This window comes from Brachionichthys hirsutus, chromosome 2 (genome assembly GCF_040956055.1).
Source record: "Brachionichthys hirsutus isolate HB-005 chromosome 2, CSIRO-AGI_Bhir_v1, whole genome shotgun sequence".
Taxonomy (NCBI): Eukaryota; Metazoa; Chordata; class Actinopteri; order Lophiiformes; family Brachionichthyidae; genus Brachionichthys; species Brachionichthys hirsutus.
Genome location: NC_090898.1, coordinates 2,639,762 through 2,928,119, shown reverse-complemented (window position 1 = coordinate 2,928,119; position 288,358 = coordinate 2,639,762). Strand labels below are relative to the sequence as shown.

The following is a 288,358-nucleotide window of genomic DNA, read 5'->3' as shown; positions in this document are numbered from 1 at the left end:
TTGTTTGCTCTGCGGGTTCTATTTTTACCTCTGCCAAGGAGGTTATGTTTTCACCTGCGTTGGTTTGTCTGCCTGTCTGTTAGCCAGATAGCTCAAAAGGTTTTGATGGGTGTTGATGAAATTTATAGAGAATGTTGGGAATCTCACCAGGAACAGTTGATTCAATTTTATTGATGGTTCACAGGAGATCCTGAATTCTGGATCACTTTGAAATCTTCGCTAACCTTGCAGTCAAAATGTGTTCCTCAATATCGCAGTTGATTATTGACCAGTGTTTATGAAACTCAACGCAATCATATAGGGTGGGGATCTCTAGTTTACCACCAAATTTCATCAGGATCAGATCAGGATTGCAGATACTGTCACAATCCGGATGTTCCCATTTACTTATAATGACAGCTTTCAAAGAATCACATTTGAATTTATTCAATTCACTCACCAAAAATCACAGTCATGATATCTGCAAAATGTCTTCTGGATCTGATCCAGAATGAGGTCAGGAAAAAAATATTTAATTTTAACATTGAAAACCCCATTTGTGAGTGTTGCTATGGCGACTTTTGCTGAAGGTTGAGTTCTGGGCCTGCACAGCTGTGGAAGCATCGTTGAACTGAACGAGACGCACCTGTTACACATCTCACCCAATCAGCTCCTGCCTCTTTGGACCTGACTCAGGATATTCTCTGAACATACTCTCTGTTTCCTCAGTATTTTCCTGTCCTGTATTCCCTAGTTCTATCTTTAATACCTGAGGAAACTGATCCAGTTGAAATTGGGCTACATTTTCAAAACAAAACAATTTTTGGAAACTTTCAATAATATTGGTTCTATTTCTGCTGCCTTCACAAGACACTTAGCAGTGGGCAAGAAGAATCCGCCATTACTGAAAGTGTGTTTTTTGTGAATAACTTCTAAACTAACAGTGATATCAAAGTGAATAAAATTTCAAAAGATTTGTGATCATGGTTAAGTATAAAATTATAGATAAACCAAAGAAATATTGACCTTACATTTATTTTAAGTCACAATTAAAGGGAGACTGTGTTGCTCGGCGTAGGTCTGTGCTCTGACTGCTTCTCTAGTTTTAATCTAGCGATTCAGCAGCCGGTGGAGCTCTGGACACTGATTTATTTAGGTGACAAATTCTCCTGTACCCCCCCACATATTCGTCACCATGTTGTTGTCCACTTGGAACCTTCTCTCACTCTCTCTTTGAGAGATGCTCTCTGTCGCAGCCTGTATTTCGCTCCCTCCTGTAATTCCCCTCCTGTGCAGAGCTCGATGGAAAAGAACGTCAAGCCAAATCAAGAGCCGCTGTTTCTTCCTTCATCGGCCTTCCGGCACCCAGCGGCCGTCAGAATATTCACAAATTATTTAAGGGTCAGGGATGCAGGACGAGTTCAATGTGCCCACAATTGTCTCCTGAATGAGGCATTTTCACCACATTTGCTACCCATCTCTGAAAACACTTTCTGAGAGCCACCATGCCTGTTGGCTCGTGCCACCACACCCCCTATTTCCTCTCAGTTTTTCTGTATTCCCTGATGGGGGTTTCTGATAACAACTCAGCATAGCGTGGCATTGTGTTTTCCTGAAAGCCTTAGCTGTTAAAGCAATTGAGACACTCAGTGATTTTCTTCCTGTCATGTTTCCACACCGATATTCTGATCGACATTGTGCTGCCCCCCTCGCCCCTCGCTCATGCACTTAGGAAGCGGTTTTGTTGAACCAAGACCCCCAGCTGGGATAAGGGAGGACAACAGCAGGGTGTTTAGCTGGGTTTTCCACGGGCTTTTGTTGCCTTGAAGCAGCCGTGACATTATTGAAACGGCTTCTCTTTTGTGTCCATCACTCTGCTTTCACTTTCTCTTTTGGAGTCGATGCTTGCCTCTGCTTTGTGATTGCTCTGCAATTCAGAACCTCCAGTTCCAAAGATATTGATTTTTTTCTTTTCTTTTGGAGATAAATAAATAGCATTGCATCATTGTTTACTTTTATACGAAACTTTAACATTGCGTTTTAAAGTTGTACTACAGTTTTTATCCCCCGGCGTGTAATGCGGAGGGATACTGTGCAGCTGTCACGTTCGGAAACAGACTTTTCTTTCTTAACAGAAATAGAAAAGCATTTTTTAGCAATAATTTACCATTAGTGGTGAGAAAAAGTGTTTGCCCCCTTACTGATTTCTTATTGTTTTTGCATGTTTCAGATCATCAAAAAAATGTAAATACAGTGGCACATCAGAAGCATTTTCGCCACTTTTCAAAGCAATAAATATCAGAGTCAAAGCCATCGGTCAGCGAGGAATGTGTATCTGCACAAAACACTTTTTCTCAGCTTTTTGTTGAAAACCGCTGATTTTGGTCATTTCTGCCTTTTCAATGGCCAATATCGTCAGAACGTAAAGGAACACGCATTCTTTTCCTGATGAAAGTGATACTTTCATTTGCTAGGTTTGGTGTTTGCACAGTCATAGTATATAATATTCTGTAGGTCTTTAAATATAGGGCATAATGAGCAAAGACTTACTGTTTGATTGTGAGGCTATCCAGTTCACGCAAACACAAGGGACAAAACTTTGTCGTATTATTGCTCAGACTCCATCAGAGTCCCACAAAGAAGCAGTTTGCCGAAAGATCCTACGCGTGCTGCGAGTCACCAACGCAATGTGCAAATGTCATGTTTGGCAGGTCTGAGCCTCCAAGTTAAAAAAGCAATATATTTCTTTAGCTCTGACTCAATCAAGTTTTGCAGAAGAAAATTGCATTCCTTGATGTGTTGAAGCTAAAAAAAAGTTTTTTCTTCAATTTTGTTGCATTATGGGATGGTCTTAGTTGTAAGAAGTTGCTGCAGACAAGTAGAAGAGTACGAATGTGCATTGCCAGCTTGAAAAGTGTAGAGGCAATTATTATTTTTTTGCTCTTGCAGCTACTGTGGCTGATGTTTCTCCATGTTTAAACCCTGCTCCTGTCATCTAAAATTAACATCACAGTGTTTCACAATAAAGGCATGGAAAAATGTGAACATTGAAAAATATGCCGCGCATCTAAACTAAAACAATCAATGGAGACAACATTAACAGCTTTTACCAGCGTGTTTGTAAAGCACTGGCAGACTATGAGGCTTTATTTAAATGCTGTGTTTTTCACATTTTGATAAGTAAAACTAACTCGGATGCTCATTAGGACATTTTTAAAGTTGGTCCAGTGTCACCAGCTGAGATATTTTCCTATTTTTTCCCAATTGTGCTTTAGACCTCTGAAACATACTGGGATGTTGTCATAGCAACCCCTAGTTTGGCTAGAAAAACACTACAAGGTAAGACAGCCCCAATTAAGCCAGCCTACAAAAATGTACACGGCCAGAGTAGAAATTGCAGAAACATTCTTCCCGGAGGGTTTTTTATTCCAGAAATCTAGTTTAGCATATTTTGTATGAAATGGGAAGTAAAGCATTAAATGATTAGCAGTTTAAATAGATTAAGGTAAAGTCTGCAATATGTATCCATATCCTCAGCATTGTGTGTGTGTGTGTCTCAGTGCAAGTACTGTACCTACAGTAGCAGAGTGTATATGTAACGTTCATGCGCGCAGTCTTGTTTGAAATTGTTCAGAATCAAAACATAAAGGTCCTATTGGCCCTCATCAGTTAACAATCTCTCTGGATCTGTGAATGATATTCTGAGTTGAACTGAATTCTATGCAGCCACAAGACGTTTTGTTTCTGGAAATGCCAGAGCAGCAACAAACACTTCAACATTCACTGTATGCAAATCAGCACTATACATCCACCTAAGATGACCTGACAATACGTACTGTCAAATAAAACAAAGGCAAGGACATGAAAGGGACATAAAAGCAGGTCTGCAGGAACCCTACGAGAAACCACTTCAGGGCCTGAACACATGGAGAGAACACATGAGAACAATAGATGGCAGCCTTGCCCTCGGTTCATACACAAACATCATGCGGTGACCTGCAGTGTAATCCTCTCTGCTCGTCTGTGATTACTTTTAAATTGACAAATGTAACCGGGTGATTGGTGGCAATTAGCAGGCAGGTGTGGAAGCACCTGTAATCTATTGCCACTGATGGGGCGGGGCGTATATAAGCGCTTCCCCTGCCTCCTTCCCGGTCTCACTCTCCGCTGTCCGGCTGAAGGGAGTGCCAGCGGGAGTGAGCCAGCTGGGTGTGGTCGTCTTGAATGCGGGTGGAACTGACTCGGTTGACACGGTTCCATGGCATCTCTGGGCAATGCTCTTAACGACAGGGGCTTCTTTTAATTCAGGTTGGCGTGGAGGGTCACTGCCTTGCCTCTTTGTTTGTGTTTATTTCGTTATAGATCTTTCTTTTACTAGGTTGTTAGCTTCCTGCATTGCATGTGTGTGTCCGTATTGATTAGGGTTATTCTGGTGGGTGGTGGGGAACTGTTTGGTTATTCTGCGTGTTTTCCGGTTTGGGTGTGTTTATATTTCTTTGTTGGGTTTTCTTTATTGCTTTAACAGTAGCTCCCACCACATTTGTCTAAACCTTGGTTAATTCGTTTTAAAGTGTTTTTAGTGGAAGCTTGTTTTAGGGGATTAAATAAAGATTTTTGTAAGTATTAAATGACGTGCTGGTCGTCATTGTGAGCGGACCTGTGGGTGGGAAACCCGCTAAAACGAGCTGGGGACCAAAGGGAAAAAATTAGATATTTAGGTGCAAGTCCTAAAGTGGCGTTGTTGGCAGCAATCGTCTAGCCCCATATGCACAACGCCACACAAAGGTGTAGAAGTAAAGTAAATATTTAAAGGTGGAGTTGTAGAAAGAGAGGACAATTAAACTTCAAAGAAAAATAAAGTGGCAAGGAGGTGGCGAGAAGGTCGCAGGTTCGAATCCGACTGGTGGCCTTTCTGTGAGGAGTTTGCATCTTCTCCCTGCGTCTGCGTGGGTTCTCTCCGGGTTCTTCGGCTTCCTAACACCACCAAAAACATGCAGCTTAGGTGAGTTGGTTACACTAAATTGCCCGTAGGTGTGAGTATATGTGTGGCTGATTGTCTGTCTCTGTGTTGCCCTGCGATGACCTGGCGGCTTGTCCAGGGTGTACCCCGCCTCTCGCCCATTGACTGCTGAGATTGGCTCCAGCTTGGCCCGTGACCCGGTAACGGAAAAAGCGGGCCGATTCTTGGCTGTCCAGGCCTCACCTGAGCAGGAATGAATATTACTGCTCAGGTGAGGCCGGACGGAAGCCGTCATCGTAAGGGAAAGGGTATTCCTCCAGCTCTTCATGGGTTTCCACCACAGCAGCTAAACGCATAACGGTAGGCCTGTCTGAGAGCCGTGATCATAAAAATAGCTTTACAAATCGAAATACTCACGAATGCTGAACTCAGGCTGGAGCGAAATGCAGAGTCAGGATGCTGAGTGCACCCTTGGTTGTGCTCTGTCCTGATTTCACCCCCCGAACATTTTATGCTGGCGACTGTGTTCTTGCCAGATTTTGAAACTTCCATTTCTCCTGGGAAAAAAAGGGGCAATTCATTGGAAAAATAGGGCATTTTCTGACAATTTCATTGAGAAAAAAGGACAAAAATGATTAGGTGGAAATTATGACTGTAGGAGTGATGGGGTTTTAATATGCGACACTCACACAGAGGATTTGTGCACTGGTTTACTCTAACGGGGTGTATTCCTGTGAAGAACCCGGAGCAAAATAAGTTCTCTCGTTTTATCTAACTTGCGCCCACCCGCACGGGGAGGGGGGGCATCTTATTATGGATGATTCGAAAGCAAGTTTTTCCGGAATGAAGGTGAAGCAGTAAGAGGAAATTAATCTGCTCGGTAAGCATTCTGTTTTCTTCAGAAACCTTTATTTTCCTTGGATTTATCCATTGTTTAAAAGCTCAATAAATCATGCCGGATCAGACCAGGCTACCAGATGTGTGGCGGCTGCTGCACGTCGGTGGCTGTGATACATATTTTCAGCGAGAAAGATATAAAAGGCATTCATTTTAATTTTAATAGATTACCATAATCTTCAAATTTAGAAAAAACCAACAAACAAAAATAGAAATACATTTTAAGTGCCGGCCATTTTTCCTTATTTTGACCAGTTTTTCAAGACTCACAGAATATTGATAATATTATGGATTGGATGAATATGAAAATATTCATCATGGCATTGACTGAGTTGCTTAAATACTCATTATCTATTGAAAGCAGGTGTTCATTTCCAAAACAAGGGGGATTACATTATGGGGACATGTGATATAATGTGACTCCTGCACTTCATATTGGCTAACTGCAAAGCTAAATTGCTTCTAGAATTTTCCACTTATCTCCCCAGCCTGTCAGAGTTTTGACTCAGGCTGACACTGATGGTTTGCACCATCCACATCCCATGCACTCAAGCTGAAAACCCAACCTGGCGTCTTCCTGGAGTTTGGTCAGACGCACGCTTGCACTGACAGACAGGTCCAGACCCTTGTTTACAATCGAGCCCTATCAAAGAAAACCAGTGGCCGTTAAAATCCTGAGGCATAAAATGCTGCTCGGAAACAACTGCAGGAAATGTCCATGCGGGTTCACGTGCCTTGTTTGAAGTTGGTTGAATACGTTTTGCTTCTCATCCAAGAGGCTTCTTCAGTTCTAATTGGGTGGTAGAGAGTTTAGAATTTATGAAGAGGCATTCCAGAGCAGGAGAGCGGTGTTGAGTGATCACAGCCGGGTCGGTGCACCAGCCGATGTCGATGTAGAAACAGACAAACAAAATATTGGAAACATTGAAACAGCTCATGGTACAAAATGTGCCATTTGAGTGGCCTTTTATGGCCATTCCATCATGTTGAAGCTGCAGCTTGCTTTACCGCACCTGTCATCTAGGTGGTACGTCAAGGAGAAATACTCACTAACCTGCCTTTTCTTCCCCTGCTCACCCTATTATTCCCACCCCTCGTCATCCTCTCCTGTGCTCTCTCTCTTCAAGCTCACTCTCTGGTATTAATCACAGCATCTCCATCAGACCACAGGGGAAATTTCCATCGCTACTCTTCACTTCATCTGGAGTTAATGAAAGATGGCAGAGAAGACGAGAAAAGTCTGAGTTGCCAAGAATGAATAGGCAGCTCACTTAGAGATGATAGAAGTACATTCATTATTTATATCCAGGTTGTATAGTAAAAAAAAAAAGAATCTCCCATTCAGGCTTCTGATGAAAGCATTACTTCATCTGATTACTTGCAGTATGTACATACACTATGCGTTTTTTTTTGTATTTGATCTTTCTTCTATTTGCAGTTGGTGGGTGTGAACAAATGGCCGGCGTTAATGTTGGATCAAAGTGAATGAAAGTGACAGCGCACACAAATTCAGTATCTTGCACAAGGGCAAGAAAGCAGAAAAAAGACACAGGACGAAAAGGAAGCGAACAAAGACACATCCAACCAGGTCACATCCTCAGCCGACACTGGGCCTTCATTGCTTCAGCTGAAGCCCTCTGTGCAACGTCTACAAGAACACGGGAAATTACATCAAAATAAACATCTAAACACAGTAAGTTGATTATGATGAAATATTTATTAGACAGTATGTTAGAGCAGTACAAGTACAGTCAAACACCCTGTCTAAGAGGAGCATTTTAAAAAAGCCCTTGTTTCTGTTGAAAGTACTTCATAAGTAAGAGAGCTATTAGCAATACAATATAACCGACGCTGACACAGGGAGAGCATGCAAAAAAGGCTTTCACAGAAAGGCTGCAAGTCAGGTTTGAACCTGTGGACTTCTTGCTGTGAGGCAACAGCGGTTACTTTTTATTTTATTTTTATCTTATCAAAAATTTCATATTATTTACAATTGTACAATATATACAGTGATAAAAGCATGTGTCAGCAGTCCATACATGCGTACTCATGCGTACTTCAAACCAGCACCAAAATCATAAAACCATAAACATAGCAAAACATAAGGGTGAGTAGGCACGAGGCCTCTCACCAAATCATAAACACATAAACTCAGGAAACATAATGGTGGACAGACGCTTGGCCTCCCACCAAATCAAAACAAATCAATAAAACCAAACGTCAGTAATATAGTCAAAATTAGATTTCAGTGCATCACCGTGCATTTGAACCAAAGTGCTCCCCTCAATAAACCCCTGAAGAAAGTCTTCGTGATCAATGTTCTTGTAGTGTCGTTATTGTCCTCGTCGTATTGTTCATCATCATCGTCCTCCTCACCATGTTCCTGAATAACTTCCAGACGTCTGTTACATTATTTTCATGGTGGGCCAGATTCCTCCTGAATTTTACCGCATACCTCGCATGGCTCAAGACTAGGTTTAGCAAATTGAGGTTCTCCCCCTTTTTCTTCCCAGTCACTCCGAACAGCCACAACGCCTTCCACTCCATCTCCACCACATACCGTCCTCTCCAGCATCTGTCAATCGTCTCCCTCATCCTCTCAAAATAACCCTGAAGCTCTCTACATTCAACAAACTCTTGCATACACGTTTCTACACTCACGCTACACACATCACATTCTTTCTTCACATTCGCATCAAACCTACTAATTATTAAATTATTGAACACCCTATTGTGACGTAAAAGAAAATCAAAATCCTCACATTCATGGCTGTTCCATTTCACCCTCAGGTTCTTCCATATTGTTTCCACTCTCACTTCGTTCACTACTCTCACCCACACTCTCTCCGCAGCCGGTCTCCTCACCTCATTCGCCCGCAAGCATTTATGCACCATTCTCGTCTTGCTTACCACTGCACCACCGTGCTGACCAGCCTCAGCACAGTGAGAAGGAAATAATGAATAAAGCAACATGAATCCTTTCAGCTGAGCTGCTCATTATGAACGTGTTAATACCGGTACTCCCTTGACTTGACGAATCACAGGTGCTGTTACGATCCTGGACGAGCCCCCACTTATGTTCTGACCCGTCTTGGGGGAAAGGGAAGCAAAACTAAAACACCCAGGTGTAAAAACACCTGGCCAAACACAGAGGTTCCGAGGCTTATGAAGCAGCCCGTCCTCGAGAAATGGCTAAGATTGGCCAGGAGTCCGGATGACAGCACCAATCGGACGAGCAGCCTGTAGTGGTAGGGCGTGGCCAGGAGTCCAAGTGACCGCGCCAATCGGAGCTGAGCATACACCAGGCCAGAGGAAGCACAGCAGAGAGATAGAGAGCGATGGCAGATGAGGCAAGAAACAATTTACCGTATTTTTTGGATTATACGTCGCTCCGGATTGTAGGTCGCACCAGCCAAAAAATGCATAATTAAGAAGAAAAAACCATATATAGGTCGCACTGGAGGATAAGTCGCATTTTTGGGAAAAAATTATTTGATAAAATCCAACACCAAACAACATATAGCACAAAGAACATGCTAACACGTTTACCAAAATATCAGGTTTTACTCCGAATCACGAAATCCAAGGAAATCTTCATCCTCGGTGTCACTTTTGAACAACTCCCCCAACTCGGCAGGTAGACAAGACACCGCTTCCTCTTCTACGTCGCTTACATCAGACTCGTCGTCAGTTGCAGTTCCAATTATTCCAGCCTTTAAGAAATCCCGACAGAATGGTTGTGGTTGTCACTGAAGCCCATGCTTTGTCGATCCATTCAATGACTTCCAGGAAAGTTGCATGGCGCATTCTCCCGGTTGCCGTGAAGCCGTGCTCTCCATCCGTCATCCACTGCTCCCACAGGTTATGCAAAACTGACTTAAAACTCCTATTCACGGAGATATGAAGTGGCTGGAGTATTTTGGTTAAGCCTCCAGGGATGATGGCAGGTATGGAGTTGAAAAATTTTAATTTATTTTTTAACTGTGGTGTGATGTGCGCTCTCGTGCTATCCATCACAAGCAGAGCTTTGCGTGCTCTAAAGAAGCCATCCGGTCGCTTATTGTAGCACTTTGTAAGCCACAAGTTCATCATTTCTTGATCAATCCACCCTTTCTCATTCACGGCGATTTCAACTGAGGAGGATTGGATTTTTGGCATGGTTTTTCGTTTGAAAATGACCATCGGTGGCAGTTTTGATCCGTCTCCACAACATGCCAGCACCACTGTGAAGTGTGATCTCTCATGACCAGTTGTAACGATATTCACACTTTTTTGCCCTTTCTCTGCAACATTTCGGCCCATGGGGATGTCAAAAGTGAGGGGGACCTCGTCCATGTTAATAATATGATCCGGTGTCACGTTGTGATCACTTACATGCTTTTCAATGAACGCGCGGAAACTGTCAACCTTGGCTTGGAAGTCCGCTGGCAGTTTTTGGGACAGTGTCGTCCTAGCTCTGATAGAGAGGCGTTTGCGTTGCATGAAGCGGTAACACCAAGAAGGTCCTCCCGCAAAGCCGTTTATATTCACTTCCCTGGCAACCACTTGGGCGCGGAGACGCAACTGCACCGTTGACAAACCTCTCCCAGCAGCACGTTGTTCAAGCACCCATGCGTGAACTCGTTCCTCCAACTGCGGCCACCTAGCTTGTCGCCCGCGATTAGCTTTCTTTGTTTTCTTCATTTCAGTAAGCGTAACCTCCGCTTTTCGCCAGTCCCTTACAAGTTTTTCGCTCACTCCAAACTTTCTTTCTGCTGCTCGATTGCCGTTTTCGGCTCCATATTTCACTATCTGAAGCTTGTAAGCCGCGGAATATGACTTTCTTTTCGGCGCCATTTTCAATCAGCCCTTCTAATTTGTGTTTTTAGATAACAGGTGTGACAGATAACTCTGAACCTCCAGAAACCGCGACAGATTCTGACGGGTCACAGAGTTCCCTGTAACACCTGTTATAGAAATGTGTAGGCTACTGTCTCTGCGCTCACAGATTTTGTAAAGAAAAGCATATATAAGTCGCTCCGATTTATTAGTCGCACCCCCGACCAAACTATGAAAAAAACCGCGACTTATAATCCGGAAAATACGGTACTTTAAGTAACTTTGAGCACAGGATTGACTCCTTTCAACATAAGCAGACTATGCAGTTGTCTAAGTACAGACTTTCTTCTACTCCATCACTGAACTGAGGGAGGGTCATGTCGATTGCTTGTTGTGAAACTGCTTTCAGTTGTTAGATATAACAATGGTTATATTGCAATTGTTTCTGGGAAACATTTAGCTATCTTTGTCTCCCCCCCCCATATTCCTTCATTAGAGCATTTCACTGTGGAGACCCATACACATCAAGAACATTTGTCATAGCTGTAGCTCAGCCTGCAGGGACTTCACTTAATCGGTTCAAGTCCAGCATAGACCTTAGTATGCAGTGTGGCCTGGTAGCTGGAGAGGAACTCTTGAGCCAGGCACTGCTCCCCAAACTGCACCCAGTGCACCACAGTGTGGTTGCCCATCACTCAACCATGTCTCTCAACATTTGCATGACAATAGGCACAATATGTGTGCCTATTTATCCAGGGTTGAATAAAGTTTATACTTTTTCAAATAACTTCTCAACCCAAAATATTATAGTGAGGAGGAGTGAGTCCATAGTCCATGGCTAGGGTTAGGGTTACAGACTTAAAAAGTCCTTTCCTAACCTTGACCAATTGCCTAAACGTTATAACTTTACCATTCTATTTACGTTGAAGACTTTGCACTTCAGTCCGATGCAGAGTTACCTCGTGTGTCTGGATGCATCTCTGACGTGTTTCTCTTAAACAAGTTGTTTTATATTATGGCAAATATTCCCGCTCAGGATTAAGTTTCTCCCCCCCCACCCGCCAAGCTGTGTGGTTCAGATAAAATATTATTTTTTGTTATTTCTAAGTCATCGTGATGTTTATATTAGTGTTTTAATGATCGAATTGTGAACAGCAGCAAGGAGTCATATTTTATCTATTTTATCAAAGGAGTTAAATAACCGACTGATCATTTGTGCTCTGATGTCGGATTTCCTTACTCTTGTCTCTAGAGCAGAGATTCTGCCTGCAGCCTGTCCTCACGCAACGCTCTCATCATTTGTAATACAGAACTGAGGGTGAGGCGAGGTGATGCTAAATCTAACGGTAAAGTGACTATGAATACGAAAGGAGAAGAGTTCTAACATTAGCTTCTTTATGTTATCAGCCTGGCAGCAACTACAGCCGGCTGGAGGCAGCGTGACAAAGCGTGACAAATACAGCAGCTTTTCAAGACAAATGAAAATCACCTGGTTCTCAACTGTAGGGAAAGTGAAAGTAGTTCCCCCCAGAACCCTGCATGGCTACGACCTCGTCTGCATTCGGGGGTGCTTTATGTGATGGAAATGCTATACAGACCTAATTTAGGTCAAGTTTTAGGTGTTCTGTGCAGTCTAGAAGAGCTTTGTTTTCAAAGCACTAGGAAATGTGGATGTCAATATAAGATATTATTAACACAACCGCAAGTAGTCCATTGTAGCCCAACTTTAGACAGCAGACACTTTCCAAAGGTGATCAACTCTTTCTACTTGCCCTTCTAAATTGACCCGCTTATATGATTATATGTACACAAAAAATGAAAATAGAAACCTGTAACCGTACTGGTATGAGTAACTTCCATTACCTGTACAGACCAGAAATGTATTAGCAGAAGCAAAAAAAAAAAAACACCCAAAAATATAGGCTCAGGTGAGGGCTCCAGATTCTCGCGAAACCAGACTAACAAGGTGGCATGAAGCATTTTGATTATAAAACTTAATGCTATCAAAATAATAAGGATACCATTATAGACATCTCTTAATGTACTATTTGCTCATTTAAATTTACCATAATAAATATACATTTTGTTGTTTTTCTTTACATTTAAGGGTAAGTCACTCAGAGCGGAATGTAATTTTCTGTTGGTGAATGCAGTATTAGCCACACAGGTGTGCTCCTCTGAAGATTTCTTCACCATTCTTTGTTAAAATGGTATATTTTTTTTATGTTCCAGATAACATTTCCTGAAAATTTCATGGACATCCATCCAGAACCTTTTGAGTTCTCTTGCTAAAGGACGGACAAATGACCACGTTCACATAAACACCGCCTCGGCGGAGGTGATTACATTAAAATTTACATTCAGCAGTGAGATGAAAGGCTGGCAATGCGAGTGTATAGCCACGCCATTGGATAGATGTGACCATCCCACGAGAACAGCTGACACCTGAAACAATGCACTATCACACCTACCTTGTTTATTTATTTTTGTTTGTTTTGCACCAGTAATTTTGGTTCAGATCAAACAAAAGTGCACTGCGACTTTGATGATTACAAATCAGTTTGGCACAGTTGCACTTTTTACATCAAAGTAGATGATCTGATGCATGGTGACAGGGCAGCCCTTTGGCTCTTCATCAGCGTCTATATAGGATGTGGCCTGGCACAGGGCCATGCACTTTCTAATTCTTCACACCGTTTTCCACTTTGACCACTCAAAGCTCAGTAAAACAATCTGAACTGTAGTTCTTCAAATAAACCAGAAGAAAAACACTTAAAGCCAAGAAAGATGCTCAGAGTTGTAAACACTGTCTGGGCCGTGCCGGGATGCTAACCCCGGCTCAAATCAAGCGCGTCCTGGTTAAATTGCAGAAGAGGCTGAACAGGCTTGTGGCCGAATTAAAATCCTCTGTCGCCCTACTGCTGACTGCCCCAATCCTTCTCTGCCTTCATCACACAGTAGCCCCCCCCTCTCTCTCTCTCTTTCTCTCACACACGTACTTGCTCTGTGTCTCTCACCTCTATGCTCCACTCCCATTCCCTAATACTGTCCCCTCCCGCCTTGTACAGTATGTGCCCATGCAGCAGAGCCGAGATAAGCTGAGCTTGCCTTGACCAGGACTGCTTGGTTGCCGTGATAGTAACACTGTTTTGCGGATAAGAATTGAATTTCATACTTGGATGCCCCAACACTACATGTTTCTTTTAATAAAGAAATACAAGTGAGCATACACAGAGAGAGAGAGAGAGCGAGAGCAGAGTGGTGTAGCCAAAGGAAGATAGGCGGAGGCTTTTCTCATTCCTCCTCCCATTCTTGCTTTCATAAGCTCAGCTGTGTGCTTGGTGTTCCACCGGGGACCTGAAGAGGGTGTCTGGATTGCCAATCAGAGCATTTCCAAACCTTTTTCAAGATAAGACTGTGTTCAGCTCACCCAATTCAAAAGTGGATTTCAGATTTGTCCTCTCCTGCTCCTGTGTCAGAATTACCAGTCTGACGTGACTGACTGATGTCTGTCTTTTGCAGTAAATAAATTAATATGAATAAAATAACTAATAAAAAAACTGTTGAAATGATTTTTGCCCAAAACTTTGTGTCGGAGATGAACACGGTTCAAGTAACTATACCCTTCATGAATGGGAATGTTTTCCTTTGGCTAAGGTTTATCTTGAGCTAAACTAAAAGCTAAAAGCATCTTCAAACATCAGGAGTGACTCGATCCCGCATCAGGATGCAAAGGATCGAGGTGTCGTCCAAGTTGGCTGGTTGTTGCTCCTTCATTGTAGGTAGCCTCTTCCTGAAAGACGCATGTTTGCTTTCCATCGCTTTCATGGCCCTGTGAGTGCAGAAATGAACCCGTGTGTTTATTGATACTGATAATTGATTTATTCTGTCAAGCTTAATGATCCCTTTCACATGTGTGTTTATCAACTGACTGTCATTTTGCAACATGCTTATTTGGACATTCACCAACAAAGATGCAGACAACAAAAAAACTGAAGTTATCAAGTGCATTAATGAATGTATTACATTGTCATAAGACTTTGTTGAATAAAGTTTTATGACAGAACTTGGTCACCTCCTTCATGAACTCAGAGTCACGACTGAAAAAGGGGAAAATTGTTCCAATAAACAGAAAACACAAATTGATTTGTCTCCTTGTTATTTCCTGTCTTGGATCGGGGCAAAATCGATTTCCCAACTGTGTCTGGTGGGATAACTACATGTCGAAAATGTTCCCTAGCTCAGATGCCGCTGCTGACTCCAGTTGTAGAACTACAGCAGAAAAGCTGAGAGCAGCAACTTCGTATTTGTGCAGAGAATTTTGATTGCTTTGAAAAATAACATGAAAGCTTTTCTCAATGGCAGAAAAGAATATGCCAGTAGTACAATGAGCTTCATAATCTCGGGTTTGTGTTCATTTTAATAGAATACAATAAACTTCTATTTACGTTACAACAGAAACATACATTTGCTTTGCTACACAAAGCAAATGGAACTACAGCTGCTTCAGTGATGGAAGTGTGGATCAATAAATAAAAAAACAAGCAAAAAAAAAAAAAGGGAATTGGCCTCGGCCCCCTGTAGCTAACCAAGCATTGATTTTCTTAATACAATGCACCAAAAAGCCTGGTAACCTTTGACACCTTGATCAAAAGGCCTAACTGCTGAAATTCCTGCAGGAACTTCACTTTGAAGCATCAGATGAGACACAGACAAAACCGAGCACCACGGGGGAGGATGCAGTATTTAATAAAATGGCTTTGAAGGACACTTCCAAACCACTTTCTGTCACACAATAACAAGTCACACAATTCCAAGTATTGGCAGAAAAATAATACACCTTTTGGAAGAACACATTCATCAAGAATGATTGTTGAAAGCTCTCAGAGATTGCATCCTCTTACAGAATACATCACAGATGTTAGAGCAAACAGAGTATTCTGTTTGACATGAACTGTACTTTGTAGGAAGAAAGAAAGGAAGGAAAGAACAAATAAAATACATTCTCCATGTGATATTTGACGAAAGGTCCCATATTAGACCCTTTTCCCATAAGTTAAGGCAGTGAAATATCTGTGCCAGTATTTGAAACGCTCTCATCCCGAAAGCAAAAGTATGTTCATAGCAAGTAAGTGTGCATACACGCTACCATGGTAACCCGTGAGGTGACGTTTCAGCACACTCAAAAACATTTTTGGCAATTTTCGCTGGAACATTAAAACAAAAAATAAACTTTATGCACTCTGCTCTTATTCTTTGACTCATGCAGGAGACAGAGCTGGAGAGTGTCTCTACACACAGCGCAATGACGCCAATAATCTCAGGACATAATAAAAAATGTTTTGAATCATAGAGGCTTTATTTTAAACTTTCTCCCTCATCTTCTTGTTGCACCAAGACAAACATCTTTACAGATCTGAACTAATACGGTGTGTGTGGTTTCACCTCAATCTGCCAATGAACCCACGCACACACTCACGCCGTGTGTTACCTTACCCAAGCTCTTGACCAATTTCTCGGCCATTGATGGAAATGCCGTGCCACCCACCAAGAAGAGCAACTTGTTTACCACTTCTCCGTTCGTCAACACCATGGCCCTGGATTTAGTTGGTTTGAAGCTCATTCTTGCCCAGGAGATGAGCTTTTCCAGGCCCTGGAGTATCCATCTCCCACTGGGCACCAATGTTGTGGTGACAGTGAGATCATCCATAGAAGCTCTGATGGGAGGCTGCCGAATGCCAGGCTTGAACAGAGGACCTCTGCACCCTGTTTCAGATACCTTGACTACAATGTTCATGGCAAGGGCAGATGGTGCACCCAGTTATGATGCCCTTTTCACGTCCGATCAACATATTTTGTTAAAATGCACGACGAATTTGATAAATAATTGGATAATAGTTGGTCGTGGGTGCAGTGATAAGCGTTGTTGCCTCACAGCAAGGAGGTCGCGGGTTCGAATCTGACTTGTGGCCTTTTTGTAAGGAGTTTGCATGTTCTTCCCGTGTCTGCGTGGGTTCTCTCCGGGTTCTCCGGCTTCCTCCCGCCACCAAAAACATGCAGCTTAGGTGAATTGGTGACACTAAATTGCCCATATGTGTGAGTGCAGTCGCCAGCCGTTAACGTCGAACCCTGAAAGTTTCTGCCAGGCAATGACGAAGGAGAGAAATAGAAAACAAGATAAAAACATTGCATGACAGAAACTAAATTGAGCGACTGTGAAGGGAGAGGAAGCTAATGACAAATTGCAAATGCTTCCCAGCTGCTCTGACTGGCAGGCCAATCATCTCGCTAGCATATCTGGAGGTGAGGCCTGACTGACTGTTATTAATTGAAAAGTGATTGTCGGATGGGGTTGGGGGGTGGCCATGATGCTCAAATGTAATTCACATCAGAGCAATTAATAACACATTTGCCAGTACTTCTCTTCTCTTCTCTTGGTGACTAGAAATTAGAAAAATAGGGAGGAATAATTAAATAGGGATAATTCAGAAAGAGGACCTGGGGGCAAATGACGTAGCCAAATTGGGAGAAGGGATTCATTTGTGCAACAATTCCAGGAGCCTGCCCAGGAGGGTTTATGGTTTTGACAAATGGGGGCTAGGTTTATTAAATGTGTTTCAAGAACTGGCTATATTTTTTGTGTTTTAGCAGAACTAACATCGGTGTCTACATGCAGCTGGCTGTGAAACAAGCGCCAAAGGTCTGTCTGCAAATGGCAAAACTGCTGCAACAGTGAAGAGAGACACCACACAGATATTCAAGAACTTCACTTTTAGACACTGTAGTGTCACCAAATTTACTGCAAATAACCAAATAACTTCACTGTTATGCTCTGTAGAATAATCAAAGTTTGTCCAACCATCAACTGGTTCCTGCTGATCTTACTTGAACACTTGGTTTGATATTTGAATATTTATCATGATTTTAAGGAATTATTATTTGATAAAATTCAATAGCTTCGCTTTGATGAATGTAGAAGAATCAAAGTTTATAAGACTGAGGAGCCATTAATGAGGCATAGTGAGGCAATGAAGGACAGTGAGACAGAGAACACGTCACTTAGCACAATTCAAGATGTCCAACAGAAATCCGATTAGGACACAGATGAGAAAGTACAGGAAGAAGAATCCCATGGAAACATGAGAGACTGGTGAAGAAGAAAAAGAACAGGTGCCATTGCAGAGAGAAGGCCAACCTGAGCATGGAAAGACATTAGACAAACGTCACTGAAGAAAATTACCAGTTGTATACAAAACTGGACCAATGTATTGTACAATAAAAACCTTGTTGTACCCTTGCCATCAAGAGCCAGCACATCAAATGTCTTCAGTCGGAAAATTAATAGCCCATATTGAAGTCTCAATGCAGTCTGTTCATTCCCTCCTTGCAATGCAAAATTCATCTTTAAAATGAAAAGCAAGCCAGTGGGAGATGCCCTGGTTAAGATATCTGTGCTCCAAAAAGGAAAAATGACCCACATAACAAGATGAAAGAAAATTCAGACCAGCTGCAAACCCAATAAGAGGGAGAATTGCAAGAGCATTACGTGCAGGAGTGAGCAAACTATTCTACAGTAAACTTTAGGTATTTCTTAGGTTAGGTATTTATTTATTTCAAGCAATGACAAAAGCAAACAAAACAAAACAAACCGTGACACATCGCACAAGCCACATTTAAACAATAAGTAATAAGTAATATGTCAATTCAGCCTGAAACGGAGTGGGAAGAAGAAAACGTATTTAATCCCACCCCTATTTATCATAATATATAAACATAAGTTCCTCTATTTCAAACTACAAATCATATCAACAACAACTATATGCACTGTATGATTTTGAAAATACAACAAAACATTGGATGAAATTAGACAAATTACAAAATAATATATTTATTTATTTATTTTTCATTATGGTGTTACCACAGGTAACAGATGATGCCAACAGTCATGTCAACATTAATAATAAACAAATACCAGCAATGGTAATAAACATATACCAACAATGGTAATGGAAACAATAAGCACTGATACAAGTGACAGATTTACCTTCAAGACCCTCTATTTGAATATTGTGAGTAAACCAGATGTCTATATACTAGCTTAAATTGATGAATACTTTGACATTGCTTATGGTGTGTATCCAGACTGTTCCAAAGTTTTACCCCACGTACAGACAAATAAAACTTTTGAGCGTGGTTCGAACTTGAGGTAGTTTAAAAACTCCAAATCCTCTTAAATCATGAGCTGCAACTTAAAAACACACCTGTTATTGAACTGATTTCTAGAAACATAACCCGAAGTCTGAACAAAAATGTACTAAAAGTGACCAGTTCAGAGGTTAGAAAAGGGAAAATAATTAATGGAGATATACCTCACTCAGAATATTATGAAGGAATGCAATAGTACATTTAAAAAGATGCCAGGGTGCATACAGCACTTTCAAGTTGACCCTTTTGATGTACACATGTATACTGAACCAGGAATAGGCAAAGAAGACCCCACGGACCTTACACCAAGATGCTACAGGTAGTGTTGCTGGTCAGACCAAAAGCACATCAAGTTGAAACAGATTACAGCTGGGCACTACCCCAAAGCGTTCTTCTGTCATTCAACAAGGAGAGCAATTGTCAGCTTTTTGGACAGGGCTTTTGCCATTTTTTCAAAACCAAAGGCATGGCGGGCTCTCAGAATGTTTACAGTGCTACCCGTGCTTTAAAGAGTTGCTCAGTCAATTGGGAGAAAAACCCACCGACAGAGGTTTGAAAGATTTTGCAACATTTGCATTTGACAGACTCCAAAACAGTACCTCAATGACTACAGTGCTCAATACTGTGCAGTACTAGATAAAGACACCCCAAATTGTGAGGAGAACCCATACTTCTGTCTGGCTATTGTGGATCTCCTTTTTTGAAAAATACCTTGGCATTTTCCCCTCTTTGGAGTGGTCTGCTGTTGGGCAATCTAAAAAGGCACACATCTGACATGGAAGACAAAAACTTTGGGCCAAGCAAAACCAGGGACACAAACTGGATTCCATGTTGAAAGATGGTTTGGAATTGTGAAACATTCAATTGTAAAACAAAAAAAAAAGAGAGAGAAGGGACTCAGACAAATGTATGGCTCTCTACAAGTGGAGCAACGGAGAGCACACCATGACCCACAAATTCCCTGAGCAGTTACTCATTAAAACAATAGCGAAAGACATCACTCAGTCTCAGGAGAGTTGGGCATAGAGAGATGGAGCAAAGCCCCACGCTGACAGGTCCACATTTTACAACGCTCCCCTACCAGGTCCAAAAACATCAAAGGCAACACTGAACACTGGTAAAGGTCTCCTGCAAAAACCTTGACACACCCAATGTGTGCAAAACCCAGGACAGAGGTATTGAGTCCATCTTAAATTGCAAAAAAATTAATAATGCAATAAATATTAATGAATACAAAATGACAATATAATGTATAGCCAGAGGATTACAATGCTGTTTTAGACTATATGAGTTTATTGTTTATATTCTTGCAGGTTGGTGCCCTTTGCATGCATTACTAAAATCTCCAACATAACACTGTAAGAACGCTAGTTCCTCCCTTTCCTCTTCCACCGCTCCTTTCTCTGTACCTCTCTTACTGATACCCCTCCTTCGACACATCTCACACCCCTCCATTTCTAGGTCTCTGGTCATTTACGCCTCCTCTGTGAGTGCTATTACAGAATCACTTTGCATTTAGATAACTATCGCCTCGCCATTCCAAATTGGTCCAGATCAGAAGGAAGGGGGGGGGGGGGTGGGGGATCGTTTAGTTAAAGATGAATCCATCCTGAAAGATACTGTAATTGCAGATGTTGGAGTCCCTGCGGTCAATGAGACGCTGAGAAACTTTATACAAAATACAAACTGACAGGTTCTCTGCAGGCAATTATGATCATTTCTGTGCGCCTCTGCTGTGTCATCCACATACCTTTTTTTTTCTGAAAAGCATCCTATCCGCAGTCGCCAAATGGTGCAACAATTATTTGTATTATAATTACCTGACAAATGTTCTACTTTTCATAGCCAGTGTGCAATAGCTGTGCTGCATGAGCAGTGAAGCCTTATCTTCATCCTGAAACAGTTAAGGTATGCAAATGCCGTAATAATTATCTTCCAGTTGTGATCATCATAATATGCATTATTGTTCAGAAAGTTATATTTCATATCAAATCCCACTAGAATCTACCTTTAGTTTTTCCCTGAATGGGAAACTGTCCAAAGGAACCACTTTTCCTTTTTCAAAGGTTATATTAAGCTCTTTTTTACATTTGGCGAGGCAATTTTCCCTATTACGACACAACATTGGTCTTGATGATGGACGTTGCAGTTTGTGGTCCACACGGTAAAGCTGTCAAATTAGGGCAAAATGGAGCAAAGCCTGTAAACTCGTTCAATAGAGAACTTAAGTCCACACAATAATCACATGACAGGCCTCAGTCTCACTGTCAGCACACCTCCCAAAGTGGTGGACTATTTAAGCTGGGGCAATTTCCCATCTCCCACTCAGCCTATAAAGTGCTTCTGCTGCTCTACATTGTTTGCCGCCTATACTTGCGTTACACCACCTGTTGGCTCCTTTCAGGGGGTTCAAGAAGTATGCTGTTTCATTGAAATCACACCTCCGTAGCATTCGGCCCACCTGCAGGCTCCAGCACTGACAAGGTCTCCTTTTAATCATATTATAGAGTTTGATTGTGCATAAACTGTTTTCTTTACACCTGGAGCCATGTCTCTGCCCAATTAACTACACTTGCGTGACCTTTTGTAACCATTGAGTCTCTGGGTGAAATTTTCAGGGTGGCGTTGTCTCTCATTCGACACCGCAACACTTACACAAGCACAGTTACAATGCCTGAAAGCTCTGCTAGTTGTTGCTTTAGCTGCCTGTCCAGCGGGCTGTGCTGCAATTACAGATGCATCCAGAGGAGACAAAAGGATGAAGCTCCAAAGTCCCAACTCGCAGCCCTGTGTGAGGTTGTATGTGAGCAGGGTACATATAGGTGTGCGTCATGTGTCCAACAGATCAAGCAGGGACAAAACAAATGCATCAAGCCAGAGCGTCCTTTAAGCTGCTGCACTAATAGCTTTCCCTACCACCCACTCTCTGTTACTCGTTCCCTTCATTCCTTTGATTACCAGCATCTTGCCATCTCTCCTTCCCTCCTGGTCATGCATTTTCCATTATCTATTCTCTTCATCTTTCTAATTTGGCTGCAGTCAAGTCCAACAAAACGATGACAGAATTGATTTTTTTTTCCACTGATGAAAACCAGAAATGAAGAGAATATAACAAAAAGAAAAATAACACACGGAACAATTTAAATGACATAAAATGAACTTCAGCCAAATGAAAAGAGCATTGTCTAAACAAAATCATGCAGAGAGCTCAAATCTTAAGAAATAATGTTAATAACATTGATTTGATTTGTGTCTGAAAGCAAAAAGAAATGGACAAAAACACGCATATATTTAGTTTCTTTTCTAGATGCCGCTCTTTGGAGATTTTAATTATGATTTGGCATCAGTCGGTGTTTATGGGATGAAATTGACAACATTAATCGAGGCTCTTTGGGAAGGTGCCAGAGACAAATGAATTTGAAAATAAGAGCAAGAAAGAGAGCAATGGAGAAGCTGACCAATAAGACGTTTAACCATGCTCAGCCACACACACACATCTGTGTCAGGAGCAGAGCTCCTTTGCCTGCTTAAAAATGTACACTTAAAAAATGAAAAAGCAACAACATTTCTAAAGAAATGTTTGCTCTGCTACTTTTAATAATTCAGCTATTGGCAGCTTTTGCATATGCAGTTCTAAGCACTAAACGCCTGCTCTTCTTTCTTTGATGCTCAGGAAGTGATGTGTCCTCTGTGATCAGTTTTTTTGGAAACAAATATGAGATGAATAAATAGCACTGTTTAGTCAGGATTATGGTGGGTTTTAAAGTTTTGCAAATACGAGTTTTGATGTTAACCTGCCAACTCTACCTGATTAGCATTGCGCATGGTACTTCACAAAAGCAAATTCATATTTCACTTCCTGTGAAAATATCTGTGGTTTGTAGTAAAATAAAATAAAAAAGTTCCTTGCTCCAAACATGAAATGGTAGCAGAAATTGTACTTAAAAAGTAGCACCTTGTACCAGGTTGTTTTTTTCCAGTGGAAATGCATGAAAGGCAAGTAGACTCCAACAAAGTTAATCTGGTCTTAGGCAGAAATATGGCTTTTAGAGAAAATATAAGAAATGGCGCCAGCTTCTGTACAGTTATTCAGATTTTGGAAGAAAATGCAGTGAAATACAATGAATTTAAGATCTAAAGAAATGAAATATAGGAAGATAGAAGTAATTTAGGAAATCTTCATAGATAAGATAAGGAAAACAATTCAATTTTATTTTCCATATCCAGTGCCAGAGGCACTTTACAGGGATTACAGGGAAAGACAGAACCCAACTTGACCCACAAGAGAAAGCACTTTCGCAACGGAGGCAAGGAAAAACTTCCTTTTTATTATGCAGAAACCTTGGACAGAACCTGAGACTCAGAGTGGAACGGCCATCTGTCTTGACCGGTTGTTTTGAGAGAGGCGGAGAGAGTCAAAAACATAATGTAGCTAATGCTAGCAATAAGGATATCCGAGTTAACAGCCACAGGTCCAGGTTTTGCAGCACCAAGGACAGAAGGACCTGCAGACTGAGAGACAGAAAGAGGGACAAACAGAGGGAGAGAGAGCACAAGACTACAGGGAAGAGAGAGAGATTACTCACATATATTTATAACATGAATAATCAGAGTGAGAGGGAGGAGCTCAGTGTGTCATGATGTTAAGCCACCAGTCCTGGACTTTGACAGCATATTGATTACTGTATCGATTAACTATAAACTTTGTTAAAAAGGAAAGTCTTTAATCTACTCTTGAACATAGAGATGTGTCTGCCTCACAAACCGAATCAGGGAGCTGATTCCACAATAAAGGAGCTTGATAACTGAAAGCTCCGCCCCCCTGTCTGCTTTTTTACATTTTTGGAAGCAAGAGCAGGCCAGCATTTTGGGACCGCAGGGCTCTAGGGGGGCAATATAGCATAATGAGCTCTGTAAGGCAAGGTGGGGACTGGCTGTTAAGATCTTTAAAAGTGAGTAGAATAATTTTACATTTAATTTGTAGTCTAACAGGAAGCCAATGATTATTCTGAATCACGAGCCGTGATTTATTTATTTTAAAAGTAGGTTACTGTTGTTTTTTTAAAAGTTAAATAATGATGAAATCCTGTCGTAAATTTACAGCAATTCTTTACAATTTACACAGTAGAGGTCTATGGTTGTATTTAAATTTGGAAAAACAGTTGGCGTTCCTAAATACTAAATAATAGTATTTAGGAATGCCAACTATTGGCGTTCCCTTTAATACAGTGCTGCTTCTAAAGGATAAAGGTTCCAGCTGTTCAAGCAGAACAGGACACATGTGGTTGACTCGGAGCTTCTTCGAATGGGGAATGAACTCTTAGCCTCCCAGTGCCGTACTCTGCCGTGTAAGACCATGGGAATCAGCAGGATATGCACTAACTTAAACAGATACATGCACACGTGGAGTAATTTGAGCAACAGAGTATCATCCGTGTAACCACATCCTCTGTCTCCGTGTGGAGAGGAGGAACCCGATGCGCCATTGTCCTGTATGAAAACTCCCCAGTCATCACTAATATGGGAAGGAACATCATCATTCAATATGCACATAGGGACTGCAAAGGTCAGAGCAGGGGCCCAGGGTAAAGACAAGCGCTGTCAATCCGGCAGTCGAGCAAAGCACCTGAACACTCAAGAGTGCATCTCCCTTTAAATTACATTAATTCCTCAATGCTCCCTTAATTTATTATTTTTATTATCTTATTTTCTCTTCTGTGGATGTATGAGTGAATGTTTGCTACCAGGGATTGTCTGCCATTTTAATCTCTTGCACAACGCACAATAAAAATATTTATATATATATATTTTTTTTGGTGAAGTACTAGACAAAGCCAGCACTGGCCAGTAGAAATGATTTGTTAAGTTTCAAGGGAGCTGACCTTCGGCAGTAAACGTTATTGAACACGCACGCACACACACACATTGATGAGTGAAGAGAACATTCCGATAATAGAGGCAATCAAACAACCTAACCTACAATCCCCCTTTTTATCAGGAATATATCAAAGGATCAGCTTCCAACCTTTAACATAGTAGTAGTAGCGGGACCACAATTAAGCTGCACTCCAACCCACCACAGCCAGAGCCGGTCCGGTGGTGCCATCCGCGCTTGCACTGTGGCTGAGGCGTGCGTCGAGCGAAGCGCTAAGCGCGCTTTGGCCGCTGTGCGGCGCACTCGTGTCACTAAACTCCCTCTCTCCCCTCTCTCCCCTCTCTCCCTCTGTGCTTCCATGCCACGGGATGCCGGAATCTCACCGCAGCTCTCCCCTCATTCACGCTGCGTGCAGCTCTCCGGCGCGCACAGAGCTGCAGAGATTAATGCCTGAACGGGAATGTCTCCTGCTGCAACTTGGAACATCCTGAAAATCAAGCAGGACGAACGCGAAGGGACGATCTGATCCGTACGTACATGCAAACTTTTTTTTCTTTCATCATTGTTCGTCATCTCTCTGCTCGTCTTTTCCTCTCCATTCACTGTGTGTTCGGTGACATTCCTCTTCGCAATCCTTGCCCTTTGCTTTCCTCGTCCTCCTTCGCTGCTTACCCCGATGTGTCTCTCTCTCTCTTGTTTGCGTCAAGACGCACGGGGGGGTGAGCAGCCAGATACACGCCTGATTTGCAGATTATCTGTCCTTTTTGATGATGGTGCTGCCCAAGTTTGTGAAGGTGAATAGTTCTGGCACTTCTCTGGGGAGGAGATGCAGGTTTTGAATGCAGAACGGCGGAGCAGGCTCAATGTTTGCGTCTCTTTCATCCTTTTGATGCATTTCAGATGTGCCACCAGTCTCCGCCGCTTTGCGCCCTGATCAGAGGTCGCCTCGCGGAACCGAGGAGGTGAGGCTGTTGTGTTTTCATGATGTCTTTGCTGGACGTTGGGACTGAAGACGCGCCGCTGCCTCCGCGCGGGAGACCGCATGAAGTTGAACATTGCCCCCGCTGTGCGCGTGCGTGTGCTATGCATGATACCCTGGCGCAAGATAATTTACGTGCGCGTGAGTATTTGTCTGTGTGTGAACACGTTTAGTTTAAAGGTGTGCGTGCATTATATTGCACCTGTGTTGGTGTTTCTTCCTTTAGGGATGTGCGTGCGCGTGCGTGTGTGTGTGTGAGAGAGAGAGGAACTCATCTCTTTCATTGTCCGAGTTTCCTCTCATCTCCCTCCCCTCACCCTTCTTTCTTATCTGCCTTCAGGACGCACCCGTGTGTGTGCGTGCGTGCGTGTGCGTGTGAGTGTGTGCGTGTTCGTCACGCAGCGACGATGCTGGGTTGTGTTGATAAGGCAGAAACCCTGAGCGTGTTCAGTCTCGGGCTGACACGTCACATCTAAAGCGACTTTACGCATGACTCCGGTGGCACATTGAGCGCGCGCCGTCTGAGTTCCTTTCTGTTAAAGTCCCTGACAATCAGTTTACAGATGTTTTTACCAGTTTACAGATGTTTTCACCAGAGGTGAGTCAAAGGCTTGCACCAGTGGTGCAGCTTCTGCTTAGAACCTAGAATTGTCCAGATTAGTCTGCGAATGTTGAATTATTCGTTTGTTCTAAGAGGAAATTGTCATTCCTTCCATTCTTATTTCTGAGGATGCTACTTTAACATTTTTATGTTTATTTTTAATATCCAATCCAGTTACTTTCTACAGTCTGAAAGCGTGTTTGTGATCATTTGTGGAATGGATTTACCATCATCGGCTGTGCAGGATGCAGTACTAGATTTTATTTTATATATCCATCCTACTCATAACTGAAATCTGTATAACTTTATTATTATTATTATTATAATTATTAGAGTATTTTAGTGAAGAGCTCCATTTGTTCATGGATCTTTTTTTTTTTTTTTTTTACTTTAAATCAACATTCATTCCGGAGCTTCCAAGTGTTTTATGAAAATATCATCATGCCGTGTGTGTGTGTGTGTGTGAGAGAGAGAGAGAGAGAGAGAGAGAGAGAGAGAGAGAGAGAGAGAGAGAGAGAGAGAGAGAGAGAGATTGAGCGTGCAGTTTGTTGCGCCTTTCAGCCCTCGAGTAGCTCCGATCCTCGTGGAGCTCAGCGCTGCAGACGATCGATGATACGCCCTGTGGTCGGTCTGCGTGCGCCTGCCTCCAACACAGAAGAGGAGAGACGACAGCCGAATCACAAAAAAAAAGAAAAACATTCAGCAGTTATAACTCTAAGCCTTTGAGAATCGCACGGAGATAATCTCTGTTATCAAAATATGTCATTGAAATAGCATCTAAAACGTGTGTTTTATCCGCACTGCCATCAGTGACTACACTCAAATGCTGTATGGGCCCGGCTCTCCAATATCCAGCTGTCAATATTTACAAGGCAACATTTCATCTGCAACACAAGTTGTTGTTGTTTACTGAATATGGAAGCCAGTCAGGGGGCCAGCTTGACGTGCTGACTGGCAGTTTGCTCATGATGCTCACAGTAAGATTACAAGCGCCAAACAGTCACTGGGGGGGCACAACGATGAGGCATGATGACGTCAGAATGAGAGGCGATGACAAGGTGGACAAGTGATGGAGAGGAGTTCACCAGGAATAAAGGCAAAAGATGAATAAGATTGGTATTAGAATGAAATCTTTATAAAGCAGAATCAGAGAAACGTCAATGTGTTATAAAGACGTGAGACATGTCGGGACATAATAAAGCAAAATGGTTGTACAACATGGTCTGTACATTATGATCGCTCATTTATGAGAGATATTTTTTTTTATTCGTATTGGGGCACCAACAAAATCGTCTCATCTGCGCTCGTCTCACTTTACTATCCGTGAGTCTTGTTGGAACCACAGGGGATGTGCCAATTTCTCCTTGGTTTCTTTCTTCCCTTCTTTTTGTGGTAAGCGGTGACAAAATGTTTGCAACTCCGCCATTCCTGTCAGAGTGAAATAGAGGAAGAGACGGAAGAAAAAAAAAGGTGGATGCGAGCAAAAGGGAGAGATGCAGAGGGAGATATGAAACTATGATGCTGTTAAGTGCCCGTCCTCTTTGATGCAGCCGCCGCTGCTGTGAAAGGCCGAGCAGATCAAAACGGGACCGGAGGCTTGAAATAGTTTCTCTTGTAAGGAAGGGGGGGCATTTCGTTGCTGCACAGACGTGACAAGTAAACGTCGAGACAGAGGTGGAAGCCACTTTCTACGTGCCGAGTGATCGCAAGCGCTCACTTTCCAGGTTGGAAACAGAACTTTCAAAGAGCTATCTGATTGTCGTTAGCAGCCGCATTTGGTATCTTTGAGTGAGACGAATGGCGAGTGGGGGTGGGCGGTGGGGTGGTGGTGGTGGTGGTGGTGGGGGGGGGGGGGGTATTTCCTAACACAGTGTGAGCAAGGATAACTATGCCATTGTTTTTTCAGCAATTAAAATAATTTCAGCAACCCATTTTCTTCTGCTGCTGCAGACCATACAGCTTGTGAGTGTCGTCCCGAATGGCCAATTTCCGCCTTATGTTTTCTGCTGTCTAACCAGTTGAGGCAGCAAAATAATCAGTGAGTGTGCGTTTGTGTGTGTGTATCTTTCCTGAGGTTCTATGACTGCAGTTCAATCAGCATATCCTCCCATTTCTCAAATTCTTTTACATCTATCCTCCCTTTCGCATTGTATTTAGTGTTGATCCAAGGTCAAATTAATTCTGCTTTCTTCCTGTTTTTAGTTTTTTTTATCTGTTGCGATGCTTTCAGATTTAAGTCTGACTTCTGCTATGTGCAGTGGCGGCTGTAGATATTCCGCAGGCCACAGGGGAAGTGTATAGAGAAGGTCGGCCAATGAACGATAAGATGAATCCAAAGCGAGACTTTGGATTTGAGACATCTTAGCTTCCGTTCTTAATTTGATGAACTGGCAGAGGTTTCACTCTGACACAAGATGAAGAGTCTATTAGGAAAAAGCAGTGCAATGTATTGACAGTAATATTTGCACCCACCCAATCACATTCAAAGATAACAAAATCTGGAAACACTGGGAAACCCAGCATGTGAAAAAATCTGCTCATCTTAACCGAGCTGTATAAATGGCAAAGGAAGAAAGTAGCCGATCAACAGAGTACTGTCATGAATGAAATGGCTGATGAGTTTATATATATATTAACTATTTGAGTGCCATTCATGTCTAAAGACATTTTTTATAACCCAAACATTCACTGCCAACCCTGAATATTGAAATCTGCCTCTCTTCAACGGCCAATAACTCCAGAACGAAAGGAAAGGAATTGATTTGTAATGTCTGGAAATGACTTGAAATGATTTTAGAAAGAGACTCCGATGACTCACAAAGGCTTTGCTGCCTTTGCTGATTTTGATGACTTGAATTAGATTGTGGTTCACTTTGTGACGGTGTATATCTTCTCAGGTCAACGGCAGAGTAACCTTTCAATGGATGCTGGTCTCGGCCAGTGATTACTTTGTAAAACATGCTGGAAATGTCGGGCTTCTTTAACTCTTTCATTGTTTAAAGAAACTGCCAGTACCTATTGCTGTCAAGAGATTAAACCAATTTGAGAGTTTAATTAATTATCTGTAATTTATTTATCTAATTAATCTCCTTTTTAATCTCACTGAAAAATTGCTGAGAAAAGCCCTCAACTTGAGGGATTTTCATTTAGCTTCATTACATTATTGTGGCAGATAAAACGATTGATATCTAACAAAAATAACCTTCACAAAGTCATTTATTGTTTTTGAAAGACTTTTTATGCAGTGCTAGCCATTTAGACTCTGCTGTATTTGCGACTAGTCCTCAGCGCTGCCTGCAACATTTAGTTTCGACCAACAGGGGGAATATTGCTGTCTTCTGTTGTCAATCTCCAAATAATTAGAAAATAAAATAAAACATCAGGTCCTTATAAAGAGCTGTAATTTAACACGTCAAAAAACAGTAAGAACACTTTCCCGAGCAATAAAAGTATTGAACACTGAACTTGTTGCTTTTCCTCTGCTTCAAATGTAAAATAATACAGACCCATCAATCACAGAGCTCTAAGTTATATCAATATCAATAATAAGATTGTTCATCACAAAAAAAAGTGCTGGAAGAGCATCAATCAATCACTTCTAGTAGGTTACAGAGAATGTAGCAGCTACTCTGACCAAACGTGGGGTGTCTCCTCCAGTTTAGTTTGCTGAAGAGCTTTACTCGCTAAGTTGCTAATGTACTCGCTGCTGACATTAGCTGTGGCCGCACTCACGACTGGATGCTTTGTGTTCCTCTCTGCTCCTCACCTTGTCCCTCCCAACTACAATGGGAGCCTATCAGCTTGTGCTAAACAATCTCAAGCACAATGACAGCCAATCAATGGCCACTTCAGGGGATCACTGACTATTCCACCCCCAACAACTCAAGCACAAAAAGCCCAATGCATAGAAAAAGATTTTATAAAAAAGCAATACAGAAACAACAAAATTAGAGATTAAAAATGAGATTAACGAGATTTAAAAACACAACGCGCTAAATATGACTGTAATTAATTAATTGCAATTAACGCCATAATTTGACACCCCTATACGAATACCTTCAAAGTAATGACTCACATAGAATAAACTAGGATTCATGCGGGTGGAATATGTCCAGCGCTTAAATTTGACACTCTTATATTTGACACTCTTATACTTGACATCATCAATAAAGCACCAGGCCCCGAGTAGCAGGGCGAAAGGGGTGACCAAGGCAAGCCTGCTGCTGGAGGCTGTGGGTAATTGTTATGTTTATGAAACTGCCACATAAAAAGGATTGAGTGTCAACATTATTTTGTGTTTGGAACAATATGAAGAAATTCTAATATTAGAGCTAAGGGAAGGGTTTGACGGATGGATGGATGGAGAGAGATAAAATTCAAAAGTCATGCATTCATGTAAGAGTTTCCAATAATTCTCAGTCAAAAACAGTTATTTGAGATAAGTTTTCAAAGAAATGGTATTTAGTTCTTAGAATGTTAAAAGTCACAACTTTCATTATGACACAACGAGCTCACTATTCCTATTTATCTTGAATTGGTGATACAAATGTTGCACAAATGTTTGGTCAGTCCTGTTGTGAAAAGAAAAGTTTAGTTGTTCACAAGTCTGTGAACATAACACCAAAGTTCAAGAGGAGTCCGATCAAAATTCCCCTTTCGTATTTGTAAAAAAAGCAAATCAAAGGAATTCATAAACAAAACAACATATCAGTGATTAGTGTTTCATGGTGAAAACACAAGCTCAACAGACAATGCCATCAGGCTCATGCTTTAAATGCCATCCTGGCAGCGCTAGCATGTCCTTCATCAGCACACTTGCTGTGAAATTACACAAATGGCAGTCGGTGTACAAATGCTTAGTCAGCAAGTACAATGATGTCACAATGACACACGCGCACAGACGCACACGCATCACATTTGGTGGAGTGCCAAACACAAATCTGCATGACAAGAGGGTTGGGCCTGTCATTGAGAAATTGGAGCAGAGAGCCATATGTGATGCATCCTTGTGTGTCTCCTGGCTCTCTTTGTGAGAAGTGTAGCTTTCAGGTTTTGCTCAAGGACACAACAGCAGGTGTTTTAGCATCCTTTCATAATTAAGCACATAAAACGTGTGGCACGTGAGTGCTTTGGAAGTAAAATGATTTTGCACCAAATTAGGCGATGGTACAGTCAATATCTCTCTGGGGAGTAAAGCTTCTGGAGGGAGGTGGGTGATTTTAGTCCAACATCTCCAGTGGATGATTCTCCTGAAATTCAGTATCCACTGTGTCTCCCTGACGCCCTTCTTAAGGTAACAAATGCGTTTCTTGTTTGAGTTGAGGAATTAACTATCTTAACAAGATGCCAAACTAGGGAATACGGGATGACAAAGAACAAGAGAGCTTGAAAATACGGAGAAAACAGAGAGGATGTTCTGGCAGAGAACCGGCCAGAGAGTCGGGTTCAAAGAGGCAGGAGCTGATTAGGTGAGATGTGTAACAGGTGCGTCTCGTTCAGTTCAACGATGTTTCCGCAGCTGTGCAGGGCCAGAAATCAACCTGCAGCAAGAGTCACCATAGCAACCCTCAATAGTTTACATTTTTTCCTGACCTCATTCTGGATCAGATCCAGAAGACATTTTACTTGATAGTGCATATCGGGCCCCTTTATGACTGATTTTTGGTGAGTGAATTGAATGTATATTTTACATTTTTTTGAAAATACGTCTACTGTAAGTAAATAGCGAACAACCCTTCACCTTAGGGATGCTAATGGCTCCTTGGGCATCTTATTGCCTTGGTGGTTTCGGTCCCTTCTTTGTGTTCTGCTCCAACAGGAGTATAAGTATCTGAACTCTCTACCAGTCTCTCAGAACTGAAGAAGCCTCTTGGATGAAGGTGAAACGTCTTCAATCAAACTTGAACAAGTCCAGTTGACTCTTCTTTTTTTGCTCTTCGGTATTTACCTCGACCTGGATGACTGAGAACCTGCACAGACATTACCCGTTAGATGGGATCCGCATTCATATTACATGTTGTCACCTAGTCTCATGTATGCATTTCATATCCATGTCACTGTGCATGAAGATCCTATTAGACCCGCTTCTGATGCTGTGCCACAGCTGTAGTGGGGATTATTCCGGAAGCTACAGGCAGAGAGAAGAAAAGGCATGAAAGTGTGTGAATTGACCATGAAGCTCCGGCACTTTGAGGGGATTAGAAGGGGTTAAACTGCAGGGTGCAATAAAGACTGGTATTTCTCTTCTCTGTAATTATCAGGCTGCTGTGTGTGTTTGTGGGAGACAGATGAGAGTATTAGCTACACTAACCACATTGTGATGCTTCTGATGTGTGTGTGTGTGTGTGTCTCCGCACACCATGGGACAGCCAGGTACCTCCATAGCTGAGCAGCATAGAATTCCTGATGCTGATGCACTGAGCAGTGGAGGGAGTGTGTGTCTGTGTGTGTCAGAGAGAGCTGGAGAGACCGTGTGAAGATGAGCTGCTTGCGGTGCTGTTTAAGAGTGACTTCATGGCCATCTCAGTTGTAACACACTGCAGGCATTCAATGCAAAGCCTCGGTTGGTCCTGAGTGCTTCTTTGATGTATAGCATGGATACATAGAGTGCATGAGACAGTCACAATTAAAGTCATAAATAAATTAAAGTTTATTTTTAAATATGATGTGCTGTCTTCTGATCCTCATAACACTGGACAAGTATTTGTCTTTTCTTCATAAAATGCCTTTGGGCCACTTTTTATAACATAACACAAAAATCGGATCACAGGATGTTAATTATTTTGTTGATTTACATCTTTCTCGTCCAACATTCTCCACTTCACCCTGTCCTTTGCATCGTCCTCCCCAACACCAGCCACTCTCATGTCCTCCCTCACTACGTCCATGTATCTTCTCCTGGGTCGTCCTCTAGCCCTGTTCCCTGGCAGTTCCATCCTCAGCATCCTTCTACCGATATAGTCCCTGTCTCTCCTCTGGACATGTCCAAACCATCAAATTCTGACCTTTTGTTTGTTTATTGCTCTTTGATGGTGTTTCCTTTTTTGTTAATTGAGGGAGGAAAGGGAACAAACATAAAACCAGTTTTTAATTGGTTTAGTAAAATTGTTTATTAACCCCAATTCAATCTTTAAGTGACAACAAAAGGAACCAAATGAACTAAGACTTGGGCAGTGGTTGCTGCTCAAAATAAGATAAACTAAACTAAGGAGTCCTCTCTCGATGGTGGAATAATTAGCTCAACTCAACTCACTGTAAACGGAATAGAATCAATGTTGAATCTGACCTCCAAGCCCAGTTTCACAATAAGTTGTAAAACTTTCCAAACTATGAGAACAGTTGGACCAAGCAACGGCATAGTACACACGGTGGCAAGGTGTAGATTTGAAATCAGCCGCCCATGACTGACACTCAAGGAGTGTTCCCTTTGATTGGTGTTGCTTCTCCCAGCCCTCATCCACCAATCAGCAGGCTGATACAACTGGAACATGTTGGCGTAGTCCACACCCTTCCTGCCTGGAGCCACTCCCGAGCTGGAGATCACCATCTGTAACTTACAAAGTCAGTTTGCACAATAGTGATGACATTGTGGGGGCGGTGATACCCCTCCCTTTGAGATAAAACCCATCCCCTGAGAAGATTCACAGAGCAGGTTCCCATAATCTAGAGCGTGTGTCTGCTATTACATTATCTGAACCTTTATTGTGATGAATTTCAAGATTGTAGTCCTATGCAATCAAAGCCCATCTCATTACTTTCTGGTTGTGGTTGTCCATACGGGACAAGAACACACGAGGATTGTGGTCGATAAGGACCACAACCGGTAACGAGCTGCAACCTATGTATACCTAACAAACTAAGATTTATGCAGTGGTCGTGCTCAAAAAAACCTTTTAGTATGATTCATTCTCCCGAACAGAATTCCTTTATTGTTCATTTCACAATACGCATGAGAAAAATGGCCGTATTGCAACATTTCTCTGATATCATGCAGCCTTTAAATCCTGATTACACACCCATTGGAAAGCCTCAGCCTCATGTGGTTAATACTTTTAACTGAACTTTTGGTGTGGGAATGCCACACTGGTATGAAACACCTCATGTATATTTGTTTAAATCCTAAAATCATTCAATGTCATGGTCTGTGTTGCAACAGGCACAGATTTGTCTGCACTCACACACCCTCCCCATCCATCCAGATTTTGGTGGCTCAGTTTGGGTTCTGGAAACGATTAGCATGCCAGACGGACCAATCAGATAAGGCAGCGAGCGTGGCTGCAGTGAGTCATGGGTAGGGGTGAGAGGTCACATTGCATGCACTCTGATTTGATCCGCTCTTCACACTGTTGCACTGTAAAGGTGTAAGAGCGCACATGGTCCAAAATAAAAGCTTTGGCACGGCTCATTTGCACAACTGTTTCAAGAAGAGGCCTGGGTGAAGTCATAGTGAGTCAGAGCATGAACACAACACAACAACACTGACGCAGGAGACTGCACTGCTTGATGGAATGAAGGATTCTGTCCACCCCGCCGGAAACTGAAACTCTGCCATTGTCGGAGTTGATTTGGAATTAGGTTTTGTGCGCAGACTTCCTCAATGCATTTCCTGGTGTCAAAGTGAGCCTGTGCCAGGCTAAGCTTTAAGATGGCGAATGGAGCCGTGGATTTTCATGTTTGTTCCTGGTTCAACGTTTCTGGCACTTTTCTTTACACTTGGACTCACGGTGCATTATTTTTTTCCACATTTTGCAAGCTGAAAGAAAGAGACGATGGGGGCAGAACAAGGGCTCTATCCCTCTTCACACATAACAGGCACTTTTCCTTTAAACTTGTGCTCTGCAGTGAACCTGTTCACAGGGATGCTCACCAGTTTAACTCAGTGATGCCCTATGAAAATGTCGGGTTGTTTTACATGCACAAAATGAGTGCAATCAATACAAACGATAAAAATTGATGGTTAATAATTGTGCACTGGTTGTCTGCACTTGTGCGTCTGCTGATGTCTTCTTTACATGAAATGTGGGCCTGCTGGCCAAAGCCTGTGTCAGCAGCAATAACGCAGTGAGGGGGATTAGTACTTGACTATGACAAGTACATCAACTCAAGCAAGCATCTGGCGAGTGTGAGTGAGTAGTGCAGCCGAGTGCGTTACCTCACTCCAGAGGGCCTTCAGGGAGCTCATATACTGAGTGCGGCCCGGGACAGACAAATTAACAGATTTTATCGCTGCAGATGGAAATTATTTTCGCTATCTTTGGAGCTTTTTCTCATTTTCACACAATCACACAGTAGCAGCACATGTGCAATTAGTATGCATCACTTGTTTCTCTCGTCGCAGCCTCTCACTGACTGAGGGGGGGGGGGGGGGGGGGGGGGTTTAAACAGCTGGATTTGGTTGGTTTGACCTTTTGAGACGTTAAATATTCATCTTTCTAATATTCAGAGTTCTGTCCCCTTTAGTGCTTATATATTACTATATGCTGAAATTGTTGACAAGCCTTTGAAAAGCAAACTCACCCAATGCCATTGATGACTAAAGATGTTTTTTCTAACCCAAACGACCACTGCCAACCCGGACATTGAAATATGCCTCTCTTCAATGGCCAATAACTCCGGGACGGAACATGGTAGGACCACTTTATTTTCCAGATGAAAGAAGAGACTTTGATCTTTCATTTGATATGTTCATAGTCGTGTTTGCATAGTCATAGTAAAAAATATTCTGTGGGGCTTGGAAAGTCAGGCAAAATGAGCGACAATGGCTGGCTGGAGCTCCTGCCTTTATGATAAAAGTCCTGCTGAAGCATTCAGCCTCCACTGTGGTTCTGGATGCGACAGCATTTTCTATTATTTCTGCATTTTCCATTACTAATACATTTATTTTCAAGCTAAAACACTGAACTGGCCACCTCAGCAGGAAGCAGAGTTTTTTAAAATGTAGTTGAACAGGTGAATATTTTTTTCCAGAACTCTGACAAAAAGGTTCAAAAAATCTTAGGAAGCCAGACAAAGACAGACAAACAAAGGGAGCCTTGTGAGGTGACAGTTCCAAGAACCGAAAAATGCAGCACGAGTCGCTTGAAACTATTCAGAATACGACTTTCGATTTAAGCTGTCACTTTTCTAACACTGGCTGCTGATATATGTTCACAGAAATGGAATCAGCCCCCTCATTCTGTGCCAAAAGAATGGCAAAATAAAGCTATCTTCAGATTGGTGACTCCAGTTACATTAACAAAAGACGCTCTGAAGACAGACAGTCTAATTGGTGGGAACTTAGCATTTAAGTCTAAATTTGTTTTAAACACAAAAACTCTGTTCATCTATTGCGATGATAGATCAAGTTCTTCAGACACATCCTCATCATCTTCAGCTTCCTGTGGTAACTCCAACAATTTATTTTATTAATTTTTAGACTCCTTTTTGTCGCCGAGTTTGATGTTTGAAAATAATTCTTAAATGATTGATAAATGCCAGTGTGACGGTTACAAATGATCGTAGTGTGTGGTTCACTGATTGAACTCATTATTAATGTTCCCAGGAAAGCTGTTTCATCAACATCTATTTGTTTGTTGCTTTGATTGTCAGCAGGATCATATGAAAACTACTGGACAGACTTGGAAAAATCTCAGAAGATTGGGCATTGTTAGATTTAAAAAAGGGACATATTCAGAGCCGTTTCCCTTACCTTTTCAAGATTGTTAGATTTTTCCCATTTTCTGTAAATCCACTAAATTACTTTACTTATTCCAAATATATCGGCTGGGTGGGGTTATGCTCTCTGCCTAATGCCGCAAGTCAATTGCATGTGATGCATAAGTGTAGTTAGGCAGAAGAGAACACAATGTGATGCCTGTTCCAACATGAGGACTACACATGAACTTACATGGTGACAGAATTGATTAATTGCAATGTAAATCTAAAAAATCACATTAATGCATGTGTGTTAATAATGTGTGAAAATAAGCAGAAAGAACAGTTAAGTATAACTGATTTAAAATGCATACATTTATTCCTTTTTTAGGTGAAAGCTACCCCTAAAATTAAATATAATATCTGAATAACCCTTTACACTGAATACATGTAATTTATACATGGTCAAAAACATTCAAGTCAATATTTTGGGCAGAATTTTATTTTGACGCAAGGAAAAGCTCTCGATTTACCGGTCAATCTACTTTCCTACACTCACCTCGGGTCATGACCGAAAGGACAAGATGCTGGATACAAGCGGTTGGAATGAGTTTCCTCCACCGGGTGGCTGGGCGAACCCTTAGAGACAGGTTGAGTAGCTCAGTTACCAGTTACCGGTACTCAGGAACTCAGAGTAGAGCCGCTGCTCCTCCACATCAAGAGGAGTCACCTGAGGTGGCTCGGTATCTACTTCGGATGCCGCCTGGACGCCTCCCTGGGGAGGTGTTCCGTGCATGTCCCACTGGGAGGATGCCTCGGGGAAGACCCAAAACACACTGGAGAGGCCAGCCAAGACTGTCTCTCGGCTGGCCTGTGAACGCCTCGGGATCGCCCTGGAAGAGCTGGAGGAGGTGGCTGGGGAGAGGGAAGTCTGTAAATCTCTGCTGAGACTGTTGCCTCCGTGACCCAGCCCCGGCGAAGCGGTGTAAGGTGGATAGGTGGATGGATGGATGGATGGATTGTCGCTTTAGGGAAGGGAATAAACCATACACCTTCATCCAGCTGTTTGGGGTACTGGTCGACGCTGTCACACAAGCCGTGACTACAACGTTTCACCATTTTCAATTATGTTTTGCCTTTGAATAATATGCTAATCAAAGTGCCGGTAGGTAGGGTTGACTGAGGAAGTGGTTTCCCACAAAAATGTGCACATGTTGAACAGACATGGCGTCTAGCGTCATGATTGGTCTACTAAGTCATGTGGGCGTGTTTTACAGATAGGGCAATTCGAAACCCTTGTAGAAGGTGACGCATCAAGACGGACTCTGCTGTCAATTACCTTGTGAACTCCCCTGAAGACTCCCCGCCCCCCATCCACAGGGGGTCATGTCTCCTAGTTTAAGGGAGATAACTTGTTTACAAGCATTGGGTTGCACCTCTTCAGCGCCTCCAGAGACACAATCCCTTCAGTCTTAATCTAGTATACCCCTCGCTCTCTCTCTCTCCCCCAGACAGTGCTCTCACGCCCTCTCTGACCCCCAGGCCCACGGGTGTCCCCCCACATTCTTATAGGAAAAACTGTTTAATAGCAGTACCAGAAGAACTGACTGTGTATTTATTCAGCAGCAGCTGTGCTCTTGCTGCGAACGGACAATATGAGCAAGGCTGATATTTCACTGTGCTACGGTGTTTTGTTTTTTATTGCCTTAGTGAGATCTATCGTATTTTCCTCACCCCAGCCTTACCTAAACAGTACCATCAAGTAGCTCAAATTACCTTTGAAAACATCTTCAGGAATCAGTTTCTACTTGAGCTTCCCCCCTCTGTTTTCATTTTAAAATTAACTGTAAGTATTCTAATCTGTAACCTTTCATAAAAATGTAAATTTTTTACACTGTATTTATTTTATTACATTTTTCATGGACGAATTCAGATGTGGATGAAATATGGAATTACAAGGTTGATTTCTTTGATTCTGAGCAATTTGGGGCCGATCCAAATTTGGATCCACTGCATTTAAATATGTTTTGATGTAGTCTGCCCTGCGAAAACGTGAATTTTGGATGTTATTATTAACTTAGCATTATGTTGAACAGACACGTCAACAGTCACCTGATACTGCGTGTATGTGCGATACAAATAAGTACCTTTGAAACGATGTTTGCTACCTTTTAACACTGACATTTTCACCTTAGCCTCTGAGCCCGCAGTGTCAGCACCCATCTGATTGAGGCCAGAAGAAGAAATAGCTGTACATGAAACCTAAAGGAGAAAGAGCAGTGCTCAAACACCATAAATAATGTCAGATTCTAGAGGCACTTGAGGTCCCACCAGAATGGTGCAGAGCAATTTCATTACCGGTAATTTGTGTGAAATATTCCTTTTTTGAGTAAGTACAAACAAGAACAACCACAACTACAATTTGTCTGGAAGCATTTCTGTATCCACTTGATCCATGATCGCCTTGAAAAAATGGAAGGCGAGTCCCAACACATCACACTCTCAACCAGGCCAGCAAACATATGCATCTGGTTATTTAGGAACCTCCATGGGCCAAACCACACCACTGTGCTGCATCCAACGAAGCAGGGCCGGCTCTAGGCATAGGCGAGCTAGGCGATTGCCTAGGGCGCCCCCTGCTGGAGGGGGCGCCACTCCAAGCCTCGAAAATATATATATATATATATATATAAATAAATTTTAAAAAAAGGAAAATAATAAACTAATAAATGTATTTTAGAAAGCCCATACTATTAGTTTGGCGTTGCACGGCTCATAGACGCGTTTTCAGCCGATAATTGTTCGTTCTGACGTGAGCTGTCACATGTCCCATGTTCGTGAACACACCATGGTTCTCCGATGCCTTTGAATGCGTCATCTCCATGTGCAGCGTCGAAGCTGGAATAGTTTCCCTCTCCATACGACGGTAGAACGCCATTATACCCTGGCTTATCTGTCTTTACAGATATTCTCGACTTCTTTCTGTTCAGTGATGTGCGTACATGCCAGAAGAACACGGCATAATAAATCGAGCTTTATTTGTGCCGTGCAGTGCACACACAGTAAATCTGGTGGTAGCTGATGGGCAAAAAGCTCTGCAGATGCCAGTGGTTACTTTGGCTACCTGCAGAAGCTTTTCACACTATTTTCTGCCTCCACTCAGAGATGGTCCATCTTAAAAACACATGTCCACACAACACTGAAATCCTGGTCAGATACTAGGTGGGAAAGTCGGATCAACAGTGTACAGGCTGTGAGATACCAGGCTGCAAAAGTCAGAGATGCACTTTTGGAAGTGACAGACCACACCACAGATCTGGTGATAAAAATTGAGGCACAGTCTTTAGCTGAAGAGGTTGCATCATACCGTTTCTCTGTCTGTACTGTGATATGGGATGACATCCAGACAGAAATTCAGCATGTCAACAAGTTATTGCAGTCTGAGACAATGCAGACGGATGTTGCAGTTGATCTCCTGAAGAAAACTGAAGCCTCTCTTACCAGCTACAGAGACACTGGATTTGCTTCTGCACAAGCATCTGCCAAAGAAATGTGTGAGGAGATGAATGTTGAAGCTGTTCTTAAGCAGAAGAGCGACAGCGCAAAACTAAGAGACAGTTCTCCTATGAGGCTCCTGATGAGGAACTGACTGATGCACTGAGGAAAATGGAGATTTCCTTTTTCAATATGGTGGTAGATGTCTGCATTGTGTCACTAAGGGAAAGATCACAGACAATGGGTGAAGTCGAGAAAAAGTTCAGTGTGCTTGTCAACTTCCCCCAGCTGCCCAAGAAAGAGCTGGAAAAGCAGTGTGAGAGACTGAGCAGTGCCCTGAGCTGGAATGGGCAGTCCGACCTGGATGAACAGGAACTGGCACTGGAGTTGCAATCATTCCCAGATTTGCCAAAACCCAAAATGACCACCTTGGAACTTCTCAGTTTCATACAGGAGAATAAACTGAAGGAGATTTATCCTAACATGGGTGGCCGTGAGAATTGCTCTCACTACTCCAGTGACAGTTGCTGCTGCAGAGAGGAGCTTCTCCAAACTAAAGCTTATAAAAACTTACCTGAGATCCACGATGTCACAAGAGCGTCTCAATGGACTTGCTTTAATAAGCATAAATCATGAGCTTTCAAGACGGGTATCATTTGATGATACCATCGATGCCTTTGCCGCAAGGAAGTCCAGACGTGTAAAATTTTAAATGTAAGCTATCATGGCAAAATTATTTGCTATGTATCTGTTTTGCATTGTTTGTGTGGAAGCTGTCAGGACTTTTAATTTCCTCTTAATCTGAACAGTAACCCTGTTTTATTTGTTTATTTATTTTATTTTATTTTATTATTATTATTTTATTATTATTTGTATTGTATTGCGTGTGTTAGTTGTTTTGAAGAATAATTAAACTTTTAAGGTCCGTCATATGGCTGTTGTTATTAATGTTTTATATATATTATGTTTGCCGTTATGGGGGGGGGGGGGGGGGGCGCAAAATCATAATCTCGCCTAGGGCACCGAAATGGCTAGGGCCAGCCCTGCAACGAAGATATGGCTTTAAGGTTAACAGGAGCAAATCGTGAATATCTGTTGCTGTGTGATAGGGTTAGGCCATCGTGAGCAAGACAAACACGTTGTCAGAGAGTGCGGCTGGAGGGTCTGGGTTAAGATCTTATTTTAACAAGAGCAGCTCCGGTGTAAATCTGTGTTCAGAAATTAAACATTGAAGTCTGTGATTTAGTTTGCACAATGGTCTGTGCGGGATTAGATCAGGATAAAGAAACAAGGCTTTCGTGAAGCCTCTTGTGTGTGCGTGTGTGTGAGTCTGTGTTTGTATCACATATATTTATTTCTGGGGAACAGACCTTAACTCTGGTTTCCTCCCCAGCAGCTGTCATTGAATTCCATCAACATTAATTACATGTGTCCTTAAAGTTGTTTAGTATGTCGATTATCTTAAGCAGCACATTTCTTCCTGATGTATTTATTCAACTAATCCAACCTAATGAAAGACGTCCATTTAGTTGTGGATCGCTGAACCAATCAGAAACAAGCGTTCATTAAAAGGTTCCTTGCTCAGATCTTGAATTGACTCCAAGCTCATTTTCAATTTCTGTCTTACACTTGGCTGTCCTAAATGTCATCTGACTGCAACATCTGATGTCACTCCGAGCAGGGAAGTCTTTCTGTGCCTTACCACATAAGAAGTCATATTCAGCACTTAGCATATTTAGAATTTCCTTCCTTGTGAATCTCCAGAAATGCCATAAGAGCTTGTTCTCAATTCTAGCCAGGTGCTGGAAAAAGTAGAAAAAAAACTGAGAAAAACACCATAATGTCTCGTTTTCATGTATCCATCCTAGCAGAAAGCACTTCAAAATAAAAGCGGCATAAAGGAAATTGTGACAATACAAAAAGATAAGACCGGAAGTGTTAAACATAAAACACAGATGTCAATAAGAATCATTTACAGTGTCCACCCTTTGATCCCGAAACAACATGCACCAGCCTGTAGCCCAGCTTTCCCACTTTTTCACACCTGTGAATCGGCTCATAATGTAAACTCGACATGTCGTTTATCATCATGATTGACCAAACACCGTTTATGAATCAGATTTTTGAACAAAAAGGAGCAGGTTTAAAATATTTCTCACATTGCCGCACAATGTCACACTTTCCATTTAAGTCTAATGATTTGCCACCGACTCATAACCCTGGAGAATCGCCCGGGGAGAGGATTGAACTAGCTCGAGGACGGAGGACCGTACCCATTTCCCGAGCAAATGCTTGGATATTTCTAACATGAAAAAAATATATATTTCCCACATCGTCAATGAACATAGAGCCGACCCCACCATCATCAGTTCAAAGTTTTACTTTATTCATCCTAGCACAGATACTAGTCTTTAGCCCAGTGCTTGTTGCATGAACTGTTCTCCTGCAGCCACTGGCATTTGAGTGTGTGTGTATGTCCCCGCCCTCCTAATGGCGACGCTTGTACTAACGGCTCCAGTTTATTGCCAGCGTTACATCACTGCTGTGACAATAAAATTGGTCTCCATTGTAGATGTTCAACCAAGATAAATGGTGATCTTCCTCTTGCTTCCAGATATGAAACCACAGCACACACTTAGTTTCCCATCTGTCTCCACACAGGCCTATCAGCAACGCAGGAGAGCTCTCCCCCATTCTTAGTTCTCATATCATTGTTTCTATGCTGCGTTCCCCTTTTTCTTTTTGCAGACACAAAAGCAGACTGATTTCAACGTGGTGATATTTCTTATGCCGACATGGAATAAAGGATCTTTATATGTGTCTCCTCTCTACCATCTTCACCCTTCATTTTGTGCTTTTTTGCTATTCTGCATTTGGTAGCAAACTTCGAGTATCTATGGCAAATGCACAAATATGGAACCGTGTTCCAAGGCCTATTCACGCACTTAAAGCCCTGCTAAATGACTGGAGCTGCAGGGTGCATACAAACACACATTTGCAAGTGCACGCACGCACGCACACACACACACACACACACATACACACACACACACACACACACCCACTACATGTAAAAATTCCCAGACTGCTTAAAAAAAATATTTTTCTCTAGACCTTTAAATATGAGTCTTCTGTCAAACTGTTTACATGACTCTTTGTTAATTTTTTCCCCCCCAAGAATTAAAGTAATAAAAAACACTTCTCTATTGCCGCAGCACATGAACTCATAGCTTCTGGAATAACTTGAAGACAACTAAGCATAACTTAAAACTGTGTGGTGAATGAGTGAGCATTCTTTGAGCATCCCTTCACAATCATTGGGGGTGGCCCTTCATGTGTTTATATGTATAAAAATGGTGGGATATTTCTTTGAGCAGCATGGACAGGATAAATGTTTGAATGTGTGTAGATGAAGATTTGGGTTGTGATGTATGGGGGCATGATCAGTCACCCCTTTGCGATTGGAACTGTTATATGGACCTAACCAAGGACTACAGGTGGAAATGGGCATCTTCGCTACAACCTGGTACAATGGATCTTTCCTACATGGCCAATGTTAAATTGTACGCTGCTCCTGTACAAATAAATAAAAAACAAACCATAAACTGGTGGAGCCAAGTAAAAAAAAAAAAACATCTCTCCTCCAATTTGAATTGATACTGTTGCGACTGTTATTTGATTCTACTTGCGGGTAAAAGTAGTTTGAATAGGTACCCTGACATTACTGGAAACTGTGTGGTGAAACACTCAGCAGGAACCAGTTGATGGATCCAATTTTCTGTAGCGATGTGGCGCGACACTCGTAACTCCAACGGGCCAACAGTTGCTGTTGACATTTCTGCTGATAAACAATTTAAACAGAAGAATCAAAAATGGATTCCAAGTAGAAATCACACGTTGAGGTGTGTGTCCACCTGCACTTGTGATGCAACTATAACTTTGCTATGACCTGTTCCAATGAACCTGGAGCTAAAATGTGAATTGATCAGATTAAGATGGGCACATATTCTTCAGTCAGGAGGAAAATATTGCGCTGCAGAATGTTAAAAAAATAGAATTCCAGGCATTGTCATATGTAGTAGCACCTAAATCGCAATTTCCTGCAAAAGTGTGTTATTATAATATATATAGTGTGTATATATATATATATAACATTTTAGGAATCTTTCATTACTGGCCTATGCACGACAGCCACTGACGTGCTGTCTTCATGTGATCTTGGCTGTATTTGAAATAATGTCTCCTTTAATTTAAAGCTGTTTTCTTGTCTGCAAGTATTACTGTATAGGAAAATTTAATTCCAAATTTTCTAATGCAAACTTCTTTGATCAATGTATGATTAGTGTAACAATAACAACAACAACATATTTGTTTACACACAAGGAAGGCCCATTCTAGTTCATGTTTTCTTTGAGCAGATAATGTGATTAATTTACCACAAATATGATCAAGTTTTTATGAGAGGAGGCCACCGATTATGTTTTAGAGACAAACTCACTTAATTTTAAGTCTTATCCATGTACATGGCCACTCCCCTGTCACACCAATTTCTTGGGCTATAAACCCAATAATTGTGCAATTCTGACAGATAATCCCTTGTAAATGGAAAAAGTTGGATTTCACGCTGCAGACATCCTCTTGGCTCCTGCTATCATCAGCGCTCACCTCCACTGCATACATAAAGGCACACAAGCCCCCCCTGTGGTGTGAACTGCAGTCCTGAATTATAGAACACACTAAACACATCAGGCATGGCGAGATGGAAATTGTGCACAAACAGTCATTTAAGTAGAAATTGCGACTTCTTCTCCTGTCGGCTCCACGGCGCGTGTACCGAGATTGTTCTGCAGATCTGTTGGACAGGAATGCACGTGTTGCTTTATGTGGAAGAGTGGCTTTAAGGTGCGATAAAGTCACAAGGATCGGTGGTGCAGTGTTTAAAAACTGCACCATACAGTTCATGTGTATTCAGATTCACAGACGCTAACAGTGACTGTATTGTCTGGATGGGTCGGCAGCAATGTTGTCATCTGGGCCACTGTAATCATTGCTGGGCATGAGATAAAAGGGACTATTGATGAAAACTAGACAGCGAGAGAGAGGGAGAAGAATGTAATGAAAGAGAGCAGCGAGAAATGGCAGCCGGAATGAGAGACGGGAATGCTGTCCAAACTCCATTAAGAAACAAACCTTTTCCTTGTGCTCTTGCATTTAGCCGAGCACAAACCAATGAACGGATGAAAAGAGGGTTGGACGGCATGTGGGTCTGTGGTTGTTTTTAAAACACTTCCAAAGAAACCACAATACTGTTTCTGCTCCAAGATTGTGGCATCAGTGGATGCAGCTTATTTTTCCGATGGTTGATAAAAATGGACGTGAGAAGCTGGATGATCTTGATCTTTTTTAAGAGACAATCACAGATTTTACAGTGGATCACCAGGTGTGAACAGAACGCGGGGGAAGTCCTTCCCCTGCTGGTGTTGTCTGGGACACGCAGAACGTTTGAACTTCACTTTCCTGCTTTCTGCTCGGCTTTGAACTGATTCGATGTATGAACATAATTTGTTTGTCGTGACAAAAACACAGTAAATGAAGAACACATTTGTTTTTTTCCCCTTTTTTTTCCCTGGACTGCTTTACAGAATTATCTTTGCTGGCTACCTTCAGAGATGTTGCAGCTGCTTAATCTCCCTTTTCTATTGTTCATGACTTTCCCTTACACCGATCTGTCTCTCTTTTGAACTTGCGACGGAGCCGAACCGCTTTCATGTATCTCCTCTCTTCACCAGCTCACCTCTTTTATCAGTCCTCTCCCTCTCTCCCCATTCCATTTCAGTAGTCTTGCAGCTCTGCAGTAAATATGTTATAGCATTTATGTGTTTTTTTGTGTTGCATGTGCAGAATTTTTCAGCTGAATCCTTTGGTACTTCTGGCCAAACGATAGACAAAGGGAGAGATGCCGGTTCTTGCCTTCTTTTAAAAGATGCACTCGACAGAGCGTTGTAGCCAGGAGTCAAGAAGTCAATGAAACAGAAGCGATAGTGTCATTATTATTCTTTATTGTTCTCAAATCCAGCTTGGAGGACTCCCAGCCTGGGTCTGTCGGCGAATATTCAGTGATCTTTCATTTTGATGTGAACACTTGACCTCTGGAAGTGTAAAACATCAGTCCATGAATGAACTGACATGCAATGTTTTGGGTTTTCCTCTCAGGGCTTTTGCTGGACAAGTCTGAGGATCAGGAGATGAGGATATGAAACAGCAGAGAAAGGAGAGGAAAGAACAGGAAGTCTGCTGCTGCTCAGAAACTCCTTTTGCAGCAGTCTTATAAAGCACCGACTGACCCTGCAGGGGATTACAGCCTCAAAGGCCCCGTCATACCTTCCCTCCCTCCATCGCCATGTCCCACCTTCACGCCCTTCTTCACACACTGCCCATCCTATTACTTCTGCCCTTCCTGCCCTCACCGTACTCTTCCACTGCTTCCTCCATCTCCTCCTCCCCCTTACCTTCCTTCTCTCCACCCAATGGCGGACTCACACACCTCGTCGTTCACAACAAAACTGGCGAGGTCTACCTGGGTGCCGTCAACTGGATCTACAAGCTGTCCAGCAACCTGACCAAGTTGAGAAGCCACGTGACTGGTCCAGTTACAGACAACCCTCGCTGTTACCCCCCACCCGGTGTTCAGTCTTGCCCCCATGAGCTAGTGCAGACCTCGAATGTCAATAAACTTCTGCTGCTTGATGCTTCCCACAACCGCTTAATTGCCTGTGGGAGTACCTCCCAGGGAATATGTCAGTTCCTTCGTCTGGAAGATTTGTTCAAGCTCGGGGAGCCCCACCATCGCAAAGAGCATTATCTATCCAGTGTTGCTGAGGCAGGCACCATGTCAGGCGTCGTCATCGCCCCAGACCTTTTCGATGGAGGTGGGAAACTTTTTGTTGGCACTCCCATTGATGGGAAATCGGAATACTTTCCAACGCTGTCAAGCCGTAAGCTAATGTCCAACGAGGAGAACGCTGACATGTTCAGCTTTGTCTACCAGGATGAATTTGTCTCCTCGCAGCTCAAGATTCCCTCGGACACCCTTTCCAAGTTCCCAGCATTTGATATCTACTACATCTACGGCTTTAACAGTGAGCAGTTCGTGTATTATCTTACCTTGCAGCTTGACACCCGACTCACCTCGCCGGATGCAAGCAGCGAGCAATTCTTCACCTCGAAAATTGTCCGTCTGTGTGTTGATGATCCAAAATTCTACTCATATGTCGAGTTCCCAATTGGCTGCACCAAGGATGGAGTGGAGTACCGCTTGGTGCAGGATGCTTATTTGGCCAGGCCAGGGATCCGTCTGGCACGTTCTCTTGGCATTCAGGAGTATGAGGAGGTTCTCTTTACCGTATTCGCCCAGGGTCAAAAGAACAGAGCCAAGCCTCCCAAGGAGTCGGCTCTGTGCCTGTTCACTATGAGACGGATAAAGGAGAAGATTAAAGAGAGGATCCAGTCTTGCTATAGAGGAGAGGGGAAACTCTCCCTGCCCTGGTTGCTCAACAAGGAGCTGGCCTGCATCAACTCTGTGAGTATTCCCAGACGTATTTTTGTCATCATTCAAAGTCTTGAAAACTTACTTTCTTCTTGACAGTTCAGGAAATGTTTCAGATTCATGGATCTGTGGTTTGTGGTTGTGTGTGCATGTGTTTGTTTGTAATGAAAACATAAGCTAATTCCGATCATGAGTTTTAGGCACAGTTCCTTATTCCCGGAACAAGGCTGGGTTGGTTATAGCTCATGCAGCGTCACCTTTAAATCCTTGCCAAAAGCAGTTTAGTGGTCATGGGTTTGAGGGCGTGTTCAAATTAAGCCTCTCTGTAAAAGGTTCTCTGCAGCTCTAAAGTAATTACTCCATTAATTTGATTTGGTTTTCTGTGACGATGAGAAATTAGCTGTGAGGTGGCTTTAAATAACTGCTCTGTCATGCTTGAGAATGGAGATAACTCTCTGGTTCATAAACTGCTGGGCAAAGCATTAGTATATTGAGACCAGAATGAAATGAAAATATGTTGGGAGTGGGGGGGGGCAAAGGAAAAAATTGGCATGACTTGCAACATTAGCCTCACGTTAAGAAGAAGAAGCTATGAGCATTAAATTCATATAACAATTCGCATTATCCATTCATTTCCAACCGCTTTGTCCGTTATCGGGTTGCGGGCCAAGCCGGAGCCTATCTCAGCAGTCGATGGCCGAGAGGCAGGGTACACCCTGGACAAGCCGCCAGTTCATTGCAGGGCAACACAGAGACAGACAATCAGCCACACACACACTCACACCTACGGGCAATTCAGTGTCACCAATCAGCCTAGGCAGCATGTCTTTGGTGGTGGGAGGAAGCCGGAGAACCCGGAGAGAACCCACGCAGACACGGGGAGAACATGCAAACTCCTCACAGAAAGTCTGATTCGAACCTGCTACCTCCTTGCTGTGAGGCAACAGCGCTTACCACTGCACCACCGGGCTGTGGCAATTATAATTAATCCAAACTAATTAAACTGTAAGTCATTTGGATAACTGCTGAATGTGTGATTTTTCAAAACAGTTTTGAATGAATGAATGCTTTATTTCGAACATGCAATTAAGAAAGTCAATACGAGGCAGAAATCCCAAAAAAGGTTACATTCATATCTCCAGGCTGAAGTGAATCCAGTCAGAATTTTTGGATTATTGTCACTTGAATATTATTTTTTTAATGGCTGTGTGATCATAAAAATCAGACTTTGCTGATTTGCTTTATGTTTTTTTTGTCTGAGATTGGGTATACTGTGCATCCACTTTGTGACAAAAGTTCTCGACTGACAAATGTCGGATTTGTTGCTGCTTTTTGCTTTTATGATCAAGCTGAGTGCCATCACAATCAGAAAGCTACTGAAGGACCGTAAAATGAAACAACCAGAGAGCAGCAACAATAGATCACGCTACATTTCCAAACAGAGGTCGCTTGTAACGATGAATCGTAACCAAATCTCATCTGAACAAAAAAAAAACACTGAATTGAACCATTCTTCTTGAATTAGTTCTGGTTGTCTTCTATATTGCAGGGAATATTTGGCCACAATGCAATATTAGCCTATATTATCTTAATTCATATATTATTTATGGCTACCCAGTTGAATGAGACGGCTCATTCTATCTGACACCCACACACTCACACACCTTTGTCCTCATGAATAATTCACCTGGTCTCACCTTCTGTTATTCAGTCAGTGCTTCACAACAACCTGCCACAAATCTCTGGACTGTTCACGGCTTTTCTTTCCTTCATTTGCATAAAGATGTATTTCCTATTACTTGCTTACTTCACTCTACAACCCTTCCCCAACTACTCTCCCTGGCTCCTATTGTCTTTCACACTCTTGCTCCACTTGCTCCATCCGTCTCACCCCCCACCCCCCCCCCCCACTCAAACCCTCTGCTCTTTCGCCATCACTATGAGTGATGAGGTATGGTGTAAAGCCGGTACCTGGATGTGATCTTAAAAATACAATGTGCAGGGTGATGCAGTAAAAGGAACTCATTGTTTCAGTTCCTGATTTTTTTTTCTTATTACATTGTTAGCATGCTAAACTATGATTTATTAGCATGGAGAACATGCATGTACACCTTCTAATAATTAGCACATTAGTTTTGTGACACTCTTCTGTACAGATTCTGCGGATGTGGCTGCAGTGCTAAAGTCCCTTAGTTGATAGACTGCTTGTTGATCTCGGGATTTGGCACAGGCTTGGAGGGACTCGGAGTCTCGCCTTGGCTGCCGGAACGAGGAATAACTAAGGACCAACTGCCTATTTGCTCTCTAATCCGCCGTCCACCTCAGAGAGTGCACCTGGCAGCTGGCCCTATTTGTTCGGGAACCATAACATCTTTCCCAAGGATCTAAAAGTGCTTTTCGGGGCTTTGGGTGACCGTGTGGAGGCCCGAATGGAGGACTTGAGCAGCGAGCGCAGGGATCAATCCGTAGAGGAAAGGCAGAGACAGGTCACAGTGTTCTGTGGCTCTTATCAGACCCTTACACGCAAGAACTGCACACACACACACACCCCTCCCTTCTGGCTTGTCTGTTCTCGTTCCTTCACCCTCCTGAGACTGCTGCACCCCCCCCCACCCCCCCACCCCGTGGTCCCAGCCTCCCAGGACTGGCCTGGATCCTGAAAAAAGTTCTTGCACGTTCCCAGTGCACCATTGTCGTTCCAATATATGTGTGTTTAATGACCACTAAATGTGTTTGTAACTGCTTTCTGTAAGTTCCTACAGTCGCATAGAAGCCTGTTAGTGCGCATGTTCCTTAATGTCCCCTTGGGATCAATAAAGGATTCTGAATCTAAATTCTGATTGAAAGGTAGTCAGACAAAGCACTACTGGCAGACACAGCTCCTACAGTTTAGCTCGCTTACCTTTGTGTTGGAGTGCGTTTAATGTGCCCGACACCGCTGGTCCACCTATGACACAGCTGCAGGTGTTACTACAAGTTAAAGGTTCCAGTCTTGCTGACAGCGGTAGAGATCAGGCTGTTCTAGTAATGGATGGCAGCTGTTTTACAGACAGCTACGGTGCTATAACCAATGATAAAGTATGTTTCAGAAACCACTGAGCCAAACTGTTACTTTCATTGTACGGCAAAACAAATATTTTGGTGCAAAAAGTACCCAAGTCTCCATCTATAAGCTACTACCCACATTTTAAATAATTAATTCACCGTGAGGATTTATCCACACACACACACACCATTTCAGTTTTTCTGAAGAAAAGCTCATACAGGATAATAACAATACCTCCGCTTTGTTAGAAGCGCACCATCGCTGTACAAGCACCATGAGGCCTTAAAGGTGTATTTTATATACATGTGATTATGCTAATGAGTGACGCAATTGCCCTTTACAGCCATCTCTGTCTTTCTGCCAGCGATCGATCAAGTTCGTGCCAGAAGAGCTTTCACTGGGACATCGCTGTGATGAATTTATCAACTCCTGGAACAGACCCGTTCAGCATTTCCTGACAGTTCCAGTGACAGCTTGTTGCCTTGATGCTGGCGTTATGTGAAACATTTCATTCTGGCTCATTTCAGGAGACAAGGTCAGGTCAGAAGGTTATCGCTCAAACTCTACCTGAAAGCTGTGAAGCTTGGGGATGGTTTACTGAAGGAGAACCCGTGCCCGTCTAGCTTTAACTGACTTTTCCTCTTTAGTACAATCCCTGCATAGGAGAGGAAGCAGTGATGTGTGGTGAAGTTCATGAGCGCTGCCCGCATGGTAGCTTGTGTGATACATTTGGAAATGTCTCTCCACATGGTGCAGCTTTGCTATTGCCACAGTTCCCGCCCGCAAATGAAACACAAGCAGGAATCTTTCACAGTGGTAAAAAATAACTTCTTCCCATTCACTGTGAAAATTATAAATATATTTTCTGCAGTGTTTTTGGGGTCCTCACCCTCACTATGCCCGTAAACTAATCTTTACGGCAACAAATATTGTCCGGGGTTGTCGTCAGTTAAAGGTCCCATATTATGAAAAACTGACTTTTCCCATGTTTCTACACTATTATGGTCAGGGGTCCCCAAACTTTTTCCTGTGAGGGCCACATCACTTTCCCCTTCTCTGATGGAGGGCCGGGGCCAGTTTGTACAGGAAAAGTGTGATGATGGCAGGGGTGCCTAAACATTTAGGGGCCGAATGCGGAGGCAGGCTGTAGTTTAGGGTTCATCTCACCATCACAACTACACACAGTGACATGAATCGAGTGTCACACACGCAATGCCTCTCACACCCAAACTCAGTCTCTCTCCAGCACTATCACGAAGTGCAGAGGTGAAGAACGACTGGATCAATCAGCTGATCCAATACAGCTGCAGAGGACCAAACAACAAACCTCAAACAAGGAAGCAGTGGAGCGTGTGGAGAACATTAAATTCCTGGGCATCCACATCTCCTCTGACCTCTCCTGGACACTCAACACCAGACACCTGGTGAAGAAGGCCCAGCAACGGCTCTTCTTCCTCAGGAAGCTGAAGCGGGCTGGACTCTCCTCTGTGCTGCTTGCAAACTTCTACCGGGCCACGATAGAGAGCATCCTGTGTCTCAGTGCGACCGTGTGGTACGGCAGCTGCACGGCGCAGGACAGGAAGGACCTATCCCGGGTCCAGCTCAGGGGATTGTGGGTCACCGTCTGCCTGATTTGGACTCTGTTTACATCTCCAGAGTCCAGAGGAGGGCCAGACGCATCTCCACAGACCCCACCCACCCGGGCCATAAACTGTTTGTCCCACTCCCATCAGGGAAGCGGTTCAGGACAATAAGAAGCAGCACTACGAGGCTCAGGAACAGCTTCTTCCCCCGAGCTGTGAAAGCAGTCGTTCCCTTGTAGCGATCTGGGACACTTTATGCCGGCCCTGTTGCTGCTGTTGCTATTTTGCACTTTATGCCGGCCCTGTTGCTGCTGTTGCCATTTTGCACTACTGCCTGTGATTCTCACTCTCTCTGTGTGTATATATATTGTTTCTTAAGAGAGAGAATTTAGTTTGTTATGATGTGTGCCTTGAGCCGTGGGCCTTCTCACGATTTTATTATGCTCGCATAATGACAATAAAGTATCTTGAATCTTGAATCTTGAAATTCTTGTAAAAAGCCCGAATGCTGCACGACTCGGCTTCGAACCCAGGATCTTTTAGCAGGGAGTCAAGTGCACTACCCACCACACCACCTAGATGCTATCCTATCAAGCATTGGGATAAATAGACAGTAGCATTGTTGACTTTAGACTAGAGGCACTGGTTTTGAATCCAGTACGACGTCACCTGGTCGGAGACACGCCCACTCCACGTAACACAAAAGGAAAAAGCACAACATAACAACACAACAACATAACAACACGCTGTGGTCTGAGAATACCTCAAGTTTCCTCACCTGTACGGTGGTGTAGTCGGTAGGGTTACCGGTCTACTGCCAGAGGAACTGGGTTCGCATCCAGCTGTGGGAGTGGGAGTGGAGCAGGGGCGACAGGGTAGGCCTAGGGCCTTGCCTGGGCGGAGTGAACTGGACCACTGGTCCACTCCACCCCGCTCAGGTGTGCCCTGGGCCTACCCTGTTGCCCCTGCTCCATCTCAGTGGGATTCGATACCAGGGCCATTTTGCCCCCCTCTACAGTGCTGCCAACTATGCCACCGTGGAGGTGAGGAAACTTGCCCTGTTATTACAAAGTAATTACTATGTAATAAGTTGATATTACAGAGCACCGGAACATTAACTTTCTGGCCGTATGTGACCATCATTAAAATTGTCCCAAGTAAAAGGGAGGCTACTCATGTTGTATGGAAAGGAAAATAAGTAAATTCTATTTTGGGTCTCTGGTATTGTTCAGGGGGCCAGGCCAAATGCGGAAATGGGCCGGATCCGGCCCGCGGGCCGTAGTTTGGGGACCCCTGATTATGGTGATTTTGGGTCCTTATCAACCCAAAAATAGCTAAATGAACCATCCAGTCAATCCTTCGTCGTTCGGGTAGGTCTGTAATCGTCTCCTGAAACAAGTCTGGAAGAAATCCCTCCCCGCTTGACATCAAGCCGGGAGAACGTGCACAAGATGTGCGTGCGTCCCTGTGTCTGCGCTCTCTTCACCGTCATGGTGACGAGGGATCTGAGCCGAAAGGCCGACCGATCTCCGTTCCTACCGTCACCTCACGAGCTTTGGGTAGTGACCGAAAGAACAAGGCCGCGGGTACAAGAGGCTGAAATGACCTTCCTCCGTAGGCTGGCTGGACTCTCCCTTAGAGATCGGGTGTGACGCTCCGTTATTTGGCGAGAAGCACAAAGTCGAGCCACTGCTGAGAGCAGCCAGCTGACGTCCGGGCGGCACCTCGGGGGGCGTCCGGGGGGGCGCCTCACTGGATGGATGGATGGTTCAAAGCATTTTTCCATCCTGAGTTTATTTGCATATCGTCGCGCCGTGTGTGCGTGGGTTCATTGGCAGATCGAGCTGAAACCACACACGCCGTATTAGTTCAGATATTTAAGATGTTTGTCTTGGTGTGACAAGAAGATGAGACGTGTAAAGTAAAGCGTTCATGATTCAAAATATTTTTTATTATGTCCTGAGATTATTGCCGTCATCGCGCCGTGTGTGCGTGTGTGTGTGTAAACACTCTCCCCCTGATTGCGCTCCGCACGTCCAGATCTGTCTCCTGCATGAGTCAAAGAAGAAGAGCAGAGTAGATAAAGTTTATTTTTTGTCGTAATGTTATCTATATTTATAATAAAAATCATATTAATTTCAGTTTGTGTCCATCTACAAGAAAATAAATGGATGGATAGCAACAAATACAAAAGTCTGGAGATCCCTGCTGCGACTGTTGCTTCTGTAACCCGGCCCCGGATATCTGGTTTAAGATGGATGGATGGTCGATCACTGCTGAACAGAAACATAGTTTAGTTCTGTGTTGTTGTTTATTCTTCAGTCTTCTAACTGAATTGTGTGTGTGTTTGTGTCTTTGTATTCCTCCACTGCTTCACAGCTCTCTATTCTAGTCTCATTACTGTCAGCCTGGGCCTTAGTGGATGGATCGGCCATGTTGCATCAGGCTGTCGGCCTACTGGGAGAGGACTCCTCGGGCTCTAGTGATTGTGCTTACATCATCACTAATGTTTTCTTAGTTTCCAGGCAGGCCAAGTCGTTTACACCTGTGCCTGTAAATAAACCACCTGAGAATAAAGTCACATGGACATTATGACAGGATGCTGCATCACAGACACTTCACACCTCCAGGCCAATGTCATTACTGACGAAGGAGCAGGTTCCCTGCTGTTGATCTTATTACATCTAGTAGACATGAAGGTGCATTTTAATAAATGTGGATTTGAGGTGACTCTAAATTGTTTGATCATGGGTTTATCTCGGAGTCGAGCATGGTTGTCCTGCAGTGGAGTACGGCAGGTCTATCAGAATGTTTTTGAAAAGGGTTAGCCTGGAAACCAAAAACATCAAACTGCGAGATGTTCAAACACACATGGCTGACCCAGTGATTGTCCTCACTCAGTGGGTCTCCGTGGGCAACCGTCTTCTCTGTGAATCGATGGTGGTAAAGTTTCAGGACAGTTTGAGAGAAAATGCTTTGAGCAAGTTCTGTCAAAAAAAAAAAAAAACTCTTAACCAACCAATAATGCTCTGGTTCACATTCACAATGTAAAGCATAACTGAAGCTGCTTCAAATCGCTGTCTAACCCCCACCCAGAATAGACTTTCAACAACAATGGACCAGATCAAGAGGTTCTGTGATCCCTAATTTATACACAAAATGTTGTTTGAACAACTCAAAAGAAATAAACACCAAGAACCCAACTATGTATTCCTAAATGGGAGATAATGTGACTTATGAAGATTTTTGTTGGGACTTGGGAACCGGACAGTCACCCATTCAGGTCCCGGCCCAGACGAAAATACGGAATGTCTGGTGACTGGAGAGGGGCCAGTCTACCTCCAGGTAACTGCTGAGGTTCCCTTGAGCAAGACACTGAACACCCTTGGCTGCTTTTATTTTGGCATTTTTTGCCAGCCTTCATTTGCCTTCATTGTATGGAAAAGACAGATGAAGAAGAAACATGGAGTGTTGCAGCAAAAGGCTACCGGTAATTTCGGGATTTAATCTATTACTGGAGGGTCAACCTCTGTTTTTGGGTGTAACTGAGCTAAACTCGGCCCCTAAAGATCAATTTTCATGTGAATAGATTGTTTCTCTCATGAGCATCCTAAACCTTGGTCGACTCTCCACAGAAGGAACCGAATGCCATTAAAGTCTTCTTTATAACCTGTATGGGTGCTAAACTGCTTCTGAAAGCTAATTGCTAAAAGCTTATTCCATCACAGCATGTTCATCCTCCAGGACTCACACCTCTGCTTACACACTCACAAACTAGTGACCTGCAGCCCCTAATGAAGAGTGTGATTATTTATTGATGCACATTTATGACACAAATATTTGCATGTATATTTTTGCAAGCGTGTATATTCATAAAATGTGCGTTTGCTTATTTCAATATTCATTTTCATGCACATGCAGGAATCCAGGAGGCGCACGTAGTTATAAGGATGGGAAGTGTATGTCTGTGTTTATGTGTTGTGTGTGTGTAAGCAGCCTTTACCAGCTGTGTTTGGACTGTGCTCTTAATTCCTTAACATTGGATGTGAGATGAGATTATACTTATAAAGTGTAGGCACACACATATACACACTATAAATATCTAAGTTTTAACCTCTTCAAACTCAGGTGGAATATTTATATATATATATATTTATATCTAATTTATCTATAATATACCCATTTGTGAGTCAGCCCGAAGCCCTTCACGTGTTTTTAATTCTGTTGAATTATTCGCGCAAGTGTATTTCCAGAACACTCTCCACTGTGTTCCTGTTCCTGCCCACCACTTTGCAGGCTCTTTTTTTTGGGGGGGGGGGGGAGAATCCCTGTCTGTAATAATTGGTTTATAGCTGTCCGAGAGGCTTTAGTTCAGATTACACAGATTATAGTCTGCAGTGCTCAGATCGACAGTGCGGTTTAAAGAGCATCATCTGGTTGGCCAAAGGTAGCAGATGCTTCACGGCAGGCTGAAGGCGAACACCTCCCCGCGGGTGTAGCGAAGAGCGGGCAAGATTGACAGGACCGGCATTTAGCTAAACCCGTGTGTAAACATCTTTGGATCAATCCTATTATCTGTAGAAATAAATACACCCGAATACAAACGCAGAATTAATCAAACGAAAAAGTGATCCCATGAGTTGTGTCGTCGATAGTTTCATCACATGCGACTCAATCATCATAGTCACTTTACATGCATTGACACGGAAGTGAATTTTTGGCGGGGTAGGCTCCAGCCACATGAGCCGCAAGGCGGATAACGTGGCTGCAGACGACACGACCTCAATCACCTCGTCTACAAGAAAGATGGATGGATGTACAAAGTTATGTCTGACTCAAATGTAGCCAAGACATCAAGTATTGAAACTTTGGTATGTCCTCTAGAAAATTGTTGTGTACTTGGTGTTTTTTTTTATGTTAAAGCACAATTTGGTTTATAAATGATCAGATATTTTATTGGAAATATGGGAAATATTCAATTTTATTCCACAGTATTTTTCGCAAGCATAACAAATGAAGAGAATAGGGAGTAAATAAAGTGTAAAACAGGACTAACACGTGCCAGAATGGATCTTTCCTTGTGGAGGCAGCTCTGTAAACGGCTCTTTACCCCAGGCAATCTCCATCCCGTTGTGCCATATTAGCCTATATGTCCATTTGAGACAGGAGTGCTGACCGGAGTCGAGCCCTGTCTTCCCACAGAGCTCTGTCTCCATCACCAAGGGAACTGTAAAGGAAATTCTACTGTTTTGGTTTTCTCTGAAATTATGACCAAGAACAGTTTCCCTCTGGGACCCTGAAGAGTCTTGAATTCATCAGTCTGACAAGGAATTAGTATTCGTTATTCAGCTTCCTCGATTAAACAAGATCCTCCACTGGTTTTGTGATCTTTGAATGTTTTCTCTCTCTCTCCCACACACACCAAGTCTGCAGGTCAAGTTGAGAATTATGTTTCAGCACATCACGTTGGCACATCTGTTTTCAGTCAGATAGGGGGAGAATGAGAGAAAAGAAAAAAATAGGGAAAATAATTCAAGAATGTACAGAAAAAAAGAGTTAAATATGGACAAACAAGCAAAGAAATCATGCTGAATATATCTAGTTGTGGGATTAATCTTGATTCCTTGGCACCACAGCTATTCCTAGAACTGTAACCTTCTGGAATGAAGTAACGCTCTCGAGATCTTCTCTTTGCCAGAGCCTCCCTCCATCTCAAATTTAATTGTTCCTCGTTTCATCCAAGGTAAACACAACAGATGCTGAAATGTCAGAGGACAATCCTTCCACACATGAGCTCGGGTTTTGTATGAAAGAAAATGCACCAAACGATCCCCCCCCCCCCCCCCCCCTCAAGTCAACAGTGAAAAACCAAACAGTGCTAAATAGTCTTTGAGTGAAAAAAAAGTTTTGGATTGAAACACTGACTGCTAGTTAATGTTAGACAATGCTACTAGTTCAACATGCTCACATGTTTCCACACGTTCATCCTTGGAGAACTTCATATGACAAAGAAATCAACTGTTAATGATCTTAGAACATGCAGCCCTATCAAGCATAATGCAGCTTAGTTTACGAGAAGGTGGGTTTGGAATTAAGACCGGTAAAGTAACTAGTACCTACATCTCTCAGACAGAAGTGGTGGACTTTTAACCAGAATTTTATTTATTTATGTGTGTGTGTGTGTGTGTGGACAAATCCCAACAAATGTTATCTCGCATTATTCTTCGAAACAACAAATCTAGACTGTTCTGTTAATTTACAGAGATCCACGATTTACCCCGAGAGCAGGCAGCTGGTGACAGTATCTGGTAGAACTGCCTTTGAACAGGCACAAACCACTGACCAGACCACAACCCTTGGTGGGCACCTCCCTGCCATACTGGGACAATCTCTGTTTCCAATTGCTAAACCGTGCAGAAGGTGTCCCACATCGTGTGCATGCTCATTTGCATAAAAAAAAGCCAATGATGACCTGTTCATGAAACAATTGCTACAAACACAAACACGTATCAGGCTCCTGCAAGAGAAACCATGGCCCCCAGCGCTCCAATACACTCCATCCTGATGTAATGAATATCTGAGCTTCTTACAAAAGGTCTTCAATCTCTTGTTTAATAAAATCATCAGTGGTATGAAAAGTTTGTCTTTGTGCATTTGTGTGTGAGAGTGCATGTGATGGGGAAGCATGCACATATGTAGACGTGAGGTGCAGACTGTATGAGCAGATGTCAGCAGAAAGTCCATATTTGCCCTGCCACCCACAACTTGGGGACCTCTGCTCTGTACAATTAGTTCATGACCACACACAAAAACACTTTCACAAAATACAGCATGCACAATGCTGTGCAACTTTCGTTTACTGTATACAGTATATAGAACAACAGACTCACATGCCGACACCAATTCATGCACTCACTCATTAATAAACAATTAAAGAACAGATATTGGCTCACTGGGGGAAAATAAAGGCCAACAATTGCTGCTCTCCGACTCCTTTGCCAAGTCACAGCAATGTGTCGGGAGCCGGCCAGCAGAGTGTGTGTGTGTTTATGATTTGTTTTTGCATTTTCCCATGTTTGGCAGTTCAGTCTCATCTCCTGCCTTTATGAATTCAAACACGCACACACACACACATTAACATAATTAAATACACTTTGTCTTCTCTGCAAGTCTTGTTGTTCATTGCATCAGCAAGTGGGTCTCAGTGGTGCAACTTTAACTTCAACAAAATGTTGCTCACATGGGATTGAGGTTCAGTCGATGTTCAATGCGCACACACACACACACATGCGCACACACACATGGGATAGCAGCAGTGTGTTTTCGTTATCAGTTATCTCTGGAGATATGCTCTGATTCTTTTGTCTCCAGTGTACTTAGGATCTTTCGAGGTGTGATATTGTTGAAAATAAATATTTTAACAGTTTTCAAAAAGGCTGAGAACAGTTTCAGTGGATTGGACAGATGTACCTATTTCCATTTCCCATAAACATCAGCGAAGCACACATACGAAGATGCTGCCACAGTAGAGGGACCAGACTGAATGTCCTAACAGAAACAAAGTTTTGGACCAGATCTAAAATAAAAAGGAGGTCTGGTCTCAAAGAGTGCAGAGAGAATATAAAAGTTGCAGCAGAATGAGATCTGCGTGATAATATTAAAAACTAGAAAAACACTCACAGCGCAGACCTCCACCGAGCAGCTCATTCCCCTCCTAATTGGATTTACACCGTCCACATGGTGATCTGGATCATCCCCAAAAGGTTCTAAATTGTTCTTGTTATCTTTAGACACCAAGCATGAAAAGTAAACATGAATCGGAGTTGCTGTGTATTTATTATATGTAACAGATATTTTAATATATAAATGGAGCTTTCAATATTAAAATAAACTGTTTTACTGACTCCATACTGGATCCGATCCGGATGAAATTCAGTGGTAAGACAGACGTCCCCATCCTACATGACAGTTTCAAATTCCATAAATATCGGTCAATAATCAACCGATATATTGAGGAACACATTTTGAATCTTCACTGACTGCAATGTTACAGACAATTTCAAAGAGATCCAGAATCCAGGATTGTCACCAAAATGTAATCATCAGTTTCTGCTAACATTCCTAACAGTTCTGGAAAATGTCATCCAGATCCGTCCAGTATTTTCTGAGTTATCTTGCTAAAAGACGGACAGACAGATGGACAGAGACAGACGCCAGTAATCACATATCTTCGCCGAGGTAAAGTGGAGGCTAATAATAATACTTTGGGTGGCACAGTTGTGTAGTGGACAGCGCTGTCTCCATACATCAAGAAGGTTCTGGGTTTGAATCTGTTCAGAGTTCAGATTCAGAATGCTTCATCGATCCCAGAGGGAAATTCAGACACATTCACACAAAAAGGCTGCTATGCGTCTTCAGGAAGTTTGAGAAAGCAAAGTTACAGGTACAAGCACATTTGGTACACATTAAACACACAGATAGGAATGACAACGCTGCACTGGGAACGTGTGCGGATGTTTTCCATGATGATTATTTGTAACTGATAATAGTTTGTATGTTCTCCCCGTGTATGCGTGGGTTTTCTCCATGTTCTCTGGTTACCGCTCACGTGCAATTTAGGTGAACAGATCACTTCAAATAGCCCGTTGTGTATGAATGTGTGCGTGAGTAGCTGTCTGGCCCCGCGATGCGCTGGCCAAGCATCCGGGGTGTACTCTGCCTCTCGCCCATAGCCAGCTGGGATAGGCTCCAGCGACTCATGTGACCCTGTTAGGTGCTTTGCACATTGCTCTGCCCACCTGGGGTTCGTTGTCGTTTCTTATCTTGTTCTTATAACGGTCTTGTTTACTTTTCATGCTTATATTACTGTCTGCTTCATGAGCAATAGCTAACCTTTATGGGGTTTTGTACATACCTTTGGTAATTCACCACGGTGAGAGGTATCGCGCTGGTATGGTATCTTATAGCTCCCCAACTCAGCCGTCATTTGTTGGAGCTTACCCCAGTGCATGACAGGGTTGCTTCCTGTATCATGATAAAAATGCACTCTTATCTTTGCATGGTGTATTTGACTCTAAATTACCTCAAAGAGATTCCAAACAAGCCAAATGAAACATAACATCTTGAAATCAAACAATTGGCTCAAACACATAGAGCATGCATTATAATAGACATTGTCTAGTGTGTGTATGTGGTAAAGTGTTTTCTCCATTGTTCAATTTAGAATGTTGAACACCCTCCCTCCCCGCGCTGAGGCGCATTAGTCACGGCATGGCTTCTGTTGACCCTTTGTCTCCACCGATGTCTTTCCTCCCGTCTCCCTTCATTTTCCCATCATGTCTCGTGTCTGCCCATCCCCTGTGATTTTGCTTCATATCTCTTGCCCCACCATTCCCCTCATCACACCATCATCAGTCACCCAATGTGTCAGATGTCTGTGTGTCTTTGTGTGTGTGTTTGCCAGTTTCTGTCCTTATCTAAGCCCCTTTAAATAACGTGTGTTCGCATGTCTGTGTGTGGGGGAATTGGTGGATGCATAAATAAAAAAGCAACGTACAGTTTTCTGACTATAAGCTATAGCTAGTAATAATAGCATTAGGTCAGAGGTTCACAGGGCCATAAGGGACAAGTTCCACAGAGCGTTTAACAGAACTAAAAGAAGATGCCAGCAGATGACCTTACATTCAAGAGAGTAAAGGAGTGTTCAACTACTTTACCCCCAGATGTGGAGTGTGCTACATTTACATTAATATTCGTACTCAAAGTAGAGTTATAAACTACATTAGCTTGTTAAAATCACCTAAAAACGAACGCATGCCAAGAATAACAACAACAACAATAATAATGGTTATCTATAGACTTTTATTTGCAGAAAATTAACATTGAGTTTACTGCAGACAGAATTGTCTTAAAGGGGACATATTGTGAAAAAAAAATACATTTCCCATGTTTCTACACTAATATTTGGTGGTTTTGGGTCATTACCAACCCAAAAACTGACTAAATTAAACCATAAAGTCAATCTTGCGTAGTTTTGTAATCAGGTATTGAAACATGTCTGGCAGCATTCTTTTCATCTGTGACATCACAATGGGGACGTTCACAAGATGCGTGCGCACTCTCCCCATGTGGCTCGTGCATGAGTCGAAGAGGAAGAACAGACTCACCGGTTACCATGGTAGCCTGCAGCTACGTGTGCAGCTATGAATTTAGTTTCGGTTTCAATTTCAGAGGCGTTTCTAACAGAAATGAGGGACGCTGTCCTGCAACATCTGTTTGCTATTTTGACCAAAGACTGGCACAGATATTTCATAGAAGTGTTTGGGAACTGTGTTCATGTGTGGAAAATGGGTATAATATGTGACCTTTAATGCACAGCAGGTTTCTGGGGTCTTGCATTCAGGTTTCTATCTCCCTATACAGACTATTCATCTTTCCCTCACACACCAGGCGTGCCAGGTCATCATTATAAATGAGAAGTTGTTCTCAATTGATCTTACCTGATAAAATCAAGGTTCAATAACCTCACTCAGTGGTTTAGCCAATCATGGGCTAGATTGTATGTGTTTAAATCACTGCGGCCACAATTTTGTTGGTGTCAAGTAACAGGAGCATCGGCTCATGTTGATTTAATTTACCATCAATGTGTATGTAGGTGCATGACGGGAAGAATAAATTCATTTATTGATTCTTGATGTGCATCTTGAAGACTATGTAAGCTACAGGATGCATCTCTGCATTTAAATGAACTGCTAATGGATCAGCTTAAAATGCACAAGGTTTTTTCACCGAAATAGATTGCAGTGAACTGTAATAAGAATAAACGAAGAACTTTTTTTTCATCCGTCTATCAGAATATTTGCATTTATTGCATAGATCATATAACAAACACTCTTCAAATATGAAAATGACAAAATTGTGGAAATTCACTTGGACAGAATCCAAAAGATTAAAGGTTTTTGTTTCTTAATTTGGGCTTTTAGTTTGGTGGCTGAATAAACATTTCCTCATTTAGGCAATGTGGAGGAAAGATCAAGCAGGCAAACTGTAAGAATTACACATGACCGCTAGCAGATGTCAGATCTGTGTGAGTCCACATTTGTCTGCAGCGAAAGCACATTGGCTGAATGCTCCACTGTGCCTCAATCTGAGCTGTTGACTCTGTGGTAATGATGCAAGTCAGGTTAAACACAACAAACCATTAGCATCCTCAGCATGCTGGGAAGATGGCAATTTCACCACAGTGTGTGCGAGTTTGACAGACACTGGGAAATGCAGATTAGTTTACAAGTGGAGGCGCCCTGCATAAATCCAGGCAAAATAGTGTTATCACAAGTAGATAAAAGAATTCGGTTTTACAGTTCGGACGCAAAGAAGATGGCAGGCCTGTTTTCCAATGGAGTCAGATACATGCTATATTATTGATTGATGTTTTATCCATTATTTAATCGTGTTTCAAGGGAAAGATAATGTAAACAATTATATTTGTCCATTAATTTCAGCATCCATTACCTCGACGTGTTCGAAACGTTGTTTGCCTCAATGTGGAGCAGCCGATGATAGTTTTTTTAGCAGACATATTTTTTACAGCAGTTGAAGCCTGGATTACAAACCTTCTGATGCAATGACACTGCAGCTGTGGTTAAGATTATTCTTCATTTTCCTTATTGGCGCTCACATGCATTGGGTCTAAGGACCTGTAACCTTAGTTACATTGTGTCACACAACATCACTGACCTCAAACATTACATAATGACCAGTATTTCCATTTTTGTTATCAGTCTCATTCAAATATGTGTGGTGAGACAGATGCAGAATTTCTCCCCCAGATAAGGTCACAGAAAGCAGCACGGTGGCGCAGTGGTCAGCACAGGTTCAAATCCAACTTGTGGTCTTTGTGTGAGGAGTTTGCATGTTCTCCCCGTGTCTACGCGGGTTCTCTCCTGTCTCTCCGGTTTCCTCCCACCACCAAAAACATGAAAATGGGTCAAATCGGTAACTCTGAGTTGCTCATAGTTGTGTGTGTGTGCGTGTATGTGTGTGACTCATTGTCTATGTGTGGCCCTGCGATGAACTTGCAGCTTCTCCAGGGTGTGCCCCTCCTCTCGCCCTTTGACTGCTGGGATAGGCTCCAGCGCGGCCCGATAACGGACAAAGCGGTTCAGAAGACAAACGACTGAGTGAATAATTTTCCAGCAGCAGGAGGCCTTCCATGAGTCCGATCAGCGTTCAGCTAGCTCGGCTCGTTTTAAGGAGATGGTCTTGCAGGTTTGGGTTCCTTCATTGATCTATGCTCACAAACGTTTTCTCCCAAACAAACCTGGTAGTCACAACCAGCCGAATAAAGCATCTCCTACATACCTGACCTACATACGTGTAATCGGATTGTCTTGAAGTCGCATTTTTTGACCGCACAGTGAAAACTCTCGCTGTGGGAGAGAGTGAAAAAGGAGGACAGACTGGAAAACTGAAACCACACTCGAAGGGTCATACTGTTCCCCGCTGACCAGTCCCTGTGAACCTGAACCTGAAGACGAGTTCAAATCTACAATGACCTTTACTGGCCACCTCTGATGAGCATAATGATTTTCACAACCTTTTTCCACACCGAAACACACATGTATGTTCCCACATATGTTCCCTAACAGCTCTGCTGTTTTGGAGGGAGGAGTAATAGATTAGTCTCTATGGAGATGACACATCTTGCAATGACCAAGAAAAAGCTGGCATGTTGTTTAATGCAGCTTTGGAGGCTTGATCACATTTGTGTGTGTGGCTAGTCCTCAATGATACATTACAGACATTCCTATTAACACCCAAACATCTTGTTTTTGATGCCTGATTTCAAAGAGAAAGCTCTTTATGCGCATTAGCTCACATGGAATGTGACACTGTGCACGTGAAATAGACTTAAGTCCTTAGGTTCTGATGGCTAAGAAACATGTGACCCACCCACACTAATGAAGAAACAGAAGAAAGCAACAGAAGAAAACCATTTGAGGATATGTCCTTAATTAACAACTGTGGTATTTGCAATTCTAAGATGAAGGATCTCAGGTTAGATGTCTGCCACTGGAAGATATTAAAACGATCTTCCACAAACATTTACATACCAGCAATCAGTTATTAAGCATTTTCAAGCTTTTAGATTCATATTTATTTCTCCCCATACCCAGCATCACTAGCGTTGCCACATGCTGCATAATCTGAAAGAGGGGATTGCATATAAACCAAATTGTTGCAAACTAGAGGCTGAGTGTGGACCCCAGGATGCAGAGATGGAGGTGCAGAGGTAAACCCTATCTCAATGTACAAAACAATGAAACACCCAACACTTTGACTGGCAGGCATCAAATAAACAAACAACTAAACTAGACTGCCTCAAGCTAAAATTCACTAGAACAAACAAAAGATGCACTGGCTGGCATCTGGCACGAGGACAAAGATAAAAAAAAAAACAGCCAAAGTGGGCCTCGTTCACCATGGAGTCAGCTCACCTGCAGCTGTGTCCATGCTGGAATCAGTAAAAAATCAAAACGCGAGGGAGGAGAAACTGAGGAAGGATAATAGAAACCACAGGACCATAACACAGATCAAGAAAAGTCTGTTTAGTCAAGGCCCAATCAATTATTATTAACCAGTTAGTGACAATTCTGATCGAAAAATAAAGACCCTTCAAAATAAGCCAAACTGCATGCAAAATATATTGACTACCCCTCAATATCGAGTTTGCATCTGGGTATGTTTTGTTTAGGGGAGTGTGTGTGTGTGTGTGTGGGGGGGGGGGGGGGTCATCTAGCCCTCCAAATCACGAAAATGAAAGCTTGAAGCCTCACACAAATGGTGCGATGATGAAAGACGGGATTTAGGATTAACTCTTATTTTCCTGATCACCCTGCAAGGTTTGTTGTCTGTTCATCACGAGATCCACACCGAAAAAAATGGGAAATGCATGTTAATGATTCTTTTCTTTTTCTGCTGGGGAAATTTGGCCCGTTTCTCTGCCTGTGTGTGTTGTGTGTCTGTTTCTCTATGCGTTGCCTGCTGTTTTGCCTGTGTATGTTGTGTGTCTGTTTCCCTATGTGCTGCCTGCTGTTTTGCCTGTGTATGTTGTGTGTCTGTTTCTCTATGTGTTGCCTGCTGTTTTGCCTGTGTATGTTGTGTGTCTGTTTAATCTCCTTGTTTAGTTTGGCACTGTGCATTCCTCCGTGGCCTACGTTCACAGGATGTGCATCTGCATTCCTCTTGCAGCATTCTGCACGTGTTCTTTCCCACCATGCCCGATTCAGCTCAGTTTAATTCACTCAACATATTGGCTTGCCTCTTGTTGTGAAACGCATTGCAAAAGCTGCATACACATTAATCAATATTTGAAACATTTGCAAACAGCCACTTGAACCATGATGAAATGTTTAATTACTTGGCTTGACACTTTACTCTATGATGTAATCAAAGGCTGTAATGGAGCGGCAATCAGCAATCACAGAGACCCATCCTGGCGGGTCTCCCCCAGTCTCTCATAATTTAAGCAGCACAACATGAATAAAGCATGTGGCGGAAAGTGGAACTAATTTTTCCTGCGTTGCCGATAATTCTTTAGTTTCTCACTGAATCTGCAGCAGTTGCTGGGAGATGGAAATCCTCCTTTCAGAATTAATGTAGCTTTAACCACAAAAAAAGAAACTGAAAAAGTGTAAATGATTGAGTTAATGGCTTCCTCTTTTTCTATCCCCCAACTCCGCCCCCCACCCCAGCCGCTGCAAATAGATGATAACTTCTGTGGCCAGGACTTCAACCAACCTCTAGGAGGCACCGCCGCCATTGAGGGCACTCCGCTCCACGTGGACAAGGACGACGGCATGACCTCCGTGGCAGCCTACGACTACCGTGGACACACGGTGGCTTTTGCTGGGACACGCAGTGGACGAGTGAAGAAGGTAGGCCTCGGTTTAAATTCCATGCCGCTTTGCTTTGTCATTCCTTTGTAATGACTCAAGGGTGGAGCTACTTTGAGTCAAGTACAAGAAACTCAGTGACTTGTGAAAGAAATGTCATAAAAAGAACAACAATAACAACAATGCTGCAGAATGTGTACCTAAACGGTGACTGTTATAGTATCTGGTTGTGTTTTCCGGCCTGTGTCATCGGCTGTTTCTTACAAAGCGCAAATTATATAAATACATAAATTACAGCCATCACCGCCATAAAGCTAATAATGTGTGACTGAAATGAGGACACAAATACTCGGGCTGGAATACAGCAGTATACAGTACGTGTGTTTATGTGAAGGTGTGTGTGTTTTCTTGCTCTGCAGAAAAAACCTTTTCACTTTGAAGCAATGTTGTGTTATTTTATGACGTATATTTGGTTTTGCTATTGCGAGTTCCTCATCAGAAATCTCACTACACTGATTATAAATGTGTGTGTTTCTAAACTCACATTCTGCGGTTTCGCCTTGGCTTGTGGGAATCTTTTTTGGGGGGTTACGTGCTGTTTGAACACAATTGTGTTCGTTTCCGCTTCGTATTGTTGGGTGGTCGAGCCACAGCGGTCTCAAGCTGGTGCCTTTGTTGTACACCGTTCTCAATTACAGGAAAGCTCCAGTCACGTCGTACAGCAGACACCCCGCATGAGGCCACTTTAGTCCGTGGGTTTATGCGTTGTGCAACTCAAGCACCCATTTGGGTAGACCCCATTGTGTGCCAATCAAACACCTTTTCCTGCAAGTGAGACGTGCTGCAAGATCTTTATACACCGACCATGAAAAGTAAAAGTGAATCGGACTTGATGTGTATTTTTAACTGATTTTTGAATCCCTAAATGGGATTTTAAAAGTTCGATTCAATTAAATTCAGTTTTATTTATATAGCGCCAGATCACAACATAAAGTCATCTCAAGGCACTTTACAGGATTAGCAGGGAAATACCTGCAGGGAAAGACAGAACCCAACTTGACCCACATCAAGTTGAAATGTAATATTTTATCCTGACCTCATTCTGGATCCGAACCAGATGGAATTTGGTGGTGAGATAGAGGCCCCCACCCTACATGACTGTGTAAAATTCCATAAACATTGGTCAATAATCAACCCAGAAAATGTTTTGAAGCTCCATTGATTGTAATGTTACAAAAGATGTCCAAGTGATCCAGGATCTCTTCTGGATTGTCAGCAAAATTGAATCATCTGCTCCTGGTAACAGTCCCTACATGTTCTGAAAATTGCATCAAGTCAAATCCAATATTTAAATAATGGAGTGGTCGAGGGGTGGAATGAGGAACCGGTCAGAAATGGGACTGTGGGCGAGGCTGTTCGGTGACAGTGCAAGTAATAGGATTGGATTGCCTTCCTCATCGGATACAAACGGAAGAATCACGCACGGGTTTAATGCAAGAACAATGACTGATTGCAGGTTGTAGCCCGGCAGCCGAATGTGGCACTAGATCGGTGGCGGCAGGTGTAGAGGAAGTGACAGGAAGTGGACGTGATGTTTCAGCAAAAGCAACCAATAAACAAATCCACAGAAGTGAAAGTTAATTGCAAGGATTCATGTTCAGGTGACAGAGACATCCAGTCTGTTCAACAGTGTCTGAGAAAATCAGGCAAGCAATCTGTTTCCAAACAGGAAAGCCAAACCGCTGTGGGAGTGACTCAACCCGACTGTTGGATTATTTTTGTCAGTCTGTGATGATAATCTTAAGCATAATGTAACAGGTGTTATACCAGGTAGATAGAAATTGTATTCATCCCAAGGTCTTCAGCAGTTTATAGAATGAACACAGAAGACAAAGACAAACAGAAAACAGACAGGTCTTAGAAACCCGTATATGATAAGAAATCACTGTGAAATTACTGTTAAGATGAGACACTTTTTCTTAACCCTTAAAAACACCTATTGGCCTCCTAGCTGAGTCCGATACTGTGCACCCCCCCTGGTCAATCAGTGACGAGTTGTAAAGTCTGTAGGCCAGGGGGGACTAAAGTGTTCCCGAACTTGCTGGTGGAACAGGACAGGGACAGCCACCTGGAGCTGAACACGCCCCTCTGCCTGGTCACAGGTCTGTGCTGAGGACGCTGTGGGGTTGTCCATGAGGGACATAATCCTCTCTGGGGCCCTTCTCTCTGCTGCCGGCACCAGAGAGTCCAGCTCTGAAGCCGCCACTGAGTCAGCTCTCCTCACCAGTCGGTCCAGTCCGGTCCGTGTCGACTCACCTCTTTTAAACGCTCCCTCCCCAACAGACAGCATGAAAGAGGACACTGGACACGACAGATTACCGTAGTAGTTTTTTGAAGATGTTGATGTTTCACCATTTCCTTCATAAGTGTGAAAAAAAACCAGTGCGGACCTTGAAACTGAGAGGTGGGGCTGAAAAGATGAATTGGGATTGGCATTATCAAGCATCATCTGTTGGAATGCTGCTGCTGTCTCCTTTTACATAGGCTATGCTAATGCACACACACACACACACACACACACACATACTTCCTCGCACAGCTTCCTGTGTCTGGTGTTTTGCTAAAGTGACTGAAATCCGGCCTGATAGTCCTTGTGGCTGACCCCTGTGTGTGCAGACAGATTATTTGTGTGCGTGTGGGGTCATCTGATCCTGAATGCTATCCCGCTGATTGGAATCCCATTTCCCCTTAGCTGGTGTGTCTCCCTTCATTCGGGCATGGAGGGAGGAAGGTGGCTGTGGAGGCAGACTCTACTACCCCCCCCCCCCCACACACACACACACACACACACACACACACACACACACACACACACAGCTCAATGCAGCGAGCGCAGTTGTCTGTGTGAGTCGGGAGACGGTGAGAGAGAACGCCAGTTAGGAGAGATTAGCACTGATTACGCGTACAGGCCATCTTTTTTTTTTGGGGGGGGGGGGGGGGGCTTGTGTGTCTTCCTCTGACACAGGAGATGATTGGCTTTAAAATCGCATCTTGATAAACTGGCGAACAGTTAAGTAACTAAATGAGATTTCTACAGGAGAAAGTGGAAATAGACTGATGCTGCAGAAGATGCTTGCTGTGTGGTTTCATCGATATCCATTGGGACTTAAACTGCGCACCTCATTGGTCAAATTACTTCTGAATCCGTGGCGTACTGGCATCTACGCGCATGCACGCTCATTCACATTCTTTCAGCGTGACTTGCTTAATGTGCGCGTGCCTGCAAGGCTCTCTGCATTGATTGATCTATGAATATATAATCGCTTGTGTAAATCTGAAACCAGTCCATTGGATGAGTAATGGTGTCTGTGTGTGTGTGATATAACCATCAGTATGGCTAATGAAACAGCCAACACTACTACATACTTAACTAGCCCAACATGTTCATTACTGTGGTTGAAGGATTTTTCTTTGGAGAAACCCGAAGGCAAATCAGAACGGGACAGACAAACAGTTGGAATCCCCAAAAAACAAGCAGGGTAAGCACACAGCATCAGAGATGGCGTGCTGGCGTGCTGGAGTGCTAGCACAAGTTGCTAACAACCTGGCAGAGGCATGAGGAACGAGCAGCGGTTATGTAGACTGAGGGCTGATGAGAGATGAGCTGCAGGTGAGCAGAGAAGCGCAGGTGACCGGAATGAGCTGATTGCAGGAGGATGAGGGACGGTAGGAGAGTTTAATGCATGCAAACCTACTGATCCTGCTCAGGCTGTGACAATTGAACAAAACCAGTATTCATATACCTGTAGCACCCAGTGACAAGGAAAAAATGGATGCCTTGCTTTTTTTCAGTGTCAGGTGGGAAGCTGTGACAAAATGGAAAGTAATAAATGTCTTTAAGCTGTTCCAAAACGTTCTGAGACTATATTTTACATGAATTTCACATCTTTGAAATCCAAGAAAAGAGGCAAAATGTGAATGAATGATGGTGTTGAAGGTTGACGACTCGAAGAATATATGATACAAGGCTCAGTTTTGTGCCGTGGAAGGTATGCGGCAGAGGATATTCAACATACTTTGGAATATGAGAAAGGAAAAAAGTTGTGAGAAATTTAGTTTGAGTTTTTAATGCAGGAAATTGTTTGTTGGTGCGAGAATGAAGCCTCGTAGTCTCAGGTCCGCCGTCCCTCGCCTGCCAACTCGCAGCAGTATGTGCAGCATCCGCTCTATGTTCTTTGCTCGGGACCTAAATTTGGAACATCATTACATTTTTTTATTTCAAACACCACGGAACATCACATTGCAGGGGGACAAGGTATAGGTGGGGTGTGATTGCTCTTAACAGCACGACATTGCACTCTGGGATCTTGGTTAAAACCTGGAAATCCTTTCATTCCCTTCATTTCACCTCCTCTTTCTTCTTCCTGGGAGAGCAAGAGGCTCCCGCCACATCAGGCAAGATAAAAAAAGAGACTATCCACAGCCTAAAGTGCTTGTAGTATCAAAAACAAAAGAAGGCAAGCAGTGAGAGAGGGATATTTCCTTAGAGTGTTGTATAGGTGCGCTAACGTGTGTGTGTGTGTGTGTGTGTGTGTGTGAAGGGTGGGTGGTTACATGCCATTTCATCGTTTCCCTGCCAGCAGCAAATCCAATTACTTTCCCCTTTCCTTTCCATCTTGGAAGATAGCCTGAGTGACGGGACCGATCGGAGGTGAACTGCTGAATTTAGCGTGCCACCTGCTTGAGTGACCTAACACTGACTCCTCGCCGCCTTGGGACACAGCGATGAAAGGAGAGGCTGGTCAAGGTTCAGGGCATCTGGAAGCCGGTGAGATGAGGTTCAAGGACCCTCCCCTTGGCCTCCACTATTCATGTCTCCCACACTGAGTTGAACTAATTACCCTCGCCGAAGGGGAGGCGAGGGTATTGCAATTGGGTCCGTTTGTTTGTATGTTTGTCTGTTTGCTTGTCTGTCCGAACGCATAACTCAAAAACTAGGAACCCAAACGACTTGAAAATTTTACACAAGCAAGGTTTTGTCCGTGGCTCGGTCCTCCCCGAGAATGGCGTTGATCCGGATCTGGATCCAGATTCTAGAATTATTTTTACATCTGGAATTGTGCCTCTGCTGTAAACTGCCACTTTAAGAGGGGGGACACGAATGGCATGATGGGAAAAAGAGTCCAGAAGGTGTCTTGTAGTACGCTCTGGAGCAGCAAGCTAGAGCAGGTTTGGCCCCTCTGATCCGGAAGCCCTGTTTACTGTCTCACAAGATCCAATAGTCTTTTGGAGGCGAGGGTCTGCAATCTCTGATTGTCTTTCTAATTTACTCTTTGGAAAGCTGCATCACGCCTTCTACTCATCTTTGTGACAGCACTGGCATATGTTACCCTAATAATGATCCATCTATCCATGCCGATAGAAAAGGATGTTATTGGAACTGAAACGCACAGATAAACTGTACAACCAAGTCACTGAAGTCTTCTTGAGGAAAGAAAGGAGAATGGACTTTGTGCTGAAATGTGTTTTGGGGGGGCAGCCATTTTGTGGAGTGCAAGCATTCTATTTATACAATTTTTCATGTGTTTTTGTAATTTTATTTCATTCATGTCAAACAAAACGAAACAAAATAAAATGAAAAATGTATTTGTATTGCTCCTCTGCAATGTACGTAACTATTGTGATGCAGCTGTGTGATTGTAGTGGAAGTACACAAAGAGACTTGTTTCATTGTGTCGCTGTCGCATGTGATCCTATTCTCAAGAACAAATGTAGCCGTCTTGTTGCTGTTGTTAAACCTTTGGTGTGGTCTCTGAACCGTGGTTGGGTGAGGCCGCTCCTCTCCAGGGCCGAAGGCTGCTTCTTCCTCCGGGGTTACCTACCCGACTTCATGCTGGGGAACGAAACTAAAGTGCAGCAATGCAAAAGGGACACGCCGGACCTGCTGAATAGATGAAGCGTTATTATTCCACTTAATAAAGACTCTCGATCTTCTCGTGACGACCAGCATTCATCATGTGACATGCACTAACTGTGACTGTCCACTGATCTCAGGAGTTTGCCAAGCGGGATAGCAGCGGCCGTCAATATCCGGTGTCAGAGTCACCGGATAGGTTTGAAAAGACTCTGCACGCTTAACAGTAAATCTAGCTGTCAGAATGATTTGGCCTAATCAGGAAACATGGGATGGAAGGTAATTTAGCACGTGAATGCTAATTAGCACTAGCATTTAGACTGGCAGGCGATGATTGAAGCAGCGCATCGGCTGCTCAGGCGAGTTAAATGGCACAAGCACCAGGCTGGAAGAGATGATTAATAAACTCGGGTCAGGCCGCTGCCTGTTTCCAGCTGTCTGCGTGTGCCAGCTATAGTTTTACATCACCCGAGCACGAGCGCGTTAATGAGAAGATGAGTGCAACACCTGAACACACTAATTCGATCTTTATCTCATTAAACAGAAGTTAGTGGAATAATGTCCCATTAATTTCTCAGAATACTCAGCGTGCTTATTGTGAAGTCTTGAACTTCTTTCCTGGCACACACACTTGCATTGCTATATGCACACTTTCTATATGTGTGTGTGGTTCATATTATGTGGACATGTGTGTTATATAATGTATAACCATGTGTCAGTAGAGTGCAGATATTGTACAAGTGTTTGATCCTGCGTAAACCGATGTGAGGCTAAAATGATGTGAGAGAGGCTTTTTAGGGCCAGTGCATAAATGTTGCAGTGATAATATGACTGCTTTAAGCGGTGCTGGAGTTTGAGTGAATTATAATCCCATTCTCTCCCCGAGTATCTCTCTGCACTGCCTCTCTTCAGCACTCTCTCCCTTCAGAGGTAGGCTACATGCCCACAAAATCTGCCTTAGACAAGAGTCCCCCATCTTATTTATGTGTGTGTGTGTGTGTCTGCCACTCCTTATTCCCTCTTTACGAAGCCTTTCCGTCCTTATCTCCTCGATACGTTATTCATTATTTATCAGAGTTCCCAGCATTTCATAGAAAAAGAGAGAGGCAGTTAGATTCAATACAGAATGGCATGCAACGTGGGTGGCACGGTGGCGGAGTGGGTAACGCTGCCGATGAGCTGGCGTCTCATCCGGGGTTCACCCCGCCTCTTGTCCGTAGCCTACAATTGAGATCGTCTTGTCTACGAGAAAATGGATGGATGGAGACTTCCAATTTCAAGGGCATATTAGATATGTGCGTTCATTTCCTGCATATTGGGATGCAGGCTACACGGATGAGTTGGTATACACTAACTCCAGACATTGTTGGGCCGGTGCAATCACAATTCAAACACGGCATGACAAATGTGTTGGGACTAATGTCGGACTCCAGTCCACACACTAAGAACGAAGACCAACAGACACAACAAAGAAGTTAGAAAAGAATGTGAAATGAGCCAGTAAGAAATAAAGACTTTAATGACTTCACCGACCACATCATCAACTTGATGATTTAATAGACAGGACACATTTACACAACTTCCTGTACCATCACAGTGTTTGTTGTTGTCAAAGCCTTTGTCTCTTCACTGCACCTTGTGTCAGTGCTGAAGTAAAAGACGCATGGAAGTGTGTTTGCTTCGGCGGATTCACCTTTTGAAGTGGAAGTCAACCAAATGGAAGTCCTTCAAGATGTTTTTTCTAATAATTATTATACCCACTGTGTGAAGGATTATCTCGTATATTTAGAAATGCATTTCTAGAAATAGACATTAGCCTATTCGCTGAGCAGGTAGGCAGAGGAGGAGTGATGAAGGCAGGGTGGAAGTATTTGAATGTAAGAGATGATGAGTTCACAGAGTTTGCAAATGCTAGCAGGATGTTAACAGCTAAAGCCCACTCTGAAGCAAAACACTGGCATAAAAAGTCCTGGGACAAAGCCTGTGAAAACAACAGACGCGTTTCAGCTCTCGATGATCAGCCGTTATCGGTTGAAGATAATAAAATGCAGATTTTGTCAGCAAACTGGAGCCCAAATAGAAGAATGCCAACTGGCGTAAACAAAGTGGCTTCAGCCAAAAATGTTCTGCAGATAACTCTCAGCACCATGCATGTAATGCAGATAAAAGATAAGATGATAATGCAGAAACGCACATAAGCAAAATAACTTCCTCATCACTTTTCAAAGAAAAGTTTAGTCTTCTTTAGACAACACTAACGTGATAAAATAACACATTTAATTAGTTCTGCTTCAGAGGTGTCGTATTGATGAGAGAGAGCGAGAGCTCTGATTTGAGCACACTCTTCACCTCAAGAACATACGAGAACATGAGATTTTTAAAAAATCTAGATTCGAAGGTCTATTGAATTAATTAAAAAATTGCTCTTTTACTGTTCCACTGTTTGATTTTGCTCCCGTTTTGCAGTAAATATGTATTTGCTATAATGTAAATCCTTGTGTGGAAATAATCTAATTTGATCATGAGGGGGAAATGTGAAGTAAGAAATAACCCGGTGTCACCTTTGCAACTGCAGGTCCTTAACCCATGACTTTTGTGAACGATTTCCTTATTTCGATTCAAGTGGGCACCTCACTCATCAGCCAGCAGAAAGGAGACAAACATTTGCTTTTATTTCACCAGAAAGGAGGGCTACTTGCAAAGTGGATACAACATCAAAGGTAGGAAATACTGGCAATATGCAAAAGTATTTTCTCAAACAGTGTGCAATAACTTTGAACGAATGTCGTGTTTTTGATCAGCTCTGGAGAGAATCTCCCATCAGCAGCTGTGCAAACTTTAGCACTACACTGCACCTAACCAACTAACTCTAGTATGTTGGCTTTATTTACCTGATTGGGAAACCTGCTTTTACTAACTGTTGACGTTGTGTGTGCGGGCGTTCTCCGCCCCACCTGAGAGGGTGTCCTCCACAGTTGGAGAGTCCAGAAAGATCCCATATCCTTCCTGAAAAAGCAATTTTTTCTCTCCACAAAATAATTAATCCTTCATCATTGATGGCTGCACATTGCACAGTTTCAATGGACTTGAGTTGATTGTATCAGTCAGATTGTAGTTTTATTTTTGAGTGCTCGGCTCATATATTCTTTTAAAAATGGGAGCATTTTAATTAAAAAAAAAATAGTGGATGTTAATCAATCTGTTTGTTCTCCTTTTTCCCCCAAATGAGGTTCGATAAGAGAATCAGAAAAGAACCAAGTCATTGTATGGAATCGAATTGGAATCATATAAATCTTATACATTTCCATGTAGGGCCACCACACAGACACACAGCAGAAACACAAGCAGATGTGGAGCAATATGCCCAGCCAGATGTTGTGCTGATGACCGGCGCCGGGTGCCACTGCCCTGATTTAAACCGGCAAAGCTCCACCCATCACATGTGTCTGCCAGAGCTAGGAGGTGATGGGCAGACATGTCTCTGTGTCTGGCATGCATCTGGAGAACAACTGGTTGGTTGGAGGTATCCATTATGTGTGTGTGTGTGTGTACTGTTAATGCAGGTGCATGCAGTGTGTAGTTTACATCATGGGTGTTTTATTAGAGGACAGAGGAAGGATGCAGTGTGTGCTTTTGTCTGCACGTGAATCTTTTTCACTTCAAAGATGCAGCCATCATGGGTGTGCACGTCTGTGTGTGTGTGTGTGTGTGTTCGCACAACCATCGGAAAAGCAGACTTCATGTACGTGCATGTCACTGTGCGCACATGTGACATCACATGCTCACACATGCCTCACTCTCTGAGCACGAGACTTCATCTTCTGTGCCTCCTTTACGCACGTAGAGGAGAGAGAAAAGGACCAGTTGCAGCATAAAGCATAAAGCCCATCTGTCTGACCATTAGCACACACACTACACACACCATTCACTATCGCACACACACGCGGCCCATCTGCCAGCTCAGCCAACACACGGCACACTGCACACTCAATGGGGTTCACCACAACAATTATCTACGCTGTCTGAGGGAAATTTTTGACAACTCTGTACGACACCACGAAGCCCCACACATGGCCTCTGTGTTTAACACAATGGAGCAGAGAGAGCAGCGGTGCTCTGCGTCGTATCCATCCATCCATCCAAGAGGTGAACGCTCAATGTCATCTACAGATGAAAGGAGCTACCAGCATCAAGCCATTGACAGAAGTACGGCTTTTAAGTTGGATCATCAGTTTTTGGACAAATTTATAGAAATAATCTACAATGAACAAATAAATAAACTAGATTGTAAACATTTTAGATCTTTTTTTTTTTATAAAACAATATTATTAAAATTGCTACTCGATAAAGTTATACTATTGTGGTTCGAATTAAATATTAAATGGATTTGCCATTGCCCTGTGATGAGCTGCTGTCTCATCCAGGGTGTACCCTGCCTCTCCCCCTGTAGCCAGCTGAGATAGACCTGTGATCCACAAGGCCTACTAGAAGATGGATGGATGGATGGATTTGCTATTGTGTGTTTAGGGCAGTGTTTCTCAGTGGGGCCCAATGCCAGGTTGGGGGGGGTAACCCCGGGGAACATTCATTCATTTTCCAACCGCTTTGTCCATTATCGGGTCGTGGGTCAAGCTGGGGCCTATCTCAGCAGTCAATGGGCGAGGGGCGGGGTACACCCTGGACAAGCCGCCAGTTCATCGCAGGGCAACACAGACACAGGCAATCAGCCACACACTCACACCTACGGACAATTTAGCGTCACCGATCAGCCTAAGATGCATGTTTTTCTTTTGCCGTACTACAATACAGTGTCATTGTACATCCAATACAGTAGGTGGCAGTGGCGCTCTCATTGTCGGCATGTACGCATGGAGTATTAACACTATGGTGTAGGCTGTTTTTTTCGCACCGCGCACACAGCAAAGAGCAGGAGATATGAAGTGCAGTTAACAAACCCCTCAAGAGACACCATGGAAAAATATAGAACATCTCCCCTGATCAGTAATCCATGAGATCTTTCTATTCAGTGGGTGAATCTGAACGTCAATGTTTTAGTCCAAGTCCAAACCAGCTCTTGATACAGCATGCCAGGTCCACCACTCTAGCACCTCTCAAGCTTCATCCTTTATATTTATGATATTGATTGGCTGCCCTCCAGAACAGTTCTGATTTCAGACCTTGGAAATGCTGTGATTGCAGCGACAGACTCTCGTGTCTTGAGTGTATTCTGCAATCAAGGAGAATGACACTTCACATCTTCTCTAAGACAAGTACACACACTTGCATACTTACAAAAGGTTCTGTAGCAATGCCCCCCCTCCCCATATAGCTCATTGTAGACTCTTTATTCTATCTACATCTACAGCAGGGGTAGGAAACATTTTTCATGGAGTGTGCCACTTAACAATATACTCAAGCCCAAAGTGCCTGTGGCATTTCACTTTAGAACTCAAATGGTGTGAACCCCAAAATGTGGAGACGGAGGTGAGATAATTAGTCTGCAGTTCATTTAATAAGGAAATAACAAAAACACAAATACAAAATCAGCCAAAAAACTGAGGAACTGGTTGTCAGTAATAAAACAAAAAACAGAACCACAGAAAAGGTACCAAGGTCGACAGGCTGGCGTCAGAGAAAGAAACGCGAAGCACAATAATACATGGACACGAGAGACAAAAGCCGAAGCTGGTGGAGAACCAAACCGCTGAACGGAGTTTAAATGGTAGTTGATGAGGAGATGAGTCTCAGATGTGTCGGTCACGGTCGGCCAATCCGTCCTCTGCTCCGCCCACTGCTAAAAGAGAACAGAATGAATGAGAGAAAACACAAGGACAAATGATCAAAATCAGCACTGGCAGAAAAAGAACCCTGACAGTGCCAACACTTAATTCTTTATTAAAATCATTTGTAAATTATCTCTTTTTTTGCAGTATTTAAACATGTTCACTGAACTACCAGGTGCCTCAGTTGAGCCTTTTATGCAATAGTGCACATCTATAAATCCATGTTGTGTAGAGGGCACGCACACAACTTACAGTCATGAAGAAGAAGCAGCGGTTTAGTGGGATCCCTGTCCTTGTCCATCACGGCTCAGCTGTGCGATGTCTGGCCTGTGGGTGGGCAGCTTCAGCTTCAAGCAAGCCTCTGTTCCGTTGTCAGGAGGAAGTCTTCATGTGGGAGACGATCACTGTAGCGCAGGACATCGATGACGTCCAACCTTTCACTCACAACCACGAGCAGAACGTTTGCTCCTGAAACACGTTTTCTGACATTTCACTTGCATGTCTTTCCATCTCTTTGATTCTTGACATAATTCTGTCCTTATTTTTGTTGAATCAGTATTTAAGAATATTTACTGTGCTCCATTTCTTGTGAGGCGTTAAATATAATAAAATACTTTTTTTTTGCCTCTCGTCCCAGCCATTTTCAACCCAGCTATATCGGAATGCATAGTCTTATTGACCACATGGAAGATTAAAGTATCTTATTTCATTAGAAAAAAAGTGTGTTCCTACCATTTTTTTTCCCGGAGTTATTGGCCGTTGACGAGAGGCAGATTTCAATGTCAGGGTTGGCAGTGAATGTTTGGGTTTCAAAAACATATTTAGACGCGAATGGCACTCAGAGTTAATATTCTCTGCACGCCAACATAAATGTCCTCGCATGCCACGTGTCTTCGGTTGCCAACCTCTGATGTACAGGAAGTGAAACATGTTTGTCAAAGTGAAGCATTTTATTGAAATGTGATATATTTTTAGAGTACAAAAACTAAACCAGAGCCCAAGTTGTTCAGTTTTCTGTGTGTCTGAAAGTGTGTGGATATTTTTGCTTCTATTGTATCAGGATACAGTGGAAAGAATGACTTGGTTTACCAGGACTGATTAAAGACACAATGGCATGCTCCAAAGGTCAGCTCTGCACACACACACACACACAAGCCTTTCGTTTTTCACTGGGATGCATACAAAGCATTCTGATGAAAGTCTGACTGTTGCAGTGTGTGTGCAAGTGCACTGCGGCCTCTCCTCTAAGGGTGTAACGGTCCATGTAATGTATTGAACCGTTTCGGTTCTGCATGTTTGGTTCGGCCCACTTTTGTACTGTTTAGTTTTTTCAGTTTAATTAATTTTGTCTCATTACATTGTTGCGATCTAAGCACTCCATTTGAAACTACGGTCCTGGGTGAGTTTCTGCACTCTATTGACTGACGGGCCCATTTCAATGCACCGCACATGCACCCCTACTTCTCGGGGTTTGGCTGGGTGCTAGGCGGGGAGATAAGGGATAGGGCGGCCACGGGGCAGGAGTCTACCTGCCCCCAATTTTAATGCACCACACTCACGTGCTGGGATAGTTCCCCAGCCCGGGACCAGGGGAACAACTTAACAGGGTACGGGGGGGGGGGTCACACTCTCTGGCTTTGGAGCGGCATGCGGAGCCTTGTCCGGCTGGGCTTGGGGTCCGGGATTGGTGGGCCTGCCTTTTGCTGTTCCCTCCTCTCCATCCCAGGGTGTTAATACAGCTTCCCCCCCAAAATGGCTGGATATGGGTCAGGTTGAGCTTAAGCCCCTGTGCGACCTACGCCAGTTCCCCAGACGCTGGTTCTCCGGGTTGGGGGGTGGCCTGAACTCGACAGTGGGTTTGGTGGTGGGGGTGGGTGAGAAGGATGGGTGGAGGGTGCCGGGTGGTTGTGGGGGGCGTGGTGTTGGGTGCTGGTGGGGCGCCGGGCCGGCCCGCTGTGCCCCGTGCAGCTGTGCTGGCCTTGGTTTTTTCGGCTGTGTTGGTGATGGTCGCTCCCGGGCCCTGGCCTGGTTGTTCTGCGTGTGGCTCTGGTGGCTCCCCGGGGGTTGTTTTCGGGTTGCTTGGGGTGATCTGGGGGGCTCATGTTGCCATTGTTGGACCCGGGATGACTGCCCCTTTCTTAGGTGGAGGTTTCATGCATGCCAGGTCCACCACTCCAGCACCTCTTGAAACTCGATTTGAGTTAACTTCGCCCACAGATCTCTGAGTCAGTGGAGGTTGCTGGGTCAGTGTCTGTGGCACTCACTATGCTCTCCCTCTTCTTCCTCCGATCTCCTGAGAAAATGTGGAATACTTTCAGATTGAATAGTTAGTAGTAGTAGTAGTGGCCAACCCACAGTTGCTCAGTGGGTTGGGCCTTGGTGGCTGGAGAGGGGCCTTTGTTACCCTCAGAGCACTGCCGAGGTGCCCTTGAGCAAGACACCGACCCCCAATTACTCTGCGTGCGCGGATCATGGCAGCACCTTCACCCTGTACCCTCTCTGCATGCTGCGGGGCCCCTATACATGTGTGTGGTTGTTTCAAAGGGCCCTTGTACTCGGGTGAAGATGGTAACTGAACCAAACCAAAGTTATATTTTAGCGTACCGTTACACCCCTACTCTGTTCTAATTGCATCGTACAGTGACATGGCACGCTTCCTTTTACCGGGCCACGATAGAGAGCATCCTGTGTCTCAGTGCGACCGTGTGGTACGGCAGCTGCACAGCGCAGGACAGGAAGGACCTATCCCGGGTGGTGAGGACAGCTCAGGGGATTGTGGGTCACCGTCTGCCTGATTTGGACTCTGTTTACACCTCCAGAGTCCAGAGGAGGGCCAGACGTATTGCCACAGACCCCACCCACCCGGGCCACAAACTGTTTGTCCCGCTCCCATCAGGGAAGCGGTTCAGGACAATAAGAAGCAGCACTACGAGGCTCAGGAACAGCTTCTTCCCCCGGGCTGTGAAAGCAGTCGTTCCCTCGTAGCGATCTGGGACACTTTGTGCCGGCCCTGTTGCTGCTGTTGCTATTTTGCACTTTATGCCGGCCCTGTTGCTGCTGTTGCTATTTTGCACTACTGCCTGTGATTCACACTTTCTGTGTGTGTATATATATTGTTTATTTAAGAGAGAGAATTTAGTTTTTGATTTGATTATGTTGTGATGTGTGCCTTAAGCCGTGGGCCTTCTCACGATTTTATTATGTTCGCATAATGACAATAAAGTACCGGTATCTTGAATCTTGAATCTTGAATCTTCCTGGTGTCATGGAGTCATGTGGAGAAACAATAGTCAAAGATAAATAGAGGGAAGGAATGGGGAAGGGGTGAGAGATGAGTTGTAGAAAACCAATGATGGGAGAGGTATGAGAGAGAAAAGAGAATAAACAGAAAGGGTGGAGGAGAATGGGAATGAGGTCATGATGAGGGGAATTAGACGGTAACAGCAGCGGTAATGTGGTGAGGGTTTCCCAAATGGATCATAATGCACTATATTGCATTTCACATATCAGTTCATATGTTTGGAGTCACATCTCTAAATGCCTCAGAAATATATTTTATGAAGAAATTCATTGTAGACCTTTTATCAAAGCAACGTTTAATAACCATGCATCCTCTATGCCTGGTGTTTGTCTTGAAATGTAATGCAGTGTTTTTAATGTCTTTGAACAGACAAAAACAAACCGAGTGGATCCCGTTTTAAAGCATTCCGAATTTACTAGAAGCTCCGTTGTGTTTTGGCTGATGATGTTGCCTCCAATTCAACATGTCGCCTGTGGTTGGCTCATCATCTGTTTCAAAAACCATCTTGTGATTGGCCCGCCATAGTTTCAGGAGGAAGGTCACGAGGACCTCATTGACACGTCTGAGCTTTTCCTCTGCTGTGCTGCATTCACTGTCACCCTCTGCCACATCTCTCATTCATCCAACCACACACTTACTGAGTGTGCACATTGGCTCTTTTCTCTAAAGCTAGAAATAAATTGACTCCCGATCACACTCATAGGGAGATACTTTTAAAATCTGTAATAGATCGGGTTTAACCCACACCTGAACAGAATCTCCACAGCCTCAAATCTCAAACACTCACACACACATACACCATAAAAAGCAACGGGACATCACACACTACATAATTTCATGAGGGGGCATGCATAGGAAGACCTCATCACATTAGTGTTGGTCTAACTCAGTGCTTTTCAATTAATTTCTCTATTACGTCCCCCCCCCCAGCGCAAATATAAATAATATTGACATGAATAGTCGATCACAAACAGTTATTTAAATTTAAATTCTTCACACTTTTGTATCAGGCCGTTAAATGTTATTTTTATTTTGTGCTTCACATGTCGTCTTAATGAAAACTAAAAATGCAGCAGAGACATCTGTACAAAATGCAGGATCTGACACGTGTTATGTTGCCTCATCTTTCATCTGCTACAAATTCAAAAGTGTCTCTTATCTTTTTCCTTTTCATCTAATCTCCGAATTTCCCCTTTGTCTTTTTGACATTTATCTTTGTGTTCACTCATGTCCTACTAACGCACTCCCCAGTTAAATTCTACTGTTATAAAATAAATGAACTCTCTGCGCATGTGTGCATATACAGACGAGGAGCATAAATGAGCAGATGAGGAAACAATGATTTTCATGAGTAAAGGATTGACTCCAATAACAATGTTTTTGCCACCTGTAAATGAAAGCAATTCTAAGGAAAGGCTTTTGTACACTTAAATAAACTTCAGTCCCTGTCTGGTCTTGTTTCCTGTGAAACTAACATTCTCCACTGTGACCCATTGCATTGTGTAATCCACGAGTCTGTCATGCTGCTGGTAACTGGATCCATGAAACCATGGAGTCACCATTGAGGACCAGTACTTGTGTACCCCACAGGCGCCATGACATGTATTACGTCCTCGCTCTGGAGGAAAAGACATGCACATTGTCTCAAGTTGCCTAAGTTTGACTTAGGCAATGCCTATTGATAATAGCCGATTATTATATGAGGCTAACAAATATCATATAGAGCGTTGGCGTGCAAAACTTTGGAAACATAAAATAATCATGTGATCATGTGAGGCTGAGTCAGAAGATTGACAGAAGAGGGATGGCAACAATAAAGGAGGGAGTGATGGGAAAGAGAAAGGGAGAGATGAGAGATGAGCTTTTCCACATTTGCCTCTATCAGTCCAAAGGGTCTGAATGTCAGCCAAGAGTTCTGCTTTTTCCCCGCCCCTTTCCCAATTTCCATCCTCATTGTTTTGTCCTTCTCTCACAGCTAGATAGATGATTTAAAAAGAAAAAAAGTGGAGAGAATGATTAAGATATGAGTTTGTGGGAAGAATGATTCTTGGCTCGTATGACATTTGGAGAGGGTTTCTATGCTGGCTCTTCAGGGGAAGACACGAGGACCTGTCTGCAAGGATTAGCTTCCAATCAGCTACCAGAGTACCAGCCAGAGCCGTCCCAGTTCATTCAAGAGGCACTGTATCGGGTTTATAGCTGCACACTGTGCAGGCCAGTCACTTTTCTCCAGAGAAAGAGAGCAGAAAATACTTCTTTACGGCTGTCACTTAATGCAGGGATGTCAGCTGCTCATACCAAGCCATGATTCTTCAGACTTGCAATTTAAGAGGTTGTCTCTCTGAGGCATTTCTCACCGACTGGAAATGCTCTTTTGGGTTATGAATAAGTCAGAGTTTTGTTAGAGCGTACTGCGTCCCTGTTTTTTTCCCACCAACATATAATCAGTGGAAAAAAGTATTTTGACACTAATACAGCTTCCACTGCTGCGTAGGTTTCCTGCAAGAAGTTTTCTTTTCATCCAAAAGAGCATTTATTAAGATTTTGTCCTGATGCTGGCTGAGAAGATGCTCCATTCCAGTTCATCTGAGAGGTGCTTGATGGGGCTGAGTTCAGGACTCCATGCGGGCCAGTCAAGTTCTTCCACGCAGAACTTCACCAAACCATGTCCTTCATGGACCTTGCTTTGTGCGCTTACATGGGCACAGCCATGCAGGAACAGAAGACACCCATAGTGTTCCCAGTTGAACATTTACAGTTGTATAAAATTTACTTTATATCTGCATCACTGAATGGAAAGCAATACAGGCAAGCAGGAGAGAAGTTACAATGCATGCACAATCAGCAAAAAGCCCACTCACTGATTTAGAACTATCTGGACAATGTCCCTCTATTCAAATGCGGGTGAAATTATACCGACTTCGGCAGTCTGGGTAATGTCCTGCTACTGCAGCTCCAGAGTGTTTCCACGAGCTACATGTCCAGCTTCTCTGAACTGTATGTGAATGGGAATGTCTGAATTAGTTGAACAAGACATTACCCCTCCGAATCTAATCGGCAACATTTCGTTTCATGCCAAGCGTAGTGGCTGTGATTAGTGCTGCCATGCGATTAAAAATGTATGTGATTAATTAATTATGATCTGTAATTAATTAATCCAATGAGTCTACTTTTTAATCTCACCTAAAAATTGGAGAGAAAAGCCCTCAAATTGATGTATTTTCCTTTAAATTCATTACATTATTGTGGCAGATCAAAATAATAATATGATATAACAAACAGTAGCTTTAGAAAGTCACTTATTTGTTTGACTTGAATCAGAAAACTTTATTAATCCCAGAGGGAAATTCCATTCCAACAGATACAGTCCCATCATTTACATTCTGCTGTATTTGAAGAATGTCTTAGTTTTTCTTTTCGCCGTGGCTCGCTAAGTCGCTAATGTCTTCGCTGCTAACTCGTGACTGGGTGCTTCCGACCCTCTCCGCTCCTCACCGTTCCTCACCTTGTCCCGCCCACCTACAATGGGAGCCTATCAGCTTGTGCTAAACAAGCTCAAACACAATGACATCCAATCAGTATACAATACAGTGTGTCACTGACTATTCCGTCCCCGACAACTCAGGCACAAAAAACCCAATGCATTAAATTATTTTATAAAACGGAAATACAGAAGGAGTAAAGTTAGAGATTCGAAATTAGATTAACGGGATTAAAAAACGTAATGCGCTAAAGAGGACTGTAATTAATTACTTGCAATTAAGGCGATAATTTGACACCCCTAGTTGTGATAATGCTTCTTTCCTTCTTTTAACACTTTCCTACAATCTATCATAGCTGAGATGGAAAATGCGAAGAGAAAGAGAAAGAACCGACTGAACCCGTTTGTAACCAGCTTCATGAGAACGAGTTGAACTCGACGCTGCTGCTCCTTTGACACACTGCAGTCCTAAGAATAGCATGCATGCCACTTCAAGCAGGAGTGATTGCAGGTCATCATCTGCACGTTGTTTACTTCCACAAAGCAAAAAAAGGTGACGCGTTCTTTAGATTCTCATCTGCATTTGAGGCAAAAGCATGTAGACTCGATTTAAATGGCCAAAACCTTCATTGTTGGATGTCTTGGAGAAATGGGAAAGGCGAGGTCAAAGGTCAACTAAGAGGAAGTTTAATAAAGATAAAAGGGAGGGTGAGATGCAGTTAGGAGAAGTGTACATGAGTGATTGTTTCCTGTCTGTTCTCTCACTCATCTTTGCTGCATGGATACTCTGTCCATTCCAATAGACTTCCATAGTTGTTTATTGCCATTGAACCTACGTTGCCATAGTAGTGAGTTTTACAAACACAGGATATGGTGTTATTACCCAAAGTGCACTGGACTCTGCACGGCAGGGGCATCCTCATCCCTGAGCCAAACTTGTCTGACTGCATACCGGAAAAATAAAGAAGAAACCGTTCAGGCCATAGTGAGCTGATAAATAATTTGGCATTCAAACTTTTACTACACTGGACTATGAAATGGCCAATATCTATTATAGCCGGAAAGAGCTGAACATCTTAATATGCAGCAATAAAATCATTCACAACACAGAAAGGGCAAATCGGACGATGATTTAATATCGTCTCTGTGTGCGTTTCTTGTTGACCAATGTCTCCCTCATCCTTTCCTCGAGCGTGAAGCAGCTATTAAACACATTCCATTGTTTAACCTAATTGGAAGACATCCAGAAAGACGGCAGCGCCTCTCATCGTTTCACAGTCCTGATCTAGCTTTCTCTCTCTCTCTCCTTCACACATGCCAGCTACAGCGCAATCTCACTTCCACGGCTGTGAGGAAGCTACAAACAGATGAAAGACAAAAAGATCAAATCATCTGCTAACATGTCATCACCTGGAAAAAGGCAGAGCTGAATCCAGGAAAGAAAGAGAGTGAGCATGCTTTCAGACTGATATCAGGGTTTTTCTATGGGGGGGCGGATTGCAGAGCAAAGTGATGACTTGTTGTCGGATAAATAATTGCTGGATAATTAATGCCCTTGTTTGATTTCTCTACCCGTACACCTTAAACATGATTACTCCTCGGTGCTACCTCCACCATCACATTGCAGCACACTGCGTCTATTGAGCTGGTAAAAAAGTGACGGCTGCAGAGCAGGAGGATGTTAAAGTGCTCAAGGAGCTTTCACACCCTTGAATCTTTCTCTCTCGTTGTTTTTACAGCTCTCTTCCGACCTTGTTAGCACTCTCTGTGAAACACAGAGCTGCTCTCTCTGCCTCAGTGCATATTTTGGCATGTCTTATCCAACCTGTACACCACAATATCTGCAGTAAAAGAATGAAGGAAAGTTAGTCGCAGTTTACAAGTAAAATTTAAATGGGCGCTTTGGGAAGAGCTTGATCCCTGCTGCCACAGCGACCCTTAACAAAAGGCCTCGCTGACCAGGCCAGAGTGTCGACTTTAACTGTTAACATTGTTTTGTTTGTTTGACTTTTAATGTGTGTGTTTTTGCCTCTGTACTGTTTTGTGGTGTGCTACGTGTGAAATGGAGACGGTGCTGTGGAAAATAATATCCCCAAGGGGACAATAAAATAATTGATTGATTGATTGATACGTTTGGGGAGGTGGTACAGAGCAATGACGCTGTCATTTCTTTTCACTTTCTCGGCTTTAGCATGTGTTTTTAATTATTCAGACTCTTCTCGGGTTGTTATTTTTCATGTTCAAGTCGATGTTTAATGACACTGGTGTCATCTCAGCATCGTCTTGTTTTAGTCAACAGAATGAATGGTGGATCTCATCCGGGTAAAAGTGCCGGCTGGTCCCAGTGGTCTTAAGCCAGTTTGTGACACAAAGTCCTTTAGCTGGATGGGATGTAACAGAGCTTCCAGTGTTTCTGCTTGACGATTGTGACACTGACCAGAAACCCTAAATATCTGGGTAAGTTTGTGCCACATGCATGTGTCTCATCTAATTCTTATCATCAGCTTCTGTTGCAGCCATTTTCTGAACTTTTGACCGTGCCATGAACCTCACTCCATTCTCATTCATTGGGCTTTGCAGCGAGACTGCAAGCAGCATTAGTTGATTACAGCTGGGGTGCTTGTTGGCAGCTCTCATGGGTGCGCATGTGATGCCCCCAACGTGCATCAAAGGCAAGTCTGTCACGACAGATCTCTGCTTGATAGTGCTTTCTCTTGAAAACAGAAACTCATCTCCTCATTGTGCTAATTGACAGACATTTTAAACACTCACTGGTGTTGTTTACTTTAGCTAACTAGCTTTCCTTTCCAAAAAACCTAATCGGATCAACATTTTTAGGGTCCATGAACACAGTGCATCATAATTTTAATCCGAACTGATCGGTTTAAATGCATTTTCTCCATGTAAATGCAGCCACTGTTTCACGTTCTTCTGTGTGACTTTGACAGTGTAAGCTTTGTCCCCTACCATGCCAACTCAACTTTATAAAGCACTTTACAACAACCGTAGCCGAAACAAAGTGCTGTACATGCGTGCATTAAAACATAAATAAGTGGAGCATAAGAATGTTTCAACGTTTCAAAGATTTATTGTCATTGTCGTGCAACGAAATGGTGTTTGAGCAGCAACACTGCATAGTTAGAAATGCACAAACCCAGACACCCCCATAATAATAACCCTATACACAACCCAATGTGAACATTTAGCCCATTGTGACACCAGTGCAAACACAATATAATAGCATTAGCAACGTCAAATGGCCTGTGAGAAATAAAACACAGGGCAGGGACAAACTGTTAGACACATTGAAAGTGATGGCATTTCAAAGCAAAACCGGTTCAGTGCCTCTGTAATGTGGATCATTACTGTCCATGAAGGGGGGGGGGGGGGGGGGGGGTGATAGTAGTATTCAGCAGTCTGGCTGTTGAACAGTCTTACAGGACGAGCCTGGATGGACCTGTAGCTTCTTCCTGAGGGCAGCAGGCGGAGCAGATGATGAGCAGGGTGGCGGCGGTCCCTCAGACAGCGCGTGCTGTAGATGGTTCTCATCTCTGGGGGAGTAGTCCCAATGATTTTTCTGGCTGTTTTCACTACACGTTGTAGCACTTCCTGATCTGCCACACTGAGAACCCACACGTCAGGACTCTGTTGCTGGCACAGCTGTAAAAGTTCACCATCAGCGGTCTAGGGATGTTACTGCACCTCAGCTTCCTCAAGTAATAGAAGCGCTGTTGAGCTTTACCCACCGCTGAGGCAGTGTGAGTGCTCCACGCAAGGGAATTTAAAACTGCTCACCACCTCTGAGCCAATGAAGAGTGGTCTGTGACTGTTTGGTCTGTTGATACGGAAATCCTTGGTATTTTTAATACTTAGGAGCAGGTTATTGTTCTCACACCATGACTCCAGATGTTGCACCGCCGTCCTATAATCCGTCTCGTCGTTGTTGGTAATGAGTCCGAGAACTATCGTGTCAGCGGCGAACTTGGCGATGACATTTTAGTATTCCGTTACACCCCTAATATACACGCATAATGTGTATACGCTGGTAATCAGCTTTATGCCACGCTCAAGTGAATCTTTCTACAAAAGGTGGATAAGTAAATTTGATAAGTCTGCCTCCATTATCGTGAGTTCTTTGAGGTCGACTAGGGTTGTTGGGTCGAGCTGGAGACACGCACAGGCTGAAAAAGCAGTTTCAACATCTCTGCCCAAAGACCAAAAAGGGAAATCATCAGCTTTTTACAATAGAAATAATTACTCCAACTGCAAGAAAACATGATAAATACAATATTGAATGGATTTCATAACAGAACAAAGAACCGCTAGTGGCAGATTCCTCCCTGGAGAAACATGATGTTGATTATTGTCATCCCTTTTGTTGCCTTCCAACTTTCTTCCTCACTGAGCCTGAAACAAATACATTGATGAATTGTAATTTAGTATGCTGAATCCACCCTGGCAGAATTCTGTGCTGTGAGACTTTTTTGACTTTGAAGAGAATCCATCAAAAATAGTGTATCCCTGTAATCCTGTAACCCTGTACGAGAGATGATATTGAAATAGTCCAACTGGATCTGTTTCTTCAGGTATTAAAGATAGAATTAGAGAATACGGGACGGCACATAGAGCTGGAGTGCCTGAAAATACTGAGGAAACAGAGAGGGTGTTCTGGCAGAGAACTGTCCAGGGAGCCACATACCTCTCAACGAATACGGTTTTCCCTTATTTTCGTACGGGAAAATCTGAATTTTGAGCAGTACGCCGTACTGTGGAAATTACTACGGGGACATCTGTAAATACGGGAAAATTTAAAATAAAGCAGGGATTCTGAAAATAATGGGCCAAGAAATGTTATTGAATCTATTTGCAGTTAGCAGACGAACTTCTCACTTTACACTTCCGTTGTCGTCATCAACACTTGCGCAGAAGCATTTCCACTTATGCGCAAGTGTATCGTATCTTCTCCTGGGTCGACCTCTAGCCCTGTTCCCTGGCAGTTCCATCCTCAGCATCCTTCTACTGATATAGTCCCTGTCTCTCCTCTGGACATGTCCAAACCATCAAAGTCTGGTCTCTCTGACCTTGTCTCCTCAATGTCTAACCTTCACTGTCCCTCTTATTGTCTCATTTATAATCCTGTCCAACCTGGTCACTCCCAAGGAGAACCTCAGCATCTTCATCTCCTCCACTTCTAGCTCCGCCTCCTGTCTTTTCCTCAGAGCTACTGTCTCTAAGCCGAACATCATGGCTGTCCTCACCGCTGTCTCTCAGCCGTCCATCATGGCTGTCCTCACCACTGTCTTGTAGACCTTTCCCTTCATTCTCGTTGACACTCTCCTATCACAGAGCACGCCTGATACTTTCCTCCACCTGTTCCAGCCTGCCTGCACATGATTCTTCATTTCCTTTCCACATTCTCCATTACTCTGCACTGTTGGCTCACCGGTTCCTTTAAGTCCCCTTTAATTAAATTAATCAAATAATTTGTCCATATCCACAATCTAAATGTATTTATTAACCTTTATTTAACCCAGTGGTTCTAAAATGGTGGGGCGCGGTGCGATGTCAGGGGGGGCGCCTGTGACCGCGGAGAAAATGTTTTTTTGCCTTACGAGAGTAAAGTGTAATTGCACATCCACTCCAGTAGTTGGCAGTGGCGCCCTGATTGTCAGAGTGCGCGCAGGGAGTATTAGCAGAAGAAGAGCGGTTGTATACAATATATGGTGGGAGAAGAAGAAAGACTTGACTTCCTTATTTTCGGTTGCAGACTAAAAAAAATGGTAATAAAGTTATTATTTGTTGTAAGTTGATCTATATTTCTTTCTTTTTTATATTTCTTTGTATGTTAATAAGGATACAATAGTGGGGGTTTTTTCGGGGGGAGGGGGGCGCAAAATGTTTTTTTCTTCCTGGGGGGGGGGCGCGACAGAAAATAATTGAGAAGCACTGATTTAACCAGACAAGTCAGTTGACAACCAGTTCTCATTTACTATGATGACCTGGCTAAAGTAATAATACAGCAAACTTTTTAATCTGATGGGTGTGTGCTTTATTTAATGTTTCATCACATTGCACACACCCATGGACAAGAACTCCTAAATTCCAAACGACTAATTAACTGGCTGTTACAAGCATCTTGCACTGCAAGACTCAAGAACCACCACATTTTTTAATGAATGAAATTGTTTCCTGAGCACAGAGGTCGGCAACCCTAAATACTCAAAGAGCCATTTGGACCGTCTCCCACAGGAAAGGAAACATCCAGAGCCACAAAGCCCTTTTGACATCTAAAATGAGGATAACACTGCATATAGAATTTATTTGGTACCTGCATGCTATGTATATAAAAAAAAAACTATATTTGATCGCATTTGCATATTGCAACTTTCACAACAGCACAGAACTTTCACAGAGAAAACCAGACAATGTTCTTTTTAGAAGTAGGGATTTCCCGATACGATTTGTTTAAGAGCTAAATGGACATCCTGGATCCGTTTCTTCACTCTTCTTTATTTTTTTTAATCAAAATCAAATGACTCGGACTCGGGGACACACACACACACACACACACCAAAAAAACCTGATTGGCACATCCCTAGTATTAATTATCCTGAGCAGCCATAAAAAGTTTCCTTCCAAGACCGATGTCGAGAACTTCCACACAACTGATTCATCACACCATGTCTGTAATTCTTCAGATAATTAGCAACTCCCATTGAACTGGTAAGAATCTTCATGACACTATACAGACTGATCACCCATAAAATTATCACCATTAACAGGTGAAGTCCAAGTAAATAATGATTATCTCGTTACACGGGGATCTCTTAGGGTCACACAGCTAGTGAACATTTTGACCAGGTTGATGACTACTCCAAAACCGCCGATCTTGTTAGCTGTTCTCAATCTGCGGTCGTCAGAATCTATCAAAGGTAAGGAAGGACAACGAGTGCCTTCGGTTCCTTGATGTGCGTGGGGAGAGCAGGCTGGCCCTTTGTCAAGTCTTGCTTGCCAGTACTGCTAAAATGGTTTCAGAACACAGAGTCCATCACATCTTCCTGCTTATGCGGTTGCATAGCTGCAGATCAGTCAGAGCTGCCCCCCGGCCACTGCAAAACCATCTACAATGGGCACGTAGATATGAGAACTGCAAGATGAAGCAATAAAATAGAATGGTCGTAAGAACATAACAAGAAGTTAATGATGCTTACTTGAACTCCAACGTCCCTGGATTTTAATCTGATTGAGAACAAACAAGTCAGATCCATTGAGGTCCCACCTCATTGATTCACCTTGAATGATCTGCTGCTAATTTCTCAGTGCCAGTTCCATCCAGAGGAGTCCATGCCTCAGCAGGGCAGACGTGTTTTAAGGTGACCAAGATGATACACTGTTAGTCATGTTATCATTGATCCACGTCTGTTCTGACCCTTTTTTAAACCAAATTACATTTTCAGTTATTTTATATGGGGAAACATTTATTTGACATGCAAGCGATTTGAGCTACAAGTCTAACTTGTAGACGTGTTTCAAGGGCTGCCGAGTTTAAGCGAGTGTATTTGTGACTTTTGGAGAACTGAAGCATGCTGTGTTGTCTAATCCCTCTTCACCCTTTGGTGTCATTTGCGGTGAGAAGAACCGCTCCGTGCAATCTGGCTGACATTAAGCATGTCCTGCCATTCAGCTCTCTTCTTTACCTCCTTGAAGAGTGGCTTATGCTTACTGTGACACAATCTGCCTCTTGCATATTTTTTTTTAAAGCTATTCATCCAGGAAATGTTTGCTGAGCACACATGCTGTCTGTTATGCATCCTCCTGATTTGCTTATATACGACTCCACACATTGAACCTGCTCAGCAAATCCAGTCTCTAATTCTTGTCACTCTACAGGTGCTAATCCAGAAGGCACGGCTAAAGGTCATGTGTTCAGTATGTATAAAATAAATATGTTTAATCATGGAGATAATTAAACACTTTTATCTGCAGTACTTTTAACTACATTTTTTACTGAATCTTTTGTTAAATAAAATAAATATCTGAGCAATTTGTCTTCACTTGAAAGTTAGTTTTTGACCCAAGAAAGTAAACTTTAATAAATTATCCACAGACATCCTCAAACAGGTTCAAAAGTACACAAGTAAAAATTATTATTTGCAAATTCCAATTAAATCAGAGATTATTTGGGTCACCTTTCCAACCCCACCCTAGAAACACATCAGATCACAGTTTACATAATTAATCTCTAAAGTTAGGAAGAAGGGAAACAATGAACTAACATTCAGTGAAAGGAATTTCCCAATTAAACAACTAAGCAAATTGAAATTTCTCAGTTGTTATCAGAAGATTGGAGCATTAATTCCAAGTTATGAAATGAAAGTCTGACAGGCCATTAGGCCCAGACTAAGAGCCAACCCAGCACAGTTGAGTCCTTTTTTACGAAGACATAACCAACTCAAGTTGAGCCCAAACAAATTGGATTTGACAATCTACATCCAATTTTTTTAAATTGAGTTTCCGATTGGTTTCTGTAGTCTAAGGACTGTGTGAGCCCATTTGCTTAACCGACCTGCCACAAAGTAGGGCCAGAAAGTTCTAGGCTAAAATATTGGCTGGCGCTTTTGGAATGTGCCAGGACTGTACTGGTGTAAACGCTTCCTTAGCCTGAGGCTAACAAGTCCCTCATTCCAGGGGTAAATTGTGTCCAAGGACCCAGTGTCGATTCTGCATTTTTTTGGAGTAGAAACGTACAGGCAGATAATCAAAGGATGTGTTGGGAAAGAAAGAAAAATCCTGCCGATCAGTTTTAATTGAAAATCGGCCTGGTAGCTAATTGGTATTACTGGAGGGTTGACCCCACAGAGCAACAAGCTTTCAATGATAACATCCCAACACTCACCAGTAACGTTCAGGCTGTCCCAGCCGAGAAATGGGATTTTCTGCCTCCGTCATGATTGATAGACTCAAGGCCAGAACAGGTTTCTCCTCTTTTCTTTATCACCAAGGTGACAGATGACGAGCCCAGCTGTATTTAAAATATTTGCGCTGACCCATCATCTTTCTGAAAAAAAAGAGGCCGATTGTCTATAAACATAACTCAAACAGTTACGGACTGATCTTGATGAAATTTTCAGGAAATGTTACCAGATCCAGAAGAGATCCTGGATTATGGATCACTTTGACATTTTCATTCATATTGCAGTCAATGGAGCTTTAAAATTTGTTTCTGAATATCTCGCTTGATTATTGACCAAGCTTTATGGAATTTGACACAGTCATGTAGGGTGGGGGCCTCTACTTCCATCCATCCATCGTCATCCGCTTATCCAGGGCCGGGTCGCGGGGGCGACGGAGGAAGCTCATTTCAGCCGCTTGTACCCGTGATCTCGTTCTTTCGGTCACTACCCAAAGCTCGTGACCATAGGTGAGGGAAGGAACGAAGATCGACCGGTAAATCGAGAGCTTCGCCTTTCGACTCAGCTCTCTCTTCACCATGACGGATCTGTGCAGAGTCCTCATTACTGCAGACGCTGCACCGATCCGTCTGTCGATCTCCCGCTCCATCCTTCCCTCACTCGTGAACAAGACCCCGAGGTATTTGAACTCCTCCACTTGGGGCAGGATCTCCTCCCCGACCTGGAGGGTGCGCTCCACCCGTTTCCGGCTGCTTCACATGCGGCTGCGAACCGATCCAGTGAGAGCTGGAGGGCACGGCCTGATGAAGCCAACAGGATCACATCATCTGCAAAAAGCAGCGACCCAATCCTGAGGTCACCAAACCGAACCCCCTCAACGCCCTGGCTGCACCTAGAAATTCTGTCCATAAAGGTTATGAACAGAATCGGTGACAAAGGGCAGCCCTGACGGAGTCCAACCCGCACTGGAAATAGGTCCGACTTATTGCCGGCAATGCGGACCAAGCTCTGGCACCGGTCATATAGGGAGCGGACACCCCTCTACTTTGTCACCAAATTTCATACAGATCGGAATACGACTCCCAACACCCTTCCTCCATCTTCCGGCTGTTCTTTTTGCCAATCTGTGAAGGATTTGGATGTAGCCAAGGGGTTCCAGAGAATGGGGCAACACAAGGGTGTGTGTGTGTCACTCCTTTTGTGTGTGAGCAGGTGCTAATTTCCTATGAGGGGGTCCACCAGGATTAGCATAATCAGGGGTTTGTGAGGGCCCCTATTCAGCCTCCTGCTGTGTTTCACCTCCTTATCCCATCATCCCTCTGCTGCTCTGTCCTTCATCCACCTCCTCAATCCCTCTTCCCCACTTGTCTTATCCCTCACTCAGTCTCTGTTCCATTGCTGATTCTCATCCCGCTCCTCCGTTCACCCTTCTGACCTCATCCTCTTAAACTTATCCTTATCGTTAGTTTCGACATTGTAGACATTTAGCTCAGGAGCTTGGAATTAAAAGCCTCCACCTGAGATGATAAGCATCAAAGTTTAAATATCCCACTTGTGTGGAAGAAGTCAGATATCCCACTGAACACTGACCAACCACATGAAAGCAGCGCCTCAAAAAGCATTTTAGAGGGAGGAAGGTATGGGGGGTGCAGAGCAGATCTAGTGGATGCTTTAAACGCCTGATAACCTAACAACAGTTACAACCTAAGTAGATGCAAAGACGAGCACAGCGCTGCATACAGATTTCTGCTCACTGAGGCTTCATTTTATTCATTTTCACTCCTCAACAAGGGAGATTAACCCTTGAAACCCTTTTTGCCCACTTCCTCTATTTACATACTTATACAGCATGTCACACGCTACAGTCAGGAAATTAATACTCTGCTGGCGTTGACTATTGAAAGTTATTTGAACATTTTTGTTTTTTCCAGCATGTGCTGACACGTTGACCCCGGCGACATATGGCGCTCAGGATCAGCACTGGACAGCTCCATATGTAGCCGGCTACATATGGAGCTGTCCAGTGCTGATCCTGAAAGTGCCGTCTTTTCCGCAGCATTGACTCAGGGAATGTTCTTTATCTTGCCCACTTCTGTTTTTGTTTTTTGGTTTGCGCATGTCCATGACAAGACAAGGTGGTGGCTCTTTGGTTTTGCTTTGATTTTGTATTGATTATCTTTGTTCCTGCGTGATGATTGCATTTGAATGGAACTTTTCCACATTATTAGATGTGTTAATTTATTCCCATCACAAACTTTGGTTCATACTTATGATTTTTCTCATTTACAGTATGGCTTTATCTCTTTATCTCTTTTTAATTTACAACCTTTTCAAAAAGTGAGCTCAAAACTGAATATTTTATTGTAATTACTGTGGTGGCTAAAGAGTTAAATAATAAATACATAGTTATTTAACAGCATGTTAAGGAGTAGTTACATTTATTTTACATTAAATTACATTACATTTAGTTTTTACTACATTACATATTTTTTTACTGTGTTACGGTTTACATTTGGCCTTTGGAGGGCAAACATAATGCTAATGTGGCCGTTGAGAAAATGAGTTTGACACCCCTGCTCTAACTCATGGAGCCACCCTGGCGATATCACCCTCATTTGTTACGGCCTACGAGCCGGTCATAGCAACGTGTCTTATAAAGTCATCCTCAGGACAAACGGGGCAGTGAAGATATTGCCATGGTGCATTACTGTCTATGAGAGGTTGGAAATATCAATCTGTTATTTCCCAGAAGCGACCTGAGCCAATATTACAGAGCAACCTTCTGACTGACTGCGATGAACTCTGGCACAGTGGCACAGTTATAGCAGGAGTGTCAAACTTATTGTCTCTGAGGGCTGCATCAGCATTATGGTTGCCCTCAAAGGGCCAGTTGTAACGATAACAAAGTGTAAATGTAATGTCATGTAAATGAAATGTAACTACTCCTTAACATGCTGCTACATAACTGTATTTATTATTTATTACTACTACATACTTAATTAAGTTACAAACATTACATATGCAATTGCATAGTTGCAAAAATATATAATATAATATGCTTTATTTATATAGCACCTTTCTACAGCTCTTGCGGGCCACAGAAAATGACTTGGCAGTCCACATTTGGCCCCCAGGCCTTGAGTTTGACACATATGAGTTATATGATCTTATATTTGATTTTGGTGCAACTATAAGATCAACATTTGTATGTGTCTACTTCTAAGGCTAAACTGTAAGTCTAGTGATGTGCATCTCCCTGTATGGTGATAATTAAATAACTAAGTATAATGAAAAAAACTAATATGGTTTTGGTTACTATGTTACTTACTCAACTGCTCAACCGGATGGTCTTAAATCTCGAAACCTGTGAACATGATTCATGGATGTCAAAGGAACTCCGAACAGTGGAAGAAGCTGCACCGCTCCCCGTGCTTTACAAGTTCTTGTTTTTGAAAGTAGATTTCTAAAATGAAGTCTTGACTTTGACTTGAAGCCCTTTAGCATGATCAAGCAGACCAGGAATTGCACCAACACCCATTGGCTATGACTTGGAGAAGTTTTCTTCTTGCAAGGATTGCATGAAGGTGTTGGGCTTAGCAACTGGATCCCTTCGGTATAAATTGCCCATCATCCCACACATTTCCAGCTTTGTGTCTGTCGGCACGTATATCTGCTTAAATTCTCCATCCTTTCATCCATTTATCTTCCTCCCTCTCTTATCCGCCCTCGCATTGCAACACTGGATCTTCTGTATAGTAGCGCAACACTCGTCACAGCATACCCTGTCTATTTATATTTACCCTCTCTGAAGGTCATTGAACACACAACCTGTTTTACCAGATTAAAATAGAGGCCTATGGAAAAAGAGGATGAGGTGTGACATATCTGCTCAGACTCCTAACGTGTGGAGACACACACACACAGATGGATGGAGGCTCAAATGTATGCTCTTGTCAAAAGATGTGCATGCTGCCAAAAAGTGAGACACACATTTACTCTTTAATACACACTTTATACGTGCAAACACATGCACACACACACACACTTGATTGAATTCTGTCATGCTTTTCCACTTGTGCTAACACACATTGTCTTCATTTTGCACATTATGAAACACATCAGCCTACAGATGCACTGAATTACATTTGTGCAGCAAACAGGCTGCAATAGAGTCGATAAATAAATACTGTGAGAAAAAAAAATATTTAGTTGAAAATATGGTGAAATGAAGAGATCACTTTTAGAGGGAATGAAAAGAGTTTATGAAAAGGAGGAAGATGAGGAAGAAGGAAGGGATAGGAGGCCTTGGAATGAAACTGGCTGAAAATTTAAGGAGCTAAGCCTTTAGAAGAGGAGTTGAAAAAAGTAGACCGGTGTTTTGTTTTTTAAAGCGGTGGGTAGCATTTTCTGAAATGCTAAAGGAAAATAATTTAACTCATTCGGTGCCGTTTACGTCGACAGACGCTTTTTTACATCCCAAATATTCAATACCAACCCTGAAATTGAAATCTGCTTCTCTTCAATGGCCAATAACTCCGGACCAAAAAATGATAGGAACACACTTGTTTTTCCTAACGAAAGAAGATGCTTTAATCTTTCATTTGCTAGGTTCGGTGTTTGCATAGTAATAGTAAAGAATATTCTGTGGGGCTCGGAAAATCTTCTATGCAGATTTCTCTCTCTGTCTCTCACCTGCATAGGGATGATTTTTTTATTTGATAAATGTGCCTGAGAGGAAGTAGCTTAAGTTGCTGCCTTAACTGAGTAGTAGTGGTATAAACAAAAGAAGAGTGCAATAACCTAGTACCACAGTAGGCTAATATATGTTGTTTCTAGCTCTATACACACTTTTAAAGCTTCTCGGCAGTGTCAGAAGTCATTTTATTGGCAGAGCTGTACCTGTAACCTAGCAACCTGATCTCATGGACCATTATCTAGTCTCTTGTGTGTTCATATGTGTGTATTTGTGTACATTCATGTTCATTGTAGTAAGTTTCTGTAATCGCCACTGTGTGAAGCCAGCCTCAAACTGAGCTCACTATGTTTTATTGCCTTCTATCCTTATAGGGCCACATGATACTAAACACACACAGGAAAACATAAATTATTAATCTGACTGGGATTATAAAACTATTCACTCTGCAGTTATTAGGATCCTTTTTAGCACAAATAACTATACAAAAATCCAATAAACCAATAAGAGAGTCTGTTTTCATGTTAGTTTGAGATTAACCTCAATAAATACACAAAAAATCAGTGATTCATTTGAAAATTTGAGACAAAAAATCAGCAAAAATAAATCTTCATATCAACTATACTATCTTATTGATTGAAAATCTGAATTTCCAGAATATCTTACTAACGTGTCTTGATGTAGGAAATGTCCAGTGTTTTTCTCTTCCTTTTCTTCTCTCTTCATTGTGCCGAGCTGTCCTTCCAGAAAAAAAATAATTGAAAGCTGGGAGAAAGGCAAATGTTGCTTTAATCTCATTTGCAGGGGAACAATTGCCCTGGGACGGCGCTAAATTCATAAAACGGGCTTTAATGCAATGGAATTTAATGAGGTGATTTGTGATCAAGAGCGATGGCTGAAGTGTCCTGCCGTGTGCAAGGCGATACACATTTATAGAGACACAAAGGCAGGGACACGCACGTGGAAGTGCAGTAAATCCGCCACATTGTTTGAATATTTGAAATGGCAAATGAGAAGATAGTCAGTCCGATAGGAGTTGTTTATCTCAGTTTACTTCAATCAAGCACTTGCTAGTAGGGCTTCCTTTTGTTCTGCGAGAGAGCTGAGCCATACTGTGTGATAAACTGCGTCCATTCATGTCGTGATGACATCCATTGTCTCATCTACAGTCACTTTATCGGCCTTGCAGGTCACAGGTGTTGCCAGAGGCACATCGACAGCAATTCATCGACATAATAGGATAAAAAAATACCTGAGGCTGAACTCTGTATTTAGCATAGCAAGCTTGCGGGTCCAACAAGAAAGTTACCGGTAAGCAAGTTTGATACACGTGCGATCTCATTCTACATCACGGAATGCATTGAATTCTTCATCATCGGTGTCACTTCTGAACAATTCCAGAACCCGGAGGAAGATGAAGCACAGTCTCCTCTTCTGTCGTCAGACTGACCGTCAATTCCAGTTCCAGTTTCCAAAAATCACCCCCTTAACACCCAGTTACCCTTCACAAATTGCCCCATTACCCCTTTATTGGTCTTATTTCATGATAACATCCTCTAATGTGTAAATACGTATTATACAAATTCAAAATAGTAGTATTTTAGTGCAGTAGCAAGGAAAAGTATTAAAAACATAATTACATACGTACACAGGTTATATGTAATCCATTTTATTAAATCGCTGGAAAAAAACATTTGGCAACTGAGATCGCTGTTTCTTCATGTCATTCAACATGCCTCTATAAACGGCGAAAGCTGATTCGATGGCATTTTGCACTTTCATGGATCGAAGCATGTCGTCAATGGCCGACTGAATAATCTGTGCGATTCGCATCAACTCTGCTATGCGCTCTATTGTAAGGCCAGATAACTCCTCGGGCTCTGCTTCATTATCGGAATCTTTTTCTTGTGTTTGCAATTCCTTACTCATCTCCAACATGTCGTCGTCATTGATGGGGGCAGGACATCCGTCTATCAGAGCCTTAAACTCGTCCTCGGTTGCATCCTCAAAGCTTAGCCAGTCGCACAGACCTGTTTACGGCTGCACTTCGAATGTCTTTAGTGAAAAAGCCCTTGTAATCTTTGGCCGCTTCAGGCCACAGATTCTTCCAGCATGCGTTGATCTCATCTCAAGAATGTATATAGCAATCTGTAAAAGTTCCACAAAACACTGGAATTGATTGACACCACCTTAAAAACGAGGTAAACAAACTGATCACGTGATTCAGATCTCGCAAGCTGTCTCTCGAAATTCAGATCAGAAGGATTGATGAAAAAGATTTTCAGGGATACTTCAGTTGGATCCGCGGATAGCTGGGGGCTTACTGAACATAATTTAATATGCATATGTCACAGCTGATTATAAGTTGCAGGACCAGCCAAACTATTTAAAAAAGTGCAACCTGCAGTCTGGAAAATATGGTACTTGAGGTTCTCTACCTTCTTTACATCTATTCCTTGTAACCCAACTGTTCCCCATGGTGTGTTGTTCATCAATTACATATCAAGACACATGGGACCTTCTCAATTTACACACATATACTCTCTTTTACTCCTGCTCACCTTCCATTACTCTCTTTTCAAGAGCATACCTCCGCTTCGCTAATTTCTCCTCTACCTGGTCCCTGCTCTTCCAAGGAGCTTCCTGTCTCACTTCATTTGTTAGATTATCCATCACCATGGCAAACAAAAAGAGGCTCAGAGGCGATCCCTGGTGATACAGGGGATTCCTGTCTCACCCCATCCGTTATGTCTTTCATATTTAAGGTTGTTTGCATATTAAATTTTGCCAAAGTTTTATGCCGGATGCCATTCCTGCAACAGCCCTCTGCATTTATCCGGGCTTGGGACCTGCTCAAGGGAAGAAAACAGGATGTGCTCCGATAACTCCTGCTGACCGTGCTACCTATCATGCTGCATTTCACTTTAAAATAATATACTTGTTTTCAAAACTGTTGCTTTCACACTTGCATGTGATCGTGTAGAGTAGACCCTTTACATTAAACCAAATGAGCTCTGGCAGGATTCATGCACCTCGTTTTTTTTCTCTAAACTGGTCATGAAAGTGATTCCACGGTCCTCCTTCTGTTCTGTTTCCTTTAATGATACAGAGTAATCAGTGTCTCAGGATTAAATATCCTTTCCATTGTACCTTGGCCAGCCCTCCAGGCTCCATTAGCCAAGAGATGAGACGAGGACAGGGTGCATTATCCTAACTGAAGTGAATCACCTTCCCACCAGCTCCACAGGGGTTAGTCGCCATCATCACTGGAATGGGGTAGGGAAAAAAAAAGAGAGAGATTTAGCCTCAGTGCCATACTAGAATGAGCTTTGGGTCAAAGCAAATGGGAGTTGTAGCAATGAAGCAGGCAGGCATGCAGGAGTCATGGTCACCCTCTCCATGTTCATGCATCATTTCAACGCACACACGTGCAATGTCAGTGTGTTCACACATATTGGACAATAGCTCGGCGCTAATGCGGAGGGGGAGCCAGGCGGTAAATTAACCCTTGTGTGGTGTTCATATTGTTGTTACTCAGCCAGTGTTCGTGGGTCTGATGGACCCGTTGCATTTTGTGGCTTTTAATGGCTCACAATCACAATTTTATATTAAAATACTGAACATATGTTTACCTTATCCCAATTACAAGCAGTATAAACAATATATATGGTTAGTATTTGCCCTTTACCTTTGTTAGGTCACATTTATAAAAAAATTTTTGTTTAAAACATAATAAAGAAAATCAATTAAAATCCAGATATGAGTGGAAACACATTTACAAGTGAAGCGAGGTTTTTCAAAACTACTGACTTTTATTTCTTTGAACTTGAAATTTAACCCATTCAGGTGCACAACACAAGCTGAACTCAGAGTAAACATATCAGTCAAGAGAACACATCAGCCCCATTGAACTCATGGCCTTTAGCCACTAGCCTATACAACACATGAGGGGCAGAGCTTTACTGTGTGTGTTCTGCAGATATACTTTTTGCACTTGATGCATGTATATTGTGTTTTCCTGTCCATCTTGGGTCGGACACTTCACACCGCTTCTTCTTGTTCGTGGTGTTCACAACCTAGAATAATGAAAACATCAGACATTTTACTAACACCTCTCTCTCTCTCTCACAAGACATGAGTGCCAGACATGCACTGCAACAGCATCACACACTTACTTCAGGCTCTGCAGACTGTGGTTCTGTAGGTTTGGTGGACAGGGCACCAGCATTCTCCTCCTGAGTCCTCCTCACCATGGCTGCAGAGGCTGGGGTTCTGGGATATGTTTTCTTCTCTTGATTTGTGGTCTCACCAATGCCTTTCCCAGATCCTCAAGAGCCGTCTTTTCTGGAGCTTCACTCGTTTCCACTCTGGGTTCGTGCAATCCAAATGACAAAGGCATTGTACGCTGAGAGAATATCACCAGTGGCCAGCGTAGAGTCCTCCGTTTGCAGCTGTAGGCCGTCACCAGCTTGCCCATGTTGTCTACCCCTCCTTTTGTGGCATTATGATCCATGATGATCTTGGTTTGTGATGTTCCTGGTCACAGATTCTTCCATTGCCGTGCAGTGTACTCATGAGTACCACATTCTTGCCTTTCTTTGGCACATAGGATACCAGGGATGTGTCAGCCGTGTATACAAACTTGGAAGACTTGACAGGCCTGTTCTTTGAAGTCAGCAGTTGAGGTGGGAGCTCTGAGCATCACAGGCAGCCCAGATCTCGCACATTTGACCCACTGATTTTCTGTGTACCTACATTCTGTCATCCTCCTGTCTAGGCCGGCTGTGTGTGTAGGTGTGTGTGTAGGTGTGTGTAGGTGTGTGTGTGGTGTGTAGGTGTGTTTGTGGTACACACAACATAAATTTCCACACTTCTATTAGCCCCGGGTCCAGTGGACCCGAACATCTTATATGTAATAGAAATGTGTAGGGGGGGTGTATGGTGTGTTGTTATTAAATATGTATTCTGATATATGTTCTTCACATAAAATGAGCCAAAGCCAGTGAGTCTCAGTTTGAAAAAATAATTAATTGTATCCTTTTTCTTTTAATGAAAAATGAAAACGGGTCCCACAGACCCGAACACCACACAAGGGTTAAGTCGAACCAAAGGATATCCATCCCCTCATCGGGGAAAAAAATCATGTCAAGTCACTTTATAATTACCTTAAATAAATAAATCACAATATTATGAATATTTTTTATTTTGCTACAGTAAATACAGATTGTTTATGGACTCCACAATAAAGACAAGTGAGTACAAAGTTGCTTCGTTAAGCATTCCCGAGGCACAGCAACAATGTTTAAAAGAAATCTCTTGACTTGGTTTCATACAGTTTGTCCAGATTTGCACGGGTGGGGGGGGGGGGGGTCCATCCTGATAACTCAGATTCATTCATGTTAAATACGGGATGGACTGTAATGCCTGCAGTGATCCCTTTGTGCGACTGAGAGCATCCTCACCAGCTCTGTCGCTGTCTGGTGGGAACTGCTCTGTCGCGGACAGTAAGATGCTCCAGCGGGTGATGAAAACGCATCACAAGGACTCCTCTCCCACCCATTGAGGACATCCAGAGGAAACGCTGTCTGCACCGAGCACACAGCCTCCTCAGGGACTCATCACACCAACCCCATGAACTGTCTCCCCCCTTGCCCTCCGGCAGGTGTTTAATGTCAAACTACAAAAGCAAGTATAGGCACTTCTGGTGTCACTAGTCAAAGAGTATCTCTCTAAACATTCAATAAAATGTTAACTTATCCCTTGAGGATTGCAATTTTAATTATGGTATGAACTATACATTTAAATATATTGACCTTGGCCATCTCCATTCATACCGCTCTATTCCCAATCTGCTCAATGGTAGATGACCTTCAAGTCTCATAATGCTCCCACTGCAATCCGTGACAAGAGGTATGTTGTTTCAGACACCTTCTTCGGTGGGTCTGCAGCAGATACACACACCTCATCCACCTGTAATAAGTGGCACCAATGGAGCATCACATAATCTGCCCCATCCATCTTTCCATAATATGCTGATCTATCAAACTACCTCGGGTATAGGGGCGGGCTGGCTGAGCGCTCTACCTTCAGACATTGTAGCAATCCTTCATATGGTTGTAATAACCATTTGCTGGGGTAATCTCCATTCTGATGGCGTAGGTTTCCAGCCAGCCATGACCTCAGTGACATCGCGGGCTGATGATGTCATTTCCTCAAATCGGCTCCTTGTCTTGGAGCGCGTGCTGTGAGACGACTGCTCATGAGTAGAGGTCAAAGCTCTGATCTCATTTTTTCTCTCAGCACAGTGGAAGGATTGAACGGTCAGCGAGACACACAAGGTCCAAAGTTGAACAAGTCTGCGTTAGTGTGTGTCTCATTTATTGGAGAAGAGTGTGAAGCAGGTGTTCAGCGGATTCTTCCTAGCAGGAAGTAGCAGGGGTGTTCAACTATTCCAAGCCTTCAGTATTAATGAAGCGTGATGGGTGCCAGGAGTGCCGGACGGCTCGCTGTGTGCTGCAGCTTTTTCATCTTCAAGATAATGGAAAATGAGTCTGTCTCTCCCTCAGCCCTCTCAGCCAACATTAATTCACTTGGTGCTTTATTGGCATGATGCTGGGACTCCATTGAGAGCTGACAGACACTATGAAAAAAATTAAATGAAATTGCATTTGGTACAAAGTGACGGCTTCACTTATCCATCTTTTTTTTTCTCGTCAGCTTCTTCAGTTGTGCCCAGTTTTCTGGGTTGAAGGTCAGTCCAGTATTCGGCTCTGCTGTCGGTTATTTCCTTAATGAGCATGCTCTGGCAAGGACCACCGCTAATCGGTGACCTGTTCACACACCTTTCAAGTCATACAGCTGATATCCATCTTTACAATGCGACTTTGCTCTTTGCATCACGCTAAATAGCAGCTAATGATACAGGGCTTTGTGCTATTAGCATACTGTAGGTTATCTCAAAGGGATAAAATAGAGACATTATCAGTTTTAATGAAAGCCAAATGTGATGCAAACTCAAGGTTTTCTTTTCTTCACATTGATAGCCAAAATGAAATGGAAATACTTGAGTGAACTTTTCTCAAACAGACAACATCATTGAAAAATACACCTTTATACAAATATTTGAGAAGCCACACATTCATTACATTAGTTCCGTTTAACAATACGAAATGTTACGTAAATGTACTGCAGCTCACTTTATTGCTTTAATTAATGATTTGCAAAGATGCTTTTAACAAAATGTAAGAAGGTCCAATTATGTTTTAGATTATGTGCGCTAGATCATAAAATACTTTTACACTGATGTCAGACGGATCCAAATGCCTTTTTGTGCTACCGCGCATGCAGATTCCATAAATCTGAAAGTGGAAACTGTCCTTTTAAAAAAAATGCTTTAAATAACTCCCTAAGCTGCCACCTTATCATGGTGGAGGGGTTTGGGTGTCCCAATGATCCTAGGAGCTCAGTTGTCGGGGGCTTTATGCCCCTGGTAGGGTCACCCATGACAAACAGGTCCTAGAGTAGGGACCAGACAAAGGGTAGCTCAAAGACCCCTTATGATGAGTAAAAAATTGGCCGAAGATTTCCGTCGCCCATATGCGGGTCACCGCGGCACCCTCCTGGAGCCAGGCCTGGGCCCGGGTCACGATGGCGAGCGCCTGGTGGCCGGGCCTTCACCCGTGGGTCCAGGTCGGGCACAGCCCGAAGAGGCAACTTGGTGCCTCCTTCCTGTGGGCTCACCACCCATAGGAGGGACCAAAGGGGTCGGGTACATTGTAAGTTGGGCGGTCCGATCTTCGGCTCCAGAAGCTAGCTCTTGGGACGTGGAACGTCACCTCTCTGGTGGGGAAGGAGCCGGAGCTGGTGTGCGAGGTTGAGAAGTTCCGACTGGATATAGTTGGTCTCACCTCGACACACAGCAAGGAAACCAGAACCACTCTTCTTGAGAGGGGTTGGACTCTCTTCCACTCTGGATTTGCCACTGGTGAGAGGCGCCGGGCAGGGGTGGCAATACGTATTGCCCCCCAGCTCGGTGCCTGTACATTGGAGTTTACCCCAATAAATGAGAGGCTAGCCTCCCTCCGCCTTCGGGTGGTGGGGCGGATCCTGACTGTTGTTTATGCCTATGGTCAAAAGAGCAGTTTGTAGTTTTTGGAGTCCTTGGAGGGGATACTGGATAGTGCTCCTTCTAGGGATTCCCTCGTTCTGTTGGGGGACTTCAACGTACATGTTGGCAATGACAGTGAGACCTGGAGGGGTGTGATTGGGAGGAATGACCCCCCTGATTGGAACCCGAGTGGTGGTTTGTTATTGGACTTCTGTGCTCATCACAGAGTGTCCATAACGAACACCATGTTCAAGCATTAGGGTGTCCTTATGTGCACTTGGCACCAGGACAACAGAGGCCGCAGTTACAATGATCGATTTTATAGTCATATTGCCAGACTTGTGGTCGCATGTCTTAAACACTTGGGCGAAGAGATGTGCAGAGCTGTCAACCGATCACCACCTGGTGGTGAGTGAACTCCGATGGTGGGGGAAGATGCCAGACAGACCTGGCAGGCACAAACGTATTGTTAGGCTCTGTTGGGAACATGTGGCAGAATCTTCTGTCAGAAGTAGTTTTAACTCCCACCTACAGGAGAGTTCAACCATGTACCAGGGGAGGCGGGCGACATTGAGTCCAAGTGGGCCATGTTTCGTGCCTTCATTGTCAAAGCGGCCGATCGGTGCTGTGGCCGTAATGTGGTTGGTGCCTGTCGTGGCGGCAATACCTGAACCTCTTGGTGTGTGGACTATATATATATATATATATTCACATTTGGATACTTGAAATGAGAATTGAAAAATGTGCCCAAAGCCTCACGCAAGTGTTGGAACAAACGGCAGGCTGGCGTTTTGGGACTGCAGGGCTGTCATGGGGCAATATGCCATAATGGGCTTGGTAAGGTAAGGAGCGGCCTGGCTGTTGAGGGCTTTAAAAGTGAGCAGAAGGAGTTTATATTCAATTCATGCTCTAAAAGGAAGCCAATGCAGAGACACCAGAAAGGGTCCCATGGATCACCAAGTGGATGGTGTAAATCCAATTACAAGGCGAATGAGATGCTTGGTGAAGGTTTATACACTCCGAGTGCTTTTCTAGTTGTATTTGTGACAAGTTCTCCTAGAATAAAATACATTTTCCTTCATTTCCTCTGTCTCAGTTTCCTTCCCCCTGATCCCTTTCTTTTTCCAGGTTATTTCTCCCGAGATTCTTCTTTGGCCACTTCTCAGTGCATAAAACACAGGAAGCTGCAGTTGTGTATTCTGGTCTCTCTAACACACATTAATTCTCTGTCAGTGCTGCCATTGATCTCTAATAGTTAACGTGTCTTGCTTCAGTTACAATTATCAGCCTTTTAGCTTCAGTTTATTTACTCTGCCCAGCGATTGTTGTCTCCTCTCTCAGGAGTCCCATGAGGCTGAGCAGCAACCTCATTCAGAGCTGTCATTGTTGGATTTAATCAGAACACGTGTGTTTTCTATTAATAAAAAATCAAAGAAACAGATCCTTTGCTCAGGCTTTTGTATAATCTGCTACAGGAAGATTTTCTCACACTGAGAAATTACAATGATGCATTTTGCTCCTATTTACACAAAACTTCCGCTTTTCACACAATTAAATGAATGGCGAAAAAAAATTTCTGGTGCTTTTCGGTAAATGCGAGATGTGACTTTGGAAAAGCTTTGACATTATCGCAGCTTAAGTGAAGGATGTCCAGTGAAAATACAACCATGTGGATGAAGTAAGTAGCCTGTGCTTTTGCGGAGCTGCTCTCCTTACTTAAAGTCTTAAATAATTTAGTTGACAATATCAAGATTTCGCCGAAGCGAGGCAGAGGTTATGTAATCACTGGTGTTTGTCTCTCTGTCTGTCCGTGAGCAAGATAACTCAGAAGGATCTGGATGATATTTTCTGGAAATGTTAGGAATGCTACCAGGAAGAGATGATACAAGTTTGGTGACGATCCAGAAGAGATCCTGGATTCTTGGTCACTTTGAAATTTTCACTTGCAGTCAATGGAGCTTCAGAATTTGTTCCTCAATATCTCGGTTAATTATCGGACAATTTTTATTGAATTTCACACAGTCATGTAGGGTGAGGAGCTCTATCTTACCACCAAATTTCATCCGGACCAGTTCCAGAATGACGGGAAAAACTTTGAAAAACCAATTTCCGGATTAAAAAATCTGTTAAAAATCCGATTCATTCTTACTTTTCATGGTTGGTGTACAAAGATACCAAGAACAATTTATAACCTTTTGGTGATGATCCAGATCATCATGTGGACGGTGTAAATCCAGTTATGAGAAGAATGAGCTGCTCGGCGCAGCTCTGCACTCTGAGTGCTTTTCTTGTATCAGCATGTTTTCAATTTGATCTGTGTCTTTGTGTTCATGTACTGCATTTTTGCAAAGCATATGGTGTGAGTAATGGAACATTTAAGCATAGTGGTAGGCCTAGGTGTCACAGGCAACTGTGTGTGTGCGTGCGTGTGTGTATGTGTTTGAATGCATACGAGTGACAATGGCAGCATTGTTTCCTTGCAGCAGCTGTGCCCGGTCAGCAACAGACAGAGCGTGTGTGTGTGTGCGTGAGAGTGTGCGCATGCTTATGACTTCCATGATGTCCATGTGGTTCCAGTGTGACTGCAGGATGGTTACACCTCACTAATCATGGCATCATGCTTTCCACTGGACCATTTCCATCTCTACTGACACTGCCCTTCCTGTCTCTGCAGAGCAAAGCGCTCTGCGCACTCTAAATATTCAGTATTTCTTTCATGTTATTTTTCTTCCTTTGCGCCTCTTTTTCTGCCGTTTTCTTTCTTTCTCTCTCGCTCTCTTTCTGCCAGTGCAAGAGCAAAAATGAAAGCCTTGCTGAGAAAACTGAGAATGATGGAAGGATGTTGGGATTAGGGTTGGCTTGGTGACTTTTACTGCCTGGTACAGGATTCGCCAAGGTCCACACACACAGCAAGAAGAGAGTCAACACTTGCCCACATTCCTCTGAAGCTTTCCAAACACACATAGACCAGCTGGAACTGGCATACAACCGCACTCCACCACACAATCTGCACGCACACATACTCAATTTAACAAGTGTGTGTAATTTTTACTGCATGACCCAGCATACAGAAACCATCAATCAGTCCTTCAGAAGCAGTTGCTCACTGGCAAGCTGTTATTAAATAGAATTAAAAAAAATAAAAATATTATTGCCATCTCCAAAAGAAGCCCAAATGAAGTGATAAAATGAGCAGGAGAAAATTATATAAAGGGGGTCAAAAGCATTATGTATAGTTCTTTATATTGTAAAAAGCGACAAAATGTATGAACCAATGGAGCCAATAAACCAGCAACCAGCATGGAAGTGATTTTTATTGTGGATTTCTGGATGGAAAGCAGCTCCAGAGGAAGTTTCATGATTCAAAAACAATCAAAGGAATCACCGTCATCATTCAGACACGTTTTTGAAAGTCTGGTTATTTAAGTAGACATTTATTTTCGAGATAAAATGCCATCATAGAAATATTATGTTGACAAAAGAAATATCACACAATGAAATGGATTGACTCCAGGAAGCTGTATTTGTTGCCCACCTTCACATTCAGGTTCAGCACTGGACAGCTCCATATATAGGCAACTACATATGGAGCTGTCCAGTGCTGATCCTGAGCGCCATATGAGGCCGGCTAACAATAGACCTGTCCAGTGCTGAAGTTCACATTCAGGTTCAGCACTGGACAGCTCCATATATATAGCCAACTACCTATGAAGCTGTTCAGTGCTGATCCTGAGTGCCAATTGTAGCCGGCTAATAATAGAGCTGTCCAGTGCTGAAGTTCACATTCAGTTTCAGCACTGGACAGCTCCATGTATAGCCAACTACATATGGAACAGAAATTAAAATGTTCCAGGTAAAGAATGGATTTAAAAACCTCTTAACATTTTGCTCATGTCTGGAGCTGTTTCAAATCAGCACTCTAGGGGTGTGTTTGGTTTTCTGACTAGTGCGTTCAGACTGGGTGGGTGGCTTTACGTGGAATGCAAGGCTTTAGCTTTACCACCTGCTGTGAATGGAGCTGGGTACGATAGCACAACTCTATACAGTTGCAGGAGTAATGGGGTTGGTGAAGTCTTTCTTGGCCTCTCGTGAATCGTGATGTGTTCTCCACCTGCAGTGACTGTGGATTACAGCCGGATGGTATCTGCAATGATGCTGCAGTAAATAAAATGTGAATAAAATGTTATATGATCGCGAGGCACGAGGCAGCAGTATAAAGAAATATACATTTCATTCACAGAATGAAACAAATAATAATCCTCCAATAACGTGATGCAGTTTAATTCGAATCACTGTCAGGTTCACCATGAATTCACATCATAAATGTTTTTATTCTCAGAAATGTTGTTAAAGTTTGATAAACATCCTTCTACTCCCATAAAACTGGACGGTTTGAGTTTTGTGTGCATTATACTCGAGATTGCTTTGTTGCCTTACTCCATAAAAGCTTTAAATGTTGTTTCAGACAGACTTGGGAACTGTATCAGCTATTGGTGAGTTTAATAGTATAAGTAGAATACATGTGAGTGCATGTCTATGACTGAGTTCGCCGTCTCATCACCATCCTTGTTACTGCTGCTTTCTGTACCTTCTTGAAGAAGAGAGTCGCGTTAGCGGCGCCAGAGATCGTTGTACTTGTACTGTGATGACAATGACAATAAAAGCATTCCATTCAAAAATGCTATATGGTCAATGTAAGGTTTTAACCTTATCAGTCACAACTCAAACCTTTACGTGCACATCCTCCGAGTATTTGAGAGGTGATTTTTGGGTGATTTCAAGCATCTTGAATTACAAAAATGTAATTTTTTGGTTGGATTAGATGAAATAAATGGTTATAAATGATTTTCATTATTTCAATTTCTTTTTTTGCCTGTATGAACATGAAACATTTTTCTTGCAATGCTCCCACAGCTGTACACGAATTCTAAGCTTTAGCTACTAAAGTAGTAAATAGTGCTGCCAGTTGAGTGAATCTTTAAGCTGTTGCTGCTTCTATTTACTTATCTTCCACTGTGATACCGGCAGGCAGAGTCACTTTCTACGCAGTTGTGACACCAGCAGCGTGTTATTGTCTTCCACCGTATGGCTGTTTTAAATGTCAATTTGAAGCTCCGCTGACTCCATAATTAGCTTTGAGCTCTCGTAGGAGAGAGAGAGAGAGAGAGACATTTTATTTTCTTATCGTCTCTGCTTTGTAATTACACATTCCAGTCGGGCAACACAGACATATACCAGCAGACAAGTACTGATCCAGATGCACAGGAGTGCATGTAGCATTTTTTGTTATAATATTAATAATAATGCATCAGTTTTAAATTTCAAAGATGCTTTACATTGTGCATTATTCATTCACTACATACTTGGTGGTGAAGCTACTATTGTAGCCACAGCTGCCCCGGGGCAGACTGACAGGACCAAGGCTGCCAATTTGTGGTATCGACCGTCCCGACATTCACCTGCTCACTACATTCACAAAGACAATGTGGGTGAAGTGTCTTGCCGAAGGACACAACAACAGCGTACACATGTGCCGGAGCCGGGAATCTTTTTTTTTTTTTTTTTTTTACCTTGTCTGCATTCGTGCTCAACAGTTACAACGTACGTGACCTCAGTCACTGTTATAGTTCAATGCAATTTTATTCTTATAGTGATTGTGACCGTCACCTGCCCTCTTGGCAGACTAGCCTATTCATATTTTATTAGTTTTATTACCTGCTTACCACCGTAGAGGGCTGTGCACACCACAGTGAACATACAACATGGACAAACAAAAAGTGACAAATACACAGTGTTCTGAAGAGAAAGTGCAATGGATTTATTTGTGCTCCTTAATTCTATCCCTTTCATCCAACCATCACCAAGAGTTGTCCCAATACACCAGGTTCTCATCAGTCTCTAGAGGAAAGTCTGGATCACCAATGCCCCCCACAACCGCCTGCCCCCCTCCCAGCACCCTCCACCCATCCCCCTTCGCGGCCCAGCCTCCACCAACACCCCCACCCTCCCCCCAGGGGGAGCCACTAGCATAAAAATTAATACAGTATTGTGTCAGGGACAGGAAATACTTTTTACAAGTGTTTACTTTCATGTTGGAAATGAATCATGTGTTTTGAGAGAAAGCCAACTGTGTGACCCCCCATCCCCATTTTTGGACTTTCATCCCAACCCTTCCCGTAAATTACAACTTAATGTGGAGCTGCTTGAATCGTCTCGTGAACAGTGCACGTTTGTTTCCATCGGTTTGATCTCCACGCAGAGGCATCACTGAGCTGAAGGACATGCCAGACCGGCACGAGACTGGGCTCTGGTACTGGTGACATCCTCCTTATGTTAATGGCATTGGGCTGCTGTCACTTCGAAAGCAAGTCAATGACATCCTCCCAGAATGTGTCGATCAGTCCTTAAAGTGTCTGAAATGTTCCTTCCGGACTTGAAGAGAAACAAACAAACAAAAAGTGTCATCTGTGAATGTCACTGAACTATTGGTCGCTGATGTCCATTAAAGGGGACATATTAAGAAAAACTCACTTTTCCCATGTTTCTACACTGTTATGGTGATTTTGGGTCCTCATCAACCCAAAACAGTAAAATAAACTATCCAGTCAATCCTTTGTAGTATAGGTCTGTAATCACCTCCTGAAACACGACTGGAAGAAATCCCCTTCTGACGTCAGGAGGGGGAAACATGCACACAATCTACGTGCACATGCGTGCGTGGACGTCCCTGACCGAAAGGTCGCGCATAAAAGCAGCTGAGATGAGCTTCCTCCATCGGGTGACAGTGGGAGGGTCCGGAGGCAGTGCGAGACGATCCATCAGAGCGCGGAGAATCTCCGCTCCTCTTAGGCTGCTGGACCTGCCACCCACACTGGATAAGCGGTTTGAAGATGGATGGATGATTCAAAGCATTTTTATTCCATCCTGATAATATTACCGTCCTCACGCCGCATGTGTGTGTGTGCACAATGACGCAGTGCAATGTGTGTGTGAGTGTAGAGACACTCGCTCCTTGATTGTGCACTGCTCTCCCTCTCTCCTGCACGATTCGAAGAAGAACAGGAAAGTGGATGAAGTTTATTTTTTGTGGTAATGTTCCCGCAAAAAAATTCAATTTTTTTTTGTGTAAACTGCAGACTCCCATCCCTCACGGGTTACCATCTATCTATCTATCTATCTATTTATCTGTCTATCAATCGCGTAGACAATGCAGATGAGGCAGAGACACTGTTCAAGTGGGGTTGCTGTATTTTGCTGTCGAAAATAGCGGTCGATGTGCGCACGTGCAAAACGGTCCACCTGCTGTGAGATCAGGAAGTAAACTTCCCTCATTTTGATCGTGTTATCAGCTCGCTAATTTTAGAAACCCTTTTGAGAAGATGGCTTAAAGAAAAAAAGACGAGGAGAATCGCACTTTTCACTTTGTAGTCACAAAGTCATCAGCAAAACCACGCAGCACCAGAAGTTACATTAATGGTAAGAAATATCCATCATTGGTTAGCAACAGCATAACAATGTTATTAAAAAAAATTCAGAGACTTATTGTACTTTAAACGTTTTTTCTTTTTACATAAAACGCACACATTTACTTGTATTTAGTTTTAAACATATTTTATGACTGTCATTACATTTAAAAATATGTGGGATTCATGGCTCTCGCCAAAAAGGTTCCCGACCCCTGCTCTAGGGTGATGTGTGTATGTGTCAATGCAAATAATGGAATAATATAACAGAAAAAGACCTTTACCTTCCCTGTTACGTCGTAACAGACAGCTATCTCCGCTCTGGGGCTAATTAGCTGGTCCCTCTTGTTCCAATCCTGGAATGAATTCCCTCAACAACAGACCAGTGGACACAAGCAATGAGAACCAAAGAGCCATTTATCATGTGTTTCAATCGACAGTCACCCTGTGACCATGCAAGAGGAGTGTTTTATTTATTTACGTTCACACGTGAAGCGAATCATTTCTATGCACTGCAGCTTTAATAAATGAGCTATCACCTTGCAGGTGTTGGCCAAGCTCGTATTTACACACACACACACTCACACACATCAAGAACTCCTCTGTCAGTGAGGTCTTGACCGATCTTTATCAAAGTCAACACGCACAGAATAAGTGGCAGCGATGAAGCATACCTCGAATTTGCTCCACTCCGGCTGATCCGAAGGAACACAAATGTGTGTGTGTGTGTGTGCATACAACATTTGTGTGTATCATCTATTGGAATTTTTACATTGAACGTTTCTCTGTTCTATCAAATCCATACTTATTCTCTTAAAGACAAGGATACATTGGACCTGAAGACCCAAACCTCCCTGTTCTGAACAAATTGAGCTAGTTTAGGTGTAGTGTTGCTAATTACTCCAGGGAAAACACATACACACACACACACAAACATTCACTCACATCTACACGTACTGATGGGGCCGCACTGTACACGAACGTGTTCTGCTTGGCTGCTCATGTGTATCGTCGGAGCAGCTGCATCAAAGGAAAAAACAAATGCGAAAGAGAGAGAATTAAAACATTTGAGGAGAGCGCAGGTTGAGACAGGGACAGATGGATGGAGAGAGGGAGAGCAAAACAAAAGAAAAATGCATTGGTCTCCAAAGCTCAGAGGAGCCAGCAAGAGGCAGGGAGGGGGGGGGGGGGGTAAAGCTGTTGAGATGCAAATCGAGATGCACAAACATATCAGAGCTGGAGAGATGAAGATTTGTCCTCACTTGTCCACATCTCAGAGCTGTCAAGATAAAACAATTGAAGTGGGAGTGTGAAAACAATAGCTCAGTGCCGGCTATTTATGTGGCTGTCGACGTGCATCCGCCATCGTGATCGCCAGTTTGCTCCTTCCTTGAAATCCTCTTTCGTGCAACAGAGCACATCCCCAAAAATGCTGGGGGGGGGGGGGGGGGGGGTGACGGAGAAAATCTCCTCAGGATCACAGCATCCCACAATATGTCAAGAATGACCATGCAGATTATTTCAAGGGTCAGTTAAGATGAACAGTTCTAACATTTTACATCATGCTACATTTGTTTCCTCCTGAGACCACACGGCCGACATAGTAGTAATACTAGTTCTGTCGCGCTACTGCTCACCAATACAGAAGGAATCTATTTGAAACCACATGGGATTATTCTGGCTAAAGTGACAGATTGACGAAAAAGCTCCAGCTCTATACGCTCTTCAGTCGATCGAGAAGGGCTGAGTTTGTTCAGTCGTTACAGAGAGGGATCTTCTGGAGAGGAAGATCAGTAGCTGTTTTGAATTTCAGCCATTGCTCCTTCACTAATTCCATTATTTGCTTAAAAGTGAAAGTTAGTTATCGATGTTGGAAAAAAAAAACTATTTGAGAATAGTCAAATCCCCCTTCGTGAGTGGAATGTGGCCGTCAGTGGTTGACACATCGTAGGCGAACTGTAGGTGCAGCTCCTCATCACTCCCCCCCAATGAATGCAGGCAGCAAAACATAAATCTAAATTAAATATGTCAAGTGACCAAGAGATAAGCAAACCAACATGATCTGGTTCGCTGATGAGATAATGGGAGGAGTCAGACACTTCGTATCATCCAGCCTTCTGTTTCCGCATCAGCCAGTCATGCTTATCTCTTCCTGCCAGTTAGAAGAAGAAGAAACAAACCACTAATCAACGCATCTATTGAAGCTTCTGAGCTGGTCCCTGCAGACCTCCTGTCCTTGCAGGGATGCCCACTGACTCCACCCGCCCTCCATGTAATGTCTTTACTGCCTGACACCACTTGCCGGAACGAAATCCTCACACTTTCCTCATTGCCTTCCGCAGGAAGGTCAGACGCTCCTTGGTATTGTGTGATGCGAAGCCAGTCCAATGTAATGCTAATGCTGTCTGTCAGTGTTTTTAGTCCAATATGCCAGACCAATTTTTGTCAGGTATGCCATACTCCAGCAGGAATGAAGTATTTATAAGAAGCAGATTGATCTGCATGATTCTGCCTTGTTACTGATTTAAGTAAGTACCGGTTTATAAGTGCATCAATCTGGCAGAGTTCCTTTCCTGTTCCAAACGTAATAAGAATAAGATTATGAATGAAATTTTGTTTTTATTGTATTTTTGAGAACAAGGACTTGGCCAGAAGATAAGAGAGGAAAGAAGCACAGGCAAGAATGAGGAAGCGTGCAAGGGGATATGAAAAATAACTTAACCAGAGGAAGAGGGCGTTAAAAAATGGGAAATGATTTTTCCTGGGAATATTTACAACATGAGGTCGTTACAGCAGCAGACAGGGGAGGCAAGCTGTCTCTGTGTGTGTGTGTGTGTTGGAAGAAGGCGGCAGCAATGAGGAGAGGTCCATCCTACATGTGAAAGATTTAAGAGGCCTTGTGACAGCAGAACATGCACTGTTCCGTGTCACATCAAGCACAGAGCCGTGTCCCGAGCCAGCTCTGTCGGGTGCTTATCTTTGTGCTCCTGACTTGCATAGAAAGACGTCCACTGCGAGCGTCTTCTGGTGATGAAGTGTCCGTTTATAGCGCATATCCTCCAGCACGGATGTAAGTCAGAAGGATGAAGTGAATATTTGACTCTCGCAGTGCGCTGTAGATTGAAAATGACAAATCCTGATATTGGTAATAGTGCTAATAAAGCAGATCAGGGTTCTGGGTTGGGAGAATAACATCAATAAATTCACGAATATTTTATTTGCACAATATCCAGTCAACATCTCCTGTCTGCAGTCCCCCCCTGTGCCCCATTCATACTAAAAGTATGTTGAAAAAGGTATTGAAAGTCAATCTCTCCCTGGATCCTCTGGTTTTCCCATTGGATGCTTTCCCAGACAGCTTTTCCCAGGATCACTTTTTTTTTTTTACTCCATCTCTTGCTATAATAACTGCAAGAAAAATGTGAACATCATCAATCTGCTGGTTGAAACCTAACCCACCCACAAAGGCACAATGGACACTAACAATTAGACACGTTTACTCAACGACTGACGAAGCTCCTGTCTTTGAAAGAAGACGGGGCCCAATTAAGGATTTTCTCAGTGTGAGACAAAGCTGTCTGAATTTAAAACTATGGGTAATGGTAAATCATAGGTGTTGTATGAAGCCCAGTCTCAGGACAATGTTGAGAAGTGTTTATTTTTGTTTGTTGTTTTTGTTTTTTCAGGTTTTTTTTAATATAATTTATATAATAATGTTTTTTTAAAAAGAAGACTATTTCATGTGAAATAAATTGCTCTTGAATCTTTAGCTGCCTTTGTCACATTCCTTCGAATAGATGCAGCATAAACTGGAGACGTACTGCAGCGCAAAATGATTGCAACTGCAACGCTAATGTCAGCACTTCAAAACCAGCACATTATTCTTGTCAATTAAAATGGTTTATAGAGGTCCTCAAAAGTCGGTCAGTATAGATTGCATCTTGATGTGCATCTTGATCGATACTTCTACAAAACATTTCCCAAAGGTTCCTGCCCAAACAGTGAGAGTGTGTGCCGTACGCTCGCATTGCCACACCTTGGCCTCTGTCGTTCTCTTTTTAAGCAGGATTGTATTGGATTGTTAGCTGTTAGGAATACAGCGTCGTAGCAGCATCCTGTCAGCAGCCAGCTGTCTGCCTGTCGGCATCTGTGCATGTGTGTGTGTGTGCACTGCGTCTGGGACCCACTTCCTGTTTTGAGAGCAGCGGTGCAAGCAAAGAGCGATGATTAATTTCACTCCAAGTTACCAGCCTCAATGATGTGGGTGAGTGTGTCCAAGAGAGATGCAGACTGTGCAGTCAGCTCTGGATGCCCTCCAGTCAGGTTCTCTCTCTCTCTCTCTCGCTCTCACACACACACACACAACATCAGCAATCTCTACCATGTTATCTCTTTCTCAACATGTGACTAGTATCATCCCCTTGTTCTATGTAAATATCCAGATTTTCTTTCATTGACTATCTTCCATCTTCCGCCGCTCATCCGGGGCCAGATCGCGGAGGGATTGCCAGACTTCCCTCGCCCCAGACACGTCCTCCAGCTGTCAACCAAGACAGTCCCTGCACATCCACAGACTTTAGATATTCAGGGCGAATCTCATCCAACCCCCCCTCCCCCTCCCCCGTCATCAAGGAGCTTGACAACCACCTCAGAGACTTCAGCCCGATTGATGGACGAGTCCACCTCTGAGATCACTGCCTCTGCTTCCTCCATAGAGGACATGGTAACGGGATTGAGGAGATCCTCAGAGTATCCTTTCCACGGTCCGACAACCTCCCCAGTCGAGAGCAGCTCCCCACCTTCACTGTAAACAGTGTTGGTGCTAAATGGTAATATTTGATAAAAGAAGATAAAAACTAGGATAGCTATGAGAAGAAATGGGAAAATGGACATTATCTTGCTGTAAACAATAATACCATTATTGTTGTGTGGGCAAGGTTATTTTGGTAGCTGATTAAAGAACTTCTGGATCAGATTGTGGATTCTCTCCGGACAGAGATGACGAGCCTGTGCCCAGAATTTGACAAACTTTTTGACTGAAGAACATCGTTTTCTCCAGTTTGAAAACACCAAAATGGTAACAACTCAAGCTGCCACAAAGTAAAAGGAAAATAAACTTTTTTTTTTTTTTTTTTTAAATACAAGAATCATTGCTGCTCATTTCCTGCCTCCAGCCATTTCGCACTTTAGTTCCTATTGTAATCCTGCCAACCCGAGAAACTGGTCTCTACTTTTGAATTATTGTAGTTACTTAATGTGAGTCCGGGGTCACATACGAACACACACACACACCCACAGGATGAGTAAGAAAGTTGTGTATGCGAGGGAGGACAAGGCCAAGTGGGAGTCTTTCAATCAATCAATCAATCAATCAAATCTTTATTTGCAGACACAATGGTCCAATTAAAAAGCACACATTGTTGAATGGATAGAGGAGAAAATTGGGATGGAAGGGGAAATTCTCCAAAGGGAAGGGGAAAAAGGAATGGGGTGAATGACGATGCAGACGAGAAAGGGAGGAAATGAGCGATAAGTGGGTAAAAATACAGGTGTAATATAAAATAATGGATACATTACATGGCATTTCAGAAATGTGACAAGAAAAATGGAAAGACAAAGGGAAATGAGCAAAGATGTTGGCGGAGAAAGAATTTAATCAAGCACAGTTTTAATAACTGAAACATGATTTAAAGAAAAGGACAGAATGTTGTTTTTACTTGACCCAGTGCAACAGGTGGTTGAACCCAACATGGTATTAACCACTATCATCCTTTATTGATGTGAATGAATTAAAATTTCCAATTAAACATTTAAAGTTTTATTGTAGCTCAGTCTCTATCATGGCCCATCATCTTTCCTAATAAGTTCCGCCTCCTGTCTATTCCTCAGAGCCACTGTCTCTAAGCCGTCCATCACGGCTGTCCTCACCACTGTCTTGTAGACCTTTCCCTTCATCCTCGCTGACACGCTCCTATCACAGAGCACACCTGATACTTTCCTCCACCCTTTCCAGCATTCCTGCACACGATTATTCCCTGCCTTTCCACATTTTCCATCACTCTGCAATGTATCACACTACTTGTGATATATCAGTGTAATGTCTGAAAAACACGGTGGGGGGGCGGAGTCAATTATTATAAGTTTAACCGAAGTTTCTAAACCTTAAGTGGTGTTGCTTCCTTCGTGAGCAGACTCTGTGGACAAACTGACTTCCAGACAGCCGAGGTCACGGAAGAGCCAAAACCTGCAGGCCTGTAGACTAAATGACAATATCCAGTCAACATCTCCTGTCTGCAGCCCCCCCCCCCCCTGTGCCAGTTGACCTGATTCCCACTCCAGCTGTCCTCTGCCCCAAGCTGTGGGCCGGTGCCTGCTCCCTGCTCCAGTTCCTACCGCACTCTGCCACTGTCCTTCACTCATGGCCGGTGGTGCAGCAGTTCTGACGGTAGTAGTTACAATAAAGTGGGGTTTTTCGAATGGTTTACTTTTGCTATTGTTTGTTTTCCTGAGCTACTGTTTAGAGGAGATAATAGGTTACACTGAAAGGTCCACTGTGTGCAGTTGTGTTCATGTGGGAGCCTCGTAAGGAACAGCTAGAACAAATGACATTTGGATGCTAACAGAATACTCAAATCACACATAAACAAACTTCTAAAAAATAAAAAGAAGTTCTGGCAAACAGAAATATGTTGCGACCTCAAACAGGCATTTCACCATTTATCAGGTTCTACAGCAGCTATACCTGCAGTTTCCTTTTAAGTGTAAAATCCAGACATTTTAGACACTAAGCATCCCACTGTGAAACTCCTCAAAGCTGATTTGTCTAAGAACTCAACTTGTAACCAAAAGCTGCTTCCTCCTCCGAAGCAACAGAAGTGCACACAGTGATGACAGCCTGCCTGTTAATGAACCGTCTGTTCGGAAGAAAGATTAGAGGATCTTTGGTCGTGTTTACGGCAGATAATAATCACTGTGGAGACGACGGAGAATAAACGACAGATGACGGAGGGAGACTTGGTGTGTTGTTGCTGACTAAACTGCTATCGGGTGATGAATTACAAAAGGGAAGTTGGAAAATTAGAAAGAGAATCATCCAATTCAATTTTCCAGGTGTAGCAGGGAAATACCCACAGGGAAAGACAGAACCCAACTTAACCCACAAGAGCAAGCACTCTGGCAACGGAGGGAAGGAAAAACTTCCCTTTAACAGGCGGAAACCTTGGACAGAACCTAAGGCTTTTAGTGGATGGGCATCTGTCTGACCAGCTGGGTTGAGAGAGAGAGAGAGAGAGAGCAAGAGAGAGGTAGAAGGAGAGTCAAAAACACGGAGGTGGATAGAGAAGTGATAGAGAGACAGAGGGCAGGAGCAGACGAAACAAAATGATGCTAGTGCTAGCGATATGGACATCGGTGCTGAGGGCCACAGGTCATGGATGTACATCCAGGCAAAGAGTACAGCAGCGGGTCGTCCTATGATCGAGAGGTTGGCGGTTCGATACCCGGCTCCGGCACATGTGTACACTGTCGTTGTGTCCTTGGGCAAGACACTTCACCTACATTGCCTGTGTGAATGTAGTGAGCGAGTGAATGTCGGTGGTGGTCAGGGGGTGGCGATGGTGCAAATTGGCAGCCTCGCTCCTGTCAGTCTGCCCCGGGGCAGCTGTGGCTACAATAGTAGCTTCACCTCCACCAATGGAGTGAATGAATAATGCACAATGCAAAGCATCTTTGGGTGCCGAGAAAAGCGCTATATAAAAACCAATGCATTATTATTTATTACCGGTAATAATTAACGGGATGGAATGTGAGGAATGATCCTGATAAATGTCATATCAACATAGCAACAAAAGAGCCATCATTTGGTTGTTTGCTTTGCATTGCATATATCACATGCTGAATTGATTGAACTGGAGGACCCCAGAATGCAGAAACTGAGGCGAGCAAAAAAAGTTCAAAAGACAACTTTACTTGAGACTGTGCAAGTCTGCGCTTCCCTGCTTAGGCTGCTGCCCCCGCGACCCGACCCCGGATACGCGGTTGAGGATCGATGGATGGATGGATGGATGCTTGTGGGGCATCTCGTTTGAAAGCTCTAGTCTTCTAGCTTCAGGGGATATGTAAATGACTGTACGTGCTACACAACTTAGACAATATTGTTTTGAACATCTCTAAAAATATACAGTGTATATATATATATATATTATTCACTGACACTGACCCTTGGGGGACCCCACAAGCAGTATCCAAACACTCTTAACAAATTGTTGCCTGTTTCTGAGATAACTCCTGACCCACTGCGACACTACCCCCCCCCCCCGATCCCATAATGTTCCAATTTTTTTATTAGTGTATTATGATCAACTGTGTCAAACGCTGTCTGAAGGTCAATGAATATTCCGGCTGCATACTGTTTTTGGTCTATATAATTATTTCTTTAATCAGTTGAATTAATGCCATAGATGTTGATCAATCGAATGTGCGGTGTAGGGCACACACGGTTCAACTGACGGTTTGGGTTTGGATTGGGATGGATAGTGAGCTTGATCCGGATTTCTTAGACAAGCGGTTGCCGTCTGGGTCACCGAGGAGCAGTTGATATATTGTTTCTAAATAAATGTGTTATTATTACAACATCAAAAGCTCCTTCTCGGTGTTGTTGTTATTGTTTTCTCAAAGTTAACAACTCGTGAGATCTTTAATGTGTCACAAAAAGCTTGTTTTCTCAGGTTTTCCTTGAAAACTGGTGTTTTTGCTGAATTCTGCCTCTTTTCAACGGGCATATCTAAAGAACAAAAAATGGCAGGAAGATACTTAAACATTTAAATATTTCATTTTGGTAGGGTCTGTGTTTACAGAGTTATAGGACATAATATTTTGTGGTTCTGGAAAAAGCGCTTGGGTGAGCTGAAAACGGCTGCCACTGAATGAGTTCAAAAGTGACAAATATGTTTTTTGATCATAGCCTTTATTTTACAAACCATTTTTAAAGCATGCTTAAATAATATTCTAATAGTAAATACATTACATCTACTCTTGTATGTTCCTCTGTCCTCTTCCAGATGCTGGTGAACTCCATCACCCAGGCTGCTTTGCTGTATGAGAATGTTGTGGTGAGCAGTGGGGAACCAATCCTGAGAGACTTGCTCTTCAGCCCAGATCATCAGTTTTTATACACCCTCACAAATAAACAGGTATTTATTCTTAACGCTATGTGCATGTGTTTAGGGTTTAATGTCATGTATTTTTGCGGTTATACTGTACATACACAGATAATCAGATGTGTTCATAGTGTGTAGCCTACAAACAAACGATGCTTGATTGCAGCTAAGCTAAGAAATTGTATCTTATTTTCTGCACACTTATTTTGGTCAAAATCAGAATCGCATCACACGGAGTGAGTGAGATGACAAAGAAGAATGTTTTTTACACCTTCAGAGCTTCAGCACAAGCTAAATCCTCAGTTCAGTCAGAGATTGAAAAGCAGAGGGAGATGGAGGTGGAGAGGGTTGCGGTGGAAAAATATAATTGGCTTGGATGATATGGTCCTTTCTGCGACTCTTCCTGGCTCATTGTTTTCTATATTCTTAGGGGTCCTCACTTCTGTCTCTCTCAGTCGGAGTGAGTTTGTGGAGTAACTGCTCTCTTAGTATTGGCTTCAGACAGCACAGACTAGAATAAGGCTCTTCCTTCTGCAGCAGAATGTGAGTTTGTATATTGGAATGTGTGCAGAGCCTCCTTGGCCTACTGATGAGGAGTGTCTTCCTTGCCAAAGGCTGTGTGGAATGGAGAATTGTGGTTTAATTTTGCTGGTCGACCCCAGGAGTGCATAAACATTTACTGTTTTGAGGCTGGAAAAAGGACTTGTTTTTCTGATCCAGACTAATAAAGATACAACTACGAGTAGTTATCACAAATAGCCAAGAGTTAAACCACATTTGATTGGCTATCTAAGGACAGCAGTGCGAGGGTTCTGTCGTGTGCCGACTCGATCACAAGTCGCCCCGTGTTAAATTACCGCAAGTACCGTATTTTTTGGATTATACGTCGCTCCGGATTGTAGGTCGCACCAGCCAAAAAATGCATAATTAAGAAGAAAAAACCATATATAGGTCGCACTGGAGGATAAGTCGCATTTTTGGGGAAAATTTATTTGATAAAATCCAACACCAAACAACATATAGCACAAAGAACATGCTAACACGTTTACCAAAATATCAGGTTTTATTCCGAATCACGAAATCCAAGGAAATCTTCATCCTCGGTGTCACTTTTGAACAACTCCCCCAACTCGGCAGGTAGACAAGACGCCGCTTCCTCTTCTACGTCGCTTACATCAGACTCGTCGTCAGTTGCAGTTCCAATTATTCCAGCCTTTCTGAATCCCGACAGGATGGTTGCGGTTGTCACTGAAGCCCATGCTTTGTCGATCCATTCAATGACTTCCAGGAAAGTTGCATGGCGCATTCTCCCGGTTGCCGTGAAGCTGTGCTCTCCATCCGTCATCCACTGCTCCCACAGGTTACGCAAAACTGACTTAAAGCTCCTATTCACGGAGATATCAAGTGGCTGGAGTATTTTGGTTAAGCCTCCAGGGATGATGGCAGGTATGGAGTTGAGAACTTTTAATTTATTTTTTAACTGTGGTGTGATGTGCGCTCTCATGCTATCCATCACAAGCAGAGCTTTGCGTGCTCTAAAGAAGCCATCCGGTCGCTTATTATAGCACTTTGTAAGCCACAAGTTCATCATTTCTTGATCAATCCACCCTTTCTCGTTCACGGCGATTTCAACTGAGGAGGATTGGATTTTTGGCATGGTTTTTTGTTTGAAAATGACCATCGGTGGCAGTTTTGATCCGTCTCCACAACATGCCAGCACCACTGTGAAGTGTGATCTCTCATGACCAGTTGTAACGATATTCACACTTTTTTGCCCTTTCTCTGCAACACTTCGGCCCATGGGGATGTCAAAAGTGAGGGGGACCTCGTCCATGTTAATAATATGATCCGGTGTCACGTTGTGATCACTTACATGCTTTTCAATGAACGCGCGGAAACTGTCAACCTTGGCTTGGAAGTCCGCTGGCAGTTTTTGGGACAGTGTCGTCCTAGCTCTGATAGAGAGGCGTTTGCGCTGCATGAAGCGGTAACACCAAGAAGGTCCTCCCGCAAAGCCGTTTATATTCACCTCCCTGGCAACCACTTGGGCGCGGAGACGCAACTGCACCGTTGACAAACCTCTCCCAGAAGCACGTTGTTCAAGCACCCATGCGTGAACTCGTTCCTCCAACTGTGGCCACCTAGCTTGTCGCCCGCGATTAGCTTTCTTTGTTTTCTTCATTTCAGTAAGCATAACCTCCGCTTTTCGCCAGTCCCTTACAAGTTTTTCGCTCACTCCAAACTTTCTTTCTGCTGCTCGATTGCCGTTTTCGGCTCCATATTTCACTATCTGAAGCTTGTAAGCCGCGGAATATGACTTTCTTTTCGGCGACATTTTCAATCAGCCCTTCTAATTGGTGTTTTTAGATAACAGGTGTGACAGATAACTATGAACCTCCAGAAACCGCGACAGATTCTGACGGGTCACAGAGTTCCCTGTAACACCTGTTATAGAAATGTGTAGGCTACTGTCTCTGCGCTCACAGATTTTGTAAAAAAAGCATATATAAGTCGCTCCGATTTATAAGTCGCACCCCCGACCAAACTATGAAAAAAACCGCGACTTATAATCCGGAAAATACGGTATATTATGCTGCATCATGATACTGTAAATGAGGAGTAGAAAGATACAATACAATGGGACGGCAGAAACTGTCGCGTACCCGATTCGCTCGCTCGCTTTTCCGGTATGACGTGAAAACACCTCGTAAACAGACAAAAAAACAATAGACGAGTGCGATCGAAAAGTCATACAGTCGCGAAGCTCATAATATGACGATCCCCCGTATAAAAGATAGACCTCGTTAACCTCTATAGTTCCTAAATGGTGTTCCATGAGAGCAGTTTGGTCAGGATGACAAGGAAATGGCATGAAAGTGAAAAATAGATACACATTATACTAAACTGTTGAACTACTGTTCTTGATACTGATATAGTTCTTTTTTAATTTCATTTGTTAGCATTTGAATGTCATTTTTTAAAATCTGACATTATTTTTGACAAATTCAATTAAAAAAAAGTATTCAACTAAATTGTAATCAGTAAAAAAATAAAATCATCAGTAAGGTGGTGATAAATATAAATAAATATTCTGTGCACCAGTGCATGCACACTTGTGAAAACATAGAACTGTCCATTCTGCTCAACGAGGGGAGTTTTCAGTGAGCTAGCGATAGATTCACACACAGCTCTCTTGTCTCTCTTCTTCACTGAGACATGCTACCTGCTGTTGATCTCCCTCTGTCTCTCTCTGTCCCTTCCTATTCAGTGATTTCTGGACGTGCAGTTTCCTTGTTACATGGTAAATTTTCCTGATCCAAAAGAGAGGACAGGAGACATTTTTCATGTCGTTGACTGCTTATGGTGAGGTGATCACTGACCTGCATGTCCTTCTGGATGACATCACATAATTGCTGTATAGTAAATGACCGAGTGGATTACACCTCTTAAGCTATTGCTTTGCTTCGGAGCCATGGGTGAGGCTTCACTATTCTTCCAACCCACATCCAGCCCATTTACCATTTGTTATTATTTTTTTCTCATTTACTTTGATTGACAGAACTGCATTTTTTGAATGCAAAACATTTCTGATGCAGCACATCAGAAGAATGAGTCCAGTTGAGACGACTTTGTTTTTGCCTCTGAAACTTGACATCTCAAGTGCATCAGTGTCCGGCGTCATGTCCTGAGTAGCAGCCAGTTTCATAATGTCATATCAGAGTTACCGTGTGAGCCTCCAGCGCAGTTTTGTTTTATTAATATTCATTACTGAGAAAACCGGTTCACAAAGGTAGGTAGTCCCAAACATGCAAAACATTTTTGCAGCGAGGGCTGTTAATTTGTGGCACTCTGGCAGGAGATGCTAATGAAATGTATCCAAGTCCACTGAGGCAAATTTCTTCTTCAAATTTGTATCACATTGCAAGTCAATTATTTATAATTGGATGTCGACAGACACATCAGAAGCATTGACTGTGAAAGGTGAGCGAAAAACTGAAAATCTTGAGTTCACCAAAGACCTGGTGTCTAACGTCACTTCCACTGCTGAACTCACAGGCCAAGGCCATCTGCTTGCACTACAGCTTCTTGAGGTGACACGTTGACAGTGGATTGTGCTCCTGCCTCCGTGGAACCTGCTCAGACAGTCGCATAATGGTCAAATGATGTACCTCCGGGCATTGATTTGGCTACAATCCAGAGATGGTCTTCTCTGTATTACACTGCCAAGCGGAGAAACACTAGCCCCCGGCACCGCATTGTAGCAGGTTCATGATAAATTCACTCACATTTTACTGCACTTGGAGGTCATGGTGAGGGGACGGCTGCATGCTCGTTTTTAAGCAGTTCCTCTGATGCTTGTCCAAATGAAAGGAAGGGAAGGACGTCAGACACAGGGAGAATAACGAAGAGAGGATGCAGACATCAGGATATGCCCTTGGTCCTGTCAGATCATTTGTGACTTGGTTTTGGAACAGTATGTCTTTGGAGTTGTTTCGCGTGGGCAAGTTTAAATTATTTGCGGTATGCTCTTTGCTGAGAAACATTGTGAATTGATGCAGAACACAACTGAATGTCAAGTTTGTGAAGTATTTCGGGGCCGCTGCAATCCAAGGCCATTTACACATGCAGCCGGTATCTCAAATAACAAAGATATGTTTCTACGGTTTGGCCTATCATCCAAATGAAACTGCAGATTTCTCTCACGAAAAAAACGATGGTTTTTAAAAACTCTGGCCAAAGTGAGGATTTTTGAAAACTCTGTTTACTCATCTGCTTGTGGGACGCCAGTAACCGGAGTTTAAGGTTTTGAAAAAGTCACAAATTGATGATGATGAATACATTTATTAGGAATGTACAGGTACAGTCAAACGGTAGCATGTATTACAGTACAAGTACAGTCAAACATCCTGTCTAAGAGGAGCTTTTCAAAAAAGCCCTTGCAGTCTTGTTTCCGTTGAAAGTCCTTAGTACATAATTCACCGACATGTACCAATACCAATAAAACTAAAATAACTAAAATGTGCATTCAGAAACAAGCATGGATGCCTTCAAAACTGTGTGGCGTTAACAATTGCTTATTTATTGACTTTATATTCCAAAACTACGCTGAGCAGCAATTCTGCCTGAATCGGTCCACACGAACGAGCCTGGCGCCATGTTTCATGTTTCACGACGACGAGAGACGGAGGGTTCTGATTGGTGGTTTTTATTATTGTTTATTTTAGTGCTGATTGCTGATTAATTTGGAGGACTACTGCCACCGATTGGCTTGGCATGCTTATGAATGCTTAACAATGCACTAATGCGGTTATGTGTGGATGGATTTTTTATTTTTTTTTAAACGAGGTCGTGTGGATAAAAAAAAATTCTAACCGGAGGGGGAGGATATTCTTTTTTTTTCTTTTAAACGGCTAAGTCTTCAGCTATCTAAGGCTCCAGGTTAATATGTTGTAGTTAAATTTACAAGTGAAGGGCACTATATAATAACAGCTATGATCTAATTATAAAAAAAAAGAGGGGTCGCTCTATATTGAAATATGAAAAGAAGATGCAATTAATGCTGCTTTAGTAAACACTCATTAACCTCAGCTCATTCAGAGAGGCATGAGATGAAATTATTCACGTGTGCACACTTTGGACCATCATAAACATTTATTTCATGTGCCCCCATTTTTTATTTGGCTTAATAAAAGTCTTGGAGCCTCTACCTGTTAATACTGAAATGATCCTTTGGGGATTATTGTTAGCGTGTTATTGCTGTGCTTTTAGTGAAGGAGTGCGGCTGTGCAGAGAGTTCGGTGTGTCCACTGTATGATTGTTCTGTTCAGCTTGCCGCTGGAAAAAATATTTTGAACAAAATCCTCCTCTCCTGCTTAAATGTTGCAACGTTACAATATAAATTATATATCTGAGCTAATGTCTTAAATTGGCCTGTTGTATTATCGTTAGTCTAATTTTGGTGCTTCTTGTGTCAGTCCTGCAATAGTTGTATTCATTGTCATAAACGCTTACAAAGGGTCTGTTTTATACACGATTTATTTTTTTATGGAAAGGATAGAGTTGAGCAATTGGTGATGCAAATAATGGAGATGGCATTCATGAAATAGTGAGAATAACAATAATAATAGGCTTTATGTCTGGATACCTGTGCAGAATTTTGGAGCCCAATGTAATGATGAGTATGTATATGTTTTTTTTTTATTATTTCACCAGGATAATGCACATTGATAAAACAGAAATGTAAATGCACCAGAATTAGCCGGGAGGCTATTTTTCATCTGCCGCTCCTGAAGTCATCAAGTTAGAGTCTGCCAACCAGCACCTGCAAGACTCGCGCATTATCCTTTCATGCCTTGTTGTCAACATCAGCACAAATGGATTGATTGATTAATTACAAATAAGAAATGCAAAACGGCAACCTGTGGAACGATTCTGTGTAATATTTGTAACATATTAATTATTCATGTAATTTTTTAAGTGTTCATTTGACTTAATTATAACCTCATTTTGAAACGCTGCATCAAAACCTGTTGTATGTTAATCATGCACGTGCAAAGCCTTCGCCAAACATGCCATGGTGGTCGGGTTAAAGTTAGGAATGACTTTTCTTAATCAAGCTACCAGGCGACCAAAGAATCAACAAACCTAAAGGCTGAAATGCAAATGAAAACAAAACAAATAAAAAAGGGATTGTCTCTGAAGCAAATAACTAGAAAAGCACTCAGAGAGCGCAGACCTCCACCAAGCAGCTCATCCCCCTCCTAATTTGGTTTACATCGTCCACATGGTGATCTGGATCATCATCAAAAGGTTCTAAATTGGTCTTAGTATCTTTATACACTAACCATGAAAATAAAAGTGAATCGGGGTTGGTGTGTATTTGTAACAGATTTTTTAATCAATAAATGGGGTTTTAATGTTAAAATAAAATGTAGAAAATCCTGAACTCATACATGACCAGATCCAGAAGACATTTTGCATGATAGTGCATATCAGACCCCTTTATGACTGTGATTTTTGGTGAGTGAATTGAATACATATTGCACAAGATACGATTTTTTTTATTTTTTTTAAGTAAATGGGAAAATCCGGATCCCGACAGTATCCGCAATCCGGATCCGATCCGGATGAAATGCGGTGGTATGATAGACGTCCCCACCCTACATGGCTGTGTCAAATTCCATAAACATCGGTCAATAATCAACCAAGATAATGCAGAACATATTTTTAAAGTCCATTGACTGCAATGTTACCAAAACTTTGTGATCCGGAATCAAGGATCATCCCCAAAATGTCATCAACTGTTCCTGCTAAGATTCCCAACATCAACTGTTCCTGCTAAGATTCCCAACATTTCCTGAAAATTTCAGCAAGATACACCCAGAACTTTTTTGAGTTAGCTTGCTAACAGACAAACAAACCAACGACGGCGAAAACATAACCTCATCGGAGGAGGTCATTATCAGTAGCTCTTCATTTCATTCATGACACACCTGCATATTTATTGGAAGGTCAGGTCTTCTGTGCAGAGTGTGCTTAGCTGTAAACTGTGCACATGGTGATTTTCCTGAATCACAGGCGCACAAAGGCGTTCATATAGTTCATAAACTAACATTTGCAGGTGGTCCTTTTGGGCTAATACTTAACTTTATTATGTAAGCTCACAAACTGCCTAGCTGCATGTAGGTTGTGTAGCTGCTTGATTGTGTGTGTGTGTGTGTGTGTTTATATGGCAGTCTTATAATCTGAAGAATGAATTAACCATCCATAAATCAAAGCACTTGATATACTCTCCTATAATATACAGATAGGGCAATTACAGCTGGGCCTGTAGCTGCGGCTAGCTGGGACCTCATGTGGAATGAAACATTTGTGTTTTTCTCATTCATTCTTGCTTCCATCCCTCACCCTCAATTTCAACCTTCCATTCTTAAACCCTCCTCCCGTGTGTCCCTCAACAAATTAAGAGCCTCTCCATCGTGACCCAAATGACAGAGGCTTATTTGACACTGGTATTTGTTTGTAATATCCCTACGAAGTTCCCTTCCCCCACTCTCTTGCCTTAATTCCATTTTCATTTTGAAGAACGGAATGAATGCTTAAAATGGATATTTTGTAATCTTGTTCTTTCCTTTTCTACCTCTTTTCCTCTCCTCCTTCACCCAGGCCTCCCTCCACTGTCCGAAGATAAATGTGTCCCTCTGCAGAACTAAATTGGCCAGGGATGAAAGTGCCATATTTAATATAAATAGGTTGTTCTCACTTACTTACGATCTCGCGGTCTCACTCTTCACACACACACACACACACACACACACGCCACCTCAGTAAAACAAAGAGTCTTTGGCTGAGCATCTTCCATTTCCCATCCCATTATCTGTATTCTAAAATGCAATAATTGGACTCTTCCATTGGACTCTTCCATCCGCCCAACTCTCCCACAAAGCCACATTGAATAAACTTCTCTCACTGGCTGTTGTGCTTGAGCATCACATGGTTTACCCCCCCTCGCTCCATGACTTGGGCTGCATTACTAGCTTGGTATTTGTACAGATACAAGTAATGACTGCAATTTGCTGTTATGTGCTGTTCTGTAAGAGGCCTGGCAATGGTATCATTATAATAGTTATCAGACACATAAGATATTGTGCCCAAATGTTCATGAGAGTTATGTAGAGGCGAGGGAGGTGTACTCTCTGTGTACGTTTCGATACCGAAACGATACGTTGTTTGTATCGAGTGAGTTAACATATCTCCAATAAACATTAAATAAATAACTCATGTTGGTTTCTGCAGTGCAGGTTTGGGAGCTGTTTCCTGTTTGTTTGTTTGTTTGTCTTGTATCTGTCGTTGTACTGATTGCTTCCATCAAGGTTTTCTGACCCACTGGAGGCCTGTGATCGGTGCACTTTATATCACACAGAGATGCTTGTCAGGCGCTGTAATCTTTACCTGTTTGTGTGTTTACATGAGTTCAAGGCTTTCCTTTGCCCCTCTAAATAGCCTGGTACGCAGCTATGTGTATTTGTAAACAGCACTTCCAGAGCTGTTTATCGCTGATAGTCACACTGGGCTTGTTTCTTCAATCGGATGTTCCACTCAGAGGACACGCCGTCAATAGATCCTGCTCGCGTCCAGTTTGTATGGTGGAAGTTGTTCAAAGGACGTGACCACAGGATTTAAGATGGCGTGCATTTTATTTCCAGGTCACTCGTGTGCCTGTGGAGAGCTGTGAACAGTACCCTTCCTGTGGAGCCTGTCTGGAATCAGGAGACCCTCATTGTGGCTGGTGTGTGCTACATAATATGTAAGTGCACATCCTGCTCACGACGTTGTATCCATGACATAACATCAATGGATAGATTAAGTTGGGTTCTTGCAATTAAATATACACGAGAGTGCTATAATGACTTATATGATATAATATGATGATATATATCATAGTTTCGTATAGAGTTGGGCAGTAGCAACTGTTCGAGGTTTTCTATATTTGGTTTCACCCAAGTAGTTGAATATTTCCATTTTATTGATTATTATCAAACCTGTCATTTTAAAGTCCATAGATTGTTGTCGTGACATGATGCGTAAAGAAAATATCTTGTGATTAGGGCTGCCACGATAACAATATTATCACAATATAAACAAAAATGTTAATAATAATGGTACAATCATTCAAATTCATCTTTAGCTTTATTTATTTGGTTTTTTCTCTCTTTTGCCAATGAATTATACTCAAAATACCTTTCAACGGAGGTATTGAAACAGTAGGAGTACAGTTACTGTACAACTGCATGCATACGGTGCAGTTACAGTTCGTGGTATTACTCCCTTTCCGCAGATATTTTACCTCGCCATTTTTTGGCAAACTGGCGTGTCGTCAAACTTCCCCGCTTCCACTTTCCACTTTCCACTTTCAGGAACCCAAAAAACTCCCACAATGTTGAGTTGACTTCTTTCGGGTTAGGATAGAGTCTCTCGCTGTCGTTGTAGGCCACAGCCAACATGTTTACAATCACTCGTAATGCTGGGAGCCAAAGCAGCTCGGTGACGTACCGGCTCCTGCTGGGGGGGGGGTAGGTGCTGCAGGAGGGAGACGAAGCAGGGTGGAAGAACAGAGCGGATGTCAAAAACACAAAGTATTCAAGTCGCACTATATCATTTACATGATATTATCATATGCACATTTGATTTTTCCTCAAATTGTCAAGCCTCACTTTCATGTGAACATATATTACATTACATTATGCTCTCAACTATCGGTAAACCAAAGAGTAATTCATGAAACCCTTCGTTACCTACTATGACACATACACATTGTTTTCATGATACCAAATCTTCTGAGAGCCAATTGTAGTTCTGTCAATATAGATTTTTTTGTTGTTGAATGTAGACGTGGTTAAAATATAACCTTCCTCCTCCTACAGATGCTCGAGAAAGGATCGCTGTGAGCGAGCAGAAGAGCCTCAGCGCTTCACAACCAGGGTGGAGCAGTGTGTCCGTCTGTTGGTCCAGCCCAACACGGTGTCTGTCACCATGTCAGAAATACAGGTGTGTGTGTGTGTGTGTGTGGTTGGGTGTCTACTCTTAAATGTGACAGGAAGAAACTAAGAACAGCAAAAAGTGACAATATAGTTTAGTTGCCTTCTGTGTATCAATCCCTTGAAGTTTTTGAGCCTCATATCCAAACACAATAAATTATTTTCATTGTGAATGATGGAGTGTGTTCATTTTAAATGCATGTTGTCCCGAATCTTTTTTTTCCTTCCCTCGTAGTTGGTGCTTCAGACTCAGAATGTGCCGAGTCTGTCTGCTGGGGTCAACTGCTCCTTCGAGGACTATGTAGAAACAGAAGGACGCATCTACGGTGGGCGAATCTTCTGCCTCTCCCCCTCCAGAAAAGAAGTGGCCCCCATCACACGAGACAAGGGTAAGAAGTGTTTGCACATAATAAAAATCTGTGTTGTGGGAAAGTGTAGAATGGTCGAAGTTTTCTCATTTTCCTGAAGGGAAATATATTATTTTCATGTAAATCAAAAGCCAGCCATATGCATTTGGAGCTTGAAAGTGTAGTGTTGTTTTTATTTTTGTTACTTTTCAAACTGACACATTTTCTCTGAATCACATGAGATGGATACCTGTGAAGTTGGTAAGCTCAACAACTGATTCTTTAAATGTAGCTTCCTAGCTCCTGTTAGCTGGAGCAACAATAATTCTAAAGTTATTTTGAATCAGTCACCTAAAGGCAGCTCTGCTCCACTCATTATCCAAGTGTTTAAGAGACGTGGTCGGAGAGCCAATGATATGACAGTAAAGTCGATCATCGCCCTCCGGCCTCGGTGCCATGTGCACTTTTAGACATCCCTGTGCTTAAACAAGGCGTTCCTTATGGACAAACTGTTACTAGCAGGGAGGTTGTTCATCCCAACCAGCCCCTCCCAAGTCTTTCTGCCACGTGTGCATTGAAGTCCCCCAGAAGAACAATGGCTTGCCCAGTCCGAGCACTATCCAGTAGCCCTACCCCGACCAGGGTCTCCAAGTAGGTTGGGTACAGCCCTTAGGCCGAAACATCAGTGAGACACCTGTCCCCGACCCAAAGGCGCAGGGAAACAACCATCTCTTCCACGGGGGTAAACTCCAACACATGGTAGCTAAGCCGTGAGAGAATGAATGTAGGAAAGGACAAGGAATGCAAATGATCAAAATCAAATACCAACACCGAACCCTGACCTCTACGAAGGCTTTATTCAAGTTGTTCGCTGCATTGTGTGAAATACAAGTTACTCTGCTCTTTAAGTTGATCCGTTTTTTTCCCATGATCAGCAGAATAAGAAACTGTAGATTCAAAAACTGACTGTACAATCCCCATATAGGCATATGGACAGCTTCCGTCCTCCGAGTAATGACTCCGCCGTCTCTATTGATTGTGCTCCTGGCTCTGCTTACTTCCCGGCAGGAACAGCGTGGATCTGAAATGTCAGCTATGCAGATATCGACAAGAAATGTGTCAAATAAGGCTGTTAACATTTCAGAATATATTGGCTGAGCTCAACTATGATACCAAGTTCATGATACCATTGCCATACATGTACTGTAATGATACGTTGTGCACAACAGAAAGATTGCTGAAAAAACCCACAAGTAATAATACACTTTGTGAATCCTTGTAGGAGACCAACGTGCAATAAAGTTGTATCTGAAGTCAAAGGAGACGGGAAAGAAGTTTGCCAGTGTGGACTTAATTTTCTACAATTGCAGTGTCCATCAGTCGTAAGTTTTTCTCTCGCATTTAAATTTGCAAGTTATATGAATCAGTGGTTTGCAGCTGAGTGTGAAGCGAGTGGGATGAGGATCAGCGCCTCCAAATCTGAGGGCACGATTGGTGGAGAGTCTTTTTTTTATGATTTGTGTGTGTGTGTGTGTGTGTTATGTATCTGCTGGGAAGGAGAGAAGGCTTAAAAACACTACACGGGGCACTGATTTAATATTTACAGTGTTCAACTGGTTAAAAATATATGATTTTCCATCAAATATCTGATTTAAAAAAATGTCAACTTCCGAATACGAAGGGCCACAATTTTCCAAATAAAAAGATGAGAGATGTCTGTAATTTTCATCATAGATACACTTTAAGAGACTAAAGTAAAAAAATATATAGATGAAGATAAAGATAAACTTTAGTGTCCGGACTGCCTTTTGCTGCTGCAGTTACTGTAATGAAAAGGTGAAACCTAACAGAAACGACTTAATTCTGCCTTTTTATTATATAATTTAAATTAGAAAATATATTTTTGGAATATTGGCAGAAACTGAATTAATAAAAATAACTTTTTTTATTACCTTTGCACATGCAGATGCCTAAATTAAATATAAATGCAACAGAGAAAATGTGTGTTCAAATAGTGCAGCATTAGAAAATAAATAAATATATACGATACACTTGTGCAAAGGTAATAAAAAAAATACATGTTTTCCCTTTGAGAACTCCTGATCTTTCACTCTTTCCCCTCAATGAAATGTATTATTTCCCTGTTTCAATCAGCCGTTTTAGCAGCATCAATTGGTAGCCGGTGAAACTTTCATTCACAAGTATATTCCAATGCACCTTCTGGGTAAATGACTCATTTAAACTCGATTCAGTAAAAAGAATCGAGTTTACCATCACTACTGTGGATCAAGATTCCTCTCCGCTGCTTACCATTCCTCACCTTGTCCGCCCACCTACAATGGGAGCCTATCAGTTTGTGCTAAACAAGCCCAAACACAATGACATCCAATCAGTATCCACTTCAGGGTGTCACTGACTATTCCATCCCCAACAACTCAGGCACAAAAAACCCAATGCATAAAATGATTTTAGAAAAAGGAACTACAGAAGCAGTAAAATTAGAGATTAAAAATTAGATTAAAAAACATAACGCGCTAAATACGAGTGCCATTTGAGTCCACAAAGTTTGATGAAGTGTATAAGGCACAAAAAATTACCAAAATGTGTTTCTAAAGCTTCCATCCATCCATCGTCATCCGCTTATCCGGGCCGGGTCGCGGGGGCAGCAGCCTAAGCAGGGAAGCCCAGACTTCCCTCTCCCCGGCCACTTCCTCTAGCTCTTCCGGAGGGATCCCGAGGCGTTCCCAGGCCAGCCGAGAGACATAGTCTCTCCAGCGTGTCCTGGGTCTTCCCCGTGGTCTCCTCCCGGTGGGACGTGCCCTGAACACCTCACCAGGGAGGCGTTCAGGAGGCATCCTAAATAGGTGTCCGAGCCACCTCATCTGGCTCCTCTCAACGCGGAGGAGCAGCGGCTCTACTCCGAGCTCCTCCCGGATGACTGAGCTTCTCACCCTATCTCTAAGGGAGAGCCCAGCCCCCCTACGGAGGAAGCTCATTTCAGCCGCTTGTACCCGGGATCTCGTTCTTTCGGTCCCTACCCAAAGCTCGTGACCATAGGTGAGGGAAGGAACGAAGATCGACCGGTAAATCTAGAGCTTCGCCTTTCGGCTCAGCTCTCTCTTCACCATGACCGATCTGTGCAGGGTCGGCATTACTGCAGACGCTGCACCGATCCGTCTGTCGATCTCTCGCTCCATCCTTCCCTCACTCACTCACTAAAGCTTAAAACTTTTAATTTAATTGTTCTTGTTAACATGATATATGAGTAAATACTATATTTTTTGAGCATGACATACTATTTTTAATCATTTTCATGAGTACATGGTCATTTTCACATGTTCACAGGCTGCCCTTCGACAGCCTGGAGGAGAGTCGAGCATTCTGTGAGACGTTGGAGGAGTGCAACCATCGTCAATTTGCATCCACAATGTCACCAAATACATTTAAGATTTTTATCAAATCTTTATTATTTCCACGATTATAAGTGTGTCACTGATTCCATAAAATACATTTATTCAAAATAAAAACATTATTTTTGGTAAAAATAACATTATTTATGTGTGTCCAGTTTGTCTTACCACCCCGTCACACTGACCGGTTTTGTCTATAAATAACTGACTGTTGCTTTAAGTGACATCACAAAGATAAAGTGACATCATTTGAACATCTAGAGCAGCCAGGAGCAAAGAAGGCAAGTTCTGACATTCTTTTCCATTCCTTTTTTGTTGTTTTTTCATGTTAGATGAGGTCCGTCAATGACTCTCATCCACTCATACCTTGTTATGTCTTCGAGTTCAAGTCTTCTTTGTAGAGTCAATAATACTTGTTGAATTCCCGATAAGGGCGACCCACTTTAATTAAACTGAGGGATGAGAGTTACTGCTTTTGGACCTTGGCATCAAGATGCAATAATATCCCATAATGAATCTGAGTCCCCTGCTGAGACTCTCAACTTCTCATTTTGCTTTGTAACCTAATGATGTATGCATCATTTTATTACCACTCACTCTGGAGCTTTGTCCGATAAAAGACCGGTATATTTATAGAACACATTGCACAGCGAGTCTTCGTCTTTGGAACTCTTGTCTCTGGGATATAAAGTAAAACTAGTCGACTAGCTTTGGTCGACACATGTTGGCAAGTTTTAGTGGGGCTTTAGAAAAATGGTTATCCTAATTAGAAAATAAGAGGAACTCCATCTTTAGCTGTTTCTTCATTGATCAGAACTGAATGAATATGGATTTGCATGGGATATTTCTAACATACAATGCAGCTTTGTTCAATCCGCATTGCTACGCCAGAAAAAAAGGGTCCACCCAGAAGCATCGCATGCGGATCACGGGGCCACACAAATACGAATAACCAAAGTGTAGTTTTATTCATAAAATATTCACTGGACGTTCGAAAATCATATTGAACGCTATAGAAACAAAACATTGAAACCCTAAAAAACAAAAGTCACTCTATTCAGGTTTTTGTATGAAGACAATAGTGTGTTTAATTTGGGCCCTTTAGAATTTCTGGTTAACTTATTTTTTCACTCTTATTTTCTTGCATAGAATAAATGTTGAAAAAACTATATTGAAATTGAAACTGTGCTTGAAACAAACTTTCTAGGGGTAATAAGAGACAATACGTTAAACTGAAAATACTTATAAATCATGTAAAAGGTCAAATGGAAAAATATATTGCAATACTATACATGCAAAATTAATGGCAAATTTGAAAAAGTGTTAAACTGTGGAAAGATTGTTCATATGAAATTTAATGAATTAATGCTTTTTTATTTCGAACATGTGCCAGTAAAACAAGAGAGTAAGTAAAAAAAAACAATGAGATTAGTCAAAACAACAATAACAATAATAGTCAAGACTCAAGACAATAATAATAATTACCCAGCACGTCCGAAAAGGAGTATGATGAAGCATAAGCTTATTTAAACCCTTTTTTCACTTCTCATCTAATAATCAGTCCCTCATATTTTACATGTTTACAAAAAAGTAAATAAATTAAGTAAATACCCTTATACATATGTACAATAAATAGAGAATAAGCAAGCAAAGAAAAATAATTAACTAATAGATACACAGATAATTCATGAAAACACCCGATTGTTAAACCCCTTCCCCTTTCCTCTAGGTCCAAGAGGCACTGTTTCCTCTTGTACCTGATAAAAATCATGTGTTTATACCGCTTTTTAAACTGGGCCATGTTTGGACATCGCCTGAGCTCCACATTCAACCCATTTCAATTAAAACATCAGAGGTACTGTGTTGAAAAGTGTTTGTGTTTATGTTTGTGGCATGAGTTCACATGTTCTGCACGTGTCTGTGTGGGTTCTCTCCGGGTTCTCCGGATTCCTCCCACCATGAAAAACATGCAAATTAGGCAGCATGTCCAGGGTGTAACCCGCCCCCCGCCCGTTCATAGCAATAGATCCCGTGACTGATTTCGGTGAAGCGGTTAGGACAATGAATAATATATTATAGTATATAGTTATGTAGACTTGTGAATCTTGTTTATATCAATGTTCACCCTTCCCTCACATTTATTTCTTGTTTTTATCTCTGCCAGCCATGATAGCCTTGCATTAGGGTGCTCATCCATGTTCGAACGTGCGTGTATTCGTCATGCTTCCTCAACTTTTAAGCATGCAGAATTAGAAGGCGGAGGACGCTCCCTGTCTCTCCTCTGTCTGCAGCATCCACCTTGGACACTTTGACAGCCGAAAACAAAGTCTTTAACGCATCAGCCCACGGGTACGCTTGTTCCACCTTGGTTTCAGCAGATCGGGCCATAAACATTTTATGTTTGGCGGCTGCACGTATTGATGCCTGTCCACATTCAGCCTGTCAGCGTGTGAAATGTGTCTCTTATCAATGGTTTTCCTTTGAGCCGTGTTTCCACTCTTTCTGTATTTCGTCTGGTAGCGCCTCTACGCAGTCTACTTGATCTCGGAAGATTTCTGGCCAGAGTTTCAATCAGTGCATTTGCAGGGTATGAATGAAAATTGAGATGATCGGGCGAATTTCTTAAACTTAAACAATTAATAAATGTTTGTGTAACATAACATTTATTAATTTTCCTCCTAAATTTATACACAAGTTCTCTAACAGCTTCATGCTGCAATTAGCAAACACCTTACCGGTAATAATCCGATCCGAGGTTTCTTGAAATCTGGTTAAATCGTTCACAAATCAACCACCAAGAAAACAAACAAATAAACAACCGGAAGCAGCTGCGATGGCAGTGATGAAATAAATCTTGACATTGTTTCCTTTCAAAATTTCCTGTTAGTTGTTATCGCAATGGATCGTCTTCTTCCAATACCCCCTCTCTCTCTCCTTCCTCACTGCTCTTCCTCCTCACCTCTTGCCTGACAACTCCATCATCTTCACTACATAGCTATCATCTCTCCTTCACATGCCAGATTCATCACAATCTTGTTTCTCACTTTTCCAACATTGTAATGGTAAAAAGGACTGCACTTATATAGTGTCAGAACCCGGACTAGGACTTGAAGACTGAAGACTCGGAAAGGAAAGTTCAATTCAATGATCTTTAATACAAAGTATCAACAGAAATCACTTCACAGAGGAATAAAACTATGACCATGACAAATAACAAAGTATCAAATCAACAATGGCAAAGTATCAAATAATCCAAATCTCACTTGTCATAACACGGACTGGCGCTGGTTCTCTGGGTCAAACACTAGAGACGATTTATAGGGGAACACAGGTGGAACCAATCGGGGATGGGGTTGACAATCACACAAAGGCAGGAAGTCAGGGTCTCAAAGGAGCAAGGGATGAGTGCCAAAATAAAACAGGAAGTGGGAGAAACACAGTCAAAAAAAACGATACACAACCTAACAATATTCATCCATTTACATTCCAATGGGCGACTGCTGCCATGCAAGGCGCTGCCAGGCCCACTGGGAGCAATTTGGGTTCAGTGTCTTGTACTCTTGTACAGACATTCTGGTCACTCACAGTGGAAACCTCAAAATCCTTCGCTCTGCCACTGCTCGTTCAGCCACCCGTCTTTTGGTCAGTGCCACCATCTCTGAACTAGACAACCGAGCTGGGACCTTGCAATTGAATTTTTAAAGATAAATGTGTCACTCCTCTTTTGGAGTGACACATTACAGCACATTGTACGCTGATATTGGCCTATATATTTGTCCAGTCTACTTTCTTTGAACTAAAAAGTTAACTATTTGAGTGCTGTAAGAGCCAATGTGTGCGCTCTGGGTGTGTGCGCATCCACGCCACGGTGATTGGGGCGTGGCACAGCCGGAGTGGAGGCTTTATTTGTGTGCGCTCACCTGTGCGGTGTCAGTGTGTGTGTGTGGCCTTGTTATGCTGGTGGGGTGAGCGTTGGGAGAAACTTAATCATAAACGCAGGATACGCATGATAGATGTGATGGAAACAACGACAGATTGCACTGGCGCAATGAGGTATTTACTGTCAACCAATACAACAGCCAAAGTAAGTCCTCAACCTGTTCTCTCTGCGAGCTGGAGCAAAATAAATCTGTCAAGGCCTGTGCAACGTACTGCGTGCGCGTCTTCATTGTTTTAACCCCCTCGACTTAGCCCACCGTGGCGTTTGGATTACTTTTATTTATACGCCACAATAAGTGCCATTCACGTCAAAAGACATTCTTTGAAACCCAAACATTCACTGCCAACTCTGACATTGAAATTTGCCTCTCCTCAATAGCCAATAACTCCTGAACAAAAAATGGTAGGTGTGGATGAAAGAGACTTTCATCTTTTGTTTGTTATGTTCAGTGTTTGCATAGTCATTATAAAGAGTATTCTGTGGGGCTTGGAAAATTGGGGAAAATGCCCGAAAACTGGGGCACTGAGCCTGAGCTGAAAATGGCTGGCTGGCACTCAATGAGTTAAAAATCTGTACCCATGGCAGGACTGACCAAAGAAATCAAAAAGGAAGTAAAAATCTGTCACAATAACATTTCAGGGAAATATATCACTCTACACACCCTGAATGGAGATGCAATTTGTGATTATGGGTTAATTCAATCTAGTTACTCTCCTTTTTTTCTTCTCCCACCCTCTGCAGCTGCCTGTCCTGTGTTAATGGAAACTTCCCCTGTCACTGGTGCAAATATCGCCACATGTGCACTCAGGACGGCAACAACTGCTCCTTCCAGGAGGGCCAAGTGAACGTATCACAGGTGAGAGTTCCTCTCGGTGGACGCTCGGGAGACGTCAGTGATCATGCACAAGAGGAGTTAGATCTCGCACAGATGCATATAATGTCAGTGTTAGTTTGTTTAGTGGCCAACAGAGCTGGGACGTGTACAGCCTTTGAGTTTTGCATGGTCGAATATGACTGAATGGAGCTCGGCCTGAACAGGCAGTCTGTTGTACTCCATGTCGTGTGGATTTATGACTACTTCAAATGGTGGAGAACTCTGTTGTTCCAAACAATGGATTTGCATGAAAACCCACATTTATCCATGAGCTGACGCGCTTTTCACCGTCCCTCTGTTGAGGCGTCTAATTCTCCCTGACTTTTGCACAAACACAGAAATTCACACTGACAAAACAACAACAGTCACAAATAATTTGCCCTTTCCAGAAAGCTACCCTCAACACTTCAGTTCTGTGTCAGTCTGGGGCAGCGGTATAAGGTCACGTTGTCTTGTGTGTAAATACAAGAGGACGTCATCTGTCCTCAGAGTTCTTTTCTTCTCTCTGTCTTTCTCTCCTATCCACAGCACAGATGCAATAATCTTCAGTTTAACATGTTTTGTGTAGGACACAAATGCAAGCAGTCACTCTTGTTCTCATCTCACCCGTACGTTTGTTACTGGTAATGAATTGTTTTTACCACCTTCTCGGCCTCGAGTGCTGGTGTAGGTGCATCCCTTTGTTTGTGTGTGTGTGACTGACTGCATTTGGGGGCAGCACTTGACTCCACACACCTCATCACACGTTACATTTGTCACGCACACACATCAGGCTGCCATTCATTCTCAACTTGTTTTGAGAGCTTCAGCAGACTGGCCATTTATTTCTTTGTTTGTAATTTCAGTCTGTTTGTCCCCCCCCCCCCCCCCCCCCCCGATGCACTCGTTTTGATGGGTGTGTTGCTATGGTTACCAAGACTGAATGTCAGGAGGGCTTCACTGAATTTTGACAGACACGCACACAGCAGCACCTTATGAGCGCACTGATAATTATGGCAGAGGACACAAAGTGACATGTCTGGGCTTTTCAGAGAGATGGAGGTGATTTAATATGTATTATGTAAACTATTTACCTTGAAGCAAATCTTGTGGACACAGAAGCAATTTGGTCAAAACGCATTTGTCTCTTCGAGGCTTTATCTTGTTCCAATTTGCCATTCGGTAGACCCCTGCTGAAAGTGATATTGCCCATCTTCACTACCTTAAAAGGTTTCCGCCTGTGTCATTAGCAGTGTGTTTCCTACGTGACTAAATTTACACTACTTTCCAAAAAATTTATAACGCACTTGTATACAGACACCCACCATTGTGTCACTCTTGACCTCTGTAAAAAACACATTATTTTTTGTCTCGTTCCGGATATATAAATATACCGTATTTTCCGGATTATAAGTCGCGGTTTTTTTCATAGTTTGGTCGGGGGTGCGACTTATAAATCGGAGCGACTTATATATGCTTTTTTTTACAAACTCTGTGAGCGCAGAGACAGTAGCCTACACATTTCTATAACAGGTGTTACAGGGAACTCTGGACCTCCAGAAACCGCGACAGATTCTGACGGGTCACAGAGTTATCTGTCACACCTGTTATCTAAAAACACAAATTAGAAGGGCTGAATGAAAATGGCGCCGAAAAGAAAGTCATATTCCGCGGCTTACAAGCTTCAGATAGTGAAATATGGAGCCGAAAACGGCAATCGAGCAGCAGAAAGAAAGTTTGGAGTGAGCGAAAAACTTGTAAGGGACTGGCGAAAAGCGGAGGTTACGCTTACTGAAATGAAGAAAACAAAGAAAGCTAATCGCGGGCGACAAGCTAGGTGGCCGCAGTTGGAGGAACGAGTTCACGCATGGGTGCTTGAACAACGTCCTGCTGGGAGAGGTTTGTCAACGGTGCAGTTGCGTCTCCACGCCCAGGTGGTTGCCAAGGAGGTGAATATAAACGGCTTTGCGGGAGGACCTTCTTGGTGTTACCGCTTCATGCAACGCAAACGCCTCTCTATCAGAGCAAGGACGACACTGTCCCAAAAACTGCCAGCGGATTTCGTGATTCGGAGTAAAACCTGATATTTTGGTAAACTTGTTAGCATGTTCTTTGTGCTATATGTTGTTTGGTGTTGGATTTTATCAAATAAATTTTCCCCAAAAATGCGACTTATCCTCCAGTGCGACCTATATATGTTTTTTTCTTCTTAATTATGCATTTTTTGGCTGGTGCGACCTACAATCCGGAGCGACGTATAATCCAAAAAATAGGGTATATCAATTAGCTATGTTGTAAGAGTAGATAAACAGAGAGGCATACGAGGGGCGACCAGGCAGAAAATAGCCAGAGTGGGACAAATACTTGAGAATGTGTACAAATATAAACAGTGAGAGAAATAAACACAGAGACAAACACATTTGCTGTGCTTCAGTGAATCCCAGTGTTGAACTGGTGGAGCCAGCAGGGCACGGGGGGGGGGGGGGGGGGGGGGGGGGGGGGGGGGGAATAATTTAAAATGGGAAAAATAAGACAATGATAAAAAAAAACAGCAAAAGTAACAGCAAAGGAGCTTTGCATTTATTTCCCTGTCTATTTCCTGCCTCCCTTTTCATTTATTGACCACAATATGTTTTATAATTAAGAAGACAGTAATTTATTTTGCAGGGTGTTGCATTTTACTCAGGTTACTTCATGTCCCACGTATTAATGGCGTACATTTTTCTTTTTTTTTTAATTTCCCCCCCAAAGTATTTTTATTACACATCAAGTCATTCACAAAAGCATAATACAGTCATCACTTTTTTTTATACACCCAAACCCATGAACATGCCCACCCTGTTGCACCATAAAAATAAATTAATAATAATAATAAATAAATAAATAAAAATGTCACAAATATTAGTCACAGACTCCTATCAATAAGACTATTCCAGAATAAGAGAGATATCTAGCTTTTTTTTATGAGATTCAAAACAGGTTGCCACGTACTGAAATACGTATTGGCACATCCTCCAATAGAATTTCTAATTTGTTCCAATGTTAAGTGATGTTTTTATATTTTCTTTTTAAATGTTTTAATTGTTGCCCCAGGTTTGGTAAAAGGGTATAATATGGGACCTTTAAAAAATTAGCATTTGTTTTTGTTTAAAACGTGGTGAAAAAAAGATACTGGTCATTATGTTCTATTTCATTGTGATTTGTCTTTGATCTATAAGGTCTCGGTCTCAACCTCCAAAGGTCTCGGTTGGTGTGCTCTCGACTACAACACTAGTACCTTACACATACACTGACATAAACTTAGACATTCTAGTTATGCCTTTGGAAGGCTTTGTGTTCTTGATAGCATCCTTCTGTTTGAGGATTGTACATGCCGCTCGTACCGTTGTGCCAAATCACTTACACGGACACCACGGTCACGTTAATCAATAATCATATGATTCATTTCCGTCTTGATCATGCATTTTTTTCCTCTTACTGCCAACCTCACCACTCACTTTCTTTGGACCCATCACTTAAGGAATACTCACAGAGTAGACCTCCCGTGCACTGACCCTGCCTGATTCCCAGATTCTGTCTACTCGCCTGCTCCTTGAGATTTGTCTGCCTGATAGTCCTGACTTCCCGTGTATGACCTTTGCCTGATCCCTGGAACTGTCTCTGTGCCTGCCCCAATCCTGCTTTGTCTGCTGATCTGGACTGACTTCCTGGTAACTGGAAATAAAGCTCTGTTTTTGGATTCCCACTGTACTGTCGTGCATTTGGGTTCTTACCTGCCTTGGTTCGTGACAGTACTTATAATTCCATCGTGTCTCTATATTGTGTCTGGCATGCAATTAACTAACAACAATAAAGCTTTCTTCTTCTTCTTAAAACACATTGTGCTTCCTGATTTTTAGCCGTCTGAGTTCATTCTTCTTGTTTACCCGCTCACTAATTTCTTCAACAAGTCAGTTAGAATGGTCTCGGCAGCATTTCTTTGTATCTCTCAGATAAGGATGTCAAACTTATAGAGCTGTCTCTCCGTTGTTGCTGTTTTCTGGGGTTTGGGCTGCCACACAGCTCTCAATTACAGAGCTCGGAGGCTTTGAGGCTTGCATATAGCAGCTTGCTTTCTGCGATGCTCTGGCTGGGCAGCGGGGGACTTGCCTGACTCTGACAGTCAGCCGCGTGTGTGTGTGTGTGTGTGTGTGTGTGTGTGCACGTGTAGATATGTATTAATTATTCAAAGTCTATTAAAGCTTAAAGATGCCTCTCTGATCGTTGCCGTGTTTAATGGAGAGAGACAGATGAGAAGAGAAGCGTCTGCAAAAAAAAAAAAAGTAACATGAGCACTGTGGCCGTGGCCTAGTTGTTAGAGAAGAGGCAAGTCTGCTAAAACAAGCATGAGCATACTGAGCATAAAGAATTAGAAAAACACCATTTGCAAAGAATTGTATTCCATAAAACTGTGATTTTGTATTCTGTACATTTCCCTTTAATGAATTTGAATCAACTTTTTAGGATTTCTGGCCCTTTAGTTTCACAATTAACAATGAATTACAGTTAATAACAGTTAATTAGTTGCATATAAATCAAATACATACATGGATCCTATATAACACGTCAGTGTTGACAGAAAGGCATGGTGCAAGCCACAAAGTCGATGAAAGGAGAGGGATGGATGTGAGCGACGTTAAGCTATAAGAGATGAAACTCCACTCGAGGGTCGTAACACTCTCCGTGCCTCACGTCTCCTGAGCATCTACTCAAGAATTCCATGTCATGTAGTTCATGCTATCTGCTTTACTTCTTTCTCTCTTGGCATCTCAGTGCCTTAAAATTGTTTGATGGCATCATTTCTTGGTCATTTATGTCACAGACCTTTATTTTCCGCGTGGAAAATAAGTAGATTACATTCTAAGTCACGAGCCATTCAGTCACAGAAGAACCAAAGCATCTTTAATATTATTGCTCATTGTCTTATTCATGGCTTAAATTCACGTGTTCTCTCCCATGCATGCCTACACACACACACACTCACATAACGTCGAACTGGACATTTTTGTATTATTAACTGTTCTTACGTGCATCAGTCATATATGTCTCCCCGGATGATGCTCCGTGTCCTTTGCTGTTTCTTGTGTGAACCTGCTACTTCAAGCTAAAGCCTTAATAAACAGCACTACAGTGTTGCGTTGAAGGCAGATGAGTAATCAAATATGGAAAACTAGTTTTGAAAGAGTTTTGATTGTGCTCGTTGTCTCATTGGATGAATTTAATGGCCACCAAACTGTTGAATGGTGTGCTGAAGAGCAGGGACAGTGGAATGTGGTATACATCCGTTCAGTCCGTCAACATATTCAGGAGAGGATAAAAACATCTGGAGTAGATAAGATGATTTGATTCTTCATTTACCTTCCTTATTGAGAACGTTGTGAGGGTGAATCGTCACAGCTGGAGGCTGTGTTTCTGCTATCACCTGCAACTCATGCCTCATTAGTCCAGACACTACTTAAACTCTGCTCCTGCCACACCCATCTGCCAGATTGTTAGTGATGATTCCTTCTTTCCAGCTTGACCTCCTGTGTCCTGATTCTGGGATTCTGTCTATTTGCCTCCTACTTTGGCCCTGTCTGCCAGTCTGCTCTGATTGCTTGGTTCATGACCGCTGCCTGTTTTCTGGAACTGCCTCATTGCCTGCCCTTATCCGGTTTAGTCTGCTGTTTCGGACTGACTGACTACCTGGTTTTTGACAATAAAGATCAGTTTCTGGAAATCTCCTTGTCTGTCGTGCATTTGGGTTCTTACCTGCTTCGGCCCGTGGCCACTGATCACCATTGTCTTAAACTGGAGAAATGTAGACATTCATAAGTGTCAAACTTTATGCACTTCATCTTTACAACTTCACCCACTCCGCTACATATCTCCCATAGTAATTGGCTGCAGAGTGAGTGACCACCAAAGGCTTCTAGCAGAGCTCAAAGTGTATTTTATTGAGCAGAGCACATGATTGCTTTGTACTTCCTGGGTTGAATCTATTGTGTCCCAGATGACAAGTAGCACTATCATTTTTCTCATAGGAAGAAGGAACAAATTCTGACCCTGCAGGATAAAAAGAGATATCACATTTTCTGTGTTGCATCATACAGTACTTACTGGTCGTAAGTACCACATCACTTTATTTGCCCCAATATTTTGATCTTGCCGTGATAAAAAAAGACGTAATTATATAGCAGGTTTAAAAGTGTATTTTAAATTAAACATTTTAACACATTAATAATAATAACTAGAAAAGCACTCAGAGAGCACAAACCTCTGCCAAGCAGCTCATTCCCCTCCTAACTGGATTTACATTATTCACATGGTGATCCAGATCACCATCAAAAGGTTATAAATTGTTCTTTGTACCAATATACACCAACCTTGAGAAATAAAAATAGTTTTTCCTGACCTCATTCTGGATCAGATCCAGAATACATTTTTCAAGCTAGTGCATATTGGACCGCTTTATTACTGTGCTTTTTGGTGAGTGAATTGAATGCCTATTTTAAGATAGGATTATTTGAAAAAGCCTACATTACACATACATAGGAAATCCAGATTATTTTTGTATCAGTAATGCTACTAACAGACAAACATCGTGAAATACATGACACCTTTGGCCTTGGTAATAATAATAATGTTTCATAATAATGAAACTGTTAATTAATCTACAGTCTAATAAAACTATGGGTGTCAAATTATTCAGTTAATTGCAATTAATTAATTACAGTCATACTTAGCGGGTTGTGTTTTTTGATCACATTAATCTAATTTTTAATCTCTAACTTGACTGTTTCTGGATTGCCGTTTTTTTAAAACCCGTTTTCATTCGTTGGGCTTTTTTTACTTGAGTTGTTGGGGGTGGAATAGTCAGTGACACCTTCAAGTGGACACTGATTGGCTGTTATTGCTTTTGGCCTTGTTTAGCACAAGCTGATGGGCTCCTATTTTAGGTGGGCGGGAGAGTAGTGGAGAGGAACGCAAAGCACCCAGTCGTGAGTGCAGACACAGCTAACGTTAGCAACTTAGCGAGCCAGAGCAAAGCTCTTCACCGAACCAAACTGGAGGAGACACCCCACGTTTGGTCAGAGTAGCTGCTAAGTCCTCTGACTGTAACCTACTAGAAGTGATTGCTTGATGTTATTTCAGCACTTTATTTTATGATGATGAACAATGTTATTTTTGATGTGCTAACTTAGAGCTCTGTGATTGATGGGTCTGTATTATTTTTTATAATCTGAAGCAGAGGAAAAGCAACAAGTTCAGTGGTCAATACAAGCGAATTATCGGTTGATTAAGCTGTCATCATTTTGACTTGTCTCCTTCTGTTTCCTGTGGGGATGGAAAAGACAGCTATAACAAAAGGTTAATGAAAAAAAGAGAGAGAACAAAAGATGCGAGCAGAAAAATAGAGGACATTTTTAGAGATACAACCTCATGACCGGTCTGTGTCTTCATTAATTTGAGAGATCCACTGGGATTATTGTCATGACCCATTACACGATATCGTAGTATTCTCTGGTGTGTGTTTGCGTTGGTTTCTTTGAGATTCATTCTCAAAGGGCATAGCTATATTAACGTCTAAAACTGGCACATTGCTCAACAGATGAGTCGTACACTTTGTCTCTTGGGAAATGTTGTCATCATTTCAGATCTGTCTTTCTTTCTGGATATATATATATATATACTCGTGTGTGTGTGTGTGTGTGTGTGTGTGTGTGTGTGACTGTAACAGTGGTGGTTGATGTGGTCTTGTCCCCTCCTTTCTGATGTGGTTCATTGGACCGTAACGCTAATCAGCGGGGATGCTCTACACTGTGGTGACCTCCTGACACGCACACACATGGAGGCCCTCATCCATCAAACTCTGGGGCTGTCAGTACCTCATTGAGGTGGTGTCATGGGTGGCCTCATCACCATAAATATGATGTTGTCCATCCTGATACAAAGACATCAGAAATTAGGGAATTAAAACAATTAAATAAATGAAAAATTAAGTTGACTTAATGTGCCTTTGAATGTAACAGCTATTAGTGGAAATGGTTGGCACTGATACTGGCGAGAGGCGGAGTACTCAATGAACAAATCGCCAGTACATCAGTGATGATGATGAATATATTTATTCGATAGAATGTTAGAGTACAAGTACAGTCACACAGTAGCATGTATTACAGTACAAGTACAGTCAAACATCCTGTCTAAGAGGAGCATTTCAAAAAAGCCCTTGCGGTCTTGTTTCCGTTGAAAGTCCTTAGTACATAAATCTAAGGATTTATGTACTAAATGTACTAAATGTACTTATGTACTAAATCCTACTAACATGTACCTCTTTGGCCTCCTTCAAAACGGCCCTAAACATACACCTTTTAGGGGAACAGAAACGTAAGAAATCACGTCCCCACTTCGGGTCGTGACGTGCTCGGCTGAGCATCTGCTAATGTCTCGGAATCGGGGAGCATATGCACCAATTTATTTTGAAAGTATTATTGACTATTGACAGTCTATTGAGAAAGTTCAATTGATCTGTGAGAGAAACTGAGCCGATTGGTTGCCGAGCTAAAAGTATTGACCATAACAGCACATTTCAAGACCATCTTAGTGGTGAAAAGCTTGCAGGCAAAAGCTGAATAATTATCCACAGTGTCTTCCAACACAGGATGTCCTCTATGTGCTGGCTGCCAATGGCTGTGGGCCTTATGGTATGCTCTGTCTTTTAGGTTGCTCTGTGTCATTAAAGCATCCATAGGGAGCTCAAACAACAACCTGATTACCCCCTCCTATAGGACCAACATGGGTAAATCATATTTTTATAATACAGCCACCCAAGGGTGGAACTGTTTGACTCCTGCCCTCAAAACATGCACCTCTTTGGCCTCCTTCAAAACGGCCCTAAAAATACACCTTTTAGGGGGACAGAAACGGAGATAGTCATCGCGACTCTCTCCGGATCAACCCCACCCCTTTTTTTTTTGTCCACCTACGTTGCACATATTAAGTGTCTTGGTATTTATTGTAATTTATGTAATTTATTGACATTCATTGTCATTTTGCATCTGTGGTGTGATTTATTGTTAATTTATTGTTAGTTTGCATCTGTGGTGTAAAATAATTTTTATTTTTCTAATGTTATTTTGCATGAATTGAGTAATTTAATACTGGTTTTATTTGTATTGTTAAATGTTGATGATTTATGTACTAAGGACTTTCAACGGAAACAAGACCGCAAGGGCTTTTTTGAAATGCTCCTCTTAGACAGGATGTTTGACTTTATTTGTACTGTAATACATGCTACTGTTTGACTGTACTTGTACTGTAATACATGCTACTGTGTGACTGTACTTGTACGCTAACATTCTATCTAATAAATATATTCATCATCATCATATGGCTAGCAATGGAGAAGTCATGCTAATGAAACTGATGCATTATTGTTGGTCATTAACAGTCATGCTATGTGTCTAAAGGTATATCTTTAATTTCCAAGTGGCCGCCACGTAATTTAACACAGTGGTCCCCAACCTTTTTCCTGCCACGGACCGGTTTCATGCCGTGAAATCTTTATATTATGCACTTGTATTTAATAGTTACACAATATCTACTCACCATAAATTGTGGTCACAATAATTACTTCTGTCCTTCATGGTTTTTTGTTTCATAAATTCCACATTCTTGTTTTTTAATCCAGGGTTCTTGGTCTCTATGTGCCGAAGAAGTTTTGAACCTTGCATTGCTCGTTAATGAAGCCAGTCAGCTGTTGATAAACCGTGTTTTAAGTCTTAATCCTGGTTTCTCTTTTTGGAGGTCAACGCCTCCTCTTCTTCCTCCTTTTCTTCCTCCCCAGTTGGACTTTTTTCCTTAGCAAAGAAGCTCTCCAAAGACTTTTGTTTCTTTTAATTAATTTTCGCTAGTTCACGGCTGGGTTTTTTTAGCAACGTATCAAGAGACGATTGTTACGTTGGAGAAAATCTGGTCTGCAGCTGTCCACCGAATGGAAATTGTGTTTTTATTGGTCATTTTCATTGGCAGTACAGAGGGTTGACTTAGTTGAAGGTTCACCTTCCCACTTTTGATCATGTTGTCTGTGAATCGGTCCCAAGGCTACTGTAAAACACTGCACAGAGCCAGAGGACAAGTGTGTGTGTGGTTAGTGTTAGTGTTAATGCTCTCTGAGATACACAGTCTTTCTGGGTTTATATCAGTTATATAGCTTGGTGCATGGCTCTAGCAGATAGCAGGAACAATGTCCGACATCTCCGTGCAGAAGAGAGCTGTCCTAGGAACAGCTAAGATCCTGCGCAGAACCCTCAACCGGACCGGAGCTTGAAGGAGACACCGGGCGGGCGAGACGATTATGTATTTTATTTATTTATATAAATGGTGAGTACGACCCCCCATGTTGCCACCCTGACCTTTTCCCATTGGTGACTTCACCTCATCTACTCTCATCCCGCAGTTTAATAAGCAAGTTTATTGTACCAAAGATCTCGGGTCTCATGTCCTCCTCCTCTCTTTCTCGCCTCGCCTCTCCTCTGCTGTTCTTACTTGATGGCTCAGCTCTGCTCATCCTCCACAGCCTCACTCATCCCTTAACTTGCACTGCAGTAAATTGATGTCTCAACAAGGCATTTAACTGGAGATGATGTGTGCTGGTGGTTCCAATGGTAAGCTTTCAGTGGCCATGACTGGGAGCCAGACAGGCTCACAAGTAAGTTATGGTGGAAAAGAGGACACTGCTAAGATAACTTTCATGCCTTGATAGAATAAAGATGGGAAAGCAATATGAACAGAAGGAAGGCGCAAAGAAAAGATCAGGTGTGAGTGAGAGGAAGAAAGAGAGGGATAAGATGAATCCCTCAGGTAAAGAGATTGTTGTGTCTCATTGTGTAGAACTGCTCTGCTACGTGATCCAGACTCAGCTTTGACATCTGTCACCACTCCTCACGAAACGCCTCCTTTTATGTTCGCTCACTCCTGCTACCCTCTCTTTTCTTTCTGTGTTGATGTGATTGTGTGTCTGTGTGCCGTTAATGTGTGTTTTATGTGTTGTCATGCATAGGACTGTGACAGTGCGCTTCTGATGCTGACTCTGGTGCATCGGTAATAAGGAACAGGCCTTGGGAGGGAAAGACTTTTGATCCCAGTCCTTCCAACATTCACAACGACTACGACTTCACACGCTAAACTTCCTTCTCCTCAGAGGAGCCAATTCCACCGTTTCCTTTTTGTCATTCTCGGCGTTTTTTTTAGAGGCTAGAAGCAGTTCATTAGCGGTGTGTTGCCATCTGTGAATGCTTTGAGTGTCAGACTCACTAATTGACAGTCTGCTTCGCTGGGCTCGCTTGGCATTGATTTGATCTTTCTCTGTCTCTGCGCTCTAATCCCTTTCCACTTCCTCCTTTCTTCCTAGAATGACATCGACATATTTATATCACGTCAGGTTGTCTGTCAATATGACCCGCCAAAAACCTCCCAACCTCCTGTTAATGGCTACAAGTTGACGTTACTAAACGAGCAAACTGCAATTAGACTATGACAGCAAAGCTACCAGTTAAAGAGGCATTGATGTTTAAAGGTTTACAGATTTAATTTATTCTTTTATCCATATTTGGATGGGGAGCTTGTGCTGTTTTTATTTTTTATTTTTTTTACCTTTTGTTCATTACTGAAAAAGGCAGCACTTTGATTTATCACCCATTAATTGCCTTCTGTTATTTGGAAGGTGATTATAAGGTTGGCTGATAGCACTGGACATTCAACACCACCAAGCTTCACATTATCCAGAGCCATATGAGTCATGCTTAAATCGGAAATATTGACTCATTTAAAGGAACATATAACAACATATTAACTCATTTAGTGCCAGTCATTTTCAGTTCAGTGTGTAGAGTGCCCCAGTTTTTGCTCATTTTGCCCTATCTTCCAATCCCCACAGAATATTCTCTACTATGACTATGCAAACACTAAAACTACAAAATGAAAGATTAAACTATCGTCTTTCATCAGGATAAGTAAAATTCATAGTTTAAAACAGTCATAGTTTAAAATGGACTTTAATACTGAATATACAAACATGTAGTCATAAACGTCTGTAAATTACATACAGTAGCCAACATAAACTATATAATGGCCTGATAACAACCATTGTCCTATATTATATTACTGTATTATATTACTGAGTGCAAATGGTTACGTTTTATTTAAAGTGTATTTCTTTCGCTCCACCAGCAATGAGAAGCCCTTTGTCTTTCAAAGTTGTAAAAATCAGAACAGCACTGCTCAAAGTTAACAGTACTAAAGCGTTCACTCAGAATGAGTTCCACAGAGCACCTGTTTCTACTGGCCATTTTTGAGAAGCTCCGTTCTACATAGCCAGTAGATGCTCAAGGTGTGGCTGATGATAGACATCTTATTGAGCGCTCCTTGAGAGACAGCCGTCCACACCACGTTCTGAGAAGTGCAACTCTCGGAATGTTAATCCCTTTTAAATTTCTATGCGGTTAAGTATTTTATGCTTACCAGATCATTTCTTGTTTATTCATTTGTCTCTCTTATTAATCAAATCAGGGACATACATTGTATTTACTCTGTTGTAGTATCATAGCAATACACAGTAAAGAATTAGTGGTAGATTAATGACATATAATGAGTACAATTTTAGTATATATTTGATACATTTTCATCTTTCTTGTGAACACATTCACTGAGTGCCTGTTAACCTCTAAGCAACCAAATAGTTTTTTTTGTAATACTTACGTTGTAGTATCCGGGATTCTTTTTAATTATATATATTCATATTGTTTGTAACATAAACCTGCTGTTCCTTAACATTCCAATGATCATTACACTGTCAGCTTCTGGAGATGCTGGCGGTGCTGGGATGTTGTTCTCCAGCCTGCTGCTCCACGAGCCACGAGAAACACTCTGGGACCAAAAGCGCAGTTCGCGCTTATACTTTCTAACTGTGTATGTTGTTCCTCCCACTCTCGTCTGTACTTCTGAAGCTGCTTTTGTTCTTTCCTGACTCTTTCTGGGTTGAGCGGGGAAGTGGGCTCTCTCAGTCCGATACCGTCAGATCTGAAAAAAAGTGTATTTTATTTTCAGCAATGAGAAGCCATTTGTCTTTCAAACGTTGTAAAAATCAGTCATGATGTCGTTCCTGGGCGAGGCAAGCCGCGAGAGGTGGAGGGTCTTCGACAACCCCATTTGGCACTGATTGGCCGAAAACCAGAGGGGGGAAATCATTCATGAAAAAAATAATAATAATAATAATTCACAATAATTCATATGGAACGCACCTATTTAAAAAAAAAAAAAGGGACGATTCCCTATTTCAAGGGACGGTTGGCAACCCTATTTGTGGCTGAGGCAGTGTGCTGTATTGTCATGATAGGAGGAGTGGTGTCTCCTGGTGCCATTTTGTTAACCCCTCCCGCATTCCCAGACCAATCTACAACTCATTACTGCTGCTCCATTAGACAGCACCTCTGCACAGAGGCAGACGCTGAGATACTGAGATTACGCTGCAGAGACAAGGCTGCCGGCATATTTGAATGGAGCTATTCATTCCTTATTAAATAGAAAATACTTCATCCTGATTTATTATTGCAGATATAAAAATCTGCCATAGTGGAGCAGATAATTGCACATGTAGCCATAATCATCAATATGTCTGCCCAAAAATTAGTTGTCTCCTTTATAAATCAACATGCATTGATTTTAAGCCTCATATATGTATTAAAGTTGAATATAAATTTGGGTATTGCTGATCATTTGGTACCAAGTACATGTCTGTATCTATTACAGCTCTTGAGATACAGCATATAGATTATTGTACAGACTTGGGGTAGCTAGAAATGTGTAAAATTAATTGTTATTAAGTGAATATGGTTATATGAAAATGCCAAGATGTCTGCCATTAACTTGAAGTAATCATAAATGCAGTACAGTATTTAGACGTTGATAAAAGCAGATATTTTGGTACCATGCACATCTATTACGGTTCATAAGATACAGCATATATGAGTTACAACTGCACAGAGCTGTACTCATGAGACACAGTTTATGGCACTTGCACCTGCCACAACAGCCAGATTTACAGCCACATTTGGTGAGTTGTTCGCAAGTCTTGGCTATTGGAGAGTTGGCTGTCCAGACGAGCTGCTCTGGTTGGTGGAATTGACTCATAAGGCCTCTGCTTTATGGCGAATATGTCAAGCTGGACCTCATCCACAGTAGCAGCTGTTGTGCTGGATCTGTCATACATTAGGATGACAAACTTATCTAGAATCTCTAGGTCACAATCCTCCAGTGTGGGAGGGTAAATACCCAGTTTAGAGAATATAGGCGAGACCTCTGGACATATGTCCCATGTCTGCCAAGCAGTTTTATTTCCTTTGTTGCAGAAGGCTGACACGGTGTCACATCCTGTAAGGGTATGCAAGAATAGCATGCCTTTGACCTTCTCCTAGCCAACATACTGAAATATGTCATGTGCACTCATTCAGCGAAGGCCCTGACCTTGCACAAATGCAACCCACATCTACTGTAGTCCAGCCTATTGGAAAAAGGCGAAGACACTTATGTGCTAAGACAGGATCATCTGTGTAATTTGTCTTGATCATGATGGATTGGCTACCATGTTTGGCTACCGCTTTCTCGTGAGCATTTATCTAGTCCATCAAGACCAGTTCAATGAGTACGGATGACAGCAGGTCCCTTTCTGAGAATGACCATATTTTGGGCAAACATTTGTGCAACTTTGTCAGCAAGAAAGTGATACAACTGTCTTGTTATTGTGCCTCAGGAAGTTATGCCAGTTAGATGGCATGGTGTTCTTATTTGTCACCTTGCGTCTTCCCCCCTGGCCACGTTTGGACCTGTGTCAGAGTTATTATTTCATTTCCATTGGCACATAGGATAGTCTTTAAAATGGAAGAAGCCACGAGGGTTTCTCTGGAGGAATTCCTTTGTCTCTGAGTTGTTGAAGGGGGTAGGGGTCTATGCAAAGAGCTGAGAACCACCTACTTTTACAGTGTCAATAAAAGGTCCAAGAGGACCCTGTCGGTGGGGGTCTTTCTTTGTAGCTGCTGGACAAACAAAGGCCTCACCCGGCCGGTAAAGTGTCGAAGTTTGTCTGTCTGCTTTATTTTGTGTGCGTTTAGTCATTTCCTACACAGGGTGTGAGGGAATCACTCTGTCTACCTGGTTTCAGCTTTAAGGCTTGAAGGGCTGTACTGTATTCAATCAGGACATTTGCATACTATTTTATATTACTAACTCTTTATTATACTTCACCTCACTGAAACCTCAAATGTCCCCTCAATCCCTGCATACCTGAATAAACACATTCAAAGATTTAGTGACACCCACAGTACAATACTAGAGGGAGCTCAAACAACAACCTGATTACACCCTCCTATAAAACAAACATGGGTTTGAAGCACGACTTCACCGAGAAACATTCCTAGTCTGTGAACCCTCACTGACAATGGCAATAAACACGTTCTGATTCTGATTCTGATTCTGCATCATGATACGGAAAATATCGGAGTAGAAAGAGACAATTTCCTCTGAGTAGGCATCGTGGGTGAGACCAAAGAAACGGTCGTTCGCTCGAAAACAGACTAAACAGAATAGTGCGGTCAAAGTCGAACAGTGGCGAGGCGCATGGGTTGCAAGTCGAAAATGATCTGGACCAATTTACTATCACTGCATCATATTCAAACGCTTTTAAATTGATTGAAACTTGCCTTGAGTGGAAGCTTGACAAACAGATGTGATATTTTTTGCATCACTTGTATACGAAGTAAATTCAACATACTGATATGAAACACCCTGTAGAGTTTAATAATTTATTAATACAACAGGAGCATAATTCCTGACCCCAATAATATTCAGTTTAAATGCTAAATTACTTAAAGACATATAATGTAAAGATGGTGAAACAGATTCCAGCTGACAGACGGCTAATGTTTCTTTCATTGACTTAAGACTGAAAAATGCCACTTCAGTTATAATCCTTCAATTATTGTGGCTGTTTCACAGTACACACAGCACTGCAGTACAATTAACACTGTCTTTGTTTAAGTCCACAATGAAAGAGTCAGAGTATCCGTTGGTGCATTCATTCAGGTACAAACATGTCCAATGCCATTGTTATTGGGAGGGGGTTAATTCCAAAATGGAATGCTCTCATTTTGACAACTAACTGCCACATTTATTAATCACTGGTTCACAAATAGGACACAGCATGATTCTGAAGAGCACTGATCATTTTGTAAGTGGAAGTTTTAGTTCTGCATCTTCAGACATTTTCCATCAGCAGAACAAAGTATGTCAGACTTTGGAATTAGGCGGTTGGGAAGAATGAATTAATGGATAATTATGGGCATAAGGGAGTTCTGTAATACCATGGTGCCACTTCATCTACAATTATTCCTTACCAGTGTGATTAAATAGCTTGATCTTTTTCCTCTGTTTCTGCAGCACCGTCTGTCAATCCAGATTACTATATGCTTTCTTTCCCAGTCATGTTTCAATTTGTTTATTCATGTTTTGTTTTCTCTCTCATCTCAAGGAGTGTCCTCAGATCCTGCCCTCCACCCAGATCTATATCCCTGCTGGAGTGATGAGGCCAATCAGCCTGCTGGCCCAAAACCTCCCACAGCCACAGTCTGGGCAGAAGAACTATGAGTGCATATTCCACATCCAGGGAAACACACATAGTGTCCCGGCTCTGAGGTTCAACAGAACCAGCCTACAGTGTCAGAAGGCCACGGTAAGGCTCCAACCCAATCCTCTAAACCAAATGACCAGTTCACTAAAACACATTTAATAAAACTAGCCCCCATTTGCCAAAACCATAAACACATTTCACATGAAGACACAACATTCACAAAACACAATCCCCCTTTTCTCATGAATCTAAACACATTTGTCTTGCCACAGTCTGCAAAATTTGAACACGCTGGGTTTCATTCATTTAACGTGACACTTGTTAAAAGCCAGTTCAGCGTGCAGTTTGCTGAAGGTTCCAAACGTGCACCACAATGGGATGAGACTGTCAGAGGAGGGAGAGCAGACAAACTCGCACTGTCATTACTTTACGTTACGAGATTGTGTGTTATTTGGTTATGTGTGGCTTTCTGGAAAACAATACCTTTTTACACTTGTGGGCTTTGAGCAGCTGTTTTGGTGTGAAAGTTTGAGTTTTGTGTATGTAGCTTTAGAAAAGTGTGTTGTGTTTAGAGTTTCGGGAGAATGGAGGAAAGTTTTCTGCAATGTGTTTAAGAAATTAAAACAGCCCACATTTGTTGGTTGTACTGCAGTTCTACCCCTCTCAACTGTGACAAAAGAGTTTTGAACAAAGTTAATGCCATAACTTGTGTTGGATGATATTTTTGCTGAGCGCCATATGTAGCCGGTTACATATGCTGCTCAGGATCAGCACTGGACAGCTCCATATGTAGCCAGCTCCATATAGCGCCCAGTATCAGCACTGGACAGATCAATAAGAAGCCAGCTACATATAGTCCTCAGGATCAGCTTTCTTGTTTTCCTTTTCTACCTGGCGCTTTGAAACCTTATTCAGAAAACGACTACATAAATATAGTTTATTACATGTATTATCACTTTATCTTTGAAATATAACACATTTTATTATACAAATTTCTCAACAAGCTAGACCTTCTTTCATGTGAAAAAGCTACATTCTTAAAGTGGCTGCTTTCAAACACTATAATCTTAGTGTCTAATAATCATCATCAAGGCCAATATCAGCCAACCATGAAGCTTCAAAAATGTTACGGGGGCTAAGGAACTCCCGTTGGGCATGGAACCGAGTCAGGAAAAGACTGGACCGTTGTTCAAGGCTGTATTATTCCTGAACAGTTGTAGTTCAAGTCAGATAGACCAGCAGGAATAGACTGGTTAAGGACCTGGAGCTGAGGCGTATGACCAGAGGCGCTGACTGTCACAAAGCGACTCTCTCTTCATTCTCACTCCTCATTCCTGCCTCTTAGCCCTCAGTCAAACTGTCACCATTAATAGGAAGCAACCATTTCAGCAAAATTTATTTCCTCAGCTCCAATCAGGTCATGAGGCAGAGGGGAGACATTTTATGACACCAATTACGACTTACCGTACTTAACGAGATCTATGATTAACATGCAAGCTGGACACCTCGCTTGCTCACGGTGATCGGCCCGGTAGTGAGTCTGTGTAGTTAACCCTTTAAGCCCGGGTAGTTTGGGCGCACCCAACCGCCATTACGGCTGTGGCACCAGCACCACCTGGTGGTCAAAGTCAGTCTTTACAACCGGAGCACCTGCACCGTTTCCCGGTAATGGTGGTGCATATTACCGTAAAACCAGGCAACGACAACAGGAGTACCAGCGACCTGTTCGGGACAAAGGGGTTAAAGGCAGCAGGAGCCAATGTGTGTGGCTTTGGGAAAGGGACATTTAGCCCGCTGGCGCATTACCGCTGGTAGCAGAACACATTGCCATGTGTTGTTCAAGTTCTACCCATCAAGCCCTTCTTCTCTACAAAAGGAACAGAAAGAGTTTCTGAATTGTGAAGTGGGTCTGACCAATTATTAATGGTGCCATACATGCCATACATCAGGGGTGCTCAATACGTCGATCGCATGACATATTGTTTGATTGACATGCAGGGCAGCCAGTCAGGTGACAACGTAATTTTTCTGACCTTTAGGTCACCGCACATGTGCAAAAAGGTGCTAAGTGCAGCGAAACTAACAAGCTAGTCACGAGTTATCTCCGATTTTAAGCCCTCGCTTTTTTCTTCAAAACTAAAGCTTATCACCATTGCTGGACCGAGTAAGAAGACAAAAATGTGGAGCGACATTTTCGGATTGTTCGTGGAAAATACGACACCGACTTTCCACCGAAAAGCGAGCTGAGAAAAAGAAAGGTTAATGAATTAAAATCCCAGTTGTCCGGACAGCGGTCATTTTTCACACAACATACTTCAAAAGTGAAAGTTGCCACCGAGGCGTTGTTCTGCATGAGTCACGTCATCAAGAATAACAAGAAGTCCTTCCAAACCTGATGTAATTACAAAAAAATGTTCAGAGTTAATTCAATTGTGTTGTGCAATATTGGCTCATGCGGTTACGCAGGGTACATGAACATACATTGTAAATAAAGAATCCTCAATATATTTGAAAATAATGCTATGTTTAGCATTATGCTATGTTAATTTTATAAGTAGCTCGCATGCTGAAAAGGTGTGAGCACCCCTGCCATGCATGGTGGATTTTTTTATCGTAAAGATGGCTTCCACAGTTCTTCTATGTTTTAGAAATATAAGTTATGCCTTGTCTCCCACTTCAATCTAAATTCCTGTCATGACTTCATGAATGTAAATGTTGGGTTCAATATTTTGTGTTGTTATTGCTCTAGTCTTTTGTCATTTATCATCAGTCACCCGGGTCCTTCAAAGTCTGTTGAATAGTGCTAGAATTAGCTGCTAAACATTAACAGCTGTAAGTTAAGATTAATATGTATATAAAAAAGTCATAATCAACCATCGATTCTATTTAACTTAGCTGAGGAGATAGTGCTGAAGGTGAAACAATCATCTCATCATCTACATCAGGGGTGTCAAACTCATTTTCTCCAAGGGCCACATTCGCATTATGTTTGCCCTCCAAAGGCCAAATGTAAACTGTAACACTGTAAAATTTAACTAACTGTAATGTAATTAAATGTAAAATAAATGCAACTACTCCTTAACATGCTGTTAATATATTCAGTTTTGATATCAGTTTTTTTTAAAACGATAAAGCCATACTGTAAATGAGAAAAATAGTATGAACCAAAGTTTGTGATGAGAATAAATTAAAACATCTAATAATGTGGAAAAGTTCCATTCAAATGCAATCATCACGCAGGAACAAAGATAATCGATACACAATCAAAGCAAAACCAAAAAGCCACCACCTTGTCTTGTCATGGACATGCGCAAACCAAAAAAAAACAACCAAAGTGGGCAAGATAAAGAACATTCCCCGAGTCAATGCTGCGGAAAAGACGGCACTTTCGGGATCATCACTGGACAGCTCCATATGTAGCCGACTACCTGTGGAGCTGTCCAGTGCTGATCCTGAAAGCCGGCCACATATGGCGCTCAGCAAAAATATCATCCAACACAAGTTATGGCATTAACTTTGTTCAAAACTCTTTTGTCACAGTTGAGAGGGGCAGAACTGCAGAACAACCAACAAACGTGGGCTGTTAAGAACATGTGTGACAGATGCAGCATTTTACAAAAACAAATGTCTGCACACAGCTCTTGCGGGCCACAAAAAAATGACTTGGAGGGCCATATTTGGCCCCCGGGCCCTGAGTTTGACATATGTGATCTACATCATCTTCCTCAGTGCACTGAAATGATTTGAAAATAGTAAATATACTAGCTGCAAACACAACTTTGCTGCTGTTTATGAAGATACACATGTAGTGTGTGTGTGTGTGCTTGTGGGTCCATGCATGTGGTGCTGTGGACAAGTAAGTGCCTCCGACTCTCCAGCTACCGCGTCTCTCCTCTTCAGGTAGGACTGTGATGGGATCCAATTAAGGTAGCTGGAGATAAAATTATGATGAATTGCTTTGCGGTAGAATGACGGACATGAATACACAAACGGCAACACAGAATCGCACACACATGTCTGGCAATGCCACTAAATGGAAAAGAGGGAAGCGAAGAGACAAAGAAAGAAGACAAAGAGTCACCGAAAAGATATGTGTGTGTGTGTGGGAGGGGGGTCAGGTGCAGACAGTGACAATACAATGGAGAGAGTGATGGATTCAAGACGAGGCAATAGAGGTATAAGTATAAAGGAAGAGAGAGGGTAGAAGAGAAAAACTAAGCTGAACTCAGGTCAGGACATATTGAAGACAACTCGCATTCTAACATTAACTCTGCATTCTTCCAACTCGCATTCTCTCGCTCCTCACGCTTCCTCTGCAGTCTCTATATCTCAGCGTCAGAGTACCTGCGCCCCCTTGTGGCATAAGCATAAAAAACAACACAAGTATTGCAACTTATCCAGCTGTTTTTTTTTTTTTGTGAAATAAAGCCAAACTTTGGAACATTTGTGCCGCCTAGGCGCCATGTTTCCTGCTGGCTGCCTGGTGAGTGAAGTCGCAACACATGGTGCGAAGTGACGTCATTCGCACCCGCTCGAAACGATAGGGGAATTGGTCGCAAATGATTCCAAGGGATTGAAACACTGGCAACCATTTCTCAACAAGAACCGTTTTTTGATTCCCATCCCTATACACAAGTGAGGGAGAAACAGATGAAGAGAGAAATCCAATTCAATTTCAATTCATTTTTATTTATATCGCGCCAGATCATATACAGAAAGTTATCTCAAGACACTTTACAGGTGTAGTGGGGAAAGAGTGCCCAACTTGACCCACAAGAGCAAGCACTTTTGCGACAGAGGCAAAAAAAAACCTTCCTTTTATCAGGCAGAAACCTTGGACAGAACCTCAGGCTCACCTAAGGCTATCCGTCTGGACTGGTTGGGTTGAGAAGGAGAGAGAGACAGCATTAGAAAGACAGACAGTCAATGACAGAGTGGGAGGGACAGAGACAAGGACAGGTAGGAGGAGAGTCAAAAACAAAGAGAGTGAGAGAGTGATAGAGAGACAGAGAGCAGGAGCAGACAAAAACATAATGTATTTACACTCTCTTATGCTTTCTCCACGGATCACAAAATATTTCCTATGATGTATGGTGGAGCCACTGCAGATGCTCAGTTTTCTCTGCCCTCACTCACACTGGAGCATAGTGCAGGAAGGACCAAGCTACAACCATTCATATACAGGTGAAATACATGATCTGGGAGGTGTTCATTTCAAGAAACTTCAACAATGTATTTTGGATAGTTAAGTATAAAATTGTTTGTTAGAGCACATTTAAGATTTGTTTTCAGGTGTAACTTTTTTTCTTTACATCTGAATTGTTACAACTTTTGTTGTTTTTTGAAAACAGGATTCAGTTGTAAATATATCTGTTTTAGGCAAATGCACACATAATATTCAATAAAGATGATCAGCAAGCATTTTAGTCATCGGTATGATTGAGAACCAGTTTACTTTCTGCCATTGTATTCAGTATCCTCAATAGGTATGTAATACATAGAAATAGAAAGTAGAAATGCACTCATCCATTCATTCTGACTCTTTCTTTTTAGATAGATAGAATGCCAGCAAGCTCTGTGGAGACCTACCAGTTCCTGGCCAACACAAACGCACGCACTTACACACACACACACACACACACCCTCCTCGGGGTTTTTGAAGCCCAACATGAAAATGAAACATATTGACATTGTCCATGATCCTCTTCTTAATCATGTGGACCAGATGGAGAACGAAGCATGAGTAGCTACCTGCTTTACATGATTTATTACACTGGCATACACTATGTGTGTGTGTGTGTGTGTGTGCATGCACGCGTGCACTGTATGTTTGTTTCACAATGTTTTGCGAAGCACAGTCAGTTTCAGGAGGATACACACAGGTTGTACTTGTTTCTCGGCTTTTGTTATATTAAACACCGCATATATAGAACACATTCAGAATGGCTGCTCCACTTCATCCTTTAAAATTCCATATGGGGTGACGGTGGCGCAGGTGCTTGAGCGGGTCGTCCTATGATCAGGTTGGCGGTTCGATTCCCGGCTCTGGTCTGGCACATGTGTACAATGACGTTGTGTCCTTGGGCTTGTTGTCTTGGCGATGCAGCTGAGCATCAGTTGTCCTCATTGTTACCCTTTAAAACATTCAACATGAAATAACTGCCAGAAAATATTCTCAATGAAACCGCTGATAAATTTGTTTAAAAAAAATGAACATGAAACTGCATATATTTTACCCTTTAATTTGCAAACATTTGTTCCAAATCTGGAATTTTTGCACACGCAAAAGTCAGATGTATGTGTCTGACTGGATACATCATGTTTTTCAGGAAAATAATCCCGACGGCCATTTGTATCAAATTTGATAGAAATACAGGGGATTGTCGATTGTTTTTACGACATGCCGAAAAGCGAGCCAGTTTATGCGGTCTTACCCATGATTTCTAGCAAGAGGAAATTGTCTCTTTTCTCCTCTGATATTTTCCGCATCACAATATACTCGCGCTAATTTAACATGGGGCGACTTATATCCAAGTCAGGATACGACAAAACGCTTGGAACCAATTGTCGTCGTAAGTTGACGACCCCCTGTATGCAGTAAAAGATTAAGTTGTTTTATGCAGTAATTTTTAGGAATGTTTCATATTATATCTTCTCAGGTAGCAAAAAAATCAGTGTGCACTGCATAGTCCAGGTTAATGAAGATGTATTTTAGTTCATGTTCGTTTTATAACTGTCTTTGCATCATTTAAATACTTAAATATAAAGAGCATCAAAAAACACATGAAGATTTTGTTTAAATGTAAAATCCATTGGCAGAGGAATGTGACAATGCAAATGAATGGTATTTACATTACACCTATTAGTTTTTAATATAAATGTGTGAACATTATAATTTTTATTCATGCAAAAATACAAAAAATTGAATTAAAGTGCACTGAAGTGAATGGAACTGAACTGAAATGGGGGATTTATGTCTGTTTGTGCAAGCAGGGTATTTTTTTATACACGCTCAGGTATACTTCAAGATGACTAATTACACCAGGGTGACCTGCACCACATGAACGTCCAAACACACACCTTTGCACCCCCCCCCCCCCCCCCCCTCCACACACACACACACACACACTTATAAGCCAGCTGTTCTGTTTTGTTAACATAGGCACTTTTTAGTCCCTCACACACACACACACACACCATACAATCCATGGAGACATGCAATCCATGAGAAGATTCATGTAGCAGAAGAATAAACGAGTGCAGGAGCAGATAACGAATGAACCCGCACCAGGCTTATGTGTTACTGTAATGAGGCCAGGGACGGCTTTGTGCGCACCTCATACTTTTTATAGCTTCTCCCTTGCCTCTTTTTTACTCCTTTTAACACCTCACATCCCTCCTTCCCTTGTCCCATCTAAGGTTGTTTTCACACTGGACCAAGAGAACTCAGTTCAATTGGGGAGCTGAAAGTCCCAACATTGTTGCATTTATAATTTGTTGAAAGGTCTGCTTTCACACTGTGGTTTCTAACGCGAGGCGAACTTTCTGAGTAGCATCACGTGGTTGAAAGGGGCGCTCGTCGATTGGACAAAGTAGAAGGGTAAGTCCCTCCCTCTCCCATGTTTGTTTTGGTATGGAGTGCGCCAGAGGCGGCTGCTGGCCATTCAATGAGGGAAGCTCATTTTGTTCTGGCCAATGTAAACAACGCTAGTCATTTTTAACAAAGACAAAGTCGCTGGGTCAGTTCAGATCAACGGAATGAAAAACTTTATACTTCAAGATTACTGATTTGCTTATTTCACTGTCAATCAAAAAGGGATTCCACCGCACAGATCATCCAATATTCAAGCCCCACAGACGCTGATGGGTGGGACAAAGCCCAGCGTTTATCCAATGACCGTCCAGTTTCGCACAGTGGAACAACCCACTCTACGCTGAGCGGCCGACTGTGTTAAAGCACCGTGGCGCTGCGGGGAGAAGTCGTGAGAGTTATCACAGTTACCTATGATAAGTAGCTGATTATGAACAAAAGATGAAGGCATTCTAGCTCATAATTTAGTCAATGAGATCTACACACAGCGGTACATATTTAACCACTTTTAGTTTATTTGGAAGCTGAGCTTCCCTTGCAGAGCAATCGCACTTGGGGTGTGTGTTGTACAGTAGTACCTCAGCTTACGAATGTCCCTACATCCGAAAGTTTCAGGTTACGAAGTATCTGAATGGGAAAATATTGCCTCTCGTTACGAAGGCGTTTCAGGCTACGAAGTCAAAAATAGCTGCTTGTAGCTGCTCTGCCATTGGCTATCGCCTAAAATCTGCCTGGCAACCCGTTGCGTATGCGTGTATCCCAGCACGCTATTCGTGTCCCCCTCGTGTCACCCGGAAAAAGTGTTGACAAGTCGGGCTATTGCTCATTATGATGACGTCTGCCTCGCACATTTCCGACGGATTGTCAAAAGCCGGCAAAAGCAGACGTCATTGGATCAGTTTTTCAAGAAACGCGAGGCAGAAAACACCGCAAAGGACCAGTAAACAAAGAGGACAAAAAGTAACAGTTAACAGGTAGATTAATATTTTAAAAAAATATCATAATGTAGCGTCCGTCGGACGCTGGAATAAGCACACGACGGGTAACTCTCTGTGTGTGTGGGTGCCGCGAGGAGGAGGAGAACGGGAAAGCTGCGGGAGCTACGCAGCTCTCCCGTTCCCCTCCTCCTCCTCGCGGCACCCACACACACACACCGCCCCTCCTCCCTGGATGCCTTTGCGGACTCTCTGCAGCGTAGGAATAATGAACACTCCTAAAACATGAACCGTTACAATACTTTTGCGGGGCTTGGAACGGATTAGTGCATTTACATTCAAAATGCGTCTCTACTTACGAAGTTTTCACGTTACGAAGCTACTCCCAGAACGGATTAAATTCGTAAGTAGAGGTACCACTGTACTTCCTCTACCAGAGATGCACTGCTTGTAGCGTTACTACGTGCATTTGGCCCTGTGTTTGGTCCGGTGAGCTTTCACACCGCTTACGAAACTAATGAAACAAACCAGGGATATCTTGCAAGTGAACCGAGACCCACGTTTTCAGGCGGACCAGAGTTCGCTTGTTTGATCCCCACCAGAGTTCAGATGACCTACGGTTAGGGTTAGATGGTCCGCTGTCCAAATGGATCGGACCATCCGAAGAAGCGAACTCTGGTCCATTTAAAGGGGACCAAACAGCGACAGTGTGAAAACAACCTTAGACTCTCTGTTCTTCTATTCTCTCTTATCACAAAAACACTCCTTTCATCTCCTGTCCTCTACTCCTTTATGACCCATTTGCTCTCCACTCCCTCCCTCTTTGTCCCTTTTTCATGCTTCCCTCTTGTTGTGACTTGTGATCCCTTACTATTCTTGCCACCTCTCCCTTTTTTTTATTCCACCATTGCCTCTGATCTCCTCTCCACCTTTCCTAATTCTGTTCCTTCCTCTCTTCCCCTTATCTACTTTTCCTCCTACCCTTCCCCTCACCTAGCTTCTCCCATCTCCCCTCCCTAGGGCAGCCTACACTGTGAGTTGGCTCAGGTAGATTAATTACATGCAGTGGCATGGAGAAGCTGGCCAGAGGCTTCTGTAATGAGTCTGATTATTCATCTCCAGCCGATCCGGGCCGCTCAGGGGAGGGAAGTCAGGATAGCAGGCCAGCTAAGATGCCTGACACTCGTCTCTGGGAGAGCAGCTTTTACCCATAGGGCTAGTTTGTAATATAGTTTGTAACAGGGCTGCTGCTAGGTTATTTTGGGGGCCCATGCTAAAATCCAAAATAAGGACAAGGGGCCATTGCTCAAGGGTACATCAGCAATGCCCTGGATGTAGACTGGATCCTCTCCAGCCACCAGTGCACACTCCATATTTTTGTCTGGGCCGGGACTTAAACCGATGACCCTCTGGTTGAAGCGCAATGGGCAGACTGTTTTTTTTTGTCTAATTCTCTTAAGACGTGTGGCTGTCCCAAGTGGGCATTTTTCAAAACCAACAAATCCAACAACAAAAACAACAATCAACAGGATTGAGAAGGCAAACGGAAACCAGGTCCTAATCCCTTACATTACTGGCGTTTCAGAAAAGCTGAAGAGAATTTTCAATAAAGACAAAATTCCCATACACTTCAATCCTGGAAACACTCAGACAGAAGCTGGTTCACCCTAAAGAGAAAACACCAGTGCATGCTGTCCAGTGCATGTGAGTGACTTGTACACGAGGGGGAATCCATTCTTGTCAAACTGGAGATACTATCTGTTAACATAGGAGGAGGATCAAGACACCATATATCACCATGCAGTATTGGCCTCCAAACCCAGGATCCACAACAACCCTTCACACCTGGGTGCAGCGCAACATGACAGCCCACACAAGGGTGGGCGGGACAATAACTGCCTCATGAATGTTGACGTCTCCTACTACTACCACTACTACTTTTGGCTTGTCCCGTCAGGGTTTGTCACAGCAAATTAACTTTCTCCACTTCACCTTGTCCTTTGCATCGTCCTGCCCAAAACCAGCCACTCTCATGTCCTCCCTCACGAAGTCGATGTATCTTCTCCTAGGTTGACCCCTAGCCCTGTTCTATCCTCAACATCCTTCTACCAATAGAGTCCCTATCTATCTATTTATGGAGTATTTATACCATATTATGCATTTTCGTTAACTATGTAGTGTGTGCCGCTCCAACATATTTTCATTGTTAGTCATTTGACAATGACAATAAATGCTGATTGAGATTGAGATCTCTCCTCTGGACATGTCCAAACCATCTGACATCTCTGAGCTTATCTCCAACCTTCACTGTCCTTCTGACTGCCTTATTTCTAAATTTACAGGTGATTGCATGTCAATTTTGGCAAAGATTTACGCCGGATGCCATTCCTGCCACATCCCTCTGCATTTGTCCGGGCTTGGGACCGGCCCATGGGAGACACTGGCAATGCTATGCTAGCTCCTGCTAAGCGTGCTACCTATGAGGCTACATTAATGTTAACGACTTCTAACGGGTTTTCCTGTTCTGGTCGTTTGTTGTTGATTTTTGCAACAGGAGTATAAGTATCAGGACTCTCTAGAAATGAATAAGCCTCTTGGATGATAGGCAAAACATCTTCAACTAACTTTTAGCAGGCCAAGTTTTTTTTTTTTTTGCTCATCTTGATTTACCTCCACTTGGACGACTGACAACCGACACAGACTGCAGGGATTGTATGGTTGGTCCATAGCTCTTGGTAAATGCCAGCATCCAACACAAGCTGAGATGCACATGAATCGTCAGAATGAATGCATTGCCCTTGTTGTCTTGAAGCAATAAAGACTTGCAGGGATGTGACCTTGGCTATAAACTCTTTTTTCTGGTCATAATTAATGATATGAAATGAAGTTGTATTGGAACATTTACAAAGTCCATGAAACATTTTTGGTTTGAGAGGTTTCAGCTCTGCTTCTCTTCCCTCCTGAAGAAGATCCTCTTCTTTCTCCTTTTGAGGTTTACATTTTGCATAATACTTAGCATTTACTCTACCATTGTCCCCAGAGAGAGCATTAGACAGTGGGTGGTACTCAGTTGACTGGGTGGCATGGTGTCAACATGTGGTTTGTGTTGGTGTTTTAAACCATGTGACACTATGAATAAAGCATGATGCGGCGGGCCGCAGGGTGGGCAGGGGCTGACAAGAGAACAAGCTCACCCAGTGTTTTGCTGACAGCGAGCCAGTCTTAAGCCCTTAAAGTTTAATGGGGGCCAGGCCACGGAGAGAAGAGCATATATGTGTGACTGTGTGTGTGTGTGTTCATGTGTGATGGATCAGGGTCACACAGAATTAGTGGGAAGGGACCAATCAGCCTTTCCTTTGTGCCAAAAGATTGTTTTGGTTGAATGCCTCCACTCTGGAGCTGCTGACCTTCCAGAATCCTGTGGTTTCACTCGTCTCAGCTCTCAGCCTCTCCGTCTTTTTTCAATAGATGTCCAGACTTCCCGCATTCCGTCTTCTGTGGCTGCTTACAATGTCTCCCTTTTTTGTTTCTTTTTGAGGTTCCTGTCTTTTTTCCACTCTCTCTTAATTCCAATTCCCCATATTTGAGGTCTTTGGTTGAACTGAAACCATAACTCAAATGAAACATCTCCTTGTTTTTGACTTGTCTCCGACCTGCCATTCTCTCTCTCTCTCTCTCTCCCTCTCTCTCGCTCTCTCTCAACCCAGCCGGCCAGACAGATGGCCGTCCACCATGAGCCTAGATTCTGTCCAAGGTTTCTGCCCGTTAAAGGGAAGTTATTCCTTGCCTCCGTTGCTCTTGTGGGTCAAGTTGGGTTCTGTCTTTCCCTGCAGGTCTTTCCCTGCTAATCCTGTAAAGTGCCTTGAGATGACTTTATGTTGTGATCTGGCGCTATATAAATAAAACTGAATTGAATTGAATTAAAATCATGAAATGCTTTGCTCTGCTAATGTTTACGTGTGTGTGTGTGTGTATGGAAAATTACAGCTCATTATTTTTTAAACGTTGCATCTATTCTAATCAATGAATGCCTACTTTAACAATTCCATGTCTGCAAATCTGTGCTACATTCTCCTAAAGTGATGTTAGACATCACTGGTATTGCCCTGAAGGGACATTAGTCAGACCAGGCGGCTGCAGAATCCCTGGATTAATTTTAGCAGTGGTATTTTGATGCATCTAGTGCATCATCTAGTTCCCTGTCAGCCTCTGCACAGTCAGAATCAATAAAGTAAAAAAATGGCACCAAAAATAATATTGAGGAAATAAAAAGCTCAAATATGCTGCCACAAAGCTTTTGTTGACATAAAGTACTGTGGCACTTGGTTAAGGTTAAGGAAAGATACATTGTCCAGCACAGAAAAGTCTATGGTGATTTGAAGCAGTGGCGAGGGCAGCCAGACTATGTTGATATTTGACCAAAGCTATGTGTCGCAGCAAGCTCAACAAGATGCCCGACTGTATTGGGTTGTTAGTTTAGAATGCGTCCAGACTCTCTTGTGGACATGCTGTGGGAAAGGAATCAATCAGGACATCAAGTCAAGGACCCAAATGCAAACAACAGATGCATTGCAGGGTTGTAACAATTTAGTATTAACTGAAGTACTTATATTTATGCATAAACTGAGCGAGACAAGAGTTTAAAAAAGAAGACAGACTCAACTCCACTAGGAACCCGAGCACAACCCCCCCCCAAAAAAAAAAAAATCAAAAAAGGCAGTTAAATGGATTTTGAAATATGTGACAGGAGCAATAAGGAGGTAGTATAAAAAAGTAAACCTAAACAGCAATCATACAAATGGGAAATGTAAGGCAAAACATGATGTACAAAGAAGAGAAAATATAAAATAAAAAAATTATCAATGCGGGCGGCCTGGTGGCGCAGTGGTAAGCACTGTTGCCTCACAGCGAGATGGTCGCAGGTTCGTCTTCGGCCATTCTGTGAGGAGTTTGCATGTTCTCCCCGTGTCTGCGTGGGTTCTCTCCGGGTTCTCCAGCTTCCTCCCGCCACCAAGAACATGCAGCTTGGGCTGATTGATGACACTAACTTGCCCGTAGGTGTGAGTGTGTGTGTGGCTGATTGTCTGTCTCTGTGTTGCCCTGCAATGATCTGGCGGCTTGTCCAGGGTGTCCCCTGCCTCTCGCCCATTGACTGCTGAGATTGGCTCCAGCTTGACCCGCGACCCGATAACGGAAAAAGCGGTTGGAAAATGAATGAATGAATTATCAATGCATAAATGAAAACCTACAACACATACACAATTAATTTTAACAGCATGAGGACCCCAAGAAAGAATGTTACCCTGAATATCCAGATAGGGTCATGTTCCAGGCAAATACCCATTAGTTTTCCCATTACTTCCTAGTGACTCTGGTGCGGCGTGAGATAGCTGATGACAGAGCAAATAAATGCCAGCCTGTTAACGTATTCTACTTATGCATGGGAAAACCCATCAGGACATCCCGTACGGATATCTCAGAGAGCCTCGTAATAATTTGTTATTTGAGTTGGTGTCATGAATCAGAGAACGGCAGAGAAACGTTTTACCTAACCTTTAGTGTATGCATGCGAGTACGTGTGTGTGTGTGTGTGTGCGTGTGAGTGGATGAATGTGTGTGTGAGTGGATGAGTGTGCGTGCGAGTCTCAGGTCCCATTGTCCACATGGGATGGTTGAGTTTCATTTATCAAATCCAGCGTGTCAGATAGCAAATTGGAAATGCCAATTTCACTTTAGCCCGCTCCGTATCTTACCCTCGGCCCACCATTTAGCTCACGCTTAAATGAACGAGGTCCCTTCAAACATCCACCAGCGTCCGATTCTCCTTCGGTTTTACGTGTCTTGCCCCCCCCCGCCTCTCTGTCGTCTTCCTTTTCGCTTCATCTCCCTCTGTCGTACCTCATCTCCTGTCCTCACTTTCCATCCCTGTCTCCATTCCTCCACAAACCATTCAACTGTAAACCACCTTGTGTATTTATGAAATCTGCCTGTTTTTGGTAAATATGGATTTATGTATTTGTTCGTGTTGTATCTACAATGACCAAACCAGGGGGGATGGCTATGCAAATTAAACAGTATGTCGTGCAAATCCCAATTTGCATTTATTTCATTATAAATAAAGCATTTCCTCACATTCCCTTTCTGCTTCCGTCCGTCCCAGTACGAGTACGAGGGCAGTGACATCGGCGACCTACCAGTCGACCTCTCCGTAGTGTGGAATGGAATCTTTGTCATTGACAACCCGCACAACATCCAAGGTACTATTTTTTTTCTCTCCTTCAAACATTCCCCATGCTTTTATTTTATTTTTTGCAAAGTATAAAGACATATATTGTTTGACAAAAATTGAAATAAGTCCACTTTTTTTCAGTCTGTAAGCATTTTCTCTGCATCTTTTCTCCTCATAAGAAATATTCTGTTCTATATTTGACAGGCATCAGAAAGAATGTTGAACGTGTGACATCCATTTGGGAAAGTACAATTTTTGTCTCTGGGATAAAAGAGTGGCAATGCTAAAAAAAAAAAAAACATCCAACACAAAAATTAATAGGTATGGATATTAGAATGGATGATAAATAAATGGCTCAATACACCAAAGAAAGGATGAAGTGGCAAAATGATGGGGGGGGGGGGGGGGGGGGGTTGACAGGAGGATAGATGAGAGTAAGGAAATTAAAGCAAAACAGACAGTGACATGGAAGAATGGTATTTATTATTTGTAATTGCTATCTGTGCATGAATTGGAAAACAATTGCCATTTCTAAATTATTTTTCAAGTGTGATATTGGGCAGTGGAGGATAATGATTTTAGACGTCTCATTACACAAGATGCACGTCTTGATTCAAGTGTGTCATTCAGACTTTTTCAAAGGATTTGCATGTCTCGAGTCAGATTAAATACCCCCCCCCCCCCCCACACACACACACACACACACACACACGCACTCTGTTTTCTCCTGTGTTGTTGATTCTGTCTCTTTTGTCTTGAAGTTCCTTTGTGTTTCATCTGACCTCACTTTGATAGATGCCAGATGCACAGTTCATTTTGCAGATTGCTCGGAAATCAGCTGCTCGAATTGTTTTATTTTCCTTCAAACATTTTGCTCCTTTTGACTTTCAGTCTGTCGGTGCTGAGAGATCCTTTCTGGGGATTAAACATCCTACATTTAGCATGTACTCAGAAGTACATTGGACCTGCCACAATATAACAAATAATCATATATGTGTGCAATCAAGTACTTTAATTTAAACAATGAATTAGATGACTTTTTCTAATCAGATAAACAATAGGCTGAGTGATTCAGGCATGTATTTCCTAAGTAATCCACTCAGTATGATAATTAATTTATTGAGTTGAACAATTCTGCACATTCCATTTACATATATATATTGTCCACTAAGGTATTGATACATATTTATACAATGATGGTAAATAATTTCTTATTACTTATTATATACCAGAGGTTTCAAACTCAATTTAACTGAGGGCCACATCAGTATAACGGTTGCCCTCAAAGGGCCACATGTATCTGTAAAACAGAATAAATACAACTAAATATAAACAAATGCAATGTAAAGTAATTTAACTACTTAATGTTAAATAACGCTGAATTTTTTTTATATACAGTATGTGGGGAAAAAAGGTTTGGTAGTTGTTCTGTTCTTATAACATAAATCCTTTGGATTTTTCAGATTAAGAAACCGACATTACTCCATCAAACAACGATCAAACTAGCAAAATTAATAAAGAAAAACACCAGTTACGACGTTAAGTTTGTACACAACATTTTTTGTCACGGATGCGAATAACAATACAACCAACAATTGTGATGCGCTAAGAACAGGTGTGACAGAAAACCAATGGCTGCCCACACACATTGTTCAGCATAAACAATAAACAACACTGCTATACATATAAAGTACTATATGTACTATAGAAATACAAAATAACAAAATCAGGGTTGTCTCCATTCATAACAAAATTGGTCAAGTTCACTTGACTTGAATGAATTGCACCTTCCCACACAAAGCGTATGCGTTGTATCCGTGCTGTCTGCGCTTTCATCAAGAGCCAATCAAAGAGCTACGTAGCTCTCCACCCAACTGTGTTGCAAGGATTCCTGCTCGTTCCTTAACTCGGTCTGCGATAGTGTTTCTTGATAAACTGCCATTTTTTAAATTCTGTTTCTGGTCGGGAATCACCTGCAGCTGCTCACAGACCTTCAGCCTGCACTGCCTCAAAAACACTCCCTCTGATAAAGACTTTGAAGCTTGAGCAATTCAGCCATAAGAAAGCAATCCTTCACTGCAGCTCCGCTCGGTACCAAATTGCTGACATAGATTGTACTCTTTGACAACTAACAGTGCCTCATAACACAAGCAGCATGCTGTTTTTTTCTGCTTGCGGCACAAACATGTATTTGCCTTCCCATCTTTCACAAAGTATCTGCATCAATTTCTCTCTTCCTGGACATTTTGGGATGCCAGGTCATCGTTTTAAACGAGAAGTTGTTCTCAATTGATTTCACCTTATAAAATGAAGGTTAAATACATTTCAATAAATACAAACCCTTTGTATTTCTCAATTCCACTTGCTGAAAATCACATTGATGTCACGAGTAACATAATCGCCATGCATTGTGGGAAATGTATTTATGGTCAATGCACGCTTTTGACTTTATTTATTTTGAAACAATCAAACCTTTTGTTTTGGCTCCCGTGGGCAAATTTGGCCAGCTCCATCAATGTTATGTTATATATTTAAATTGGTGAAATTGTAGCCTTACTTGTTGAGGAAAATATTAAGGTTTTTAATCAGAATTATGTTGTGTAATTCAGATAATGGCAGGTTCAAGTTTGCACCTTGCCTTTTGAAATACCACTTAACTTGGTAATAAATAGCGAACACTTTTTCTATGTTCTTACATATTTGATGTCATTGGTCTCGGTCTTCTTTAGACAAAAATATGTTTGGATAAAATTGAGAAATGTTAAGCAGTTGTTTACAAAATTCCCTCCAAGCAAAAGAAATTGAAAACACTGTAGTTTTAGTTGTTATTAAAAATCGGCACTGCAGAACGTTGGGCGGCATCAGCGATTTGGAGAAGATGTATTTTGGCTGCGACATAGTAAGGGAGGCGTTTTCAAGAGTTTTTCATTGGAAGCCAGTTTTCAAATCTTTATGTTGTTTCACCCTACTGGAAAAGAAAAGAGGAAAGTAGTGAGAACAACTGCTGAATTGAAGAAGGAAATAAATCGGCAAAATAAATGCCGTCCGTGTCTGGGATCTTGCTGCAGTACGGGATGGAGAAATCAACAATTTTGATTTTTCTTAAGAAAACTGATCTAAAGAGAAAGAGAAGAAAAATACCCAGGAGGACAGTTACGCAGTCATTTTATGGAGGGGGGGGGGGGGGGGGGGGGGTCCCTTTCAAAGGAATAACCCCTGCCCTTTTCCATCTGTCCCTCCACGTCCCTGCCAACACCACAGCCAAAACGGGATGTAAATAATAAAGAATTGTTAAATTAATTTTCATTATGATTTCTTATTATTTACACATTTATGTGTTGTCTGTTTAGATACACGTATATACATATTAATATAACTGTAGGCCTGTAAATGGGCATTTATCTGGTTTCCATTATTTCTTATGGGAAATCTAGTTTCGGTTTTCAAACAGTATCGCGGAACAAATTATATTCGTGGTTCCACTGAATCATCAGTCGATGTACAGTGTTAAAGGTCAAAAACCCACTAAAAACATGGATTATACGCCATCCTCTCTTATTCAAATCTTGTAAAGACCTTTTATTTTTCTTCTCCTTTCTCTCTCCATCATCCTTTAATCCTGCTTGCTACATCCCTGCATTATTCTTCCTGAACGGATAGCCATAAACCATCTGCAGCACAGGCGCTCGGCCCCAGTATAAAGTGGAGATGTTAATACTAATTGAATCATTCAGATTAATTAGCGTCACACTACTTTTAAACTGAGCCGTGGCTAATCAGATTAGGCCGAGTGGAGGGCCTAGGCGGGCAGATGGGTACGAAAGAAGCTCTCTTTGAAGTCCGGCCTCCGTCTGTCTGGAGGAGGCGGAGGGAGGAAATTCCCCCAATCCCTGCTGCCTCTCTCTCCTTCCTCTGTTTCCACTCCATTTTATTTCATATTTGCTTAACTGGCATTACAGCAAGCAAAGCTGCCTGCAGGTTTTGGCTTTAGTATCAATGTTTATAATAGAGATTAACAAAAAACTAATGATAGCAAAACAAATAAATGTCTGCCTGTTGCTACTTATTTCTCTCTTTGCATATTGTTCTCTCTCTCTCTATCTTTTTATCTGTTCATCTTACTCTGTCATCTTTGCACCATCTTTAAATTCATAGCAGTTTGTGTTAACAAGCATGGCTCAGATGCCTCTTCCCCCTTCGCCCTGCTTATTTTCATCTCCCTGTCACCTCCCTTCTCAGGCGTGTGAGGTTTTCTATTTATTTATCTACCTGTTTTGTATTTTTCCTTCCGTTTTAATTACTTCTTAGACTCTTCTCCAGTGTTTATGGAATGCTTTTGCACAATTGATCAAGTCCCCTTTGGCATTGAAAGTCATTACCTGTCAAATTAGTGTCTGCAACATCCCTGTGGGTTACTTCTTTTTTTTTTTTTTAATCTGTTGAAACCGTTATTTTCTCATCATCACAGCCTCCAAATAAACCATCTGAAGGAATGCTTAATGGGTGATTAATTTATATTCATGCTGCCTGCTCTCTCCCAGGCTAAACGACACATATAGATGTATGTAGCATACACTTAAAAATGTCTTCTTTGCCACAGCTCTAAACTTTAATAAAGTTTTGGTCATTACAAATATCTTTCAAGCAGTATTGAAAAGTTAGATGAGTGAGATGATGAGCACATTGACATTAGGAGCACTGGTGAATGATGATGAATATATTTATTAGATAGAATGTTAGAGTACAAGTACAGTCACACAGTAGCATGTATTACAGTACAAATAAAGTCAAACATCCTGTCTAAGAGGAGCATTTCAAAAAAGCCCTTGCGGTCTTGTTTCCGTTGAAAGTCCTTCGTACATAAATCATCCACAATTAACAATACAAATTTAACAATACAAATAAAAATGAAACCAATATTAAATTAAATTACTCAGTTGATTCAACGTAATATTAGAAAAACAAAAATAAAATGATTTTACACCACCAGTGCAAACTAACAAATAATCTAAAATAAATTACCCCACTGGTTGGAACTATAGAAATCATATTTCACACATTAACTACACTATCTATCTAATTCTGCATTATCTACTACTACTATGAGGACGCCATGACAAATATGTAAAAGAAATACACCACAGCACAATAGAAAAGCAGCTGAAGCAGTCAGAAAATAACTAGCTAGGTTAGCTGGATTTCCTCCATCATCGTCAATGATGGGGTCACAAAGACCGCTGCTATTTAACACTAAAAATCAACATTTGAATATTAGCTAACCTGCTCTGAAAAGCTTTAGTCCATGGCATCTTCCTGCATTTTAGTACGTTTACATTAACAAAGCAATGTAACAGTCTAACAATATGACTCTAGTATTACATTTATTTAATCAAATAGCATGAATGACGGTGGAGAATTCAATAGTGAAAGTATGCTGTACATTCGAGGAATTCTGAAAAAGCATGATTATCATCCACTGGCAATCCAGGGATGAAATAAAATAAAATGAGACTCAACCCAAGTCATGGTTGAGTTTCATTTCATTTTATTTCCTTTCATTTTATTTGATCATTTATCGGTTATACATTGGACATCTGGCCCCATCATGCAGCCAAGAAACGGAGGGATTTTCCAATAACTGACTGCTATCATAACAAATATGTGTCTGCTCCATCTTTGTCTTCCGGACAGCTCACCTCTACAAGTGCAGGGCTTTGCGGGACAGCTGTGGTATGTGCTTGAAGGCAGACCCCAGGTTTGAATGTGGCTGGTGCATCCAGAACAAGAAGTGTTCCCTCAGGCAGGAGTGCACCAGGGGAGGAAATTCCCACCTTCCGCTGCAGCTGGCCGAAGGAGGAGGCTGGCTGCACACGAACTCAGGAAACAGCCGGTGCGCCCACCCCAGGATCACTAAGGTACAACATCGCATGTGATTCTGAGTGTGGCTGCAGACATGAACGATTACCATGTTTATCTGGTTTTAGATGGTGAACTCGGGCTGTCATCGTTAACACACAGATAAAAAAAAACACGTAAAGACCATATAAACTCAAGGTAAAATGTCATGTATAACTACAATATGCGATACTGCTAGACATCAAAGACTACTCTGGCTGTCTGGTGTTTCTCCAACATACTTTTAGTTTAGCTGTAACACAGAATGAATTTTTCTATTTTCCTGCTGGAACTAAATTAGTTGGTCTTTTAGATCAGGGTATACGTTTAAATAGATTTGAACCGTCTGAAGTCACCTGGTCAGATCTGCAGCTGGTAAACCTTGATAGGCCGTTGCATCAGCTCTCTGCTGGAGCCCCCTGTGGTCATAAAATTCCTACGTGTCCTGAACCGAAAATGAAAGCTGCTCTATTTTAATGTTCCCATGTTGGGACCTTGTGCCTGCCCTTGGCAAAGAAATAGTGTTTTCACACACTGTTACATCAAACTGGTGCCACAGAGACATGGAGATAGAGGTTGGTTTGGTTTAAAGTTTCGAAACAATTTGAATCTTTAAAACTGTGTACCGGTATGCACATTCATGTCATTGTCATGTTGATATGTCATTGCTCTATATCAGGGGTGGGCAAACGTTTTGACTCGTGGGCCACAATGGGTTCTAAAATTTGACAGAGGAGCCGGGCCAGGAACAGATGGATGGAGTGTTTGTGTGAACTAATATAAATGACATGTAAAAGACATGACAGGCAAGGATTTGGTCTTTTACATGTAGCAAATTATGAATATGGAAGGCTGATTGTACAACTTCCAGGGAAAACGTAAAATGAATGAGGTTTAATTACCGGTATAATAAAATGTAATTTAATTATACATTTTGGAAAATATTTTTGATGCATATGTTTATGGTGTGTGACAGCATTATTTTTGTCACCATTCCAGTGCCCCCCCTCAGATGGCAATATTTAGCAGCACTCTCCTGTCTCTCTTCCTGTTGCCGGTCAGTCAGTGGCCCTGCTAGTGTTTATATCCTGGGGCTAGGTGGCTAGCTGATATTGTTTTCCATGGTAGCACAGCTCCATTCTTCCAAAACAATCTAAAGTACCATTTCTACACCCTGACATCTTTTCTCCATAATGTATCCTAGAGCCTAGCGGTTATTGGTTCTGGTCAGTGTTTATCAGCTATTGTGTTTCTGGAACCAAAGTACTTTGACTCTGCTGGTGCCTGAGGTTCCTGCGTGAGTCTGTTTCCAAATTGAAAGCAGAATCATTGCTCGTTAGACCTTCTCCCTCTTCAGCTCACTGAAGTTATTATAGTGTTTTACAGATTGGTTAATATAGCTGCAAGCCAATGCATTTGTACAGCTGAGTGTGTGTGGATGAAAACCTGGATTCGACACTCACTATATCTGTGTGTACATGAACCATGTTGTCAAAAGGGGATAACATACCGATTCCTTGTCATCTTTTCTGCTTTTCCCCTTTATCTTTATTCACCATTCTTTTCTTTCTTCTTTTTTCCCCCCCCAACACATTCTCATCTTCTTCTGCTCTACAAACTCCATCATCTTGTTGGTCCAGTTATTCCCTGAGACGGGGCCTCGCCAGGGAGGAACCAGAGTCACCATCCTTGGGGAGAACCTCGGTCTGCAGTTCAGCGACATCCAGATGGGCGTCCGGCTGGGAAAGGTGCCCTGTGTGCCTGTTGAGGAGGAGTATGTAAGTGCAGAGAGGTGAGTTAGGAAGGAGAAGATGTGTCCACCTGCGTGCAATCACTCACACACACATCCATAGGAATCCAAGGAATCCAAAGGTGTGCATGCACATAAAGCGCACAAAACAGATGAATCCATTTGCAGAACCACAGATGCACATGATATAAACCAGCCTGTCTTATCAATATGTGTGTGTGTGTGTGTGTGTGTCAATGCAGCTGCATGCAGCAGCTGAGGAGCTAACATCAGCTGTTTTTTATATGCTTGTCTGCAAATTCCATCTGTTGTTTCCCTCCATTACTCCCGACGTATGGTCCTTCATTTATCTTTCTCATCCCTCCAACCTGACAGTTACTCCTCTGCAGGGTCCTACAGAGTTGAGGAATTGAGGATGTGCAGATCAAACAATCTCTCTGGAGTACAGTTAGTTGGGAAATGATGCATGTGGAGACAGAGGGCATCTCCATTCAAATATTACAGATACATGAGTTATATCACACATTATTCCTAATATAGCAGCACAACTGCAGACATGTTGGACATGCATTTTCCCAGCTGAAACATTTGGACTGGCCTGTTCTATTGGGTTCTATGTATAACAATATCTGTTTTTTACTTTTCTGTAATTTTTGTTGAAAATTTTGTAGAAATGTTGTTGAAAAAAATCACAAATTATTTTTTCACATTTTTATATTTTGTGATGTATATTGATCCCATTGTTATTATTATTTATATGCAAGGTTTCAAGCAGTTGCTGTTCCAGTTTTTTCTAAAATTTTTCACTGAACTAATCCGACAAGCATTTTTACTTAATTTGTATCCCCCGACAAAATGATGATGGGATATATTTCCGTTGATCCCTCCGTCATCATTTCTTTTGTATGGAACATATCTGCCAAACTATATTATTGGTTTGACAACTTTTAAACATACATATTTTAGTAAAATATTTGTATCTCTTTTCCTTGAAAATATTATTTTAAGGTAACTTTGAGGATTGAACATCATCTCCATTATATATTTCAAATGCAATATAAAGGAATAAGATCAAATAGATGATGTGTTTTATAGTGATGCTTTAGTTATTTGTGGAAAATAGAGGGACATGTAATCTTTAGGGGATGGCTTTTATTGTCACATGTTGGATGTTACAAAGACCCCAGCCCTACATATATCATTCTACAGTATTATGGTTTGATGACAGTGTTGTTTTCTTAACTCAGTGTCAATTTTTCTATACAGTAATCTTTCTAATACCCATTTCTAATAAAAATGTTAAAGTCGAAATCAATCTCTTCTCCACTGATTTTCTCGTTTCATCCACAGAATAGTGTGTCTGCTGAACGATGCCACCAGCTACAGGGTCCGGGAAGCTCAGGTGGAGGTGTGTGTGCAGGACTGTGTCAACGACTACAGAGCCCTGTCGCCCAGGCCATTCACCTTTGTGGTAAGGATCAGAGGGCAGCTTTGAAGGAATATCTCCCCTATATATATATATTTTTTTTAGTGCAGCATCATGGGTAGTACGGGTAGTCCCGTTAGCAGGAGATAACGTAGCATTGCCAGCCAGCTGTGCCTCACCCTGGATTGCGCAATCACTCGGCTAACTGTGCTGGCATGCTATGCAGTGAGATCGTATTGCTGTCTCTTTGCATGTCGCTATTTCCTATAGCTATACGATCTAAACTGTCATAGTTCAGCTGATATAATGTACTGTTTTGTCAACAACTGCTCTTTTCTCCAGACACCATACTTCCGCCGTATCCAACCATCTCAGGGGCCCATTTCTGGCGGCACCCGGATCACCATCGAGGGGAGCAACCTAAACGCAGGCAGTTATGTGTCAGTTAGCGTTGGACCTCTGCCTTGCTACTTCCAGAAGTAAGAAACTATCTAAATCGTCTCAATCTGAAAAGCAATCATTCCTGAGAGGAAAGTGGAACAAGCAGCTGAGAATAATATTTATATAAAAATACACACATTTCTAAAAACAAACAAAAAATGTTTTCAAATGACTGAAGGTCACATACATTTAATCTATTCTGTATTATAGCACTATACTATATGTATACTAATGAACATGGACCCCAAAAAGCACACAGCAGTAGACCAGTAAATGTGAACTTTTATTCAAGATAAAATGTGCAGCAGCAGATAAAACAGCAAACAAAGATCGGTTGGAACAATAGAACAATAAATAAAAATAGACATCTGAAAAAGAAACAAGCTCTCATAAACTGAAGTTTCTTGCTGGTGTTGCAAATGAGACAAACAAAAAGTTCCAGTCACTGGGAAAAATTGGAATAACCTGACCGGCTACATTAGTTCTAACATTGCATTCAATGCAACTTAGAACTGTGTTTCATAATATTGCAGTTCATTATTGACCAATGTTTTCATCCAGATTGGATCCAGAATGACGTTAGGAAAAAAATATTACATTTTAACATTGAAAACCCCATTTATGGATTCAAAAATCTGTAAAAAATGCACATCAAGTCCAATTCACTTTTACTTTTCATGGTTGGTGTATAAAGATACCAAGAACAATTTAGAACCTTTTGGTGATGATCCAGATCACCATGTGGACGGTGTAAATCTAATTACGAGGAGAATGAGCTGCTCGGCGGAGGTCTGCACTCTCGGAGTGCTTTTCTAGTTGTGTGAATGTGATTGCTGAATCCTGTGAGGGCCGCTAGGTTCTGTGTCCTTTGTCAATGGAGTTGCTATGGATACAAACCAAGACATTTTTGAGAGTGGATATGTTTTTCTATTTTTCTTTATCACAGCACTTTCTGTGCAATCGCCATAGCAGAAGTACAGTAGAATGTGTAGTGTTACACACACACACACACACACACACACACACACACAAAAAGACATGCATTGCCTTGTCTTCACACACCACCACTCAGCTGTGCTAAATACATCGACACTTCTGACATGCAAGTGTGGATACAGAGACTACGTTTGTGATAGGTAGCATTAATCATTGAAAGTGCACCAATAATGGCAGGTATAAATATCAGAAAACACAAATCCACTCCTCTGTGTTTTTGTTCCATCATCTTCCTCCTTTCACCTTTCTTTTTTTAAATTTTATAAACACTGTGGGACATGCTTCCAGTGGTGTAAATACAATATTGGTATTGGTATTTCAGATTATAAAATTAAATTAAATTTCATTTCTATAGTGCCAGCAACGGAAGGTAATTTGCAGGTGTAGCAGGGAAAGACCTGCCAGGAAAGACAGAACCCAACTTGACCCACAAGAGCAAGCACTTTGTCCACACTCAGTGCAAAGGTCACTCCAAGTAAAGTGATCCATACTATTGTATTCTAAAGCTCTTGCAATCAATCCAGAAATCCAGCAGGTACAGCTGGCTGAACTGTGTTGGTCACAATTGGAATTATCTAATGCAATTACTGGTTATGGTGTTACATGAATCAGACTAATTGGCTTCCCTGTCTGGACACAAGCGCACTGAGCAAGACTTTCTGTTCTGTCTTTCACCTCTACGGATGGTCGGAAGGAGGAGGCGGATTCAGGAACAAACCTTTCTTTTAATGAGGCGCAGCCGGTCACGGAACTACATGTTACATCGGCGCACACAACAAGCTAACATGCCTACGTCATCACGTGACTACGAATCCAGGCACGGACCAAATACATTACACTTTCAGAATGTCAACACTTCAGCATGGTTCTCACTATTTAAGGACAAACTTGGCAGAAGAAACTAATCAATGTATCTTGTTTATTCTCACTCCACTTTGGAGTGATCATGCCGTGCAAGACAGCTTCTTTGTGTGATGTTAAGAGCCTCTCTGTTTTTCTGTTGTTGATGTGCAAACTGTTCATTAATCCAAAATACATCCACTTTAATTCTCTCTAGTTTCTTGGATGCATCTCTTGTTTTAATTATACATTCCTGCAAGAAAGCAGAACCTCAGTATCTTGTTAAATGAACATTGTGTCACAGATAGTCTTTGTCTGAGTGGACAATGATTTGGGGCACCCTATCTGTTTAACACACTGGTGTGAGATCATCTTACAGCTGTTCTTTGTGTCGCCATCCAGGAGGAATGCCGGTGAGATTGTATGCATCACACCAGCTGGAATAGCACCGGGCAGCGTGTCAGTGTTGGTTGACCTAGACGATGCAGAGCTCATAAACCCAGAGGTCAAGTTTAACTACACTGACGACCCCACTGTGCTGAAGATTGAGCCTGAATGGAGTATTGCCAGGTAAACTACTCTAATTTTCTTATTACATGATTTTATTCATCTCTCAGTATTGAGTGCCTGATTTTAGTCCAACCAGGGCTTTTAGTCAAACACGCATGGCTCATTCCGTTTGGGCAACTTACCAGCCACTAATAAAAACATTAGCAGTACAAATTAGAGGAAGCATTATTAAAGTGGTTGGAGCAGCTTGATGACAGCTTTTATAAGCCTTTTTGGTGGAGGTAAGATATTCTCTCTACTCTCCCTCTACTACTCCTCCGGGTAGTAGAGGTAGTGGTAATGTGGAGTGGAGAGATGGTAGTAGAGCTGGGCGATATATCGAATATACTCGATATATTGCGGGTTATTCCAGTTAATAAGGTGTTCGTTGAGAGATGGAGACCGAGGACTTGCTTCCAAAGAATGACAGGACGGGCTCTGTCATCTGGAAGTGGTTCGAGTTTCGCCAGGAAGACGTAGAACAAAGTACGGTTATCTGCAAAGTATGCCGCTAAACCGTAGCCAGTAGCAACCAAAGGTATCGGAACCGCAAACCTGAAATCCCATCCACAAAACGAAGAATGTCTCAAACTCCACATGTCCTCGTCTCCTCCTCCACCACATAAAACGTCAAAGAAACCAGGAAATACACGCAAATGACAACCATGACATTATTCATTTTCATGTTTTAAAAAGCTTGTGAGTGCAGCAGCCCGATTTGAAATAAAAGGTTCACTGAATTTAACTTGATTGTGATTTTTTCCCACTTTTTGCATACAAATTTCCAATCCAACAGAAGGGTCTGCTTCAATCATTATACTTGTGTCAATTTATGCGTCAAAGTGTTAATATATATACGTGATTTAGAGGAGAAATCAGGATATAGAGATATATATTGTGTATTGTGATAAATCCTAAAATGATCACAATAATAGTTTTCCTGAAGTTCAAGATCATCGCCACTGTCTTCTGGCCGTTCAGCTCCAGGTTGTTGTTGCTATACCAGGAGACCAGCCGGTCCACCTTCCTCCTCGTCACCATTGAGGGCCCAACTTGATCAGTTTAACGGACTGATGGCTGGAGGTGCAGCAGTTGCAAGCTTCAGTCTCTTTCTGTATGCAGGGATGAGATGGACTGACATGGCGGAGCACATCTTGATAGGCGCTGCTTACAGTAGTTTAGCAATAATCTAAATTGTTATCAAATGCCCCACCGCAGGAAAAGTTGCCTGTATTTGTCGTTGTCGTTCCTGGCTCAGATTCCCCTTGTTAAAGTCTCCAGTACACTGCTAGTACACATCTGTGTAACCACTCCGGCTGCTGTTGATGTCTGTACCTGTATGGTCTTTGTATTTTGTCCTTAATGTTAGATGTAGCACGACTTCACCGAGCAACGTTCCTAGTCTGTGAACCCTCACTGACAATGGCAATAAACCACTTCTGATTCTGATTCTGATTCTGAAGCACAATAACAAGAGAATCAGGGAAAGTCCAATCCACACATAAAATCTGTTACGCTAGCACACGCTGAGCCTTGTGCATGACTCCGGCCGGCGAGATGTCAACAGCTGCTGTGAGGAATGAAGCGAAACTCACGCGGGGAGTAAAATGGCAACTTTTCAGGGAACTTTTCTTAAATCAAGACTCAGACAGAAGTTCATTTGCTTTGGCGAATGTCTTGACTGCTTAATGAAGGCCTTCTTCTTCTCCCTCTTTGTTTTTCACCCTGCAGTGGTGGGACTCTGCTGACAGTGAGTGGGACCAACCTCGCAACCGTCCGAGAACCAAAGATCAGGGCCAAATATGGCCAGGCAGAATCCTTGCATGTGAGTACTTATGTTACTGAAGTAGATCTCTGAATGGGTGCTTTAGTATTTGGGACCAAGATGTAAGCAGGAGAACTTTAGGCCGCGTTAACACCTTAAACTTGTTTTTGTTTCCTCTAACATTCCATTCCTCTGGGGTCCAGTTCTCGTACACATACCGATTGTAAGTGTTAATCTCTATAAACCAGGGATATGCCGACTGCAATGTATTCTGTTCTGACACTTTTACATCTGAACTAACGTAAAAATGTTATCTATTTTTGCTACAGTATATTTTCTGTGCCATGTACTAACCACTACAGACAAGGAATACCTAAAAGACCTGTTTTGACACTGACTTAGTTGTTTAGCCGTGCACATTTGGCCCATGTCAGTCACTCAAGTAGTCCCACTTGCCAACTTTTCCTGCTTCCAACACGTCAACTATGGAATAAAATATCTCATTCTACTTGCTGTCCGGCATATCCCACCCACTGACAGGTGCCATGATAAAGAGGTAATCAGTGTTATTCACACAGACTTCAATTGTCAGCATTGTGTTATGGTCGACTCGTATATTGTGTGCGTTGTTCACTGTTCACACTTATGCAGCCCATAAATGAACAGACAAATATTTACAAATGCATCCTTCCACACCCGAGTACATTCTAAGGGTACTTCGATAGAGCTTCTGAAGGTGTCAGACAGTCTGTCGCCATGTGTCGCTCACATCTTCTCTCTCCACAGCTGCTTCACACTTCCGCTGTTACCTCAGGCCTCTTTTTAAATGTCACCACATGACATAAGTGTTTGTGTCACCAACAAACAGTGTGTGTGTGTGTGTGTGTGTGTGTGTGTGTGTGTGATGGAGTGAGAGACAGACCATGATTTTAGCAATGAATATGACAGAATAATTCCATTATCTAAACATGAGTAACTGAAGCATTAAATCAATTCAATAGCTAATTTAAATTCTTCAGGAAAGGCCTACAAGACAGTGGTGAGGGCAGCCATGATGGACGGCTTAGAGACAGTGGCTCTGAGGAAAAGACAGGAGGCGGAGCTAGAAGGGGCGGAGATGAAGATGCTGGGAGTGACCAGGTTGGATAGGATTAGAAATGAGACATAAGAGGGACAGTGAAGGTTAGACGTTTTGGAGACAAGGTCAGAGAGACCAGACTTTGATGGTTTGGACATGTCCAGAGGAGAGACAGGGACTATATCGGTAGAAGGATGCTGAGGATGGAACTGCCAGGAAACAGGGCTAGAGGTCGACCCAGGAGAAGAGACATGGACGTAGTGAGGGAGGACATGAGAGTGGCTGGTGTTGGGGAGGACGATGCAAAGGACAGGGTGAAGTGGAGAAGGTTGATTTACTGTGGCGAACCCTCACAGGACAAGCCGAAAGAACAGTAGTAGTAATACTTTGAGTTTAAGTTCTTTAGTTGTCAGATGGAAGAAAATGCAATAGTAAAGCACTTAATTCTCCACATAAATGTTAATTGAAGTAAACAACAAACACAATATATCCCACACAGCCCTTTAAGTGTTACACTTAACCAACAATTCTGATGTATTTTTAAAGCTGTTGCTCATTTAATGAAGAAATACCTAACTGGCAGCCATTTTCTAAAGTATAGTATATAAAATATTTTTTCAATACATTATTATAACTTACAGCAAACATTTCTTATTAACTTCAGCATCTTGCAGAGACTTGTTTGAGATAGGTAATTCATCTCAGTGGAAAGAGATGAGTGACAGTGAATTTTTAAGTTATCTAATCAGATAAGAATTCTGCTTCTTCATTGTATATATTTTCTTCCTCTGGTTATTAACATAGTTGCACCAACAGGAGTGTGTGGGCTCAAAGGAGATGAAGTCATATAATTGATCACTGTACTCGTCTACACCAGTAAAGCATATTTTCCATAGTCTTATAATTTGCATGCAAGAAAAAAGGATCAAATAAATCAGCTTTACAGTTTCACAGGGCATTGGTTTTAAAGGGGAGGGGTTATTTAAGCTATCTTGTCAAAATAACATCACAGCCTCCAGTATTTGAAAGGGAGTGGCTACTTGTTTCATAAATTATCTTCTATTTCCAACAGAACAGATTTTAATTGGCAGCATTTAGCTCTGTATTCAGTGTGGTGTCATACAACAAAGGCTTTTCTCCTTCCTTCCTCTTTCAAAGTAAAGTGCCCTTTGTCACACGCCAGCACTAATTTCTGTCTCTTGTCCTTGTTTACTTTGTCAGAGCTGTACTGTATACAACAACTCAGTCATGGTGTGCCTGGCTCCATCAGTGGCTGACTCAGAGCTGGGTTTCTCTGAGACCGGCACCGGCCCAGAGGAGATTGGGTTCTACATGGACAACGTGGATGCTCTGGTGGTGTTGAATGAGACCTTCAGCTACTACCCTGACCCTGTGTTTGAACCGCTGAGTCTGTCTGGAATACTGGAGCTCAAACCCTCATCACCACTAATACTGAAGGTTAGAGAGAAGGACGCGTCACGCATGCACATCTCTGTTTATTGCAGCTCTCCAAATATCTTTCCAGTTGTTCCAGGCTAGATTATAATTTAGGTTTCACAAATGTAGAACCGTTATTCCGTAGGCAGTATCCTGGAGAAAGACTGGCTCCTCCTCCGTATTGTCGTCTGGGCCGGGACTTGAACCGGTGACTTTCTGAATCCCAACCCACTGAGTCCCACTGCCGCCCTGTCTGGGTAGTGCGAGATTATTTTCGGTTGACTGCAAGAGTCTTGAACATATTGAACCTATCTTCTGTTAATAAATGTCTACAGAGGGACACTTTCATTAAACATTGTTTTTACACAAGAAAGCGAAAAATACGTGAAACCTGCAAGCAAATGTTCACACTTTCCAAGGGCAATTTCAGATTCCACAGCTAACACTGTTATTTGACAGCCTCCTTCCTCTGTGGCCTGGAGCCCTGTTAAATAACAGTCCTTTCACTTTGCGTAATTGATTTTCAAGTGCTCGATGGGTGGGGTGGATCCACACAAGCCCACCAGTCCAGAAGATTTAGATTATATTGGTTTCCATTCCCATTTATAGTAATTGGACATATGCGTGTGGGATTAATTGCCAATTTCTGAGCTGTGAGAAAGTGTCAGAGTGTTAGCCCATAAAAATAACCCATTCAATAAATACCAAGGCAAAGATTGATATAAGAGAATATATATGTGTTTTTACTGAGGCTGAAACTCAAGTAACGGACAGAGCCAGACAGATCAATGGCTGGAAATGGCTTGCATATGCTACCTGCTGGCAATATGGGACTAATGTGTAGTCTTCAGGCGTTTTACTTTATTATTAATGCAAGTTTACACTTTGCACAAGAGGACAGTATACCTAATACCAGTACAATCTCAGTATAATATCAGTACCAAATAAACATTTGCATTGCATCTTCTGCCACTCTTTGCCTCTTCTATATTATCACATAGTGCTTCTTTCCTTGAAGAGATTGAAAGCAGCTCAACCTTCATATTTTATTTCTTTAATGATAATTCATAAGCAAAGAGCCTCCTGGTAATTGCCAAATCTCTTGTTCGGCTCGTTGGTGGAACTCGCTTCCCATTGGAAGCACTGATAAATAAGACGGACAAAAATGCATATACCGTATTTTTTGGATTATACGTCGCTCCGGATTGTAGGTCGCACCAGCCAAAAAATGCATAATTAAGAAGAAAAAACCATATATAGGTCGCACTGGAGGATAAGTCGCATTTTTGGGGAAAATTTATTTGATAAAATCCAACACCAAACAACATATAGCACAAAGAACATGCTAACACGTTTACCAAAATATCAGGTTTTATTCCGAATCACGAAATCCAAGGAAATCTTCATCCTCGGTGTCACTTTTGAACAACTCCCCCAACTCGGCAGGTAGACAAGACGCCGCTTCCTCTTCTACGTCGCTTACATCAGACTCGTCGTCAGTTGCAGTTCCAATTATTCCAGCCTTTCTGAATCCCGACAGGATGGTTGCGGTTGTCACTGAAGCCCATGCTTTGTCGATCCATTCAATGACTTCCAGGAAAGTTGCATGGCGCATTCTCCCGGTTGCCGTGAAGCTGTGCTCTCCATCCGTCATCCACTGCTCCCACAGGTTACGCAAAACTGACTTAAAGCTCCTATTCACGGAGATATCAAGTGGCTGGAGTATTTTGGTTAAGCCTCCAGGGATGATGGCAGGTATGGAGTTGAGAACTTTTAATTTATTTTTTAACTGTGGTGTGATGTGCGCTCTCATGCTATCCATCACAAGCAGAGCTTTGCGTGCTCTAAAGAAGCCATCCGGTCGCTTATTATAGCACTTTGTAAGCCACATGTTCATCATTTCTTGATCAATCCACCCTTTCTCGTTCACGGCAATTTCAACTGAGGAGGATTGGATTTTTGGCATGGTTTTTCGTTTGAAAATGACCATCGGTGGCAGTTTTGATCCGTCTCCACAACATGCCAGCACCACTGTGAAGTGTGATCTCTCATGACCAGTTGTAACGATATTCACACTTTTTTGCCCTTTCTCTGCAACACTTCGGCCCATGGGGATGTCAAAAGTGAGGGGGACCTCGTCCATGTTAATAATATGATCCGGTGTCACGTTGTGATCACTTACATGCTTTTCAATGAACGAGCGGAAACTGTCAACCTTGGCTTGGAAGTCCGCTGGCAGTTTTTGGGACAGTGTCGTCCTAGCTCTGATAGAGAGGCGTTTGCGCTGCATGAAGCGGTAACACCAAGAAGGTCCTCCCGCAAAGCCGTTTATATTCACCTCCCTGGCAACCACTTGGGCGCGGAGACGCAACTGCACCGTTGACAAACCTCTCCCAGAAGCACGTTGTTCAAGCACCCATGCGTGAACTCGTTCCTCCAACTGTGGCCACCTAGCTTGTCGCCCGCGATTAGCTTTCTTTGTTTTCTTCATTTCAGTAAGCGTAACCTCCGCTTTTCGCCAGTCCCTTACAAGTTTTTCGCTCACTCCAAACTTTCTTTCTGCTGCTCGATTGCCGTTTTCGGCTCCATATTTCACTATCTGAAGCTTGTAAGCCGCGGAATATGACTTTCTTTTTGGCGACATTTTCAATCAGCCCTTCTAATTGGTGTTTTTAGATAACAGGTGTGACAGATAACTATGAACCTCCAGAAACCGCGACAGATTCTGACGGGTCACAGAGTTCCCTGTAACACCTGTTATAGAAATGTGTAGGCTACTGTCTCTGCGCTCACAGATTTTGTAAAAAAAGCATATATAAGTCGCTCCGATTTATAAGTCGCACCCCCGACCAAAGTATGAAAAAAACCGCGACTTATAATCCGGAAAATACGGTATATATTTTTTGAAATGGTGTTTGTGTGTGTTTATTGGATGGAAGGTCACATTTTACAGGCATGAGGTCTCAGAGCTTGCCATGCAAATTAATTTCTCATCCAAAGATTTGTGTTTGTTTTTACTGAGGTGGGCTAGCAAGAAGAAAAACATTGATCTCGTCTTGGGGATTTGTGAATACTTTTGTGCGTGTTTGGTATGAGATTGTGTAACCGCATGACGGTTGTCTCCTGTAGTCTGTACGTGTGGCAAGAGCATCGTGTTTGTGTGTGTGAGAGAGAGAGACAGAGAGAGATGGAATGCATGTTTACAGGGCTGAAGAACCGCGCTGGTTTGCGGCCTGCGGAGACGATGGTATTGGAAAATGAAGTCTGTCTCTGTATCCCACTGTTAGCCAGAGGGAAACAAGGCAGCTATCGCTTCTCTCTTACTCATTCCGTCTGTCTCACGCCATTGCCGGCTCTGTCTTTGTCTGCATCCCCTTTCCTCTCTCACTATAGAGCAGGGGTGTCAAACTAATTTTCTCCAAGCGCCACATTAGCATTATGTTTGCCCTCCAAAGGCCAAATGTATTAGGGCCTCCATCCGAGAGATAGGACAAATATATCTTTTTTAAGGCTGTTTTTACTGTTTTTGATTCATGTTCCAAGTCGTCCTGTACTTTGTACTCTGTACTTTGTGTTAACATTGTTGTTGACCTCTGCTGCAAACCAAATTTCCCCTTGAGGGACAATAAAGCTCTGAACTGAACCATAACACAGTAAAAAAAATGTAACTAAATATAATGTCACTTAATGTAAAATAAATGTAACTACTCCACAAATAATAAATAATTATTGATTGATTTTATTTAACTTGTGGAAAAAGGGTATAATATGGGACCTTTAATAAAAAACCTCTTTCCTTCAATTTCATCATGTTTTGGGATTGAGCTGATCTTCTCTCTTCACACCATGTCTCTCTCTCTGCATTCAGGGTCACAACCTGATCCCAGCAACTCCAGGTAACAGCCGCCTCAACTACACGGTGCTGATCGGAGAAACTCCCTGCATCCTCACCCTGTCTGAGAGCCAGCTGCTGTGTGAATGGCCCAACCTCACCGGACAACACAAAGTCACGGTCAGATTATAATTCTGCCACCTCTGCCTTTTCTTTTCTGTTTATCTGAATGTTTTCATCTGCCTGTTCCGTTCATGCAGCAGTAGCTCATTTCAAATTTAACTTGTTTTGTATGATCGGCTTAGTCGTCCATTTTCTTTTTCAATTGTTTTTACGTATCCTTTAAACAACAATTGGCTCATTTTTCAGAATTTATTCAAAAAGATATTTATAAAAAGGACCTGTTCTGCTTTGTGCATCCATCCAAACCCATTAAATCATTCGTATGAGTATAAAAACATGTAAACACATCTAAAAATCTGAACCCACAAATGTCACTGAGAACAGTTACATCAATGAAAATGCATTTACATCTTTTTTTTGGTGCCACTTCCTCTGACAGAGGCAATGCAGCCTCATGGGTAGTACGGGTAGTGTGGTTAGCTGGAGCTAACATACCATTGACAGTTTCTTCCTTGTGCCCGTCTCAAGCCTGGAGAGTTGAGTCAGGAATGCCATCTGGCGTAAAATCTTGCTACAAGAAATTATGCAAATCTATTTAAATAAGAAAGAAATACCCGATCGGTCGAGGCCCGATTAACAACAACCGCCAGCAGCGTTGTTAACCCGCGGGACGCTGCTGGAAATTGGATTATTGTGCTTCAAAGACAGAGATGAAGAAGAGGAGGAAGACGGATGAATCAACAGTGAGAAAAGAAGGAATGGAAGAGTTTAGTTTTGAGAGAAGGGACTTTGAATGTTGGGATGATGAGAGGAAAAGCTAGAGAGCCGATGGACATGATGATGAGGAGAAAGGTTGATGTGTTCCGTGTCCAGGAGACCAGGTGGAAAGGAAGCAAGGCTAGAAGCGTAGGAGCAGGACTCTAGTTGTTTGATAACCGAGGAGATAGAAAGAAGAATGGAGGAGGGGTTAGAGGTTATCTTGAAGGAAGAGTTTGTGCAGAGTGTTCTAGAGGTGAATCGAGTGTCGGACAGACTGATGAGTTTGAAGCTGGAGATTGAGGGTGTCATGTTGAATATTGTTAGTGGGTGCGCTCCACAGGTAGGAGGTGAGTTAGAGGAGAAGGAGAAGTTCTTACGCTCCACAGGTAGGAGGTGAGTTAGAGGAGAAGGAGAAGTTCTTACGCTCCACAGGTAGGAGGTGAGTTAGAGGAGAAGAAGTTCTTACGCTCCACAGGTAGGAGGTGAGTTAGAGGAGAAGGAGAAGTTCTTACGCTCCACAGGTAGGAGGTGAGTTAGAGGAGAAGGAGAAGTTCTTATACTCCACAGGTAGGAGGTGAGTTAAAGGAGGAGGAGAAGTTCTGGAGGGACTTGTGAGAGTTATGATTCGAGGAGATGGTGATTACTTTGTTTGATTGCTTGATTGCTTTTCCTTGCGTTCCTACCCTCACCTGTGGTGCGGGTAGGAACGTGGGTACAAACGGCTGACATGAGCTTCCTCCGTAGGCTGGCCGGGCTCTCCCTGAGAGATCGGGTGAGACGCTCCGTCATCCGCGAGAAGCGCGGAGTCGAACGAAGTCGCACTTTCCTCTTCAGTGAAGCTCACCTGTCAAACACTAACGATTTCACTTTATGAATACAGTTGAACCAACTTTCTAAATAATAAATTTCTCTTTTCACTGGTTGACATATTGAAAGTCATGTGTGTGTGTGTGTGTTCAGATCCGTGCCGGTGGGTTTGAGTACTCCCCTGGTACTCTTCACATCTACTCAGACAGCCTGCTGACGCTCCCTGCCATTGTTGGTATTGGAGGGGGTGGCGGGCTACTTCTGTTGGTCATCATTGGCGTTCTCATCGCCTATAAGAGGAAGTCCAGGGATGCAGACCGGACCTTAAAACGCCTACAGCTCCAGATGGACAACTTGGAGTCAAGAGTGGCTCTAGAATGCAAAGAAGGTAAGCAGTAAAGCCAATAAGCATAAACCACAGAGTTGCTCTAAATAAATGAAGCTTTCATCGAATCATCAAAAAGGGAAGAACTTCAAAAAGTGTACGGCTGTCTCAACATCATACAGCAAAGAAAATACTTGAATGTTAACTAAAATGTTAAAAGAAATTAGGTTTTAAAATGAGTACATTTTGCAAAAGATCCTAATTCTTTCAAATATTAATTTCCTTTTTCCCCATTTGCAGTCTGATCTGCATTTTCTCTACCATCCCATTTTACACGATGCAGGTTTCCCATCCATGCATCAATCACCATGCTAACTTTACATAGAATTCCTGAATGGAATAAATATGGATAGTACTGACTACTTTCATAAAAAAAAACAGTTCAAATATCGGTCCCTAGCAGTAACATTGACTCTGCCATTGAAGAGTATTTACATAACTTCATAAAGTGTTGTGTTGGCTGAACGATGTTCAAAGATAGCTTTTGAAATTTGTATTCCAAAAGGGGAAACTTATAAGCATAGCCATCCTGTCAACAGGTAGATACGTGGCTAGTTATTCCTCTTTTCCCCAAAGCAGTCCCAAGGCAATTTGAGATTCAGTGGCCAATGAAAACTGACAAACTGGTGCCAAAACTTTGCAGCACTAAAGACAAGTCAGGATCAGGAGGCCAACAAAAACGTCACAAACATCACATTGGTGACATACATAGAGACAGCGACTGGCACGCACCAACAGCACGCCCTCAATACAGTGTTTGTGGGATTGTGCAATCTGAGGTGCGGCCCCACCTCGTATCTTCTGCTTGTATTTGAACAGGAAATACGCAGATTCAGTGATTTTACTTCTCATGATGGCATGCGAGGCATTGCCTACGCTGACCGCACGTCACTGTTATACAGTATAAATGGCCTATATGTATGCAAAAAAAATACAAATTTGACCTCACAAAATGTCGGGCAAGTTGTTGGTCAATGAGGTTTCATTAAACAACAAAATCGATTAGCAACAGGGTCTTTGGAATGTAACGCCGCTGTTGAGCGGGGACCGGCGGTAGCGTACATGAAAACAACACAGTGATATTCTGCACTCTGGTACAACCGTCATGCAAAGCAAAGTAACAAAGGGTTCTGAAGACAAAACCAGTTTCTGAAGCCATACCATAGGCTCCATAGGCGTAAAAATTTGACTCTAGTGCCTCTCAGCCCAGTTTAGCAACAGCCCAGCACTATCCTGCTCCACTATGATGAAAAGGACGCTTTCGAAAACTCAGTGATTCAAACTGCAAATTAAATTCCCAACAAAGTGGACATGGACACTGCTGCCATTGCAACAACGTGGTTTCTGCAGGGTATGTTTACTGAGATAAATGCCCAATATTTGTACGCAATGTCTTGTTAGCTTCTTGCAATGCATCTTTATTTAATGTATTGTCACAACTAGAAAAAAAAAAGACAACTCAGTTTCTGTTGAACCGAAATTCCCACCCCCCCCCGCTACTCAAAAATACCCCCTGCCGGCTGTACTCCCAGCTGCCCCAGAGGGAAGAGACTGTGTTTGGGCAGAGGAACGGATAAAGCGGGCAGACCACCGTGTGTGTGTGTGTGTGTGTGTGTGTGTGTGTGTGTGTGTGTGTGTAAAGTCTGCTATTGAGGGAAGAGACAGAGAACATTAGTGAGAAACGACATTGCGCTGTACACCCTTATCCCAATTAGGCATGGATACTTGCTAACCCATTAGAAATGGCAACAGCTGACTGGTAAATGCAATTTATTTTTAACTTTAGGGGAGGGAGCACAAATCTGTTTCACACAACCGTGTAACCGTATGAAAGCAAACAAAATACAAATTCATAGACAAGGCATTGCTTGTCCCAGTCAGCATTTAGAATGTCCAGTAAAAGCTCTTTTTCATATATATTTGCTACATAAACAAGTCAAACAGAGAATTTCAGTTTTAAAATAATTAGTCATTGTATTTCAAATATCAGGCGCACCATTTTATTGGATGGTATTAGGATGGATGTTTGCTTATTTATGGCCACTACGCTGTTGGCTCTATTCAGAATACCGATTACTTTTGACTGGGAACATAATATATCTCAATTATTAAAGAGATACTATGGTCAGCAAAAATGTCCTGCACACATTTCAAGTGAAAAATCCAGAGCTTTTCATTTTGCAAGAGGACACACAGTCTTTTAACTGTGGATAACGATGTTATTTATTGTAGGAAACAGGACATATTACGTCATTGGTCTTTAAATTTGAATCCAACAGTAGGGGTGACCTGGTGTAAAAAAGTTCGCAATTGTTTGACATTAAATCAAACACTGGACTGAACAGGTGTAACGACACGCTAAAATGTAATTTCGGTTCAGTTTCTTGAGGTGCTCGGTTCGGTTTATTTTCGGTACAAAAAATGCAGAAAAAATGTACTTAAAATGCTTTTATTTAAACAAATGCAAACAATATAATTTGTATAAATAAATAAAAGTGACCCATTTGAGTGATATTTCAAATAAATTAGACTGAGTTTTTAAAACTATTGTACTGTAACAATTAAAAAATCTTAATAAAATTATTAAACAAGATAAAACCGTAAACTCTGAACGCCTGAATATGACAAATGCATCAAATTATTACATTTTCTTCATAAAACAAAGTTCATCATCTGCCTTTTGTAATAACCAGTGGACCATGTATAACAAGTTATTACAAAATTCTGTGTTATTGCATAATGATGAGAAAATGTTTTACATTTGCACATATTACAGCGTTATTACATAATGCGGTGCTACAGGTCTATGAACCTAATGGATATATAATATTTAAGTCTTGTGTAACGAGGCTTGGGTCTTCTAGTGTTGGTTTGCCCCATGTCTTCCCCTTCGCTGTCCGCTCTTTGGATGTCATTCTCATGCTCTGACGGCAGAAAATAGATGACTTTTCAAAAACAATAGTCACCTTCTCTGTTGGGCCATTTACATTTGTATTGCAGCATTTGCTGAGCTTCAGACAGACATCCACGAATTGACCCAGGAGCTGGATGGAGCTGGGATTCCCTTCCTGGACTATCGAACTTATGCGATGAGGGTCCTCTTCCCAGGCATTGAGGACCACCCTGTCCTCAAGGAGATGGAGGTACGTGTCAGTACGCCACCAACCAAGCTTGAAAATGAAGCAATATTAATTAATAATAGTAATACATAATCTTGCAAAACCAGGAACCAAGCTTTTCCCCTCTGACAGACATCAGTAGATGGTCGTAACTTCCAGTAGTTCAGCTCTGTGATTCTCACATTCAAAGAAGCCTTTTGAGATATTTTGAAAGTTGAATTTTAATGACAAATCGAGAACTGTCCTTCTGGCTTTACTGCTTTATACCTTTGAAGCCATTATCCCATGACAGACTTTAATCAAAGGAAAGCCTCTCCGTAAGTCTAAGATGTGAGGAGAGGAACTCAGGGCATGTTTCACCTTAAAGCAAGCACAGAGCCTATTACTTTGTGTTAATATATTCCAGCTTTTCTGAAAAAAATAAAAACGACTTTTCAAGAGGCTGAGTATCATCATTAGTTTGATCTCATGGGACAAACACTCGCCATATTCTCTGGTAGAGCTTTAAATGAGGATTGCTTTCAGAGTGATTGAAAAGAAATGCCATAGAAAAAGGTACAAGAGGAGAAATCATGTTTTTAATGATAGCAAAAATGAAGGGAAAGCTCGCAGAAAGATAAGAGCCGACTGGGAGTGACGAGATTCAGGGTTAGGAGGACTGCTACCTGCATTATACATTGCTGTTACGTTATTAATTAAACCAGTACATGGAGCCATCTTGCCAAGCACAGCTGAATAGAAATATACTCAATTCATAAAGGTGTTTTATCGCGGAGACAGAGGGAAGTTGAATTACTGGTACATCAACACAAACTGCCAGCGAGCAGCGTTTGATCAGCGGGATCATTAAGATGTAGAATCCGCTGGAGCTCCATTGGCCTTGATTGGAGTTCTGACCTTTTGGTGTGGGGCGAATAATTTGTTTTTACATCTTTAGTTAATCATTCCAATCCAGGGAGTAGATTTATACTCCCAGAAAAAGAAGAAGAAAACTTGCTGTATTTTTTGATTAATTTGTAGTGATTCATCTCTTCTTCTTTTTTTTTTGCCAAGAATGAATAGTGGAGATTCCACAGATATTGCTTACTTGACTCCCAAAGTACTTGCTTCCCCGTAAACCTTTGTTCATATTTTATTCTATTGGAAATATGCTGCTTGTGTTTCTCACAGATCAAAAAATTAATTACAGTATCTCGTAAATATCCGATGACAAAATGTGTACGGCTCCGTGTTGATCTCTAATTCCTGAGCCGCAGAGCCTACCTAGCTTTAGAATTGTCAAAACAATTAAACACATTCAACCATTAGTCAGTCATTTTCTTTCCGAGATGAGACACTAATCTATTCTTCATTAAACATTTTATTTGAGACAGGCAATGATGCTAAATCCCCTTTCATATGCCCAACCGGGGTTCGGATCTTTGATGATGATGAATATTAGATAGAATGTTAGAGCAGTACGAGTACAGTCAAACAGTAGTATGTATTACAGGACAAGTACAGTCAAACATCCTGTCTAAGAGGAGCATTTCAAAAAAGCCCTTGCGGTCTTGTTTCCGTTGAAAGTCCTTCGTACATAAATCATTGACATTTAACAATACCAATAAAATAAAAATAAATTACTCCACAGATGCAAAATAACAATAAATTAAAAAGACACGTAATATGTACAACGTAGGTGGACAAAAAATGGGGGGGGGGGGGGATCCTTCAGATTCCACTTCCTCTTTGCTCACTTTGATCAACTGGTCAGCCTTGGGGAGATTAAAGCATAAAATCATCACTTTTTGACATTTGTGGACAATAAAACTAAGTGCTGGAGGGAAGATGCCCTATGATATAAAGTGCTGGCTGTGGGGTCCACCTGTAATTTGAGGTGTTGGGCAGACAGAAAGGTGAAGCGATGGGGCAGATTTTATAGCTCTGTGTGAGTTTCCTTCCCTCTGTATTTCCCACAGGGGTTTCTGTTGTAATTCAATGGCCTGTGTAAACCAATGCTACTTGCTTTATTGCTCTCCCAGCAAAGGTAGACAGCCACACTACACAGAGACACTCCTCTCAAACACACAGCATGTGTTTTACACACACACATACAACTCTAGTCTTGAAATACCTTTTCCAGTCTCCTTGAAATTCAGTAAAGAAATCGCCCGTGCAACATGAGCATGCATCTCCATCTGCCTTCCTTTCTTGTCCTCTTTTAATAAGGCTTCCTCTGTTCACCCCCCCCCCCCCCCCCACCATCACACACACACACCTCCCCAGAGGCCTGAGAATCTCATTTAGCACATTAGAGACAGGTCTAGACACTTTATTATGGCACGACCAAAGAGAAAACCAATAGATGTTACAATGGGGTACACAAGAATGACAGCAAAGATAGTGAGGGAGAAAGGAAAGGAAATGATGTGCATCTTTGTGCATGCAGGAAAAATTCAAATGGGAGTCAGACCAACGATGTGAAACGGTGAGGGCGAGGGAGAGAATTAGAGCGGTGAGGAAGACAGAGCAAGGAAGAGACAGGGGAGACAGCGACGCGTCTTCGGGGGCTTTAGCGTGTTCTTGATGAGTAGTGACAGGTGCCAGCCAGCGGAACTAGCAGGGTGGACTTCTGACAGAAAATATTGGCTGGGCTCACAGCGGTTCCAGGACCAGGACCTCCTCTAGAGGGGACTGTGAGGTCCCACTCAGAAATACAGCCTTCGGACAAAATGCTCTTTCTGTAAAGGCCAGTAAGATCTGGAACAGCCTGTAACCGCTAGCTCTAAACCTTTTAGTAATTTACTGTACTGCGCCCTGTTTTCCGTAACCTGCCGAGGGACTGCGGATGTAAATTTGCATTTTTGCTAAAATCCGGCATATTTACGTCTATTAGATGCGTCTGTATAGATGTTCATTCATGTACACTGTCCCTATCAAATAAATGAATAAATAAAATAAATAAATAAACACCAGCTCGCTCTCTCTCACACACACACACATACATATGCACACAATCCTGCTATGACGTAATTGACCCTCCTTCCTTTCCCTTTCTGATCAATAGGAGGATCTCTCATGCTGGTTCCGGCCACTCTGAAAAGTCTTTGAACTGAGCGAGAGTTCCCAGTAGCAGAGGATTATTGTTGTGAGATTCAGTTAGGGCATTGGCTGGGTCTTGGTCTTTTGATTACAGGTCAAGTTTAAGCAAACGTAAACTTGGGCGGCTGTGGCTCAGTTAGAGCGGGCGGTCGATAGGTCAGTGGTTTGAATCCCGGCTCTGACTCTCCAAATGTCAAAGTGTCCTTGGGCAAGACACTGAACCCCAAATTGCTCCCAGTGGGCCTGGCAGCACCGTTCATGGTAGCAGTTGCCTACTGGAGTGTGAATGTGAGGCTTTGTAAAGCACGTTTAGCACCGTGAAGGTGTAGAAAGTTCAGTCCATTTAAAATTATGTTAGGTGCCAGTAAGAGAGCATGACGCTAAGTTAGTCTAGCACTGTTTACAGCCGTGTAGTGCAGTTGGTGCATGTCATTCTCTCTTGCTTTATGTAGCATGTTATTACATCATTATAACAACGTTACAAGGACTTGTTTTGCAGTATGCAGCTAATACAACCTTCAGATAAACAACCGTCTCGTGTAGCATTTTAGTTCTGTTATTCTCTAAGGCTTTTATTGTAGGTGAAAAACTGATGAGCTGAAAGTTTCCCATGCACACTTTAATGACTGTGATGAAGCTACACTCCCACTTATGGGCACGACAGTGGCAGCTGCTGACTCCAGTGTAATTCCAGTGCGACTCCAGTGCGACTCCAATGTGACGCCTCGTGCTGAATTTGTCATCCTGGTCTGATCCAGTATTTGACTTCATATCAACCTGGTTCAAACATTTCTTCACCAGACCTTCCCCAGAGTTCACAATAGTTGGTCAGGACCGATGATTAAACTGAATGTAAATGTAACCACTTAACCTTATATTAGGTAATCACCTAATTTCAATCACTATTAAACAATTATTACACCAATTTCTACGCACCATAACATGCACATTTGTTGAATTTGTGGCCCTCAATAATTGATTCTGTCCTTCATGTTCACATTTTTATTCTTTCAAAAATTCAAAACGGCATGACTTTTAATCCAGGGTGTTTGATCTCTATGTTTTGAAGCAGAAAATCTGGTCGTTTAAAAAAAAATAATAATAATAAAACACCTGCCCGACTCAAATAATGAATGCGATGGAAATGATTGACAATCTCGGTTCATGCATGGTGGAGAAAGAAAAAACAAGGGTTTGCAGACGTGTTCAGAATCTGTCACCGGTCAGTGAGTCATAGATTCATTGCATGCGTTGCTCTAGGGTTTAAGTCAGTTTCAGTTTGTGGAATTTGAGCTTTCACGCTGAAATACTTGCGAGATGAGTTGGGTTGCAATGACATGTTTTGAAATCACAGGGTAACAGAATCTTAAATTGCCAGTGAGTCTAACTAGAAAGTGCATGCAAATGATTTCTTGTGGGAAGTCACCGACTGAGTCGGGAAATGAAAAACAAGGTTGAAAGAAGACACATTTTAAGATATTTTCTGAGTGATGGCTTTTGCTCAAAAACGTTATGTATATATTTTCATTTAAACTCCCTAAATAAAGATTGGATATGTGAGTGTGTATTTATAATTTTACACAGGATGTCTTCATTTCTGAAAACTCTGATCTCATTATTTAATATTTTATCACAGTACGCTAGCGACACGTAGCCTCCAGATGATATGCTTGGGTGTCTTCATGTCGTTGCAACAATAACCCTTTTTCATTCGAGTAATGTCCAATTGATATAAATAAAGTAACAAAGAATAGAACACATTTTTGATTGAATGACAAGGGTCATATCGGCTGTCTTCTCTCTGGACTGAAGACTGCAGTGTTTTTATAATCATTCCTTCTCTGCTTCTGTCTGCAGGTCCAGGCAAACGTTGAGAAGGCGCTGACGTTGTTTGGCCAGCTGCTGATAAAGAAGCATTTCCTGTTGACGTTCATACGAACCCTGGAGGCGCAAAGGTATCTGCCTTTCTTTATTAATTTCCTTATTTTTTTTTCTTTCTGAAACGGAGTTCTGCAAGTAAAATAAGCAGATAACTAAACTGAATAATGCATTAATTAAGTTTAGTGCATGCATTATCTTTCAACTTAAACGTTCATGCATTTGATAGTTCCAGCAATTGGAACAGGGTTCCGTTATTCTTATGTTCTACATAAGAATAATCCTAGTTAATAATCACTTTTCAATACTTCAGACTAACTTCAAAACAGGAGAGATAAATTAATAACTGGAATAAAAACTCTACCAACCATAATATGACTGTAAAGACAAGTTGTGTATTGATCTACTTATCACAAAGATCAAATGGGCATTGGTATATCACTGAGTGGTTCTTAGTGTTTGTGCATTTTAGAGGAATAGCGTCAGATGTGCACTCAGCAAAAGCTGAGGATATTTATGTTGGATATTCAATATTTGCAGGTCATTTTCAATGAGAGACAGAGGCAATGTCGCCTCTCTGATCATGACGGCCCTGCAGGGGGAAATGGAGTATGCAACCGGCGTCCTGAAACAGCTCCTTTCCGACCTGATAGACAGAAACCTGGAGAGCAAAAACCATCCCAAGCTGCTGCTCAGGAGGTTAGGAATGTGGACAGATGTGGGGTCAATGAATACTGTTATCTAGGATTTGTGGAACTTATTTGTGGGGTGAATTAAACACTGTGGCTCTTTAATCATTTGGAGCATAATTTAGACCAGTAAATTTTACACAACTAAAATATTCTGAGAATCACTATAAAAAAAACACTTTAAAATGTTTTCGGGGCCAAATGATTAATGCATGGTTTGGAAGAAGGCACATTTGTGCACGTGCAAACAAGTGATGTGTATATATATATATATATAAAATAAGTATGGCATGCCGTTCAGGAACTTATTATATATATATATCAAAAGTGCTGGAATATATATATGAAAAGTCTGAGAATATGGACCGAACTATGAAAACTCTGAGAATATGGACCGAACTCTGGAATATATATATGAAAAGTCTGAGAATATGGACCGAACTATGAAAACTCTGAGAATATGGACCAAACTCTGGAATATATATACGAAAAGTCTGAGAATATGGACCGAACTCCGGAATATATATTTTGATATATATATTCGGATATTTTCAAATATATATTCAGACATTTTCATATATATATTCTGACATTTTCATATATATATTCAGACTTTTTCATATATATATTCAGACTTTTTCATATATATATTCAGACTTTTTCATATATATAATCAGACTTTTTTCGGTGCACGGGAATATATATACGAAAGCCGCGGTGTAGTGGTTATGGTTCCGCACCCACACCCAAGTTGCGCCTGTTCGGTTCCCGGTCGGGCAGCCAGATCGATCTTGTGTCATAAATGGAGTCAGCTCGGAATCTAGTGCCGGCAATCCTCAATGCGGAGATAATGAACGCCCTGAAACAAACCCGCAAGGGCTTTTTTGAAACGCTCCTCTTAGACAGGATGTTTGACTGTATTTGTAGTGTGATGCATGCTGTGGGTGTCCGTCTGACGCGCGACAAGTCACGTGACGGCTGGCGTGCCGACAGCTGTTCGTCACGCCCCCTCGCTGGCCAAACTGTTCTGGCCTGATACGGCACTTGACAAGTCACGTGATGGGGTCGAAGCTGCCTGCCCCGGAACATGCATAGCGCCGTTCTGGCTTTATACGGCGCGATGCATGTTCCGGGGCAGGCAGCCCCGACCCCATCACGTGACTTGTCGCGCGTCAGACGGACACCCACAGCATGCATTACACTACAAATACAGTCAAACATCCTGTCTAAGAGGAGCGTTTCAAAAAAGCCCTTGCGGGTTTGTTTCAGGGCGTTCATTATCTCCGCATTGAGGATTGCCGGCACTAGATTCCGAGCTGACTCCATCTATGACACAAGATCGATCTGGATGCCCGACCGGGAACCGAACAGGCGCAACTTGGGTGTGGGTGCGGAACCATAACCACTGCACCGCGGCTTTCGTATATATATTCCCGTGCACCGAAAAAAGTCTGAATATATATATGAAAAAGTCTGAATATATATATGAAAATGTCAGAATATATATATGAAAATGTCTGAATATATATTTGAAAATATCCGAATATATATATCAAAATATATATTCCGGAGTTCGGTCCATATTCTCAGACTTTTCGTATATATATTCCAGAGTTTGGTCCATATTCTCAGAGTTTTCATAGTTCGGTCCATATTCTCAGACTTTTCATATATATATTCCAGAGTTCGGTCCATATTCTCAGACTTTTCATATATATATTCCAGCACTTTTGATATATATATATAATAAGTTCCTGAACGGCATGCCATAAATAAGCAGCGCCGTGATAATGTCAGCGATCATTCAATAAGTGTGTATATGAATAGCGTTGGGTCAATATATATCAGCTTTCCATATATATATATATCGGCGTTTGAAATATATATATCAGCGTTTGGTATATATGTATTGGCGCTCGGTCCATATTCTCAAACTTCACCTTTTAAATATATATATAATCATTTCCTGAACGGCATGCCATAATATATATATATATATATATAAAGACAGATAGCCAGCCGGATAGAAGGATTTGAGGAGAAGAGAATGACAGGACTTTTTTTTCTACTTGTTTGTCATAGTTGACAGAAAAGTAGGAATGACTGGCGCGCTGGATCCAAAAGATGGCTAAAAACTTTTTTTAAACAGGGAATGATGTTGCTGTGTTGTCTTTGTAGTATGTATTTGAAAAATTTAGAATTTCAAAAACACAGTCTGTAATTTATAAATGATTAACTTGAAAAGAAATACCTTCCCTTAGTTTTTTTTTTGTGAGCAAAGGAAGTCATGACGTTATTTTAAATAACACACATAAACACATAAACAAGGTTAATGGAGCCCAATGCCAACAGACATGTAAATCTATTTTACATGTAATGTTGAAGTTTTAAATTATGGCATTTGTTTAATAATCATGTGTGTAAGTAATGTAATCGAATTTCTTTTAAGGTGTTTTCAATTTGTCTGTGTCAGAACGGAGTCTGTGGCTGAGAAGATGCTGACCAACTGGTTTACGTTCCTCTTATACAAGTTCCTCAAGGTAAGCCCCAGCTGCGATGTTCTAGCTGTTCCTTTTAAACACTCACTAATAATAATAATAATAGTCCTCTGAAGTGAATTTTCATATAATTTCAAATATTCCAGAACACCAGATCAAGGCAATTCTCATGGATTTTTTTTTCCTTTTGGCCACAAAATATGTTCTTACTTTTTTTTTTTTTTAACCACCAGCAGAAACGCAGCCTCAAGAGGGGTGGTAATTACTGAGAATTGTCAACCGGTCCTCAAAACTCCGTCAACTCCTCATCCTATCTCCTCTCTCACCAGGAGTGTGCTGGCGAACCTCTGTTCATGCTCCACTGTGCCATCAAGCAGCAGATGGAGAAGGGGCCCATAGACGGCATCACCGGAGAAGCCCGCTACTCCCTCAGCGAGGACAAGCTCATCCGGCAGCAGATTGACTACAAAACACTGGTCAGCACACTCTCTGTGTCTTGAGGCTCTTCTGCAGCAGTCTGGGTCACTTGAAGCGTCGTGAAGCTTCATTTGACAATTAGGCAAACCCAAACTAAATCAAAAGCTGCAAAGTAAACATTCAGTAGGGACCGAAATTCCTTCCAATTGAATTAATATTGAGCTTCAGAATCAGTTGTGTTTGGAGGGACAACTTTATCTGGACATGATTTGACCCAGCTGCTGCCCAGGAATAATCACATTGTCTTTGTGGAAACAAAGCACTTCAGGTTCGGATCAGAAACATGTACAAACTGCCACACTTTGTGCCAGAGAGCTAATGCTGAGTTGTTCCGGCCCTAACTTTGTTTATTTGCTTTGCAAATAAACTCGGCCGGAGAATGCTGTTTGGTACATTTATTCAAACCCCCCACTTACCGACTGCATCGACTTTAGCTTGATTTCTTTTTCCATTCCGCCTGTTTTTCTGCCAGACATTGCACTGTGTTAACCCAGAGAATGAGAGCGCCACGGAGGTGACGGTCAAGTGCCTGAACTGTGACACCATCACTCAGGTCAAAGAGAAGCTGCTGGATGCGGTTTATAAGGGCAGCCCCTACTCTCAGAGGCCCAAGGCTTCTGATATGGACCTGGGTATGATCTGCACTACTGTTTTTATCAACTGCTCGAAGTGTAATTACAGTGGAGAAAACCTTGAACTGTAAATTTGCAGCAACTAATTGGTAACAACATTAACTTTAAGGTACTATTTTGAAAAGTTTAAGTAAAATTATATTAAAATAGATATCAATTGTGAATTTACAAAACAATACTGTTCACAGTTTGGTCAATAAATTACTTTATGTTTGCAAGACTGTGTATCATGTACCTAACGATAAGCAAAGTTATATTATTTTAATACAACTACTAAATAACTATGCTAATACAAGATTTAAAATATAGTAAAGTGGAACCTCGGTTCTCGAACGGCTCGGTTTAAAATGCCTCAGAAGTCGAACAGATTTTTGAAGTTCGAACACACAAGTGGAGCCGAGGTGAACTGAAGACACGCGAACGAAGGCGGAGTCTAGCCGAGTAGGTTCAGTTTGAGTCGACCTGCCACAGGAGACTGGTGTGCTAAGTGTTTTGAGCGTACGTGTTTTTTTTGCTTTGTTCTCTTTAGCTTTTAGTCATGGATCCAAAGAAAAGCAGCAGTAATACGACTGGAAACGAAAAGAGGAAAGTAGTGAGAACAAGTGCTGAACTGAAGAAGGAAATAGTAGCCAAATATGAAAATGGCGTCCGTGTTTGTGATATTGTTGCACAGTATGGTATGGAGAAATCAACATTTTTGACTTTTTCTAAAGAAAACTGAGCTAAAGAGAAAGAAGGGAAAAAAACAAGAAGGACAGTTACTTATTAATATAACTGTAGTCATTTAAATTGGCATTTATCTGGTGCGCAGGAACGGGTTAATCTAGTTTCCATTATTTCTTAGGGGAAATATAGTTACCGAACAAATTATATTAGAGAACCGAGGTTCCACTGTATGTTGTTTTACAGCTGGACTCAGTATGAAGAGATTTTTTATTCCTGCGAGACGTTTAGCTGAAGACCTGATGAAAACATTGCGCTCTTCCCATTTGCCCTCTCTTGACTGAAGAATGGCGTCAAGGTCGGATGGCCCGAATCATTCTGCAAGATGAGGATGTCACAACTAAGATCGACAACGACTGGAAAAGACTCAACACACTGGCTCACTATCAGGTACACGACACCGGCCACAATAAGGATCTGCACCGCAGTTGGTTTGACGCAGAGTGTTCTGGTGTTCTTCTTGACATGCAGGTGACAGATGGCTCAGTGATTGCCCTGGTGCCAAAACAGAACTCTGCGTACAACATCTCCAACTCCTCCACCTTCACGAAGAGCCTCAGTAGATACGGTAGGATGTTCATTTTCTCAATGATTTCCATCTCTTCAAAAGCGTATCTTTACCCACAACCTCTAACTAAGCCAATGGCTGTTCCTCTTTATTTATTGTGGCCATGCTCGTCATTGTTTTTTTTTTTTTCCCCTCAGCTCCCTCCAAGTGAATGGCAATCCTTTTTTATCCATTGCTATCAGGCCAGGCCATTCCACATCTAAGCAGTCCATAAATTAAATTAGGCACCTTAATCCCCAGTAGAATGACCAAGTGAGAGAGAGGACACCTGCCTGTTAGCACTAAACGTCACTGGAAATGTAAGGATTTTAAAGATAAATGACTCTACAGTGGGCAGGGGGGGAACCCTGACCCGCTAATACAATGTGTTCTGACCGTAGCGCATGTGCACCTATTGGTCAAAGCTGGGTGTAAGTGTGAACCCCAAAATGCTGCGACAGAGACTCGGGGAATAGTGTGAAATGTTTTAATAGAATCAAATTTGATTTAGAATTCTCCCTAAAAAGCAAAACACAAAACTACTAGAAAGCCCAGCTACAACGGACACGCATCGGACCTAACTTTAACACTCAAAATGCAGACTGGGTGGATATGGAGGACCAAAACTGCCACAATTAAAAATAAATATAAATGAAAAAAAAACGAAAATTTAAAAATATATATATAAATAAATAAAACGTTAAAATAAATACAAAAATATATTTGTTTTATATTTTTGTATTTATATTAACTCTTTTTTTTATGTATATATTTTTTTCTTTTTGTTTTTCCCCCCCATTTATATTTATTGTTTAGGTGGAGTCCGGAGCAAACAAATGAAAGAAAAATACAGCCAAAAGGTAAAGTATAACAAAGCACCAAGAAACTCACACTCACTGATGTAGCGGAAAACGAAAACACAAAAACGTCGAAGAGACACTGGAGTCGCAAAGAGGGGCGAGACGGCAAGCACAGGAGCGGAAAAGCGCAATCTGGCAAGAAGGAGAGAGGAAGGCAGGAGTTATGTAGCAGAGTCTGTTCAGGGAGAATGATTGTCTTATTTCTGCTCCAGTCAGCTCGCTCGCAAGCATGTTCAGGCTGGAAACACAACAGTCTGGTCCACTTTGAATTTTTCGTGAACATTACAGTCAATGGAGCTTCAAAATGTGTTCCTCAATATCTCGGTTGATTATTGACCAATGTTTATGGAATTTGACACAGTCATGTAGGGTGGGGACCTCTATCTCACCACTGGATTGGATCAATGCTAGAGTCAGGAGAAACTTTAAATTGAAACATTAAAAACCCCATTTACGAATTCAAATATCAGTTAAAAATACACGTCAATTATGATTCACTTTTAATTTTTATGGTTGGTGTATAAAGATAATAAGAACAATTTATAACATGTTGATGATGATGATGTCGGTCCGCTTCGGTAGTGCTCAACTTCTCAGCTCCATGACTTCACCATGATTGATATCATCATTTTGAATAACTGAAACGGTTGCTTTCTTCTTAGTACGATGACTCATAATGTGTCACATGTGCTTTGCCATTTTCTAGGGCTACACGATATGGCCTAAAACCCATATCGCAATATTTTCGGCTTTATCGCGATACACGATATATATCGCGATATTTTGATTTATCCTCTAAATTACTAGATAAATGTTAAATTCAACACTTTAGAGCATACAATGACATGAGTAAAATGATTTTAGTAAAATCACTGAACGAGTGAACCGCGCTTGGCCATCTAGCGTCATGGTATCTCAAATTTATGCTCGCATCTCAAAAATATTGCAGGCAGGCTCATATGTCGAGGCATTACTGTATATGCCTTTCACCTCAACATAACCACCCACTAAAAAGAGGAATTATAGGATGGATGAATGGCTTTTTTCTTAGCAATAGCAATCAGCATGAATGCAAAGTTTCTGACACACAGCTTGTATTTGTGTCTCTAAACACAGAGAGTATGCTCAGGACAACCAGTAGTCCAGACAGTCTTCGATCCCGAACACCGATGATTACCCCTGACCTGGAGAGCGGAACCAAATTATGGCATCTGGTGAAGAACCACGACCACTCGGACCAGAGGGAGGGAGACCGGAGCAGCAAGATGGTCTCAGAGATCTACCTGACCAGGCTGTTAGCTACAAAAGTAAGATACACAGGAGTTAGCTCCTCACCAGTTGTTGTTGATTTTGTTATTTGTTTTTTAAAGGCTACTCTTCAACAGCATTTGGAACCATTGGGCTACAGTTAAACTCTTCACTGAGTTTCTTATAGCCACACCTGGGAGAAAGTAATGAATGTATCATAATAAATGATCAAAGCACTTTTAATTTAAGATCATGTGAGGATTAGAAAGAAAGGCTTTATTTGTCATTATATGTCACACTTTTTACACTGCAAACACACGACAACACTGTATTATGCATGTAACCTGGAGCAGTTGGGGGGGGACAATGCCTTGCTCAAGGGCACCTCGGCAGTGCTCTGGAGGCAGACTGGCCCCTCTCCAGCCACCAGCCAACATTTCGGCTGTGCTGGGACTCGAACCGGTGAAGCGGTGGACTGCTCCGCTTCCCAGCCTAGGGTCCAACCCACTCAGCTTCTGTCTTTCTCTCCGTCGTAACAAAAAAAAATCACATATGGGACGCTGGCGCTTTCTCCCAACTTCCCTCACCATGTTGCCAGTGACGTCAACAACCGGACTCTAAACTAGCAGTGACAAGAGGTGCCGTGCGGACTGCGGAGCCGCCAGTTCACGTAAAACTCCTCAAGCATAATAAATCAAAGACGAAAACGAAGGGATTGGTGTCTTTAATTTTAATACGTTTTATTTGGTTTTGTGGATAGACAATACAGTTTCAGTTAGTTTAATTATCGTTTTTATTTATTTCAGTTAACGAAAATGTTTTTTCAATTCTAGTTTTCGTCATTTCGTTCGTTTTCGTTAACGATAATAACCTTGCCACAAGCACCTGCGTAGTGGTAAAGACTGCCCTCTCTTCAGAGAATCTATCACCGCAGAGTTTGCAGTAGGGCTGCCTCCATCTTTACGGACCCGAGCCACCTCCAGCACGGACTGTTCATACTTCTGTCATACATACAGTACAGAAGTTTGAAATGCAGGACAAGTAGGTTAATAAAACTCTCTTTTCAACTGCCATCAGACTTTTAAACACTTGACAGGACAACCTCATACTAACAAATTGCGCACGCGCACTGGTTGCACAGTGCACCGACACTGCACACAGACAAGATGTAATTTACACCCTACTGCTGTTTGGGCACGTTTAACAATTAATTGCCTTGCTCAATGGCACCTCGGCAGTACCCTGGAGGTAGACCTGCAGCCACCAGCGCACACTCCACCTTTGAACCTTTGAACAGGTGGACTCTCTTGCCAACCCACTGAGCCACCGGCGCCCCATTCGATCAGACGTTGCACATTTTCCTGAGAGCTGCACATCTTCTGTTGTACATATGCATATAGGTTTGCTTGTACATGCATAAATGCACCTACATTTGCACATGCAGAATTTAGTCTATCTTATATTATTTATTGAATTTTATTTGCACTTTGTGTTTTCCTTTGCTATTATTATTGTTATTCATTGCGGCCATTCCTCGTGGGCAGCAAAGCAATAATTTAATTGTACAGGGAAACTAATTTCCCTTTCGTATAAATGACAATAAACACTTTGAATCCTTGAATTGAATGCACAAAACAATACTCACCTCTTCTGAAATGGGAGACTTTGAAAACTGCACACTCCACATATTGGGATCATTTGGACAGAAAGGCCTGAATCTGCTTTTTCAGCTGCTGAGTAATTTGGTAAGATCACTTTTGGATGCTGGGTAAAGGAATAAACTTAGAGTCTTCTTAAACTCCCTACCCAAAGCCAGTGAAACATACATTATGTCTGTGACCACAGGCATGTTGTGGACCAGATGGTTTGAAAGAGTATCATATTGGAAAACATGTTCTTGATTGATGATGAACCATTATATTTTTTGTGTGCAAAAGGACCCATTTAATAAACACTCTTGCACTCACTCACACTGGAATAAATCGACCCACAACAATTCAGTCTATCATGAAACCCTGCAGCATAAACTTACCAGCTGTCTTTCTTTTCCTTCCTCCGGGCCTCTCAGTTTTGACTGTTTCCTAATTGTAAATATGATGTGGAGATACAGCAATCTGCAGCAGTTACAAGATGCTTGTCAATTTCCATTGCTAATACGAAAGAGGCAGATTAATATAAATTGGATTTACGGTGTCGAGTGCAGCGAAACAGACGCTGGGGGTGTCGGGAAAAGGTTAATTCCTTTGAATTGAAGCCTGGGCCAAGCATGATGGGGGAAGGGGGGGGGGGGGTGTGAGAAGCAGACAGGCAGACGCAATTTAGAGACTTGCCTTGTCCCTGTGTCTCTGTAGCTGTCTTTCTGTGTCTGTCTGCAGTGCTACTTGCCGATGTAGATCTCGCCATTTTGCAGCTGGGGCAGAATTTATTCCTTCTCAATTTTGCAATGGGGATCCCCAAACATTTCTGCTGTAATAAATTATGCCAGATGGAAGAATGTGGGAAACAAATGTGTTGGCGTGGGGGAATTAATTTACCTACACTCGATGTAATAGTCATCACTTTCCAGTGAAACAATTCACACTGAAAATGTACACATTTAATCCCAGATATTTGGATACCGGTGGGAGTAAAGGATGCCCCTTTCTGTCATACAGCACAGTTAAACTGTTTAATGTCAACCTCTGGTTGAAGAGATGTTCATCTTCCCCTCTAGTAAAGGGGTAGATTGGGAGGATTTATCACGAGAATCAGATGAATAAAATCAGTCAAAGTAACTAGCATGGAAGTACAGCGCATACCAATTATTTGTATTTATTTATTTATGAGTGTTAAACTCATTTTCTCCAGGGGCAACATTAGCATTATGTTCAAAGGCCAAATGTAAACCGTAACACAGTAAAAATGTAACTAAATGTAATGTCATTTAATGTAAAATAAATGTAAATACTCCTTAACATGCTGTTAAATAACTATTCTTTTTATTTAACGCTTTAGCCGCCACAGTAATTACAATAAAATAGTAATTGATACGTTTTGATATCACTTTTTGAAAAGGTTGTAACTTAAAAATTGTTAAAGATAAAGCCAAACTGTAAATGAGAAAAATCATAAGTATGAACCAAAGTTTGTGATGGGAATAAATTAACACATCTAATAATGTGGAAAAGTTCCATTCAAATGCAATCATCACGCAGGAACAAAGATAATCGATACAAAATCAAAGCAAAACCAAAAAGCCACCACCTTGTCTTGTCATGGACATGAGCAAACCAAAAAAACCAACCGAAGTTGGCAAGATAAAGAACATTCCCCGAGTCAATGCCGCGTAAAAGACGGCACTTTCAGGATCAGCACTGGACAGCTCCATATATAGCCGACTACCTATGGAGCTGTCCAGTGCTGATCCTGAGCGCCATATGTCGCCGGGGTTCAAATAACTTTCAATCGTCACCGCCAGCAGATTATTGATTTCCTGATTGCAGTGTGTTGCTATTGTTATTGCCATGTTGCTGAATTTTTTCGTTTCATCAGTTCACTACTTAAGTTACAAACATTGCATATTCAATTGTATAGTATGGATCGATTATTGCTGTTGTTATAACATAAATCCTTTCAATTGATCAGGTTAAGAAAACCACACTACTCCATCGATAAATAATCAAACTTATTCAAGTAAATAATATTAATTAAAAAATAAAGAAAAATATGATCCAACACAAGTTATGGCATTAACTTTGTTCAAAACTCTTTTGTCACACTTGAGAGGGGCAGAACTGCAGAACAACCAACACATGTGGGCTGTTAAGAACATGTGTGACAGATGCAGCATTTTACATAAATGTCCCCCTCTTCTTTCCACATAGGGTACGTTACAGAAGTTTGTAGACGACCTGTTTGAGACAATCTTCAGTACAGCCCACAGAGGGAGTGCACTTCCACTGGCCGTCAAGTACATGTTTGACTTCCTGGATGAGCAGGCCGACAAACACTCCATTTCAGATTTCGATGTACGACACACCTGGAAGAGCAACTGGTTAGTAGCACCTGTAGCAGCTGGAAGTGTGAATTTGTTTCAAGATCATCATAATTTGGAAAATCTTCTGCACAGGATGCCTTCAGTTGGCTGAGTTAAGATGGCTGAATATGAATATGACTAATAATGATACAAGAATTACATTCTGATAACATGTATATTTCATTTTTATATCATTATCAATATAACAATACTTACCTCTGACAGTTTTGAGTTGACATTGGATTTAGATGTTTAATTTAAAAAAATAATGAATATTCTAAACACCTTTCTGAAATGTAGGTACATAAAAATAAAATAATAGAGAAATTAATCAAACCTACACAAAGAAGATAATGTATTTCCTTTTATTGGACCTAATAGTTCATCAGATAATTGAAATAATTTTAGAGCAAAATTGTGCTTTTTTTCACATTTTGCCATGGGCTTCATTCATATAAGAGGAAGTCACATTGATCACTTTAATATGCAAATATTTGACTCTCTATCTATATAATTAAATCAATAAATACATTTTCAAATGTCAAGAAAGTATTTGCTATCAGATGCTTGGTTATAATTTCCTGCATCATTTAATATAATCTTTAATGCAGCACTGTAAGTTTTGTTTTACATACATCATTTGTGTTTGTGTTATGATCAGGATATTCTATACATGGCATTTTGGTGAAGTTTTAATACATTCCCATTTGATTACATTCTCTTCTAGATTCTGAGGCTTGAGTATGAGTTACACAAAAGAAAAAGGCTTTGATGTTGTTACGTATTTATAATAAAATAAGTAAAATGTTTACATGTTCCCTCCAGTCTTCCTTTGCGGTTCTGGGTGAATGTCATCAAGAACCCTCAGTTTGTGTTTGACATCCAAAAGAACAGTATCACAGATGCCTGTCTGTCTGTGGTGGCCCAAACTTTCATGGACTCCTGTTCCACATCAGCACACAAACTCGGAAAAGACTCGCCTTCAAACAAGCTTCTCTATGCGAAAGACATCCCAAACTACAAGAACTGGGTAGAGAGGTGAGTCAGAGTTGTACCTTCATTTCGAATATTTTAGAAGCCTTTCGCCAGTCTTATTAATATGAAACATTTTGGGTGTAGAAAATAGTAATACCAGTTTTCAGCTTTCTATGTGATTTTTATAACCATAAAAATCTATGACAGTAAAAGATGGATTTAGACCACCTATCTGCCATCCCTCTGGTCCAGCCATCAGCCTTATTCAGCTCCTTAGACCATAGTGCACGATGCATCCCCTGTTTGCCTTCCCCCATTTTTAATGCACCACACTCACTTGTCCACTCCACTCCAGCCTGGGAACTGGTGAACACAATATTAGGGTAGGGTTTTTTCACTAGGATGTGATGGGTGGATGATGGTGGTGCCCCGTTCCACCCATCTGGCCTTGGTTCGCAAGTTGCCACTCAGGGACCCTGGGTCGGTCATCCTGCGGGTGGCTCCTGTGGTGCTCCGGGGGGGTCTTGCTCTGGGTGCTGTCGTGGCTTGGACTGTTCTGGGGGGGTCAGTGGTGCTCTTGTTGGGCCCGAGGTGACAGCTTTGATGGAGATTTCATGCATGCCAGATCCACCACACCAGCACCTATTGAAACCCAATACCAGAGTCTCTGTGGATCGCACTCTGCTCTGCCTCTTCTTCCTCAGATCTCCTGAGACCTAGCTGATCCAGACTCTTGTGTATCTGATGTTTATGGATGACGTTTGGAATTATGGTTTGATGAAGGGGGGTGAAACAAGGAGCATAAATAAATCCATTGCACTTTCTCCTCAGAATATTGTCCATGTTTCACTGTGGTGTAGCACAGCCCTCTGTGGCGCAACATAGGATATATTACTGTAATAAAACATGATAGGCTGGTGTGCAAAGAGGGCAGGTGATGGTCACGGTTATATAAAAATAAATGCATGCCGCACAGAAAGAATAACTAATGCATACAATTTCCGTTGTATCGATTATTAGTGTCTAAAATGTTTTATTTTGAAAAACGACCGGATTTTTGCCAACGTAACATTCGCCTGTGAATTTTCATGCTTTACGTGATACGTTACTAAAAACAGACGTGAACTAGCGAAATATAAATTTAGTTTTACTGAGTTTTACACAGGTGTTTTTTTTTATTTAGCGAACAGAGACTAGCACCTGCTTGTGTTAATTAAGTTACATATTAAGCAGTTTAAACTGATTAAACTGTGTTTGTTATAAAAACAAACAAGTCTCCGTCATACGTTGTTCTTTCTCTGCTGCTGCAGCGTCAGCTGGCTGAAGACGCAATCAGTTCTCCCGGTACACGGTCCATTGCTTTATTTAGAGCAGCATACTTGAATGTGTCTCAGCAAGTCTGGATACTTGGAGTCTCTTTGTGGTAGTATGAGGTGAGGATTTATAGATGATGGTTAATTGGATGCAGTTAAATCTTGTTTTCATTATGCCTCCTAACCCAGACTCAACCTGTCCTGCAGGATACCTTGAGATAGTTGAGACGTATATTTTGCTGAGCGGTAGCAGTACAGCTCAATATTTCAATATATTCACAATAGACTGCTGTGTGTTCTCCTCCCGCCTTACACTCAATGGGCTTCTACTACTGGGATGCAGCCAACAGCATGTAGTGGATGATGGTGAAGGTTGATGCTGTTCTGACAGGATGGACTCAGAGAGCCGCAACTTTCAGTCAATAGCATTACGGATTGAAGGGAGAGCGGGATGAATCTTTAAATGAATTGTTCGAGTTATTTTTATCTGTAGGTCATTTAATTGAAAAGCTCTCTTCCTTATTAATAATAATAACAACTCCACTTACCTTAAAAATAAAAAAAATACTTTTTTTCAATACTTGCAATCCAAATATTTGTTTCATTGTTGGTTGACGGAGGTCGAAGTTGGAATTCCTCTGCTTCACCAGCTAATGGGCCTTTGGGCTCAGAAACTTCATCATCTTACCTGCACTCATCAGGAAGTGAAGGTGGAGGGTGACCTTGTGCATAGGATCTGTCAAGTTGATCTCACAGAAAACGCTGGTGGAGGACTGCAGTGGTACGGACGTGCACATGAGCTGTACAACTAGGGGGCAAAGAGTCAGGAAGTGTTCCTCCTAATAGCTGCTGCTCAAATCTCAAACTGAAATGTATGGCCGGATACATTCCTGAAGTTGACTTTTGTCAGAGCAGACACTTCCTGTAAAGCTGCAATGTTAATTATTAAACCTGTTTTTTCCATTAGTAATGAACAAATTAATCTGATGAGAATTATGACAAAATGGGCTACACTGACTCAGTCACATATTAGGGTTGTATTAGCTCCTGCTGAGACAACCGACTCGTCACTAGGTCCATTCAGAATATTTAAGAACCAGTCCTGCTATTTCAGTGAAGTTTAGATCGGGATATAAATCCAAACGAACCTTCTCTTGCAGGTATTACTCCGACATCTCTCGTATGCCGGCCATCAGCGATCAAGACATGAGTGCCTACCTAGCAGAGCAGTCCCGCCTGCACCTCAGCCAGTTCAACAGCATGTCTGCGCTGCACGAGATCTACTCCTACATTACCAAATACAAAGACGAGGTGAGCAGCCGCTGGATGCCGAGCAGTGCTCGAACAGGCAGCACTGGGTAGCAGTGTGTCGTTCCTGTCTGGACTAATACCATGAAATATTCTTTTTTATTTTATTATTTAACCAGGTCAGTAAATTGAGAACGAATTCTCATTTACATTAACCACCTGGACCTGGACCTGAATTCAGTTACACTGATAGCCATTAGGATGCACATAAAAGCATGAGCCTAATGCAGGTGCACTACATTTGTGTGTATTGTCATTTCGAGACCAACTTGTATACCATACAATTCAAGAGTGTGTGTGTACTCTGGTAGACATATATTGATGATTTGGGAAATAGTTGGACGAGAACAATATGCAATATGTGGTTTTTATTTTAATATACATGCAAATGGGTACATGAGTTTTTATACTTTTAACTCACAGCCCTAATATACCAAATGGAGATCTTTGAAGGTTGTCCCGATCCCTCTCTTTTTCTATCCTATTGAAGTTTCTGGTGGACAAACATTGTTTTCCCCAACATTATGACGTTCTAATGTGTTGAAAGACAAGTTGACGTCACTCCTTCACCTCCCACTTTTCTTCTTCCCCATTCCCCCATAACAGTAGTATTAGAGTAGTTGCCCATGTTCAAAATGTGATCACGAAAAAGGCAACTGGATCTCTCGCCACTGAACGTCTGGTGAATCTGCGCACCATGTAGCGCTCGTTGAAGTGACCGATGTGTGACATTGCAGCATAATCGTTCTCCACGTTTGTGTCCAGATCCTGTCAGCATTACAGAACGACGAGCAATCGCGCAGACAGCGGCTCCGTGGCAAGCTGGAGCAGGTCATTGACACTATGGCCTTGGCAAGCTGAGGACCAGCCAATCACACCGTGGCAAGTGGATACGGCCAACCGACAAGCCTTTCCTGACGCTTTTGGCCCTGGATGTGTGAAATCTGTTGTCATCACCCTCACAAGCAGCAGAAGAAAATACCGCTTGACAAAAAACAACATCAGTTTGGATCAGGCTCTCTCTCTATCACTCACTCAACCTGCCCCACGCAACAAAATCAAGTCTGATGGAATAGGTTCCAGCCGGTAGCCTTCCACAGCCTTGGCTACGGTCGAGACGGTACATAAAGTGACAGGATATATTCTGGTACGCTTATTGCTGTAAGGATTGTCTCTATTCTATCACTGTCCTCCAGTGGAGGTCAAAGGTCAGGGACCGCTACAGAGGAGCAGCCACGGAGCCAGTAGAGATTCAGTGTGTTGCTATAAGACACTTCAGCAAGGCAGTTGCTTGACAATACAAACTACACAGGCTGCAGCAACCATGAGGAAGGACTCTGCAGGAAAACTTATCCTCTTGTACTGACTCTCCAAATCTATAGGAGCTCAACTGCAGTCTAACTAAAGACATTTTCAGTATCGCAGCGCAGCATTTGATTTGTTAACGCATTCAGTTTCAAACTCCTCTTCCCCAAACTCCCTATTCTCCCCAGTGCTGTGCCATTTGTGTTACTGCTGAATTTGCACAACAAAGCTAAATCAAAAGAGAGAAAATGATATATGGATATATAGAGAGAGACACATGTATATGAAAAGAAATATGACAAAAACGTTTTGATTTTAAAAACAAATAAAAATAATTGTTTTCCATTGTAATGTATAAGAGATAAGTGTGTGAGGAGGATTTGATATCGCCACAAAGAAAACACAAGGTTTTATTTTGAATGTTGTTTAGTGCAAAGAGACTTAGGTGAAATGTGTTTTGATGAATATGTCATTCTTAGTGAGCAAAAGTGAGAGTTAAAAAAATAGGTAAATGGCAAAACGATTATGTACGCTACAGGCCTTTTGTGCATTTCATGATGTTCTGAGGCCGATGGATGCTACACATTTGGCTCCAAATGACAAATGTTGTCTGAGCTTGTGTGTTTCAGGGAAAAACCAGCTGATTTAGATCAGACCTGCTGAAGGACTTGGCAGTCATCGATAGCGAACTCTGGTATAATGTGCTTTACACAATCTTGATCCTGTTTTCTAGATTCCCCCATTTGTCAGACTCATTTATAAATGTCTACCACTAAATGAGGACCAGTGTGTGCAGGAGGCTACAAAGCATTGCTTCATTTCTGACCTGTTTTCTAGTCTAAAGGTTGGATTTTAGAAATGTAAATGTGGTTTCTGAAATGATATTGAAATGTAGCTTGATTTGTGTGTTTTTGTAACAGTTGAAGACCTTTCTCGTTTTTTTATTTTGTGGCTTTTTAGGGGTCAACAAACATTGTGCTTGCATTAAGCTGGCCTGCAACTTGAGTTGCTTTAAGACATTTATACATAAGATATGTGTTTCCCCCCATGAGTGTGAAATGAGAACAATGATAATTACAAAGGCTAAAAATGCAGTTATTAAACAAAGCAGGGTAATATATTCTATATGTGGTTATCCATCCTGTGTTAGAAAAAAAGTACATTTTACATTAACAGCCACATTGCTGGTAAACATACATCAATGTTTATTCCTCTTGTCTCTTTTTGAAAAGAAGCAAACAAAGGCAGGTTAAAATACATCAGATGCATCTTTTAGAACAATATAAATTCAATGGAAACAGTCACATTGCCTCATGGTTGTGGGTTCTTTTCATACTTTTCACCACTGCATCTCTGAGATGTGAAATGAAATACTACTGTGAAAGAGATAGAAGGAAACTAACCAGTTAACTGGAGAACTGGGGATGCTGCCATTAAGATACCAAACAACTTTGCAGTTGGTTCTGTCAGGTTTGGTAGATTTCTTCTTTAAAAAAAAGTCTCATTTGAGAGTATGTGTTATAACAGGTTGACCTACAGTTTGAGAGGAACAAAACGCGACTCTTAATTTAAAGGTTGCTGCTGTCTTGGTATTTATAGTCGCAGGGAAAGCTCTCTGTCCGGTCCAGTGGACCAAAGATAAATAGATAAATATCATAAAACGCTTCCAAGAGTAGTAAAAAAAAAAACACTGCACACTTCCCATCTTATTATATTTATGGTCTCAGAAATGTTAATGCTAATGTTAAAGCAAGATGGCACAAATGAAGATCAGGTTCTTTGATAGCATATTCACATGCTTCAAAGATGTATTATGAGTTTAACAAATAATTAATACAAGTGCATTTCCAAACTAGATAAACAAAAGAAAATGTTGTTCTAAGGATCCATATACAGCAGGGGTCTCAAACTCAAATTACTTGGGGGCTGCAGGACAGAATCTTGGTGAGATTGTGCCGCATCAGTCATCAACTTTGTTACAAACAGGTTAGTTTTACCCTGCTGGTGATGTGATGTTGCAATAGTAATGTATATTACGTATAATATACATAGAGCATGGGATACAGTTATATAGTTATTTAAAGTCTTTTTTTGGTTAAGGGCTAAGCCGGCCCCGGGGGTCGTGCTCTGGGTGCTGTTGCGGCTTAGGGTATTCTTGGGGGGGCGTGCTACCCGTGTTGGGCCCGAGGTGACAGCTCTTTCCTTTGGTGGATGTTTCATGCATGCCAGATCCACCACTCCAGCACCTATCAAAACTCAATACGAGAGTTAACCCCTCCCCCCCGGTCACTGAATCAGTGGAGGTTGCTGGGCTAGTGTCTGTGGCCCTCACTCTGCTCTGCCTCTTCTTCCATCGGATCTCATGGGACCTTGCCGATCAAGACTCTTGCGTATCTGATTTTTAGGGAAGACTTTTGGATTTATGGTTGGATGAAAGGGGGAACAAATAAATCCGCTGCATTTTCTTATCAGAACTTTTTTTCAATTTTTTCTCTGCCCGTCTTGTTTCATGTTTCGCCGTGCTGTGGCACAGCCCTCGATGGCGCAACTTTTGAAAATCGTACTTCATAAAAGATGATAGGCTGGTATGCCAAGAAAGAATGTGATGGTTACGGTCAGAAAGAAAAATGAACTCAAACGGTGACTAACACCATGTATGTTGCAATTTTTTAACATAAATGCAAACAGAAACTTGAAAAAGCACCAAAAAAATGCAATTTGTTTGACCTTTGCAATTTAAATTCCTTTATTTGTTCGACTACCGAGTTGTTCGAGAACAGATATTCCACTGTATCTTATTTCTCAATGTAATAATCAGACAAAAACAAGTCCACATTAACCAGTGGTTATGAACACAAATAAAGTTATAATAGAAGAAAAAGAAACAGTGATGTCAGAGAAAGACAACCACATCAATTTTCCATGGTACCCAAACAACAGGCAGTACCACAACCACATACCTGTCGACCCCTTTTCACTGCCAGCGATACTCAGGACCCTTTAAAACCGTACAAATCAACTGGTGCCCGAATATTGGATCAGGGGGAGGGGGTAGAATCGCAGTTGAAAAGTGGCAGAAATTCTTCTGCGCATGTGTTGCCGACCACAACGGAAGTGTAAAGTGAGAAGTTCATCTGGTAACTGCGAATAGAGTCGATAAAATTTCCTTTCGCAGCTTCGTTTATCATAGCAAAGATAACACACCTGCAGGTTATGTCCACATGGGGACCGGAATATCAGGCCGACAGGTCCCCAAAAAGACCGGTGGACACACGCTTCAGCAACGCCGAGCAAAGTCTGCAGCTACCACAAGGACATCCAGGAAGAGGTTCAGTGTTCTGAATGGAATGGAATTAATGGAAAAATAAATATATTGAAATACTGTATATTCACTCAAGATATACACCACTGTGAAATGTGTATGTATAAAAATAACAGCGATCCAGGCAATGAAAATGAATCTGAGAAAAGAAATGAAGAAATATAAGAAGAATAACTCACTTCTCGACAGACCGGCTCTGGAATGGAGGCGCTTTGCTGGTTTGACTTCATAACTCAGGCTGAGTTCAGAGACTCACCTTGGCAGCAATAAAACATACAGTTTTACCCAGAATTCTTTGCACTTGATTTCATGTTCTTGGAACCATTTCAGTCAGCATTTAGTGATGTCAAAAGAGTCACTGCTTCAAGAGCATTCTTCTCACTTGCCTTATATCGCTCCCTCCCCCCATTTCATCACCTGTCATTGTCATCTTGCGGTCCATTCCATCTTTTTACCTCTGTCTGCCTCACTTTATCATCTTAGTGAGGACTTAGACTTGACTTTCTTTCTCTGCAGTCCGTCCTCTAGCCCTGTTTCCTGGCAGTTCCATCCTCAGCATCCTTCTACCGATATAGTCCCTGTCTGTCCTCTGGACATGTCCAAACCATCAAAGTCTGGTCTCTCTGACCTTGTCTCCAAAACATCTAACCTTCACTGTCCCTCTTATTGTCTCATTCCTAATCCTATCCAACCTGGTCATTCCCAAAGAGAACCTCAGCATCTTCATCTCCGCAACTTTTAGCTCCGCCTCCTGTCTTTTCCTCAGAGCCACTGTCTCTAAGCCATGCAACATAAGCTGCTGAACTATCAGTGCTGTAAATGCTTCTCTCCAATATAACTCAGTGAGCAAGCAGTGAAAGAAAAGAAGAAACATTTCCCTCAATACAAAGTCCTGCTATTATTCATGTGGAGTGTCAAAATGTACTCTGCGGTTTAAACTCTCATGGGACTCAGCTGGAGTCAACTCCATTTCCAGGCTGTTGAACAAAGTGGCGTCTTGCAGAGGCTAAGCGCAGGCTCTGACGGCACACTGGTGTACAGGTATTAAATGATAAACTGGCATTGGCTGACAAACACAAATGCAGATACAAAAACACATTACAAATGTGTGATTGCAAATGGATTTATGAACACAAGTCACACACACAAAACCTGTCATAATGGATCCGGAAGATGCTCTATATTACAGTCGATAGCTCCGATTACATTTGGAACACCGGCTCTCGCTGCAAGTTGCACTTTAATGTTGACATGTTCAGCTGCATTGTTTGGGAATTTGATATACCGGGCGGACATGCGGGTGATCCCGTCCCACACGGCTAGCATGGCTCGGCTCAGGGTCGACTGACACAGTCCCGATCGGTCAGCCAGCTCCCTCTGGAATGCCCCGTTTGCAAGGAACCCCAGTGTGGTCCGCAGTGTTCGGGAAAGTAACAAAAGTAACTAGTAACTAAAATTAATAATATTACAGTACATTTTGAGTAATAATATTACATTATTCCTTGTTTTTGGAGGTAGAAGGAAACTGGACCTTGGAGAAAACCCACACGGACACGAGGCAAACACAAAAACTCCGGTATACCTTCTTTCTGACAGTGCCAACCACTGTGCCACCCCACTTAACATCTGGTGCAGCTATACCTGTCATGTTCTGCTGTGCATACTTAGCACCACATAAAAATAAGAATAATAAAAAAATAATGTATCTAATAGAGAAATCTCCCATCTTCTTCTGTGGTGCATTCTTTGCAGCAGAGTGGAAATTGCTCCAAAAAAAATAAAAGCTCTACCAGACCCATCTTCTGGGGTATATTCTCATCAGCATAAACAGAAGCAGGTTCCTATCATAAATCACTCTCTGATGGAGCTGCACCTCACCCATCTTCTGGAGTGCTACTAGGACACTGAGCTTGTAACGGGGCTCAGGTGTCCTGAAACCCAGCGTTATCCACAACAGGGTCGCATGTCGACAGCAATAGAAGGAGCATCGCTCCGAACAACCTGGGTAAAGTTTGTAGCCTGTGCTGCTTGTTGTGTTTGTCTGGTACCACTTTTCACACATCGGAATAAATGAGTTTTTGTGTTTGGTTCGTGTTACACTTGCGACATACCGTTGTATTCTTCTCCATCAAGGTCATACTTGACACCAAAACCAAAGTATCACCAAACTCCAGATCTGAAGGATGGTGGAGGGTCTTTGATTTCAGGTAAAGCAGATCTGAAGGATGGTGGAGGGTCTTTGATTTCAGGTAAAGCTGATCTGAAGGATGGTGGAGGGTCTTTGATTTCAGGTAAAGTTTTCGCCATCACTTGTAGCTTCTGTCTCAGCAGCTTGGACTGAATGAATGCGGGAGGCGTCGCCGTTAGTGGATCTGCGCTCGCTCGACGCTGAACTTTCAGCACAGAGCGGCTCATCAGAAGTTGATAAAATGAATATAAAATTGCGTATTGTTCAATCTATATTGCGTACTGAACCAAGACCCCTGTATCGAACGGTTTGATACAGATACATGTTGTATGGATGAGACATTCACCTCTCGTCCAAGAGGTTTCTGCAGTTCTGAGAGACTGGTAGAGATACTTATACTCCTGTTGGAGAAGAAAACAATGTAACAAAGAAGGGGCCAAAACCACAAAGGCAATCAGACTCCCGCGGATTATTAGCATCTCCTTTATGCTAATGCTCCCCGGCAGTTATGAAACCTGACTGAGGTGGAGGGTTGTTGCTCCCCTCCACCCTAAGGTCAGCTGTTATGCAGAGATGCATTCAGGTTGTGGATTTTGGAGACAGGGGTCAATGCTGCATTGTATGTTGCTGATAGGTGGTGTCTTAAACCTCCTCCTCTGTTCAGGGATGGCTTCTCCAGTTTGAGAAAAAAGGACAGGGTGAAGTGGAGAAGATTGATTTGCTGTGGCGGCCCCTCACGGGACAAGCCGAAAGTACATTAGTCGGGCTTTACAAAGTACAGCCAGGTTTTACAAAGGAGGCTGCTCCTTCTGGTCATTAATAGTCAATCAGGATGTACCGCAGGGTATGGTGGACCGTGGAAGCAGCTTGATACTTCAATCTGCCGAGCGCACGCGACAAGCGAGGCCAATTAACTGGAGAGGAGGCAGGCCTGACCCGAACATCCCTTCCTCCTTGTTTCCCTCCACATCTCCGATCGCAGCATATCTGGCATTATGTTAAACCAACATATATGCCAGTCTAACGTTCATTCCTGTTATGGGTCAGGAGTACAATAGTGTGTGTGTGTGTGTGTGTGTGTGTGTGTGTGTGTGTGATCAGTCCATGCAGAATTGTTTCATTCTGTTGCTCTCTGCTCTAATAATAGGCAAGATGCAGTCTTTATGGACAGATGGCCAAACAACCGACAAATTGCAAACACTCGACAGATGCACAGGCTTTCCAACAAATAAAACCTTAGTGATTTCTCTCTTTATCTTGCAAATGTAAACTTAGCCTCTTCTATTGGTTATTTGCTTTTTAATAGAAAGCCTGTTCCATTGTATCTCGTCTACCGCTTAATTGCAGGAGAGGAGAAGAGCAGAGGACTTGCAGTGTAATTGTCGCCTTGTCCCCCCCCCAGCTTTAGCTCTGACAGATGCTCCAAAGCATCTCAACTTCAACTGGGAAGGTGGCGGCGGCGCGGCTGAGAGGAGAGCACGTTTGGAAAAGCATCTATAAATTCTCACAAAAGATGGAGACCTTTTGCTGGCAGGGGCTCAGTGTAGAGTGAAATAAAAAACATCACAGTGAGCAGGACAGCGTTAAACGGGCTCAGGACCACATTTACTGAGCTTTATTGTGGAAGAAAAACACCTAAAACAAAGATCAAAGCTCCCGCATCTTTTATTTACTTAACCTTTAATATGGTAAAGTGTCTGTGGGAAGCCAGCTGGATTCATGCCAATCTGCCGCTAATATTACATTGTAATTTCTACACATTTGTTTTTCATGGCAATCATGTTTTTTAAAGACATAAAGATATGGATTGCATTTTGAAAAACCTGATTAACACCTTACAGAGACATCCTGCGAATATCAAGTGAATGGTAAATGGCACCAGCATCGTTAGAATTCTGGATGCAGCCTTTGTAATTAATACATTTTTTTCCAGTGCCTGGAACTAATATTTAGCCACATGCAGGTCTGCTCAGTGTGTGCTTGTTTCATTTCTGTTTACTTTCTATCGCTGCAGATGAGTACACATCCACTGTGCTTGCAATGTTCACTATAAAAGGACAGGTGGTCCAAATCATGTGGCTGTGGAATTCAACATGATCTGTTTTAAAGGTGATTCTACCCTTTTTCCAGAACATAACGCAGTTCTCAGGCACTTCTATGAAATATCTGCGCCAGTCTTTGTTCAAAATAGCAAACAGATGCTGCAGGACAGCGTCCCTCATTTCTGTCTCAAACAGATGCTGCAGGACAGCGTCCCTCATTTCTGTCTCAAACAGATGCTGCAGGACAGCGTCCCTCATTTCTGTCTCAAACAGATGCTGCAGGACAGCGTCCCTCATTTCTGTCTCAAACAGATGCTGCAGGACAGCGTCCCTCATTTCTGTCTCAAACAGCTCTGCCAGAAACTGTCACGGACCAAGGCAGGAAAAAACCCAAACGCACAACAGTAGAATGGGAATCCAAAACCGGAGCTTTATTGTTCGTTACCGGGTATAGTCAGTCAAAAACCAGCAGACAGATCCGAAGGGGCAGGCAAAGGGAAGGTCTGAAAAACAGGCAGGGGTCACAAACCAGGAATGATCTTCATGTGTGAAAAGGCTGACTCGCATAAATAAGTGGAGCGAATAATGCAGTCAAGGAGGCAGCACACTTCCTCATGTTGGGGTACGTTTCCTCCAGAACTGTCCACGAGGTCTTGACTTCAGTGAGAGTTAGTGGGGGAAGGACACAGTGTGACATAAACGCTCTAAACCCGTGCATGCACGCTACCATGGTAAAAAAAAAATACTTTCAGCGTATTCAGGGAGATATGGCTGAGGGAGAATCATTTTAAACACAGGATTATAGAGGATTACCTTACTTATGCATGCCTGCATACATGCCCATGTCTCCTCACCTCCCTTGCTACCAGCCTCATCAGTAAAACAGTAAACAGTAATTTAAATCGCAAAGTTCTGAGTCCGAGCCTCAAAGCTGAGAAGTGTTTTCATCACTTTTAACTGTCAGCCAGAAAAACCAACACTGTTTGATCATAAAAGTTTTATGACATGTATGCCTGTGCTCTGACTTGCAAATCTTGTGAGTGTCAATTACCGGCAGAAGATGAGGAAGCCTTTGCTAGCTAGATAAAAACAAACCCGTGTCTTTGTGAGCTCTGACTTCACAAGTTTGATCATAAAAATGAACCACGAAGACAAATGGGAATCCATGTAACATTTGCATCTCTGACATTTGTGAATGTGTTTGTAGTGCGGCATCCCTGTGAACTGTTCTATGAGCGTTTTCCAATCCTGCATTTAAACAATATTTAATCCCGATTGTCATCTTGCACAAAGGTCAAAGCAGTGGTCACAGTTAAAGACAAGTTAAATGTACTGTTTGATGAGAGAACAGACGAGTTTGGTATCGTCACCTGCAGCTTAGTGTTTGGTTAACTCTTGTACTCTATCATCACCCATTCAAAGGCAAACATCCTGCAACAGCAGGCAGCAAACTGAGAAACCCTGCAAGAAAAATGTAAATGTGGCATAGATTCATTCTTTTATTCATTTGTTGAGAGTACATTTTGTGTGCTATTGACTGTGAATAAACGTTTTCATTTTATTCAATAAAAATAATCGTGATCTTTTTTCTCTTTTTGATCCCTGAATAAAACTCATTCGGGAGATTTACTCTTGAGAGCCAATAAGTCGTCCATTACTTGAAATGTAAAATGTACTTTCAAATACATCCTCTTCCGTTCACCAAGGTCCTCTTTTGTTTCTCACAGTAGAAGGGCAGTAGTCCCTCGATATAATGTTGTTCATCTTCTGCGACCTCGCTGCTTCGCGGAGTTTTTCAATGCAATTTTGCATGTTTTTTTTTCTGCACTTGAACACGCATTGAACGTGTTCTGCGTCCTGATTGGCTAAGGAACTGTACTGTGCCAATGTCAATCAATCTCCTTGTGTCTCCTGTACAGTACAGAATGCGCTCAACAAGTTGACATCAGCAGTGTGACTCTGAAGTAGAGTACTGTATTGTATACTGTACTGTATACTGTACTGTACTGTACACTGTACAGTATTTGCAAGACCCACAATGCCGACGAAACGTTCTGCGCCGACAAAGGCACCTGTGGTCGCATCCAAAAGGCAGAGGAAGATGCTAACCATCGCACAAAAAGTGTACTTCTGGACATGCTAAAGGAAGGTAAAAGTTACGGGGCTGTAGGGCGCCATTACGAAATAAACAAGTCTTCGGTTCGTTACATAAAAAAGGAGGAAAATAACATAAGGACGACAGCAGCAAAATGAGGGACTACTGTACTACCATTTTTTTCTTTGTTCATTTACTATTATACTCAAATTTGAACCCGACGCCACAGCCTTTACCCTTTTTCTTTTTTTTAAAGTCTTTGATATTACATTAGAAGTAATAATTTGTGGTTAACAATTTTCAACAATCACAAGGTTATGCAGATTGCTAATGTTGGGGGGGAAAAATCAATTTAGCCAATGCATGCCAAGAAGGCGTGCACTGTAGCGTTTCAGTGACGATGGTAATCACTTTATTTAGTAGGCAGTACATATTGATTTTGTAGTTGGCAGTACATTAGAATGCAATTTCCAATACGCTGAATGTTTTCAGTAAGTCTCCAAGGCTGCAGTGCCGTGATGTCAGCACACTTTGCAGATTTCTGCAGTCAAGCATAGAGAGTGCAGCAGTTTGTCTCGTGGAGTAAATACTGTAATGCTTCATCACAATGTGAGAGATGCCAGTGTTTTAATTAAGTTTTTTTGTGATCTAATTCTTGACTACATCTGCAAACACTGCGTCCCAGTGCATGCAGACAATGCCCAACATCTGCCCCCTATAAGCTGAAGGATGGCACAAACATGCTAACGAAAAAGGTAATGAGAAACTCACACTATCTCTGTCTTGACAGCTGACAAGAAAGCTGTAGGCAACAGACCAGGCAAGGGAGTCGCACACCCCAAATATTTAAATTGAACCGAGGCGCAGTCTCACAATGGTTCGCGCCTTATCTTCCCTCAAACACCTGCCATGTTGACGGCTACTTATCCTCTGAATACAGCTGTAGTCATTCTAATGTAATTTGGCAAACAAATTATTCCTGAAATAAATACGTATTATAATAAGAAAACAGAGAAATATGTGTAGGTGCAGGAGAGAGTGTGTCGTGAAATATTCAAGTTAAATATTCTCTGGGAGCATGGAATTCTGAGATTGGAATAAATAAGCAGACACTAAGCAGAACGAGAAAAAAGAGATGAAAAGGGGGGGTTGTTGTGATTCCCAGTCTCATGGGCTGCTTCAGTTGCACTGTTGATCACTGCTTCACATAACTCATACTGAAGGTCATATTATAGCAAGCAATGTGCAGTGAATGGCAACTTCTTCCTGTGTTCACATTAGAAATAGAAATAGAAATAGAAACAGAAAGCCTTTATTGCCATTACATGGTGGATATACAAGGAGATTAGGAGTGCTGCTCTGTTTGGTGCTTAGGTACAACATAAAATACAAATAATAGTAGAAGAAAACAACACAAATTTAAAGTGATAAGCAGTGCATGCAGATAGATTGTCCAGTACTTTGCATTTAGTAATTGCACATTTGTTATTGCACATGAGGTTGGGGAGGTGGCGGTATTGAACATAATTAATTATGCACCACTCCTGTGTACAATCTTTTAGGGTGCAAAGTTCTAAAATGTAAAAGAAAGGAAAATAAATTACATATTTTGTCACAAGAAAAAAGCCATGTCTTGGGCATTTGGTCCAAAGTATCCAAGACTATAATTAGAATCTAGGTCGGGCTTGGGTCCAATTGGGTGGAGGCGTGTCTGAACAGCTCCGACACCAGTTGTGTCATTATTGTGATTTTCTTCTTGACTTGAGATGAAGAATGTAACTTTAGAATTTCTGCTACAATTACAATCATCTGTTAATGATTATCCTCCCCTAACATTAAGGGGTATTTCCCAAGTTGTCAGGTGAGCACATAAACCCTGCCGTGTCCCTAAAACCAGGTGGGACAACAGAAAAAAAAAAGTTCAATGTACAAATCTAATAATTATCTTCTTTTATTTTTTTTTGCCATTCCATGGATTCTCATCATAACCCCTGTTTCCACTATGTGCTTGCATACAGTGTCACATGGAGAATATGGCACATGTATTTCTGTATTCCATATTAATAACAGTATGATCTCTACTTCTGAGACTTCTGAATGTATGGAGTTCGAACCAGGAAAACCATTTGTTTTATGATATTGTGTAATATTTAGCAGAGTCGTTCAGGAGTACAGCAGGTTTGCATGGCACTTCAAAAAATCAAGATTTTTGTCAACAAGGAGGAAATCCTATTACATAACCCAAACATGTGCAAGGACGAGCCAATGAGTTCAGTTTAATTCAGGCCGTGCATCATGTACGATAATCAAATAACTATGTATGATATGAGAGACATCTCCTTCCATGCAATAAAGTCATTGAGTCCAAATAAGAGGAAGTACATGTCTCTCTCTCAAAGGTGTCACTCAACTTTGGGTCATGGTTTTTGATGTTATAAAATAGAGCAAAAACAACATGTCAGTGGCCGAACTCAAGTACTTATTATCTACGAGTTTACGCATGGATCACGCAACTATTTTTAAAAGCTGGCGTGAAAGGATGTGCTGAACTGTAAATGTGACGGTGATGATAGTAGCACAAATTAAATCAGATATTTCAATTGTAATCTTCTTCCTGCCATTATGTCTCCAGTGATTTACAACATTCCCCTCCCCGACCTCCTGCTGCCCAACTGTAAGCCACTATTTATTTCCTCCTGTTATCCACCCTCTCCTCACTCGTTTGCTCAGCCCCTCGCCTACACACGCGTGCACACACACATGCACGCACACCACCACAGACTCAGCGGGAGGTAACAGTGATAAAAACAAAGCAACGTTGCTCTCGGCTGACCATGTGAGCAAAGTTGTCGGTGTGACCATCTGGAACTGAAGGAAAACTGAGCTTCATTTCAACTGGAAATCTTAGAAAGTGAACCTTGAACTTCATATGTGAGACAAAAATTGTGATAATTAGTGATCCATTGTGAATTCTTCAGCAGCGGCTTTTTTTTTATAGAAATTGCACTTTGGGTAAATCCACTGTCGGATCTTGTGAGCACCTCTGTTTAATTGATCCATAGTGTTCTCCTTGGCCTCAGGCTAAATAGCATATCAAGGCAGGCACCTCATCAAAATGAGCAACGAGTGTCAGAGCAGATACTTGCCCGACGACGAGGGTGGGTGGCTGAACCCCGTCGTACACTGAGCCCCCTCCTGGTGAAAATTCACACATTAGAGCTCAGGCTCACTTTCTAATGTGTCAGGCATGAACATTTATTGCAGTGACTGTTATTTCGAAAAGCAGTTATAAACTACTGTATGTTATTACTGTATGCTCTGAGAATAAATAAATAAAAACAGCTGGCATAGCTGTAAGGGGTTTCAACGTGGCCTGAACATCACCCGAAATAATTAAATTCTGTTTCAATTTTGGTCATTTATTTCTTGTGATGATGATGATGAATATATTTATTAGATAGAATGTTAGAGCAGTACAAGTAGAGTCAAACAATAGCATGTATTACAGTAAAAGTACAGTCAAACATGCTGTCTAAGAGGAGCATTTCAAAAAAGCCCTTGCGGTCTTGTTTTCGTTGAAAGTCCTTCGTACATAAGTCATCGACATGTAACAATACAAATAAAAATAAAAATAAATTACTCCATTGACGCAATATAACAGTAAATTAAAAAGACACATAATATTTCCAGTATGCCCTGGATAAGAAAGGTATTTCTTGAAAGGTGTTATATAAATAAACATAGTATTATTATTATTATTATCATTATTATTATTATTATTATTATTATTATTATCATTATTATTATTATTATCATATATTGTACTTGCTCCATCACACTTGGGCTTGACACAAGGATTTAAATGCAAAATTTATTTTGGGATTATGAAAGTATTTAGCAATCTACTATAAATCCATCCAACGGCGATCTAACAATTGACCTGCTGGGGGCAGCATTACGCCTTTGCTACATCTAGTCGGTCAAAGCACAAGAAGAAGAAGAAGAACAACACAGAAGCAGAAGAACAGCAGCGCTGCATGGTGGTCGGGATCCTGACCTGATCCGGACTCGGTGCAGAAGGTGGCGAGCCGCCGATAAATCTAACGAAGTAGAAGGCGCGCAGCGTGACAGGGAACTAGACACGCATCAAAAGTCAGGTAAACTGTTACTATTATACTATTATTACTGTTTTTAGCCGGTGTGTGCTCTTATGACGCTGCTGATCTGTGATAGGAGTCAGGAGTCCGCTCAGTTCAACCTTATGGGACGCTTTGGCCCTTCCTGTTCCAAAATAAATAAGTAATTATACCTGTTTTAATTGCAAACGCGGTAGCTTTCATTGGAGAGATAAAGAAACCATTTAGACGTCGTATTCCAATTATTTTTTGGAAATATGATTGTCATTGTCCTGCAATGCTGCCGTTGTGTGTGCTATTGTTGTAATGTAAACTCTAGTGTAAGTGGATTGTTGTCATGTTTAGATACTGTTAGAGGGAGACACGGTAGGATCGGATCGGATTCAGTGTTGTTCTCTTTTTAATCATTGTTTGGTGGCTAAAGCGCTGAAATGCAGTTTGATATCGAAACAAGTGCAGAAACAAAGTCCACAGTTCTCAAGTGAATACACTGCGGATGTGCAAAGGACGAGGTGTATAAACAGTAGTATGACGTCATCTCGGTATTTATAGTGAAGCTATAGTAGCAATCATGATTATAGCACAGTAATGATGACATAAATGTTATGATCAGCATGTGTTTTCTTAAACCTTCTAATTTCTTTCGCTTTATTTATATAGTCATTTCTAGAGTTGGTCGCTGTTTTGCCCCTGCGGGGTGTGCCGAGTCATTAGCAGAAAATTACTTTAATCAAATACAGAACAATTGACTTAAGAAATTGTTTTTAACGTTGAACAATTGCCAGTTCAAGCACACTGGCTGCGTTTACATGAACAAAATGTCTTTAGTCCAATCAGAGTGCGGATTAAAATTCTGATCGGATGCACTGTGTTCATGAACCCTAAAAATATTGATCCTATTAGGACCTGCGTGTTCATGCATCCGCCCTTTTCTGCTTGAAACGTCAGCGTTATTTCGTGCATTTTTCCCGTTTGCGCTGATAATTTACTTTAACATCTCCAGCAACGTGTCTGTCTCAGATACTGACCAGTTGTTTAGCTTGCTCTGCTTCATTCCAGGAATAACAGAAGAGCGTAAAGCTGGCGTCACAGACATGCGCAGTAAGGGGGGGGACACAGTTTGTACCGAAACTTCAGAATAAGTGTTTTCATGCACCCTGATCGGATTATCAATCATCATAAACCAGCCATCTCGATCGGAATGAGCTTGATCGAGTCAGACTATTCCGAATTAGGTTTGTCCATGAAGCATTTTTATTCCGGTCAGGCTTTTAATCCGATTAAATGTGTCCGTGTAAAGTACACATCAAACATGCGTGACTTGAAGATCTTTGGTAGAAAGTCACCGTGTAACTTGAGGACAAGGTGTGTTGCATTGCCCTGTGTTGTGTTAAAATGCTGTACTGCTTCACCACAGCTCTTTAGTGTGTCATTTGTCAGGTGGATCAGAATGGAGCAGGCAATCCCAGATGAGATGTTCATGAATCCTAAACTGGTACATGAATTGGTGGAAGTGGCAAAAGATGCATCACTTCTCCAGGGTGTTCTGATGAGGACCCAAGAGACTCCCAACTCGTCTGAGGTGAGACGCAATACTATATATGTCCTCCTGAGACCCAGCCAGTTAGCATGTCCTCTGTAGTGGACATTTGTCCATTACAGAGGACATGCTAACCCAAAGCTGGGTCCCAGGAGGACATGTGTTGTAATACGTGTTTGAATTGATTTGTTTAAATTGATTGACTTGATCAGTCTGACTGAGTGGAATGAGACGATAAATAGGCGACGGTGGCGCAGGTGGATGAGCGGGTCGTCCTATGATCGAGAGGTTGGAGGATCAATTCCCGGTTCCCACATTGCCTGTGTGAATGTCGGTGGTGGGGGTTAGGGGGGCCTATTTATTGTAAATTGGCAGCCCCGCTCCTGTCAGTCCGCCCCGGGGCAGCTGTGGCTACTGTGGCTTCACCACCACCAAGTATGAAGTGAATGAATAATACACAATGTATTATTATTATTAAGTGTCTAAATTGTGAGACTATTGCCAAGCTTGCCTTGTGCGTTTGCAACATTTTATTCTGTATATATAGAACATCGGTAACATCTTCTCCTCTTGGGCTCCAGTTGTCGTCTGCTTCACCTTGCAAATCTTCAGCTGGTAGAGGCACCTCAACAACAGAAGCATTTTAACAATAAAAGTATAATGCAGATGTAAATATTACTCAAATTACAATTTATTGGTACAGGGCAAAAACATTTATAGATCATACCAAGCACTTCTGGTTTAATCTTCACAAAGACGTGTCTTCGGCGTCATTGCTCTCCAGGTCTTTGAAACGTAGGATCTTTGAAGTAGACGTAACAGCCACCAATATCTTTTGTGAACTGTTCCTTCATTTTAGAGATGGTCTCATAGAATATTCACAAATGCAATCAGGCCAATATGAAAAATGTTCTCCACCATTTCTACCAATGTGAACTGTCCAATCATAGGAGAGAATATATTAGAACTGGCCTTCAGTATCATCAAACGCGTTCAGAGTAGTGCCCAGCGCCCCCACCTCAGCTCTTCAGATCACTTCTCAATCATGCTAATCTCGTCATATAAACCCCGGCTGGTCAGAGAGAGGCTCTCTGTGAAGCAAGTGAGAGTGTGGTCTGAGGGGGGCTCAATTTGGCCTGGCATTGAAAATGTGAAGCCATGTCAGGAATGTGTTCCGCTTTCGGGTGCGGAATGCGGAACGGATTTCTATCAAGCTTCGGAAGCCCAAAGGCTTTGTTTTCAAGTCTTAAGCCTCGTGTCCAGTGCCTGGTTGTTTTCGACAAATAGTTGTGTGAATCACCAATCAGTCATTATTCCCTTATTTTTCAGTTGGTGGTGTATGCTCCGTTCACACTCTTTCCCACAGCTGTGCCAGAGGCGATTTACCACCAGGCGCTAGCTGTGCAAACACACTACAACGTCCTGATGGACAAGATCAGCCAGGACGTGGACTTTCTGCAAGAGACTTTAGCCAGGTAGCACAATCACTGCATTTTCATTCGTTGGAAAATGCCTCTTTGCTGTTTAGCTTCAAGGTCACGCATGCATAGCAAGCGCAACGTTTCTCAAGATCAGGTGATGTTACATTTTGAGTGAGCTAATCTTAACGGAGCATTTCTTTTTCGTCGTAGCACAATCGCAGTGGATGATTTCACTGCAAGGCTGTTCAGCATCCATCAACAAATCCTGACTGAAGGAAGGGCTCCGGTATGTCATTGTACAACCTTTCGAACCTTGTTTCAGGGACTGATCATTTGACAGAATGGGTTTTTGTTAAACTTAAACCTAGTTCTCTAGCCGCAGTCCGCAGTTTTATTGTACCATGCAAACTCAGAATACTCTTCAAGAATCAAGAATCAAGAAATGTTTATTGTCATTCAGACACTCTCATGCACGAACGAAAAACAGCACTCAGGTCCCAGCTCGAGGCACACGACAAACACACATTCATTCAACTTAAACTAAATATATACACAAAGTGACAAAGTGACAAAAGTGATTGCACGATCCCCGGTAGGGTCCAACACGGAAGCAGTGCATTTGGCCTCCGAGTTATCCACTGTTCACAACTCTCACAGCATCAGGGAAGAAACTGTTTTTGAACCTGGTGGTTCTGGCCCTGATGCTGCGCAGCCTCCTCCCAGATGGGAGGGGGGAAAATAGTCAGTGTGCAGGGTGGGTGGGGTCCTTCATGATGCGGGTTGCCTTTTTCCTGCACCTCCTGCTGTAAATGTCACTCACGGTGGGTAGGCTGCTCTCCGAAGTCCTTTGGGCCGATTTTACGACCCGCTGCAGGGCCTTCCTGTCTGCAGCAGAGCAGCTGCCGTACCACACCGTGATGCGGGATGAGAGGACACTCTCCACCGCACACCTGTAGAAGGACGACAGGACAGTGGAGCCCATACCTGCTTGCCTCAGCCTCCTCAGAAAGTAGAGGCGCTGGTGGGCCTTCTTTACTAAGGCGGCTGAGTTAGTCCTCCATGTTAGGTCGCTGGCGATGTGCACGCCCAGGTATTTGACGCTCTGGACCACCTCGACAGCCGCTCCTCCGATGTAGAGGGGAGGGGGGGTGTAGCCTCCTTTCCTGTAATCCACAAACATCTCCTTCGTTTTCTTCACATTGATGCAGAGGTTGTTTTCTCTGCACCACTGCACCAGATGTTCCACCTCCTGCATGTACTCCGACTCGTCGTTGTTGAGGATGCGTCCCACCACTGCTGTGTCGTCTGCGAACTTGACGATATGACTGCTCGGGTACTTGGCTTTGCAGTCATACGTCAGCAGGGTGAACAGCAGAGGGCTCAGAACGCATCCTTGAGGGGAGCCGGTGTTGAGGATGATGGGGGCGGAGGAGATGTTGCGGATTCTCACAGTCTGCGGCCTGTTCGTCAGGAAGTCCAGGACCCAGTTGCACATCGATGGGCTCAGCCCCAGTGTCACCAGTTTGTTGACCAGAGTCTGCGGGATGATGGTGTTAAATGCCGAGCTGAAGTCCAGAAACAGCAGCCTGGCATAAGCATCTCTGGTCTCCAGGTGACTCAGGGCCTCGTGAACCACGGAAGCGATTGCATCGTCGGTGGAGCGGTTCCTCCGGTACGCATACTGATGGGGGTCCACGCTGTCATTGACGCTCTCCTTAATGTGCCCCATCACCAGCCGCTCAAAGCACTTCATGACTATCGGAGTCAGAGCAACCGGCCGATAGTCGTTCAGGCATGAAACGGTGGAGGTCTTGGGGACAGGGATGATGGTGGCTGTCTTCAGACACGTCGGCACTGAGCCCTGGGACAATGAGGTGTTGAAGATGTCGGTCAACACCTCGAAGAGCTGATCGGCACTTGTCTCATTATACATTCCCATCTATCACACATACTATGTGTGATACTTGACGATATGACTGCCCATCTATCACACATACTATGTGTGATAGATGGGCATGGCGAGAAAAGTCTAATCTTTAGGGCAGTAAAGAAAAAGTGCCTTGATCTGCTCCTTTATCCAGATCCATCAGACAAACAAAACCAACTGACTCTGCATGGGGGGAGGTCAACAGAAGCAAACTCCTGACATCTCGTGAACTTTTATCTATTTTACTATTTATAGTAAGAGAACTATGGAGATCATCTTCTCAGATTTTGAGCACCATTTATTAATCCCACTTTCCCAACCATGTACATACTTTACACGCAGACGCCTCTCCAAGCTAACACTAATCAGAAAATAATCAAAGATCTTTCACAAGTTGCTGATTTTTCAGTGCTTTCCTCAAATCCACTGCGAACCCTTCGGTTGCAATATTTCTTCACTATGTATTTGTATAAGCTCTACTTACTTTGCCGTATAGTGATCAAGGCAGTCTCCATGTTTCCTTATTTCCAGTCTATTGCGTTGGGTATCAACCGGTCTGATTACATGCTGGACCACAGAGGCGATGGGACGCTGTCTTTGAAGCAGATAGAAATCAACACTATTGCTGCCAGTTTTGGAGGTCTGGCATCACGCACACCGTCTGTACACCGGTAAGTCAATTGTTGGTTTCTAGCCACTGGGGTGTTGAAGTGATAAAGGCCCGGTTTTTATTGCGTGAAAATTCACGATGTATTATGTACGTTTCACTGAGCGAGGCTCGACAGTGCTTTAATCAAGATGAATCAAGAAGGATGAATTAAAGTACAGTCAGAAAATAATCTTTCATTATTTGACGTGGAAAATCTGATTATCTTATCTGACAGACATGTCCTTAACGTCGTTGGTCGACTGGAGGAGAGACGGCGTATCCCAGACAACGACCCTGCAGCTGGCTTTTCCAGGGCATTAGCCAAAGCATGGGAGCTCTATGGATCAAAGAGGTAGGAATGTAGAACGTGCACCAAATTAAACTGCATTGGTTTAAAGGTAACGTGTCATAAGATGATCGACAATGAACAATGTGACAATTGCCAAATGCATATTGTAGAGAAATTAGTGAGAAAATAATTTTCAAAGTACAATGACTTCATCGTTGTACATAAGTAGATATTTATTTCCGATATATACAAATGTCTTTTAAAAGAACAATTATTGTATTTACAGTGCAATCATCATTTTCTTGGTGGAAGAGTCCAACGTGAACGTCTTTGATCAGCGCTTTGTTGAGAATGAATTATGGAAGAGGTAACGTGTTACCACCAAAGACCTTTTAAGAAGCAGGCCACTCCTCAGGAGCTCATGAAAGCGGCGCATCTATTTATCCACCGTCTCTTTCCCGGATGTCTTCTGAGCAACTGGAATATGTTAGAAGTGGACATTCAGGAGGAGACTTTTCAGTAGTATTAAAAACGTTGTTTTTTTATTTGTAAGAAACACTCTGGTTTATGTGTTTCAGGAACATTCCTACAAAAAGAATGCAGTTTGAAGACATTCATAAGATGGGCTCCCTGAATCATGACAAGAGACTGTTTGTGTAAGTCTGCTTGCGTTGGACAAATATTAACAATATATAGTAACACCTCGACATACAAACGCTTTGACGTACGAGCATTCCGAGTCCGCCTGCAGGCAGTATTTTGCTTTGCGATGCGAGCATGAGTTTGAGATACGAGTGCTCGAGCGCGGCAGATAGCCATGAGCTGCGAGCGCTCCAAGCGCGCCTCACTCGTTCAGGGATGTTTGCTGTAAATTGTAAATATTCTTTATAAGTGATGGATCTAAAGAAAGAGAGTGATAAGGATGCCAGTGACAAGAAGAAAAGCAGCATGATGATGGCGATGAAGCATGAAATTATTGATCGTGACCGTGGTGTCCGCGTAAGTGATTTGTCACGCCAGCGGCGTACATCGATCACATGAACAATCCTCAAACAGAAGGATTCTATCAAGAACACAAAGCCTTCCAAAGGCAGCACTACTATGTCTAAGTTTACGTAAGTGTACGTGTAAAGTACAATTATGACGGAAAGTGTCTACATACTGTCCAACTCTCACCACTGCCGTCGAAGGCAAAACTCATAATAAAACTATATTTATAAGACAGTAATACTGTATATCATTTATTATATCATTTTCTGCATGTGTGCATATCTATATGGTAGTAAAAGATATTCCATTGTTCGTGTTGATTTGGGAACGGCGTAATTCTTTTCCAGTTATTTCATATTTTGACAGACGGGTGATTTGAGTTATGAGCTCGGTCCAGGAATGAATTATACCCGTATGTCAAGGTATTACTGTGTTGTGTAAAATTATTCTTCGTGTAGTAAACTACTAGGTATAATTTTGACCACCTGTTCTCACTTTTCAGGAATGACCAGGAGGTTGCAGTGGTGTACTTCAGGAGTGGCTACATGCCCCACAATTACAGCTCTGAGCAGGTTTTAACCTCAGTCATTGTTCATTGTTGTAGTAGCTTCAGTTAGAAGTGGAGTGTGACCAAGATAAAATATTCCACATGCAGAACCGCTCTGTTTAAATCACCTCAGCAAGTGGCAAAAATGAACTGGTTTGAGTAGCAATGTTAGTCGGACATGTTCTTGTTTGCTGCTGCACTCTGTTTGATCATGTAAAATATTATCCAGCATGAAAAGGTGCATAACCCTGACCTTAATGACTATTTGTACCACGTTTAGCAGGAATATCTCACAGACTGAAGACATGATGTTTCCCTTTTTAGATTCTAAATCATACAAAAAATTGGGCAGCACTATATACTGATGAAATATGAGAGACGAGGTATGTCTTAAAGTGCTTATATTGTCATTTAAATGCTATTCCACTGCTTCCCACGGTAATCCCAGCAACAATGTTGTCACTAATCCAAAATATTGGGGTTCGCTGACATCTCATGGAGTCCAACTTCATTTATTTTTAAATGTTTATGCAAAATTCTGTCAGCATTATGTTTGAAAAAAAAAAATTGGGACAGTGGCAACAAAAGACTGAAAAAGTTGTGAATGCTGACAGAAAGCAACTCAAAATGAATGCGATGACTTGACAACAGGTTAGTAACTCAACTGGGTGTAAAACATTGCAACAAATTTGTGGATTTCATCATCTTTACTACACAATATCATGAAATAGCCACCATGCAAAGAGGAAACCAAAGTATATCCACATTCAGATTTGCTGTCTTCAGTTTGCTGAATCAAGATTTGCTCAAGTGGAAATCAGTCCGGTGGTCTGACGAGTCAAAATCCTAAAATCTTTTTGGAAATCATGGTTGTGGCGCTCTCCGTGTTAAACAGGACACAGGTCATTCGCCGGTATAAATAGTTCCCACACCCTTAATGTTCTCAAAAGAACGGGGGTGCAGCACAGAGTTAAATATGAAGCCATCCCAGCTGTTATAAAGTGCGGTGCCGACGTGATTCTAAATGTGGAGGTCATTTTCAACCAATTGCAGCACACATTTCTGTTTCAACATTTGAAATGTTGTATTTGTGTTTTTTATTATTATTACATACTTTTTCATAGTTAATTTACATTCAGCACATTTTCCATTCATTTTTGAAGTGTTGTTTGTGTATAACAAACTACTATGAACATCTGTTTTGCCAAATCCTCAGAAACGATGCAGAAATGCAGGTATCAAACAGAAAGTATCAAGAATTATTGGCAGGAAGTAAAAATAAAAAAATATCACATTTTGGTTCTTTGATTGTAGTCTTGGGACGTTCGTCTTATGATGGAGCGCTCTCTGGCTGTGAAATGTCCTGACATCGGCACCCACCTGGCTGGAACCAAGAAGGTCCAGCAGGTACTGGCCAAACCCGGAGTTCTGGAGAGGTTCTTCCCAGACCAGCCCCAAATAGTGGAACAGATCAGAGCAACCTTTGCTGGCCTCTACACTCTCGACATGGTGAGAAAATACCACGTTAGGCAGTTGTTTGACGTTTGTATTACCAACAGGAGTGTAACCATGACTACATCACAATGAATGTTAAATTTAAGTTAAAAAAAAAGAAAAAAGGGAAGGATGTACAGTTTTATTAAAAATACTGACCTCAGATTATTGCAGTCTGATGGTCTAATAGTAAATTGTTTTATTTGTTCTCATTGTCTTCAGGGCCCAGAGGGGGACAAATCAGTAGAGATGGCTTTGGCAGCTCCGGATCGGTTTGTCCTTAAGCCTCAGCGAGAGGGAGGAGGTGCAGTCTCTATGGACATGTATTCATGCCGAATTTCTTTCAGCCACTGTCGCACTGCTCACCATTTCTTGAACCATGATAATTTGAAATGTGTATAGCTGTGTGTATGCCACAGATAAGGATTGGTAACATCCAGGAAAGTTTTCTATATGTTAAAATTATCTTACCAAGACAAAACTGTGTTCAGCTGTACAGGTGGTTCTGACTTCACTCTTTCAGTGCCAGCAATTTTCAGCTCAGCCATATGCTGAGTGCCAAAGTTTTCGTTCGACGTCAATGGCATACAATGAGTTAACGACAGAGTTACGTTCCGAAGACCCCTTCGCTAAACAATTTCATCGAAACCCTGTTAACCGACATCTTGACAGACATTTTTCGTGGTCAAATGTTTTTTACTTGCATATGTATTGGCCATTTATACTGTACATGTGATGCATATTGATCCTGGTATTTGTGTACATATATACTGTACATATTGTGTTGGGTATGCCAGTTGAATTGGGCCCGGAGTGAGAGACGATGAGACCACTCATCGTCTCTCACTTAATGCTGAACAGTCAAACTTGTTGAACCGTTGTTTCCTGATATTTTCTTATGGGGAGTGACACAGCGTTTCAGAGGAGCGGTGCCTGAATCGCCTTGTTCTGGACTGAGGAAACGATGTTCCCAGGAAGAATGAAATACTCTCTCTTCAAAAATTGGAGTAGAATAGAAACTAGGGATGTCCCGATCAGGTTTTTTTGACTCCGCCATTTGATTTTGAACCGATAAGAGTCCCGATCCGATACTTCTTTAATATATATTTTTTTTAAAAGACGAGTGAAAAACGGATCAAGGATGTCCCTTATTTTATTGATTTTAATCATCTAATTTCAACATTTAACTCTTAAACAGAGCAAATCTGTGGCATAGCTTGAAAATTCACTTTAGACTTGGACTAGTGCAACAGGAAATATTAAATACGAATATTTAAAATAAAATGAACAGCGCCAGGTTTTTGTCATCCACTTCAAATACTTCCACGCGGCAGACGTACTCGCGCGACTTGCTTCAAGCTACTTCCGTGTTTAGCCAGCATTCAACCAATAGTGACACAGGAAGTGATGTTATGTTGCATGCGTTACCATCTCTGTCTGTAGTAGGGAGGTCTCACTCTGTGCCACAGCGTAACTCCAGATCTGAAAAAAAGTAATGACAATAACGATCAATATATATCCGAGTCCTGATCACATCTCACCTCCTCCCCTTCCTGTGAATTGTATTACTCTGACGGCGTACGTAACAATATGTATGAACTCACAACTCCGCAGACAGTGCATTCCGCTCGTCGTAACAGCGGTTCCTTGTCACTAAATACATATTCATATTTTGGAAAGCCCGTTATAAGTCAGAATAGTCGCTAAACAAGTACAGCACGTTGTTAACTTAGGACCACCTGTATTTGAAGGTCAGTCACAAAACTGGATTCAAGAAGTAATCCAGAGTATTATTTTTTTTTTCTAGGTAACAACATCTATGGATCAGAGATGTCTGATGTCCTGCAGAGACTGAAGGACAGCCCAGAGAGGATGGCGTATATCCTCATGGATAAAATCCAACCCATCCCTGCAAAGAACATCCTGCTGAGAAGAGATGCCGCCCCAGAAATCAGGGACTGTCTCAGTGAACTGGGAGCATTTGGCGTTTATGTCAGGTATGCATTCCCGTTTCATGTTATCTGTAGTTCTATTGCAGATCTGCCTGGCTGGTAGATAGAGCTGTGTGTGTTTTTTTAAAGGATACACGTAGAGTCAGCACAATGCAAGGATGTATTCAAACCCTCCAAGATATTATACACGAGGCATCATTTTCAGTTTAAAATGGCATCTTTTTTTACAGCTAAAATGCAAGTAGTGTGTCTGGGAAATTCTTCCTGGTTCAATTCAATTCAATTCAGTTTTATTTATATAGCGCCAGATCACAACAGAAAGTCATCTCAAGGCACTTTACAGGATTAGCAGGGAAAGACCTGCAGGGAAACACAGAACCCAACTTGACCCACAAGAGCAAGCACTTTGGCAACAGAGGCAAGGAAAAACTTCCCTTTAACAGGCAGAGACCTTGGACAGAACCTAGGCTCATGGTTCAATGCGTTGCTAGTTCTCAGAAGAAATACAGACACGGTGTGATGAATCCGATCTATTGACTCACATGCAGCATGGAGGGACAACTTTCAGGCTGTTCCCTAACAACAATAACAGCATTTAAGCTTTTATACCCTTTTCAGTCGCCTCAAAATAAATTATTCATAACACCGTCCTCATGCAAAAGTAGATGGCGTGTACGCTGTCCGTCGCCTGTGCCTGATGTCAGGCACGAATTCGTCGTGAGCCTACTAGAGACTCCAGTTGGCATGGAGACTCCATGCTACATGCAAGTAAAAAGATCTGATTCATCACGCCGTGTCGGTATTTCTTGAGAGAACGAGCAACTCTCTGTTCTGGGTTAGGCTGTTTTTCTTCGCTAATCTCTAGTCTAGATGTATTATAATTAAACAGTTTATTAAAATGGTCGTTTCTCATGAGAAGCAGATCTCATGTGATAAATCAACAAAGCTAACTTGGCATTCACTGCTCTACCTGCTGTCTTTGGCCCTTTTCAGCTTGAGCACGCAGCTGTCCCTTACACTGTAATAAGCGTTTGGAGCACTTCCTGCTCAGCAGCAGTTGACTGACACAATAAATAATGGGGAATATTCACCCACTAATGAGATAATACTGGTATTTCAACATGTACTCATCATTTCTCATTGTTTCTTTACAGACATGACGGCGACATGGTGATGAATGAATGTGTAGGTCATCTGCTGAGGACCAAGAGTGCAGAACATGCAGATGGAGGCGTATCAGCTGGAGTGGCTGTGCTGGACAATCCTCTCCTTGTATGAATGTTTACTGACCTCTGTTGGGCTTACAAATATAAAATATATGCATATATTTAACGTCGAGTTTCCACAAAGTGCCTGCTACAAACAGCATCCTCACATTCCTTCACAGTGTCCTAACCGACACACTTGGTGAGTGGAAAATCTGTCCCCATTAGGTCAGTACTTTCACGTCAGTTTGACATACATTAAAGACAATGTCTCTTTACACCGACTGTAAGCCGCTCGCCACATCTCTGCTCACCGCGCCACGGTTTTGTTTTGCTTCTGAGAGTGACCGTTTGGAAGTACAGTGTATAATCTTAATACTCTGATTTCCTCTTTTGTCGGTTGAAGATTATACAAAGATTTTAAAGCAGTGTTTCAGTGTTAACATTAGGGATGTCCCGATAAGGTTTTATTTTGCCCCCGAGTCCAAATCATTTGATTTTGACCCGATACCGAGTCCCGATCCGATACTTCTATAATACATAAAAATAAATTAAGATGAGTGAAGAAATGGATCCAGGATGTCCCTTATTTTTTTATTTTAATCCTCTTATTTCAACATTTAACTCTTAAACAGAGCACTTCTGTGGTGTAGCTTGAACATTGAAGTAATTAATAAAATACTTTTTTTTAATTTGGACCTGGACTAGTCAAGTGCAACAGGAAATATTAAATACCAATATTTAAAATAAAATGAACAGCACTTCAATCGCAAGGTTTTTGTCATCCACTTCAAAATGCTTCCACACCACAGACAGACTCGCACGACTAGCTTCAAGCTGCTTCCGTGCTCCCCCCCCCCCTCCCCGAGTCATGATCAGTAGCTAACGTCCGACTCCGATCGAGTCCGCAAGCTCATGATCGGGCCCGATTTCTGATCACGAGATCGGATCGGGACATCCCTAGTTAACACTGACTACCAATGACAAAGTTTATTGAAACATTAAGCTATGGCAGTGGCTCTCAAATGGTGGGGCGCGCCCCCCTAGGGGGGCGCCTGTGACCGCGGAGAAAATGTTTTTTTTGCCTTACGAGAGTAAAGCGTAATTGCACATCCGCTCCAGTAGTTGGCAGTGGCGCCCTGATTGTCAGAGTGCGCGCAGGGCATTAGCAGAAGAAGAGCGGTTGTAAACAATCCGGTGGGAGAAGAAGAAAGACATGACTTCCTTATTTTCGGTTGCAGACTAAAAAAAATGGTAATAAAGTTATTATTTGTTGTAAGTTAATCTATATTTCTTTCTTTTTCATATTTCTTTGTATGTTAATAAGGATACAAGAGTGGGGTTTTTTTTCGGGGGGGGCGCAAAATGTTTTTTTCTTCCTAGGGGGGGGCGCGACAGAAAATAATTGAGAAGCACTGGGCTATGGTGATGAAGAATTAACAAAATGTGACTCTTCTGGGACCAAATACTAAATGTGACATTCTCATCTGAATTAAAATTGTTCTTGGTATCTTTATACACCAACCATGAAAAGTCAAAGTTAATCAGAGTTTGTGTGTTTTTAACAGTTTTTTGAATCCGTAAATGGAGTTTACAATGTTAAAATGTTATATTTTTCTTAGTGTCATTCCGATCTGATGAAATTCCATAAACACCGGTCAATAATCAACAGATATTGAGGAACACATTTTGAGGATCCATTGACTGCAATGTTAACAAACATTTCAAACTGATCCAGGATGTCTTCTGGGCCATCACCGAAATGTAATCGTCTGTTTCTGGTCACATTCCCAACTTTTCCTGAAAATGTCATCCAGGTCCCTCCAGAACCTTTTGAGTTATCTTGTGAACGGATGGATGGACAGACAGACAAACACCGGCGATTACATAACCTAATAATTTTCGAATCAAGCAATGAGAAAATAAAATTAAATGCTGACAACACCTCGGGATTCCCCGGGAAGAGCTGCAGGAAAATCTGGAAATCCCTGCTCGGACTTATCTCTGCGACCCGGCCCCGGATAAACGTTTCAAGTTCCCTTCGTGAAGCTGGCCCCCCTGGTCATTCAAAACATAAAAAACACACTGCTGTTGGTTTGTATTCGTTTGTGCCGTAAAAGGAAAGGACCATGGTTAAGTGCTGTGAGCCATTTATTATTGGCTGACATTCAGCCCGGCTTGGAGACGCGTTTTATCTGATCGCACGAAGGACGCGAGTGGAACTGTAACTTTAACACAAATTGTTAGATATGTGTTCTCATATGCAGTGTTATTTTCTGTATTTGTTTATGCGCTTTTATTTTGTACTGCATGAAACAGCCTTTATTTTGGAGGCAAAAATATTGAGCGTCTCTTCTGGTTACCTCAGTTCCTGTGCCCGCTCAGCCACTGCTATATGTGCATGAACAGAACATCAGGAATAATGAAGATTAGCAAACTGCTAAAGAAGACAGATCTCTCATTCAGAAAATCACTGACATAACGACAGTAGTATCTTACTGGAGCTGGAGCATCTTAAAGTCATTCTATGAAGAAACCAGTCCTGCACCATGTCCCTCTGGTTCCAGCTCCACGTTCCTTCTTCTACTTCATCCTCTTCCATCTCCTTCTCCTGTCCCTCCTCATCTGTCTCTTCCTCCTCCTCACTCCTATAACTGGCATTGTCAGCTATTGAAAAACATCCACTTGCTCCCTTTCTCAGTCACTTGTGCAGTGACTGTAGCTGACAACCAGGAGAAGATATCCTCAGGTGGCATCTAACCATCATTGGGCGTTTCGACCCTGAACCACAACGCCCTCCAGTTAGTGGGTCCGGCAGTGATGGCCAATCACTACCCATCCTCTCCTGGCCCCCAGCTAAACTCCTCCCTCCTACTCCAGAGCCAACAAGAGGTTCTTTCTGCTGCCTCCTCCAACCTACGGATAGCCTTCCTCCTCTCCCTCCCTATAGTCCCCAGAGCTGTGAGCATCTTCCAGACAGACTGTGCTGGGAAGCCCCTGCACCCAACTTCTACTGGGAATAGCCAGGCCTGCCAGCCTTTATCTCTGCACTGCTGGACCAGGTCCTGATATTTAGAGGCTTTCCTCTCTGAGGCCTCGCTACATCCATCCTCCCACGGGACCGTCAGTTCTATCAAGATGATCTTTTTTGCCTCATCAGACCATATGACCACATCAGGCCTGAGGGGGGTTTGGACAACCTGGGGAAACTGCAGCTTCCTCCCCAAGTCCACCCTCATCTCCCATGATGGTGCAGTCTGCAAGAGGCACCTCTTGATCTTCTTAGATGGTGGTGGTTTTTCCCCTTCCTTGATGAACTGCATAGGTGGTAATGGTCGAGTGTGGACTTGATGTTTTTTCCGTCTCTCCCGCTCCAAGACGTCTGCCAGTGCCATGAGGACCTTGTCATGGCGCCACCGGTATCTCCCCTGGCTAAGAGCAGTCTTGCACCCTGCCAGTATGTGAGCCATCGTTCCTCTCTCCCCACATAACCTACACTGTGGGTCCTCCCTCAAACCCCACCTGTGCAGGTTCGTTGGTGATGGAAGGGTGTCATACACTGAACGGAGCAGGAATGAAATGCGGAAGGGTTCGAGCCTCCAAATCTCAGACCAGGTGATTTTCCGCTTTGGCAACAACACTGATAGCAACAACACTGATAAAGTTATGGCACCCAAATACAATAGAAAAATCAACATAAGAAAAGCACCACACACACACAGTATAGTAATGAATCACTTTAATGTATTTTCTGTATTGTATTTATATGTGTATTTCTGTAGTTCTCTTAAGCTGTCAAAAATGGCTATTTAGTACAGTAGGAGCAGAACAGGAGCCTAATATTATAGCCTAATATTCAATGGTATCTTTTACAACTTTAAACATGCAGTAAAGAAATGTGTGTGCTTTTCTGATCAACCAGTATCGATTTTATTTTGAGTCGCTAAGTGATTTATTGCATCTGATGTAACACTGCTGATAAGCTCCCTTTAATGTTCTGTGTGCCCTGAGCACATCCGTCCACACACACACACTCTGTAGTCTGGGATGGGCCCCATAGACAGTGCGTGCCACCAGTATTTCTTTTTACTTCTTCAGCGATGTCACGCTCACTGTTTGTGATAAAAGCCTAATAAACCTGCAACATCATATAAATCATCTGCTGAAACCTTTTAGACAATCATTGATTGTTAGTGAAACATTAACTGATGACTTAAACAGCATTATACTAAGTTCACAGTTCAACCATTGTATTCATGTTGCTGACATTGAACACATCATGTTAGGGCGTGACACATTCTCAGTTACAATGAGAGCCGACTAAAGCAGCATTGCCAGTTGCATGACAAATATTAAATATTACAAGCTTACTATATACAGTATCTCAATCCTGGACGAACAGTTGAGGAAGATGAAACCAGCGATGCTTTGAGGTCAGTCCCAGCTTTTTCTGTGAATTGGTGACATGAAGACCAAAGACAATATTAGACATGATTTATTGTCAAAGATGCATCGAATTACAGAAATGTCGATTTCTCTGATAGTATGTACCTACTGATTTGTCCTTAAGAACCTTAGTCGTAATAGTTGCAGGGGGCAGCACTAAGCAGAACCCACGATGGAGAACAAGAACAGGAAGAGGGGTTAGAAATCCCTACACCAGGAACAAAGAGCTTCTATTCATTGTATTTGTATCTCATAACGAAGCTTCATCAAGGTTGCCAGAAGGAGCGTCCCGTTATCTAAGAGAAGGAACAGAGTACAGGGTCAGGAGTACAGGTCACAGTATCCCGTGACCAACACAACATGAAAGAAGCAAATTATTTCACTTGATACCAACAGATGTGGCCAATTAAGAAAAGATCAAACAAAATGAATCTTCCAATTTCCTCATTTTTATCATTCTTGATCAACCTATCAGAATTAGGTGATATTAGGTGATCAAAGTGATATAAAACGACAGAATCAAAAACATGCAATGTGAGAGGTAAGGCTATATATGTATATAGTGCCTGGATAAACTGCTGGTGAACATCATACTTCCATTTGTCACTCCACACCTGGACCCCCTTCAACTTCCAGATAACCCTGCCAGGATCCTCTTTGTGGACTTCAGTTCCGCCTTCAACACCCCACAGAAACACCTGCTGATCCAGAAACTACCCCAACTCAACACCCCTCCCCATCTGATCCACAACTTCCTCACCGACAGACTGCAAGCAGTAAGGGTGGGTACAACCACATCCCCCGTACTCACCATTAATACTGGGGTGCCACAGGGATGTGTGCTGAGCCCTTTCCTGTACATCCTCTACACCAATGACCGCCTTAGCATCTCACCCACCACATCATATCTCAATTACTCAGACGATACAGCGATCCTTGCACTTCTCTCAGATAACAAATCTACTCTGGACTATCACAACACAATCACTCACTTCACCAAGTGGTGCACAGACAGCTATCCACAAATCAATGTTAATAAAACAAAGGGATTGCTGTTCAACCCTTCCTCACCCCAGCACCCCATCATCATAAACACCCAAACAGTTGTACCAGTGGACTCATTCAAATACTTGGGAATAACTCTGGACAATAAACTCACCTTTGATCAGCACACCACGGACATTCAAAAAAGAAGCCAACAAAGACTGTCAGCTATTCGCAAACTGAAAGGACTATATGTTGCACTCAGTGGCGTTGTTAGGCCTATTTTAGGGGGGCTTCAGCCCCCCTAAAATATTCTTAAGCCCCCCTAAATAATTTTGGGTTGTTTTATAACAAGAATTTTTTTTGTTTTTTTTTTGTTCAGTGACCAAAAAATGCCGACATATTCTATTAAAGCCGCCAGAATATATGTTTAAAAACATGTAACCTGTCATTATTTACTTAAATCTGATCATGAATCAGTTTCCCCTCACTTCATGACGTAAGGTATAGAGAACCTATTCCACCTGTTCCTATAGAGAATGCCCACATCACTGAAACAAGGTCCACGTTTTCCCTGTGGCCGCGCTACTTGTAGGACGTCGGTCCCTGCAGCGTGTTTGAACCACACAGAACATAAGAGAAGAGCTTTAGGAGAAGAACGTGAACGGATGGATGAAGAATGGATAAAATAAAGTTTTTCAACAAAGTACGTTTATCACTGCTGGCAGTAACATTTAGTTATTGTGTGACACACTTAAAGGAAACGCACAGACGCATTAGCCATGGAGCTATGAGAGAACCACAGCCCTGTGCCACGCCCACATTCTCCCTGAATCAGGGGCAGAGACCTGTAGAACCTGCAGAACCTGGAGGCACCTGCAGGTTCACGCACTGAATAGAACTCAGACACAGTGAAAAAAGAGTTACTTTTCCCTTGCGTGGATAACATGGCTGGCGAGCTTGAGTTTAGATTCTGCAGTAGATGCAGAGCTACTAAAAGGCATCCAGCATGCAGGCCTAAATGTGAGAACTTCTTGAGTGGATCACAATTGAATGAACTTCAGCCAGAAAACAGAGGAGGTTCTGGTGGCCTGAAACAGAGGCTGGATGTTCTCCCAAAGATATATTGTCTCTGCACAACCTCCTTGATTCAGACATGTTTCCCTCTCTGAAGGTCCTACCCAAGTTGCCCTAACAGTGCCCGTAAGCAGCTGCTCATGTGAAAGGTCCTTTAGTGCCCTGCGTCGGTTGTACTGAGGGGTTTCATTCCTGGCTGCATCAAACGAGCCAGAAAAGACTTCACAGTCTTGCAGTCATTGAAGAAGACAAGCTTCAGAATCAAGCAGAGTGATCGACTCTTAGAAATAGACGGCGTTCTTTGATGCTTCCATCCACCAAGTAACTTGTAATTTGAGCCATTTATTTTATTGTTAATGCTGTGAACATCCTCTTACTGGTTAAACCTGTTTGTTGTTGTTTAAAACAGACTGAAATAATAATAATGTATAATTTCTCAGTCCTTGTTAGCCGTTTGTGAGGTTTTGTGCTCGTACGCTACATTTGCTCACATCCTGTGCATCTCCTGGGGGCTAAGCCCCCCCTGTCCTTAAAACCTAGTGACGCCCCTGTGTTGCACCCCACCTCCTGCTGTTACTCTTTCAGAGTATCAATCAACCCATCCTTCTGTACTTCTCCTCATGCTTTTTCACTTTGTTTTCTGTAACTAACTGGGTCAAACTCAGAAGTATCACAAACACAGCTGCCAGAATCATTGGCTTCCCCACACCCAACCTCACAGAGCTAAACAACAGGTCAATTTCTCGTTTAGCAAAATCCGTAATACAAGACATTACCCACCCACTAAACCAATACATCATCCCACTACCATCAGGACGCAGATACAGGACTGTCAAGTTCAGGAGGGCTCGAAAAGCCTGATGCCTGCTGTTATAGCTGCCCTGAACAGTAGACCTCGCTGATCGGCCTGTCTGTTGATGTCTGTTACTGCTTTGTCACATTGTGTCACATGTGGTTTGTTATTGGTTGTTGTCTGTGTGTGATGATGTTGTTGATGTTCAGTCAGTGAAGAAAAATTTCCCTACGGGGACAAATAAAATGTATCTATCTATCTATATGTGTGTATATGTATGTATATATGTGTATGTGTATATATATATATAAGGAAAAAAGCAATGGGAAAACATCAGTAACATAACTACCAGGCAGGGTGTGGAATGTCACATCATAACACTTTGTTAGTAATTAAATCTTTACTTGTCATCAAAATGCTAATCAGAAATCAGAGAGTGGGCCAGGCTCAGAAAGATCTGCAAATGGCATCATGACATGTTGAGAACAATAAGCAGTGAGTTTATTAAGAGGGGAACCATGAGCACACATACGGATTGGAACAATTACTCTTTAGCAATGGTGGTAACATAAAAAGGAGCATATTAAGGTACGAGAATGGGAAGCAAAACAGTCATGGCATGCAGCCACACTTCATCACTGTGTGTGATAAAGCATTAAAATAAAGCGGGTTTATTCAAGTCACTCTTTATATTGTCCAGGACAGTAGGTGAGACTGCTGTAGATCGAGCTGTCTCACCACCAAAGAGGCATTAATTCGCAGCACCTTGCAGTGGGTGGCATGAATCTATGTTGCTCTTTCGGTGACCTTTACAACTGTGAGGGTCTTCAGCTGAACTTGGAAGGGCCTCAGCCACCGTTGGTGTTTCCAGGACTTCCGTCGGGTGTTCAAATTTAGCACCAAGTTTGATCCAGAACATCTGTCAGACTCTCTGGGACGGGCACGCCCCCTGCAAAAATTGGATCAAGGGGGATCAGGAAGCGGGCCAACCAGTACGAGCAGGCATACATGCGCTCACACACCTTGTACTCACTCGTGCCCGTCCCAGCGAGTCTGACAGATCTTCTGCGACGCACAAACACCTGATAAAACGCCAGCTCCGCGTCAGATAACGCCGAGATGAGGAAGACTGCAGCGGTCAGTCGAAACAGGTATGAAAAACAACTGCCGTATTTTTCGGACTATAAAGTGCACCTGATTAGAAGGCGCTATATCAATGGACGGTTCTATTCTCATACAGAAAGCGCATTAAGCCCAAAAAAAAAAGAAACTGTCAGATAAGTCAAAATGTATACAACTTATTCACAAGCTCAAACTTGTCCGGCGTTTCCTCTCTTACTTGGTGGAATGCTTCTGTTACCCTCGCCGAAGGGGAGGCGAGGGTATTGCAATTGGGTTCGTTTGTTTGTCTGTTTGTTTGTCTGTTTGTTTGTTTGTCTTTCCGAGCGCATAACTCAAAAACTAGTAACCCAATCGACTATCCAAAACGCCTCACTTGAAAAAGAAGCCTATTACGCTATTGGTGTGTTTTTAATTTATTTACCATTCTGTCCAGACACAAACAACTATAGCTCATAACTGTTTATCAGGTTTGTGCTAGTCATATGTATGTGTTTATGTTTTTATCCAGCCACCCCCAAGGTATTGTAGTATTTGTTGTTAAATTAATTTATTCTGTTAAATGTTTTTGTCCCATCTGTTTCTAGAAACGTTACTGCGTCAATACTGCCCAGCCCTATCATGATGGCAACAACTGAATTTCTCCAGCAAATAATCAAAAATCCTGAGGAATTAAACAGTTTAGTGAGTGAAGCAAAAGAGTGTGCTCTTCAACATGGAAATATTTTTCGCACTATTGAGACTCCCACTTCATCAGAGGTACAGGCACCTGCACACAGATATATCAAAACTGTTTTGGTGACTAGTTTCCTTGTGAGTCTGGCATGGAATTTAAAATTCCACAAAACCTTCTGGTTAGAAAAATTCACATTTTCACAGCAAAATGTATCAATGCAGGACTGATGCCATTTATTTATTTCTGATACTGTTATCTTTTCAGAAATAGAAAAAGCCTAAGCCTAAGAGAGGCTGAGATTAAGTAGCATTGTGGATCTTGGGCTCACAGCCAGGGAGAAAAGTGTGAACTTTTCCAGCCAACTGGTCCCTGATTAATCTAAGTAATGGCTGAAGGATCTTTTATTCCAGGATGTTTTGGTGTTGGGGACGATCCACAACCACTATTGGAGCTTTCTCTGCTTAGAGATGTGGAAGGTGGCAGGGTCAGCTCTGGAGGCCACTTGCTAGCCAGCCTGTCTTTATGGAACTTTAATCAACACAGCCCAATTGCTACTGGCTCAAACAATAGTATTACTAGTTTTTTTTCTGCACTTTCTACCACTACAAACAGCTTGGTCAAATCTACATGAATATTTTATTGAAGAGGGTATCATCAATGTTCATAGCCTGTGTGCTTGTCGGAAAGCTTTTGCCCTCCAACTTGAATTTGGTTTGGAATTTTTCTGGGTTGATTCGTTTTCATCATGAAATATTTCCTACTGCTGGTTCTCACTTAACGACGGAGTTACAATGGGCTTTCCGAAATTCAAAAGTATGTCTTTAGTAAAAAGGAATTTCTGTTACGGCGAGATTAATGCACTGCCAATATTTATGGAAATCTAAAAAAAATGTTGGCCAAGTTGTCGGTGAACGGGTATTTTGTTTGATGATGAGATTGTTTCGCGATGGAATCCGTCAAACTGTAAGGAACGCAACGCCATCGTTCAGTGTAATACAAACACAACTTCAAGCATTTCTTAATTGGAGCACAATCTGCTAATAACTTTCATTATCTGTTATGTTTTTAGGCTGTGACCTACCTTCCTTTCACACTCTTCCCCTCTCCAATGCCGAAAGCCGTCATCCTCCAGGCTGTGGCAGTTCAAACTCATTTTAACACACTGGTGGACAAAATTAGCCAGGATCCAGACTTTCTGGAAGAGGCACTTGCAGGGTACAAGAAGAATCATGGTGGCATGGTGATGTGACAATTCTGACAGGTTTAAGAAAGAAAATTGTTTAATGTTTGGTGACTTCCTTTCATATCCCAGGACTATCCAGGTAGATGCTTTCACAGCAAACCTATTTGACATATACAGAAAAATACAGATGCAAGGTTGGACACAGGTAAGAGCTTGATTATAATTGTTAACAGTATTTACACGGATGACAGTTGTCAAAAGCAGTGGTTGAGTAGAGATGTATCCCTGCACAACCGGTTTGTCATTGTCCTCTAACTCACTGTTTGTTACCCTCGCCGAAGCGGAAGCGAGGGTATTGCAATTAGGTGCGTTTGTCTGTCTGTTTGTCTGTCCAAGCGCATAAGTCAAAAACTAGTGACCCAATCAACTTGAAAATTTTACACTTGCAAGGTTCTGTCCGTGGCTCGGTCCTGCCCGAGAATGGCGTTGATCCGGATCTGGATCCAGATTCTAGAATTATTTTTACATCTGGAATTGTGACTGTGCTGTAAACTGCCACTTTAAGAGGGAGGGACACGAATGGCATGATGGGAAAAAGAGTCCAGCAGATGGCTTTTAGTACATTCCGGAGCAGCAAGCTAGAGCAGGTTTGGCCCCTCTGATCCGGAAGCCCTTTTTACTGTCTCACAAGATCGAAGAGTCTTATGGAGGCGGGGTCTGCAATCTCTGATTGTCGTTTTCTAGTTTTTATTGTTTATGATGTTAGTCACTGCTAGTGTTTTATGCAATTTTATTTTTATTGTGACCGTCACCTGCCCTCTTGGCAGACAAGCCTATTGTATTTTTATTTTCCTGCTTTGCGCCGTAGAGGGCTGTGCACACCACAGTAAAACATATAACATGGACAAACAAAAAGTGACAAATACACAGTGCTCTGAGGAGAACGTGCAGTTGATTTATTTGTGCTCATTGTTTCTATCCCTCTCATCCAACCATAACCAAGAGTTATCCCAAAACACCAGGTCTCAGGAGATCTGAGGAAGAAGAGGGAGAGCATAGTGAGAGCCACAAACACTAACCCACCAACCTCCACTGACTCAGAGACCAGTGGGAGGAGTTAACCCTTGTATCGAGATTTAATAGATGCTGGTGTGGTGGACCTGGCATGTGTAAAACCTCCACCTAAGGACACCCACAACCCATTGTATTCATCGGGGAGAGTGGAGGAGAGAGAGCAGGGAGGAGGGAGGGGAGGAGAGGGGACCATGGGGGCGCCCAGGTCACCTACCAGACCCAAACCGCTACAGCCAGCGGAGGAGTGATGGACTGGGCCAGGTCAGCACCTATCCGAGCGCAGGGGCCAGCACCCTGGCACGGCAACCCAGAGGAACACTGGGGTTCACCCCAGATGCACGCGCCACCCAGCAGAGACCAGAGGGGCCGAGCCAACTGCACCGAGCCACGGGGACAGCCCCCCCGAGACGTTAGCCAAACATACAACAGCCAAGTAGATCAACCATCCTTGTGTGTGAAGAACATTGAGCTGGAGACTTGAGCTCAGAATCAGAAAAAACTTTATTATCCCCGTGAGGGGCAATTTATTTCACAGCCAGCAGAGACACACCGCAATTCAGTCATCGCACAAACAAAACAGCTGCAACAAAGATCGAGTTAGAATGGCTTGGAGGTGATGGTCCTGGTGACAAAAACAGGGTTCCTAATTGAAAACAAAAACAAGATGAGTCACGCAAAATATGTAAGCAGCAATATAAGTTACAGCGATGTGGTGGCTTTCACTAGCAGGCAGAATCAGATTTCAATATTTATATTTAATGATTTATTAAAATGAGACCAACTTTCAGTAAAATATTTCAAATGATTTGTATTTATTTTTTGCGAAGCAGACATTTTCTCCATTGATATGGGTTGTATGAGGAGGTTCAACCAGTGGTTGATGTATAAAGACGGTTTATTTTTCGAGTTAACAAGGATTGATTTCTTGCCTTGGCTGCAAGTGTGGGGAGAATTAGTTTCTGTGGAAAATCGATTTCAGTTAAATCGACGACTAAGCACAGGTTCGGAGATGAAGGGATCGTACATCCCAAGATGGAGGAAGGTTTCTGTGATACTGTCACCCAGAAGTGCTGGATGGGTTGCTGTTATGTTCCATAGGATGATTCATGCGGGCCACTATGCAGTGTTGATTATGTCATTTAAGTGTGAATTTCTGAATAGTATATTTTATTTTCAGACCATTGCTGTGGGTCTGAACCGCATTGACTATATGGTGGACCACAGGGAGGATGGGCCTTCGCCCCTGAAGCAAGTAGAGATCAACACTATTGCTGCTGGAGGTTTATATGTGACTGACTGTCTCCCTGTCGTGCACAGGTACCTCAGAATAGATCGTACTCTTTTGCATCTTATGCATGTTCCAATTGTATGTTTTTGGGAAGTGCAGAAATATGGTGGCACACATTTTAAATCAGCTGATCCACTCTCATTTCACATTTTGCCATATGTCATTTCCATCTGTGGAAAAATGAGGTTCTCTGATTTTTGTTTTGTTTTTTGAGGCACATACTGAAGTCAGTTGGTCTCTTCGAAGAGAGCAAGTGTGTCCAGGACAGAAACAATTCTCCTGGAATGTGTGCTGCTCTTGCCAAGGCCTGGGAACTCTATGGACAACAGAAGTAAGTATGGTGATGCTGGAGGTCAAAATAATGCATTTGACACCAGTTGGTTTGGGTTCAAAAAAGGATACTGATATAATTTCTGGAACCCATAACTGGTAGCCACTGGTAACATCTTACTTTACACAATTTGTTGTAACATGTAGAAAAGGTGAAAGATACTATCTTGCCCAGTCTACCCTTACATGTCTAAGGTAAAAGAATGATCTATATCTAACAACCGCTGTTTGTGTTAACTAATGTTCATAAAATTAATACTCAGCCAGTATCATTAAAGACAATGCAAAAAGATCGTATCTCTCCAATGCAATGGCTTATCATGGTAACTGATGACAAGATGATGCCAATGCAGTTGGTGATTTTTACTTTTGTATGAAGCTCATGTTGTTTTGTGGACACCACCTGGACAGCCAGTTGAATGGCGACATGCCATCCGGCATAATTTTTTCAAAACTATACACGGATATTAATTTTGGTGACCTCTGACTGGCGTAGCTGGACGTCCTGAGTCCCGACGAGAATTACAATTTAACAGTATTTACGTTTTGTTTTCGCCAGCAGCTTCAGGTTTGACTCTTATTCTGGCCCTGGGGATGAACCTCACTATGATTGCTGGAGTTGCCAGCTTCATGTTTCTGGGGATGGAGTCGCCAATCACCACAACGCTATCCTCAGCAGGTGCATTGCTGAGTGGGGATAATATTTTGAAAACATTAACTGGCTGTTGGGTGAACCGCAGGAGGCTTCTGTTTTGGGCTGCCCTTCCTCCAAATAGTCACTCAGCCTCCTTGGTGTCCCAGCTGCCTGAGAGCTGGCCGGTGCTGGCTTTTATTTGTTTAACCTTTTTCACCATGCAAAGGACAGGGTGAAGTGGGGAAGGTTGATTTTCTGTGGCGACCCCTCTCGGGACAAGCCAAAATTATAGTAGTAATAGTCAAACTTTGTCACCAAATAAATGATGAACAAATCAATACTAAATCGGAATTTCTGTCTGCAGAGCAGTAATCCTGTTCCTGGTTGAGAGTTATGCCCAGATCAACAAACTGAATCATCGTGTAATGGAGAACAAGCTCTGGGACAGGTATTGGAAAAACTGATAGTTATAGTGGACTGGGAGACGTGGAGCATAATCGTCCATGAATCCCCAACATTTTCTGAAAGTCATAAAGTTTGATTGTGTGCACTTCAGTATTAAGATTTTAGTCTGATCCATAGCCACACCCCCAATTCTGGCCTGGTTGTCTCCAAAAAGGTTGACTTCTTTGTTTAAAGGTCCCATATTATGATGAACTCACTTTTCCCATGTTTCTCCACTATTGTGAAGGTTTGGGTCATTATCAACCCCAAAACAGCAAAATAAACCATCCAGTCAATTATGCATAGTTCGTGTCATTCTGTAATCACCTACTGAAAGGCGTCTGGCAGAAATCTTTATTAATGTGACGTCACATTGTTAGAACGTGCACAAGATGTGTGCGCACATGCATGCATATTCATGAACTTAGTTTCATTTTCGTTTTCAGAGGCTTTTCGAGACAGAAAAGAGAGATGATATCATGCAGCATCTGTTTGATATCTTTACCAAAGACTGTCACATGTGTCTGGGAACTGAGTTAACTTGTGGAAAAAGAGTATAATATGGGATCTTTAAGTTAACACAATTCTGTCACCTCCCAATTGTTCATTTGTACTATGGACTTACTCTGCTGTCGTATGTGATTACATCACTTCACTTCACTTCACTTCACTTTTATTGTTTTGTCTCTTGTACATGCTACCATATTTATATGGTTGTGTAAACATTCAGTTGGTGTAACAGGATTTGCACACCCATTTAATTCTGTCAGTAACCATTGTGTGGGGTTCGGGGCACTTTTAGATATAGATTGCATGTACTGGGGGTTGAACAACTAACCTTCTAGTAAGTGGCTAACCAATCCATCTGAGCAACTTTCTCTCTTTATGTGCAGGAATATTCCTGTTATCCGCAGAACGTTTGAGGATGTGTCTGGAAGAGGATCTCTTGATGATGACAGAAGATTGCTTATGTCAGCAAACAATTATTTGTGATAGGTAGTTGAATCGTAAATGGTTCACAGCAGTCTGTGATTTATTAATTCTTAACAAAGTGACTGCCCCAAACGCTCAACTAATTTAAATACCTAAACAAGTATTAAGTTTTAAATATTTGGGGGATTATGAACATTTTTGTTTTGGAATGCATCATACTGGAAACTATATTCCGGAGGGAATAAAACTCTAGATGGAGCCATAAAAAAAACTCATGGCTTCTAATTAATCAAGATCTATGAATCTACTAAACCAATAATTCCTTGGTTTACTGCTGTTTGTTTTTTCATTTATACTTTCTTTCTTATTTATTTCAGTCAGATTTTTCTGGTTTTTGTGAAATAGTTTTTAGTATGTACAGTGCTTATGCTCAGCTTCATTAAAGTGAACTCTCGTTAAATGTAACTCAACAGAGATGGTCTGGAGGTGGCTGTTGTGTACTACCGCTATGGCTACATGCCAGATAACTATACTGAACAGGTAAGAAAACAATATTTCTTTCATAACATTTTGTTTTAAATTGAATCTGGATCAAAAAAATTTACAGAGCAATACAGAGGAGCAAATTGCATTTTCTCCTCAAGAAAAGGATAACGAAAAGGAATATTACAAATCATTTCTAAAACATTTCCTGTATGTTATAGTCTTGGGATGCTCGTCTTATGATGGAGCGCTCTCTGGCTGCGAAATGTCCCGATATTGGCACCCACCTTGCTGGAACCAAGAAGGTCCAGCAGGTACTGGCCAAACCTGGAGTTCTGGAAAGATTCTTCCCGGACCAGCCCCAAGTAGTGGAACAGATCAGAGCAACCTTTGTTGGCCTCTACACTCTTGACATGGTGAGAAAAGTAACACAATTCACAAGTTATTCCAATTAGTTTATGTTTGAATTTGTGTTTAGTTATATTTCAATTACCAAATTATTTCAATCTAATACTGGTGGTCCTCAATTAACGACTTGCTCGTTTAACAACAAAATGAAATGACATTTTAAAGTATGTGTTTAGCAACAAGGAATCGCTGAGTGGGTGTATACATGTACAATGTAAATTGCCTATATGTATGCACAGAGCCCGCTCTAGGCATAGGCGAACTAGGCGGTTGTCTAGGGCGCCACCAGCTGGAGGGGGCGCAACTCCAAGTCTCGAAAAAATTTATTAAAAAAATAAAATAAAAATAAATAAAAAAATAAAATAATAATAGTCATAATTTATAGCCCCAACGGGCGCGCTTTCCTCATGCTCTGCCTAGAAAATAAAAAACAAACAAATACAGAAAAAATTAAAAAACAACACCCCCCCCCCCCCCCCCTCGTTGTTTGTCATTCTTGGTATGACCTGAAACACAACGCCTTGACCGTCCAAGGAGAGGGGGGAGGGGGCGATTTATCAGTGCGCACCTCAGCTAGACCGTGACAGTTGCTGCTGCAGAGGAGCTTCTCCAAACTAAAGCTTATAAAAACTTACCTGAGATCCACGATGTCACAAGAGCGTCTCAATGGACTTGCTTTAATAAGCATAAATCATGAGCTTTCAAGACAGGTATCATTTGATGATACCATCGATGCCTTTGCCGCAAGGAAGTCCAGACGTGTAAAATTTTAAATGTAAGCTATCATGGCAAAATTATTTGCTCTGTATCTGTTTTGCATTGTTTGTGTGGAAGCTGTCAGGACTTTTAATTTCCTCTTAATCTGAACAGTAACCCTGTTTTATTTCTGTTTATTTATTTATTTATTTAATTTTATTATTATTTAATTATTATTTGTATTGTATAGCGTGTGCTAGTTGTTTTGAAGAATAATTAAACTTTTAAGGTCCGTCATATGGCTGTTGTTATTAATGTTTTATATATAATGTTTGCCGTGTATGGGGGGGGGGGCGCAAAATCATAATCTCGCCTAGGGCACCAAAATGGCTCTGTGTATGCAAATGTAATTTATATTCATGCCCGGTTTATCTGTCTTGCGGGTCACGGGTATTGCTGGAGCCTATCGCGGCTTTTCTATGGGTAATGGGTGGGTCATACCCCGGAAGAGTCGCCAGTGCATTGTTGTGTCCTTTGTGTGTTACACATTTTTTGACCTCACAAAAATTCGGTCAACAGTGATTTCATTGAACGGCAATGGCAGGGTTTTTGGAACGTAACTCCATCGTGAAGACAGGACCACCTGTAATGTGATAATCAGTTTTATTGTTTATTGTCTTGTTTAATTTTATTCTCATTGTCTTTAGTGTCCAGAGGGCGACAAAGCAGTAGAGATGGCTTTAGCAGCTCCAGAACAGTTTGTGTTGAAGCCTCAGAGAGAGGGAGGAGGTAAAGTATCTATGGACATATGGACTCACTACTCGCACTATAATTTTACTTTACAGTTCTTACTGTGGACCAAAACACATAAAAGCTAGCATGAAAGCTAGTTGAATGCATTTAAGTCATAAGCGTTGCACCATGCAGGTCCAAATAAGACTTCAAGTCTGAAACATGTAGGTTTCTCCATGCTTCATTACAATAAACAATTTCTTGTTAGGTAACAACATCTATGGATCAGAGATATCTGAGGTCCTACAGAGACTGAAGCACAGCCCAGAGAGGATGGCCTACATCCTCATGGATAAAATCCAACCCTTTATCGTAAAAAATATCCTGCTGAAACGAGGTGGCCCTCTCCAAATCAGCAACTGTGTCAGTGAACTGGGAGTGTTGGGAGCATATGTCAGGTATTTCATGTTCATCTTATCCCTCTGTGCTGACCTCAAAAGCTGATCAGAGCAATGACCATAGGCATTGTATGCTCCATTGATCTTTCCAACAAGCCACACTGTTTCATCCGTCAATCAATTTTCTTGTAGACGAGATGATCACAATGATCTCTTCTACAGTCCTTTCATTGCCTTGTGGGTCACGAGTTTTGCTGGAGCCTATCCCAGCTGACTAAGGGTGAGAGGCAGGGTACACCAGGGCATTGTGGGGCCACACATAGTCAGACTCAGCCACTCACTCACACCGACAGACAATTTGAAGTGATCAGCTCACCTAATTTGCTTGTTTTGGGAGTTGTAAAGAAGCCGGAGAACCCCCCCCCCCCCCCCCCCCAAAAAAAAAACACTTGCAGACAAAGGGAGAGCATGTGAACTACACATAGAAAGGAATAAAACCCCGAATCTTACTGTGCTTCAACATAATATTATGATGTGTATAAGGACCCCAAAATGGCATCTGTTAAGTGACATGCTTACGAAGCGGATTTCCAACTCAAGGCTATCAGTCCCGCAGTAGAACATGGGAATAAAGCAGCTGCGAAAGAATTCAACAATTAATGAATAAACGGTACGGAAGTGAAGGAAGCACGAAGATAACATGCGCCAAGTAATCCTCTGCGACTGCGATCTGCGACTTTGTGCGCGCCAATCTCAACAATACTGTCAAAACACAAGTGAAGCAAACTAACTCGGAGCTTGTCATCATCAACATGGATCAACAAAATAACTCCAACTCAAAACATTCAAAGTTAAATTGCGAGCTGCGTGGGAGCCTTGGATGACAGAAGGAGAAACACACATTCACCAAGACAGGGAGGCAATGTTGGGAGTGTTGGATAAAGTTGAATAATGTTTGACTTATCTAACCGTTTTGTGTTAATGCACCTTATGTATGAAAATAGAACCGTTTGTTTATATTGCATCTAATAATAAGATGTGTTTTATAGTCTGCAAAAAATTGCTGGAAGTTAATGGGGGGTGAAACTGTCCAAATAACTATCAAGAGTAACAGTCATATCTATATTGTTTGTTTCGAGCGGAAGAAAAAAATGAAATGAATAAATAATACCTTTATGTGTAGTAACCATAGTTTGGCAAAAAATAATAAATATGTCCAAAACACCATGTACACAAGAAATAACAAATAATTCATTATGTAGAGCTCGAAAAGGAGTAGGAAGAAGAAAACATATTAAATCCCACCCCCATTGTACAATCGCTGACACTCTCCTATCACAGAGCACACCTGATACTTTCCTCCCCCCGTTCCAGCCTGCCTGCACACAATTCTTCTCTTCCTTTCCACATTCTCTCCATCACTCTGCACTGTTGACCGGAGGTACCTGAAGTCCTCCACCTTCTGTCTTTATATGTAATGGTGATATGCTATGTGACCAGTAGGGGGCACTGCAGGATCACGGATGGGGCACGAGGAATGTTCATAGAGACGGCGACATTAAAGTTTGAGCACGAGCTCATATGTTCATTAATAAGTCTCCTGATGATTTAAGATGAACAACACACCTTCTTTATATCTATTCCTTGTAACTTCACTGTTGCCCCTGGGATCTTCTCATTTACACACATATCCCAATGTCATCTGCAAGCATCATATTCCAAGGAGCTTCCTGTCTCACCTCTTCTGTTAGTCTATCCATCGCCATGGCAAACATAAGGAGCTCAGAGCTGATCCCTGCTGTAATCCCGACATTAAACTCCCCAGTTACTCCTACTGCACTCTTCACTGCCATCGTACAACTGTCATACATGTCCTGATCTACTGTGACCTGTTAATTTAAGATTTTTTACAAAAATCACAGAGAAATATAATTATCACAGCTTTAGAAAAGTCAATCATAAATCTGGATTCAAAACTGTACACTCACCTGACTGATATTGTTATGCCTTCATAGCCGACATGTATTTCAAAGTTTACCACTTGTGTCATTGTGTTTGCTCTCTGCAGGAAAGGTAATGATATGGTGATGAACGTGTGTGGGGGTCATCTGCTGAGGACCAAGAATTCACAACATTCAGATGGAGGCTTAGTTGCAGGTGTGTCTGCACTGGACTGTCCTCTCCTCATCTGAAGAGTTGCATTACTTCAAGCCAAAGCAAACGGAGCCACTGAAAGTATGAAGTCCATAAAAGGTTGACTGTGTGTGTGAATACTAGCAACACCTGGTGTGTCTTTGTTGAGCCGCATTGTGTAATAACACCACATTATGTAATACATGTTCAAAATGTTTGCAATTTGCAGACGGTCCCTTGGCACTCGTCTCACAGCCGGCTGCACGTAGGCACCAATGTTAGTTCTGCAGTTTGAAAAATGGCTACTTTTGATAAAACTGAGGTTGTAGCACATTGTCTACCTGACAACGATGGGAAAGCAAATATATTGTTAATCATTACATTAAACAACACAGGTGAAATAGCGCTTCCCTGTGGGGTGCCGTTCGCTATCTGTACTGTCTTAGACATGACCCCTCCTACCCGGACTCGTAGGGTTCTGTCTTTAAAAAAAAAAAATCCAGTATCCAATTGAACAATTGTCCCCTCACCCCGAAGTCATAGGTTTTCATCAACAACCCCTCCTTCCATACGGAGTCAACCAAAAGCCCTCTGGCTTCCAGGTAGTGAAGCAACCTATTGATAACCATCCTCTCCATTATTTCACACAGCACCGCTGTGAGTGCTATGCACCACCACCACATGTTTTGACTCCCTTGGCAAGCAACGCTCTGCCCACACTGTATTTAATAACGCTGAGACCTCGCCCAACACCATATCATCTAAATGTTTAAAAAAAAAACTCAGAAGAAAGCCTGTCTGGCCCTGGGGACGTATTTACCTCCATCCACACCTAACCGCATAAGCGCATTGTTGAACACTTTCATTAGCATGCCAAACCAATCGGCAGCGGAGTTCCCCAAATCCTATCCAATCACAACGCTCCGTCACTCGTCATCCCTTTCGCAAAACATGGATGCCGTCAGGCTCATTCGTGTAAACCTTATACTCCGTTTGCAGGCGTCCAGACGCAGATGCGCAACCGGAGTTTTCAAAAACCTTCGCTTTTGGTGACAGAAATATGCGGTTTTGTGTGGATGCTTGGCCAAACCGTAGAAAAATATCTTTGTTTTTGGAGATACCAAGCTATGCGTAAGGCCTCGGACATGGGGGGCAAAATAAACACTGCTTAGGACTCCCCTAGTTTCAATCCTGATTTTGCTACCCACTCAGATGGGATAACTATTGTGTTTAGATACACTGGGTGTCGGGCTGCTCTCTCACCTTTGTAATTATTAGTTAGTGAAGTGATGTGGTTGTGGTTACCGCCTTTGAGCGAGATATTGTAAGTATTTTGATTCTTTCTTTGATTTGAGCAGCATCCTTCTCTTTATGTTATTAGTTTTTCCCTCTTTTGTGTAATTTACCAATTTGACTTGCGTTAATAAATAACTACGTTACCAGTTACATCTGGTTGTATGTTTGTTCCCTTATTCCCAATGAGCCAGAGGGGACGTAACAGTGGACTTCTGTAAGGGAGAAGGGCTGGTTGTTCGCAGGAGGTCTGGCCCCTGGTCTCCATCTTCCTGTTGTCTCTGTCATAGCGAGCAAAAAAGCACACGCATGGCAAGACATTGACGATGCCCCTCCTCGGGTTTGCCCTGGATGTGCGTCATCTGATCTGAAGGCAGATGATGATATGGAAATGTATTTCATCTTGAGCATAGATTTTTCTTTTCAACCTGCACTCTAACCCAGGTCACGTGTGGCCATTCACTGGATTTGTCAACCCTCGCCTGCCTGCCTTTCCGTGTGTCAGTCCCTCCCTGCGATGAGCTGAGGTGTCCCCGCCGCTTTCCGATCGTCAGCTGGGAAAGGCTCCAGTAACGCCAAAGACCCGGAAGGCAGATGAAGCGGCTGTAGACGAGACAATTCAAAGGGATGCACGAGAAATGACCCAAAACCAAAATATCCGTCCATTTTCATTTTTTGCAGCCTCTTTATCGGCTTTGTGTCGGCTGTGGCTGGAGCCAATTGAAGGTGACCGCGGGCGAGGGCGGGGCCACACGTAGACAACCAGTTAAACACACAGTGACAGGTAGAAACGAGCCTGAAGCAATGATATCTCGATCTATACCTTTTTCAAGGGCTGAAAAATACTTTAGTGACAAAACCTTTAACATCTGATAAACCAATATATCAACAATCTCAGTGAAGCACGAACCTCCACCGACTCAACTATCTCTCAACTCGAACACGACAACTCAGACCCCACGAGATGTTTACATCATTTTACATCAAAGTATCAGAATCACTAACAACCAGGTAAACAAAAATGTTGCTACACATTCGCTTACATTTTATGACTTGGTAGTTTTACCGTCCATACCATGGCCATTGTTCATTTTAAAAGTCAAGTGAAACTCAATATTCAACCAATCTTATATCATTCTTAATCTCTTAAATTTAAACCACAATTTACCTGAACACAGAAATCACGTACTGCATGCAACCCGAGCTCCGTGCTGTAATCGCTTACCTTGCAATGGCAGCTCCTTCTTCTCCTCTTTCCTTGAAAGCCGACTTGCTCAGACAAGTTAGTGCCAAATACATTCTGCCCTGAACCCTATGAAATCACGTGACGATCAGTGACGTGGGGTGATGTTTGCGGCTGGTGAGGCTCTGTCAGAGTCAGATTTACAAGGGTTATGTTTCCAATATCTCATACCAGCTTTCCTTGCACAGACATACTTGAAGCGAGAATGTGGAATTCATATCAGCTGAGAGAGAGAGAGCCTATTTGCTCTGAACTCTGTTCTTAATTTGCCACTGCAATGCCACAATTCATGCACATTTAATACAAATTGAAGTATATACACAGCATATACTTCGATTTTTGTTGTATACAAATATATAATGTACTCATAATATAATGTACTTAATTATTTTGATTTGACAGCACCTGATTACATGCAGATACAATGAGGCTACTTAAATATGTATATCACACTAAATAGTTAGACATTATGATCTTCAACCTCCACATGGCAGTTGGCCTATAGCCCCCCATGCGTTTTCATGCAATAACAATATGGGTACAAACAGGTACAACCTAGTACAACAGGCCCCATGAAACAACCACATATGCAGGGGCCCTAGCATGCACAGACTGAATAGGGTGAAGGTGCCACCATGATCGGAGCAGTTTGGGGGGGACGGTGCCTTGCTCAAGGGCACCTCAGCAGTGCTCTGGAGGTAGACTGGCCTCTGTCCAGCCACCAGTCCACACACCACGTCTCGTCTGGGCTGGGACTCGAACCGGTGGACGTCTCCGCTACCCAAGACCCAACCCTCTGATCCACACAGGTAACCGAGCAGAGAGTGCAAATAACATTAAAATAATCACAATTGCTGCCTCGTCTCCACTTCTTTACCGGACAGATGGTGTTGCTCCATCTTTTAGACAAAGTTTCATTGCTATTCCAGGGTTATATTGTCTGAGATTTAGCAGTCTGGCACAAAGTGTTTAGCACACACAAAAATTATTTTTGCCAGAACATTACCTCCAAAAATAAACATTATCCACGCTGTGCTCCTGTCCTCTGAAGCTGGTCGCTGGAGTAAAGATCATTGATCAGTGGAGCCAACAACGTAGCAGCATTTGTGTGTCGCTAACTAGTTGCTTTTCTCTCGATGCGACGAGCATGACCCGCAGAGCGCAGACACAAGCTGTGCATGCACGCATGCGAGTGAGAGAAAAGTGAGTTTTTCATCATATCCTCCTGGGACCCAGCTTTGGGTTAGCATGTCATCTGTAATCGACAAATGCCCACTACAGAGGACAGGCTTACTGGCTGGGTCTCAGGAGGATATGGGACCTGTAAACAAACAGTTATGTCTAAGGTCACAAAAAATACAACTAAGCCTAAGAGGCAAGGCAATGGACTGACGCTGGCAGTCCGACCTGCAGGTTAACTGTAGCCCGTACACGAAGCAACCCGTTAGCAGTGACTACCTGGAAGGGGGTTTCACACACACCATCCCAGGCCCAACACACCTGCCTAAAAATCGGGACGCAACACAAGGACACCACACCAGCAGACACTCACTCCACCCGGAAAGAGAGAGAGAGAGAGTAAGTGTGTATAAACCCGCCTCATCAGCGGCCAATGCCCCACAGGTGCTCCAATCAAACACAAACAAGGAAAACATGTGCAACACAAATAATCATCCGGTGACACCAGTTTGGCATTTGCACAAAAATGTTTTATTTGCATTGGCACGCACAGCGAAGGAAAAAAACAGTCATATTGGCACACGCAGCACGTGCAAATTAAAGTTGCGTTGGATGACAGTGCACTGCACAACCCAGTGCAGTCAGTTGATGCAGCTCTCTTACTTTACAATAAGCTTTTCTTTCATAAGGATTTACACTAGAGCTGTCCAGTTAACAGAAAACTCGGTCTTGGTTGCAAAACACACAGCCGAGCATGCGAACAAATAACCGTTCTATCAACCGAGTCACAGCAGAGTCCCACAAAACAACACTAAATATTTACTTTGCGACTGTTGTTTCTTTTCTTCTTCCATTTTTCGCCACCTAATTGTCTTAGACATGATGATGAGTCACGACCGCTGTTTGCATCACGCATCGCTTGCTTCCACGCTCGTTTGCTTACAAGGTTAAAAAATAAGTCTGACCAATCAGAGCGAGGTCAGGTCCAACGTCACTCTGTAGTTTGCCATGTTGTAATCACACAAACAGGATAGCTATACCTTTTAAACCTTTTGTCATGGCAACAATAGAATTCATCCAGGAGCTGATCAAGAATCCGGAGAGATTAAACAATGTAGTGGATGAAGCAAAGGAGTTGGCCTTTCACCATGGGATTATAAGCCGCATACATGAAACTTCCAATTCATCTGAGGTAGGGGTGACGACCACACAGACTTGTTTTACTTGTTCAAACATCATTTTGATACATTTTTAATGTCTGGTTTTGACAATGACAAAAATAAAATCTTGAACCTGTGATTTGGGAATGTCAGGAACTGGGAGTATTTTCCCACCAAGAAAAGTCTGTAAATTCAAACCTTCTTACAAACTTTGAAAAACTATTATAATCATTTATAATAATTATGTTCTTGTTGCCACTCAGCCATGTTGGATCATTTTAAAAGCAACAGTCTGCTGCTTTAACCAACGTTAAAGATCAAGTAAACTAGTTTAACCGCTTGTGTTACCTACTTATGTCTGACCCACACATTTCCAGGATTACAAACAGATAAAGGTGAACACTACACTCTTGTACTACATGATTTTACAGCTGCCTTAGATGTACTTGTATATTTTTTTGTTTTTCTTATATGTGGTCAGTAACTGTTTTAGAAAGTAGAATATAAATAAAATTGTACTTAATTATGCTGCATTCACACTAAAAACATTGCACAGTGCAATTACATACGAAGTTGTAAGAAGGGTGCAGAAACAAATTCACGCCTTGCATTGATGCGACTCAAATGGCACAAAGCAGATGAAGCTAGATTTGAAACAAGTTGAAACTTTTCAGGTCTGGCATGTGAATTCCTATCAGTATTGACATTCCTTGCAAATCTGGACATCAGTGGGACATTAATGCAGGCATGAAAGACATACTGATCAAATGATACCACCGTCGCGTCAATGAAAAGTAAAACAAGCAAACACTAACACTATCTTTTCTGTCAGAATTGGGTGTGAGCCCACGTTGACCCTAACAAGTGTCGAGCAACATGGAATTACTGTCATTCCTGCAGCCTTACTTACGTCAGGCAGGATCAGATTTCACAGTAACCTAAGGTTAGAAGCCAGTGACGTGCGGTGAGTTTCGTGTCTGGTGAGGCACAGTCAGATTTACAAATAAATGAACCTACAGCTTGTTCATCATTTGATTGGCAACATTTAACGTGTTTTGTTTAAAAATTCGTACCAGAATTTTTTACATATTGTCACAAACCTGGCTCATCAGTTTATGACAAAAAGGGGAGACCACACATAATCTGCGTATCTACAAAATATTTAATAAAATTATTCAACTATGCGTATCAGTGTGCGTGCAGCGTTGGATGTGTGTGGATGCGTGTGTTGATCAGTTAAAGTTTAACTGATGTTTAACTGTTAAACACATGTTCTGAGACGGGTCTGTGTGTGGGTGAGGGGGCGTGTCCCTGTCCAGCTGGGGCTGCACCGAGAGAGATAACGGAACGGAACGGCAGAGTTATGCCAGCGATGGAGGAAAAGCTGGGCTTCATTTGACAGCTTATGTTCTCTAGAACGTTACAGAACACTCGTTCACATCCAATGGACTCTGTCAGGCCCAGTCCGCCGCGGTTCTGCTCGAATCGGTCCCGCAATTTGACCATGAATACGCGTGGTCGCTGCTCGTGTTTGGAGGCTTCTCGGTAAATTCTTCATGTCGCAATATCCCATCCGAGTCCAGACATTGTCAGAAGTTGAGAAAAGAAGGCAAGAAAAGCAGAAAACACGGGTTCTTGCTTGACGTCCAGACATCCAGACAGCCAGCGCTTCCGTGTTTACAAGCCCGTCTCGAACGAGCGGATCAGCTGATGAGCGCGCTGAATCACTCACTGGTCTCCTATCGGCTGAAGGCTGTATTACACATGGCCTCATTCTGCAGTATTTTAATGCCGCTGAGCACAAGAACACGTGACGCACTAATTGTATTATTAAAAATGAAACAATCATAAAATATATAATATAATATCACTGATGTTATATTATATATTATATTATTTTTATATTATTTTTAATAATACAAATACATGATTTTTATATGATTTTATATGATGACAGGTGAGGCTGTGCCTCACTTGCCTCCCCTGACTGCACGTCACTGTTAGAAGCAGTAAACCACATACAGGTAAGATGCACAGAAAGCATCTGAATATCAGATGTTTGGCTGTAGTTCATTTAGGTTAGGTTAGGTTAGGTATGTATTTATTTCAGGCAATGACAAAACAAAACAACCCGTGCCACATCGCACGAGCCACATTCAAACAATAAGTAATATTGCCAATTCAGCCTGAAAGGGAGTGGGAAGAAGAAAACTTATTTAATCCCACCCCCATTTCTCATAACATAAACATAGTAAGCTCCTCTATTTCAAGCTCCAATCATATTAACAACAACTATATACACTGCATGATTTCGAAAAATACAACAAAATATCGGATGAAACTAGCGAAATTACAAAATTATATATATATATATATTATTATTATTATTATTATTATTTTTATTTTTCCATTATGGTGTTACCACAGGTAACATGACAGTTTAGACAGTCATGCCAACATTAATAATAAACAATACCAGCAATGGTAACAAACATATACCAACAATGGTAATGGAAACAATAAATACCTTCAAGACCCTCTGTTTGAATATTGCGAGTAAACCAGCTGTCTATATACTAGCTTAAATTGATGAATACCTTGACATTGCTTGTGGTGTGTATCCAGACTGTTCCAAAGTTTAACCCCACGTACAGACAAACAAAAACTTTAGAGTGTGGTTCGAACTTGAGGAAGTTTAAAAACTCCAAATTTTAAAATAATATTCACCCTAAATGACAACATGCTCATGTCTATGTGCCGCAGTGGCTCAGAATCAGAATCAGAAGTAGCTTAATGCCATTGTCAGTGAGTGTTCACTGACTAGGAACGTTTCTCTGTGAAGTCGTGCTACATCTAACAGTAATGACAAAATACAAAATACAAAAACCATACAAGCATGGACACATCAGCAGCAGCAGGAGTGGATACACAGATGTGTACTAGCAGCAGTAAACTAGCGTAATCACGCAGTGCAAATGGAACAGTGCAAGTTGTCAGTTATGAAATGTTCAGGAGTCCGGGACAGAATTATTAAGTGTTCATGAGTCTTACGGCTGAGGGAAAGAAGCTGGCTTTGAGGAACGACTGGCTTTGAGGTTGGTAACAGTGCATATTTCACCAATCAAGACACAAGATGTGTTGGCCCACTTCTTTTCTCTTAAATCCGACATGTCAAGCAGATAAATAGATACCGTTAGAAAATGGCTTCTAATGATCAATCAGCTCAAAGGACAAAAAGGCCACTTCCTGAAAGAGAATCTCCGGAGCAGACCATTTCTTGTTCATTCCATGCTGACCATCAAAAAGAGACCTTGTCGACCACGCCCTGCTCATGTCACTCCCTGTATAATGAAAAATAGGCTTGCCAGGTCGGGGGCCCCCCTAGTGGCCAGGGGTGAATGAATGCATGAATGAATATATTTATTAGATAGAATGTTAGAGTACAAGTACAGTCACACAGTAGCATGTATTACAGTACAAATAAAGTCAAACATCCTGTCTAAGAGGAGCATTTCAAAAAAGCCCTTGCGGTCTTGTTTCCGTTGAAAGTCCTTAGTACATAAATCATTGACATACAATTTTCGCAATACAAATAAAAATAAAAATAAGCAGCTGCTTTGGTCGCTTATAGGCTGTATATTAATATCTACTATTATGGTTAAAAGTTTACATTTAAACGATAGTTCTACATATTTGTGAATTTTAAATGTGCAATGTTTCTTGAGTGATGCACAATGTGCTAATTGCACATCTGTCTTTTCAGGTTGTGACCTATGCTCCATTCACACTCTTCCCCTCTCTTATGCCAAAAGCCATCTTCCTTCAGGCTCTGGAAGTGCAAACTCACTACAACACATTGGTGGACAAGATTAGCCGGGACCAAGACTTTCTGGAAGAGGCTCTTGCAGGGTAAAGGGAAAATGTTGGTGCGCAGGGTGATGGGTGAAAATTGTGCCAGGTTCAGAAGAAAAAGAATTTCAAGAGTGATTGATTAGTACTGAAATGTAATGTTTGATCATTTATTTCCTTCCACATCACAGAACAATACAGGTAGATGATTTCACAGCAAAGTTATTTGGCATTTACCGACAAGTGCAGAAAAAAGGCCAGACACAGGTACAAGCATGATTAAATTTCTAAAATCAAAAATCAGTTTTATTTTATTAAATGGGTTTTACTCTGGTGTAACCTGAAGTAAATTGTGGGTCTGGAGTGGGGTTAGGGTTAGAGGAATAATATGTGCTATTGAGACTTTTTTGCTAGAACACTGAAAATTAGTGTGAGATATTAAATAAATTTTAGTGTAAAATAAATGGTTTGCATGTTCACAAATGCTTTGTGACATTTGATTGCTATACTGTAATGTTGGTTACAACATTGCAGGTGGTGTGCAATAGTTTTAAATAATGATATTGTGGGTGAAGTGGGAATTCGCTAGTGATAAGTCTATCCTCCATCAGTCCATTGTTGTGGGTTTGAACCGGTCTGATTACATGCTGGATCACATGGAGGATGGGACTTCATCTCTGAAGCAAGTAGAGATCAACACGATTGCTGCTGCAGCTTTTGGTGTGTCTGACTGCCTCCCCATGGTGCACAGGTACATGAGAGCAGATAACAGCTTTATTTAGTGAAGAATTGTATGTTGATCATGTGTTTTGTTGAAAATGACTGAATCTACTGTACTGTACTTTCGGCTTGTCCAGTGAGGGATTTCCAAAGCAAATCAGCCATCTCAATTTAAATTGTCTGCATATAATCTCAAAAATGACAACATTTATAAAGTCAGTCATTGTTGGAGTTATAATGCAATCTATTATTAGTGTGATTGTGACCATCAACAGCCCTCTTGGAAGACTAGCCTATTATGTTTTGTACCATCGAGGGCTGTGCACACCATGGTGAAACATGAAAAGTGAACCAACAGACAAAAAGAATCAACAGGCAAAACCTTTAGTGTTCTGAGGGAAAAATGCAGTGGATTTATTTTGTGCTTGTTGTTCTCCCCCTTTTATCCAACCATGACTACCAGAGTTATTATAAAATACCAGATTTGTCTTGAGAGGACAGTCTGGATCATCGAGATCTCAGAAAATCTGATGAAAAGGAGGTGGAACAGGGTGAGGGCCACAGACACTGAACCAGCAACATCCACTGACTCAGAGTCCGGGGGGGAGGATTTACTGCTCACATTGAGTTTTAATAGGTACTAGTTTTGTAGACCCCAGAACACTCAAAGCTGTAACAGCACCCTGAGAACGATCCCTAGGGCCCCACAAGGGCCGGCCTCCGACGAACCAGCCCAGGGCCTCGGAGCGGCGACACGACGGGATGGCCGACGAAGCAAGGCGGCACAGGGCACAGCAGAGCCCCATCAGCACCCACCACATCCCAATCACCCCCTATCCACCCAACCGCCGTGCTTTCTAACGCTTTCCACCAGGCAGACAAGGTGGAAGAAATCATCGGGTTTTTAAAACAGTTATTCCGTTTGATGGTTGTTGTGATAAAGGGGAGCTCTGCGAGTCTAATATCCTTGCAGTCCTTCTGTTCTAATTCTAACCAGCAATTAGAGTCTCTATCCATATAATAAGATATTGTAGCTGGTTAGCCAAGTAATAATGCATACATTTTGGTGCTTCCAGACCTCCGTTAGATTTACTCCTCTGAAAGGTGGAAAGACTAATTCTTGCTTTTTTATTTTTCCAGTAACATTTTGTGATGGCTGAATCCAACGATTGGAACCATTTGGTTTAAATGAAATCATAGAAAATAAATAATTAATTTGTGGTAAAATGTTTTTTTAATGGTGGCTATTCATCCCAGGATGGTTATAAGGAGGTTATTCCAATGCTTCAGATCACTGCTGATTTTATCCAGAAGTGGGTTGAAGTTTAATTTGGTTAACTCAGACAATTTAGGTGAAATATTTATGCCCAGGTATTTTAAATTGCCTGTAGGAAAAGAGTAGTGTGGGTCCTGGTCTGCAGGATTCCAGAGATTTTCTTTAATGGGAAGTAATGTTGATTTTGTCCAAGTATTAGAATAGTCTAATAATTGTGAAATTTTATTTAACAGACTGAACACTTCCTGCAGTGAGATAAAGGGTTCTATCAAATAAAGCATATGTCATCAGCATATGAGTTAATTTTGTGTCCTGACACAGCAGAGTAGATTCCTTGGATCCTGCCATTCTGTTGCACTGCTGCTGCGAGCGGTTCAATAAAAATTATGAATAGCAAAGGAAGAGTGGGCAGCCCTGTGAGGTGAGAAAGAGAATAATAGGTATAAGGAGAGTCGAAAACAAGGAGATGGATAGGGTAGTAGGGAGAAGAAGGGAGACATACAGAGTTGTGGAGACTGTGCAGTTATGGGAAAAAGTGGTTGAGGCTAGACTAAGGACAGAAGTAAGTATTTGTGAGCAGTAGTATGGCTTTATGCCAAGAAAGAGTACCACAGATGCAATGTTTGCTTTGAGGCTAGCAATGGAGAAGTGCATGGAAGGTCAGAAGGAGCTGCATTGTGTCTTTGTAGATCGAGAGAAAGCCTATGACATGGTGCACAAAGAGGAACTGTGGCACTGCATGAGGATGTCTGGAGTGGCAGAGAAGTATGTCAGAGTAGTTCAGGACATGTATGACAGTTGTACCACAGCAGTGAAGTGTGCAGTAGGAGTAACAGGGGAGTTTACTGTAGAGGTGAGATTACACGAAGGATCAACTCTGAGCCCCCTTTTGTTTGCCATGGTGATGGAAAGATCAACAGATGAGGTGAAACAGGAAGCTCCTTAGAATATGATGTTTGCAGATGACATTGTGATCTGCAGTGAGAGCAGGGAGCAGGTAGAGGAGAAAGTGGAATTCAGAATCAGTTTATTGCCATTGTCAATGAGGGTTCACAGACAAGGAATTCTTCTCTTTGAAGTCGTGCAACATGTAACAGTAATGACAATAATAAATGCTAGCTACAGCGCTATGCTGTAGCGTACACCCAAGAATAGAGTAAGTTACAAAATACATATGAATACAGAGCACATCGACCCAGGAGAAGATACATGACCGTAGTGAGGGAGGACATGAGAGTGGCTGGTGTTGGGGAGGACAATGCAAAGGACAGGGTGAAGTGGAGAACATTGATTTGCTGTGGGGACCCCTCACGGGACAAGCCGAAAGTACAGTAGTAGTGTGAATATTTGTCTGTGTTTGATGAGCTGGCAACTCGTCCAGGCTGTACCAAGCCTCTCGCTTGTAGCTGGGATAGGCTCCAGCATAACCTGCGACCCTGTAGACAAGATGATTATGATCGTCTTGTCTTCAAGAAGATGAATGAATTCATTGTATCTTCTTTTCTTATTCAGCATGTCAGATCTTTCTATTTGTGATTTGGATTAGGAGAAAAATAATATTTTCTCTAATTTATCAGACACATACTGAAGTCTGTCGGCCTTTTGGAAGAGAGCAACTGTGTCCCGGATAGGAACAATACTTTTGGAATGTGTGCGGTTCTTGCCAAGGCCTGGGAACTCTATGGACGACAGACGTAAGTGTAAATACTGTTCTGAAACTAATGTTTCAGAACAGTCGGAGGGCTGGTGTTGTTAATGTAGTGCGATTAGAACTTGATTAAAACACACAGAACAGAAAAATTACAACACCCTGTAATGACGGAGTTTCACGGTTTCTTCAACATGCGGCAGCTGATAAAAACACGTAAAACATGACAGTATATGGAACATATGACTCCCTTATGAATGTTATTGATTCTTGATGAGTCTTATTGTCTTGGTGGTTTCGGTTGTTTGTTGTTTTCTGCAGGAGTATAAATTAACAGGAATATAAGTATCTGGACTCGCTACCTGTCCGTTAGAACTGAAGAAGCCTCTTGAAGACAGGTGAAATGTCTTCAACCAACCTTTAGCAAGTTCAGTTGACTCTTGATTTTGCTCTTCTTGATTTACCTCAACTCGGATGACGGAGAACCTACACGCACATGTGGAACATACTGTATATATATGTTATAAGCCAAACAGTCCATGTGCAGGGTTTGTGCAGTCTTCCATGATGGGAGGGGGGGGAAACAGTCCGTGTGCAGGGTGGGTGGGGTCCTTCATAATGAAGGTTGCATTTTTCCTCCACCTCCTGCTGTAAATGTCACTCACGGTGGGTAGGCTGCTCTCCGAAGTTCTTTGGGCCGATTTAACCACCCACTGCAGGGCCTTCCTGTCTGCAGCAGAGCAGCTGCCGTACCACACCGTGATGCAGGATGAGAGGACACTCTCCACCGCACACCTGTAGAGGGACGACAGGACAGGGGTGCCCATACCTGCTCGCCTCAGCCTCCTTAGGAAGTAAAGGCGCTGGTGGGCCTTCTTTACTAAGGCGGCTGAGTTTGTCCTCCATGGATTTAGGATTTCCTTCAAAGTTCACTTTGATGGAAAGCTTCTCTAAATGTATTATTTTAGTAGCTAGAATGTAGGATTCAGCTTAACTGGCATGTGGAGGCATAAAACCATGATGTCACTGTAATTTCTTTGCTTTATTAGTTTATTCTATGGTTGTCAACAAATGAAAGATAACACACGAATACCACATTTGATTATCTTTCTGTGGTGCTGTAATCCTGTTTCTAGTTGGGAATGATGACCAGATGAGCAAATTAAATCATCGTATGATGGAGGAGCAGCTCTGGAACAGGTATTAAGGCAATAATAATTTACAAGGATATCAAAAAAAACTAGTGTCACTTTTGTTATCATCTGACCAAGCGTCTGTTTCTCTGCAGGAATATTCCTGTTATCTGCAGAACGTTTGAGGATGTGTCCAGGAGAGGATCTCTTGATAACAAAATATGTTTTATGTTAGTATGTATTTAGAATTTTAGAGCTGTGAAACATCTGCAGTTGCAGTGCAAATGGTATAACAGTCAGTGATTTGTCCTTTCTTAACATGGAATTTCTAAAGTAAACATTCTTCCATTTAAATACATTATGGATTATATATATAGTCTACAGTTTGTTTGTTTTTTACTGAAATGGTTTCCTGACTGGATAAGACTTTGATATTAATCTTTTTCACTTGACATATTTCCCAAAATATCTTCTTTGAACTTTTACTTATGAGAAGTTTCATAAGCAGGAGTAAATGTTTTCCTATTAACCTGACCAATCCTTAATATTCACTTTAGGCATGTGTTCCTTCTTTTAACTCTAACTCTACAGAGATGGACGAGAGGTAGCTGTAGTGTACTACCGCTATGGCTACATGCCAGACAACTACACTGAGCAGGTAAGACAATCAGGATCTTGAATAATCACTTTAAAGGTGAAGTAATTTTTTGGTAACTTAGAAGCAGGAGAGAGTAACTGCAAAAAATACCAAATATATACAGTGCAGAGATGTCTTCACATTAAGTTGCATGAGCAAACAAAGTGCTTATTCAGCAAATACAGGACAACGTTACCATCGATCTTTGGTTATAAAATCAAACTTGTACTCACCAAAAGTGGTCATATTGGACAGGTAGTCTTCTTATAGAGAATGTAGACCTTGTCCCGACAAAACAGAGTCATAATATAGCAAATTAATACAAGTGTACATCATTCAGAACAAGAGTGTTTTATGTGTGGTAGTTATCCTCTGCAGATAACCTGGACATGATTTTGAAATATGGGGCAGCAGCCCTCTATTGCACCTTGGTGTCAGCACAAATTTGAAAGTCATTTGCTGGAAGCTTTGAGGTCACTCAACAGTGGCTCTCAGCAAGTTCTTCTGAAACTGCTCTGGTGCATGGCTCGAGTTTGGGATGTCCTGTTGCAGAAATACTCCCAGCAGAGGTGGTAGATGTCAGTCCAAGGTTTCTCTTTCTACTACCGAAGTATTGTGTTGTCCAGGTATTCACTCCTTCTCTTGATTAATGCTGACTGGAAAAGTCCCACTTTATTCCACTTGCTGTACACTATATAACAGTGGCGGGCCATGCATTTCACACCTAGGCCTTCATTGATGTATTACTTAGTTCAACTTGAATAAATACCCCTCATACTACCATCATTTATTACACCACGGCTGGAGAAATAATACACAGAAACACACTTATGCAGTACTGGGTGTTGCATCACCATTAACAAGATTGTACACTAAACAGCGCAATTAATATAAGCAAGACAGCGACAAGACTGAAATGTCTTCACTTGGAATCCAAATCTACTCTGGAATTGCCAGTTGGAGGCACAAAGGAGGGTCAATTCAAGGATCAATATTTTACAGTTGCTCTCAAGACTAAACAGCAGTTTAGATAATGCTCCAACCTTGCACTCCGAATATTATTGTGTGATATTATTTAATGACTGCTTTTGCTCTTCGAATGCAAACTGCATTTTGTTGCTTTGTACCTATGACATGTGCAATGAGAGTAAAATTTAATCAACATATCTCATTTAAAAAAGATTCATCAATTCATAAAACTAGATGGCAAAATCAGTGGTTAATACTGAAAATAAATGAATGAATCTATGATGCAAAAACTTCAAATAACCTCGAAAATGAAGAAGAAAAATCATAACTTAGATGGCTGGGCAGGGATCTTATTAGAATCACAAAAACTTAAATTCTGCTGCATAATGTAGTGAATTGACAGCATACAGGTGAGGGAGGTGAGGGAGTCATGCACTACAGCAGGATAAATTAAGACACAGATGAGGGAGAGAGACAGGAGAAGAAAGTGAGAGAAAAACAAGGAGAACACATAAGAGGAGAGATAGGAAATGCTGAATCCAACAGGCACATGAGTTTTTGAAAGTCCTTTCCTTTAAACAGAAAAATATGGAAAGCAATGTCGCCAGTTGTGAATTGTTTCTAAAACTGAATTAATACATGTAGTCTTGGGACGCTCGGCTTCTGATGGAGCGCTCTCTGGCTGTGAAATGTCCTGACATCGGCACCCACCTGGCTGGAACCAAGAAGATCCAGCAGGTACTGGCCAAACCTGGAGTTCTGGAGAGGTTCTTCCCAGACCAGCCCCAAATAGTGGACCAGATCAGAGCAACGTTCACTGGCCTCTATTCTTTGGATATGGTGAGTACTTACTGCACACTCCCGTCCCTCACGGGTTACCATGCTAGCGCTGCTGTGCCCGTGCTCGCCATGAACGTACTTTTGCTTCCGGGTTTAGAGCGTTTCTGACAGAGCTGTTTGAGACAGAAATGACAGACGCTGTCCTGCAGCATCTGTTTGCTACTTTGACCAACGACTGTCGCAGATATTTCATATAAGTGCCTGAGAACTGCGTTAACTTGTGGAAAAAAGGTAGAATATGTCACCTGTAAAGGCTGAGTTACCGCGTTAAGGCAGAGCGGACTTGGTGCGGAGTCAGCTGTAGATAAACCCGTGTTTTAAGTCTGACTCCTGATTTGTCTGTTAAAAGAAACTTTCTTCTTCTTGGAGGTCGTCGGCTCCTCTTCCTCCACATTTGGCATTTTCCTATTTGAAAATGAGCTCTACATGATGCTTGTTTTGTACTCATTTTGGCTAGTTTACTCAGTTTGGCTGTTATTTTTAGTAACGTATCACGTGACCAAGAAAATTCACTGGCAAATGTTACATTGGAGAAATCCTAAAAAATTTAATTTTAGACTCTAATAATTGATACAATGGAAATTATATAAATTAGTTCTACGTTTTGTGTGGGCCGCTAATAAATACCTCGCGTATCTGTACTGTTTCATTAAATAAGTAAGTTTTAGCACTCTGGGCTTCAGTATATTGTAAAGTGGCATGCGTCATGAAAAAGGTTGCCTACCCCTGACATAGAATGTTCTAAGATATACACTGATGTTGATCCAGTTTTGAGTTCTATGAAAAGACATTCACTGTATTTGTATTACCTTAGGGTATTGAAGGTGACCAGACAGTGGCTATGGCTTTGGCTAACCCAACTGATTTTATCCTGAAGCCTCAGAGAGAGGGCGGAGGTAAGACGGCGTGATCACATTGTCCCATTATAACTGACTACACACGACGTTACATATACCCACCCTACCCTCTTCAGGAAACAATTATTATGGAGAAGACATTGTCCAAGTTCTACAGGAGGTTAAAAGCGACAAAAGGAGAGCAGCTTACATTCTGATGGATAGGATCCATCCCAGAATAGACCAAAACATTCTGCTGAGGAGAGGATTTCCAATCAAACTCATCTCTGTTTGCTATGAAATTGGAGTCTATGGAGCCTATGTGAGGTACAGTGAGTAGAGCAATAAAGCATGTATAACCACAATGTAATGAATGAACCACAATGTGTTTTTTTACTTCTCATTTTTGACATTCAATTCAATTGAAAACAGTACAGGGTGATCTCATTGGCGAGACAAAGCTACAATTCAATTAAATTTTTATTAAAATTTTATAGGGGGCAAACGCTTTTGGAATTTGTGTTTTGTGTGATATGGATGAAAGTATTGCAAGAAGGCGTACTGCAATACTGTTCTGCTGAATAATCACAAATATTGTATTGCAAAATATTTGAGAAATAAGATTTTCATTTGCATATAATCATATTGAATCTTTATCTCACACAGGCATGGAGAAGAAATGGTTCTCAATGAGGTTGTTGGTCATGTTTTGAGGAGTAAGAGCATTGAACACAATGAGGCTGGTGTGACTGGAGGAATTTCTGCCTATGACAGTCCACTGTGCATCTGAATGCGCCTCCTCTGTGATGACCCTGATTGTTCAGTGTTCTCCAGTTGAAAAATATATATACAGAATATTCAAAATAACACAGTTTCCAATGAGACAACACGACAAAGTGAGAATATTCAACCAAATAAAGAGAAACAAGAGAAAACGCAAGCCTGCAGCGCCTCTGCCTGACTACTAGGTGGCGGCAAAACCAAAGGCATCATCTGGCGCTCTGCAGAATCGATAAACCGAGACCACCGGGTTCCTTCGAATCTTATCCCTCTTGCTTCAAGGACCATTTTGTTAATGAAGCATTCAAGTGCTTCATATATAATTATGTTGTTTATTAGAGTAGTGTTTAGCTAGAGCCTCTATTTTGTATGTATAGTAAGATTATTAATTGTAATTAATAAGGATTATGAGGCCACAAAGTTTGATTTCTAAAAAAAAGAAGAAGTATTAAATAGCACATGCACAGATGGAAAAAACAAAATTATGAATAGTATTTGTTGAAAATTGCATGTGTAATTAAATATCTGCACAATGTAAAGAAAATGAAAATAATTTCCTGGATCTGTGCCGTAATCAGATTCCAAATCTAAATCTAATGACCTCGTCCCCATTCCAAGAGTCGCATCTTTTTGTTGAACATAGTTATTCTTCTGACTAACAAACAAATGGACAATTAAACACAGAATTGTAATCATTTCCCAACATTTCTCCAGTCTTTGTTGGCCAAATAGATCATTTGTCCTCTATGGGCATGACTTGCTCATATAAATAAACCCATCTAAGAAATATAAACCAGGAAAGTTGTTGCTTTGTTGTAAGAGGGTCACATGCCATACAGGATGGGAATGATTGGTTGAATTACAATAGCACCCTGTACTTCAGATCACATGGATTTACTGGGAAAAAAAAATAACCCCCCACCTGCCTCTAACTTAGTGATTTCATTTTATTTCATTTCATTTTATTCATATGCACAATAATAAACATAAACAAAAACATTACAAAGGCAAATAATAGTGCAGGAGAGGAAAAGAAGCCGAAAGGGCTTATATAAAAATCCTCCCCTCAATTTCAAATTAACTAAACAAAATCAATCAATATATATATAAAACAAAAAAAAAAGGAAGTTAAATAGAAGCTGAAAAGGAAAAGATACACGGAAATAAGCAAACAAACTGAGCAAAATAAAGAAAGAAAATATAGAAAATAAAATAAAATAAAATAAAAACAATTTGATGTCTTAATGACCAGAGTCACACCTTTCAGCCAATCAGAATCAAGTATACTTACAGTAGAGGACAATTCTCCCTCGTTCTACTCTGCTGTTGCAGCACATTTCAATATGTTGTACTGAGTATGATTTCATGTGAAAACAGTAGATAAAATAAAATATTGCTGTTATTTTGTTGACCTCATGTCTTTGCTTTTTGTCAATAATTAGTAGCACTGTCTTAATAGCATTCATTATTAGGCTCAGATCAGCAAACAGAGAATTACAGTCCCATTGTATCAGTCTTGTGTGTTCAGGTTGGAAAATACATAAATGTTATCTAACTGCTCACAACCCAGCAACCATGTGAGTACAGTAATAAGACAGTTACACAAGCATTGGCCCACTTAGCCAGTTATCGCTCTCTCTTTAAGGAGGCAGGGTGTGTGTTATATTGTGCATTGCTCTGTTGCAGGAAGGGACAGAATTATAATGTTGGTTGTGGCACTATGGAAGTGGGTCAGACTGCTCTATTTGATGAGAGGGGTTTTCTTGGGAACAGCAATGTCGGCAAAAAATGTGACATTGGTTCGATGTGTTTTTAATGAAAAACAAATCATTTTCTTCAAGAATTTTGCAGCCTTTTCTGCCTTATTGATGACGGAAGGGAGGTGAGGAAAAGCTGCTAATTTACAACCCAGCTCTTTACATACTTCCTGCCGAAAAACCTTTCTGAGACATGCATCATTTGAATCAACACTTTAACTGAAATTATGACAGAAATTATGTGGCTAGGATTTGAATTCGATTGGTGATGCTGGTATGTTTTCATATGGGGGGAGGGGGGGGGGGGGCATCTCATTGCCCTGGATGAAAGTCAAGTGTGTATCGAGATGACAATCTTTGATTTCCAGTTGTACCATTAGGTGGAGAAGGCACCCTTCTGTGGAAAGGTACAATAGAAACACATCCCTGTCAGTTTGAGATGAGCAGAGTTACCTCCGTGACCTTCAGCCCAAATGGAGGTCAGGAATGAGAGGAATGTCACACACGACGTTAGCCGACAAAGTCTGCCCCTTGTGAAAGCAAGCACAAGTCAACATATTTACTTTGGTGACATGTGGTGGCAAAAGGTGTATTGCGAGCAATTACATTATTCATAGCACTTCAACCCTTCATTCCAGCCACACCCACTCTACCCTATTGGAAAGGGTGACAGGAAGTAAAAGTTCAGGAGTATGCCCCCCTGATTCTATTTGTACCATTTCGCTTTATACGTCCTTAACTAAGAACACAACTCACAGGCTACTGCTGTGGGATCAGGGCCGGTTTTCCTGTCTGGGCGGCGCCCATAAAGCCCATAAAGAACTTGGCTTGGAGACTGGATTGAGCCGGTTCGATACCAACCCAAGACGAGCCTGTGTGACCATAAGGACCGAAGATGTGGAGCGTGGACTGACATTTGAAGAGGTGCCAGCTCGCTTCCTGAGCGCTGCCGAGGTGCCCCCGAGCAAGTTGCTCCCTGGGGCGCTGCTACATCGCTTAGCCCCTTCACTCCACCATCGCCTCTCTCCTGTGTGTAGTGTGCGTTAATAATCAAGTAAATCAAGTAATTCTTTCTTTCTACGGTGGGAAGCTTCATTGAATGGCTCCAGCAGCTGACGACACCTCACTTAAATTAGATATTCATAGAGCTTATCTGCTAAAATTAAACAGCATCAAGGAAATCCTGCACGAATGGTGTGCTAGTCAGGCCACTTTGTCCAGACTGGCCTGTGATTGGTTGCTTGGCAGATTCCCCAATCCAGAAGCACATTTTTTTTAATTAAAAAAACCCCCCAAATGATTTGCTACACAGGACAATGATCGTTGCCAACAGTTTATAATTTAATAGATTTGTAAAGTGTTTGGTTGTACCTCAGCACCTTTCTAATCTCCGTTAGTGCTCTGCCTGTGCCACAATAGACTGCTCTGTCCATATCCAGTGATTTGAAAGGAGGCAGTCCTGATTTGCTGATTACATGGTTTCCCTCGGCTCTCTGGAGGAGGAGATGCGCATCTGCAGCATTTATATCTGCCTGTTATCATAGTTGGTCTGCATGTTTTGCCTTTGTTATGCCTGCATTCACTGCTGCCTGTATCTGTTGAACGCGTCATTTCAGTCGTGTCGTGCATGTTTACAGGGTGAACAATCAATGATCAACCAGCACTCTGTCACCATTGTGTGATGTCCTGAGACATTCAGAGGAAAGACAGTGACAGACATCTTCGACACATGGGAAATCCCCTCTCATGTAGTTTCCAAACACAGTACAACACACCCTTAAACACGTGTCCACCT

General features: G+C 42.1%; 3 protein-coding genes, 1 long non-coding RNA gene and 1 pseudogene across 4 annotated transcripts; 4 read left to right on the top strand and 1 right to left on the bottom strand.

Annotated features, from left to right (window-relative positions):
- The first annotated feature begins 46,841 nt into the window (after nt 1–46,841).
- On the top strand, nt 46,842–221,171 carry LOC137905801 (plexin-A1-like). The gene is made up of 32 exons (XM_068750066.1): nt 46,842–48,020; nt 67,370–67,552; nt 124,224–124,355; nt 133,529–133,629; nt 134,747–134,870; nt 135,096–135,249; nt 136,490–136,589; nt 143,299–143,413; nt 160,011–160,211; nt 174,796–174,892; nt 180,556–180,779; nt 182,400–182,551; nt 183,860–183,980; nt 184,278–184,414; nt 186,615–186,782; nt 188,493–188,586; nt 190,826–191,062; nt 194,910–195,053; nt 196,716–196,950; nt 199,948–200,096; nt 205,005–205,102; nt 205,566–205,724; nt 208,188–208,254; nt 208,542–208,688; nt 209,162–209,321; nt 210,331–210,434; nt 210,516–210,612; nt 212,568–212,758; nt 216,563–216,732; nt 217,540–217,752; nt 220,163–220,313; nt 221,076–221,171. Exons 1-32 carry the CDS (start codon nt 46,842–46,844, stop codon nt 221,169–221,171), a joined length of 5,700 nt encoding a protein of 1,899 aa, XP_068606167.1.
- A 15,677-nt stretch (nt 221,172–236,848) lies between these two features.
- LOC137903405 (glutathione synthetase-like) lies at nt 236,849–247,751 on the top strand. The gene is made up of 12 exons (XM_068747561.1): nt 236,849–236,980; nt 238,268–238,413; nt 238,570–238,645; nt 240,818–240,957; nt 241,171–241,287; nt 241,511–241,591; nt 241,803–241,880; nt 242,717–242,786; nt 244,076–244,270; nt 244,478–244,559; nt 246,063–246,252; nt 247,362–247,751. Exons 1-12 carry the CDS (start codon nt 236,849–236,851, stop codon nt 247,483–247,485), a joined length of 1,431 nt encoding a protein of 476 aa, XP_068603662.1. The 3' UTR covers nt 247,486–247,751.
- Nucleotides 241,237–269,764, bottom strand: LOC137903416 (uncharacterized). The gene is made up of 3 exons (XR_011105760.1): nt 269,705–269,764; nt 245,684–245,737; nt 241,237–241,272 (listed from the first exon to the last, which is right to left on the bottom strand). It is a non-coding gene; the product is annotated as an uncharacterized lncRNA (long non-coding RNA).
- On the top strand, nt 256,453–267,302 carry LOC137904107 (glutathione synthetase-like; annotated as a pseudogene).
- A 2,251-nt stretch (nt 269,765–272,015) lies between the features above and the next one.
- Nucleotides 272,016–284,816, top strand: LOC137906269 (glutathione synthetase-like). The gene is made up of 12 exons (XM_068750513.1): nt 272,016–272,150; nt 275,882–276,027; nt 276,159–276,234; nt 276,579–276,718; nt 279,541–279,656; nt 280,727–280,811; nt 280,900–280,974; nt 281,336–281,402; nt 282,996–283,190; nt 284,005–284,086; nt 284,164–284,353; nt 284,693–284,816. Exons 1-12 carry the CDS (start codon nt 272,016–272,018, stop codon nt 284,814–284,816), a joined length of 1,431 nt encoding a protein of 476 aa, XP_068606614.1.
- The last annotated feature ends 3,542 nt before the right edge of the window (nt 284,817–288,358 follow it).

Bases quoted from the DNA above. Each gene is read 5' to 3' on its own strand.
- LOC137906269 (XM_068750513.1), top strand. From the start codon at position 272,016: ATGGCAACAATAGAATTCATCCAGGAGCTGATCAAGAATCCGGAGAGA. The intron at 272,151-275,881 runs GTAGGGGTGACG...CTGTCTTTTCAG, and splicing joins AAACTTCCAATTCATCTGAG to GTTGTGACCTATGCTCCATT. The intron at 276,719-279,540 runs GTACATGAGAGC...CTAATTTATCAG, and splicing joins TGCCTCCCCATGGTGCACAG to ACACATACTGAAGTCTGTCG.
- LOC137905801 (XM_068750066.1), top strand. From the start codon at position 46,842: ATGTCCCACCTTCACGCCCTTCTTCACACACTGCCCATCCTATTACTT. The intron at 160,212-174,795 runs GTAAGGCTCCAA...CGTCCGTCCCAG, and splicing joins TACAGTGTCAGAAGGCCACG to TACGAGTACGAGGGCAGTGA. The intron at 208,255-208,541 runs GTAAGCCCCAGC...CTCTCTCACCAG, and splicing joins TCTTATACAAGTTCCTCAAG to GAGTGTGCTGGCGAACCTCT.
- LOC137903405 (XM_068747561.1), top strand. From the start codon at position 236,849: ATGGAGCAGGCAATCCCAGATGAGATGTTCATGAATCCTAAACTGGTA. The intron at 241,592-241,802 runs GTAACGTGTTAC...TATGTGTTTCAG, and splicing joins GAGAATGAATTATGGAAGAG to GAACATTCCTACAAAAAGAA. The intron at 242,787-244,075 runs GTTTTAACCTCA...CTTTGATTGTAG, and splicing joins ACAATTACAGCTCTGAGCAG to TCTTGGGACGTTCGTCTTAT.